This window comes from Myripristis murdjan, chromosome 7, assembly GCF_902150065.1.
Source record: "Myripristis murdjan chromosome 7, fMyrMur1.1, whole genome shotgun sequence".
Classification (NCBI taxonomy): Eukaryota; Metazoa; Chordata; class Actinopteri; order Holocentriformes; family Holocentridae; genus Myripristis; species Myripristis murdjan.
Genome location: NC_043986.1, coordinates 25,104,120 through 25,375,805, shown reverse-complemented (window position 1 = coordinate 25,375,805; position 271,686 = coordinate 25,104,120). Strand labels below are relative to the sequence as shown.

At 42.1% G+C, this 271,686-nt stretch overlaps 21 protein-coding genes across 28 annotated transcripts; 12 read left to right on the top strand and 9 right to left on the bottom strand.

Moving 5' to 3' along the window:
• Nucleotides 1-1,021: 1,021 nt before the first annotated feature.
• On the top strand, nt 1,022-13,162 carry hnf4a (hepatocyte nuclear factor 4, alpha). Its single transcript, XM_030055723.1, has 10 exons — nt 1,022-1,157; nt 8,158-8,332; nt 8,692-8,786; nt 9,340-9,446; nt 9,563-9,718; nt 10,452-10,539; nt 10,672-10,824; nt 10,983-11,219; nt 11,352-11,474; nt 11,925-13,162. The coding sequence occupies exons 1-10, from the start codon at nt 1,118-1,120 to the stop codon at nt 12,065-12,067; spliced, it is 1,317 nt and encodes a 438-aa protein (XP_029911583.1). The 5' UTR covers nt 1,022-1,117; the 3' UTR covers nt 12,068-13,162.
• A 1,190-nt stretch (nt 13,163-14,352) lies between these two features.
• On the top strand, nt 14,353-18,919 carry ttpal (tocopherol (alpha) transfer protein-like). Of its 2 annotated transcripts, none has more exons than XM_030056508.1 (6): nt 14,353-14,424; nt 14,907-15,133; nt 15,306-15,549; nt 15,790-15,983; nt 16,996-17,106; nt 17,501-18,919. In XM_030056508.1, the coding sequence occupies exons 2-6, from the start codon at nt 14,924-14,926 to the stop codon at nt 17,777-17,779; spliced, it is 1,038 nt and encodes a 345-aa protein (XP_029912368.1). In that variant the 5' UTR covers nt 14,353-14,424; nt 14,907-14,923; the 3' UTR covers nt 17,780-18,919. The 2 variants fall into 2 exon arrangements, with proteins under 2 accessions (XP_029912368.1, XP_029912369.1); XM_030056509.1 differs by lacking the exon at nt 14,353-14,424 and adding an exon at nt 14,432-14,566.
• A 1,172-nt stretch (nt 18,920-20,091) lies between these two features.
• On the top strand, nt 20,092-36,641 carry pkig (protein kinase (cAMP-dependent, catalytic) inhibitor gamma). Its single transcript, XM_030055591.1, has 3 exons — nt 20,092-20,383; nt 34,681-34,862; nt 35,913-36,641. The coding sequence occupies exons 2-3, from the start codon at nt 34,709-34,711 to the stop codon at nt 35,993-35,995; spliced, it is 237 nt and encodes a 78-aa protein (XP_029911451.1). The 5' UTR covers nt 20,092-20,383; nt 34,681-34,708; the 3' UTR covers nt 35,996-36,641.
• A 496-nt stretch (nt 36,642-37,137) lies between these two features.
• ada (adenosine deaminase) lies at nt 37,138-52,898 on the bottom strand. The gene is made up of 11 exons (XM_030055590.1): nt 52,610-52,898; nt 47,799-47,860; nt 47,172-47,294; nt 45,444-45,587; nt 45,192-45,307; nt 43,831-43,955; nt 40,202-40,273; nt 39,397-39,498; nt 39,045-39,112; nt 38,805-38,934; nt 37,138-38,367 (listed from the first exon to the last, which is right to left on the bottom strand). Exons 1-11 carry the CDS (start codon nt 52,742-52,744, stop codon nt 38,263-38,265), a joined length of 1,182 nt encoding a protein of 393 aa, XP_029911450.1. The 5' UTR covers nt 52,745-52,898; the 3' UTR covers nt 37,138-38,262.
• A 12,590-nt stretch (nt 52,899-65,488) lies between these two features.
• ccn5 (cellular communication network factor 5) lies at nt 65,489-72,013 on the top strand. 2 transcript variants are annotated; one of them, XM_030056289.1, is made up of 5 exons: nt 65,489-65,669; nt 67,074-67,290; nt 67,897-68,145; nt 69,233-69,474; nt 70,277-72,013. In XM_030056289.1, exons 1-5 carry the CDS (start codon nt 65,607-65,609, stop codon nt 70,562-70,564), a joined length of 1,059 nt encoding a protein of 352 aa, XP_029912149.1. In that variant the 5' UTR covers nt 65,489-65,606; the 3' UTR covers nt 70,565-72,013. The 2 variants fall into 2 exon arrangements, with proteins under 2 accessions (XP_029912149.1, XP_029912150.1); XM_030056290.1 differs by having other exon boundaries at nt 65,615-65,661.
• Nucleotides 72,014-73,551: 1,538 nt separating this feature from the next.
• Nucleotides 73,552-84,641, top strand: LOC115361430 (P2Y purinoceptor 1-like). Its single transcript, XM_030054799.1, has 3 exons — nt 73,552-73,925; nt 83,708-84,403; nt 84,609-84,641. The coding sequence occupies exons 1-3, from the start codon at nt 73,659-73,661 to the stop codon at nt 84,639-84,641; spliced, it is 996 nt and encodes a 331-aa protein (XP_029910659.1). The 5' UTR covers nt 73,552-73,658.
• On the top strand, nt 79,110-80,397 carry LOC115362386 (P2Y purinoceptor 1-like). Its single transcript, XM_030056291.1, has 2 exons — nt 79,110-79,146; nt 79,328-80,397. The coding sequence occupies exon 2, from the start codon at nt 79,336-79,338 to the stop codon at nt 80,353-80,355; it is 1,020 nt and encodes a 339-aa protein (XP_029912151.1). The 5' UTR covers nt 79,110-79,146; nt 79,328-79,335; the 3' UTR covers nt 80,356-80,397.
• Nucleotides 84,642-87,231: 2,590 nt separating the features above from the next.
• LOC115361429 (P2Y purinoceptor 1-like) lies at nt 87,232-88,684 on the top strand. Its single transcript, XM_030054798.1, has 2 exons — nt 87,232-88,446; nt 88,652-88,684. Exons 1-2 carry the CDS (start codon nt 87,355-87,357, stop codon nt 88,682-88,684), a joined length of 1,125 nt encoding a protein of 374 aa, XP_029910658.1. The 5' UTR covers nt 87,232-87,354.
• A 2,440-nt stretch (nt 88,685-91,124) lies between these two features.
• LOC115361428 (P2Y purinoceptor 1-like) lies at nt 91,125-92,527 on the top strand. Its single transcript, XM_030054797.1, has one exon. The coding sequence runs from the start codon at nt 91,502-91,504 to the stop codon at nt 92,525-92,527; it is 1,026 nt and encodes a 341-aa protein (XP_029910657.1). The 5' UTR covers nt 91,125-91,501.
• Nucleotides 92,528-96,995: 4,468 nt separating this feature from the next.
• Nucleotides 96,996-106,136, top strand: pfkfb1 (6-phosphofructo-2-kinase/fructose-2,6-biphosphatase 1). The gene is made up of 14 exons (XM_030055540.1): nt 96,996-97,050; nt 101,018-101,143; nt 101,305-101,401; nt 101,577-101,643; nt 102,115-102,189; nt 102,336-102,392; nt 102,655-102,776; nt 102,913-103,120; nt 103,308-103,454; nt 103,955-104,059; nt 104,293-104,422; nt 104,876-104,938; nt 105,040-105,104; nt 105,983-106,136. Exons 1-14 carry the CDS (start codon nt 96,999-97,001, stop codon nt 106,040-106,042), a joined length of 1,374 nt encoding a protein of 457 aa, XP_029911400.1. The 5' UTR covers nt 96,996-96,998; the 3' UTR covers nt 106,043-106,136.
• A 1,232-nt stretch (nt 106,137-107,368) lies between these two features.
• itih6 (inter-alpha-trypsin inhibitor heavy chain family member 6) lies at nt 107,369-116,986 on the top strand. Its single transcript, XM_030054795.1, has 17 exons — nt 107,369-107,476; nt 108,300-108,335; nt 109,731-109,885; nt 111,593-111,703; nt 111,882-112,129; nt 112,393-112,562; nt 112,737-112,853; nt 113,003-113,174; nt 113,287-114,972; nt 115,156-115,188; nt 115,390-115,407; nt 115,522-115,569; nt 115,664-115,696; nt 115,802-115,897; nt 116,002-116,115; nt 116,254-116,637; nt 116,727-116,986. The coding sequence occupies exons 1-17, from the start codon at nt 107,369-107,371 to the stop codon at nt 116,984-116,986; spliced, it is 3,789 nt and encodes a 1,262-aa protein (XP_029910655.1).
• A 708-nt stretch (nt 116,987-117,694) lies between these two features.
• On the bottom strand, nt 117,695-125,078 carry gdi1 (GDP dissociation inhibitor 1). Its single transcript, XM_030055386.1, has 11 exons — nt 124,769-125,078; nt 123,735-123,842; nt 123,404-123,503; nt 122,997-123,131; nt 122,669-122,867; nt 122,207-122,338; nt 121,983-122,082; nt 121,570-121,741; nt 120,983-121,127; nt 120,769-120,823; nt 117,695-120,651 (listed from the first exon to the last, which is right to left on the bottom strand). The coding sequence occupies exons 1-11, from the start codon at nt 124,811-124,813 to the stop codon at nt 120,499-120,501; spliced, it is 1,344 nt and encodes a 447-aa protein (XP_029911246.1). The 5' UTR covers nt 124,814-125,078; the 3' UTR covers nt 117,695-120,498.
• Nucleotides 125,079-126,043: 965 nt separating this feature from the next.
• Nucleotides 126,044-144,782, top strand: atp6ap1b (ATPase H+ transporting accessory protein 1b). Of its 2 annotated transcripts, XM_030054973.1 has the most exons (11): nt 126,044-126,210; nt 126,448-126,568; nt 127,679-127,753; nt 127,857-128,050; nt 128,162-128,199; nt 128,307-128,392; nt 128,525-128,745; nt 128,844-128,876; nt 129,243-129,480; nt 129,617-129,831; nt 144,763-144,782. In XM_030054973.1, the coding sequence occupies exons 1-10, from the start codon at nt 126,089-126,091 to the stop codon at nt 129,824-129,826; spliced, it is 1,338 nt and encodes a 445-aa protein (XP_029910833.1). In that variant the 5' UTR covers nt 126,044-126,088; the 3' UTR covers nt 129,827-129,831; nt 144,763-144,782. The 2 variants fall into 2 exon arrangements, with proteins under 2 accessions (XP_029910833.1, XP_029910832.1); XM_030054972.1 differs by lacking the exon at nt 144,763-144,782 and having other exon boundaries at nt 129,617-130,564.
• Nucleotides 130,709-133,519, top strand: LOC115361547 (protein pitchfork). The gene is made up of 5 exons (XM_030054975.1): nt 130,709-130,926; nt 131,172-131,270; nt 132,192-132,325; nt 132,417-132,534; nt 133,454-133,519. Exons 1-5 carry the CDS (start codon nt 130,777-130,779, stop codon nt 133,517-133,519), a joined length of 567 nt encoding a protein of 188 aa, XP_029910835.1. The 5' UTR covers nt 130,709-130,776.
• taf8 (TAF8 RNA polymerase II, TATA box binding protein (TBP)-associated factor) lies at nt 133,446-138,508 on the bottom strand. Its single transcript, XM_030054974.1, has 8 exons — nt 138,336-138,508; nt 137,526-137,685; nt 136,484-136,582; nt 136,325-136,387; nt 136,006-136,130; nt 135,307-135,454; nt 135,077-135,219; nt 133,446-134,178 (listed from the first exon to the last, which is right to left on the bottom strand). The coding sequence occupies exons 1-8, from the start codon at nt 138,381-138,383 to the stop codon at nt 134,038-134,040; spliced, it is 927 nt and encodes a 308-aa protein (XP_029910834.1). The 5' UTR covers nt 138,384-138,508; the 3' UTR covers nt 133,446-134,037.
• Nucleotides 139,106-139,827, bottom strand: g0s2 (G0/G1 switch 2). The gene is made up of 2 exons (XM_030054976.1): nt 139,771-139,827; nt 139,106-139,581 (listed from the first exon to the last, which is right to left on the bottom strand). Exon 2 carries the CDS (start codon nt 139,560-139,562, stop codon nt 139,212-139,214), a length of 351 nt encoding a protein of 116 aa, XP_029910836.1. The 5' UTR covers nt 139,563-139,581; nt 139,771-139,827; the 3' UTR covers nt 139,106-139,211.
• Nucleotides 143,489-155,691, bottom strand: camk1gb (calcium/calmodulin-dependent protein kinase IGb). Of its 2 annotated transcripts, none has more exons than XM_030054971.1 (13): nt 155,609-155,691; nt 153,358-153,469; nt 149,613-149,738; nt 149,258-149,332; nt 148,978-149,116; nt 148,699-148,822; nt 148,342-148,417; nt 147,914-148,026; nt 147,734-147,812; nt 146,797-146,884; nt 145,333-145,667; nt 145,115-145,210; nt 143,489-144,741 (listed from the first exon to the last, which is right to left on the bottom strand). In XM_030054971.1, exons 2-12 carry the CDS (start codon nt 153,441-153,443, stop codon nt 145,153-145,155), a joined length of 1,299 nt encoding a protein of 432 aa, XP_029910831.1. In that variant the 5' UTR covers nt 153,444-153,469; nt 155,609-155,691; the 3' UTR covers nt 143,489-144,741; nt 145,115-145,152. The 2 variants fall into 2 exon arrangements, with proteins under 2 accessions (XP_029910831.1, XP_029910829.1); XM_030054969.1 differs by lacking the exon at nt 155,609-155,691 and adding an exon at nt 155,453-155,599.
• A 5,795-nt stretch (nt 155,692-161,486) lies between these two features.
• On the bottom strand, nt 161,487-180,847 carry mical1 (microtubule associated monooxygenase, calponin and LIM domain containing 1). Of its 3 annotated transcripts, none has more exons than XM_030055578.1 (25): nt 180,604-180,847; nt 180,154-180,214; nt 177,510-177,820; nt 176,249-176,456; nt 175,928-176,035; nt 175,630-175,725; nt 175,273-175,428; nt 174,313-174,413; nt 173,744-174,001; nt 173,364-173,479; nt 171,549-171,675; nt 170,983-171,067; nt 170,583-170,730; nt 169,439-169,629; nt 168,178-168,284; nt 167,753-167,818; nt 167,339-167,576; nt 166,788-166,858; nt 165,676-166,498; nt 165,415-165,530; nt 165,202-165,315; nt 164,489-164,582; nt 163,991-164,084; nt 163,494-163,567; nt 162,706-162,899 (listed from the first exon to the last, which is right to left on the bottom strand). In XM_030055578.1, the coding sequence occupies exons 3-25, from the start codon at nt 177,765-177,767 to the stop codon at nt 162,706-162,708; spliced, it is 3,843 nt and encodes a 1,280-aa protein (XP_029911438.1). In that variant the 5' UTR covers nt 177,768-177,820; nt 180,154-180,214; nt 180,604-180,847. The 3 variants fall into 3 exon arrangements, with proteins under 3 accessions (XP_029911439.1, XP_029911438.1, XP_029911437.1); XM_030055577.1 differs by having other exon boundaries at nt 180,609-180,847; XM_030055579.1 differs by lacking the exons at nt 180,154-180,214; nt 180,604-180,847 and having other exon boundaries at nt 161,487-162,899; nt 177,510-177,767.
• Nucleotides 180,848-181,718: 871 nt separating this feature from the next.
• On the bottom strand, nt 181,719-208,831 carry src (v-src avian sarcoma (Schmidt-Ruppin A-2) viral oncogene homolog). Its single transcript, XM_030055490.1, has 12 exons — nt 208,389-208,831; nt 193,085-193,346; nt 192,849-192,948; nt 189,663-189,761; nt 189,038-189,141; nt 187,548-187,697; nt 187,142-187,297; nt 186,283-186,462; nt 185,725-185,801; nt 185,438-185,591; nt 184,875-185,006; nt 181,719-184,690 (listed from the first exon to the last, which is right to left on the bottom strand). The coding sequence occupies exons 2-12, from the start codon at nt 193,335-193,337 to the stop codon at nt 184,482-184,484; spliced, it is 1,614 nt and encodes a 537-aa protein (XP_029911350.1). The 5' UTR covers nt 193,338-193,346; nt 208,389-208,831; the 3' UTR covers nt 181,719-184,481.
• Nucleotides 208,832-210,774: 1,943 nt separating this feature from the next.
• On the bottom strand, nt 210,775-214,120 carry kcng1 (potassium voltage-gated channel, subfamily G, member 1). Its single transcript, XM_030055491.1, has 2 exons — nt 213,327-214,120; nt 210,775-211,563 (listed from the first exon to the last, which is right to left on the bottom strand). Exons 1-2 carry the CDS (start codon nt 214,113-214,115, stop codon nt 210,784-210,786), a joined length of 1,569 nt encoding a protein of 522 aa, XP_029911351.1. The 5' UTR covers nt 214,116-214,120; the 3' UTR covers nt 210,775-210,783.
• Nucleotides 214,121-244,723: 30,603 nt separating this feature from the next.
• nfatc2a (nuclear factor of activated T cells 2a) lies at nt 244,724-265,961 on the bottom strand. Of its 2 annotated transcripts, none has more exons than XM_030055485.1 (10): nt 265,566-265,961; nt 264,136-265,072; nt 263,789-263,957; nt 261,013-261,215; nt 260,091-260,263; nt 257,669-257,809; nt 254,877-254,932; nt 254,575-254,707; nt 253,165-253,878; nt 244,724-247,159 (listed from the first exon to the last, which is right to left on the bottom strand). In XM_030055485.1, exons 1-10 carry the CDS (start codon nt 265,696-265,698, stop codon nt 247,104-247,106), a joined length of 2,715 nt encoding a protein of 904 aa, XP_029911345.1. In that variant the 5' UTR covers nt 265,699-265,961; the 3' UTR covers nt 244,724-247,103. The 2 variants fall into 2 exon arrangements, with proteins under 2 accessions (XP_029911345.1, XP_029911346.1); XM_030055486.1 differs by having other exon boundaries at nt 253,171-253,878.
• Between the last annotated feature and the right edge of the window lie 5,725 nt (nt 265,962-271,686).

The window sequence follows — 271,686 nt, the reverse complement described above, 5'->3', positions numbered from 1 at the left end:
TGAGTGACAGGGGCAAAATGAACAGTAACTACAGTCACAAATAAAGCCTTTCCTTGGGTAAAGGCCAGTGTTTGCAGCGAAGATATGACCCATGAATTTCCAGAGCAGATCCTAAAGTGGGCTTCAAGTATAGTAGAAAAATACTGTTGGTCATAGTTATGGGCAAATATAAAGTACAAATACTATCTATCTATACAATGCCTAAAAGATTTTCACACCTTAGAAATAAAAAATCAGAAAGATGCAAATCAAGGTGACCTTTCAGTTCGCTGTAATTTCTAAATTGCTTCATCCAACAAATCCTCGCTGCCTGGGCAGCTATATTCAAATCAAATGTCATACCTTGCAATATTAAACCTTTGAGTGGATTTCCTTTGAGACCTCTGAGACTAATTCTGCTGTATCTCAACTCTGTGTTGAAGCTCAAAACCTACTGATCATGTCGGCAGCAAGGTCTCTTTTTTTCCTTGTGGCAGCTTGTGAAAGCACAGCCTGCTGTTCTCTAGTTAGTCAAGACATCATCTTACAATGTGATGCAACAAAGTTGCTTCAGCAAGGACACAGAGAAGCTGTAGCCTCTTCATCTGATATACTAACTATTCCACAGCTGTGCTTAAATCAACTGTAGCCTGATGAATTATACATTGACTCTCAGAAATGGCATTAATATTTGAATGACTTTACAAAATAAAAATATAAATTGCTGCATAGCATGTGTCATAACAAACAGTCAGCTAGAGGAATTGTTTAATATATCCTCCTCACTGAACAAAGGTATGAAATTCAGTCGATGTCGTGTGCCTCCATAATGTTTAACCAAAGTCAGAGCCCCCAATTAGCAGCCTGCAAGAAGGGTGGATATTAAACACTGTTCGCTTGACACTAATAAGCTGGGTGTTCAAGTATCCAATCAAATCTCATTGTGACAGGCATTAGGGGATTATCCCTGGTTGCCCCGGGCCCTTACAGCCGGCCCAGTGGCCCCGGCTGGGCAGCTCTATCCAGTAGCTGTGGCCCTGCTGCCTGCCTCAGCCTGGCTGGGCCTGAGAGAGCAGCCGAGGCTCATGGGCCTGCACTCAGCTGGCCAGACCGCTGTCAGGCCTCTGCCTTCACAGGGATGTATGGCGAGGATGGGACGCTGCACTTTTCCAATCCAGGTAAAGGGCACAAAAGTGAGGGGCATTTTCTGAACATGGTGGGAAGGTTTTGCGGGAATTAGCTGAAGCATGTAGATTATTCCAGAGTCGAACGCGAACAACAATCTGCTGTTTGTTACTGCAGTAAAACGGTAGAGCCTGTCTGTGGCCGCTAACAGAGCGATGACTGACTGGATGCGAGGCAATGATTTCTATTCATGCTTTATTGAGAAATTTCCAACAGAAATCTGATCTAGAGCTGGCAATGAACGCAAAACCGACTTGTTTGGAGTGAAAAATACTTTGAGTAAGCAATGTTTGGAAGAAACTGCCGCATAGAGAAATGATAGACACAATATCCACTTTCCATTTGAAAACTAATAAATATATTTTACAACATCCTGACAGGCCGAATTGTTGAAGTGCAGTGTGATGACTTTGGACAGAGAACAGTTTGTGGATGATACAAACAATGTCGTCCACTAGTGCTTCATGTCCACATGATGGCAGCAGTAACTCGTGATTCCAGCTTAACCGGCCCTGCAGGCGTGTTGTAAAACAAATATGTTGGCCTGTGACACTGACATAAAAAATTATGATCAGACAACAGAGCTGGCTGTTCAAACATAACGAGGCAGGCCAAGGAGACAGGCCGAGGGCAGCGTGGGGCCTTGTTGAGAGCTCTTACACTGTCCAATCACATGCCAAAGGCAGAGGTGAATATGGTTCAGTGTGAGTGATGCACTCAGTGGGCTGATGATCACTCCAGCTCTGCACGTCACACACATCAGTTAGGGCGTCTCCATGAAAAGTCCCAAATGTTAATGATTCTAACAGAGTATCTGTCAGATGTATTTTTATTTAGTCCTCATACTGCATTGATATGAAAGTTTGTTGTCTAGTTTTTTTTTTTTTTTTTTTTTTTGCAGAGGTAGGTCTGTTTGATTTGAGCCCTGTGGTGATAGGATAAGGTTGAATTCCTAAGCATTTCGTGTCTTGTTATTCAAGATATTGAGGTTAAATGTCTATCGATTGGCTGATGGCTAGAGGACCTATAGGCAGATAAAAGTGCTCAGAGCAGGCCTGCTGACTGAAGTGACTGGGCCAGCAGTCAAAATGAATTCTCAGCAAAACAGAAGTTAATGATTACAGGAGCTTATCACGCACTGTGATTGATTTACGTTGCGCATGGGTCTTCATGTTTATTGATGCAATTGTTTACTTATTTGGTGCACAGAGGCTACATGAGTTTCTCAGTCTGTCTTTGCAAAAAAAAAAAAAAAAAAAAAAAAAAAAAAAAGCTGTGACTGCCTATGTAACAGAAAAGAAACATGCTCATTTGTATGTTTTATCTGACAAATATTATAAAGCAGTAGGATATTCCTCTTAAACACTTGTATTGAAAGGTTATTTTGATTTCAATAAATAAATGTTGCAGATTTAATTGCAAGCATTTTTATCAAGCCATCCTCATGCCTGAAAATAACAGAAGTGCAGAATTTAGAAAGCATTCTGTAAAGAAAACTAATACATTATATTAGCATGAGACAAACTTTAAAGACAAGCAAATGTTTGACAGAGACACAGAGTGCAGACTCTTTTCTGTGTGCTCATTCAGAGAATAAGTGAAAAATCATTGCTTTGTGTTATCTTTCCTTCAAACTACAGACTTCTCACCTTTATTTGCCAACATCTTTATTACCCAGCAATACTTTGAGATATTAGAGAACTTGTGCAAAATAGGCCCTCGTGGTTTATCATTACCCCAAGACCAAATAGTCATCATGGGTGAGGACTGAGAACTCTTCTGCTGTTTAACAAAAAAGATATGATTTTAACTGGCTGTGTTTCACTTGCTTTTTTCAGCCATTAAAACTTGTGTTCTTCATACAACAGAATTTATTACATGTCCCCACAAAGTATAAGGAACATGGCTGAACAACAAATACAAGTGAAAAGTTGAATTATTTTTCCTTTAAAAAGCCTCTGCTCAACATTTTAGCTTGTGACCTTAAATCAGTTAAGCAGTATTTATAATATTAAATTACATCCTGCATTTTAGCACAGTCCAAGACCTGACAATGTCATGCAGTTAATCCCAGTACAGCTGATGACTTCACTGAGGTAAACAGTGCGCCCCAAAGGGCTTTGATAAACAAAGACTGCCGGCCTCTGAGGCTCTACTATTGCTGATCAGTTTAGCTTCACTTACGCTTGATTTCACTTCATATCTGACTGAGCAGAAAAAAATCTATTTTTCCGACCAGGGTAAAACTAGAGTGCGAAGTTCCAGTAAACACAAAGTACACAATATAACAGAGTACACCTGCTAACTTCGAAATGAAAAAAATAAATAACTAGATCTTCATAAAAGTTGACCAATATCAGCGTGAACAAAGCATGTAAATGACAATATTGCTGTGAGACGAAAATATGATATTCCCCTGGTCAGCCAGAGGGGCTTGCATAAGCTGTGTGATTTGCAGATAGCTATCTGTTGACAAGGTCTTTGCCATGACACTATACTCACCTATCTCCTCCATCTACTGTAGGAGAGCAGAGCAGCAGCATTTTCCTACTGGCCTCAAATAAGCTGCAGGCAGCACACTGACTCCTGTTTTACTCTTATCAATACCAACAAGCTCCTGGATGCACATAACAAACATTCACCTTTTCCCTGCCGTGGAGCTCGCTTAAAAAAAAAAAACAAAAACCGAACAAAATAAGATCCCACATAGCGTAATCCAAATCTTACTGACTATTCCGGGCCATTATGGACTCTCCTTTCTTGCAGCAGCTGGTTCCAGTGTTTTGATTTTACTATGTGTAGCTTCCCTGCCGCTTGCCTTTGAGAGATCGGACTTGGGAAATGATATGTAGTCATTGAGGAGAAGGTACAAATAGGCAGTGGTTACAAATGGAGTTTGGTCAGTGGTCGGAGATTCCTATTCAGAAGATAGACAGGACTTTGTTCACAAACTGGAGTTTGAAGTTTCAAAGGGGAGAATCACACAAGTGTTACATCAGTTCTCAGCGATCCTTTGACTTTTAGCCCCGGGGCAGGGAGTTTGGGTGACTGATTATAAGACAGCACTCTCATCCCATTACATTTCAACATGGCCACTTCATACTGTATGCAGCATATATCAGCTGAGCAACAGGCAGTTGTTGTCACATGGGGCTGACATTATCATAGCGAGGCATGTATAATTCAGCTTGAATAATTGCTTATGAAACCCTTTTGTTTACTGGTCATGAGCATTAAATCAGCATAACGAGAATAAGGTACAGTGTGTGCTGCAAATTTTACAATCTTGGATTTTAAATATGCGCCTATGTTGTGTGTATTCGAATTTTGTCAGCAGAATTGAAATGTGCTGCCATAGGTTCATTCTGTCCAGCGATCTCCAGAGGGCCTTCTGTTTTTCTGTTTCATACTGCACAAATTATATAGGCTGTGTCCTCTGGGAAATGTACCTACAGTATCTTACAGACTACCCCCATCCTCCAAAATGCAACTCATGTGAGAATTTCAAACCAACTTGTCCTCCTATCTTACACATCAGAACAGTGTGTGTCAGTTTGTGTGTGATTGAGAAAGCTATAACCGCACAGATTATACTTTATAGCCCTGTATATGACTGTTCCTTGAGGAGTCTGCAGAATTTTAAGATGGGAGTGGTGATAAAACGCTTTAATGACAGGGAAGATAAGATTTGCTCTAAGTGAGTCATTCATAGCTTCACACAGATTCTCCCATCCCTGTCCTCTCTGCTTACTAGGTGCTTTGAAATAATGAGCAACCTTCTTGAGCAAATATGGACATTGCAGAGGTGCTGCACAAATCGAACATGAAGAAATGTTGTAATCAACGGGCGCTGTGGACTCTGCTGAAACAACATGCTTCATTTAAGCCATAATGCATTTATCATATCAGGACACAGAGGAATAGCATTTAAGACTGTGCTAAAAGAAAACTGCTGATCATGTCTTCATTAGAAGTGTAACTTCCACTGAGTTAATCAAATTAACAAAGATGTTCACAGCACTTGCAATATCAAAGGTCCCAAGATCAATGACTCTGAATATGTGATCATACCTGCCCTCAGAGGGGCTGAAAAGAATAGTTTCTGTAGGTTTTAATCACAGATTGACGACTTCCATTTTCCTTACTGATTGGATTAAGAAGGGATTTGGGTCAATATTTAATCATCAAACAGTGATCTGACGATCTTATAATCACAGAAACCGCCAGCAATGTTATGGTGTTTTCCTGCTCGGAGGGAAATAATAAAAAAAATGAATCCTCAATAAAATTTGGGTGGATGGTTATCCAGTTCACCTACATGGGGTTTACTGCTCCTGAGGTCTAGCTGACCCCAAGATCATTGACCTATTGCTTTGCACTGGCACTTTCTCTTCAAATACAAAGCTACTGTTTGCCATGTCACATTCACCTACGCAGAAGAGGCAGTCTCTTTGCACAACTGACGAATTTCCTTTTGGAAACAATTGGATTCAGACTTGATGTAAGAACAAACATATTCCTTGAGGATCATATCATCTCTTTTATGATTTAATTTTTTTTTTTGTCTCTGTGGCCACTCTAAGACTCTAAGTCATGTCCTAATCACTGAATTCTTTGGCTAAAAGCCTCCTACAAACATGGTCTTAAGAGTTACATTCACAAACTGAGGCTGAACTTCCTGTTCAGCAGGACACCACCATTTTAGAAATACTGAAAGTTGCCTTTATAAATAATTCTCAAATTGCTCTGAATGACCAAGGCTGCCTCTTTGAGGAGCAGCTGCCCAGGCACAGCAAGAGTTGAGCATTTGGATCAGAATGCAGCCTCACGTGTGGCCTGTGTTTTGAGAAACAATGAACTCTTTTACATAAAGGCATCAATTTGCTTTAGCAAGAGCTATTTCTCTCGTTAATTATGGTAGAATTAAAGGAGATTTACCAGGGATGTATTACACGTGGAAGCAGGTCTGAATACAGACTAGTGGGTCTCCTTAATGGCATTCCTAAGTCAGGTACTACTACAATTTACTCTACTCTTACCTACCATATAACAGATGTATCTACTGGAATTTGTGTAGAAACATATCTATGACAAGACCATGTTGCAGAAAGAGATGACATACTTGGCAATCACATAGACAACTGGTTTGAACTAGCGGAGCCAGGATGTGTCACATCACAGAGTGATTTGGCACAGGAGTGACTCTCATCAGGGAATTGTTTATCCATTACTGACAGCCGTGCGCAGAGGGAGAGGGAGGGGGTTGTCCAAGAGATGAGGGATATCAAAGTTGCTTTATCTCTTCAAAAAAAACATAAGCCTCTGATCCAACACTGAGGAGGCTGGTTAACCATCAACCAGAGCGACACTCCACCTTTCCCCTGGTTAGGGGCATGAGAGCAGGAGGAGGCGGTGGCTTCTGCTGTCAGTCACCAGCGGCCTCCGCATGGTCTCTTCTCTGACTCCATAAGGTCCCCATCACACTCACTGGGCCAGGAATCTACCTTTCACTGGGCGGAGCTAAGCCAGAAAAGAGGGAGGGGGGTGAGTTGGAGGTGGATGTGGGGGGGCACATTAGCTTCTCGGACAAGTCTTCCTGCCCCACTGTCAGGTAGTTGAGATTTTGTTTGTCCAAAGCACTAGCAGACATGGACATGGCAGACTACAGCGAGGCTCTGGACCCAGCCTATACCACGCTGGAGTTCGAAAACATGCAAGTGCTCGCCATGGGCGCAGGTGAGTCCCATATATGCAGCTCTGCCTTTGAACTTTGAAACTTTTACCTTCTTAAAACTTTGGTCAGGAGAGGACAGTTCAGAGGTAGATCTTCCATGCAGTGATAAAAGGGGTCATTTGTCCATCTGCCTCTGCTTGCAGAGGAATGATCATGTGCAATGGTCTAGGGCACTTCTTTTATCACCTGTTGGTGCAATAGTAAAACATTAAGAGATTTTGATTTACGAGACTCCGCTCAGCAGCTCTCATTGGGTTCTGGTCATTTGGTAGGGGCTGGATGCGCAGAATGTGGATCGACCTCAGCCTGTTGAAACTTGTAGAGTGATGTTGTGTTGGTCATATTTCAACCAGATCGATTTCAGCGGACAGATATTCATCCTCTAATGAAGTAGTAGTTTGAGTATCATGAACATGCCTCTCCTGTTACAAACGGTTTGTTCCCACAGATTCTAAGGTTAAGAAGTGGGGTATAGGGATTTTCTGCTGTTTGAGTGATTAATGGTTTTTGAGAAGTTAAGAAGACACCGAGTTATTTATGTATGAAGTCTCCCATGACTTTTGGCTGTGCTCCTGATTCTAAAATGAAACAATTCTTGATGAAGATAAAAAAGGATGAGAACCTCACTGCATAAACTATACCTTTACATGCACTTTAATATGATGGTATTGGGGAGTTTTACTACCTCCCTGTTCAACTTCTTGAGAAGTCTTTAATGGTTATTAATCACTAATAACCTCTAGAATGTTTATGACCATGAAAACGTGACATACTGTGTGATTGATTTACCCAGCGTGATGATTATGAGGGCCACTAACAGGAAGACTGTCTCCAGTGATTGCCTTTTCAGAGGTAATCAGGCCTGCGTCAATTACGGTCTGTTGACTTTGTCTGAGCTGCTCAGGCAGGTAATACACCCTCGCAGGTTCTCAAGGCTTATTATCAGCTATCAACGACACTGATGACTGCATTCACCACTGCCATTCATGCCTCCTTAAATTAAACCAGTTTGACTACCTCTTCCTGTGCTGTTGGGCCTTTAAGACAGAATATTAGGCAATCAGGCTATGAATCCTGATATTTGCCAGCAGTCATGTGATAATCTTTGATTAAAAAAAAAACCCCACTCTGCCTCGGTTTAGTGTAACTATTTGGGTCATGCTGTGTCTGTGTTCTATGCCAATAAAATGATCACCTAAAGGCCTGGTGACGTGACGAGAGGTATTTTTCTCTCTGTTTCTTTCTCCTCATTCTGTAAGACTCTTCACCGGCTGAAAGTGCCAACATGAACGCTGCCAACCATCTAGGTGCAGGCACCCTGTGTGCCATCTGTGGAGACAGGGCCACTGGCAAGCACTATGGAGCCTCCAGCTGCGATGGGTGCAAGGGTTTCTTCAGACGCAGTGTCCGCAAAAACCACATGTACTCCTGCAGGTGAGAGCAGAATGTATTGTGAAGTAGGAGAGCATGGAAGAAGCTCTAACAATTTGAACAACACTCTCCCCTCCCTTAATCACTATTGTTGAGGTGCCACTGAGCAAAGCATTGCACCCTGAGCTGTGCCAGTGGAGCTGCTCAGTTGCCAGCAGTACACTACTGTGATAATACTGCATAGTGTGACAGTGTGTAACCCTCCCACCCCTTGCAACCACTCCCTTAGGCTGTTGCTGTAATTAAGAATCTGTTAAAGTTTTAAATATTGCAAAAAAAGGTGCATAATTGCTTCATTAATCCAAACTGCTTTTTTGAATCTGCTACAACACTAAAAACCACCTACTCCACTCACTTTCCAGGTTTAGCAGACAATGCATTGTGGATAAAGACAAGCGAAATCAATGCAGATACTGCAGACTGAAGAAGTGCTTTAGAGCTGGCATGAAGAAAGAAGGTAGGAATCTTTTATCTTTTCCAAACAGTGACAAACTGGCTCAATCTATATGTCGAATCTATATGTTTTTGTGAAAACAGCAGTAGTGATTTTGACAATCTCTTGCAATGGAAAAAACAAGAACTCCCCACTTAATCAGTGATTTGCTGTCACAGTGTGAGCAGTCCCCACTGAAATGAAGCTACTTGTAGCTGGGGTATGTTGCAATCCCCAGGAGAGTAGCACTTCGTTAATGTTCACTCCACTGAAGCACTGAAGTCTATGACCGGCTTATGCTGAGCAAACATTTCTAAGCAATAATAGCCATATACTGATAAACATGACAACCTTGGAAGCCTTATTTTTCCTTTAAATGACTCAGCATTTTGTCTACAGTATTTGTACAACAAAGTGATAAGAAAATTAGGCAATTATTATTTTGTGTCTTGCACGTTTGATTTGTTTAGTTGCACGTAACTGTCACATTTACATGCATGACACGACTGCAAGGCTGCAGGTCTATAAATGCCAGCAGTGTTAGCTGCACTACTGACAGTATAAATCTTTGTCTCAGCTGTGCAGAATGAAAGAGACAGAATCAGCACCAGGAGGTCCAGCTATGAAGACAGTAGTTTACCATCAATCAATGCACTCATCCAGGCAGATGTGCTGTCGAGACAGGTAAGGCCCACTGCTACACACTAAATGTCTTTTGCTTTTTCATATCCAATCAGTATCTGTTTCTATTTGCCTGTGATGAGGCACTGGATAATTTTGTCTTGTGTTGCCTTGTGTAGATCACGTCTCCTGTTCCTATACTGAACGGCGACATAAGGACCAAAAAAATCGCCACCATTACAGATGTGTGTGAGTCTATGAAGCAGCAGCTGTTGGTCTTGGTGGAGTGGGCCAAGTACATCCCTGCCTTCTGTGACCTGCCTCTGGACGACCAGGTAAGACTCACACACAGACAGAGTGTACATAGCTGTATAGACACTCTGGTCACTCATCAACCAGTCTACAACTGCAGCAGCATCAAACCCCAAACCACACGACTGCAACCACCAGGCTGCAGGGCAACAGAGGTATAGACCTGTCCCTGCATAGTTTTGATATGCATCATTCAAATAACAACAGCAACAAAAAAGAGACCAGTAACAAAAAAGAATATGTTCAAGTAGATGTAAATCCCCTCTACACAGAAGTACAAGGATTTAAAATCTGTATAAACTCCTCAACCGGAGTGGTTAATGTATTTTAATCCTGAGTTAGAATATGATGAGCTGGTTTTAAAGTAATATCCCTCCTCAAAAAAGCGCAGAATCATTAACACTGTGATCACCAGGCCTTGGTAACTGATTTGCTGATGTTGTATTATTGAGGGAGCCAGTGTCTTGAGAGACATGCAACCACAGTCTCTTGCTCTCCTCTTTGAAGCTTCAGATTGCTCAGTCTGCTGCTCAGTGACCTTGAAGTGAAGGGAATAATGAAATTAGACAGTGACTGAGCAGTTAAGAGGAATATTGGCGCCTCAATTTAGCACATGACTGTTTAATAGTAATCTACAGATTTGATGAGATCTGATGAGACACAACACAAAAAACATTCAGATAAGTGCACGGTGGAGTTTGTGGAGTGTGTGGCATTGATAATGAGTAATAATGAAATGACTCCACTCTATTTCAGGTGGCTTTGCTGCGAGCTCATGCTGGAGAGCATCTCCTTCTTGGTGCTGCCAAGAGGTCCATGCTGTACAAAGATCTCCTGCTATTAGGTAAAAATGATACAAAGGAGTATTTTGTCACTAAAAGCATCAGTTACAGTCAATCACAGTCTACCTGCCATCATCATGGTCTAATGCCTCCAGATCTCATTTTACTTTATGAACTCAATTATTCTCCTACAGGAAATGACCACATCATTCCCAGAAACTGCCCGGAGCTGGAGGTGAGCAGGGTAGCAGTGAGAATCCTGGATGAGCTGGTGCTTCCTTTCCAGGAGCTGCAGATAGACGACAATGAATACGCTTGCTTGAAAGCCATAGTTTTCTTTGACCCAGGTAAGAATCTTTCAGCTCAGCTTCCAGACTGTAGGATGTCTCAAGTGTTTGGGCATCATTTCTAACAAATGCTTGAATGTTGTTCTGTGTTGCTTCTCTAAATTATTTGAGGAAAGTTATACATCTTGAAGCACCTCGTGGATTTTATTTACCCATAGATGCCAAAGGTCTGAGTGACCCTGGAAAAATCAAGCGGATGCGGTACCAGGTCCAGGTCAGCCTGGAGGACTACATCAACGACAGGCAGTATGACTCTCGGGGGCGTTTTGGAGAGCTGCTCCTCCTGCTGCCGACGCTACAGAGCATCACATGGCAGATGATCGAACAGATCCAGTTCGTTAAACTCTTTGGCATGGCCAAGATTGACAACCTACTACAAGAAATGCTCCTTGGAGGTGAACTCTCTTTAGCCTCAGCTGTACCTTTGGTTGAATTGGAGCACTTGATAGCATGGCATCAGCTATAAAGTGATACATGCTGCCGTAAATAGCGACTGACTGCCTTTGTGTGCTATTTCTGTGTCTTAGGCTCTGCTAATGAGGCTCCACATGCACCTCACTCTCTGCACCCTCACCTGGTTCAGGAGCACCTCAGCAGCAATGTTATAGTGGCCAGCAACATGCCAACGCCCATCCACAATGGTCAAATCTGTAAGTACAAATGCAGTATTTAGTGCATGTATAATGTGCTATAGTATAGAGTGGGAGTTCTCTAGTGCAGGACTAATCAAAATGCCGAGTTTAACTGCATTGAAATGAATAATATTTAAATTAACAGAGATTGTTAACTTTCCTTGCTTGCACCCAGTTCCATGTGCAGCCTAGTCAGGTAGCTGGAAGGACAAACAGGCTTGGCAGAATAATCCTCTAAGTTCTTCACAGAGACTAATCTGGCTTATTTTGTCAAAGAGAACTTCTGTTATTTTTTCTTAACATTTTTAATGCTCTCAGAAATTTCACAAAAGTGCTTACTCCTCGTCTGAAAATTGTGTTGCTCCAAGAAACATTACACTAAAGAACGACGAATATGGCCGCAATATCTAATTATGCAGCAGTTTCTCACTCTAACTCTCTTGTGTCTCTTGCTGCTCTACTTTTCAGCCACTCCTGAAACCCCAATTCCTTCTCCACCTACTGCCTCCAGCTCAGAACATTATAAAATGGCTCAGGGGGTTATAGCCACAGTGCCCAAGCAGCCAACCTCCATCCCTCAGCCTACCATTACAAAGCAAGAGGCCATCTAACAACCCGCCGGATCTTCAGTCCTTTCTCTCAGCATTCATTTCTTTTTTTCTTTTTTCTTTTTTTTAATTTGTCATAGCAGCTGTTTTAAACCAGGGTCTTTATATAAAAGTCTGTATATAATCAGCATTGAGGCTGTTGACATGACTGAAACAATAAAGTAGCTAAGTAATTGCAATTATGTTGCTTACAGATTTGCCTTTTTCAAAGTCTTCAGGGATTTTAGGGTGTACACAGATACTTGCTGCACAGCTCGGTGGAAACTCCTAAACCTTGGTGCGAGTTAATTTTTAATGTCAGACAAAAAATATATACATCAAAACCCAACTCTACAGACTGTTGCTCTGTAGGATCAGCATAAACAAACAATGTTATAGCCTGTTTATTTTAGGCAGCATCATTCAGTGAATTCCCTCAGCATGGCCTCAGTATGTGGATTTGCTGCATTACACAGAGTGCAGCAAGGCTTACTGTTAGATATGGCGCCTTGATCATGTGAATATTGTATGAATGTTACAACAGGCCTTACATTGTCATGTATTTAGTGTTGCACAGTATTTCATTTTATATTCAGTGATGAAACTCTTGGATATAGTGAGGACTTTCAGACAGTCTTGACACGATGACATTTCCAAGCTACTGTCATTTTATCAAAGCTGTACAAAAGGAAATCCCAAACTCTTGAGCTGTCCTCCTATCATGCTGTGTGACAAGATTAAGGTATCCATGTTTATTTTATGTACTGGAGAAAATAAAATGCATATTTACAGTAGTTATGTAGAATGAAACATGTTAAAACATCTACCAAGAAAACTTGGTGATAGAAGACGCTGTACTCTGTGGTGCCGCTTTGTAAAAGTCAGAGGCAGACACACTTTGTGGAATTAATGTAAGTTTCCCAACTGAAATACTGTTGTACTGGTTTTTAAAAAAATATATTATATTTTTTGCCTAAGTTTAGTATTTTATCATGGTTTAACTTTCAGAATAAAATGTGCCTTGAAACCTGTACTGCCTGACAACAGAAAATAGGCAATGTTTCACCTTGCAATGTGAAGATGAATAAATAAAATCTCAAGGTCTATTTTTACATTGAACTTGCTGCAGACCATATTTTATACAATCCCACTCTACTGCTTACATGGGGCAGCTTCAGTTGCATATCTACGGATATCAAATGATGTCACTTTGATGTCAGATAATAACTGAGACAAGCGGAAAAATAGCTGGTTAGCTACACGTAGGCCTGTGGAGGGGAAAGGGTCCAACGTGGCAGCCGCTTGGTCAATGATTCAGACTGATAAACTGTCATAAAGTCATTTTAGATAGCACTGCTTAGAGAGCGAGAGAGAGAGCGAGAGAGAGAGAGAGAGAGAGAGAGAGAGAGAGAGAGAGAGAGAGAGAGAGAGAGAGAGAGAGAGCACAACTTCAAAGCTAGTGTTTCTCCACTCCACTGATAAAAAAAAAATGTCCTTGCCCTACACTTGGACATAAGACTAATTGCATGACATCATTTATTACAGGTTTGTTGCGTGAATATCTCATGATGGAAATTTGGCCGCTATCACACTCATTCACCCAAAGGCATATCATAACCAGACAACACACGGGATTGTTATTATACTGTCCGACGAATGCTGAAAATAATATTTTACAGCATTACTGTCAGAAATATGAGTGAGTGTCTACGTGCACGGTGACAGGGGAGCTGCAGGTTCTGCAACTTTGTGCAACTCTGCCACCTAGCGGCCGTATTTAGGTATAACTACTTACACGTCGAGTAAATTTACACCAACCTTGCATGTCAGCCTTCAGATAGGTAATTAAATGCTGCGAGCACAGGCAGCCATTCGTTTCAGTAATACTTTAAAAACGATAAAGATTAATAACCGAGAAGGATAAAGCCGGTTTACATACAGTTGTACTCAAATGTTTCGCTTTTAAAACTACAGTTTCTGTTTTCAGAGTTAACAGTGGTGCCGCCTTAGAGTGCTGTCGAAAATATAGTCGTCCACAGTCAGCAAGAAATCTACAAAGGGAATTATACCAAAATATGACATTAAAGTAAATTAAATAAATGCACAACTTTTGGTTTATAAAGTACTGAAACATCAGCTACGTGGTGAGTGACAAAATATGAAGAGAATAGCTCAAACTTTGTTAATTTGTTGCTTTCGAAGTGTAATACGCAGATTTACGTTTTTCGAGATTTTTGCGTTTCCGTGCAGCACCTGAATGCAGCATAACCTACCAAACGGCAGGAGACGTAGCGCAGCAGCGATGCGTCACTTGCCACAGATTGACCAATGAGAGAGCGCGGTCTCTCTACCCGGAACTGGTCAGAGGATTTTCCTGGCAGGTTGGTTTCTTCATAGACCTCTGTTTTGTTTTTTTCCCCTGGTTTGTTATGTTTGCTTGTCACAGTGTTATCACGCCCCAGTTGGTGCAGATAAATGTCGTATAGAGATTTGATAGATGCGCATTAACACTCGCATGCTGAGGTTGGTGTTCCGTCTCTGTTCTGACTTTGATTTACTGTCGTCAGGTTAGCCAGTTCGTGGGGCTGGAGGTCTCTCTCAGCCATTGCTTTGCAGAGAAATAAAGTTTGCGCTGCCGTGCATTTTATCGCTGTTATTGATTTCCCCCACTCTCATTACAATTAGAGGACAGCTGCGTGTAATTTGCAGCCATTATTGTCTCATTAAGGTCAATTGGTGTTTCTAAGTGGGTGACAAATTCCCTTAATGTCTAAATATGTGAGCCCTGCTGGAATGTGATGGCCCGGAGGTTATTCTGTCTGTGTTTTCACTGAGTGCCTGTTGTGTGTCACCCTCCCATCAGCAACACCCAGTCAGTCCATGGCCGATCAGCATGAGTCCATCGATCTCAGGTCTCCTCCTGCGGAACCGGCGGCGGCTGCAGGACACAGCTGGTTCCCCGGCCCCCCTCCGCCCATCTACTCCTGCACTCTGACCCCCGAGCTGGTGGCCAAGGCGCGGGAGGAGCTCCAGGAGAAGCCAGAGTGGCGTCTGCGGGACGTCCAGGCACTGAGAGACATGATCCTGAAGGTTTTTTTGGCTTTGTGTTGTGTTGAGCGATATTGGCATGCACATGAACACAGACATTCAGTTTGTGGCTCATGCCACTAATCATAAAGGTTGTAATTTACTGTATGTTGGAAATCTCAACTGTAAACATTAGCTGCTGACTGAACTGTCATTTTTCCACATGACCCTGAAGGATCAGCCCAACCTCAGGACCAGGCTGGATGACGCTTTCCTCCTGCGCTTCCTGCGGGCCAGGAAGTTCGACTACGACCGCGCCCTGCAGCTGCTGCTTAATTACCATGCGGGCCGGAAAGCCTGGCCAGAGGTGTTCCAGGACCTGAAACCATCCACTGTGAAACACGTCCTGGACCTGGGCTTCCTCACCGTCTTGCCGCAGCCCGACCCCAATGGACGGTACATCCTCTGTCTGCGGCCAGGTGGGTGCGAGCTTCAGCGAAGAAGCTATTTTTGCTTAGTAAATTTATGTTTTTAAATGCATAAACTATTCTTGAATAGCAGTTTGTATGACTTTTTTTTCTTACATTTTGCTTTCATGTTCACAAGTGAGAAGTGATTTCTATCTCTGTAATGACTAATGGCCTGTTTGTAACTATTTTTACAGGATGTGCCATACTGACGCTGATGTATGATGACTCAGTGCAATCTCCTTCTTACAGGAAAGTGGAAACCGAATGATTATCCATTTGTTGACAATGTTCGGGCCATCTATCTGACTCTGGAGAAACTGATCCAGCCAGAGGAAACTCAAGTGAACGGTATCGTCATCTTAGCCGACTACAGCGGCGTGGGCATGTCCCAAGCATCCAATCCAGGCCCGTTCCTCGCCAAGAAGGTTGTGAGCATCCTCCAGGTGAAAAATCTGAAGCTTTTCATCTTAGTATGTAAATTAAATGTAATTCCTGAAATGTAAGCAGAAGACTCTTAAAGGAGAAGTTTGCTTCTTTGGCACATAAGCCCTACTTACAGATTAACTCGCATCATCCTCAGACGTAGAGATCATCATTTCTCTGGTTGCTTCAGTATTGAGCCTGATATCGATGTGCTGCTGCCTCCTGCTCGACTACAACAGCGGTCGATGGGGAATCATAAATGGCTTTGAAAAACTAAGATAAGCTTGCTTTTCCGAAACGGGAAGATCGGTGTATACTCCTAATAATCTCAGGATTTTCTCCTAGAGAGGCTATCACAACCCAAGCCTTTTGTCAGTAGTTATGGGCTTAAAAAGTCATATTCTCTTGAGACTTGTTTTGGCTGCCTCCATGCAGGACTGTGCCGGCCACAGAGCGAAGGTTTACAGCTTGAAAGGTAGTGCTTGGTTTGTCAAATAAAGTAGTTCTGTTCCAAATGGAGCACTTTGGCTGATTTAAGGATTGGATGGCAAATCCTTTTTCAGGAGAACAATCTGAGAATGTACACCAAGCTTCTCGTTTCTGAAAAAGCAACCGTATCTTAGTTTTCAAAGGCTTTCATGATTGCCCTGTTGACTACAATTGAGAGCCTGCACATCGATATCAACAAATACTGAAGTGAGCGGTAAGATGATGGTTGCCATGTCTGTGGATGGCCAGATACACTGTAAATGGGGCCTAGGTTCCAAAATAGTGAAATTGTCCTTTAATTTGCTTATTCTCATTTAGTTCTGTGGGAGACTGCTATAAGAAATGCAGATTCAAATTGTTATTTCACTTGAAAACTACACAGCATTTAAAATTGATGCATTTTACTATTTTAGATTACACAAATGGGGGGAAAAAAATCACAATTCCTGCACATTTACAATGCTTGTGGTGTTCAGCTGCATGTCGAGATTATCATGAAAAATTGAGATTGTTCTGAATGCAGTTTTCTCCTCTAATTCACAGGATGGTTTCCCCATCAGAATCAAGGCTGTTAACATAATTAACGAGCCCAGGATTTTCAAAGGAATCTTTGCTATTATTAAGCCTTTTCTCAAGGAGAAGATGGCAGAGAGGGTAACTGTTGTTCCTTGTATTGTCTCTTGTGCTTTTGTGTTAGACAAAGGACTATTTTGAGTCATTTGCCTCCCTTTTATCTACTGCCTATGCTCCCAGATAAAAGCTGATTTTAATCTAGCCTATAGGCACATTTTCAGTACATTTTTATAGCTCAGTTTGCTGTTATATTAAAAGATCCCTTGTTATGTGGAGGTTATAATAGATGTGGAAGAAAATACCACAGTCTAGGCCGAGCGCTTCCTTTTCTGGGAACGATATTCAGATGAGCAGAGCATCCACATATTTCCCAGAATCTCTGGAGAAGGGCCGCTTTGTGTTTGTATGAATAATGAAGCTGATGAGAAGACTGATGATGTCATAGCTGTGGTGTGTTTGCTGTCCTCACACACAGTACATCCTCCACGGGTCGGACCTGCGCTCTCTGCACCGCAACATCCCGCGGTCGGTCCTGCCCGAGGAGTACGGCGGGGTGGCGGGACACCTGGACATGTCTGCGTGGTCCAGAATACTGCTGGACTCGGAGGAGGAGTTCATAGTGGAGTTCTGCCAGCCGGATCCACTAGAGGGCGTCGTGCCTCCAGATTCCATGCTTTATGAGGGAGAACAAGCCAGTGGGCAGGACGACGATACCTTCAGGGGGCTGCGCTCTCAGCTGTACTACTGTTACTGACACATGCGGCAGATCCACTCCCATCACTGAGAGGACATTTTCTGTTTCTTTTGAAACATGTGTTTAGAGTTTTACGGGGCAAGTTGCCAATATTGTACATTATTTATTTTACTAATGTAGACAAAATAGTGCTCTCTAGTCTATACATAGCCCAGCATTCGATCATAGTTCCAAGGCAGCTTCAGGCTCTGGCAGAGAGGCCTGTGCCATGAGCTGATGCATGTTTATCATTGTTGGTGGCCTGTATGAAGCAATCCCTTGGCATTTAGTATTTTCCGCTGAGGAAGAATTCTAAAAAAGGCATCCCAAACTCACATCACTTCGCCCTGTTCAGAATCTGCGTAGTGGACTGGGTACTTGCTATTCCTGCCCTCTGTGCTCAGATAGTTTGCCCTGCAACTGTTCAAAGGGTGAAACAGCATTTTGTGTACGTATCCATGTTCTACATTGCCTTACTCTGTTAAAGGTCAGTAGATTTTCCCGGGGACGTATGAAAAAAAAACGCGTTGAAATTGTGTGTACCAAAGCAATATTCATGTGCATTCTCATCAGGGCTCATCTTACATAAGAATGGGTATACTCTCTACACTCTTTGTTTATAATGTTAAATAGCTGGTTTCTGTGGTAAACAAAAAGAAAACATACTGTACATTTAAATGTTGATGCTGTATACCTACCTTATGTATTCCAAGCCAATTGCTTAAAGGATGCTTTAGTCCTCTCGAGCTTGAATCTACTGAACCTAGAGAGGATTCTTGTTTCCAGATTCAGATAATCTGCCTTATGGTTTCTTTTTGCATTTTTACACCAACATTGAACCATTGCCTGTGTCTCATCACTCAGTCTTAACACAGGGCCATTACTGATCTCAGAAGCCACAGATACAACACTCTGTGTGGATGTCTGGTTTGCCAAATTTTACAGAAGGCCATTTAGAGATTAGAAATGTGCAATAATGTTGCATTTGGTAGTCTGTAGATTATAGTCTGAATGTTTTTTTTTTTCTTTTTTTTGTCTTTTAGTTGTATTCCAAATCGTGCAAGTATTATTTTTTTAAGCATGTCTGTTATTTCAAGATATCATGTTACAGAATATCCACTGATGGTAGTGAAGACAATAAACTCAATTTTGAATGGAAAATCCTGTGTGTGTCTTGTCTGGGATCTGAATGCGGATGTTGGCAGAGGATGATGGTATAGCCTCTGTCCCGGGGTAGTTGGGAGCATTTTCACCACATAATCCTCGTGTCACTGGAGCGGTGGTTCCCAAAATGTGTTCTGGAGCCACAATATGAGAAATAGTTTAATTTCCTGTGATTTAATATTGCATGATGCAGACAAGCATGAATTTGGCTATATTTTAAATGCCTGTTTAACTACAGTGTAGACAAACAGAATTCACTACAAAATATGAAACCGCTATAAATCATTCCGGGTTAAGGTCTCTAGGAAAACATCAAAATATCAAATAGCCCTTGCTCTTAAGAAAGGTTTTTGGCATTAGAGGGGAGTTTGTAACCCCTTAACTTGCTGTCTAAACCAGTGTTTCTCAACAAGGGGTTCAGGGACCACCAGGGGTCCTTGAGTAGCTCTTATTTGGTCCTGGAAACAAGAGGACTAGATCACTGTTAACGCAACACAACAAATCCCAATCAGACAATGTAGGCTATAATTGTGGCTATTCAAAACAAGAAGGAGCTGTCTTTGACTGTGATTTTGATTGTTTTTAACTTAACTGTGCTGAAAAAGGACTTTTAAACTCAGTGGAGCTAACACAGTTCAATAAAGGTTAAATTAGCAATTACCATTGTCCTCTGTGATGTAAAAAAGGCAAACTGAGCTACAACCACCAGTCAATGATTATCCTGTGACCACAAAATGACCATAATGAAAAAAAAAAAAAAAAAATCTGAATGCCCAATAGTAAAAATAATATAACAGTAAAATAAATGATACCAATTATTGAAAAAGGTCTCAGGTCCACCAGAACCAGTTTACTGTGATGTAATGTGCAATTATACTCCTGGCAATGTAAAAAGGAAGATAAATTGTTATCTGCATATTAAACAGAGAACTGTGTGTGTGGTTTTAGCCTCACTACACACTGCCCTAGTCTCCTCATGTGCAGTGAGGACACAATGCAGCGCAGCATCAACACAAACCCTGTCTATGATGGTGGAAGGTGTGTCTGAACGGGCCGCAGTTACATGGAAACAGAGTTATATCACCGTAAACGCTGTGCATGCTGAATGTTTCATCTTGTGAGTCTTGGCTCCAGCCCACAGAGGAGTGGGAGACTCCACAGGCCCGCTCTGATTGGCTGAGACACGGCTAACTCCATTTTGGAAAACAGCTGTTTGAAGACACAACCTTTCCTCATTGTTTGCCGACGGTGGCCGCAGAAAACATCCAGCCTCCCTCTCAGAGACTCTCTTCCCCTTCATTTCCACACCAGCCTCCTTTAGTTTCCGTCGAGTTGAACGTGTCGCTCCGCGGTTTTTTTTTTTTTTTTTTTTTTTGCCCAAGTGTCCGGAAACTTAACTGGGGATTCATGCTGTTACATTTCCATTGTAACAAGTGGATAACAGGAGGAGAACGGATCAAGGTTAGTGGCGGCGGTCTTTTGTTGCGATATTAGTATTAAATGCGCGTAGCTGGGGTGGAAACAGCGTTGTTACATTATTACGCCAATAAAAAAAATGGTGGGGTAAGAGTTAATGTTGGAAGTGACCAGCCGCAGGGAGCTGCGCGGTCACGAAGCGAGGGTTATATGTTTGTAGTCGTCTTTTCCAGCCAGCAGGGATACTAGACCATGCGTCTGTCTTTGCAGAGCCGTCGGTCTAAACTGTAAAAACACCATCTGTCTTTGTCTTCTCTCTGCTCGCTTTGTTGCATTCCTTTATGCTTATGGAGATATCCAGAGCATTGCTGAATTGCGCATGCATGTCTGCCCGCGGATTGTATTGTACTGTATTGTGTGTACAGTTGAAATTGGCATGCATGTCTTTCCCACACATTAGCCTGGCTGGGTTTGGTGTAATGACAGCCTGTGATTCTCATCTCAGCTCTCAAAAGCTGTGTTTTTGCTTTCTCTATGCACCCAACCCCCCCTACCAGAGGCGGTCCTGGCTAGTTTTGCGCCCTGGGCGAACCGTCCCGCACCCCCCACCCCCACCACATCAGGCCTATCATTTGTTAACATCCTATTAACTAAGAAAAACACACTAGAAATTACTCAAAAAGCTATATCACATATAGTTTACAAAATGTCATGTCAGTGTATAGGAAGTTATTTAGGTTACCATAGACCCACGTATAGCAAAAAAAAATTAAAAATTCCACAGTCAGGATGTATTGTTTACCAAATCCACAGACTAACAGGCCAATGTGAACTTGCACTTGTTGTGTTGCAAACACAAACTAGCCTATGGGTGAAATTAATTCCATGACATGATGCCTAAAATTCTAATAGTTGCTAGTTCAGCAAAACTAAAAACCAAAAAAAAAAAAAAAAACAAAAAAAAACAAACAAAAAAAAACTTGTGGCTAAGTGGCAACATATTAGCAAGAGGCTAATAAATAGGGTATAGGCTACTGTTTCATTACATGCACAATTAACGTCACGCATAGAGACTTGCATACCTTTATCTTTTGAACGTTTCTCTTCTTCTTCTCTCCTTCTCTTTCTGAACTGGGCACCTGATGTTTTTTTTTGGCCTTTTGTCCATGATACTCCATTGACGTTTTGTTGTTGTTGTTGTTGTTTGGCATTTTCACATAACCCAATAAATTACATGTAGCTATAAGGGGTCTATATTAATTTTATGAATGCAATACAATTTATTTGGAAGCAGCAGTTTGTGTTGTTTGGCCTGGGATCTTTCATATCAGAGGTTAGTCTATCCCCCGCCCCCCTCCCCTTTGCTTTTCCTGAGACTCACAACCTGCGCACAGCCTCTGCAGTCGCAAGTTGATCCCCCGCGCCCCCCTCCCCCTTGCCTTTTCTTCTGACACACACGACCTGTATACATGACTCTCAGCAGCAAGTTGACGTGATAGTAGGGGCGCCTTAGCGCCCACTGCACCAACTTGACATGGAAATGAGCGATATTAGTCTAGAAACGTTTTTTTTTTTTTTTTTTTTTTTTTTTTGCGGACGCACTTTTTTTTTTTTTTTTTTTTTTTTTGGACGGCGCTTGTGCGCCCCCAAGTAGATTGCGCCCTGGGCGGTTGCCCACATTGCCCATAGCAAAAACCGTCCCTGCCCCCTACACACATACACATACACATATTTCATTTTCTGTTTTTCTGGATGAGAGGAGTTAAGTCATGCAAAATGATGGAGCGGAGTGGAGATGGTGCCCAGGCATCCAGCAGGCTGGTGGGGACCCCCTACTTGCAAGAGTGTTACTGGGCAGCTGCCAGCCTTACTGGGCATGAGCACTGGTGGAAATAAATATTGGCTTCTTGCCTGCCTGTGGTGCTTTCTTTCAGTGAGGGGTGGCAGTCTATTGCTAAAACTCTGTATTGTGCACAGAATTGTGATTTAATCCACGTTTAATGTTGCTACAGCTGAGGTTGGTGTGGTGAAATAACATAACCCGGCAGTGTAGCAATATGACAGCCAGTGTTTCTCAGCTGGTGGGTCAGTGGCCAAAAACTAGATTGTGAACCGTCCTGGCGGGGAAAGAGCCACTCAGACAGGGGAAATATGTGAAATGCCTTGGTATTTCTTGGCTGAGAGAAAAATATCGATCCCATCTCAGTGGTTTAGATCTACATTACTTTAGATGACAAGTGTGTGAGGCAGAATTTCTGCCCTCGATAAGGAGCGAAGAGGAGCAGTGACATTCAGGAGTGGAGCTAGACTGTCGCCTCTGTAATATGTTGGCATCAAAGAAATGTAAATCATGTCTGCATGTTTTGCCTAGAGGTGACTAATGATACACTAAAACCACATGCTTCTTTTCTCAGCTGAAAGTAAGTCTGCCTGCCCATGCCACAGTGGGCAGCATCATTTCTGGCCAAAAGGTTAACCTTATTGCACACTAAACATCTCTTTGTACAAGATGACAAATTGATGCTCCCTCTAGCGGGATAAATCACCCTTTGGCGTTTAGTCAGATGAAATGATGTAGTCTACTTTTTGTACAGTCAGATGGGTGTCGCCATCCTTGCTTCAGTTTCTGCCTCCTCCTCTCCTCTCTTTGTACCAACTAACCAAACATGGCCTGCTACATCTTTTATAATGGCCAAGGGGGATGGAGAATGGCCAAAGCAGAGAGCACTGTGATGCTGAAATACCACTACCACTCAAGAGAGAGGAGAGAAAGGGCCTTGTTGACCTCAGAGAGAGCCCTGCCAGAATGTGTCCCTTCCCTCATTTCTACCATAGAAATCAAAAAAGCAACTCAGAAGAGATGGCTGAACATTTTCCCTGCAGAAAATTACAGGCATTCGGGTCCTTTTTCTGGTCTTTCAAAGAGGCTTGTTACTTTAAAACTGTGCTGTATGTATCTACCAATCTGTGACACCGGTTGCTCAGCTAGAAAGCGGCTGGATCATAAATAATCAGGTCATGCGAGAACAGTTACTGCTATCTGCAGTGCTGCATGAGCAACACTCAGCAGCACCGGTCTCCTCCTCCAACTCCTTCAGTAAATGGAAGTCATATCTGCCCCTGCTGAGAGCTGCCAACAATAACATGATTACCCTGAGAACACCAGGACCCCTCTATCCTTGCACTGAGAACCAGCATTAAGCGTAGTGGCCGGGGGGCGGGGGGCGGAGGGCACTGTGTGGTTGTTTTTGTCAGTTGTTTTTCCTTTGTGGTCATCAGAATTTTTTTTCCCCTCCATCAGACAGCATTCGCTTTATTCCATTTCCAGTTCAAGGTCAAATGAGCTTTCCTTGATATGGGTTTGAACGGTGTTTGTTTTAGGATACATTGTTTATCTCCTTCCCAGTTTAAGCATGCTGCTATTTCATAATAATCTGAGGCGTCGGGATTCAATGCTATTCTGCAATGAGGATGGGACCTTTTGTGCTTTTGGATGAAAATAGCAACCTGCTCTCAGAATTTGTGCTTTTTGACATCTTTCAGAGTATGTCCATAACCTGCCTCCTGCCCAGACCCCCACCCCCTGTTTAAGATACACAGAAGACATCAGACTGTTGTTGTCGATCCCTCAACAGTGAAGCAAAGTCTGGTGCAGCGTCCACAACTATGTGAGCAAAATGCTCAGTCTATTTTTGTATTCCTCCTACTGTGTAATCATGGGTTTAATGTGTACATATTTCGTGGGCTGTAATTTTGTCAGTTCAACTGCGCTGACCTCCAAACACATTCCTTGCCTTGTGCGCAGAGGACTTCAGCTCCTCTGTTTTTAGCTCCCTCACTTGCTCAAGAGGTGAAAGCAAGGCCGTCGCCCGGGCCTGGAGTGTCTCTCTGGTGACAAGCTGGTAGAAATGACTTTCTGTTTGAAAAATATTGTAGGCTACGATGAGAGAGCGTGGTAATAAGAATGAAATCATTGTCATTGTCATTGTTCAGTCAGAGTCACATGGTGTTGTTTAATAATGGCTTAGTTATTTTAATACTGACAGTGTCCAAGTGGCAGTTCTCTTTTTTTTTTTTTTTTCAAGAAAGTGAATTGAATTTGATGTTTCCAGCATTTGCTCAACATGAAGTTCACATTTTTATTTTAATTTTTGTTGCTGTATAAGCCCACGCACACAGACCAGCTAAATTTTTAACATGCTAGATTTTACTCCAGCTGGCACAGGGAGTTATCATGTTACACCACTAAATGTACTTCATCATGCATTCCCTCTGCTATAAAAACTTGTTTGGGGAGAAAGGTCTACAATGTGGCAATTTGCACATTTGTTTTCAGTGTTAAAGTGGTTGATTTAATGCAGCATTGACAAGTTTATAAGCGCAGCACAGATTATGCAGACATGGTTGAGGTACTGATTAAAGAATTGTTTTACATGTTGGGACAGAGATTGCTTTGTTTTTTTTTTAATCAAGAGTAATCGCTTCAAGGGATTCTCATCAGAGTAAATTGATTTGGTGACTCATAATAGACATCTCTTTTTTTGCCTAGTAGGTCAATGAAGATAATTTGATGAGAGCTTTAAATATTTTAGCAGGAGTGGCCTATTTCATATTCCATGTGATATAAGAAGTGATAATCATTGAACTTTAAATGTGATGACGCATTAAAATGCTAGTGAAAAAGAAAAGAAAAAGGTGTGATCATCAACATAGAGTTCCCCAGACTTGTGTTCTTGTGATTTGTTTTGTTTTCATTTGGTCCATCTTGGGAATTGTCAGGCTCAATTTGCTGCAAATCTTCTCCTTTCTTGTCTGTTTGACTGAAAATGTTTTCATCCAAATCACTCTGGAAGGGAAATGGTGAGCAGTGCTGACTGGTAGCAGCTCACAGGAGCAAATTGTTGACAGTCATTATGGTTCACTTGATGCTCTGGTTTCCCACCGGGTAGCTACAGGTCATGATAAAAACATAATTCATCAAATGAGTTAATTGCTCTCAATAAGATAAATAGATCATTATTGTTTAATATCCTGTTGATAAGCAGTGAAGGGTGGCTGATCACAAATTATTACACAGGCAGTCAAGATGATAAAATCCGCTTTTTTGTAGCTTCTCAATCCGTACCAACCGATTTGAGTATCAGCACTGGGTTGATGTTATGCACAACAGCAAACCCGAAGGTGTTTGTCCTGCAGTGCGGCGTGAAGGTTGATTTTTATCATCCAGGACGACGGAAAAGTGCAGTGATTGTCTTTGCTCTTTATGGTTTTGCTCATGGGGAAGGTTATGTGCACGCCTTTTCGTACCCTTCAACTCAGCAAATTGGATCACATGACGCCCACATCCTCCTAGACTTGTGGGAGAGAAGCTTGATGATGCAGCTGAGTGGAATTACTTGGCAGACCTCAGACACACCAAGGCCACCTCCTGAATCACTCCCACTCCAGGCGACAGAGGGGTTTATCATTAAAAATCGGCACTGCGTTCACTCAAATGCAGCATTATATAATGACCATGTCGGCTTGATAGGGAGTAATCAAGCTTCTGCTTTGGTAAATGAGGAGTCTTCAGCTGAGTGTGGTTGCTGTTGTGTGTAATTTGTATTTGTGAAGAGGGTGGGCATGTAGTTGTGGGCGAAAGAAAATCCCAGTAACAGGTGGCGCAGAGCGAAGCCCGCGCCAAACCAGTTGTTCTGTTACAAATTAGGTAAAGGCTTGCGCATTACAGCGTAGCCTAGGAGGACGTATTATGTTTCACTTGACTTCTCAAAAAAGTAATGAAAACACTAGAGCCTGTAAGGGATATTGCCTTATTTAGCAAACACAATAAACATGCACACATTCTTTCTCCGCTGCTCTGCTCTCTCTCCCCCCCCCTTCTTCTCCTCTTCTGTGTCCATCTTCGTCCTCTCCTATCATCTCATCTGCCTCTCCTTGTCCTCGCCTCATCCTCCTCCTCCTCCTCCTCCTCCTCGTCAGCCCAAGGGTCTTCTTGCTCAGCCTCCACTATGCAGAGAGCCTGGGAAAAGATGGGGCATAAACAACACAGGCAAACAAACCACCTGCTTCCTGTTAAGGCCTCGTGTTGTTGAATGTTTGCACAGAAATAGAACGAGACAACCTTGCAGTAGAAGTAGAATGGATACAGAGGCTTTGACCAGGTAGTACAGCTCTGCTTGATGTAGAAGAGGCTCAGGGACTCCAGGTAAAGGGGAGGGTGACTTCATGCTCAGACAACCGGGGCAGAGGTGCTGTCATTAATAAGGATTTTTGATGCTTTGAAGTTGGCAAAATTTTAAATGTTGATATGCCTGTCACTTGGACCGTCATCAGACATCAGTCACGGTGACGAGGCTGTTTTTCAGGACGCAGACATGCAGATTCACAGCTCACAGCCTTTTAATGGCCCCTGAAAATGGGTGAAGTGTCATGGTGTCCTCAGTTTCACTCCCTCTCTGTATACCCCACTAGTTTGACAAATGCAGAGCAGCGGGCACAGGGAGGGAGGAGGAGGCGTTTGGAGGAGCGGCTCTCAAATCAGTCTTATTATGTAGAGTCGACTGTGAGCACTGCACAATGAAACACCCAGTGACAGTCACCTACTTTTTGTGCTTTATCCCTGGAAAAGAGAATTGTTCATTTGCTGCCTTCAACATCGACAGTTCACCACTATTATTTAATGGTAATGATTCATATTATTGTCTTCTGTTCAAACAACTACAAGTCAACATCTCCAAAAGCTTGTTTGAGTCTTTTTAATCCATCCAAGGATTACACGAAGCACGCCGTGATGGTATTTCTGTCTGCAGCCGTGTCTGTTGTAGTGATATATTTTTTTTCCCTCTGAGCCCCTGCAGGTCCCACAGCTCCTCCAGACACACAGCAGAGTCGCCCAGTTCATCTAAATATTATCATTTTATTTGCTGAAAAGTTAAGACATGCAGCATCCTAAACTTGTGCCTTGCAGTTGCTCACCACAACTGTAAATTAGATTTGGCTTTTAATCAGACGAGAGTAAATGTTTGGAGATGGCTGTCACAAGTAACGTCAGTGTCTTCCAGCTCTTGTTTTTAGCATTAGACAAATATTTAACCTTCTTTATCTGTGGTGGATTTTTGTGAGGGGCAAGGTAATGAATAGTAAAGTCTGTTCCTCCCAACACGTTTGTTTATGGAACAACATTGCCTCTGATGAATCTTAGAGCCAGACAAAAAGTTGCTATGCCCTTCGGAAATAGAGATGTGAGAATCCGTTTTGGGACGTCATCACAATCTCATTTTGGAGTCGGGCTGGAGCACCTGCTCCTGATTCAGCTGTGAATCACTGGTGGTTCATGAGTCCCAACCACACCCATTCTTTTCCCACATTCACACACACACACACACACACACACACACACACACACACACCCATACAGACAAACAAACCAGGGGATTCCCTATAGCCCGAGGCAGGGCATGCTGCTACAGTAGACTCAGTCTCATGTGTCTGGCTGGCTGGCCACTCGTCTGTAAAGCAGCATTGATTTCAGCTTATTTGCAGATTTCTGACCACAGGGACACACACACAGCACACAGTGTGGTACAGCTGCATGACACTGGAAATAACTGACAGTGCGATGCCTTTTTTTTCTGCAGTATATATTGTGATATGAAAAAATGTAGGATATTTCACCAGATTCATGCAGTGAGTTATTCATGGCCAATTATACAATTAACCATACATACAATTAATCATAATTTGCATTATTTGGGCACTTAAAAAAGTTTACCGTCTTGTAACATAACAAACCCTCGCCCTCCTACCTGTACCACACTTGGTTCAGCCCTTTGCCACACCTCCAGAAATCATCTTGGACTCCTCCACTTCACTTTCACTTATGCAGCTCTGACACCAACATCTGGTATTTGGGGAAAACAACAACTTCTTAATAAGGTTTCGCATTGTTTTATTTACATGTGATCTATCATTTCTGCCAATGTTCAAATGTATGCTAATCTGCATGTTGGAAGTTAAACAGGCCTTCGGGCACAGCACAGTACATTTCCTGTAAATTCGTCATGGAAAATGAGAACCTTGTGAGTTTTCCTTTTGTGTCAAGCGACAAAAACGTTGTAGTATGACGCGTTTGAGTCAATTTGCCTTATTCGACGTTATGTGTCCTGCAATGTGACTGTTGCTCATGTGCACATTGTGATGCTGAAATGATATGTTGGCCAGCCCTACAGTTTGTTACATTTACCACTTAATTGAAAATTAACTCGCTTCCAAACCAGATTATCTGATATTCACATATTTTCATATTTTGCATCAAAGCATGCTTTGTTGCGATGCACTGACTTCCATGCCTCTCGAGGAGGCCCAGGCTGGTCCAGCTATTGTCAAATGAGTGGAGCTAACTAAGGGAACATGGCACACAGTGGACGAATATTGTCTGGCTCTTGATTGGTCTTTATTTTACTATATGTTTAACAAAGACTTAGTCGTAGATAAAATAAATTAAAATGCTTCTCTGTGTGCTGTGGAGTGTTAGGGTTCCAGGTTGAGCTTTTGAAGTGTCAGCATCTACTTTCTTAACAAGTGTGAGACGGCTATGATGCTGTTTGCCTTTCCTACCCAAGGCTGGACAATAAATTAGTAACAATAATTTCAGCAATATCTTATTTTTCCTTGATATAAATATAAAAAATGTTCAATAAGTTGTTGATAAGTAGATTTTTTTCACAGCAGCCATTTTGACATGAAAGAGCAGGTAAACACGGGTGTTACTAATGACATTAATGAAGGTGACGACATTCAGGTGTAACAGAGCCGGGGCCCGGGTGCTGTTCACACGGACTCACTGGAGCGACTGTGTTACACTTAACTACAACAGAACCTTAATTACTGTCATTAGTATCACCTGTGTTTACCCTGCTATTGATGCCAAAATGGCTGCTGGGGAAAAGGTCTGTTTCAGCAAAATTATAGTCCATGATTGATGCACAAACGGCCAATCATGTGGCAGGAATACGGTCTGCAGACACACACAGCACCCAGCAGGGGAACGTTGTATTGTGTTGGTATGCAGAAGGAGATTAGCGTAATGAGACTTTAACTGTAACGTAATAATTATTCGTTATTGATATCGAGTGATGTGATAAGTTTTATTGTGATAATATTTTTGGCCAGCACATGTTCACATTACAGTGGAGCTGCAGCAGATGGTCAGTGTGCTTTGTGTCGTGGTGAGATGAGTGGAAGTCGTGAAGGACTTCCTGTGCTGTGGCTGGTCATGTGAATGTGAGGTGGTCCTGTGGGTGGAATTACTTGATGATGTAATGCAATAATTTTTAACTCACATCGCCCAACTCTCTTGTTATGCCATTTTTTTCTGTGGGAAGTATGAGTACGTGGAAGGTCTCCCTAACGTCTGCAGGTTAACGGGAATCAGCGTGACAGCTGTGATTTACCATCATCCTCTTAGCATGACAATCAGCACCGCCATCTCTTTTGGTGTTCTTCAGAATAGAATATGCATATATTTCTACATCAAAGATCTCCCAGGAGACGCAAATGGAATACAATTTACTTTTATTGATCTGTGAAGTGGCCTGAGTTGTGAAATGGGGAATCACTACTCAGCTGCTCCTTTGTGTGCCTGCCAAGATTATCTGTCCGGGCAAGATTGACTTTTGATTTCATTGTAGCTTTCCGGAGAGGCAGCCTTACTCAAGATCTTCTGTTTTATTCATTAGTTCACTCAGGACTTCTCCAGTCATTGCTGCTAATAGCTTCGGTCAGGCTTCTTATCTCTTGTTCCTTGGCTGATTTGATATGCCTTCAGGCTTAGCAGCTTAGTTAGCTCATTTAGGATGACAATTACATGAGAGTGGCACTGATCGTTCCTGGTATCTCTGCTCACTAAACAGTAGTAAGAAGATTGCATAGAGTGTGTGGCGTTATCAGTGATAATTCTGCAGGTCTGAAAGACAGGATTCAGACTGTAGTTTAACTTACAGTAAGTCTGAGACTTACAGTGTGAGACAAACGTGGCAGAAAATCCCCATTGACTGTTTCTACATGAAAGCTGATAAAGAGGCCTGTCTGCACATCTTCCAGTCAGATAAAGGTTTCACAGTGCCTGGCTGCTAAAGAGCAAGCTAGCTTGGTGAGTTGCAATATTCACTTCACCAGGGGAAATTAGGCCTTCACACCCAGCCCTGGGTCCTATAAAAAGAGGAAGGATATATGGGGCAAACAGTGTTGAATGGGTAGGGCTTTTATTTATTTATGAAAGGAAGAGCGGTGTAGAACAACAATGCTAATCTCTATGAGGAAATACAGCTCCCTTGTGTTTGAAGTGGGCTGGTTGTCCACCAAGCAGCTGCTGACGACATGTGAATAGACAGTGCCCAGGCCCCATCTGACTGGGCAGGCTGAGAGGCAGTCAATAGGGGGGGAAGGAGCTCAGCCACTATAGTGTTATGTTGCTCTCAATGAGCGACACTTAGCACTGGAAGGTCTAAATGGACATTTGTCTATACAAACAGCCTTGGCGCTGCCTGGTTGCTGGGGTTCGTGGGCACCCAACAACAGATAAAACAACACGGATTGTTTTGGTAAGCCGGACAGTTTCTGAATTGCTTGCGTTTTTGTCTCGCCTAAATAGCATTTAGTCATTTTGAAAGAAGCCGATGCATTATGTGACCACGAGAGCTGTAGTGGGTGAGAGCAAATCTCACTAATAGAATCTGGGTGACAGTTGTGTCCTTTCTCTGCTCTGCTGCTGTCTTGTACCTAATTAGTCCCTGCCTGTCAATTATGAGCGTGGTAACCTTGTTATATATTTATATCTTATTGCGTTCAAAAGGAGAAAATTACCATGACTCCATGAATTTTACTTTTTGGATGTTGACATTTAGATCATGTTAAAATTAAAGTATGAAAGGAGCTCATTAAGCATCCTGGATTTGGAAACCAATGGAACAGTTTTTTGTTGCTATGACAGGCAGATGAAACTCATTCATGTGGAGGCTTTTTGCCTCGTCAATAAATGCTACAAAATTAGTTGACAGACTCGAAATTGGTTGGAAGACGGCCCTAATGGACCTCGAAATCAGCAAGGAAGCCAATCTTTGTGCGGGTTATTGCGGATAATGTGAGTTTATTACACACAAATCAGGCTTAAAAGGCTCCGGTGGGATGGTAGCAAGCCTGCCTCCCTAATGGGCCCACTGAAAGTGGCTGTGCTGACTCATATTCCCTCAGTGATCTCAGAAGCTTTTGTTCCTAATATCACCATGCCAAAAGCTCTCCTGTTACATGTCACCTCGCCCAATCTGGCTTCCATTCATGCTCAAACCTGCCATCAAGGAGGCCTCTCTCCTCTATACCCCGCCGCTCTTCACTTCTACTCTGCGCTTGCTGTCATTCACGGTGGGATTATGTGGTTATGGTGCTTTTTATATGAATAAGGTAATACAGCTCCTCTCAGTGAAATAGAGACGTTATCAGCCTTTGAATCGGGACATGTTCCTAAAATAATGAATAAGTTCGACAGAGGATCCCCATATTGGACTCGATCAACACTTACAGTGCAGCGCTGGAGGGAGAATTAGAGTGAGGCTAAGCTGAGTTCAGTTCACGACCTGAGCTGCAGCGATTTCCCTTTGAGGATTGAGCTGTTATTGTCTGGAGTGAAAATGCACACCTGTGACATTTGTCTTCTGGTAGTGTTTACAGTTGCAGCTGTGTCAAGTTTCCCTCTGTATACACACACTGGCCTTTCACATAAAGACAGCCTTTTTGTTAACTGGGGCAGTGACTTTAGGGGTGGCATGAACTATAAATTGTCACAATGTTGTCATGGGATACTGCTGTCATTTCAGTGAAACATGTGACTGATATAAGGCTGGTCCTGCATGTTTGTGTACTGTGTTAATATTCTAAATATAGTAGACATGTCATCTGCCTGGGTATTGGTTTGGATTGAGGGTTTAATCATTGTTATTCCACTTAGCAATCAACAGGAGACACAATTAGTACAGTTAGTTGTCAGACAGAAGGTTTGCTGCTGTGTCCTTCACAGATCGTCTACTTCCGAGTCAATTTACATGTTCATTTACATTATACAAATGTCAGCAGGTGAAGAACAACAGCCTACACTGCCCCACGCCGTCTGCGCTACATAAACAAGTTCATCATCACACAGAGGTTTGCGCGCACCAAGGATAAATTGATTTTAAAAAACGGCGTCATTAAACTCTTTCCTCCACAGCTGAGACCAGGCAGGCAGTCAGGCAGAGAGCGCAGTAAACATGTGGCGAGGAGCGCATGGCAGAACATCATCATCGTCGTCATCATCCCTCCATGGAAACCCGTTAATGATCTCATGGTAGGATTTGATCCACATGCGCGGGCAAGCCAGCTAATTAAGCAAAAGAATGGCAATTAGATCAGACTCCCATAAGCCATGGAACAGCCGGGCCAGTGGAGTAGAAAAGTGAAGCACAACACAGCACAAACTGCTGGACACCTCAAGTGTTGTTTGTGTTGAAGGTGAGCGATCAAACAAAATCTTAGTCTGTGGAATAATTACAGTGGTTGGCACTTGTTTGGGTTCACTTGTTTGAGCTTGTTTCTAAGCTGGTGGAAAAGGTAGATGTAATTATGAAACTGTGTGACACTGACCCAGTTAAATTCAGTCGGCCTAATGAGCACTTTTTCACTTTCATGTGTATGTACTGAAAGGTGAAATTGGCCTCCCATGGCGGCTTGGCTTGCTAATGGCTATCTAGATGGCAATCTAACAGAAGATCACACCACCATCTGCAGAGTTGGAAACATAGAGCGGCTCTTGTGTTTGGTATAAGTGCTCAGGGAGATGCCAGCGGCCCCCATTTCTGTGTGACATGTCCTGAGGTAGTGCTTTTACCTAGTGGGGCTTAGACACCGTCTGCAGCCCAAAGCGTCAAACTCCTCTCCAGCGTCCGTACATCTGCACGGCCTGTCACTCCTGGGTGAGCGAATAACCCTGGGCACTTCCTTTTTGGCAAGGCGCACGTGTAACAGAGAGAGAAAACAATTGTGGGACCTTTTGAGTGATAGCAGTGGAATGTGAGGGAGAGGGTTTGGGAACAGACTGGCCCTGGGTCACTGTGTCATTGCTGCAACACAGTGTCTGCCAACTGTTTTTTTTTTTTTCTCCTGCTGTCGTTTTTTTTCCCCTTTTGTTTCCCTTGCCCCTCCACATTGCAGCCTCCTCGGGCTTCTGAGGATTCGTAGATCAACTGTGGTGCGGTTGTTTATGTGTGCAGTCAGTTGTGCTCCATATACACTGATTGAACCAGTGTGTCAGCTCCTTGCCAGGTTGTGAAGGGATCTTCAGGGGATTGAGGGAACAGGACAGGAGGAGCTGTGATGACATTTGGAGTAGAGACATTGTATCCCCGGCTGTACTTTTTTGAGCCAGCGTCATACCTCCTGCATTTGCTGCATCCTCCTCCTAGAGTGCAGGAAGTTCTTTTTCTTTTTCTTTTTCTTTTTCTTTTTCTTGTTCTTTCCTTTCTTCTTTTCTAGAGCAGCTTTAATTTTTTTGTCCTCAATCTTTTCTCTGCGGAATCACCAGCTGTATAGTGTTTTAGTGGTTGGCAGGATCCATGACCTAGTTAAATATGGACCGAGAACAGGAAAGAGAGGAGGAATGAATTGCTAATGGGAGCTCGATACGCTCTTCCTTGCTGGGACTCCTTCTGGCTCCACCTCTACTTGTCCTTTAAACGGTTTCAAGCCCATTCGCTTTGGTCCTCCATATTGATCAGTGCTTTTTCCAGCCTTGCTTTCTCATCCTTGGCTTTGCAAGAACCTTTTGGACAGACAAGTGGAAACTGATGGAGGGGTGTGAGCATGTTAAGTGCAGGCCCAGGGAGGCTTGGAGCAGCTTTTTGTTGTTCTGTTGTAATTAGGACGACCAATTAGCACAGATGTCAGTGGTACTCTTAGTTGCTGAGCAGAAATAGGAATAGCAATTATGAGCAGTTTCATTTTTCTTATTATTAATCCGCTTTGTGAACTGTCAGCTTCTGAAGTTGTGGAAGTGTTTCAGAAGTGCTCCCTCTCTGCCCACTCTCACAGCACATGGTTCAGCTGCCTCTTGAACAGCTCAGTGAGAGTTTTTTAGCCTTTTACTGGCATTCTGGTTTGTGTAACAATTGATCACGCTGATGTCCATCAAAGTAGAAGTGAATGCACATCACATGCCACTTTGTGCACCCACGGCTCCTGCAGGCCGCTGTAGGAGGCTTGATGCATTTGCCTCACCTCAGCCCCCTCGTGCTGACAGTTCCTCTCCCCTCCGGCAGGTGTAATGAGAGAGCTGGTCATGGACAGATGATGGATGTGGAGACGTCGTACACAGAGTTCATCAACTGTGATCGCACAGGCCGCAGGAACGCAGTGCCCGACATCTCAGGGGACGGGACACCAGTGGCCAGCACCAGTGAACTAACCAAAGACCTGGCAGAGATGGACCTGAAGGCTGCAGGTCAGCAAACACACACATCTAAATACATAAGTAGTGCAGTGAAAGGATGGCACAGTGAAGACTTATTACACATCTTACATACTTGAACTCCTACCCCGAGGGAGACGTTACAGATTACTGAGGCCTAATAAAATATTCATAACAAATAATTTGTCCTAACTGCTACCAAGGTACTAAATTTAACTAGGAACCAAGGCTAAGTCTAAAGATACAGGGTGATGCTACAGAGACTTTGCTGCAGTTTTTTGTGCAGTAGAGGCCAATCGCCTGTACAGTATATTTCACACTGTATTTATTTTGAAGGACAGACATTTTTACATTTGATGTATGTATTTTTCTATGTCTTTAAGGAAGGGACCAAAGCCAAATTTTCACACTGTGGGCAATAAAGTTTTGTATTTATATATAAACCAGAATATACTGAGTATTGGAATGTATTATCACATTCAGAGGTACAGATAATGTCTTTTTTTGGCCAGGTGGTCTTGCTGAATTTGCTCATTTGTATTGGACAGTCTAGATTTGTGGCCTCTTTGTTAAATGAGTCGTAATAACACCACGATATGATAGATGGGCCTTGCTTCCTCTGTGCTCTGTTCTTTTCATTACATACAGTTTCAGTAGTTTCCTTCAAATTGTTTAGAGAAACATGCTTGCATTCAGAGCCGTCGTTGTATAATATATTTCCCACGATGACCATTGTACGTGTTTGATTGTTCTACTCTTTGACTTCCTTGATTTCCAGTCAAAGGCAAGGTTCTCATGACATGATAACCAGTTTGACCACTATAAATCTTAAATACTCTTAGCGCTGGTCTGATGGGAAGCCTCAAATTTGCAAATGCTCTCATATAATGCTGACATTGTGTTGCCAAAGGAAGTTGTAGTTCCTTCCTCAGGATTCTCATTATTTTTTTCAGTCTGGAGCACGAAGCAGATTTACAGCCTGCTGTGAGTGAATGCCAAACCACTCTTAGCTTGATTGTGTGCAGTATGTGTGCGTGACTGAATTTTTTTTTGCGTGCACTGTTTCCCATGTCGATCTTCCAGAAGGAGACCAGGGGGCTTCACCAGCCCCGGAGGCAGAGGGCTCTACCAGCCAAGATGCCCAGGGAAACGGAGGCCCGTCCTAAAACCCCAGAGACCGGAGGGAGGAGAGCAAGAGAAGGAAATGAGTGAAAGTGGAGAGACATGGAGAAAGGGAGGAAGAGGGAGAGGGAGAGGGAGTGTACTGGTTGTCCTAATTGGACATGCTCTTCTCACAGCCCCGTTCTCATGTTACAGTGAGGACGCCTTCGCTCACTGCCGGCCTGCGTTTGGAGCTCCGCCGGCCCAAATGCACGCCTCTTTATCGGATCAGATAGTAACGAGGGGAACCGAACGGAGTACAGCTGACCATGGAGATGCTGCTCTTTACTCTGGTAGTCATTTATATTCCTGACATGACAAGAAAGCACAGGAACTTCAGATGTGTGTCTCTGGAGCGTGAACACTATACATTTATAATAACACTCGAAACATTGTTCCAGCCTAATGTGGAACTCTATCACAGAGTGCGTTACATGCTCATAATCATCTGTTTGTCCTTTTCTTTCTATGTGTGTACGTGTTTGTGACCTTCTCGTTCATTTTCATCTTCTAGTCTTTCTTCTTTTTCAGTAACCAACATAGTTGTCGTTATAATGTACTGTACGGAGGTCATATTTATTGCAAAATGTTCAGTGATAACTTTGTGATAGCAATTTTCTTTGTGTAATAAAATACTTAATATGAATCTACTGTAACATTTGTATTTAATGTTTTTAAACATTACCACATTTCACACTCGAGGCAGTTTTCTATTGGACTTTGAAACACTGCAGGTATAAGAGCACTAAATTTGGTGAGTCCAAGCCAAGCATAATTAATTAGAGTACAGTGCCGCATCGTTCCAGTGCCATAAATATTATTGAAAGCAGCTTTTGTGTACATTAGAGTGGCTACAGGAAACCAGTGTTTACATTTCCACTTAGGATGGCCCAGTTGTTCCCATTTATGTCTACATACAATAAAGAAACAGGGTGATAAAGCATTTTGATCTGCAGACTGTTGTGTAATTTAACTATCAGTGCCGGGCTTAGCAAATTTCCTTTTTAAGAGTAATTACTAGAAAAGGTCTGTTTTATTTAGGTAGCTTTGTATTATAATATAATCCTACTGGGTCAGAGTTGTGTTGACAAAGATTTCATTCAAATTACTGCACTTCTGGATAATGGATAAAAGAAATTAACATGCATACATTTATTGTAGCGTTTATTGTGGTTATAAATGTATTTCATGTGGCAGCAATAAATTGAAGTGCTTTTTCATTTAGTAAACTGCAAAAAGGGTTTTTTAAAAAAAATACACATCAAAATACATTATTCCATGGGAGTAATTCCACAATATCATTCAAGTCAAGATATTTGTCCTTCAAGATGACCGTAGTGTGCCACCTAGTGTTCAAATGAAGGACTAAAAACATTTGGTACTGAGCTGTTATACCTGATGTGCATTTTTGTATGTGGAGAGGAAGAAAAAAAAAAAAAAACATCACAAGAAGATGTCTGTTGTCATAGTTATGGCATTGGATTTCTTTAGTTCACTCTTAGGCCAAACAATAGAGATTCACAGAACAATATATTTTCCTTAGGCGCTGATTTCTTTCCCTCTGCACTGTCGTAAATCATCCTTCATGGCATTCTTTCATCCTATCTGTGGTGCTTCCACCCTCTTACCATAGACATTTAGGACAATATAATGCTATTTTGGGAAAGATAACAATATTGTTGCTATGACAATGATGAATAACAGGCTGCTTCTAAATTTCCTTAGCGCTGACAACGATGTTAGGAGCCGTGTGATTCCATATGACTGCTGAGTAATGTTTCCTGCACCATAAACATATACAGTACATTCTCAGTTTACCCTGATTTTTGTTTGTAGGTGACAACAGGATGTAAACACAAGGTGGAGAATGTGTCCTGAGTTTTTGACCAGAATGCATAGCACAGTCTGCTTCACAAACACTTTTTTGCCTTTGTCTTCAAGACCATGGATTGACCTTCACTTTAAGAAATCGGGAACGCATGACTTAATGATTCAATGTTATTTAAGACCATGATATTTTCACAAATTGCACTGTAAACTGGAGTATCAAACATGTAAGTGCTTAGATGGAATACTGACAACACATAAGCCTCCATGACAATACATTAGCTGGTAAAAATGATGATGAGAGTTGAGGCGATAGTAGCAGTTTATGATGTACAGTATACTTCACATATTTCTCACCCTAGAGGGTTTATTTATGGCTGGTTACAAATGAGGTGCAAAGTGGCTTGTCCCTGGGTTAGCTCACATTTCCTCTTCAGTGCTTCCTCTAAAAGGCAGTGCTCTGCACCATCCCATAGGCTTCGTACAGTTTGTTGAGGAGGTCCTTCTTCTCCTTGTCAGGCAGGAAGCAGGACTGTGCTGAGTTGATGTTCTGCAAGACGCAGGGAGTCAACGAGTCAAACCACAGGTTTTATTTAAATAATTCACTGCACACACGATCGAAATAAGTGAACCTGATGAAGCCCGGTGGTGAAACGTATTATTATCCCTGATGTATTTGCTGCTGTTGTTTAATTGCATTAAGAATATGTAAATATGACCCTGTCTGATGCCTCTCAGTGTGCAGCACAACACTTTCATCTTTCATCTGATATTCCTGCTCTAATTAGCAAACTGAAGAGGCCACAGCCAGCAACGGGGCATCTAGAAATTACAGCATCAATTCAAAAGACAGTTTGAGTTTAAAATACCAAAACTGAGATATTGAAAATAATCTCCCCAAGGCTGCTGCCTCGACTGAATGAGGACAGCAGGCGAGCTGATCTTGCAAACGACAGCTGTAAACGTTCATCGTGCATTTGGTCGTACCACTCTTTTGAATTCCTCCTCGGTGAATCCCATGTATTTCTGTGCGGTGCAGTAGTCGAGGTGCAGGGTGGAGTTGAAGATGAGAGGATCGTCTGTATTCAGGGAGTAGTTGGCCTTGTCTTTCCTGAACCTGCGCACGGGAACAGGAAAGCACTGATGGAATACGAACAAATAAAAATGAATAAAAGCTGAAATCTACTTCAACACAGCCCGACTATACAGTAATCAGTGTCAGCTCACGTGATGACGGGATGCTTGGTGAAGTCTGGGTCACAGGCTCCTGTTAGTTTACTGGATATGGGGCATACCTGAAATCACACAGCAGTGCACCAAACCAAGTTTATTTTCTCTTCCAGTAGTACTACTTCTGTCTCCACAAGGGGGTACTGTATTACTACTGCATGACATAACAAGTTGCTGCATTGATATTAGTCAGCTGTATTACTGACATCACTAGATAAAATAATTACAGCTCCTATCTATATAAATTATCAGTGTGTTGAGATGAACAGAGTACAGTATTTTTTAATAGATTAGATAACAGAGTTGTATATTTGTTGATTGTGATAACTATGATTGGGTGGTTCCTTGCCTCAAAGTGCATGTTCTGGGCCAGCAGTTTTTTGTACAGGCCTTGGTCCTCCAGGGTTCTGTAACCGTGTCCGACCCGCTCCGCTTTCAAGACCTCGACTGCCTGTCACACACACACACACACACACACACATCGTACAGGGGGTCATGGAGTAGACGCAAAAGGTTGCAAAAATCATTGTAAAATCATTTCACTGGCTCATGTCAGCAGAAGCCGTGGCTATTTTTAGAGGGATAATAGTCTTTCACCGCATAGTTGAGCCGGCACAGTGAAGGATGGTCAGAAAGTGAGAGATGACAGAAAGATGAAGGTATCACATTTACAAGAGAGGCATGGCTGGTTGTTTGTATACATCTCTAATTATTTTGGACATACATTACTTGGGTGTTGATGCAAAGCCGCTAGGTGCTTAAAGAGGCAATATGCTGAATTTCCACAGCACAGTATGTAATATATCTGTGAATCTGTGATACCAGATTCTCAACGATTACTTTGCAGCCTGTGTTTTCCTCCACTGCAATAAAAAGACCACATTTGTTACAATTTCTACCCATGCTGCTCCTCCCAGCGACTGGAAATTTTGGGAGGTGATTCATTGCCCCCTCAGTGCTTGTTTCTGCTGGATCTCTGCTCTGATGAGTTACTTTACTCGTCACTACTGCCGGCTCAAAAGCGAGTCGGCAGTAGTTTGTGGTGGGTCTGTGCCAGAGACTTATGTAGGATTGTGGAGGTCGATGGAAGTCTACAGGTTATAGATCGCTTAATATCTCTTGTCCTGGTGGATGCACAGTCCATGCAGGCTTACCTCTTTCACCACAGAAGCCGGGCCCACTTCTCCCGCGTGAACTGTTCTGTGGATCCCACAGCGCACTGCTTCCTGTCAACAAAATCAGTTATGGAACATGTCAACACCCCGAACCCGGCCAAACATCTGGCTTTTACATCAGTGATGCTGCAATGAAGCGGCACCTCCCTGCTGTGGTGCCTTTTATTTTTAGACAGTTTTTAAACACACTGGCTTTACCCTGTCTTTAACAAAAAGGCCACGCTGTGATAGACGCAGAGTGCAAAGTGATGACTGTGACGGATCGTGTTTACTGCTGCTGCAGGAAAGACTAAACAGAGACGTGATAAGACATTCTGCAAGGCTACATCACTGGTTTCTTTTTTAGCACGCTCGACATTAAGCAATGTAAACGTGGCTTCCCTTATCTTGGAGTATGAATCTGGAGGTTGTGCAGTTCAGAAGATAACCCTCGATATTAGTGTGGACTCTGCTCTGTGAGGTTTGCTAACCCTGTTACTAAATGAAGCACGTTTTCTCCATCTTTTCAGTTTCCGCTTAAACATGGCAGGATTTCATAAACTGGCCAAAATTGAGTGAGCAATACAAAACAAATTCCCTCAGAGTTCAATACATCTCAAAATACAAATGATGTTGAAAGTAACTTTGGACAGGCATGGTAGAGCTGTTATGGCACTGCTGATGTTGCTAATACACATTTACAAACACTATAATTACACATTATCATGGAATGGTTTAGACAATATTTGGGAGGTTACTAAGTATTGACCTGCTGTTTGCCATTAATCACTTGGCATTTTAAAACCATCAATATATAATCTCTGTAATGCTTATCAACTCCACTGTCTCAAAGAGAGAAGCAGCAAGACTCACATGTAAAGCTTGTTTATAGTGTTAACTACACAGCTTTTAAGTCCATGTACATCAAGTTTTTTGCACCCATGCACTCCTGCTGCTGTAAAACCACAAAGCGCTGACAAATGGCTTTATTGGTACGGCTAAGATAAGTTTATCAGTGTTGGAGGGCAGTTGCATTTACTCCATATTTTGCTTTCTTTCTCAGCGTAGACAAAGAAAAAAATTTGGAGACAAATTGTTATCATTTTCAAATGACGCAATCTGAGTTACCTTCATGCAGCAAAACCCACCTATGTGCCAGTGCAGGCAAGCAATTAATTTCAGATTCACTGTGACCCACGAACGGTGCTCAACTGTATTAACTGATTAATCTGCCTCGCTCATTAGGGCCTGACGGGCAAAACTGATTAGATAACTGTTCTCTGTTAGCTCAAAGCCAAAAGCTTACAGTTTTCATTCTTTTGAAAAGCTCCAGTGGAAATTGGTGGGGGAGTCATGCTTTAATCTGCAGCCAGCAGGGCTCCAGATTAAGTCATTTACAACAGCACTGAAAGTGCACAAAGACACTGTTTAAGTTCTTAATGAAAATCTCCCAAATAGACGCTACACTAGAAGGCACATTGGTGTGGAGCGGAGTGCAAACTTCTGCCAACAGTGGATAAATGTTCACCTTGCAAAGATGCAGCCCCTGGTTGATGTTGGCTAGTGTTTGTCTTGTGGTGCTGGAGACCCAACAAAAAGCCTCATGTACTCAAGCAGCTGACTTGGTTGCCACAGACATCAGACTTTGCCACCGGCAGGTAAACACAACATCACAACAAAAATATAATCGTCTAATGGAGGAACGGAGGATCAACACCAAAATCTAATCATATGATCATTGTGCTAAAGGCTAGCTGTCTATTAGATTTCACCATAATCTGTTCATTATTTTAAAAAAATAATTTTCTAAGAGGCCGACAAGCAGGCGGGGCGCAGAGATAACTTCCCTCCAGCTTTGTTGGCAGAGATAACAAGGGTTTAACAACATGTGACTGCTACACTTACAGTGTGGCTGTTTGTACACACACTGTGCTGCTGTTAAAAGTGTAATCCATTAGGGAGAGTTTCACTGTGTTAGCAGGGTGGTGCTGAGACGGAAACCTGTCCTTCAACTGTCAGAACCGACAGAGAGCATCCGCCCTGTGGCGTCTCTGAGCCGGAGAACCCTGCCCTGGCGCTTCTAACAATGACTCACTTCTAGGCAGGGTACATCATCATCATCATCATCATCAACTTCAGCTGCACAGCTAACCTGCTCATGAGTGGGTTGTCTTCACGTTTTCATATCCAAACGAGAGGTGGACTGATTAATCGGTTAGGCCAATTAATCAGAGCCGATAAGACTTTTTATCAATCATTATCGGCTGAACTGGTTTCCAGTAGTGGCCTTTGCCTAAGGACAAAGTAATTTGTCCAAAGGCAACATGAATACAGAACTTAAATGACATATAAATAAACATGAGTAAAATAATAGTTTAAGTGCTGAGAATTATAATCAAATAATCTTAACTCGGCAAAAGTCCAAAATAATATAGTGAAATTATTTCTACTGTAAAGCTCAAACTCTGTCTCCTTCTACTAGAATTTTTTTTTTTTTTTTAACGGTTTGATTTTCAGTTCCAGATTTATTTGTTAATTAAATTGAGTTTGATGTTTAGTGATCCAGATTTATTTATCTATTTATTTAGGTATTTATTTCAACAGTTATCCAGTTTCTAATGAAGTCAGACAATTAATTTCCAACTGTGTCAAAAAACAACAACAACAACAAAAAAAAAAAACATTTTTGGGCAGGATAGTGTGTGTGTGTGTGTGTGTGTGGGGGGGGGGGGGGGGGTGTCTTATAGCGATTAATTGATGATCTGCATCTTCCTGCTCCAAACAATCATTATCGTTAAAAATCAGTCAACCTCTGATCCAAGCATATAAAAGCAAATAAACTTTATGGAAAAACAGCAGCACCCATCCAGAGGATCCTGTCTATGTTTTTTTCCCCCTGATGATTTATCAGCTCAGGGATATAATCAATGTGGTGTCTCCAAGCCATCTGTCAGGCCATTTGCCTTGGCAATAAAAAGAGCTTCAAATAGCAGGTAGCTTACATTACTTGACCATGATTATCAATAATGAATGAAATTTACTGTTGCATATTCTAACAAACCTACTGTATGCCTCTGTTCTGGTCTTGTTAGCATGGAAAAATCAATGAAATTGGATTTTAAAAGCTAAGGATCGCCTCAACTAGGACAGTGCTATGTCCTATAAAAACTGGTGCCTATAAAAACATGAAGCTGGAGCCAGAATAAGCCCGACTGGTTGCACAGAGGTATCTCCTAAGCCTCCTTTTGAGCCAGGAAAAACCTGTTAGCGCCCTGAAATTTTTTTCACAGGATTCCTGAGCGTGATCGGTCGAATAAATTTGCAGTCATATTCCATAACTGCTGGCCTGGGGAACATGAAGCCAACTCTGAATAGCAAATCTTTTCCCAGCCTCAGTGTGACAGTAAAGCATTGTTTGAATGAAAGTATAACATCTCTTTTCATTGCTTTTTTTAAAATCTTCTGCACCTACTTGTGTTTTATTTGTTTTTCCCCGGTGAAACAGTTTACTTTTTGCCTCAGCACCATCCTCATATCAGCATTACAGTGCCCCACAGTTTTTAATTAAGCCAGGCTTTAACTGAGGCTGTCTGTTAGCATTAGTAATAAGCTGAGTTGCATCACCATACCTCGTAGGCCTTCCTGTGCCCTGGACAGGCTTCGCTGTTCAGTGATTCATCACCGGCCAAGTCGATGGCTACCACTCCCTCTTGATGATATTTTTTGCACAGCTCCACCACCTCCATGGACCAGTCTGCAGGGTTGAACATACATGTATTACAAGACAGCAAGCAGCATGCCAAGGTGCTCCTGCCAAGGCAAACACACACTGCTATCTAGGCACACACACACACACACACACACACACACACACACACATACACAAACATATATTTGCTTGGAGCAGATGATGCGTGAATAAAAAGGCATGAAACGGGCTAAGCATCATGCCACACTGCATCTGTGCACGTTGGTGGTGACGAGCATGCACTGACATTAACCAAAATGTCATGAATGTGTTTATATGGTTGAGAGTATTTCCAACAATTCATATTCCATTACTAAAATACAATACACATATTAGTGTGTGAACACTAAGCATACATCTACAACATAATCCTAAAATACACAGGATAAAGTGAATACATACTACAGTTGCTGAGATAATATTGGCAGCCACTATTATCTATTTACATTTATCAACATCAGAATATGACTTTATTTGGGTTATTGTAGGTGGAACACCATGGTTTCTTGCAGCAACTCAAATAAATATTATGTGTATTGTATAATATCAATCCATCACTTTGCATGTAAACACAGTCACTGGAAAAAAAAAAAAAAAAAAAAAAAAAAAAAAAGCACACAGACAATTTTGTGGATGGAATTCATTCCTAAAATAGCGGTCACTATTTCATATGATGACAAAATCAGACATCCCCTGATGGGTGATGAAGTCTCCTATATGAAAACAACATCTGTAATTCCCCAGGGGTTCCGTGTATTTGATAGAGTATAGTATAATTATAGTTTGGTAAATAAGAATAGCAGCTGGTCATTGAGCTATATAACACATTATGTGTAAGAGCCCCTCCTTACTGTCTGCATGTTGCTGTGTAACGTCACTTTCAGAAGGAAATGGTTGTATGTGATGAAAAGTGCAGATTTGTCAATGAACTGAGTAATATCACCACCAGTAACACCACTACTACTACTACAGTTGCCTTTCCTACAATTTGTAATACTATTACTGCTTTGCTGCTGCTGTTGCTACAACTACTACTACTATTACTGCTACTCCTACTGGTGCTGCTGCTCCTAGGACTGTCAGTAATTCTTATAAAAGTGCACAGTACTGAGTGTGATGTTCTGTGGTATTGTGCCTGTCATTATCTAACAGGGACCACTGAGGCCGAGCTGGCAGGCAATAAGGAAGGGATCTTATCTCACAGGGTTGTTTGACCAGACAGGAGCATGAACAGGTCATTACTTGGCTTGTGGCGCATGCAGCATAGAATGGACCTGGCTTTGATATTGAAGGCCCTCTCCCCCTCTTTCAGGCCCTCGTTAACCAGATGCACCACCTCGTCTGGGCTGATGTCACCCCTGGAGTTACACAGGCAAGCGTGTATAAACGTCACGTTCAACAACAAGTCAGTAGTGATAAAATAATATGTAATGCAATGATCCAAATTCAGTTATCATCATTAAAAAACAATGCGGAGCAGACAAAGCTACTTACTCCTCCTGGTTCCATGGGATGGGATCCACTTGAGTGTTTGCCAGGAAGTGTGGACTGTATCTAACCTCGACATAAATTACTCCCTCCTTGGCTTTGTCCTCGACAAACTCGTAGGCTATCCTCTTGATGGCTTCTCTGTCTCCACTGACAAAGAAAGCAAAACACAGAGTAAATGGCACTGACCTCTGGCACTGATAAACTTATCTTAGCTGTACCAATAAAGCCATTACCCACAGCTAATAGATAAAAAATGGTTTCAGTCATAATTTCCATTCAATCCACATCTGATGCATTAGGATGACTCACAATAAGTAATGTAACATTACAATTGTTCATTGATACCATTTTAGTGATTTAATATAAATGCACCTCCACATAAAGCAACATGTTGGGAGGGTTTAGTGTTGTTTCTGATCTATTATAATCTATCCATTAGTGAATAATAAAACATTTTAAAAGTCATTATTAAGATTTGTCACTGGTGCAAGATGATCTTCTTGACCAATCAATGGTTATGTAATTGGTTTTGAAAAGGCTAATAGTTTTTCCACACATTAAAGGCTTTAGTAAATTGTGTCTGTTCTTTCGACCTATGTCAACTGTTTCAGCGTCATGTACTGGGAATATAATCCACACATAATTCTTTCAGATAAGAAGTGGCTGTCAGTGGCAGGGAAAAAAAAAAAAAAAACATCTGTAACCTTATAAGATGATTGCAAAAGCTACACTTACAACACTTCCGTCTCTCTTGACAGTGAGAATGTCTTGCATAATTATTGTAAGCTGTTCTGCAACCTTTATCTCACGAGATTCACAGCTTCATTTCCCTGCTTTTTTTTTTTTTTTAAGTTGGCTACACAGTTCCTATCTCACATCACATGATGCAGAATAACACCGCTTCCAGCATTTACACTGGAAGTGAATGCTGAATGCCCGTTGTTCTCTCGCTCCCACACATTACACCCCCCTCCCCAGCCCACACACTACCAAAGCCAAACTCATACAACAATCCTGCATGCACTGAACTCAGCTAGCAAGTTCCCTGTGTTGTTGCAGCCATACTGCACACAAGGCTTTGAAGAGCCTTGGCACATAACGGTCCATTCAGCACAACTACGAGCTGCTGTCCGGCCACTACAGACCGTCATTGTTGCACACTTTTACAGCCACTGAGTGTGTGAAAGACTCTGTTTGGCCTTTTTTATACAGTTCAGCCTGGTCAGTGGAGGAGGATTTGGCAGGTTTAAATATAAACCAGCACGACACAGGAAGAGGTTCCCAAACAACGTTATAGCTCTCCCTTGAGCTTGGTTGCCAAGGTGACACTTGATCTCAGTCATGATGTGTTCCTGCTCCTGCATGTCTGGCATATAAAATTCCCCCTCACAAAAACATTACATAATCCAGCTGTGACTTTCATCCCAGCCTCACCAATCACAAACAGGGTTGCCAGCACAATCTGGTGTTAAATGAACTTAAACTACATCTTGATTGCACTTAAGTGAAGGCTAATGACAATAAATTGCGCGACTGAACTTTCATCCTCACCTTAGACCTCATCGAGGAACATTCTGCAACACTAATGGGATGAACCTTGACCGTTTAGACATTTAACTCTCTCTCTCTCTCTCTCTCTCTCTCGGGAAACACCTTTGCTTATTGTGAAACTGAATCAATAAAGGTGAGACGTCAGCACTTCAGTCACTCCTCACTGCTTTTGAAACTTACGCAACAACATGCATGTACTCGGCGAACTTGCCAAGGAACTCGGTGAGGCTGGCGGGCTTTTGAACGATGATAATCTGTGTCATCTCCTCCACAGTATCTGCTGGCAGAGAGATGCCGCGTCTCCTGGAGGGCAGAGCGGAAAAAAACCACAGTTCAAAAACAGCAGTAGACCTTACAGGGGTAGTGTGATTAATTTTAACCTCGGATGAATACATTTTAACACACTCGAAATGACAAGGGGTCTGGTGCGGTGTGGCCACATGTAGGATCTGCCCTCTCAACAGCAAAGTGGAGCAGAGGGCTGTCTGTGTGCGATGTATTGAAGCCTAAGCTGAGCTTTTTGACAGCTGCATAATTAATAAAGCAAATAAATCAAAGGAGTCAGGTGCACTAAATTCAGCCACAGTGGGGGGCTTTAATGATGAGGCGTTATGTTATCCTGTACACTTAATTCTATACATGTACCACCCCCTGCACCCACCCACTGAAAGAAAATAAATTTGTTTTCTTAAATACACCTGAGCCACACCTTTTCACGGTATCAACCATTAAAAAGTGTAGATAATCAGAAAATCTGGTAAGATTATGCATACTAGTGCAAGCAAAAGGAAAAAAGGACTAACTTACCTGGCAACATCAAGAATGGTCTGCACCCTAATAGCTCCATCAAGGTGCACATGAAGTTCAATCTGTGGATGAGAAAGACAGATGATAGAAAACAATAAAATCACTGTGTCAGTGCAATTTATTTTCATTCAAATGTCTGAATTTAAAAAAAAAAAAATGACAGCCAATAGATACCGAGTGCTGTTAGATTTAGATTTGAATAAAGAGCAGGAGCAGCAGTATGTGTGTGTGGTGGTGCAGCTCAGTGTTTTAGTTGGAGTGCACTTTGAATGCAGAACGCATGACTGGGCAGCGAGCGGGGAAAAGGCCAGGGATACCATGGAAGGTTCTAAGAAGTGTCCCATCCCATCTTCCATCACAGAGATTGATTTATCCTGGCAGATGAAACCTCTAAATCATACCTCCTGCAACAGCTGAGGCATGAGCCGTGATCATCAGCCATGACCGCTGAGTCAAGGATGAGAATTGCGTTTAATTTCTGCTTCTCTGGTGGTCAAGAATAATCAGAAAGAAAAAAAAACTGTACTTGATTTCCACAATGTTGAAGTATCTCTTCTTGTTTTTCATCTGTACTGCTGACATTGGATCTTTTACTGAAAGATCATTAAAAAAAAAAAAGCCAGTGTCAGCACATGCCATGACATGCCATTATTTATTTTGCTTCTTCTTCTTCTTCTTTTTTTTTAATGTCACAAACAATGTGTCTCACAAAGTGATACACAAATAAAGCTGCTTCCTAGTCTGGCTCCAGCCACTTTGGCATGATATTTGTCGTTTAACATAATTAGATTGCTGAATACACACACAAAAAGAATGACCAAGGCATGCGCGCGGGAACTACTTTTTGCCAGGGGGTGCTGCGTATGGGGTGGGTGGGTGGGGAGGGGGGTGCACCTGCGCGCGCACACACACACAGGCTCCCTTTCTGAAACGTTAACGTTAGCTCCAGCTGTAGTGTCCCCCGAAAAATGGTCAAAAAGAGGCGCTTCGTAACACAGAGAAGGCGACTTTATGAAGGAGAAAGTGAACGTTATGTCAAAAAAACATACTCATACGTATCTTTGCGCATTTTTAAGTGGTTATACGGAAATGCGGGACCTTTTCTAGTGGGTATACGCCGTATACCTGCGTATCACGTAGACTACACCACTGATTTGGAGGCTAAACTTTCAGTGACAGACAACCAGCTGTGCGAGCGCAGCGCAAACAAGTGAGAGAGAGTTGCAGGAGTATCCCGCTGTGCTGGCAGACTCAGCAGCAGGGACGGTTTCTGCTATGGGCAGTGCAACTGCCCAAGGCGCAATCTACTTGGGGGCGCACGAGAAAAAAAAATCACTAGTTTTCTAGACTACCGTATTGACCCGCACATGCCGCGGCACCATCAGTCGGCATCAGGCGAGCCCGCCGCGGCATCATCCGGCACCGCGCCCACCCGGTCAGGTCTGCCGGATCTGACAGGTGAGCTGCCTCATGCTGGCCGGTGCCGCGGCCGGCTCGCCTGATACCGACTGATGGTGCCGCCTGATGTGTCTCGGTGTGATTGCCCCTCTGCACGCGTTTTACATGTTTTTCGTTTTCCTTGCATTAGGTGCAGTAGATTAATACACGTTTTACTTTCTCCCCCTGTCCACACCTTAAGTGACTGCCACAATCAAGTCATTTTCAAAAGAAAATGACTTTGAAATGTGGTAAAATTAATTTGACATTTATTCCACCCCTCCTCAGCAGGGGGTGCTGCAGCACCCTCAGCACCACCCTTCCCGCGCCCTTGGACCAAGGTGGAGGTGATATTTTTTCAAACTGATTGTAGCTGTTCAATTTAGTCTCACGTGCCTGTTTTATTACTCATTTAATAAAGAGTAAAAAAGAGCCTTGACACACTGCAGTAGGTGATGGATTTTTCACAGGCAGCGACGGTCAAGATTTGGACGATCATGGTGATCAAGGCGAGTGTGATGAAAAATGAAAATGGTTCACCAGTGTGAAATATTACTTTAAGTGAGACCGTTTTCCTTCATCCTTATTGGCTGTGACCATTCTAGACAGCCAAAGAAGAAAACCTTGGATTAATAAATCAAGATTTTCACCACTTTCTGCACATGGGAGGAATTCAGGGCTTTGCAATTACCGTGATAAATGACCCCGACCACTTACAATGGCATGGCAGGAAATGAGAGTGGGGGAAAAAATCAGCTGAAGGGTTTCCTAAGGAACATAAATGAACCAGTAGTATCTGCTGTAATTCCTCGCCAGCTTTCTGGGCATGTAAGAACAACACAAAGCTTTCATCGGTGTTTGTGTATGAAAGCAGCGCCCAGGCCATGGCCAAAACCACTGACTGTTAATGCTGCTCAACACGTCTACAGCTTCAGCTTGAAAAAAGGAACAAAATGTCATGTGTGAGAGGGCTTTAAGAAAATTAAAGCATGGTTCAACAAGTTATCTTTGGCTTCTGTTGCCTCAGTGCCAAACCTTAGGAGGAATCACCCTCAAGCATAGACAGTAAAGTCACGTGCACAGTTAATTATCTTGCACAACTATAGTTCTGAGTAGAAGATAAACGATACAAGACCTTATCTTTATTGGACATACACAGCGCTGTTGCAAACAACACAGTCAGCAAATAGTTTGAATTTTCTTGAGGCAATTTTTTGCTGCCTCAGTCATGTCACACCACGTCAGTGTCTGTTCTCATTCTGTGTGTGTCTATGCATGTGATGAATTCATGCCCATAGAAGTCAAACGCCTGTGCCCATCTGTGTATATTTGCTTGCGTGTGAGAGGGGTAGAAAAATGAAGGGTGACGCAGTGCAATGCAAAAACAGAACGACTGAAAGATGAGGCTGAGAAAGCAAATATTTTCACACAAATGTTTATACCAATAAGTAAAGTGTATTGTTAATGCTATTAGTGCACAGACTGTTTAGATCTGCCTGCTTTCTGAAAGCCTGAAAATCCAGCATGTCTTTGAACTGGGCAGATGTTACGCCAGTGATGTCAATGCATCAGGTCCTTGCACTGCTATTCACTGACAGAGAACAGCTGGTTAACCCATCTGCAAGTTGAGGACATCCTCCGACAACTCCCTCAGTTACTTTCCATCAGGAATCTCAACAAGTTATATAAGACAGTATGATAGATACTAGCAGTTCTGAACCCCCCACGTCTGCAGCTGGACAAAACAGCCCTTTCCACTGCCCAACTTGTTCTGAGAAATGCACAAAGCATCCTTACAATGACCTCTTAGAACATCATCCGATTCAGTTTATAAGTATATTAATGCAGCTCATCGGCAAAAGTAAATATTAATTATGAGCAGCAGGCTGTTGATCAAGCCAGTGGTGATTTGTCGACTGTGAGAATCCAACCAAATTTGAAGCCAAAGAATGCATGATTTTTTTTTTTTTTTTTTTTTGGCATCGCGTTCCCTTCCATCTGTGAATAGCAATAACTGCCACATACCCATTAGTGCAGGATATTCTTTACTTATGCACATACCAACCATTGCAAAGCAGGTACTGAGTCATTTATCTGCCATAACGGCACCACAATGTAAAACCAGAACACATATTATTCATTATTATTCATACCAGCACATACCAGCAAAGCACTCCAAATCAGAGCATTGTTATTAACCTTCACCCTTATGTGTCACATTGTCAGTCATTGTATGAATAACATACTGTAATGTACTTTGGTGGAGCTTGTAGAAAGACAGTGTCTGGCACTGCAGCAGGGATGGTTAACCTGTGAAGGTTGTTGGCACGGAGGATGACCTCATACGTGGTATCAATTCTACAACCATTAATTAATATTTAATGGAAATATCACCGCTCCCTATCTCTCCTTTCGCAACTCGAAAGTATTTGTCACCTAATATTCCCACGACAACATCTGGCCCACCTCTCTGTCTCTCTGGAGGTCTGTCTGTCTCTGTCAGGTTAAGAAACCAATCGTTTCCTCTTTTTCCTCTTTCCTCTCTTATCAGCTGTCAGCCAATACCTGGCCACGCATAGTGCACACGAAGTCAGCAACAAGACTCCAAAGGGCACTATTGTATATGCATGTCTTATAACAAAGTGCCATGTATGTCAAACTATCTGACCCTTAAAAGTTTAATCTCCGAGTGTCTTTGGTATACTTTTCTGTCAAAACATCTGGATGCAAACTTATGATCTAATTCTGGAAACATTTTCAGTTTGACTCTTGAGTGCAGGCACCTGTAGAACCTCAGTCACATGAATTTAAACCTAATTAACTAATGTACATTCCTGCATCCCACAGAATGACAGCGCCTGTTGTAATCCACAGCACCGCGTGTGGACAACCTGTTATGAAGGAGGATCCAGGTTTTAGAAATCAGCAAAGTCAGAGGTATCTGTGCACCTGTTTCATTAGAAATATTACTATGCATAGGCTATACCAAAATAGAAAGCAGGAATGAATTGGCGTGTACAGTAAAAATCAATCAGTTACCAGCTCGTTTCATTCACTGCCCACAGCAATTCAGCTCGTTTCAACAGAGTGGCGCTTGGTTTCATTTTACGCGCTAAAGCTGGGCAGCCACATGACGAACCAAGTGGTGATCCATGTGCTTCTCTGTTTATATAAATCACACACAAAAGCACCGGCAAGCCTTTTTAATAGAGGTGAACACCGTTTTGTTTTACACGCCGACACAAAAACAACAATAACACAAGGAAACACAATAGATTATTCTAACAATGAATGCGCCCAGATAGCCGCATCAATAATCCACTGATTTCCATCTGAATGATTAATGATCGCATTACAGCTAATGGTTAACGCACCTTTGGCTTGTTGAATACCACTTGTTCTGCCATTGTAGAGAGCCTGCGAGTGCCGGTGAACCTGCTGAGAGCACAGAGGGAGCGGAGGACTGGGAAGCCAAAGCCTATCGCGGCACGACTAACTATTATATGCATGTCAGTGGGACACGCCTCTATCCACTTCCAGCGAAAGAACCGGTGCCCCTAATAACGCAAGTGTTCACACAACCCAAGTGTCAGATAGTCTACAATGTACATGCATTGTGGTTTAACCCCACTATGTAGACTGCACTTGGAGGATTACACTGTCCTGTATGGCAGCGGCTTTGTGTTGAGAGGTTTACCACGGAGCTAATTAAAGCCTTATTACGAAACAAAGTAAAATTAAGCATGGGGGCTGTTTGTTGACACGGTATTGCATTTGATCAATAATAATAATAATAATAATAATAATAGAAAAAACGTAATAGCCACCCTGTTATAATTTGATAACAATTAACAACAGGCCTGCAATGTTGGAATATACACTCAGTGTCTACTTTATCAGGTCCACCTGTACAATCTAACACAGTTCAGTGCAACAGCTCTGTCATAAATTCTACCTTTTAATAAAGTTTATCATGTTCAGTTTTTGTTGACATTATGGACAATGAGGTTGTAGTTTGCAGAGGTCTTGTACTAGACTACATTATACTGAGAGGTGTTTCTAATTTTTTGTCCTCCCTATTTATATACATTAGAGGGACAGAATAGTGGACACACCTTTCAATAAAATGCAGTCCAGTACAACAGCAGCACTAACTATGAGCTTAATGGCAACTCTAGAATTGAATGAACACCTCTATTACTGTGACAAAAAGAAAACCTGAGCATTATATGCACCATAAAAGGAAACTTTATGGCAGAACAGTTGGATTGGATTGTATTAGACTGTGCAAGTGGACCTAATAAAGTGGCCACTGAGTGTATAACAGAGGTGTTTTCTTTACAGGTATGAGGAAGGAGTTAGCTAAGCTGGCTGTTAACCTCTGCTGACATGTCAGTCAGGTGACAGCAGGTGTAGGTGCGTCTGAACACCCTGATGGCCAGATCTGTGTTTATGTAATCAGTTGACTCAGTTTCTCTTACATTGAGTTAAAATGAATGTTTTAACCTTTAGTCACCTCAGCTGAAACTGGCACCATCAGCATCATGGCCATGGCGGGGGATTCTCCTCCTCCACTTCCCTTCTCGTGATGTCTGCCACTGGCTGATACAGAAAGTGCTTCTAAACACAGAAGCTGTCTACAGCTGCAGTAGTTTTTTTCTGTGGAGTCATGGATTTTGGGAGATGTTATGAGATTTTTTTTCCTTTAAGATATTTTATACCTCTCACAGTGTTCCAGTGAAACTACAAGTGGGAGCATCTTACCTGTAGTTGACCTCCTTCTTGTTATAGATTAGAAAGAGGCATTCAGTAATGACCTGGGCCTGATGTTTCTTTACCACCGGAGCTTCATTTCTCAGCACCACCCCATGCTTGTAGGCTAGTCCAGCAGAGAGGACTGTTATCATATTTTAACAACAAAGGATTAGTTCTGGATTCTGGATAATTAGACTGCTGACTGAAATTAATCCCCCTCTTTTCTGTCTGACCACCTCTATGGCAGATGTGTTTTTATTGTGCAAATGTGTCTGAGTAACACTGAAAATATGTACCCAGTCTTGTGACCATGAGTAACAGGCTGTGAACGTCTGCTCAGATGTCTAAACGAGGGGCGTATTGTTTAGCAGACCAAATAAACTATAGTTTTGGTGTTTTGATGGGCGCAGGCTGGAGATTCTCCAGTGTCATATTTACAGCTCCATAATGTGGAACTGTGACCCAGTGGTTATCATTGCACAGGAAAATCTCAGTGTCATGAAACGAAAATATTCAGCAAACAAATACTGCTATTCACAAATGCAGAATAATGTGAAAATAACAGAGAGAGACGTTCATGAAAACAGAATAATTGAATTGAATAATTTGCATTTAAATGGTTTTGTGTGTTTACAGTTTTTTTAAAAATACATAATTAACAGTGCTGTGTGTCGACCAAACTGTGAACGATGGTTCATTACTTTGACATAAAATGCATTCAGCGACCCTAACCCTGACCCTAACTCTTTTTGATTGGACCCCTCATGAAATAAATTTATTTAAATACACATACTTGAAATACATTTACACAAAATATACCCACATATTAGAACATGCATAACACCTTCATCTACAGACTTATCAGTAGAATAACTGCAGAATACTCACTTCTAATAGATTCTGATTTACCTACCTGTACATCTACCTATTGTAATCTGTGTTAAGCATTTTTTCCTCCTCTTTTCTTCTCCTCTTTCCTTCTTCTTGTCTTTTCCTTGAACTACTGGGCTGGGCATCTCTCTTAGGAGAACATTTTCTTTATACCGAGAACAGCATGTGCCCAGTATATATCATACTCTAAGAAGAAAATTTGAATCGAAGCAGTTTTCAAGATTCCTGATTCCATTCCTCACTTAAACTCAACCACCAGCCTAAGGTTATGCATTTCTGGCTCCCTTTGCAAATGTGTACTTCTTTCAAAACTGTTCAAAATCTGACACACAAAATTCAAGTGGCCGGCCACCCATATCACACAGAATAGATAGAAAAATAAATCAATAAAATCAAATATAATGGTTATAGAGACAAATGCTGGCAAATGTTTATTAGACTAGGCACATTGGTCGGACGTCCCACCTCGCCTGGACATTTCGGCAGGAGATTCCCAGGGAGGGATCAGGCATGCGAGAGATTCTTTCCCTGGTTGGCTGCAAGAGAGAGAACAGAGAGTGTCTTGTTTGATGAGATCATGTGGCCACAGGACCAGGTAGACGACTGTAAACAAGGTCACATGAGTTCAGTGGACATGCCTAGATCTGCAAACGTCTCACACACTCTCGAACATGTATACATGGATTGCAAGAGTAGGGTTGCCACAGGATCAAGTTCAATGAAAGTTGTGCTTTACTGCCTGTTGGGCTTTGGCTTTTTGATCATATCAGAAAGCATCCTTATTTTTGAGGTGCATACTAAAAGATATGAAACAGAAATAAAAAAACAAAACAAAACAAAAAAAAACAAAACGAAAATATAACACAAAGAGTACTGCTGCTCTCCCTTACACTTAAAAATGCAAATGATGCTGATGCTGCAACATTCTCTTAAATTTTCTCTTATAATAACAGAAGTCAACAGCAGATGCACCAAACATTTTTAACTATCCATATCTGCTCTCAGTGTGCTAAATGATGAAACCCACCTGTGTGTAAACTGGAGGCCTGTGCCTGAGCTTTTGATATTGGCATCAGGTAACACTATAAGGAAAGGTAGCATAAGGTAAGGTAACACTAAATAAGGACAGCTATTGTGCGATGAGCAAATGCCCATGAATTGGAGATGCCACCAAACAAGTCTGTAGGAGTAAATGGATGATTGTTAGTGTGTGGTTTGTGCTGAGTCATGGTTCAGGTCAAGTTTCCCAATGTGGGACAATAAAAGTCTTTCAGATACTCTTCAGTTTTAAAATGTTCCCAGAAATCAATGGATACTAACAATATAAGCGAGAGAACAAATCATGGATGCAAACAACAATAAGATGAAATTGGTTTGTATATCCTTTCCTGCATCTTGCCCATTGTTTCATCGTTCCATGTGTGGTGATGAATAATCAACTGACATATGGATATATATATATATATAATATGCAAAAGTGAGAAGTTACAGTACTGTCGTTGTCTTACATAGTACAAACTAATAGAGAGTAACTAAACCCCAAACCCAAGTCTGTGTGAAGTCTGACCTCCGATGGTGAAAAGTAGGCTGCCTGGTCCTAGGTGGCCAGTGATGTCATTATCTGTTGATTTTGTTGTACTTACCTGGTAATGCAGTGATGTAGCAGGTTATAGGAAGGCCCAGCTGACAGCTTATCTAGCTACTCCAATGTCATTTATACAAATGGTAGCTAGAAATATTTCCCCTCTCTCTATGTGATGTGATGTAGAGATAGGGTTAATAGGGAAACAGGGTTAATAGGGGAAATAGTTAAATAATGTGATCTGGTTAGCGAAGCCTCACCCAAACTGAGCTGCATCCTGTTCTGCTCAGAGTCACACATTTGCAGACCTTGACGCTCCGGATGACAGAGTGAGCCACTTAAAAGCATATTCCATGGGGTAAGTGAGAAAATCTCTTGTTTAAATGTATTGAGAGCTTAAAGATACAAAGCTAAAGACATCTGAATTAATTAAAAAGAAATGTGTCTCAGTTATTTGCATGGCTCTGTGCTGAATGTTGGATTTTCAAATGTCAAATTTTCCTGTAGACTCAAAAATTGATAAATGTCAACTTGGTCACAAATAATGGAATGGACTGAATATCCGTGTGGCACACACACACACCACCAAATCTGAGTGCACAATCACATGTCCGAGTACATATTTTCAAATACGATGCCATGCATTTGCCTTAAATAAAAATGAACAATCAGTCCCTGTTTTTCGCCTTATTTTCAGAGTCCAGTGGAAAGTGGGACAGTGGGCCTGTCATTGTTTGTGGCATTGCAGTACAACAGAAGCTGCAGTGGAAAAAAATATCATGCTTGATGAGTTTTGGAGTAAAAACAGGCGTGTTGTTAAATAATCCTGAGCTACATTTGAGCTTTCCCTGTCAGCCCACTAGAGGTCACTTCAAACAAAGCCACAAAAACTGATTCCATGCCAGCTTCAAGACAAGCTGCAGTACTCAAATATATATATATGTATATATATATATATATATATATATATATATATATATATATATTTTTTTTTTTTTTTTTTGCCCTCAACACTGTCTTACAGGTGTCGGGCTTAAAAGAACCTGCAAGTCCAGTGTCTGTCTGTCTATCTATCTATCTATCTATCTATCTATCTCTGACTCTTTTGTTAATTGTTGTTAATTTTAGACTGTCCCTCTCAATATGTCCATGTAAAGCAGCAACCAGCCTCAGAATTATGATTAATTACACACATTTTATATACATATTTATCGAAGTGGAAACTGGATGCTAATTTAACAGCTGCCTGGTGATACAGTATGTCTTGCATAATAGATGGTGATAGCACTTTATCTGAATTAATTAATGTTTTGCCAGTCAAAACATGGCAGATAATGGATTAATAAGATAGTACACTGATTTTTTTTTTTGGGCTGCTCAAAGCCTGCGGGCCTTGGGCTCATGCTGAGACAATGTGCCAATCCCAATGAGTTCCAAGTACAGGCTGACTGTGATGGGTCGCTTTGTTTGCTTACACTGTACTAAATCACTTGCAAATATGTAAACATAATTCACCAGCTAGGCCAACAAGATAATCCCTTGATTTGGTCATATAGTCCAACATGTAGAAACAAAGCCTAAACTGAAATGTAGCTCTCTGCTGAACTTTCCCTGTTAGATCCTACCCATTTATAACCATTTAGATGTCGTTTATAAGGGTAAACAATGTAAAAATGCCCAGTGGGTGGGTTTATTGAACTGTGCTTTATTTATGCTCATCCAGTCCAATTTTGGCATAAATTCCTGAAGGAAGGCTAGAACAGAGAAGAGCAACGACTTAAATGTACTCATTGGCTTCTGCTATTGGTTATCATTGTTGTTTTGTGTCACTAAACAGTACAACAAATTTAAAGATTTCCCATGCAATCCCTGCCAGTGTAATTCAGTAACGGGCCGGTAGATGCTGCCAGCATCCTCATGGTCTCATGCTCAGTGGTCCTATTTGTTTACAGTAATTACTGTAACAGCTCAAAGTAAAGATTTACTGATGACCCACCAAGATGCACCGAGTCAATGTCAAAGACTAATGCAGACATTTGTCAGAAGTCCAATGTTAGCTTATGGGATGTTCCGGCATGCTCATCTCTCCATGTTCTGGGAAGTTATCCATTGCACCACCCAGCAAGGTTTAAAAACAAAGGGCATTGCCATACCCTTTGTAAAAGAGTAAAATTAGATGAAACTGGAATAATTAGAATCATAGTTGGAGTTCACAATTCAAAGCAGGATAGAATAATATCTGCATTATATCAAGAGCTAATAGAGAGAAGAGGAAACACAACATTACATGTAGGTGAGAATACTGCAGATGATCGGCTGCACATTTGGAGAACACAACAGTCCTCATGTACTGCTGGAAGACTATAATTAGATTCTTATTAAACCCAAAATTAAGAGCAAATATAACTCCACCATGCTGGAGACAATGTTGGGCAATCAGTGTAGACTATTCCCATGTATTTTGGCTTTATTTTTGGAGAAATGCTCACACGGCTATTATCAAAATCCTGGACTATTAAACACCTAGGTCATGTATGGCACTGTACTTTAGTAATATGACAGGAGGTACTGTGTTAAAAGAGGGCAGACATTTGCTGACAGTTTTGTTGGCAGCTTGTAAAAAGGCTATTATGAGGTGGTACAAGGTGAAATAAACAACACTAGATAAATGGCTGAAAGTTGTGAGTGAAATATATGATATGGAACTGTTCACTCACAGGATAATAGCTGATGATGAATGATGTGGAGAGAAATGGATGGTCAGATATGTGAATAAATCATTACATATGTCACTGTAATAAACAGATCTCGTGAAGACAAAGCAATCTAGATCACCCCCTCACCTGCCCTCTCTCTTTTTTCTCTAATTTTTTTTTTTTTTTTTTTATGGATTTGTGTTCTTTCTGTAATGGAAAATTAATTTAAAATAAAGTATTAAATCATGTTAAGCATTAAAAAAGCTGCTTCCTTGCAGCACTTGCAACACAAGAGCTGCTGTTTTCAGGCCATCTTCACAAATGATTGTTGGGAATGCAATACCCCGAGTATACTCTGTTCTTACTCAAAGTCGCAGTCCTTCACATTGGCAGCTGCAGCTGCATACCACCGTTGAACCATTTCACTTGTAATTAAGACGAGGAACACTGTGGTGTGTCCAGCAGTGGCCAGTCTTCCTCTTTTATTTAGAAGAGTAATCTTCTCTCAGCACAGGATTGATGAGCTTTGTGTGTGCCAAGTCCTGTGTGCTCATGAACACCGAGTACTCAGCATGCTACTGGTGTTTTCCCTGCCAACGGTTACACCTCTAAAACAATCACTTCCTGAATTACTTGGCAACACTTGTGCTTTATCAGTGTGATATGTAATAATATGTTAATATGGCTGTAATGAGCGATTTGAGGATCTCATTTATCTTTAAACATTTGCTCAATTCTGCATCAAAAGTGCAGTATCGTTCTGGTCATAGAGAGTCAGATTCACAGAATAGCATGTGTTTATGGTGATCAAATGTTCTTGCATTCAAGCATCGCTTGTGTGCATTACTTAGCTTTTCCACACAGTGATTGATTATAATTTCCTTTGCCGTGTCAAACCAGCAGATGCAGGCTGCATGCCGATCTTAGACAGTCTGGATGCCAGAATAAAGGGAAAATGTCATCAATCAAGCAAGTGTGTGCATGCTTCTTTCTAAAATGTATTAGTTTAGTCATTCTTGCAACATTCCCTTTGTACTGTGTCATACTGTCTTATTCTCTGTAGATATCCCCATGTGCCCACACCTTATAACTATGGTCTGCACCACTGTGTGTATCAACACATATTCACTCAGTTTACCGCACCTGAGTACTCTGTGGTCCTCCTGTGTGTTAGAAGTGTCCAGTTGTCAGCAAAGTCCAACCCCCCCTCCTCTCTGCCTCCTGAAGTTAGCACACAATCTTAGCTAAAAATATTGACACTGCATGCCATGGTAGGAAGTGGCTGCAGACATGAATTGAATCCCTGTTCCTTATTTATTTGTTCTCATGTATTTTTAGTAACTGTGACTAGGAATGGATATGTTGTTGTTGGTTAAGGTGTGTCGACCAATGCACAAGGCTATTTCTAATCTGCAAATCGCTGCAAACAGCTCTCCGCAAACACCTCCCTGCTACCTGTGTGAACCCAGAAAAACCCAGAGAAGATTGTGCAGCAGATGAGATAGTAACATTTGTTCCCTCTTCAGGAAGTGCTGCAATACCTTCATTATCTGTCCTGGTGTTGCCTAGCAAATTTTCAATGTCGGTTCAGATTGATGTACATGAAGGTCTTGTGTTATTTGCTTTGCAGTGATCCAGTGAACTGAATGCCACTGAAACACGATTAAACATTTGAATGCACACACCTGTCAGAAATCCCATTCTCAGTTGCATTATATGATCAAAATGGCATGTGAAACTGCAAAGGTTAAGTACGCTGTCATTTGCAGACACTGTAGCACCATTCTTTGTCTTTTTTTTGTCTGTGGCTGCTTCTGTCTTTGCTGATGAATCTGTCAGTGCAGCTGTCATGGTACGTGGGCATGGGTGGGAAGAGTCTGGGAGATGTCTGCTTTTCCCTTTGTCGCAGCAGCCGGGGGAGTGACCTCGGCCTTGCGTACGTCAGGGGGTGACCTTTGGTCAGGATGATGTCCTTATCGTGGGCTCGGAGTGTTCCTGTGGCAACACTGTGGGATTTTCGCACACTGAGCTGGAATGCCTGGAATCTAGGTGTCATTTCCTACTAGGGAAAACATCTCGGCTGCTGCTGGCACGCTGAGGTCCTCCATGTTGGCAAGGCCCTGGCTCTGTGCATGTGTGTGTGTGTGTGTGTGTGTGTGTGTGTCTACTAACCATAGCTGCATACATCTGGACCACATCTGGATATATTAATAACATAAACACCACTATTATACACAAACACTTGAAACTGCACAATCAGATCTTGAGAAAATCCCTTTTTCTACGGTAAGTTTCCATTTCCTGGTTTTCTGTTCAAAGAGGACATTTTTAGACTGGAATTTAGGTAATTACTGCAGTTAGTCTGTAGAATGGCTACGCAGCATTAAATCATGTCTCGGTTCCTTGTTTTTGTATATCGTAAGACCACTTGCTATAATTTATTGTGTTATACATCACGTCATATCCCGGCCCAGCTGTGCACCTGTAGTGTTTCTTGTGCATTTTCATAAGAGTGGATTTCAAAGGAAACACCTGCACACTCTTGTCCTGAAAATACTTTTCCTTGTGCTCACTGTGTTATGTAAATGCAGTAATTCCACATCTGCTTGAGCGCTTGTCCCTTCATCCTCTCTTCATCCAGCCCTTTAAAAGTTTTATAACCGTGTTGTTCATGATCCCCATCTTTCCAGCTACTGCCCAGTTTGATACAAAATACCACAGATGAAAACACATGAGTGAGGCTTTTCAAGGATTCGTGCCCTACATACTTCAGCGGACATTTAATGTTGTATAAGAAAGTTGGCCAACGGTCATTGAGCTCGGTCATTTGATATGATTTCAAAGCCAGTGTTAATGAAAGAACACATTGTCAGCGTGAGCAAATTGAGAGAAAGCACTGTAAACCTTGGATCAGTGCTCCTTTAAAGCACAGGGAAACTATTTTTGACCCGGGGTATGCAGAAAAAAGAGAGAGTGGAGGAAAAGGAGAGAGAGAGAGAGAGAGAGAGAGAGAGAGAGAGAGAGAGAGAATGCACTGCAGAAAGTCAAAGAATTTTCATTCAGTCTTTATTCATTCACTGTTTCTCTGATGAGCTGGGTATTTATTGTGTTTTGGATGAATCAGTACTGCCCAGTCTGGCCCTCGGCAGGGTGTACACCTTGGCACCGATCCAGCGATGCCCGTCATTGCGTTACCTCTCCAAGAACCTTACTGGAATAATGAGTCAATGCAACTCAGAACATCAACATCAGGCTCAGTACAGCTCACACATGCCTTTTCGCTTAAGGCTGCAAAGCTAGACCACAGGATTTTTTTTCCCCTTCTATTTCTGACTGTTCCCAATGGTCATGGCTAATCTGCCCTCTTCGCTGTGGAGATACCTGCAGATCTGGCAAACGCAACGTGCCACTGCTCGGAAAGCTGAGCATGTCGGTTTCAGGGATACCCGATGCCAAAACCTCACGCACCGGTTTTCGATGCCTCTCAGGGCCATTCTGCATGTTATGTATGTGTCAAATATTGCCCAGGGAGGAGGTTTGACTATTATTTGTGACTGCTACGGCCCACAGCCTGTTGAATCTGAGTCACACTCAAATTAGAATCAGTCACAGTTAATTGGCACCGCCCAAATCCACTAACTTCAGTGCTGGCAAACCTGAATATTGTCTTTAATTGCAGGGGATACAAATGTTGGGAGTCAGAAAATGCACATGAAAAGCACAAACTTAAAAATTTCTAAGGTCTAACATCACCTTACAATTTTAGGTTTGTGCTTGAATGGTTTAAATTGTTTTCTTTGCACTAAAACACTCTGTAAAGGATAACAATCAGCACAAGTGGGGAAAAAGTCATCCTTTAGTTTTTTGCATGAATGTCCACATGGAAAAGAAACTAAATTCAGACATTTCCATTGTAAGATTTCATCTGTCTACTTTTTTGACCTTTTGATGACCTATGATTTTCATTCCTATGAGTTTAACGATGACTATGAGTTTTAAAATGAAACTTGCTGCAAACATCATATGACTTGTCTATGAAACATTCAAACGTGTAAAATGTGATCCAGACACTCGTTACCTTTGCCAGACCAGAGTAACATTACATCAGACAACAGTCTGTGTCTGAATTGTATTTTATTCTGCCTCCACTCTAGCGATATTTTTGGGCTGCTGGACAGCCTCTCTGAACATGTGTTACACATTTTTGCTCCATAGTGACAGATTTGGTGGAGAGATTTTCTTTTCTCTCAGCACTTGGATCAATGCATTCTTTTCTAACATTCATAGGACAAATAATATTTTCATTGCTTTTCCCCGCCGTTGATGTGTGTTTGAATCAACACTGAATCCAATGGGCCTGTCATACATGCCATCACACAGCAAAATGGGAGCTGAATGGGATCATTGTATGGGTTTTAGGGGTTTCTTCAAAAGAGCAATGTCTGCTGTCAGTCAGGGTGATGCTTTATTATCTGGGACTTTTCCAACATCTGTCAGGTCTTGAGAGATTTGTTGGGTCTGCAGGGGCTTTCTGTCTCTCTTGGTTTTGGTTTGGCACATATAATTTAAGTAAGGCTGATATGGGCAACAAATACCAATTTTATGGTTATCATTGCTTTACTGCCCTCATACAGTGGTTGTTTACTTTCCAGGCATAGTTACACAGCAATGCTATCCAAATCTACAGTATATACCACTTGTTATATATCGAGCATTGAGATTGATGGTTTATATCATGTAATACAGTTTAAGGTTTACAGCCTTTTCAGTCTCAGTGCATGTGTGTTATATTTCATCATGCAAACTGTTCCTTTTATGCTCATTTATTGTATAGCTATTGCAGAAGTCTCATTTATCTCTCTGAAAACAACATTTTAAGTTTGTTTTCATTTTAGCCCTCAGTAGGTACAAGGGATGATCTGCTCTGGTCACATCCTTAGATTTAATGCTACCACTCCTACTAATATCATAATATAAACAACACTGATGTACTTTCATGTTTCATGGTGTTTCGATGCTGATTTTGATAAATGACATTTGTTACATAGTTGAGGATCTTCCAGTCTTCGCTACATGTTACAGTTGAGCTATTGCCTCTTATTGTGGGGTCTTTCCAGCTCCTGTCATTCTTGGAGAGCTTGGAAAGCAAACGGAAAGGTGGCCAGGAAAGCATAGTTTTTCAGAGAGGGCTGAATTATGAGTCCTTGCAGTACATCTTACACCAACTGGCTGGCCACCTGGAGCCCACCTGCCCCGGACTCTCATACTTTCCTCCACTCTATCCTCCTGTCTGTCTCGCTCTATTTATAACCCATCGCCGACTGTCTTTACTCTCCACATAGCTCTGTGAGTAATAAATGAGCATGAAATTCGGGAATCCAGTGTTTTTTCCTTTTGACTTAGAAGCCCTCACTTTCTGAATTCTGGTCTGGTTAGCAATGCAGCTTTTTAGTCTTCTTTCCCGTCGCAGTGACTGCACTTTGTTTGCCACACTACTGCTACGATGGCATTTCATGATGTTTTATGGTCTCTCTGCAATAATAACAGAGACAACACATCCTTACTGCGTATCTTGAACAGAATCTGTCTCACGGGCTGGTCATTTGTGTTGTCGTCTGTGCAGGAACTACTGAGTAATGTAACAGCTCAGTTATGCGCGACGTACTGTACTACCAGATGTCTCATTGTGGCCTATGAGCAGCTCTTTGGCACTATTTGCTTCCAACGCCCTGTTTGAATTCTCTTCAGGGGCAAACCTGTCTCACAATAGAAGTCATCAGCATGATTCAAGTTCAAGCCAGCCTCAGACATGCTGCCCTTACACCATGGAAACCAGAGGGAAGAGAAAGATTAAATCTCTTTTAAGTCTGGATGAAGTAACAGATTATGGTTTCAGGGGTTTCATTTGAGGTTTTGGAATGTAAAATGAAATGACGGAAAAATCTGCTCCATATTTGTCCTGTCTAACAATCAGCAACTATATCTGACTGCCCATACAGCTTGTGAAAACATCAGCACCATAAAATCTCATTGACTTAAATCTGAATCGTCACCGCAAAGCTCTGGAGGTTGTTTGACGTGCTGTAGACAACCGGGATAATGTATTTTTCTCCCCTCGGCTCGCGTTAAGCTGAGTAAACTTAGAACACCACAAGACTGGAAAGAAAGGTGGGAGGGAGGGAGGAGAGGGAAACGAGTGGGGGGGAAATGTGTCTGGAAGTGGAAATGGCCAGCAGGGAGGAGGAATGTGAAACATTTCTGATGCTGGTCCAGTGGCTGTTTACACGGCAGTCAGCCCGTGACATCAGAGTCCGGACTTTATAAATGTCAGCAGGCACAAGAATGAGCAGTTAGCAAACAGCTGCACTGGTAGCACCACCATCACACTCTGGTTAGGCAGGCAGAGAGACAGACAGACGAGCAGCTCCATCAACAACACTGGCCCTCATGGACAAACTACTGTGTGACAATGTGATAGCTTTGGCTTTACTGCTTTGTTTGGGTACGCAGGTGAGGCCAGTCTGCTTTCTGCTTAATTACAGTAATAGATTTTGAATCAGATGACTCTGTGTTTTATGTGTGTGTGTGTGTGTGTGAGTGTTAGAAAGAGAGATAGAGAGAGAGAGGAGCGGTGGGGCTTCTGGGTCAATCTGTGAAGTTGATTTCCTGTGATTTTGCTGGGACCAATTTTACAGCACAGATACATGGCAATATGGAAATGTATCTTTACAGCAAAGCAAAAGAATGTGTCATGTTCTTTGCATGCTTGTGGATTTACAGTGCGGTAGACGTATCCTGCCGAGCAGTAGTCAGTACATGGAATAGAAGTGATTATATGTCTTTGGTTGAAAGGAAAAAAAAAAAATCAATGAAGAAAAATTTCTTCTCAGATGAAGTGAGACTGGGCTTTTCCAAATGCTGCCTGTGGGTTGGCTCCGGCAGTACACGTAATTGAAAACAGCGGTTTGGCCCGACAGTGTTGGATACCGGCGTGTTTACTAAACACAGTACTGTCACTAAAAATACTTCGACTCTCACAGCTGGGAGAGGAAGATTGATTTTGAGAATACCAAGAATATTTTCTTTAGTCTCATGGATGATGCCATTTTGCTGAGGAAAATCACTTTTATATAATGATGATGTTAAAGCTGCTGCTGCTGATGATGTTAATGATGATGATGATGTATTAATGTCAGTGACAAATGATGTTGTTAAAGGGTGACTAAACCCCACACCCAAATCCTTTGGTGATGAAAAGTAGGGTGCCTGGTCTTTGCTGGCTGGTAATGTCACCACCTGTTGTATTATGAGTTGGTGACAACACCTGCTACCAAAGACCGGACACTCTACTCTCTCCCACTAGAGGTCAGCCTCCACAGAGATTTGGATGTGGGGTTTAGGTATCCTTTAACGACAATGATGTTAATGATGACGAAGATGATGAATGATGATGAAGTGCTCCTTCTTTAATTTCATGCAGTTGTGGGTGATAATTCTAGTTTGTCTTACAGTTGTTGTTGTTTGGGTCCAAGTCTAAGTTATGTTCAAGTGCTAAAAATATTTTAAATGACAACATAATCTTTACTTTTAAAAGATTTGTGCTGCACTTATTTTAGTTTTAGATAATAACAAGACTATATTACAGTGTATATAGTAATTTCACAGTCTGGGCTATGGCGGTGGTAATTGGCTCGCTGTGGTGGTGCGCCACTGCTAAATGAGCACACAGGAAAAACAGGATCAGTGTTATGATTAGACAAAGTTGAGCTGTCTGTTATCTGATGCTGATGTTTATGATAACAACGCTGGCATGGCAATTTTGACTCATACTTCTTCACTCTTACTCTCCCAACCAAACTTATCCTAGGCTTTTGCCTGTGCTCTGCCATTCTCTAACCACTTTGTCGCTGCTAGGTGCTGTGCCAGCTGTGTGAGCAGCCATGCCGTTGCTCCACTCCCGTCCCAGAGTGCCCCGCGGGAGTCCCTCTGGTGCTCGACGGCTGCCAGTGCTGCCAGATATGTGCCAGGCAGCGAGGCGAGCCCTGCACTGATATGTTTCCCTGCGACAAACAGAGAGGATTACAGTGTGACTACAGCGCCAGCTTCCCCGGAGACCCTGGGGAGTGTGTCAGTGAGTGCCTCTTCTAACAAGCAAACTGCCAGGCTCTCCCTGCCCATGGCTGTGGGGGTAAGACATAGGGAAGGACATAAAAGGGTGGGGGGTGTAACAGAGCTCACTCTCTCTGCATGAGCTGGACAAACAGACAGCTCTGTTTAGAGCCCGTTCAGCTGAGCGTGGCGGCCTGGCCGGGTGGCAGGGCTTTGACAGAACTCCAGAACGGCTCAACTTCTATTTCCAGGGCTGCTGTTGACACACTTCCTCTAATGACTGCCCTTTGAGCATGATAGATTGCAGAGACAACATACACAGATTGAAAAACAGATTCCTCAGTTTCTCCGTAGACAGGCCTGGTCATAAAACTACATAACCACTGGCAGGGACAGCCACTTCTGTGTCCTCAGTCTCGTTCTCATTTTCCTCTGCTCTGTCTCGTCCTTTTTCAGGCCCCAGCCTCCCCTCTGTGCATCCCTCCTCCTCTCCCTCTCTTACCTAACTTCAACCCTCTCACTTCCTAATTGAATTTCCCACATCAAACCAAAGTTGCAGGTGTGGTTGCTGTGTACAGCGTCCCAGCTGACAAAGTTAAGAGAGTGTCTGTGCTCTAATATTTTTCAGGTCAGCAAGATCTGGTCTGTGAGGTGAACGGAGTCACTTACCAGGATGGCCAGTCGTTCCAGCCCTCCTGCAACACCTACTGCCACTGTAAGGGTGGAGGGGTGACCTGTGTGCCAACGTGTGCCAATGACATTCGTCTACCCACCCCAGATTGCCCTAACCCGCAGCATGTTCTGCTACCAGGGAAATGCTGCAAAGAGTGGGTGTGCGAGAACCTCGAGAACACCATCATGCAGGACGCTATCACAGGTAAACAGACAGCATGGACAAAGATGGATAGATTTTTAATCTGACCTTAAAGGAGGAGCATACCAATCATCCCCTGATGCATGATTTTACAAGCTCTCCCAAGCAGCAGCGATGAAATAGATGTTTCATAACCAAACTTCATCCCGATAACAAACAGCTTGACATTTACAAGACCTTTCCCAGTGTTTGTGTGCTTGGTGCCAGATGTATTTTAATAGACCACTGGATGCTTCAATTACAAATGTTGCTCATTGGAGATCAGTCTGTACAACAATATTATGCTTCCTTCATTTATACGAGATTTTTCACCGATGGTCATGTCTGGAAGCTTTTATTGGGGTAGTTTTTGCATTGCATTGGGGTGTGTCTGACCAAAAGAAAACTCTAAAAGTCCAAATATAACCCACATGTCTTTGGAACAGTCAAAACATCAGTTTTTTCCCAGCCACCAAGTTTCCTAGTTTCATAACAACACCCGCAGCGATTAAATTAAATATATGAAGCCAAGTGGAGACTGCAATAATCCAAAAAGGAGGAGGAGGGGGTTGTTAGGCAAATGAGGCAACTCCAAAAGTATCTGGAATTTCTAGTCCTGTCCGAGTCCCACTACATTATGTGAGCAGCAATGGAACATTTTGTTCCATTTGAATGTCCTTGAATTCAAAGCCTGAGAGGAATGCTATGCCATGCCAAAAGATCAGCTGATTATTATTACTTGCATGCTATCTTGGAAAGACCTCTTCACATAACAATGCTGTTTTGAAATTTTTGGGAACATCTGACAGTTGAGTCATTAAAGTTGCTGGAAGTGAGTACCTGAGGTAAATGAGTTCAGTCAGTACATACAGTAAAATGAGTGGAGTGTTTGAATCATGGTGTTTTAATATGACAGTAACTCAGTTCAGCAATTAATCGAAGCTCATAGTCTGTAGCATCTGATACTAGCCTCATCATAATGATCAGCTCTTAACCCTAAACCTATTGTCAGAAAAAGTACGCATTTATATATGAGATTTTGATGAATTTGTTCTGTGAACTTCTGTTCTGTGAACATACTCTGATGATCTTTTCTCTGGTGGTCCTCTAGCCTCAAGACCTGACAGGCTGTGGCCAGCTGTTCCTGGAGGCCATGGTCCAAACAATCTGGCCCCACATGCTTCCACCTGTATTGAGCAGAGCACCCAGTGGAGTGCCTGTTCCCAGAGCTGTGGGGCTGGCGTCTCAACAAGAGTATCTAACCAGAACCCAGCTTGCAGGCTGCAAATGCAGACAAGGCTTTGTAAGGTGCGGCCTTGCCAGACAGTCCAACCTCCCCGTAGGATACCAATGGTGAGTTCTCACAAACTCAATTTTTCATACCAATGTACGTTTTAATTGTATTCTATCCAAATATGCCATTGTGTGCCATTTATGCACTGAACAGCAAGTCAGGAGTTGGAGTTTTAGTTCTACAAACGTTTGTCAGAAGCAGGGCTAAACCTCAACTTGGCACAAATCCACATCATTTCCTGGATTTGTGTCACATGGGTTCAACACTGCTGCCGCTGCACCACAGGACACCAGAGGCAGCTTCTCAGTCTGTTCACTTCAATGGAAAAAGACATACCTGAGTAGAGATTATGAATGATGTTTATGAATGATGCTGTCCCATAGTCACTGAGGTACATATTGGACCCATTTTTCAAAAACACAGAAACTTCTCAACATTTTGAGGCTCAGTGAAAAAGGCAAAGAGGGAGAGGCGAGGAAAGGAAATCAAACAAACCTAACAACATTTAAGTTTTCTGGCTTAGCTAACTGACCTTCCTAATTCAAACACACCAGCCTTCAGATATCTACGTAAGCTAGTTGGCTAGACTGACGACCTTCCAAGTACATGAGTGCCATAATCATGAGTGAAAAAAGTCTGTTAATTGCCTTGGGCTCCAAATATTAATAGTTATTGTATGGCTCCACCAAATGAAGTTTAACACAACCAATAGGATTATCTTCCTCTGGAACAGTTACACCTCTGATAAAAGTTTGTAAAACTAAAAATCTATTTGCATCCTCTCTTACTAATAGGTGATATATCTCTTTGGACTTTGTGTGTATGTGTGTGTGTGTGTGTGTGTGTGTACTGTTTTCACAGTGGGGACAACGTGGACGTTGCAGGGCCAGCTACAGGTCACCGGTGCCCATACGGCTCGTTCATCAGGGCTGCTACAGCGCTCGTGCCTACCGGCTCCGTTACTGTGGACAGTGCACTGACTCCCGCTGCTGCACCCCTTACCAAACCCGCACAGCCGAGGTGACCTTCCGGTGCCCAACAGGCAGACTGATGCAGCGGGCTGTGATGATGATCCAGTCATGTGTCTGTCATCACAACTGCCCACACTCACCATACAGCAACCCTGCTTTCTGGGCATACAGGCCTTGACTGGCTCAAAGCACTGACTGACTTACTGACTGAATCTCCCATCACTGAAGCTTGTCCACACAGGACAAGATAGGGAGACATGTGTAATGTATTGAAAAAGAATGCAGCTGTAGGTATCCTCTTTGCATTGGACATTGTAAAAGAAAGTCATGTTGTGAGCTGTGTAAGGAACTGTGATCAAGTTGGGAAGCAAGTCCTCACAACTGGACAAACTCAGTCTGCACTAAGAATTCACAACTCCACTCCTGTTCACTCCTCCACCGCATGAAGCCATGGGCTCTTGGGACTATATTTGTTATTGATTTAAAAACCAAAATTATTCAGCAAATCTGGAGAAACAAGCATGACACATTTCTGATAGCTTTGTAGTTGTAATACAAATACAGACTTCTTTTTGGCATGTTAAGTATATTTGAGGGCATTTGACCACAATGTTCATGAAGATGTTTCAGCTTTAGAGACATATTTACACTGCTGAGCTGCAAGTATGACCGTAATAACAAATATCGAAACATATTAGAAAATATATATTCAGTGGATGTACTGTAAATTTATTCCATTGAATACCCACCTTTGCCTCAACAAAAACTTTTTATGAACAATGCAACTTCTAACCTGTACATTTGTATCTGTGTTTGTAGCCAGATGGTATTGCACTTATTATCTTTATCCTCAGTTTTGTTGTACATAATTCTCGTTAAATCCTTCCAGTGTATAGTACAAATTGTTTGCATTTGTCATTTCATGTTACAGTGCTTTTTATGTATTCATACTGTCTTGGTTAGAGCTTTTTTGTGTACCATAGTATTCATACTTTTATACCAACTTGAAAATATTTTCTTATTTCGTTTGATTTCTTTTTTTCTTTCCTATTTGTGATTCATGCACACATTCATGTTTATATGACAGTTCTAATTTCATTGCAGCTTCAACCTGTCTGTAAATAGCTTTTTATCTACATTTTCCAATATTTCACTTAGTCATTCATCACTTTATTTTGCACAATAACATTAATGTTTTTCTCCATGTTCATGAGCTGTTGAAAACTTGTTTGAGGCCTGCAAAAATGTTGGTTATTCCCATTCCAGATGAAGCAAAATTAATGAGTACTTCTGCACAACTCTACATTCAAGCATGCTGTACTAGCAAGGCTTTCTCAAGTCCATCACATTACTTTTTTTTTTTTTTTTTTTTTTTTTTTAGATAGACTGACACCTAGTGGGCTGCACTGGATCTGCCGTTGATGCTTAGGACTAGGGACATCACCAGGGACATCACCAGCATTAGCAGCATGTAGAAATGTCAATCAAAAATAAACTCCTGATTGAAACATTTGATTGCTTTGCTCAGTGCAATGATATGTTGTATGCTGTGAACTTCCAACATTGTTTTTAGGATCTGAATGGGCTAAAAATGTTATTCCTATAATTTTCAAGATTATTTTTTTGGAGTAAAGACTACCATCAAGACAATAACACTGGTTTGGCATGTAGGTTTTGTGCCATTTGTTTCTTCACTCATTAACTGATTATCTTAGACACATTTTGTCTGTATTTCTCATTATGCTTTGTTTATCACTTACCAGCTCTGGTGCACTTGAGGACAAGAGCAGATTTTTAGACTGATGGCCCACTGCTCTGGAGACCATTCCAGTCCTTCCATCGTTCATCATGGCGGCAACCTTAATCACTCAATACTAGCTGAAATTATATCAGTACACCGTAATGCTCACTTTCATCACTGCCCATTCCTGCTCCTTCAGAAAATTATCACAGCAGGAAAATTCATAAATCAAATGTAAAACAAATAGATAGGGCTTTCAGTCTCTGGTATATGTGTGCAGTGTATCTGACAATTTACCTCAAAGGCCTCACAAATCTTCAGAATAAAATAGACTGAAATGTTTGCAAAAACTGAAAGGGTTCATCCTCTGAGGAGCATAGCGTTACTCATCTAATTTCAAGGCAGTCAGCTCAATAGATTATGAGATACTTGACATTTGGGCTAAAGGTGACACTAGAGGAGGGCTGATGATGACACCAAAACCAATTGGTTTCATTCCCTGGGAAGCATGAATATGCTCAGCCAATTACTTGGCAAACAGTCCATTACATTTACACATAAGCTGTGTACAGGTCAAATGCTGGAAAAGTCATAGCTGCAGGAAATAGTTTCATAGGGTCACCACAGTGAAGAGGAGTCTTCCATTGTATTTACCAAATATCAGCTCAATCCACAGAAATTTAAGGACACCAGATCTTGCAGGGTTCATCCTCTGAGGAGCATAAATCTGGTCACCAATTTTCATGGCAAACTGCCCAATAGATTTTGAGATGTGTAGTCTTGGAGTAAAGTGTTGGAAGTCTCAAACAGATGGACAGATTGATGGACAGATGAATGGACCAACACTGCCATCCTAAAGGCTTTAGGCCCAGCCTACAAGCAGTACCAGAAATATGACGAAATATGATGGTCCATAGCTGTTTTATATAAACAAAGATGACAGCACAGTTAGCAGCATGACATTTTCATTATATGACTAAATCTACAGCTACGATAAATCTGCAGAAAATAGCAGAAAATATGTTATAATGAAATGATCTCGGCTTTTACATGAACTCTTACATTAAATCTTAAAGTCAGGATGGCAAAGTACCTACATGTTTGAAATGATTGTATTGTGTAATAAACAATAGGTGAACTTATTTTAATTTCTGCTGGTGGAGAAAAATATGAACATGTGCTCTCAGAGATGCACGTCTTCTTGCTCTGCTGATTTTAATGTATTGTTTAATGTGACATGCTGAAAACTGAGACACCATATTTGTGTCACTGACTTCACATTAGTGTTAAGATTGAGGATGTGTTAAATGGTTGATGCGTCAAACCAGCCAAAGCGTACCACTTCAAGGTCCACTTCCTGTATACTGACAGGTGCAGAGAGATATAAAATGCAGAAAGCGTCTTGAGAAAAAAAGGAAGAAAGAAGGCACTCATTTAATTCTAGCACTCATTGCTCGGTTTGCATCTCTACAAAATACTAGAGCACCCACTGTAACAGAGGATATTTTCTTGCTGAATTTCAGAAGACAAGATGAGGAACGGCTCTTGTGAGCAAATTTACTTTGACTTTGCATGGAGATTCCTGCCTGGTGTTTACATCTCAGTACTCATTGTTGGCCTGACAGCCAATGCCTGGGGATTGAAGTCTTTGCTCCAGAAGTGGAAGAAAATGGGGAACATTAATATATTTGTTCTCAACCTTGGACTTGCAGATATTTTGTATCTGCTAACAATCCCATTTCTCATTGATTACCACTACCGGAAAAGCAAATGGATCTTTGGAGATGTTTTCTGTAAGGTAACAAGATTCTTCTTCAACCTGAATTTATATGGCAGCATTGGATTCCTTGCTTGTATAAGTCTGTACAGGTACCTGGCCATTGTTCATCCAATGAGAGTGATGGGAAGAATAACTGTCACCCACTCTGTGGTCACCACAGTGGTTGTTTGGGTCTTGGTGAGCATTCAGAGTCTACCAGACCTGTTCTTCGCCAAATCGTCTGAAAATAAAACTGAGAAATGTTTTGAAACCACCTCTGATCTATACCTTGAGGATTACCTGACGTACAGCCTTGGATGGACTGTCATCGGATTCTGCATTCCATTCCTCATCACTCTGGGCTGCTATGGACACATGTTTGTCATTCTATGCAGCAAAAATACCATCGACAAGGTACTGAAACAGAGAAGCCTGAAGCTGTTGGTCATTTTGATTGTTCTGTTCTCTGTTTGTTACATTCCCCATCACATATTCAAGAACCTCAACCTCAAATCAAGGATTTTGTCTGTACAGGGCCAGTGCCCTGAATGGTCTAATGAAGTCTATGTTGCTCGTCAGATAAGTCGTGGCCTTGCATGTCTGAACAGTGCCCTCAACCCCTTGGTTTACCTCCATGGAAATGAAAATACTCTCCTTCAGCTCAGACAGCTACTCCAGAGAGCTCGACGTTTTTGTCATGCAGATGTCGATCATCCACATCCAAGATCCACTGAAGTAAACTCACCACACCGCGTGAATGAAACTGAACATGTTTTGCTTTAATTCTCTTAATCCTCTCATATTCTTCTCTTTGTGTCTTTGAAATGTAAAGTATAGTAACTATGAAGCACCATTTTTTGCAACAATGACACATTAACTGCACTGTGTTATAATTTGGATTAAAGACAGCAAATGCTCTTAATCTATTGTACTGTGTCCCTGTAATTTTTCAGAGGGTTTTGTGGGCAGAATAATATAGGCCACAGGGGCACTATGCATGTGCTGCATTGGTTCAGAAACAGGAAACGAGATAGGGGTGTAAGGCTGCTGGTGATTGTTATATAAATAAACAGGATGTGAGATGGGGCAGGATGCACAGTGAGCTTCACAAGCTGTGACTGTTACCTCTTAAAGTACTGAGGATTTTTGTTCTGAGTCAGATAATACCATTCATACATTGCAAATCACCTGCTATTTCATCTATCTATCTATCTATCTATCTATCTGTATGTATGCATATATAATGTATATATGCATATGTAATGTAATTAGTATGCATACATGCATATACCCATTATCTTAGTAGCAATTAAAGATTGAATAGATTGACTATAATGGTTTGTGGTGTAATAGTGTATCTATAGAGGCGTGTGTGTCTGCTTGTGTGACAAACTGGGTGAGTGACAGAAAGAAAATAGACTTGGAATAAGAAGTCTCACAATGTTTAAAACTGGTGTGAAAGCTTGATTCAAATTATAAAGTTGGATGTGTAATGAAATTTGAGATGGACAGCATGTGTGCATGAGAGAGACTGTGAATCACGGAGTTAGGGAGAGGGGAGAGAGAAAATAGTCCAATGCAAAGAAGCCCTGTTTACAGTCTCAAAGGTTGGGAGGGAGGAGTAGGGTAGGGCACACCTGGGACGAACACAGTCACACTCATACAAGGCATTCAGACTCAAGATTATAAGAAACACACACATGCGAAGGAAGTACTGAGACTTATAGTTTTTCTCAGTTGCTTTAGTGCATTTCTCAGATCAGAATTGAAATTCTCAAAACTTCTCATTCAACCTCCACAACATTAAGTCACTTGTGCACATCACAGTAGCGATTTCTCATTGCTTTGAACAAAGAGCAAATACTTTTCTACATCATGCAGTTTTGTCAGTGCAATTCTCTGTTGTTTTGTAACATTATCATCTGCTTATGTCATGCCATCACAACCCACTATACTGGTTGCATGTTGAATAGTCATTCAACATGCAACTAGTTGTTGAACTAGTTGTCAAAATCTTTCAGACATCTATATATACATATCTTTATATACATGCCTATCATGTTTTTTTCTGGAGATGTCTACAGTAATTTGCTCAGGTGAATCTCAACTTTCACTAATGAGGAGGAATAGTTAAAGAATTAGTTGTAACCAATGATCAGCCAGTTCTTCAGCCACTCACAGCTGAATCCCAGGTTTATGCACAATACTGTAAAAGGCTTTTTTTTGGTTATAGCCTACTGTAACAATGTCTGCAAACAAGTTGCAATTGAAAGAGCACAATAAAAGTGTGAATCATACTGTATTCAGTGCCTTGTATACTGTAATCAATCACTTCACAAAATACAGAAATATGTAACTCTTAGTTAGAATGTGTAACTTTAGGCCTACAGTTTTCAAAAAGCCACGCTACACAAATATTGTAGTGCTCTTATGAGCCCTCATCTCAGTCACCAAGCTCTGGTATCGGAAAACAATTACAGAGTAATGATAACATGACAAAGGCATTTGACTATCTTGTTCATACACAATGGTGTAAGGACTTGTCATTTTGATGACACCGACAGTTTCATTGGGATAAATACTTGCCTTTGAGACATAAACTAATCATTTTGAACAAGTGCCACGCTTTTGCAGGTTATCCAATAGGTTTTGCAGTTTGCACTAATTGTGCTGTGAAATGCATGAAATCTTGTGCAAATGTTAATAATGATCTGAGAAATGCACTAAAGCAACTGAGAAAAACTGTAATAAAGCAAAGAGAGAACATGGCACATAAATGCAATAATGGAGCAAAGCTAATGTCTGCAGCCAGTGACCAGCATTTCAGTCTTGCCTGTGTTAAGCATCAGTAAATTAAAAGACATCCAACCTTCAACAGCACACAGACACACCTCAAGGTTAGCCAGTGCAGAGTGGTTATTATGTTTGACAGCTTTGAAGATCTGAGTATCATCAGCATAACAATGGAAGCTAATGTTAGAGCAGCAAATAATACCACCCAAAGGGAATATAGATAAAAAATAGGAGATGGCCCAGGACCAACCCCTGAGGAACACCGTAGTTAAATTGTCAATATTGAGAGGTCATTATTGTAGCTGACACAATGCTTTCTCTCTCAGAGAAAAGACTTCAACCAAGAGAGCATCAGGCCACAAATACCAATTAAATTTTCAAGGTGCTTTAACAGTATGGACTGCACTCAGATAGAGAAAGATAAGTATAGAGGTAACACCAGTATCCATGGCAATAGATCATTTGTCACTCTTGTAAGTGTGGTTTCAGTGGAATGAAAACACCTGAAGCCTGACTGAAACACTTCACACAGATTGTTAGAAGAATCTTGGAATTAAGTTTATGAAGTACTTGCAAGATAAAATTTTTATTAAGCATATTCAGAGTAGAGCTGCTTTACTCTCACTGGAACAAGTTTTTACTGTATTATACAAAAAAATCAGATCAAATTTTTTGCCATTTTAATTTGTTCCCATTATTTCATTGCAAAAGAATTCCCCACTAAAGTCCACAAAATCCCGGAGGGACTGATTATGACTATATAATCAGGACAATTTCAGGAGATTTCCACCATTGCAATCAGTCGATGTAGATAGATAGATAGATACTTTATTCATCCCGAAGGAAATTCACAGTTTTCAGCGGTATCCACAGAGTACAAGATTAAGTAAAACAAAAATAAAGAATAAAAGATGACACTCGGGATCTAAAGATCTAAGTACCCAATGTGCAAAAAACAATGTGCAAAAACCCCCAAAAAACCAGTGTGCATCGATGTATACAATGTGCATAGATGAGGGCAATGTGCAAATTTACAGTATAAACAGATGATAAATAGCACCCAGATGATAAATAGATGATAAAAAAAAAAAAATTCACAGTATAAACAGATGATAAATAGCAGCAAGCAATATACACTATAAGCGAGGAATATATAAAAAATAGAAATATGAACAGTTTAAACAGCAGAAATAACCTAAACCTGAGGAACGACACGCTCCGACGGAGGTTCAGGGTTAGTGTGAAACCATGAGACCAAGTGACAGAACCCGACGCCCGGTACTGGGATTTAAGGCGGGGTTAGCAGGGGCAGTAGTTAAGGTGCTGAGTAGAAGGGAGAATGTGCATACAGTAAGAGTTATTTCCTCCGGGTGGAGTTAAAAAGCCGCATGGCGTGGGGGAGGAATGATTTCCTCAGTCTGTCGGTGGAGCAGGACAGTGACAGCAGCCTGTCACTGAAGCTGCTCTTCTGCTTGGTGATGGTGCTGTGCAGTGGATGCAGTGGATTGTCCATGATTGACAGGAGCCTGCTCAGCGCCCGTTGCTCTGCCACGGATGTCAGGCTCTCCAGTGCCCGCTTTCCTCACCGGTTTGTCCAGTTGTGAGGCGTCCCTCTTCTTGATGCTGCCTCCCCAGCACACCACCGCATAGAAGAGGGCGCTCGCCACAACAGACTGGTAGAACATCAGCAGCAGTTTTTTGCAGATGTTGAAGGACGCCATGTGGTATTGACTGCTTGCAAAACCAGAGGGGAAAAAAGCATACACAGGAAAGCATATTCTTCTAACCACTGTCTGGCCATTTTTACCAGTGAAAACAAAAATAAATAAAATAAAACAATTATAATTTAGAAAGCTTATTTTCCAAAAAGGTTGCATTGACTGCTGTTCATTTAACAGTTTAGGCCTGTTTCAGCACTCTATGTCACCCACTATGTCATATTCTTGTTGGTGGGATATCTCCCCATATACATTATATGATGTGATAGTAATGCTTGGCATTGAATCGACCAATCCAGGCTGTCTTAAGTGTCTCCCAGGCACAGATAGAAGAGGGACTCAACACTATGTCCATGCAGCTCAACAGACAACAGAAAACTCACACACATACAAAAGCTGGGATCACATAGCCTGCATTCCCTGTAAACATAAACACACTAGGAACAGCATAATTGCAGAAAAAACAGTATATTAGCTTTATATATCCATGTTAGAATATTATATAATAATTTTGTATATTTTTGTATATTTGGTCAGTTTTTGATCATGTTTACCAAGTGGTTAAAATGACTTTTTTAAGTGGCTTCAGTTAACCAGGCTATCTTTCTCCTGAGGACAGCTTTACCTCAACTATTTTCAGTGTGAAGAAATTGTGTCTTACAAAACTTTCAAGTAACTTCCTCAGCACTTATCGATTGTCATTTCCTTTGCACAGCTCCTCATCGCAACAGATCAAGTGATATATCAGTGTAAGTAAAAACAGTATCAAATTTATTAGCTTTATTTATGGAGTGAAAACAGTCATCTGTAATGCTGTATTACTGTATTACGAAATGAGGTTTGTAAATTAAAAGAAGCATCACCTCTTTGACCACGCAAAACGCCAGCATATCTACTGCAAGCTGAAGGTTTATATTTTCTGTTTTTCAGAGGGCAGAATGAAGAGTAACCCTTGTGAACCGATTAACTTTACCTTTATGAACAGATTCCTGCCTGCTGTTTACATCTCAGTGTTTATCATTGGCCTGATAGCTAATGCCTGGGGACTGAAGTCATTGCACCAGAACTGGAACAAACTTAAGATCATCAATGTTTTTGTTCTCAACCTCGGACTTGCAGATATTTTATATTTGGTTACACTACCTTTTCTGGTTGTGTATTGTTTTTTGCAAAGGAAATGGATTTTTGGAGCTGTGTTCTGCAAGATTACAAGATTCTTCTTCAACCTGAATTTATATGGCAGCATTGGATTCCTCACCTGTATAAGTGTGTACAGGTACCTGGCCATTGTTCACCCAATCAGAGTGATGGGAAGGATATCTGTCACCCACTCTGTGGTCACCACAGTGATTGTTTGGGTCTTGGTGAGCATTCAGAGTCTACCAGACATGTTCTTCGCCAAATCATCTGAAAACAAAACTGACAAATGTTTTGATACCACCTCTAAGTTCTACGTTGAAGATTATCTGACGTACAGCCTTGGATGGACTGTCACCGGGTTCTGCATCCCATTCCTCATCACTCTGGGCTGCTATGGACACTTGGCTGTAGTTCTGTGCACCATCCAGAGAATTGACAAGGTACAAAAACAAAGAAGTTTGAAGTTGTTGCTCATTTTGATCATACTTCTCTCTGTTTGTTACATCCCCTATCACACTTTCAAGAACCTCAATCTCAAATCAAGAGTTTTATTGAAGCAGGGCCAGTGCCGTGAATGGTCTAATGAAGTCTACATTGCTTATCAGATAAGTCGTGGCCTTGCATGTCTGAACAGTGCCCTCAACCCCTTGGTTTACCTCCATGGAAATGAAAATACTCTCCTTCAGCTCCGACAGCTGCTCCAGAGAGCTCGACGGTTTTGTCATGCGGACGTTGATCAGCCACAGTCAAGTTCCACTGAAGTAAACTTACCACAGCTTGCGAATGAGACTGAGCATGGTTTGCATTCACTTTCTTAACTCCCCCATCTTCTATTCCCTATGACTTAGTAATGTACAGTATATCAGTAACAATGACGCATTGCCTTTTGCAGCAATAATACATTTACGACACTGTGTGAAAGCAAATGCTCTTAAACCACAATTCTTTCCACTGTGTCACTGTGATCTTTCAGAAGGTTTTGTGGAGAGAATAATATCAGGCACACTGAGCAGTAACAAAATGTATGTGCTGTGTTGGTTTGTGTGGTGTATTGGCTCACCAACTGGAAGTGAGATAGAGGACTGTTAGCAGACATCATACACAACTAAACAGGTTGCAAGGTTATAAGAGCTTCACAAGCTGTAACAACTGCCCATGGCTATTTCACATCTCTTGCTATATTCTGCAACAATATTACAAAATTAAATGGTTTAAATCCCCCACAAAAATAGCAAAAACCTTGTATTATTTACGCTTACAGTATTCCCTTTGACACCGAGTGATTTTCCCATTCATCCATAGTCTAATATATCACATCTGCTTTCAGAATTCTTCTAGTATCACAAAAAGTTATTAGTGTCTTCATTTTCCTTTTTCCACACCTCACTGGGTATTTATAGAATAGGTGAAACCCAAATGCCACTGCAAACCCACACATCAGAGCTGTCAGACAGACGGTGTTAGATATAACACATTAGTTAATACAAATCTTGCATGCACAGGCGCCTGTGATGTTTACAACACAAACCGGCAATTTTGAAATCATTAATCTGATATTCCTCTTTAACTGTTAACCATAATGAATTTGACTGCGGCTGTTGGAAATGAGACCATTTTGGTTTACAGCGGGCTTGGGGGGGCGGCACCTGGTTGACTTGTAGCTGGGACTAAAATGCCCAGGTTGCCCGAGGACTGCTTCTGGTAAGTCTACAGACCGCGTGAAAGTCTTGGTGGTTTCACAGCAAGTTACAATATTAAACCTCCACTTTGATGAGTGTCATGCTGTGACTGCTGCTGTGCCTGCACAGGTAGTTGGCAGTAATTACACACCAGGATAAGATGTATACATGCAACAGTAGCCCAATTTATTTCAGAGCAGTCCAGCTAAAATAACTGGGTTTCTGCATAGCAGGATAAAGGCTTCTGAAATCAGGATATGATGTTTACATGCACAAAGTCAAAAATGAGATACTTCAAAAACCCGATCATAACCAGGATATGCAAGTCCATGCATTATCTCAATGTGAAACTAGGAAACACTCAGAAAAGCACATACCTCTGCTACCACTATGGGGCTGTGGCCAGTTACACTGATCGGCTCCAGCTCCCTTTAACCAATCAGTGAAGAGTGAACTAGTTTTGTCCTTGCCCAATAACCAGCCTTTCTGGAAAATTTCATGCAAATTTGTTCATAACTTTCAGTTAATTGGAAAATTGGAAGGCAACATCTGTGGAATCTGATTTGTGCAAAAAAAAGATCAAACAAAACGTCCTCAGTATCCAGCAAAAACACAAATTTGGGAGAGAAAAAAAAACACTGAAGCAAAAAAATGTCATCTCAAAAGTAAACACATTATTTATATATAATTTGCAAAACAAATTATTTGTGTATTCAAGCAAATTATTTGTCCTTTTATGTTTTTGAAAGTACATCCTTTATTTTATAGCTCCCCCTGCTTCTTCCTCTCTGATCAGACTTTTGCCTTCCCTGTGTGCTCTGTGGTTTCGCTGCCAGCTCTCTCCTTTGTGCTGCCTGCATTTTTGTTTGCAATTCTGGCACAAACGTCTCGTGTGGGCGGGTTTTTTCAGGGGTGTGTCCCCATTGGCTGCTGAGTTTTTGAGTGACAGTTAATGCAAGCACATACATTGCCATGTCACCACAAAGTAACCTTAATGTCCATAAAAAAGATTAGATGATCCTAAAATGCTAATTCTGTCACAGAAGGCATTTTGATCAAAATGAGCTTTGACCCAACAGCTTGTGTAATTAAAAATATAATGTTAGATGTTATTTGAATTTCAAGGGGGAAAGAGAGCAAAAGTCCAATTAATTTAACATTTTTGGAGTGTTAAATTAATGTTTTTAGAGTTGCAAGGGAATTTGAACTTTTATACATGGAACACTTTATTAATCTCTTAGGAATGCAGTGAAGATCGATGGTGAAGGTCCAGTGCCACTGTTTAGCTTGTCCAGTCCACCAACAGAGAAACTTGCGCTTGCTGCACTGAGCAGCGTCCAGGACACTGAGCTGTCAATCAAAAACTCAGTAGCCAGTGGGGTGAAAAGTTGAAAGTTTGCTATTGAGATGACATTTTTTTTTTTTTTTTTTTTGCTTCAGTGTTTTTTTTTTCTCACTCTCTCAAATTTGTGTTTTTGCTTGATACTGAAGAAGTTTTGTTTGATTCTTTTGGCACAAATCTGATTCCATGCAGTCAGTGGCATGAGGTGCAAACTGGGGGACAACCTGTCTCTCTGAAATTGCTTTGAAATGAAACACCTTAACATGCAGCGTTGCTCAGTATGATGCACTTTTGTTTGTTTGCTGAAAAAAATGAAAAATTTGATCTACCACTGAGAATGCGAAACGATACATTCAACCCTGAGATATTGCTTCACTGTGGCATTACCAGGCCTTAAAGGGGAGGGATATGTATCGTGCTCAGCTTAAAGCACTAAGACAGCTCAGTCAGTGTTTGTGAACTTGGTAATACTCTCTCCTCAAATTAGAAATTAGAGAGAAACCTTGGACTTAGGATGTCATGAGGAAGTAAAATCTGTGACTGCGACATATACAGGGAAAGGGAACATTGAAAGGGTGAGTGTGTGGAGCTAAATTATGTTAAGCTGAGTTTGTGTTTTTGGATAAATAACAGGAACTAGGTGCAAGAATACACAAAAATCTCATGAATCATCAAAGTTAGCAGACACTGTGATCATTTGTCATTTCCTGGGCGAACCCCATCAACTGATTTTAAGGATGATATGTTGGTGTAATGAGACATATGAATAGCATGTGGAAGCAAAAACTTTCTTCAAAGAAATCATTTTATACACCGGTCAAAACAGAGGAACTCATCCACTGGGAACTGAAGGTTTTGATGTCCTGCTGTCCAGAAGACAGAATGATGAATGTCTCCTGCGAAAAAATTAACTTTGACTTTGCTCGACAGCTCCTGCCTGCTGTTTACATCTCAGTGTTCATCACTGGCCTGATAGCTAATGCCTGGGGACTGAAGTCCTTGCTCCAGAACTGGAACAAACTTAAGATCATCAATGTTTTTGTTCTCAACCTTGGACTTGCAGATATTTTGTATCTGCTCATGCTCCCATTTCTTGTTGTGTACTATTTTTTGAAAAGCAAATGGATCTTTGGAGCTGTGTTCTGCAAGATTACAAGATTCTTCTTCAACCTGAATTTATATGGCAGCATTGGATTCCTCACCTGTATAAGTGTGTACAGGTACCTGGCCATTGTTCACCCAATCAGAGTGATCGGAAGAATATCTGTCACCCACTCTGTGGTCACCACAGTGATTGTTTGGGTCTTGGTGAGCATTCAGAGTCTACCAGACATGTTCTTTGCCAAATCGTATGAAAACAAAACTGACAAATGTTTTGATACCACCTCCCAGCTCTACGTTGAGGATTACATGAAGTATAGCCTTGGATGGACCGTCACCGGATTCTGCATTCCATTCCTCATCACTCTGGGCTGCTATGGACACTTGGCTGTAGTTCTGTGCACCATCCAGAGAATTGACAAGGTACAAAAACAAAGAAGTTTGAAGTTGTTGCTCATTTTGATCATACTTCTCTCTGTTTGTTACATCCCCTATCACACTTTCAAGAACCTCAACCTCAAATCAAGAGTTTTATTGAAGCAGGGCCAGTGCCGTGAATGGTCTAATGAAGTCTACATTGCTTATCAGATAAGTCGTGGCCTTGTGTGTCTGAACAGTGCCATCAACCCCTTGGTTTACCTCCATGGAAAGGAAAATACTCTCCTTCAGCTCAGACAGCTGCTCCAGAGAGCTCGGCGGTGTTGTCATGCGGACGTTGATCAGCCACAGTCAAGTTCTATTGAAGTAAACTTACCACAGCTTGCGAATGAGACTGAGCATGGTTTGCATTCACTTTCTTAACTCCCCCATCTTCTATTCCCTATGACTTAGTAATGTACAGTATATCAGTAACAATGACACATTGCCTTTTGCAGCAATAATACATTTATTACACTGTGTTACAATGTGTGAAAGCACATGTGTGCACTGTGTCACTGTGATCTTTCAGACGGTTTTGTGGAGAGAATATCAGGCACATTGAGCACTAACAAAATGCATGTGCTGGAATTGAGATAGAGGTGTAGGACTGTTAGCAGACATCATACACACCTAAACAGGGTGCAAGGTTATAAGAGCTTCACAAGCTGTAACAACTGCCCATGACTATTTCACATCTCTTGCTATATTCTGCAACAATATTACAAAATTAAATGGTTTAAATCCCCCACAAAACAGCAAAAACCTTATATTATTTACATTTACAGTATTCCCTTTGACACCGAGTGATTTTTTCCATTCATACATAGTCTAATATATCACATCTGCTTTCAGAATTCTTCTAGTATCACAAAAAGTTATTAGTGTCTTCATTTTCCTTTTTCCACACCTCACTGGATATTTATAGAATAGGTGAAACCCAAATGCCACTGCAAACCCACACATCAGAGCTGTCAGACAGACGGTGTTAGATATAACACATTAGCTAATACAAATCTTGCATGCACAGGCGCCTGTGATGTTTACAACACAAACCGGCAATTTTGAAATCATCAGTCTGATATTCCTCTTTAACTGTTAACCATAAATGAATTTGACTGCGGCTGTTGGAAATGGGACCATTTTGGTTTACAGCGGGCTTGGGGGGGAGGCACCTGGTTGACTTGTAGCTGGGACTAAAATGCCCAGGTTGCCTGAGGACTGCAAGTCTTGGTGGTTACATGGCAAGTTACAATATTAAACCTCCACTTTGATGAGTGTCATGCTGTGACTGCTGCTGTGCCTGCACAGGTAGTTGGCAGTAATTACACACCGGAATAAGATGTATACATGCAACAGTAGCCCAGTTTATTTCAGAGCACTCCAGCTAAAATAACTGGGTTTCTGCATAGCAGGATAAAGGCTTCTGAAATCAGGATATGATGTTTACATGCACAAAGACAAAAATGAGATACTTCAAAAACCCGATCATAACCAGGATATGCAAGTCCATGCATTATCTCAATGTGAAACTAGGAAACACTCAGAAAAGCACATACCTCTGCTACCACTATGGGGCTGTGGCCAGTTACACTGATCGGCTCCAGCTCCCTTTAACCAATCAGTGAAGAGTGAACTAGTTTTGTCCTTGCCCAATAACCAGCCTTTCTGGAAAATTTCATGCAAATTTGTTCATAACTTTCAGTTAATTGGAAAATTGGAAGGCAACATCTGTGGAATCTGATTTGTGCAAAAAAAGATCAAACAAAACGTCCTCAGTATCCAGCAAAAACACAAATTTGGGAGAGAAAAAAAAACACTGAAGCAAAAAAATGTCATCTCAAAAGTAAACAAATTATTTATATATAATTTGCAAAACAAATTATTTGTGTATTCAAGCAAATTATTTGTCCTTTTATGTTTTTGAAAGTACATCCTTTATTTTATAGCTCCCCCTGCTTCTTCCTCTCTGATCAGACTTTTGCCTTTCCTCTGTGCTCTGTGGTTTTGCTGCCAGCTCTCTCCTTTGTGCTGCCTGAATTTTTGTTTGCAATTCTGGCACAAATGTCTCTTGTGGGCGGGTTTTTTTCAGGGGTGTGTCCCCATTGGCTGCTGAGTTTTTGAGTGACAGTTAATGCAAGCACATACATTGCCATGTCATCACAAAGTAACCTTAATGTCCATAAAACAGATTAGATGATCCTAAAATGCTAATTCTGTCACAGAAGGCATTTTGATCAAAATGAGCTTTGACCCAGCAGCTTGTGTAATTAAAAATATAATGTTAGATGTTATTTGAATTTCAAGGGGGAAAGAGAGCAAAAGTCCAATTAATTTAACATTTTTGGAGTGTTAAATTAATGTTTTTAGAGTTGCATGGGAATTTGAACTTTTATACATGGAACACTTTATTAATCTCTTAGGAATGCAGTGAAGATCGATGGTGAAGGTCCAGTGCCACTGTTTAGCTTGTCCAGTCCACCAACAGAGAAACTTGCGCTTGCTGCACTGAGCAGCGTCCAGGACACTGAGCTGTCAATCAAAAACTCAGTAGCCAGTGGGGTGAAAAGTTGAAAGTTTGCTATTGAGATGACATTTTTTTTTTTTTTTTTTTTTTTGCTTCAGTGTTTTTTTTCTCACTCTCTCAAATTTGTGTTTTTGCTTGATACTGAAGAAGTTTTGTTTGATTCTTTTGGCACAAATCTGATTCCATGCAGTCAGTGGCATGAGGTGCAAACTGGGGGACAACCTGTCTCTCTGAAATTGCTTTGAAATGAAACACCTTAACATGCAGCGTTGCTCAGTATGATGCACTTTTGTTTGTTTGCTGAAAAAAATGAAAAATTTGATCTACCACTGAGAATGCGAAACGATACATTCAACCCTGAGATATTGCTTCACTGTGGCATTACCAGGCCTTAAAGGGGAGGGATATGTATTGTGCTCAGCTTAAAGCACTAAGACAGCTCAGTCAGTGTTTGTGAACTTGGTAATACTCTCTCCTCAAATTAGAAATTAGAGAGAAACCTTGGACTTAGGATGTCATGAGGAAGTAAAATCTGTGACTGCGACATATACAGGGAAAGGGAACAGTGAAAGGGTGAGTGTGTGGAGCTAAATTATGTTAAGCTGAGTTTGTGTTTTTGGATAAATAACAGGAACTAGGTGCAAGAATACACAAAAATCTCATGAATCATCAAAGTTAGCAGACACTGTGATCATTTGTCATTTCCTGGGCGAACCCCATCAACTGATTTTAAGGATGATATGTTGGTGTAATGAGACATATGAATAGCATGTGGAAGCAAAAACTTTCTTCAAAGAAATCATTTTATACACCGGTCAAAACAGAGGAACTCATCCACTGGGAACTGAAGGTTTTGATGTCCTGCTGTCCAGAAGACAGAATGATGAATGTCTCCTGCGAAAAAATTAACTTTGACTTTGCTCGACAGCTCCTGCCTGCTGTTTACATCTCAGTGTTCATCACTGGCCTGATAGCTAATGCCTGGGGACTGAAGTCCTTGCTCCAGAACTGGAACAAACTTAAGATCATCAATGTTTTTGTTCTCAACCTTGGACTTGCAGATATTTTGTATCTGCTCATGCTCCCATTTCTTGTTGTGTACTATTTTTTGAAAAGCAAATGGATCTTTGGAGCTGTGTTCTGCAAGATTACAAGATTCTTCTTCAACCTGAATTTATATGGCAGCATTGGATTCCTCACCTGTATAAGTGTGTACAGGTACCTGGCCATTGTTCACCCAATCAGAGTGATCGGAAGAATATCTGTCACCCACTCTGTGGTCACCACAGTGATTGTTTGGGTCTTGGTGAGCATTCAGAGTCTACCAGACATGTTCTTTGCCAAATCGTATGAAAACAAAACTGACAAATGTTTTGATACCACCTCCCAGCTCTACGTTGAGGATTACATGAAGTATAGCCTTGGATGGACCGTCACCGGATTCTGCATTCCATTCCTCATCACTCTGGGCTGCTATGGACACTTGGCTGTAGTTCTGTGCACCATCCAGAGAATTGACAAGGTACAAAAACAAAGAAGTTTGAAGTTGTTGCTCATTTTGATCATACTTCTCTCTGTTTGTTACATCCCCTATCACACTTTCAAGAACCTCAACCTCAAATCAAGAGTTTTATTGAAGCAGGGCCAGTGCCGTGAATGGTCTAATGAAGTCTACATTGCTTATCAGATAAGTCGTGGCCTTGTGTGTCTGAACAGTGCCATCAACCCCTTGGTTTACCTCCATGGAAAGGAAAATACTCTCCTTCAGCTCAGACAGCTGCTCCAGAGAGCTCGGCGGTGTTGTCATGCGGACGTTGATCAGCCACAGTCAAGTTCTATTGAAGTAAACTTACCACAGCTTGCGAATGAGACTGAGCATGGTTTGCATTCACTTTCTTAACTCCCCCATCTTCTATTCCCTATGACTTAGTAATGTACAGTATATCAGTAACAATGACACATTGCCTTTTGCAGCAATAATACATTTATTACACTGTGTTACAATGTGTGAAAGCACATGTGTGCACTGTGTCACTGTGATCTTTCAGACGGTTTTGTGGAGAGAATATCAGGCACATTGAGCACTAACAAAATGCATGTGCTGGAATTGAGATAGAGGTGTAGGACTGTTAGCAGACATCATACACACCTAAACAGGGTGCAAGGTTATAAGAGCTTCACAAGCTGTAACAACTGCCCATGACTATTTCACATCTCTTGCTATATTCTGCAACAATATTACAAAATTAAATGGTTTAAATCCCCCACAAAACAGCAAAAACCTTATATTATTTACATTTACAGTATTCCCTTTGACACCGAGTGATTTTTTCCATTCATACATAGTCTAATATATCACATCTGCTTTCAGAATTCTTCTAGTATCACAAAAAGTTATTAGTGTCTTCATTTTCCTTTTTCCACACCTCACTGGATATTTATAGAATAGGTGAAACCCAAATGCCACTGCAAACCCACACATCAGAGCTGTCAGACAGACGGTGTTAGATATAACACATTAGCTAATACAAATCTTGCATGCACAGGCGCCTGTGATGTTTACAACACAAACCGGCAATTTTGAAATCATCAGTCTGATATTCCTCTTTAACTGTTAACCATAAATGAATTTGACTGCGGCTGTTGGAAATGGGACCATTTTGGTTTACAGCGGGCTTGGGGGGGAGGCACCTGGTTGACTTGTAGCTGGGACTAAAATGCCCAGGTTGCCTGAGGACTGCAAGTCTTGGTGGTTACATGGCAAGTTACAATATTAAACCTCCACTTTGATGAGTGTCATGCTGTGACTGCTGCTGTGCCTGCACAGGTAGTTGGCAGTAATTACACACCGGAATAAGATGTATACATGCAACAGTAGCCCAGTTTATTTCAGAGCACTCCAGCTAAAATAACTGGGTTTCTGCATAGCAGGATAAAGGCTTCTGAAATCAGGATATGATGTTTACATGCACAAAGACAAAAATGAGATACTTCAAAAACCCGATCATAACCAGGATATGCAAGTCCATGCATTATCTCAATGTGAAACTAGGAAACACTCAGAAAAGCACATACCTCTGCTACCACTATGGGGCTGTGGCCAGTTACACTGATCGGCTCCAGCTCCCTTTAACCAATCAGTGAAGAGTGAACTAGTTTTGTCCTTGCCCAATAACCAGCCTTTCTGGAAAATTTCATGCAAATTTGTTCATAACTTTCAGTTAATTGGAAAATTGGAAGGCAACATCTGTGGAATCTGATTTGTGCAAAAAAAGATCAAACAAAACGTCCTCAGTATCCAGCAAAAACACAAATTTGGGAGAGAAAAAAAAACACTGAAGCAAAAAAATGTCATCTCAAAAGTAAACAAATTATTTATATATAATTTGCAAAACAAATTATTTGTGTATTCAAGCAAATTATTTGTCCTTTTATGTTTTTGAAAGTACATCCTTTATTTTATAGCTCCCCCTGCTTCTTCCTCTCTGATCAGACTTTTGCCTTTCCTCTGTGCTCTGTGGTTTTGCTGCCAGCTCTCTCCTTTGTGCTGCCTGAATTTTTGTTTGCAATTCTGGCACAAATGTCTCTTGTGGGCGGGTTTTTTTCAGGGGTGTGTCCCCATTGGCTGCTGAGTTTTTGAGTGACAGTTAATGCAAGCACATACATTGCCATGTCATCACAAAGTAACCTTAATGTCCATAAAACAGATTAGATGATCCTAAAATGCTAATTCTGTCACAGAAGGCATTTTGATCAAAATGAGCTTTGACCCAGCAGCTTGTGTAATTAAAAATATAATGTTAGATGTTATTTGAATTTCAAGGGGGAAAGAGAGCAAAAGTCCAATTAATTTAACATTTTTGGAGTGTTAAATTAATGTTTTTAGAGTTGCATGGGAATTTGAACTTTTATACATGGAACACTTTATTAATCTCTTAGGAATGCAGTGAAGATCGATGGTGAAGGTCCAGTGCCACTGTTTAGCTTGTCCAGTCCACCAACAGAGAAACTTGCGCTTGCTGCACTGAGCAGCGTCCAGGACACTGAGCTGTCAATCAAAAACTCAGTAGCCAGTGGGGTGAAAAGTTGAAAGTTTGCTATTGAGATGACATTTTTTTTTTTTTTTTTTTTTTTGCTTCAGTGTTTTTTTTCTCACTCTCTCAAATTTGTGTTTTTGCTTGATACTGAAGAAGTTTTGTTTGATTCTTTTGGCACAAATCTGATTCCATGCAGTCAGTGGCATGAGGTGCAAACTGGGGGACAACCTGTCTCTCTGAAATTGCTTTGAAATGAAACACCTTAACATGCAGCGTTGCTCAGTATGATGCACTTTTGTTTGTTTGCTGAAAAAAATGAAAAATTTGATCTACCACTGAGAATGCGAAACGATACATTCAACCCTGAGATATTGCTTCACTGTGGCATTACCAGGCCTTAAAGGGGAGGGATATGTATTGTGCTCAGCTTAAAGCACTAAGACAGCTCAGTCAGTGTTTGTGAACTTGGTAATACTCTCTCCTCAAATTAGAAATTAGAGAGAAACCTTGGACTTAGGATGTCATGAGGAAGTAAAATCTGTGACTGCGACATATACAGGGAAAGGGAACAGTGAAAGGGTGAGTGTGTGGAGCTAAATTATGTTAAGCTGAGTTTGTGTTTTTGGATAAATAACAGGAACTAGGTGCAAGAATACACAAAAATCTTATGAATCATCAAAGTTAGCAGACACTGTGATCATTTGTCATTTCCTGGGCGAACCCCATCAACTGATTTTAAGGATGATATGTTGGTGTAATGAGACATATGAATAGCATGTGGAAGCAAAACTTTCTTCAAAGAAATCTTTTTATACACCGGTCAAAACAGAGGAACTCATCCACTGGGAGCTGAAGGTTTTGATGTCCTGTGGTCCAGAAGACAGAATGATGAATGTCTCCTGCGAAAAAATTAACTTTGACTTTGCTCGACAGCTCCTGCCTGCTGTTTACATCTCAGTGTTCATCATTGGCCTGATAGCTAATGCCTGGGGACTGAAGTCCTTGCTCCAGAACTGGAACAAACTTAAGATCATCAATGTTTTTGTTCTCAACCTCGGACTTGCAGATATTTTGTATCTGCTCATGCTCCCATTTCTTGTTGTGTACCATTTTTTGAAAAGCAAATGGATCTTTGGAGCTGTGTTCTGCAAGATTACAAGATTCTTCTTCAACCTGAATTTATATGGCAGCATTGGATTCCTCACCTGTATAAGTGTGTACAGGTACCTGGCCATTGTTCACCCAATCAGAGTGATGGGAAGGATATCTGTCACCCACTCTGTGGTCACCACAGTGATTGTTTGGGTCTTGGTGAGCATTCAGAGTCTACCAGACATGTTCTTCGCCAAATCGTCTGAAAACAAAACTGACAAATGTTTTGATACCACCTCTGATCTCTACGTTGAGGATTATCTAACGTACAGCCTTGGATGGACCGTCACCGGATTCTGCATCCCATTCCTCATCACTCTGGGCTGCTATGGACACTTGGCTGTAGTTCTGTGCACCATCCAGAGAATTGACAAGGTACAAAAACAAAGAAGTTTGAAGTTATTGCTCATTTTGATCATACTTCTCTCTGTTTGTTACATCCCCTATCACACATTCAAGAACCTCAACCTCAAATCAAGAGTTTTATCGAAGCAGGGCCAGTGCCGTGAATGGTTTAATGAAGTCTATGTTGCTCGTCAGATTAGCCGTGGCCTTGTGTGTCTGAACAGTGCCCTCAACCCCTTGGTTTACCTCCATGGAAATGAAAATACTCTCCTTCAGCTCAGACAGCTGCTCCAGAGAGCTCGACGGTTTTGTCATGCGGACATTGATCAGCCACAGACATGTTCCATTGGTGCAAACTCACCACAGCATGTGAAGGAAACTGATGTTTAGCCTTATTCATATTTAAGGTCAGCCTCTGTGAAACCCAATACATCAGTTGCACCACCCACTCATTTTTTTGCAGTAATTCTCTCATAATTGTCTCTTATGGTTTCTCTGTGAACAATAAACTGTCACCAATCCTTTCTTGTAATTTTGTAGTTTTTCTCATTTTTTGTAATTTTGTCCAACTCTAAGCGTATGTGCTAATCAGCATACATTTCAGATTTAATTGTGTTGATAGTGGTATACTCTGTATCAAAACACACTTTTTAAGGACTGTGGGAATAAAGACCATTATTATTATTATTATTATTATTATTATTATTGTTTTATTACTATTATTATTATTATTATTATTATTAGTAGTAGTAGTAGTAGTAGTAGTAACAACAACAACAACAATAATAATAATAATAACATAAAGAGTTTGTTCCATTTCAGAGTATCGGAGCCTCTCCATTGAGCCAGCATGAACAAGACCTGAACCTTGGCACCGTCAGACATAAATGTCTTTATTTGCATACATATAAACCGTACAGAGTGTTAAAATACAACAGAATTGTCCACACAATTTGAAATGATCACAACTATTTATATTTCTGTTCCTCCTTTAACATTTAGGCTTTTAAGGAATATTGGGTATCTTTAGTCCTGTCATTCTGAAGGGTCCTTACCACTGTACATTATATCTGTGTATTATCCATCTTACAGGCATTGATAAGTTTCATTTAACATCAGATGATCTATTCACTCAAACTGAAACCTCTTCTGTGTTAACCCACCAAACCAGTCATGCACAGGAAACTCAAACTGCCACAACAAGCAAACATCTCGCTTCAGCAATCACTATTACTTCTACACAAGAGAGGCAGTGTCAGTGGGAACATGATCTTGTTTGTGATCATGATCACCAAACAGATATGAGTCATGTCTCTTTCAGATGGTGAGGTTGTGATGACTGCATTTGTCACAGCCTTCTGGTTTTACTCCCATATGCTTCCCGCACAAGGCCAGTAATGACCAGTGAGCGTTCACCTTGTTGGACCTCAGCTGACCTTTAGAGACAGATCATGAGCACCTGGCACTCTGTGCTCTGGGGCTGCTGACAGGGTGTATTGGGTAGAGGGGGCAAGGGGAAGTATTGGGAGTTTCATATTTAGAAGTCTGTATAGACCAAAAAACTCACTGAAACAACCTCTGACAATTAACTCTGAGAACACACAAGGTGTTTGTGAAGGTAGCATGTGATGGATGCATAGTCAAAATGTCATCATAAAAAACTCTCAGGTGTTATTTTATGTCACTGAACAGCTGCTGAAAAAAAAAAATCTTCTGAGTCTTATTATGGTATCAGTCCGATGTCTCAGAATGATTGATGGTACATTTCAGTAGGCAGCTCATCAGTCTGACCAACCTTGCTTAAACTAACTGTCACAGCTGGATTTCCTCTTAATGCTGTTTAAAGTAACTACTTTTTTAACTGTGTAATTATATCAAGCAAGTGAGATGGTGGAAAATTCTTTCCACCCCAGACAGAGTCTTCACAAAACCCCCCTGTGCTAAGAGGCTGAGGTTTGTCAAAACCAGAGCCTTGTGTAACAAGAACAGCTTCTTCCTGTAGGTCCCAACCGTAACCCACAGATGTGTGCAACATCTTTCTGCCCTGCTGTGCAATCTGTACACAGATAAAGCCTGAACTTGTAGTACATTTATATCTACATCTATGTCCTTATATCTATACTATTTGGATAAAAGTATTGGGCCACCTACACATTACACCTACTGGAGCTTTTATAAATCCATAAGGATTAATAAGGTGTTGGTCCCCCCTTTGCAGCTAGAACAGCTTCCACTCCTCTGTGAAGGCTTACTACAAGATTTTGACTTGTATCTGTGGGAATTTTTGCTCATTCATCCTTGAGAGCATTTGTGAGGTCAGACACTGATGTTGGATGAGAGGGCCTGGCTCGCAGTCTCTGTTCTAGTTCATCAGGTGTTGGATGGGGCTGAGGCTGACCCCAGAAAAACAAGCTGATAGCATTATCCCTCCTCCACCAAACTTTACAGTTGGCACAATGCAGTCAGGCAGGTAATGTTCTCCTGGCATTCACCAAACCCAGACTCATCCATCAGACCGCCAGATAGAGAAGCGTGATTGCTCACTTCACATAATTTTCACAAACTGACTTGCTGCAGCAGTGGCATCCTATTACATTACTATTACAGCACCACGCTGGACTTCAGTGAGCTCTTTAGAACAAGTCATTCTTTCACAAATGTTTGTAAAGACAGACTGCATGGCTATGGGACTGAATGAAACACCTGAATTCAATGATTAAGAGGTGTGTCCCAATTCTTATGTACACTGCAATCGCAATATACACTGTATATTTACACTGTATATTTATGTACCCATGACAATAAAGTTACTAGCTACTTGATGGATAGACAGATAGATATACTTGACAGTAAAACGGACTCTGATTCTGATACATACAAACATGAAATTAATTTGGACTGACAGCAGAGACATGAGAAAACTATGCAATGTGCAGTTTTAAATTTGTGGCTGATATGGTGTGTGAGCTGACTGGCAGTTACTCTTTATCATCAAATCATTTTTCCTGTCAGTAGATTTTCAGATGTTCAGCATAACACAAGGCTGTAGACAGATTATAGATTAGCCCAACCAGAGCCTAAATATGGCAACTGCTGTAGCTTAAATTCTCTTTGAAATCAAATCACCAAGATTCAAGATAGTTTTGAAAGTAACACTTGATCATTTAAAACCTGTAACATTTCCTAATGATTAAAATAGAAAGACACACTAATGATGACTCAGAATTTCACTTCCTAACTATGCCAGAAGTGTCAATTATCAAGAACTGCTTCCCTGATGTGTTTTCCCCAAAAGCATTAACATAATCAGCCAACTGGCTACAGTATATGTTAAGGAAAAAATAAATAATAAGTATATGAACACAAAAGACTGAAGTGGCATAGTAACAAAAAAAAAAAAAGGTTAAAATGAAGAGAATTTTTATATTCTGTAATGTTTTTCCCATTCTGCCTTTCACTGTTTTTTAATTGCATTCTTGTTCCATAGTATGTTTTTCTATTTAACATATGTTCAAACAGAATGGCAAAATGTTATTTTCTATTTTTTTTTTCTTCTCCTCTTCTGTCTGGTGAAAGAAACACAATCATGTAAGTAGATATCAAAGGCAGTGGAGAAATCAGTGGGCATTATCAGTGCTGATCAAGGAAGAGGTTATAACATGCAACATGATACATCCAGCAGATTTAATGTGAGGGGGATTATTGAATTTGTGGACTGATCTTTTAATGGAGCATTCTTCTGACTTTAACTGAGCAGTTTTATAGTGTAATCTTTTTCCCCCAATTTTTTTCATTAGGGTATTTTGGTTCTTGGCCATAATAAAATTCTGGGCCACAGGTTTTTGGGGGGTGCCAGAGTACTGGTCTGTGGAATAATGAAGTGGTATTCAGTAATTGATCTGACGCAGCCAAACCAAAGTATAATACAACCACTGCTCTCTGCATAACCACCACACAGCAAATTGACACATTTATGGATTTAAATGGACATTGCAGTGCAGGCCTCACATCAAGAATGTCTCTTAGGTATGCTAGTTGCCCCTCTGGACCACAGCTGCAGGCAGCTGAAATGTCATGCATGTCCTGAAGACCTTAACTGTAGTCCTGCCACTTCTGGTTGCCGGCGTATTTTCAGTGCATGGTCTGGAAAGCATTTCAACCAAGGTTTGTGTGAATTTAATCACCCTCTTGCATGGCAAAGTCTCCCAGGGTCAGTGTTTTATCTTTAAACCATGGTATTGAGTGTTTGTGGGCCTGTGAACTGGTCTGTGTACTGGAAAGACTAAATACAGTAAAGTGACTGGGGAACACAGCATCATTTCCTGTCATAAATATATCCTTGGGGTTTTGACCCTGAGAGTTAAACCCTCCCCACTTCTTAAGTACATGATCAATGTAAGATAAACACACATCATGCAGTCAGCAACTGGGCTGGGCTGTTATGGATGAGTGATAAGCGGTGTGGCAGTACAAACCTCGCCACCCCTCCTTCTTCACCTTCCTAGCGACCTTTGCTCTTGTTATGATCCGCCCCCCTTCAGTCCTGCTTCTCCCTCGCCATGTGTGTAGTTGTGAACTCTGGCCCTGGCAAACATTAAAGGACAAGCCCAGTCTGCTGCTATCATATGTCCATGTGTCATGAAAAGACGGGGGTCGGGACGGGATGGTGGAGGGGGGGGGTGGGCTGAGAATACTTTGGCGGGGGGGGTTTAGTTACTTTAATAAGAGCGTCAGTTCTCCAACAACTCTCCACTTAGTTCTCTGAGCTGGGTGGACAGTATTCATTTCTTTTGTTTTTTCTTGTTGTTGGTGCTTTTGTTGGGTTTTTTTTCCGGGTTAGGGCATTGGAATATTGGAGAGAATGGAGCCGCCGCAGCTGGAACATATCAGACGGCGCAGGTGTGACAGTGCAGGTGAGACCACCACTGCAGAGTGTGTGTACCGACTAACTTATCAAAGAGCCAGATGGTAACGGTTGGAAGGTTTCTTTAATATATAATAGATTGGATGACATACAGTATGCCCATGTTGTCAAAGGAGACACAAAAGAGTAGAAGAAGAACCCATGTGTTGTGTTCAGCCTTACTTTATGAAGCAATGGCACAAGTGGTTTCACTACTGTATGATTGGCTGGATAGACACAGACAGGGAAGGAAAAATGACCGCACGGGGCTGTCTGTTGTGCAATGGAGTCGTGTGTCTTCCTCATTGTTGCTTGTAATTGTTACCAAGCATCTAAATGTCTTGTTTTGTTTTGTTCTGTTCTTTAAAATATCATTTTTACTGACATTTTTCACACCAACATATGAGCCACACAGAAATGAATTCTCAAGACCGAACATAAACATACACACAAATACGCTCACATGCACACACACACACACACACAGCAGGGAGGAGGGATACAAGATAACTAAAGTTCATCTTATCTATGCGTCAAGGACACAAAGGTACATATCATCCACACGAGACTGGTAATTGCAACCCATCCAAAATAGAAGTACAAAAAACAAAACAGAGAAAAAACCCCAATCTATATATAAATACAAATGCGGTCAAATTGAGTCCAGGTGCTGCAGAATGGGACTCCAAAATTCTTCCCATCCATAGTCTACAGTTAAATTTTGAGTCAGTCAGGTGCCCTGATCAAGTCCTGTAATTCGCGAGAACACATGATGTATTTCCACTTCCTCGATCTAGAGCGTGAAAGAGAATAAAGCAAATACCAGCGTCATATTTGTTGGAATTTTAATCATAACTCATAGTTCCTTACTCTTTACTTGTATTCCCTGAAGTGTCTGTGTGTGTGTGTGTGTGTGTGTGTGTGTGTGTGTGAGAGAGAGAGAGAGAGAGAGAGAGAGAGAGAGAGAGAGAGCGAGAGAGAGAGAGAGAGAGAGGGACTCTATACCCCCAGAGCTCTTGTTTAGTGGGGCAGGCTGAATTCCTGCCAGGGCAAACCCCTAACAGGATAGTATGTACCCTCTCTCAATAGTGGGGGCTTAGCCCAAAACAGAAACACCGGCCATTAGTAGCTAACATAAACACTGCCCAATATGGGATTTGCCGCTTAGACTTTGAACATGGGCCAAAGTTAAACACGAGTTAAACGATGTGCATAGTCAAATGGCGAATAAGTGACACTGGGTATGAGTTCAGAGATGTGACATTTTGATACAGAGTGTCCCGTGGTATCAGGAGTGAAACTTTACTTTGGGGCCTTGGCTGAAACCATGAGAGTGTCAGAGCAAGTGGTGTAACACAAACTGGCCACCGCTTCTGGTGGTTATTAGAAATTGAGGCCGAACTTTGCTGAAAATTTGTATTAAACTGTGCCTACTCATCATGCCTCCTGTATACATGTGGATTTTTAAGGGCATCCATTTGGGAGCTGAGACGTTTTGATTGCAGAGCTGTTTGTCAACTTTTAGAGCTGTTCAAGAGTGTGTTAAAGGAACCCTGCACAGACACAAGCATCAGAATATTGTTGATTTGTACACACCCAAAATGAAATGAACGCTGACTTTTCTGTAAATTGCCAATCAGCCTGTGCACAGCGTCTCTGATTATCAGCAGGAAAATCTTGCTTCAGCACTGATCGTGTAACAGGAGCTGCAGTTTACAGAGAATTCATTTTCAGTTTAGAGAAAAAATAATTTCCTGAATTGTGTACAGTATGTCTAGTGGGAGCAGTTAACACAGTGAGGTTAATGCCCCCCTGTGGCCAGAGAGAGGAAGTACTACTGTACATTCACAGTGTAAACAGTGTAGTAGCACCTGTGCTCATTTGAATTCACAATAAGCTCACACTTATTGCATGATTGTCCCGGAGGCAATGTGCTGCTCTGACACTGACTTACACTTGAGCTGCAGAGCTGTCACTGGAACAGATGTACTGCTCAGTGGATTTGGATGGTTCCTCACCAGCTGACATCACATGTGAGATTTGGGCTAACTGTGGGACAGCTCCCCTCAGGCCTATCTAATCATGAAACAGACGGAGAGGCAGACAGGCACCATGGCCAGAAGTCCTCCACCCCCCTCCTGCCCTTCAAGTCGTTCTCCTAAGAAACAGTCAGCTGACCTAAGAAGAGTTCTGTGAAGTACACACACATACACACACACACACACACACACACTCTTCTGTCCAAACAAAGTGGAACAGTGCACTGCCTTCCAGGCCTCATGGCTCTTACCATCGATGTGTCTGCTGAGCCGAACGAGCTCACACAGACTGCGCTGCTCAAGATCTGGGTGCCATGGATGGGATACAACATGACCCACAGGAGGGGCTGTGAGTGAAATCAAACACCGACCCAGCTTGAATAGAATAGCTTCATGTTGCGTTACCTGTCTCTCCTCCTGACCTGTTTCCCTCTGCTTGCACTGGTTGGAAACACTTTGCATCATTTCTTCTTGTGATACAGCAATCATGCTCTCACTTCTCTCACACTGACTGTGCCGGATCTTGACCAAGGATTGCCTCCTCCTGTTGGTTTATGTTCAGGGCAGCAGGTAGGCCGGGGCCAGGCTGGACCAAGTCAGGTCAGATCTGGCTCTCCATCCTCTGACTTGATGTGGTCTTTTGAGTATTTTGCTGACCCTGCAGACTTCATTCACACTGGGAAGGCCTGGAGGCTGCATTTCTCCCTCATACTGTATAGATATATGTCCTAGTACTTATGTGGCACCACCTGGCAGTGCTGCCAGTTTTGGCTTTACAACCTTACTCTTGCCATTTTGCAGCAGAGATCAGACATGCATGTAAAAGTCAACATAGCTAATATCATGACAAGCCGGCAAAAACACAAAGTACATGTTTCAGTTTGGTTCCCTTCTGATCTAGAGGTGTATTTGTTTGAATGGGAATATAAAGGCAAAGGCCACTCATCTATTGCAACTAGTGGATTTCTGTTTCCTTTGTGCATCTACTTGGAAATATATTGTCATTACCCAAGAAAAACAGCACATCTCTCTTGCCATATGCAGATCCTAGATTTCTTTTCTTCACTTAAGCTTGAACAAACAACTGTGAGTGCAGAACCATATATCTGTCCTTGAAGAGTAGAACAATGCTGTCACCAGTGTTACATACGGATGGATGTTTCATGTTTGAACCAAATGGTAACCATCTGTATGGAAAAAGGCTCACATTTTCACACAGTTGGACAAGGGTTATGTTTTTGCAGATTAGGACATCATGTTTTGTTCTGGAGATTGTCGGCCATATGGCTCCGCTCGGTACACTGTGCTACTTTGTTGTGTCCAAGAAGCTGGTTACAAGAGGAGGGAAAGCATCCGGTTAATTTAGATAACTCCTCGGCTTTACTGCCATTTGTGTTATATTTAAAAAGAAGCATCTATCACTTAAATTCCTTATCATTGCAATATTATTAACTATGACTTTAGTATATTAGTAATAATAGTTGCTTCATTTAGTTATTTCTGTATTTAGTGCTGTTTGCTGGTTGGCTGGATTGTGTTCTGTGTCAAATGAGGTGCTGCTGAAGACAGGCAGTTGAGTCATGTGATACGACACTGGTTTACAGACATTTGAGCTGCACCTTGGAGCTCAGTCTCTCTGTTAATGAGGATTACCTTGGCAGCCAGGTGCACACACACACACACACACACACACACAAACACCGTGTACACACATACAAGCAAGTGTCTGAAAGCTGTTACCTCACGGAGTTTAGAGAGTTTAGAGAGGAGTTTAGAGATATTATTTAACATATGTTTGTGCTTCTGCATTTTGTTGTAAATTTGGCCGATGTTCTTATATATGGTCATCTATTGTAAATGGAACAGTAAATGTTCAGTTATGATAACATCCTGTAATAAACTATTTCTTTATGTTTTGTGTGTGTGTTTACATCTCAGCCTCAGTGCCTCAGTTCTGCAACTCCCCCACCGTGATTGTGATGGTGGGATTGCCGGCCAGAGGGAAGACCTACATCTCCAAGAAGCTCACGCGCTACCTCAACTGGATTGGCGTTCCTACCAAAAGTCAGTTTTCAAAGTGAAAGCTTTGATCTTCTTATTCTATGAATTTTTTAAAAATGACCAGGTTTTGAGTTTATTTTAATGTTAACACTGGACTTTTATGAGTTCTTTTTTTGTTTCATCACCTTGAGGATTTTAATTGCCTCTCTCTCCTAATCCCCAAGCGTTTAATGTGGGCCAGTACCGCAGGCAGGCCGTCCAGATCTATGAGAACTTTGAGTTCTTTAAACCTGATAATGAAGAGGCCATGAAGATCCGCAAGTAAGAAAAAAGATGCAGATCAGAGGAGGTTCCAGCTTTGAAATGCAAAATTTTACACAATTAGATCTTGACTTTAGTAACTTGAGCTTCCACATGTTTGAGTTGAGCAGAATTTCTTCGCATTGTCATTTTTGTGTCTTCCTCATGGTTTGTGGTGTTTGGTCTTTTCTCTCAGGGCCTGTGCAGCAGCCGCCCTCAAAGACGTCGCTGCCTACTTCTCAAAGGAAAAGGGACAAGTAGCCGTGAGTAAGAGGACAACTGAGACTGTCCATCTAATCCCAATAAAAATGCACTGAACATTTATTTATCGTGTTTCTTTATTTTTACTCATCATTTATCTGCTATGTAGTCAAGTCTATTGTGATGAAGGCCTATTTCACCTGTTTGAATCTGGCTTATGGCCTTTGTTGATTTGTAAACATGACAAAATATACAACACAATTCAGTCATGCATGCCATCAGTCACTAAGGGGTATACACTGTAGACCATTGGAAAAGTCACTGAAAATGTAAAATATCATGTATATGTGCTAGTGCGATCACTGATCAAAATGCAGCAGAGAGCTTTTCTTATAGACATCACTGTGCTGAGTGGGGAACTGTACAAAGTATAGTAGTACAAGTATATAATCATATAATCCATGCACACTCGTACAGTAATGTGAATGCACAGGAATATGTTCTTGCCAATGTGTGTCTCCTGTCCTGTCAAGGTGTTTGATGCTACCAACACCACCAGGGAGAGAAGGGCGGTCATTCTTAGTTTTGCCAAGGAGAAGGGCTACAAGGTAAGGACACAGAGGAAGAAGCACAGAGGAAGCAGCATATAAAATGGTTATTAGGGTGGAATAGAATAGAATAAAATAGAATAGAATAGATCCTCATGTTTGACAGAATGCTAAAACAAACAGTTGAATTTTGTCTTGCACATAAGGTCTTCTTTGTGGAATCAATCTGTGATGACCCTGACATCATTGCAGAAAATATCAAGGTGAGAGTCACCTTCACACCTTCACACCTTCACAACCTCAAGCTCCAATGTATTTTTTTTTTAAGATATATGACATCATTCTGAGTAGTATTAATGTAAAATATTCTTTTAAATATTCTCTGATCTAACTTTAACCCAGGATTAGCTCTGATGTGGAGAGGTGGAGGGAATGTAGCAGGATGTCAGTGTTTACTTTTTGATATTTAGAGAGGCTGTGATTGAATATTCTGGATTATATACTGAGGCTGACTTTTCGCTCCAGCAAGTGAAATTTGGGAGTCCAGACTATGTGGATCGTGACACAGACGAAGCCTTGCAAGACTTCAGCCAGCGCATCGAGTGTTACAAGGCGTCCTATGTGCCTATAGATGATGAGAAAGACAGGTACTGACCCATAATGCATTTCTTTATGTAGGACTCAAAAAGGGGATTGACTGGAGAAGCATGAAAAAGTAAAGATCATGACCATATAATTTCCATAGGTCATTGTTTAGTTTAACCAACATCAAATTCGCCACAGGAAGCTCTCCTACATCAAGATCTTCAACGTGGGCAGCAGATACCTGGTTAACCGGGTCCAGGATCACATCCAGAGCAGGATCGTCTACTACCTCATGAACATCCACGTTACGCCACGCTCCATCTACCTGAGCCGTCATGGAGAGAGTGAACTCAACCTGTTAGGCCGTATTGGCGGAGATTCAGGCCTGTCGCCTCGAGGTCAGACGGTGAGTCCATCACAGCGCAGAGAAAGAGTTCATCAATCTCACTTTTGGGTCACTTGAAGCAAAGTGTGAATTTGGCACAGGTTCAAAATACATACCGTGGTTAACCAAATACTGGAAGTGTATGTATGAAAACAACAGTGAGTGATTTGTTTTGATGTGTAATACAAGTCGAACCCATTTTCTCCAGTATGCCAAAGCCTTGGCAGCTTTCATCAGGGGTCAGAACATCAAGGAGCTGAAGGTGTGGACCAGCCACATGAAGAGGACCATCCAGACCGCAGAGGCTCTGGGAGTCCCGTACGAACAGTGGAAGGCCCTCAATGAGATTGATGCTGTGAGTTTATACACTTTTATTTATTGGTTACTTAGCAGTGACAATGAACACATGTATTAGGTATCAGATACTACAACTAAAAGCTAACTTTGATCATGGCTAAATAATGTTTTTAGAATAATAATCATGAATAATAATCAATAACCATGATCTTAATTAATAGAGCACAAGTTCTTAAGGTGCTTCTTAAGGTGATTTCTCCCAGGGGGGAACGCTGCACACACTCACTGCAGTGTGCTGTGTGACCTGGTGACTGGTCAAGCAGTCTCCGTAGGCCAACTGCAGTCCCTGTGATGTCACTATCATGTTTGCACAAATTAAACATGAACATGAACATGATTTGGATTTTAGTTTGTCTCTTCAGAGAAAAAAAAAAATGAATGATGAAAAGAAAAATGGCTCCTCGGGGATAAAAGACTCCTGACCTCTGCTCTAGATCTAGATTTTTCCATTCTGCTCATGGTGACGGCAGCGTTCTTACTGTTACTTTCCTCTGTAAGGGTGTCTGTGAGGAGTTAACCTATGAAGAAATCCAGGAGAATTTCCCAGAAGAGTTTGCACTGAGAGACCAGGACAAATATCGTTATCGTTACCCCAAGGGTGAGGTGAGAGCTCCTCTGAACATGCTGTTCATCCTATTGTGCTGCAAACTGTTTAAAAAATCATAAAACCAGGTAGATTCCGTTAATGGATAAAAGAGCTGACAACATTATTCCTGTGCTGTTCAGTAAGATGAATGCTTTAGTCATTTGAATGTGCATTTTCCAGTGGCATGTCCACTAGAGTGAGCTGGGCTGAATCATCGACGGCCAGCTCACTAATTCTCTCTCTAACCCAGTCCTACGAGGACCTTGTCCACCGTCTGGAGCCGGTCATCATGGAGCTGGAGAGGCAAGAGAATGTCCTGGTTGTCTGCCACCAAGCTGTAATGCGCTGCCTGCTGGCCTACTTTCTAGACAAACCTGCAGGTACAGAACACACAGCTGCACAAATTACCTGCTTTCCCACATGTACTGACACACTGGCAGCCAGTGTAAAATGCATTCACTGTAGTAGGACTGGGCAATATGGACAAAATCAAATATCATGGTATCTCTGAAAAAATACCTTGATATTGAGAAGATACTCTAGGGATGTCTCTTGGTGCTTTTTACACAATCGCACATCTGAGACCTCTGATTAATACTTATAGTAATGTGGATATGATGACCGAGCAGATAGAGGCAAATAAATTCAATATACCATTTTATTGTAATGCAGCCTTTAAAACCAGGGAGACAACACATATGCCATATCAACATAAATTCAAGACGATATCTAGTTTCATATCGTGACTGACATGATTGACATACAGTATGACTGACATCATCTCATCTCAGAAACTTTTTTTTCTTCAATTATCTCCCTTTTTGCCTGTGCAGATGAGCTGCCCTACCTACGCTGTCCCCTGCACACGGTGCTCAAACTCACACCGGTAGCGTACGGTAGGTGGTTAACTTCACTGCTGACAATGTTTGTGTGAAACATCTACACACTGTCTGAAGAGCTTTCCCTGACCTTCTTCCTCACGTCTCTGTTTTTGCAGGGTGTAAAGTCGAGCCATGTTGCCTCAATATTGAGGCAGTCAACACACATAGAGAAAAGCCAACGGTAAGCTTGGTTTAAGTTAAATGCTTAGCGTTGCCAGCCATTGTTCTGCTACATCCATCTGATGGAATTAACAGTAATGCAGTAACATAAGGGCATAAATCACATCTAATGCATGCCTCAAGATGTTTTAATGCATGAACCAATGCAGGATGGGTCATGACTCCCTGTTGCTCATCATTAACAAATGATTTGCCAGTTTGTACCTGCTATATGATTTTAGTTTTAGTGCATCTTTCTATACTGTGCTACTTTTCACTGCTTTCAATGACAAAACAAATACAATAAAACAAAAACAAAAACAAACAAACAACAACTCATGTACCACCCACAATTTTGTAAATATGTCAAAAATACCACAAAATCTGTTCTCATACAAACATGTCCTTTTTTCTTTTTCTTTTCTTTTTCCTGTTTTTTTTTTCTTTTTTCTTTTTTCTTTTTTAATTTTAGTTAACGTGAACAAATCACATAAACTCATAGTGACTTGATCATTTGTTAATGGTGAGCAGCAGGAATTCATCATACATTCTGCATTATTTCATGAAGTAAAACATCATGAGTCATGCATTAGTTCAACACTACTGAGGCATTTTAATTGCACTTCTAATGTTGTTGTACGTAACAGTGAAAAATAAAGGCTTTCTATTATATTCATAGGATTTGTGCACTTACTGTAAAGTGTCACTGGTAATGTTTTGTATGAAGTGAAACATTCTGTATTATCATTCTGTCAGGCACAACACTGAGAAAAATGCTTTTCTCCCTTTCTGTTTCACTCCAAATCGTGTTGTAAGAGATCAGTTTTCCTCAAATTGTGCAGTCAGACTGTCTCTCTGTGCAGCTGATAACGCTGAGTATCTGTGCTGTTCTTGCTGCAGAACGTTGACGTTGACAGAAAACCAGAGGAAGCCCTGCAGACCGCTCCTGACCACATATGAACGCTGTTTAGGGAAACATGGGCTCTGATCAGATTGGATTGTGGATTTGGATGCAATGCTATTGCACTGGTTAACTTCAGCTTCAAGTAATATTAGAAATCTGCTCCAGTTTGTACCTCATCACATGAAAACAGAATGACATCAGGGCTTTAAGCCAGGAGAAGAAAACTGGATGAACTTGATGAACCAAACTTGCTTCCTAAAGTGAAAGCATCACTACAAAGGAAAACGGACTCCAACTGGAGTGAATGACAAGGAGATAATCTAAACCTGGTGCAAGAGGTTACATTTTCGTTTTTGATGTGTCACATCAGTGTCACATTACTTGACAATGAATTAGAAAAACATACTGTGCAGTGCATTGAGGTTCAGAGGGAGAAAATGGACAGACCAAAGTATGCATTGGCCTTGATAAACATGTAATTGCTGTATTGGTGACATCAAGTGTTGACAGTGTAATTATCCTCTAGAAGGTGGACTCACCACCATGGACAGCACCTTAACAGACTGTAAATGGATGCATACATTTTGCCACATGACTGACAGTTTTTTTTTTTTTTTTAATGCAGACAAATGCAACTATTTTACTTTCACTACAGAAAAATGGGCAGTTTTTGCTGGCAACTAGTGTACCTGACAAGAGGTCTAACTTACTGCTGAGTTCATTCACAAAACTAAATGTCACATCAGAAATAACAACTACTTTGTTTGGGCATGAAAACATATTTTTATGTTACATGTAATGCCAATATGAATCCGTTCTCTGTGGATTGAAGGAATAAAACTGATGGACTTCACCAACAGACTGTTATGTATCAGCCCCAACAATTATAGCTGACTCTGTGCTGAGGAGAAACTTTCAGGGGCACATTTAACAAACAAGAGGGGTGTGTGTGTGTGTGTGTGTGTGTATGGGGTGGGGGGCGTGTTCACCTCCTCGACATTCATGGGTTAATAATCCGTCATTTCTCATACCCCCCGATGGCAGCAGTGCGCGAAATTTCCAGCATGCATGAACACTTGCAAGGGGAGCTGCTTTCCTGAAGCCAGCGGGACTCTATCAGCTTCCCAGCTTTCGCCCATCTGATTACCACCTGACAGAGCACTTATCCCTCTATTATGGTCTTATTCCAGTGGTTTCCAGACGTTTGAGTCAAGGTGCGTGTGGGGGAGAGCCTTCCCCTTTGCAGAAAATAACTTGTGAAAAATGTGAGGTTTGCAGTGCGTCCTGCATTCGAGCTGCCTCCCTCCCACTGGCACCGTGAGATCACTGGGACTTGAACAATTTGATCTCGTTTTGGAGCCTAGAACCTTATTGTGGACATGATGAATTTTAAAATTCACTGCCTCTTACTTATCCTCACTTTGTGCGTGCGAGAGGGTTTGACGGAGGAATATGAAGCACACCTTGGAGCTAAGACAGTCCTCTTACAGGTGAGGGTAGGCTTTCTCTGTTTTGTGTGAAAAGTCTCTGAAGGCGAAGATCTCTACTACGGTTTGGAGCACGACCCTCTCAGAATCTATGCAAAAGGGCACGGCACGATCCATTAACACATAACTTCATTTACTTACAAAATAAGTACATATTATAATTATAATTAAAATGTTTTAGCAAATGCCAGTCACAACATGAAATATTTGGAGATACATGTGGAGTACGTGTATGTCAAATATTTTGTTGTGCTTATGTTTAAAAAATGTTTATGCATACATTTTACTTATAGAGCCAAAATAGAGAGTCCACATAGGTAAAGCTGTGCCATATAGCTCCATGTTTTTATATTATTTTTATGTTACACCATATACCATATAGAACTTATGGAATTTCCAGCCCTAAAGTTATTTATGTTAAATTCCCAGCAACGTCGAGGATATGTGGTAATATATTGACACAGCAATGATTTGTGTGCAAAATTAACATTTGAAACCAAACCATGCACCCTCACTGGCCCCGTGTACAGTGAAAGCATTTATTTCCAGTTCCACTTCCCTTCCATTCATGAATAGCTTTGATTCAGACTATTTTGACACAAAATCTTGACCCAACCCTCACACACAGATTGTGGAGATTACTTCAAAAAAGCAGCCGTTTTTAAACAAAATATAGCAGTGGCGGACTATGAGTGGATAAAGTTACCTTTGATGTCATATTCTCAGCTTGCATACGATGTGCCGCCTGCTTCACATAACATAACCAGCACACATTTTACAAACTGCTTCAGCACTTGATTGACTTGGTGCCTTGTTTCCCTTTCAGAGAGTGAAGCGTCAGAGCAAACCAGCAAAGCCAGTGGTTAGTATGAGGAATTTTCTCCCACAATTCTGCCATCAAATATAATGCAAAAACACCGGCATCCAGGCACTTTTATTCTCCTTAACCAAACCATATGATTTCATTACAATTTTTCATTTTGTGTGTGTGTGTGTGTGTGTGTGTGTGTGTGTGTGTATATATATATCTATATATGTCTATATATCTATATATAGATATATAGATACAGGATAGCTTTTTTCCCTTAATAAATGAAATTATCATTTAAAAACTGTATTTTGTATTTACTCTGGTTATCTTTGTCTAATATTAAAATTTGTTTGATGATCTGAAACATTTAAGTGTGACAAATGTGCAAAAAAAAAAATAAGAAATTAGGAAGGGGGCAAATACTTTTTCACAACAATGTATATGTATGTATATATATATATATATATATATATATGTATGTGTATATATATATATATATATATATAGGTCCTTGGCCTATACAGTGAACTAAAGAACAGCTCTCATAGATGGAGAAATAGCCAGCAGCACTCATCATGGCATCATCACTGATGCCTCAAGCGTCTGGTTTGCTCCAGTGTTGCCGGCGCCGTAGTTTCATGAACACATAATTCCCGCTGTGGCATGAACCACAACTTTCCGAAATAGCAGTGAAGTGGAGGGCTGCTGTGTCCCTCTGCTTCAGGCCTGCGTCCCGGTCCTGCAATAATGTGGCCAGAGCTGACCAGATTGGCCTCAGCAGGCGCCGGCATTACCCAAGTAAACAAGAGGAAGGGAGCGATACCACGCAGTGAACTGCTTTGTGTTGTTTCGTTAACCTGTCAAGCCAAAGTCAAAGCAACACTGGTTAACACCATGTTATGCCAATGTTGGAAAAAATAAAGAGTGGGGTTTATGATGTCTTTTTCCTATGCCCTGGGATAGAAGAAGTAAGTATTCACAGTTGTCTGCTATTGCCAGAACTGAGAGAGAAAAATTTGTCTTGCTGTCTCCTTAGTCTGTGATGTCACATCTGTGTATGGCTCATTTAGAAAAAGATGGAAAAGGTGGCAGTGGCATGCACCCAGACTTATGATTTGACTTATGATTTCAGGATCCACAGCATTTGTGCTGTAACTGAGTAATATTTATAGGTAAAAACTCAACCAAAACTTTTATGAGCCCCCCAAGCTGGCCCTCCATGCATTCAGTAGGGCAGAAGTCATACGTAGTCAAATTTTTCTTGTTTCTAGCAATAAACCAGAGCTGGTCCTGCTCACAGATGTTGGCTAAACTTTCCCAGGTCATATGAATCATGTATGAATCCTCTCCTTCAACCTCTCTTTTTGATATGCAGGTGAATGTAAAGGAATCTCCTAAAAGCTTCTTTAAGTCATGTATGCATATATTCATGTGTTATGTTGCCAGCTGAAGGTGACAGACTACTATGTGAGGTGCTCGGTGGTGTCCCGCTATGCCCTCACCACGGTCCAGAGCTCAGTGTGGAACCAGCTCCCCATCATCAAGGAGGCTGCTTTTGAAGTGGACCTGCCCTCCTCTGCGTTCATCTCCAACTTCACTATGTGAGTCTTTCTCTGTCTCTGTCAACTTATGCAGCATATCCACATCCTGACTGTGTCTAAAATTATTTATTGGTCGGTTTGTTTGTGTATCTCTACTTCTTTCACTTTCCACTCTGTATGAGTTGCGAAATGCACCGCAAGGCTGTCCCCTGTCCCCCGCTGTCTTTTAATTACAGGTAGTGCCGACTTATAATTGTATTAGCTGCACTTCCAGTTAAAGGATCCTTAACCCCTTGAGTCAAAAGTTAAAAGTCTTTCTGGCAGTGGAGTACAACATTGGCATGCAGTAGAAATAGTATATCCTGACTAACCTGGGGAAAATTGTATTAAATAAAAAGCGATTCACTCAGTGATGGGCAAAATCCAGAAATATAACTTCAGAGGAATTATGTAAGGAACCGAAATTCCGGTCCAGAGGAGGCACATAATTTGATTACTAAGAGGGCTGGAAACCACTCTCCTTTAAAAATGCTAAATATAAACAGAACAAATAAGTCAACATTGCAGGCCCAACAGTAAGCCTAGAGCTGGATTTGGGAGCGGAAGCAGGTCAGGAGGAGGGGAAACCTTGGGCCAGATGAATACCAGGCTTTGTAAATACAAGTCAGAAAGTTAATAGAGAAAATGACAGGAGTTTGCCCAGTCCCCCCTTTCTCCCCTGCACAGTTTACTAAGGCACCTTGCCAGTTTAGATATAGTGCGCACACACACACACACACACACACACACACACACACACACACACATACATATGTATCTTCAGCTGCCGACATCCGTGTATGCAGTTATGAATTAAATATAGCTTTTTAAAATAAGTAATGCATGTACATGGTTTCGTACATTTCTCTCTCTCTGTCTCTCCTATAGCTCTGTCTCATACACATTTTCACACATTCTCTCACGCACACACTGTCTGCACATCACCAACTACCCAGAGAGGGAAAAAAAACCTGTGGCAAAAGTGTTTCATTCGTTCTGTGGCATTTCTGTGTCTGAGACTAAGAGCCCTGTGTTCTGTGTTTCAGTCACTCATGTACAGCCATTCCCTTACGCTCTCAGCCAGCCGCACATATAAATACAAGCGCCTCCATTTTCCACTCTGCCTTCTCATGCCATTCTGCACTGTGTCTCAAACAAGACCTACTTCAAGCCTGCGGGTTTATTTTGGTTGACCCTTGATGTTTTTCTGTTTGGATATATTCGTTCAAAGGACTTGACCTTAATTTAGCACCTTGTCACGTGACGCCAGCGGTAACCAAAAATCGAGGAACTGTGCTGTGTGAATTAGATTAAACCTTTCAGCATTGGTTTTGGTGCGGATTTTGCAGGGTGTAGCACACGGGGGTACAACCTTAGAGCGTCATAGTTTTGCTAGATCTCTCTTCATTAATCCTGTTTTCAGAGGGAAATTACCTCTTTCCACTCAACCTTCTTGTGACCCCACCTCTGCCTCAAATGCTATGAACCCCACCTGTAAACAAACATGATGCGTGTTTGTGAAGTGCTCTAACCAGCAACAGCATATAGCCCAGCTTTGTGATGACTACTTCTGTTGTAAATATTAACCATGAATGCAAGGAGCCAAATAAAGTAAATCATGCTTAACAACTCAATGCAGGCCAGGCATGTTTCTAAGTGTAACATAATCTGACTACTGTGAGTCACACAGAGAGTCATTTCTTCTTCCTCTTTCCCCCATCCCATCAGCACCTCCAATGGCAAGGTATATGTGGCCCAGGTGAAGGAAAGAGCTGCTGCCAGGAAAATTTATGATGCTGCTAAGAAGCAAGGAAAAACAGCCGGCCTCGTTGCTACCAAGTCAGTCTGATGAAAAATTGAAAGTTTTTTTTTATCTGTTGTTAGCACCATACAATCACAATTTGAAATGTCATTTAATACTTCTTTTTTGTGTCAAAGATACAGTACAGCATTGCAGGAAACCAACACCCAATCTGAATGCTGTGTTTTTCTTGCCCTTTCCTCTGCTGTGCTCCAGAGAGAGGGAGATCGAGAAGTTTCGTGTGGCAGTGAGTGTGCCATCTGGAGCACGAGTGTCCTTCTCACTGTCCTATGAGGAGCTGTTACCTCGTAGACTCGGCCGCTATGAGCTCAGTTTGGGTCTGAGGCCAGGACAGCCTGTCCAGAACCTCACATTAGATGTCAGTATTGCAGAGAGGACGGGCATCAGTTTCATCAAGGTCCTTCCGCTGAAGACAAGCCGATTGCTTTCCAACACTGTCCAAGGTAAAATCTGGTAGACGGAGTGATTCATTCTCAAGGCTTAGCAGACGGGGTTTGTAAGGGTGTCGCATTGTTGTTAAAGGAAATATATTTGTGAACTGAATCACTATTGTGTTAGACCAACTGACAATACAGAGTAGCAAAACAGACATCTATTTGTAATACAATGTTGCAGATTATTTCTTAATCTCACAGTTTGATTAGTGTTTTTTGTTAGTCAGTAGGACAGACTGATTTGTTAACTGACTTGCCATGCTTCCCTGCAGGTGATGGGGAGGCACCTGCCTCTATTCATATAGAGAGGAGTGCCGGCTGTGCCCGAGTTCGCTACACTCCCACAGTACAGCAGCAAAACAGTGTCTCTTCCAAAGGCCTCAATGCCGACTTCATCATTCAGTATGATGTGGACCTCAAAGACCTCATGGGTGATGTGCAGGTCAGCAACACCTTTTCATTTCTGGTTCACAGCTTCTTTAATACCCTTGAGTGCACATGCATGTGTGTTGACACAGTTTTGAAAGCAGCACAGTAATAAAAAATGCTTTTTTGGTGGTAGCAAGGTCTTGGTATACCCTCTCTCTAACCCTGCTTTTTTTTTTGCATCTTGAAGGTGTTTGATGGCTACTTTGTGCATTACTTTGCACCCAGAGGGCTTCCTGTGGTTCCCAAAGATGTCATTTTTGTCATTGATGTCAGTGGCTCCATGATAGGCACCAAGATAAAACAGGTATAAAAAAAACTGACTTACGAATACTCTTTGCCCATAGCTGCAGGGAGGGCAGAGGGGTAAGAACAGAAATATATATGCTTTTCTAAAGATAATTTTGGGTCTCCATCACCAACTCTGCTGAGGACAATATGTTGTGTGTGTACTAGACAAAGCAAGCCATGGGCACCATCCTGGGCGATCTTAGAGAGGGAGACCACTTCAATATCATTACCTTCTCAGACAAGGTTCACACTTGGAAGAAAGGACGAACAGTGCGGGCAACGCGGCAGAATGTACGAGATGCCAAAGACTTTGTCAAGAGGATTATTGCTGAAGGATGTGAGTTGGGATGTGTTTTTGTCTTATTTTTGGTATCTTAGAAACTGTTCTTTGTTCCCCGTCTTCTCTTCTCAAACCCTTATTTGTCGTTATTGCTACTCTCTTACTTTAGGGACCAATATCAATGCAGCTCTGCTCTCAGCTGCCCAGCTTGTCAACACCTCTCCCCTGGGCTCCTCCGGCCAGACCTCCTCTCGTCGTGTCCCACTGGTAATTTTCCTCACTGATGGAGAGGCAACCATTGGAGTAACAGCTAGTGAAACCATTCTCAGTAACGCCAAAAACGCTTTAGGTTCTGCCTCTCTGTTTGGCCTTGCCTTTGGGGACGATGCAGACTTCCCTCTTCTGAAACGCCTGGCCCTAGATAACCGAGGTGTAGCTAGAATGGTGTATGAAGATGCAGATGCGGCCTTGCAGCTGAAGGGCTTCTACGATGAAGTAGCCAGCCCCTTGCTATCGGACATCCAGCTGGCCTACTTGGATGATCAGGCGTTTGATGTCACCCGCTCCCTTTTCCCCAACTATTTCCAAGGCTCTGAGTTGGTCGTGACTGGGAGGGTTAAACCAGGGATCAAGGATTTAAAAATATCAATGAGCGCCGTTGATTCAAAGCAGAGGATGAAGGTGCAGAGTAATGTGCTGATTCCCAAAGCAAAGGGAAATGGGACTAATTCACTAAGCTGTTCGGGAGGGATGGAGGGGATCTCCAGCTTTGTGCGTCGTCTCTGGGCATATTTGACCATCAAAGAACTGCTGCTGGCCAAACTGAACACTACTGACCCTGCGGCTCAGAGGTTACTAACAGACAAAGCCACCAACCTCTCCCTGAAATATAACTTTGTCACACCTGTTACTTCTTTAGTGGTGGTTAAACCAGATGCAGATGAAGGAGCTCAACCTCCAACTACTATATCCACTACTACCACTGCAAAACCCATCACCTCAGCTAGTACTGCCACTACTACAACCACCACAATGGCTACTACGGCTAACAAAATTGTAGCAGCAAAGAAACCCAGCTCACCTTCTAACCCCAGGCCTAACAAAACAAAACCAGACCCTCCATCTGTTATGCCTCCTCCCCCTCAGCCACCCTCCGGCCATCCCACAAACACCCCGCAACCTAAGAAGACATCAGCAACACCTACAAAAGCAAAATCTGTGGCTCCACCATCTATCAAGAAAACCACTACCACTTCTAGTCCCAGTTCAGCCAAAACTGCCCCAGCACCTCTGTCTGGTAAAATGCCCACTCCGTCACCAAATGCTTCCAAAACAGCCTCTATATTTCCTGCTGGGAAGATAAACACCTCGCTGCTTAACTCTCTGAAAACCGCCCCGCCACCTGCACCTGGAAAAGTTTCTACCCCCCAACCTAATGTCATTAAAACAATCCCTCCCTCGACGATGAGAACTTCTGCCACACTGACAATGTCATCTACCACTCCTCCAGTCAGAACCGAACCTGGACCCGTGCCTGGGAAGCCCCTGATCCCGCAGCCCAGCACAGTGAGGACAGCTCTCCCTCCTGTCAGAGTTAACCTTCCCTCCTCAGAGTTGGAGAACAGCACCACATCTGCCACAGATGTCCGTCAGCCTGAAATCACCACTACTCTGCCTGGGCTGTTGTCCCCCGTCTCCTCTCCCACACCGGCTCCAGCTCCTTCTGTAGAAGACAACAGCACAAACTTGGACATAGACACAGACATCAGCATAGCCACCTTGGTGTCAGCTACCTTTGCCCCCATGCCCGGTGTAACAGATGGACCAAAACTGTGGGAGGCAGCAGGGCTTCTGGGTAGGTCATACACTCTATTGTGTCTATAATTCATTGTGTCTGGTTTCCAATTACACCCTCGCTGTGCCTTAATAGGTTATAAGCGAATGGCAGACTCTTACTCCACCTACTAAGAGGCTTGTGTGCAGTATGATGCAGGATTTGTGATTTTCCCTAATGGCATGTTCTTTATTTCTCCACTAGATGTCTCTACCTCCATTCAGATTCAGCGAAAAGGTAAAACTGAATTCTTTTTTTTCCATCAGCGCATCACTTTGTCCCTGACCATTAAATTACATTTTATCTGACCTAATGGAATTGAATGAAATGCAATAGCTGTGTAACCAATTATGGTATTCACTGATTTTCAACCGGATACCAGCACTGGAACTAAGTGTTGAAGGCTAATCTTTATTTCTCTCATGTCTGCATTTATAGATATTGACCTCGTGAAAGGTGAGTATCTCTATTATTGCCTTCTCTCCTGTGAATGCCCTTGACCACTCTCGCTTAGCAAACAGCAGCATGTGCACCGAGACTGATTTCTGTTTGCATGTTTTCATTTCCTAGACTATGATGCAACCTATGACTACGACTACGATCTCAACTATGACACCTGTAAGTACTGCACAGAGACAAATTTGTACACTGGCTGTTTTTCATGCATTAAAACTGGAATGTTTTAATATGTTTCAATTTTACTTATTTTTAGGGGGGGATGATACACCAGACACAGGATCATTTGGTAAGCTGTTCCTGGATAATATTTCATTTCTAACATTTTACTAATTATCTAAAGATTATACAGCTACTGCTTGCAATACTTGTCTAGTCCTGTCATTGGTTTCAGTGCTTGGGAGTGAGGAGGACTGTCCTTTAGTTGAATGTCTTGTCCTTTTAGAACCACCATCCAGACTGAGCTCTGTCAGGGTTTTCTCCTCATCAGGTAAGGGCCTATACTTTTTTGTTTGTTTATGTGTTACATACTTATAGTCAGTTGAAGATTTTATGTGCTGAGGTTCTGTTTATGCTCAACCTTATCCCTTGTAGTTGATGGAGATCCTCATTTTGTGGTCCAGCTGCCAAAGCTACGTCAGAACCTGTGTTTCACAGTCGATGGCAGGGCCAATGATGTTCTTAGGCTGTTGGAGGATCCAGAGAGAGGTGAGTACAACACTAATACCTCAAATTTCAGTTAAATGAAGAAATGTAAATGTTTTATCAACTTAATAGCACAGTCAGTATTAACAGTTTGGGTGCTTTATTGCTTGTACACATGGATTCCCTTCCTAACCCCTCTAGGGATCATTGTGGATGGCCACCTGATGGGCGCTCCTTCCAAGCATGGTGTGGAAGACCGTTCCCGTACCTACTTCGACCAGCTCACCATCACCTATGCCATGGGTGGGTCTTCTGGCATTATGATCACACTCTCATTAGACACTGTAGTGGTTGAAGGTGAGGGACGGGACATCCTTCCCGTGAATCAGCAAGGATCTGTGGCAAGGCAGGGTGTGAGGGTGGCTGTGGACAACCATCGGAACTGTTGGATCGAGTTGGCGAAGGGCGTGCGTTTCCTGGTTCTATTCCATCACTACAGACATCCCAGCTACCTGCAGATGGCTCACCTGGGTTTCTACATCACAGATGGACAGGGGCTCTCTGCCTCCACCCAAGGTCTACTAGGTAGATACATCGATTTTACATGCTCATCAGCTCTCAACTTTTCACTGTCAGCTTTTACCAAATCTCTAAATTCCTCTGCTTTCCTCCAGGCCAGTTTCAGCACGTTGGCATGAGTGTGACTGTGGTGAAGGATGTGGACGGAGGTGCTCACCGAGTCACCAAGGAAGGAATTCTTGCCAGAGGGATGCTCAGGTGGGGTTCAAAGCACATGCCTGTCACCTTGCAAGACAAGACCCTGAAAGACACGGTGCGGAAACGCCACCTTGGCAAGTGCTGGGTGGTGCCCAAGGCAGAGGTAGAGAGACTGCTTGGTCATCCATACCAGAGCTATGTGGTGGATCATGTGTAAAGGACTCTAGATAAGTCAGCTCCACCTTGTTGCCTCTCTGCTGGACAGCTAAGGTCACAATAATCATCAAGACATGATTATTTGTCAAAAGGATGAACAAGACGTGGGACTCCACAATGCTAAAATGACACGTTGCCAAAAGTAGTGCATCTGAGTCATGACTGACTTCTCGGAGCGCAGTGAAACACATTAGTGGTTACGGTGAAAGAGATTACTGCAAAGAAAGGCATGATGAAGAAATAGAGTAAAGGCAGAACTGAAGGTAGTTATAGCGAAGGATTGAATGATGCCTTTGTGCCTTCTCCATCACTGAGTTTGAATTGAATTCAAGCTCTGTGCTCTGTATCTAGAGACAACTAATCATTTTCCTGGTCGCATGGCAACCAAAGAGAAATGTTCATTTCTGCTGCAGCAGTTTGAGCTCTCTCCAAAATGTCTTGCACACTACTTCTGTTCACAAATGCAATGCTATTTATCAGATTATTATTTTATTTCATCGTGGAATGATTATTAGACAAAGGCTGATTCTTGTATTTCTGAATCGTGTGTAATTATTGACAGTTGTACCATTGTGTATGTTTTAAGTACAAATGTTTATAAGCTATGAATGTATGTATAGATAATCCCACAAAATTGGTTACCCCTCTGCGTGTAAGTATTAGACATGTTAAAAAACAGAATAGAAATCAGGAATTTGAAGGGTCTTTCCAGGTTTGCCATGTGCTTTTTATTTTTCTATCATTTCATTCATAGTTTAATTCATTTTATTTGTTACACAAGACATTAGGCATTGTTCACATACTAGTGATCAAACAAGGACTGTAAGTTTTCTACTACTCAGCCTGAACTATTTCTTTTGTCAATTTCAAGGGATATTGTCAATAGTAGTTTTCAAAGGCCAAACTGGATGGAAATTAAAACAGTACAACCACACATTAGGCTTTTGTTTTCAATAAATTAAAAAAAGAGAAGACAGTATGTGATGGTGAGGAAGAGCAGGGGAGGGAGGGGCATTAAATATAACTATGCGCAAAGAGTAAACAGTATTCCAGTTTTTTAAGATCACATGATTCCAAAGATGAGGACCACACACAATGTTGAACAATGCACAGTGTGAAACTGCTGTGAATAGATAAGCTGTATAGGTTGACTCATTAAACGGATTCTGAGATTCATCTCCATTACAGAGGCTGTTGCTGTTATCCTTCCATCAAAACCTGTTTGTTAAGAACGCTAATAATCATTAAATGATGCAACATTGGAATGATCACTAAAAGTAAACATAACACAGGACACAGCAATAACAAACAAAAACATAATGAAGGTGTGCATCACTTTTAAAACTAATTTTCATCAGTTATCATTGTAACATAAACTAATAGCATAGCATATTCAGCGTCTGACGTAAACCTTCCACCAATACGTCAGTGAAATTCAAATAAATAGAGCATAACAATAAGACACAAAAACACCCCAAACATGGAATAACTTTGTTTAGAGTTGTTAAGGGATTGGTAATGGTGGGTAAAAGCGAAATGGAACTACTTCAAGGTTGGTTAGTGTTTTAAAGGAAAAGATTGCAGCATCTCATCTGTCCATCTTTGATATGTAACAAGCCAAGTCACAGATCAATCTGGCTCTAAATGAGTTCAGAGACAAATGGGATTGCCCTGATTCACGTATGCAATAATGGGCCTGATTTGGTGGGACAAAATGTCATTTCTGTAGGTTTGGGTCAGCTCTGCAGAGCAACATACACCACCCAAGTGCTAAAGACCAGACTGGTGTAAGTACTTGATAGTTGTCAGCAAGTTTTGTCAGCAACACCCTTCTTGGCACAAGACTGATCTGCAGCCAATGGTTTGTTGAAACAAAATAATCATTTTTTGAGAGAGCCTAAACAAATGGATAAGACCCCAAATTAAGGCTAAAACCAAATAAAAGTATATTGGTTCATTCTTGTGGGGCGGCACTTGTAACTGTGGCCTCAAGACTGTTGCTATGCTACAAAGTGTTTTAAGTCATGGGGAGCAACCAGCTTTTCCCTCTATTGAACTATTTTTTTTTTCCACAGGGTTTAGTTCCTACGGGAATGACTATTTGAGTGACATACACAAGGGTTGAAACAACCGAGACATGATCTGGTGCTTTCACTATGAGCCGAAATTTCAGTCTTCACTCCCTTCACCGAAAAGTGAAACTTTCCTAGTATCAATTCCAAAACATTCCCCACATACATTCTTATCTCCTTGGCACATTGGCTCACATCTCAACAAGTATCATTTAGGATAATACTTTTGATTTCACATCACTCGCTCCAAATTCCCCCAGAATACTTCTTCATAGAAAACCTCACATCGCTTAGCAAGCTGCTAGACCGATCCTTTAGTCCTCTGCCTCCTTTGCTCTTCACATTCCCTTTTTAATGTTCAAGCCAACTTCAGAGTGTCAGACCACAGTTTCAACCTCAGCTCTGTAAACTTCATAACTTCAGCAAGTGAAATGTGCACCAAATATATAGAAATAAAACTCTTCAATAATTTAAGATGTTAGAAATTAAACTATTCAAATTCAAAATTGACATCACAAAACGGAGATAAACAACGCAACGGTTTCGGGGGATGACGGTTAATAGCCACCATTTAGCTTTGCCTGCTAGCACAGGGAACACAACAGCATTGCAAAAGTGAGCACTATCAGTTGACAGAACAGCCCATTTATATGTAACTTCTCATCACGTTTTTGCCTGACCAACAGATTTTGCCAAAAGGAGCAGAGTCTATTGAAGTAACACGGGTAAAAGACCAATAAGAGAAAAGTGAAAGCAGGGTTGACAGGAATAATGTGTGTAATGATCCAGCCTTCATACCGCAGTGTCATTATGTTCTATGTACAACACCATGTGTAAAAGATGCATGCATGTCAACTGGAGGTGACCCCTCGAGGAGATGATTCTACACTAAGCCTTTACAGTTCTCTCACATCAGAGCTCGCAAAATTCGGCTTCGCGATACCATCGACCTTGCTCCATCCGCCCGACCTCTGATATGAGGAGAGAAACATTACAGAAAGAATGAAATGCTTTTGAAATTGTCAACAAGGAATAAGTTCACCTCTAATAATAATAGTTAAGACATGGTTATAGATTCTACAATGAAATGAAAGACCGTATCAACCCTGCTTTTCAGTGACAGAGATAGGGAGTGTGAGTATTTGAACAATGTGTGTGTGTTTGTGTTTGTGAGCGTTTATGTGTTTGAACACGCGTCAGGAGAGAGAGGGACGTAGGGAAAAGGAGGCCGACGGCTTAAGGCAGGCAGAGCCAAAACACGCACCTTGACCTTTCTTAAACTTTATGTTCTCCCACCCGTTTTTTACATTTTTTTCCCTCTTTTTAACAGCCGTGTTCAGTCAACCCTGGGACCCTACACCACAGGCCCTGCCCCTTCTTTAACCTTTCTGCCTGTCCTCCTGTTCCAGGCCCCGCCCTCTCTCTGAAGCCCCTCTAATGCTCACTGCTCATCCTCCCCAAACACATCGTTCTGTTTGCGTTTCATGTTCTCAAAGTCAAAGTCGCTCCCAGTCATACGTTTGTAGATGTCCTTGATGTCGTTGCAAGTGGTCTCGAAGTGAGTGGTGGCGTCATAGGCCCGCGAGGCGAAGATCTGGGGCAAGACAAAATGCCGAATAAATGTAAGTTTTCTTCATTGCTGCTGCCCTCGTAAGGGTCCGTGTACAAAACAAATGTCGGCTGCAAATCCTGTTGAGAAAATTTCGCTTACCTGGCTCTCGGTACCATCGTCTGTGGGTTCATAAAGGTCACTAATAGCCACAAACCTGCCAAAGAAAAAGATTTACCACAATCACACACTGCCACTATTCTTAATTGGACTCATGATAATCTCTGATATCATCTTATCAGTGTTAGGTTAACTTGGGTAATCCATGAATGCATCAAAAGGTGAATGATGGCAGATGCATGATAATGGGACTGACTTTTGGTCGATGGGCTCCAGCAGCTCCAGGGCTGGTTCTATCTCAGTCTCAGGCTCGCTGGTTTCCACTGTGGTGCTGACGATGGCGATGTACTTCCCCTGGGCCGCCACATTGTGAGCATAGGAGATCATGCACACGTAGATGTCTGGAGGGGTGACAGAAGGGTTAAAGCGAGGGAAAAGTCAACTCAGGAAAAAATGAGAAGTGAAGTACAGTTCTGTCTAGTCTGTCTCCATTTAAGTGACAATTTTTTAAGTGCAGGGGGAGAATTATGACAGATTTGCTGAAACGGATCATTCTGGTAAGAGCTTTCTGATATTGGCCTGCTTCTCTAGAATCAGATTAGCATCAGTTTATCATTCTGGTAAGAGCACACTGATATTGGCCTGTTTCTCTCGAATAAGATTAGCATCAGTTTATGTCCAAATGATGGATCCTCCTCGATTTTAGAGGGACCTCGACCTCTTTTGATTAAAAACACAACAAAAAAAGAAAAACTGTCTTAAATCTGGTTGTACCAGTTTACTACCCAGACTTGGGTGGTAAACCATTTGGCTGCCCAGTCAAGGAACGAAGTTGATCCTCACCTGACTTGCGGTTAACCTGATTCTGAGGAATGATGATCTGGCAGGAGTTGGCATCATTGGTGTTTTTGATGGGGTGGCTGAGGATGCAGATCACACGGATCACCTGACCAGCCTTACGGACGCGGTCCTGAATGTAGCTGGGGTCACAGATGAGCTGCTTACAACGAGCCACCTGCAACACGGACAGCACAGCAACTGATGCAGACCCAGCCAATTGAAATGCTACTTTCTCATCACTTGTAGGTGAATAATTCTGATACTATAGAAAGGTTATTTTAATGGATTTGAAGGGAAAAAACAAGGACAGTTCGGCAGTCCTTTTGGCCAGAAAAACAAATTAGAGAATATTATGATAGTTGTTATCAGATGTCTGAATATGTATAATCAAGAGCAGTAAATCTGTATGATTATACCTCGCCCTCAGATTTCACTCCAACCACATGGCCATCTTCCATCACAATCTCATCCACTGGTTTGTTCAGCATGTAGGTTCCTCCATAGATTGCACTCAACCTTGATGACAAGTGAATGAGACAGAACTTCAATATCATCAAGTGAAAATACTCTTTTTGAACAATAACGACACGTGATCTATCAAGTGCTAATGAAGCTAAAGGCATATAAGATATGAACATACCTGGCAAATCCCTGTGGCAGCTCCCCCAGACCGTACAGGGGATAGAGGTAGGGGCTCTTTCCATACCGCGCCAGGGATTCACTGTACAGCTTGATGCGATTGATCGTCTCCAAACAGGGAACATCAAGGTAGCTAAAGGAGGCCACAGAACAGCAAAGGGAAGATGATCAATGGGAATAATAAATAGGGGCATAAAATGTTGCGTCTAATTAGGCGCTTGGTGACAACCAAGAACTTGATCTTAGTCTACCTAAAGGCTTGGAGAAATCCTCCTGACAGCTGAGGGGCAAGCTGAATAGTTTTTACCTACTGATAGCATGTGTGCTTTCTGCATAGCAAACTCATGTGTGTAATTCTTAGTAATTACAAGATAAAATTAGGACTACATCTGAAAGGTTAAACAGAAACAACCATTCTTTAAAGTTATGCATAAACTAGGAGGCCACTCTTTGTTGTTCTTACTCGTCCGTCCTGTAGAGGGCCAGGGCGTGGCCAGTGAAGTCGATGACATCCTGGCCGAGGTCGAACTTCTTGTAAACATCCTTCATCGTTGTGGTTTTGGGGTCCACGCCCTCAAAGGTTTTGGGGTCATTCTCATCGAAGTTGGCCACAAACACTAAGAACTTTCGGAACCTTCGCTTTTCGAACATTCCCATCAGATCTGTGGATGCAAATAACAGCTCGGCATAAATAAATGTGATACACTAATGATGGTAAATGTTTGTTAAATACTATACTATCACTGTATCTGTGGCTGCAAATTATGATGACACCATCTAGCTCGGCTTACTTGAAGCTAGTGCCTCGGTCTCAGTTGATGGCACCTTGTAGATCTTCCCTCCTTTGTAGACGAAGCTACCCTCCACTACTTTGAAGTCCAGGTACCGTGTCACCTCTGTGTATAGCAGCATCTTCACAAGCTGGCCTGAGGTCATGAAGAAGGACACATAATTGAGTTTTGACTCCATTGTGTGTCATCACCCACCACATTCACATATTGTACCTCAGTAGTACCAAGATAGAGAATGACATTTCATCCAGTTGGTTATTTCTACGTTGCTGGGCTTAAACTCTTATGTCAATAAAGCACTAATGGTCTGTTTTTATAACTTCAGCATATGGTGAGAGATTCCAGAGAGCTTTATGGTTGTGATTTTGAGACTCTTGTGCCTATAAACTCTCTCATGTAAGACTGACCATTGGCCATGAGAAACTTGGGGATGAGGTCAACGTTCCAGTCTCTTCCTCTGCCCATCGACTCGGGTGGGCTATCTGGCAGATTGAAGCGCTTGTACAGCTGTGGGAGAGCATGGCACAGGAAACAGAAACATAAGCAACATCCTGTGAAGCAGAAACTAGCTCAACCAAATTAGTAGCAGTATGGAAGGTAAGGTGGTTAGGGAGTGGTATTAGTAATAAACCAGCTGACGCACAATGAGAGGAGAATATAAAACATGATGTAATGAGGGACATAAAATGTATTGATTGTTTTTATAGATCCCACAATATTGTCAGCACAGCCTTTTACCTCCTCCAGGGGGGTGATGGAAGAGCTCTCTCCGCCATAGTAGGGATTCCTGTCCATGTGCAGCACTTTTTTCCCATTCACAGACATGATCCCAGACAGAATACATTCCTACAGAAAATAAAATAATGAATACCCTACATCAGTATGGAAATAAACAGCAAAGAAAGACAAAAAAGGCTTTCAATCTGTCAATTAAAGACATAGGGAGACAAAGAGAGAGGGCTTGCTGGATAGTTGGTTTGAATAAAAGCCAGCCACAGATAAAATCTTTGAGAAGAGGATGCAGGGGAGGACAGAGGAAACGGTGTGCGCATGCGCGACTCGATCGTTTCAGCCATGTATTTCTGGTAATAATAATAATAATAATAATAATAATAATAATAATAAAAGTTATGTCTATGTTGAGGTTTCTGAATAACAATCATAACACTCAAAACATTGCATGCATTGACAAAAGGATTTATAATGCATTTTAAGAAAATAATTGCAGGCTACAAATAGCAAATGTGCATTTTGTAAATGCGAATATCAGACCCTCGATTAAAATCACTGAAGGTACAGGCTGCAGCGCATTTTTCTGCCAGACATGCTGTGATGAGCAGCATATAGCGAACACGGCACGGACAGTGAAGGGATCAGTCATTTAATGAACCCGTTCTCAGGCCTGCGCAAACCTGAGGACGAAGGCCTGCCTATGCAAAAAGGACCATGACACACTGTAGGGTTACGCCTAAGATGCTCCTGGGTATAAAAGAAGAGTGCGCTGCCTGCTGGCATCGAAAATTAAAGGCGTGGGACACTGATTTATACAAAATGTACAACCCGGACGAGTGATCAATGTCAGCGACATTTCTAAAGAGCGTTTTTCTCACATTTTCCTAATGTCACAAACACACACACAGGGATGCAGGAGCCTTTCACTTCGAGCTAGGATGCACGATAGCGGGCCTGGCCGAGCCAGATCAATCATTTCAGAGTTAACACTAAAAGCTTGTGCTGTTTTTTTCCAGTGCATATGAAGCTTGAACACTTACTGTGAGTCCGGTGCCCAAAACGATCACATCATATTCCTCATCCATGTTGTATCACCGCCTCTCCTGTCTCGCCTTCTCTTCGCCTTGTGAAATTGAAGGGTATTGAAGGAAAGAACGCCAGTGAGCCAGTAAACTCGAGATTGGCTCCCTTTCTTTGCTCGAGTGTGACACGCGTCTCGTTTCAGATTAAATCGTATTTATTAACCATTGGGCATAAATGACCAGTGGAATATATAGTCCACACTATCACCGGCGAGGACGACCAAAGATGGCCCTAAACGTGGAACACTCTGGAACAATATTTATGCGCGTCGACAAATAGTGCGCATCCTCTCCCTCTTCCCATAGCCTACAGCGCCCTGCCACACAATGGACGCACACTGTTTGCGAGAGGAAACCTCACTTCAAGTTGGCTCTATCCAGTGATTACGCACATGTTCAGTTTATTTTTTCTACTTTTGCCTGGAGTTTCTCGTTTGTGCCATTATAAAGCCCCTTTGTCTGAGCCAGTGTGTTCTCTGTTTCGTCTCTGTCCTTTCCAATTGAGATAGGTGCAGCGTTTCGTGGATGCTGGGGTATCCCTCCGCCGCCACAGCTGTGGAGATACTGGATGGGAGTTGCTTTCACTGAACGCAGGCCTCGTCAATAGGATTACAGAACTTAGGTTACTTATAATGAATGTTTTTTTTTATTATTATTTTTTATTTCTCTCATAAGTCAGGCAGCTTTGAGCCATGTGTTTTGACTGTAAGCTGCATTATCCTTAATATTTGTTTATGATAATATGTTCACACGCGGTGTTTAAGAAGACAGCATGTATTTTTCTGATGGTGTGCTGTCAAGGCGTTGGCCAAAATTTTGCTCCCTGCTTCAGTACCATGGACAGCTGCCAGGTGCTGCTGTCATTCATCCATAAGGCGCACGGTTCGCCTGCTTTCAGGACCACAGACAATATATTACTATGTTCTGTTTTATCATGTCATCTTGACTAAGAGTGAAAAGAGCCCATGTGATTTATGGTGATATAACAATGTCCTGGACGGTGTTGCACCGCCGCAGTACGGGCACGATCTGCGGTCAGCCCCACAGTGCCGCAGGGCCACCGCCGATCCGGATGAGACGGTGGATTTGCAGAGTTTCCACACTGGCAGACGCTCTCCTTTTCACGATTGTCGGTGCGATAAGAGCCGAGTTAGCAAGCTCTTGTGGGTAGGGCAGGCGGAATGAAAGAAGCAGGAAGTCTGTCGCTTTACTACCGACGCACATGACCGGCAGCTGGTCTGTGTCACATGACCCTGGGCTTTGCGGAGGAAAACGAAAATGGCAGGACTAGAGTGCTCGAGACGAGTGCGACCAATGGCTTTAATTGCCTTTTTATTCGCATTTTTCACCACGGGAAGCTCCACCGCTCAAGTACCACTGTTAATGTGGTCCAACGACGGGTAGCCACATTTTACATTTACATTTTGTCACTTTATACCTCGGCTTAGACTTGTAGAGCTCAACATCTGTCAAGCTAATGCTAACACAAGTTTTATTTGGCTTACATTAAGTCAGCTAAAGTACACTCCGTTTAAAACAAAAAACAAAAACAAAAACAATATGGCTACTAAATTATCTGACCTGCTGAGCTCCTGAGAAGTTAATTTAGTTTTGTATTTCTCTCTGTGCGTGTGTAGTTTACCACAACTAGCCTCTCCAGCCGCTGGTCACATCACCTCCAGAGAGCAACTGAGCGCCTACCTGAGCTCTGCCCTCGGCTCCGGCCCGCACACCGTGCTGCTGCTGCTGCAGGACAAGGTGAGGCTCATCACACCGTCACCACCTCTGCCTCTTGCTTATTACACATGGGTATTATAGTGAACCTCAACTTGAAAGAGTAGGTTTACCCTCCTTTTGTCTTTGGGCTCGATTTGACCTCATTCAGTGTTTAACTCATCTAAAGACATGATTTTTTTTTAACCTCTTATCTCATGACTTTTTCTAGTTTAAACTGGACAACTGGGTAAATATAAAACGTTGATATGATGATATGTGTCCAGTGTCCTGTACACATTTTATATGCATCAGTGTTTCTTTGCTGTTTTAGCCTATTTTAGCTGTATGAACACACAGGACACTGAGGAACAATAACACACCATTTGTAATCATTAATGTTGTAGTGGCAGAACCAGTCCAGGTCATATGACTTTGGGAGGGGAAAACATGATTCCCACAAGAACTTTGATGTATAATGAGGGAGAGTGTGGGTATTATAGTTTATTCAAAGGGTAGTCAACAAGAAACATTGAGTACCTGACAGATAAACTTGGCTAATAGTTGTTATTATTAGAGTAATTTTCTGGAGGTTTAAATTAATGGGGCCAAATTGACCTCATCTGATAAAAAATGTTAGTAAATTTGAAGGTATCAGGAGGGGATGACAACTTTGAAAAACAATTTCAGTTATTTTGGACTTATCCAGTTAAGGCAAATTAATGCATTCAGATTTTCACATCAGAGAATTTCCATCATGCCTTTGAAGGAAGTAACTCCTTGGATGGCCCAGCCGAGTCAAACTGAGTAATAGTGAGTCAAGTGGAAAGCTGTAGTATACCGGCCAGCAGGCCAGTACTTCCATGCTTGTGACACTCTGGTTTTCTATTCTCACTGTGGTGTGACAATGACCTTTGCTGTCACTTCTCCTTTCACAGTTCCCCTCGGCTCAGCTCAGGCCTTTTCTCTAAGCTGAGTGTTTGAATGTGAAATGGCTGTGCAGCTGCCTGTGTCGATTGCTTAAAGTGATTCACTGATGTTTTATGCAGTTCTAGTTTGTTTGAAGATAAATACTGTGTACAATATGTTGCCAAATGCCCACTCATGTCTTTGAATTGTGAATCCATCATTTTATCATCCCTTTTTTGCATCCAGTTAAGCAAAGATGACTTCACGGTGTTCGGTGGGGTGTTTGGAAACAAGCAAGACAGTGCCTTCCAAAATCTTGAGGTATGGTTTGTTTTCATGTCCTGGTCCTAAATGATCAATTTATTAGAATCAGTTTCTTGGCTTCTTTGGTACTCATATGTCCATACCACTCGCTCCCATTCAGGCTGCGCTGCACTCCTCCTCTTCCTCATTGGTGCTTCCTGCGTTAGCATGGCCTGAATCGAGTGCCTTACCGGCTCTGCTGCAGGAGCAGCTCGGCGTCTCACCTCTCCTTGTAGACTTGGACACACTGTCACAGCTAAACCTCAGTGCATCTGTCAGCAATCTGCTGCTCATCAACCTTCCTTCCCATACAGGGTGAGGCTCCTTTTTTTCTGCAGCATATCAAATTGTGGATATATCATTCCTTCTTTTTTGTTTTGAGGTTAAAATTACCGTTTCTCAGTGGTTTTTGGCTTTGTTTTACAGCTCATACGAGTCACGTAAGGAAGTTCTGCACCGCAATGGTAAGTATTAATCTGTATCTCATGTTAAGGGATGAAACTGAGGATGTTCAACAGTGGATACTGTAGTCACACAGGAGGAAACTGAATAGTGTTTTGTTTTTCATCAGATGAGATGATTGGGGAAGTCATGAGTATCATGAAAGCCAAAAATGTTCCATACACTGCGATCTACACAGGACTCCAGCCATCACGAGTAATTTCTTTTTCTATCCTCACACAATACTTTATAAGATACAAACATACATTTGGTTTTATTGAATTTCATTTGAAAACAGAAGACATTTTATGTTTGGCTTAATCACATGTCTCTTCCTTATCTGTGCAGGTTATTTCTGAGATGTCAATGTCCAGCCAGCCAGTGGGCCGGACCTTGCTCCAAAATGTTGATGTCAAACCTCCTATAATGTTCAATGCTAATAATACGCCTTGCATAATGCTTTGGGCGCAGAGCCTCAATGTCAGCTTCACCGGCGGGTCACAGTGGACAGACTTTGCTCTACAAACCCCCAGCCTGACTGGGTCCCAATGCAATGGCTCGAGCTCACTGTGAGAAAAAAAAAAAACCTACTTATTGAGAATTTTTTCGTGGGTTTCAATCAAGAAAGGATTTTAACTTGCCTTTTTTCTTTTTCTTTATTTTTTAGGCTTGTCCTGACTTATCCCAACGCCACACTAAGGTATGCAGTATGAAATATTACTGATGTAACCCTGCAGCACAGTATTTTTCTCTGGAATTCAGTCAAACCACTGTCCTCTCAAGTTGTATATGCTCACTTCACTTCTCCCATATGAGGCAATTTAAAGGAAACAATTATGAGGTGCAAATATTTAAAATAAGCATAATACAAAGAGATGAAATTCACAGACATTATTAGATTAACAGTTGGCGATTTGAATCTCTGTGCTACTGAAATGCTTAAAATAATAATTCACATTTTCTCCAAACCTCAAGATTCTCATTTAAAAGGTTTACTGCTTATGGAAAAAATCTATACATTGATAATGAGTCGGCATGGTAATGATGTTCCTCCCTTGGTCCCCAGCTTTGCCATGAGTCGGCAGTTCTATTCAGTGTCTGCACGCAATTGGTTCACCTTGGACTCGGTGCAGCTGCAGTTCAGCGGCCAAACGGCGTCTTTCATCGGGAGCCGGGGCATCTACGCCCCTGCAGAGTACTCCTTCCACTGCGAGTCTGTCAGCAGCTTCCGAGATGCCCTGCTAGTGCCAAACAACACCAACCAGAACACATCTCAGTGGATGGTTAACTTCGTAGATTTCCAGGTACGAATAATGTGACGTGCCATGTGTTCCAGATGGCAGCTGGCATGCCTCCTGGAATGCACGCTGTTTGAAATGGGAGTATTGTGAGGGTTATTTTGTCTTGTTAATTGTACATTTTCTGCCTTTTGTGTTGCAGATTCAGGGCTTCGGGGTGTCAAATGGAAATTTCTCCTATGCCAGCGACTGTGCAGGATTCTTCTCCCCAGGGATTTGGATGGGGCTGCTGACCTCACTGCTCATGCTGCTGATCCTCGTCTACGGCCTGCACATGATCATGCAGCTTAACACGATGGACCGATTTGATGACCCCAAAGGTCCCTCCATCTCTGTGCCTCAGTCGGAGTGAAGCACCCATCACTCACTCGGTGCCTCTCCTCTCTGAAAACCCTCCTTGTCAGCGAACTTGGACCTCTGGGCCTTCCTCTGTGAATATTTGTGGGGTGAAATGGCCTTTTTATCCAGTGTCGAGTCAGCACACGCTGTATCTCATCTGATCTTTCCTCTTTCTGTTGTTTTTTGTGATACTGTTGTCTTGCAAGGCACATTTCATCGCTCCTTATCTGCAAGTGCAAAACAGGAAAACCATGTTTGCACTGATTGTCTTGAATGTATATGTGCTAAAGATTATATTTTTGTGCCACTGTTTGCCAACCACAGGGGATTTTTTTTTCTCTTTTTTTTGTGCCAGCTAGTTTTAGACAGTAGTTGTATGCTTTTTCTTCTCCAATGCTGTAATTTAAAGACTAATATTAATGAAAGAATTGCCTGTATATAAGAAGTTGATTGTCTTTGTGACAATTCCCTGAAATGGTGCCTTTTGGAATTGCCTTACAGAAAATATGCCTTTGCCTTGGCCTTTCATGAATCTCAGTGTATTTCCCAGGCAGATCACACGGGACTGTGCCACCACTGCTATGCAATCCGCTCCTGGCATGTTAATTTATTTATAAGAACCGACTTTCTTTGCTTAGGCTGCTGGGCGAGGAGTGGTGTTAAATGACAGTTTTTCACTTTATGTGCAGTTGCCAATGAAATGTACAGTTTCTTTCACAACAAAATAAAGAACTCCCCAGATTGTTTTAATTTTACTGTTTTTAATTGATTGAATTCGTAGTCTTTCTAAGTTTCGCACCACAAGGAAACGCAGTTTCGTCGTTGCGCCGACCCTGTTGCCGTGGTTACAGTAGTCAAAACAACAAGAAGAGGTTGCAGACACAAGCGCCGGTAACAGTACACCACCGTGGATTCAGTTCGGTCTGTTTGAGCTTGTTCTTCGATGTTAGATTGTTTTCCAAAATGTCAGCAGCTCCTCTCCAAAAAGTAGTCTTCGGCAGCTGTCAGGAGAGGAAACTCTTTCCCGGCCATTATGCGCCAAACCGTTTGGGAAACCAAATGTCGCGACAGGAGGCGCCGCATCTCGGGCCCGGCTGCTATGACAACCATGAGGTTCGGTTCTTGATGTAATTTACTGGCAGGAACATGCGGAGCAACACAGGTTTATATGTTAAGACAGTTCACCTGACACTTCTGCACAGGCAAAGTGTCATTTACAATAGAAATCAATGCAGTGTATATATGTTTGTGTTTATTGTTGGTATAATAATCACCCAGAGGTCATAATTTGGCCATTCACCTGTTCCCACGTGACTGGATCTGACTATAGGGCTTCCTGTTGTTCATGTGCTCCACAGTTTGGTACCATAGTGTATGATTTACAGAAGAAACCAGAGAGCAAGAAGGGATATGTTGTTGCTGCCAGGACTGCTGCACGCCTTGTGCCCTGTGAGAAGGTAAATATGACTAAAATAATAAGCCAAAAACTAGTAGGTGTTCAAAGTGGGGGCGCTGGAGATGCCCAGGGGTCGTCTTACAGCAAAATGAGAAATATTTTAATTTCACTACAATTCATGAGATGTTAAAATGCAGAAATGCATTAGCAATTATTTGATTATGTCTGAATCTGTCAAGGTTATGGTCAACTAAAACTAAACCTAAAACTAAAATTAGGTGTTAAAAAAAATCTTAGTCAACTGAAATTAAAATAACAACTAGAAGTTAGAAAAAATGTGAACAAATTGAAATGATATTGTGCACTTACAATACTAAATAAAATAAAAAAAATATACAGAAAATGTTTTTAGTTTTTGTCAGTTTGGTCAAATGTATCGAAACAAGCATGAGGAGGCGCTGGTGCTGATGTTTATTGAGACTGGGACGACTACATGACCCCTGACAAACACCCCCATATAATTAAAAAAAAAAAAAAAAAAAAAAAAAAAAAAAAAGTAAAACTAATAATGAAATGCAACATTTTTAAACAATAAAAACTAAACTGGAATGTGTACACCCACTCCGGAAATCAACTGAAACTAAACTGAACTGAAAACAAAATTTGACAACAAAATAAAAAAAAAACAAAAAAAACAAACAAAAAAAAAACTTTGAAAAATACAAAATATTTAATAACTGTAGAATCTATTTCTCAGTGCTGAAGTATGGCATCTTAACACATCAACACAAACCAAAATCTTCAAATCAGAGTGGCTGGCAAAAAAGGTCCAGAACATAAAAAAGTCTGAAACCCCCAAACTAGTCAGCTGATCGGTCAGCCTACATACTGAGAGCACATTCAATGGCAACTGTGATGATAATGCCTTTTACAAGATAAAGCTGTTAAACTAATCAGTGCTGTGCTGACGTCCCATCACCAGACAGGGACCCCGTCACCTCAGAAGTACCAGCAGGACCACAGCCAGTCCACAGTCGCCTCTCCTGGCAGAACTCCGTTCAGCTCGAGCGCAGCGAGGTTCAAGAGCAAGGCCAGCTCAGTGGCAGACAACCGAGGGTGAGTACAGGAGGACGTGAGCCAGACAAGCAGCTCCCGCTCTGCAGTGTTTAGACGAGCTGACCGCTGGTGTTGTTGTTGTGTAACACAGCCCTGGGACGTACGCTCATGATGTGGAGGGGAACAGGAAAGTGAGCTGGCCAATGTGCTTTGGACGCCCAGACTGGTCTGCACTGCCCCAGCTGGAGAAGAGATCACTGAGGGTAAAGGTGGGTGAGGCAACAGTCCCAGTGCAGGATGTTCTCACTGTGGCACGTTTGGACAAATTCCCTGAAGGTCCCGCTCACTCATAATAAAACAACCAGAAAATGGGCAGTGTTGGACATGCAGTACCGCTGGCTCATTCACACACCTTTTATACACTTTCATGCAAAAATCAGTGATGCTGGATTCATAAAATTATGGTATGGGGATGTGTAATGTTAGTGCAGGTTTCTGCAAAGAAAGGTGACTTCAAGCTGACTGCATGGCTTCATCAGAAGACAGTTTATTGCTGGTATTGGAAAATGCTCCACTGACCTTTGCACATAGAGCATAAAGCCACTGATAAGAAGACTGCAGCTGGCTTTCTTAAGAACTTGATGTGTTGATGAAAATAAGTTTTGTGAGATGTAACTGTGCTCCAGTGCCCCAGAAAGATCAGGTGCTATTCTATAGTTCAACTGTGGCAGAAATTATTCCCAGTGGGTGCTGCTAAATAAAAAAAACAACTTTTTATTTCAAAATGAACCTGAAATGCTCTGTAAGTTGTAGTTCACGACCAATACATCAATTGGCTGATATTGGCCTATCACAGATATATCAGTATTGATGTATCTGTAGATCAATAAGGTCAGCAATTGACTGACACTGAACAGTACTGATGTTTATTTACCTATTTATTTTTTTCTCAGTGCTCATTTCTAGAATTGGTTGACAATGTATAATAATGTTGAATATTCCTTAATGCAGTTATTTTTTTAAGAAAGCTGCCTTCTGACTAATTTTATTCCAGCTCAAAAATTCATTATATTGTTTGCCAAATCTGTAATCAGTGAATTTTTGCCCTCTTAAATCAGTATCATTGGTGAAGCACTAGTGTGTTGTTATCTGAAGCAACTTGTAATCCTCTTGTGTTTTTCCCCTCAGCTACACTGTGAGAAGGACTTCCTGAAGCAGAGGAGCAGAGTGGCATACCTGAGTTTGTACTACTGAGAGAAATCTGTCACAAGAACCGCTATAAAATGGTTTTTGTCTCATCATTGTCCTTCACTGTGAGGCTGTGGATGATGACAACAACAATCATTTTGGAATAAAACAGTTGCCAAGACAACAACAAAAAAAAATTCAGGGTTAAAAAAAGAACATTATTTCCTGTTTATTTTTCACCAAATGACTGAATTGGTTATTTCTATATTACTCTAAGACAGCACTGCTTACAAAATGAGCACAAGAAATTTTAAACATAAGTGAGTGCTTGCTGAACATAATGACGTTTGATGCAAAATGTAGAAAAAAAAATTTCAATCTTCAATAGGAGTAAGCCAGTTTAAAAGTCGATGCCAAAGTCAGCGACAGGACTGGCTGTGGCCGTTGGGAACAGCAGCCGCTGGTGTCGGCCCCCACGCTGGGCTTCAGCATCTCCGAGGTGGGAATCATGGACTGGACTGCTGATTTTTACCAACCGCCATGGCAAATCTAAGTCTGTTTGTTCCAGTCAAGTGGGCCTCTCCTCATTTCTTCCTCCTCACTTTGGGTTTCTTGACTGGCCTGAGGTATGGGTTGTCAATCATGTTCTCCTCACTGGCCTTCGCCGAGGGAACAACGCCGCTGGGCGGGAGCATGGAGTTCTCCTTGTCAGTTCCCGGATCGTCCTGAGTAGGAGAAAGACCAGCAAAAGCTTGGATGTAAGACTGGAAATAATAAATAATGTGGCGGACCATCTAAATTAATAACTAAAAGACGGATGTCGCATTTCAACAACTTCACTAATAACATACAAAATAAGAGGCAAAAGAAAATGGCTTATGCAACCTCTATCTTCTTTCTGAGACAAAAGAGGTGGCAGAAAAACAAAGTTAGGTGTGTCACTTTCTCATTACTTCAAAATAAATTGTCTATTAAATTAATACAAAAGGATATGCCTCAAACACACGATTCAACTACAAATTATAAGCTTTATCATTAATTACTTTCGTATTGACATACATGCATCATTGCATCATTAGCAATAACAAACCGAGTGAGCGGGAGCAGTTGTTTCTGGCAGACAGTCACTGCAGGAAAAAAAATAACGCTTGCCAAACTAATCTTGTACACTCTGCATTGAACAATAAGCAGCATGTTTTAAGCACATTCACTTGAAAAGGCAGTAGCTGGATCTTTTAACATCAGAGGAACTTTTTTGCTTGTAAAAGGCGGCATTTGATCAAATGCCTTGCCCCTCAGTTTTACATTAAGATGCAATCAATTTCCTACAGGCCTGAAAGAGTACTTTTTGGTTTGTAATGAGGTGGAAACTACAATTTAAGCTTCACAAGAGCCTTTTCATCATTGCCAAATGGTGAAACAAATTGATGCAGCAGGATGATGTTTCAACAACAAAAGCGACAGTTGATGAAGGGATCTGGTGTCTCTGCTCTGCTTCTGTATTTTGTGCAACCCTTGATAGCAGTTGTGGTAGATCCCCATCCCTCTAAATGCTGAGGGAAATCCTGTGTGAATAGTCCCTCTGTATCGGATAGTGGACAAGTCGGTGCTGTGAAAACTCACATTGATGATGTTTCCAGCTGTGTTCTCGCTGTCCGTCTGGTCGTCCTGCTCGGAGGAGTCCGTCTCCTCCAGAGTCTGCAGTTCCAGCTCGGAGGGCAGGAGGGCGCTCAGATACGGGATGCTGCTCGGCCGCGCTGCAATTACTAACGACACCATCACAGGTATTTTAAATCATGTAACATACTTTTCTGTTGATATATGTACGTTTAAAAACAGTCAGAATGACTCACATGGGAAGGCGGTGATATCGTCTTTGAAGAGGCTCTGTGTTTCCCCGGTCTTGGCCATGAAGCGCGTGAGAGCCCGCTCCACGTCTCTCCTCTGGGACGCTGCCTTCTCCCTCACCACCTGGTAGTCCGACACAGGCTCTCTGAACGTCTGAGTGGAGGAAGGACAACACAGTTCAGTCAGATACTTTGTGCAACGTCATATGAAACGTCACATGAAATAAGCCTCCTGCCAGACTGATGGTGCATTCAGCTCAATTAAATGACTCCAAAGTGGTGAAAAACAAGCCCTGACATGTGAAAAAAAGAACTGAACGGCCATCAGACTTGAAATAACAAGATGATTTCAGTTCAAGTGACATCAGAAAATGGCTGAACCAAATGTCTCATGTTGTTTACAGTAAGAAATCAATCAACATAAGTGTGATTATTTACAGCATAAACAGATATGCCTGTATGGACTTTTGGTGTTCTCAGTAGATCAAAATACACTTCTTCCTCACATCCATTTTGCAGAAGCTAACACTATGAATGCAATGATGAGATGAAAATTTCTATCTATGTTGAAATAAACGCAGCATGAAGTCCCGATGCAGGAGTGATACTGAAGTGGTCAGGCAGAATCTAGCCGCTCTTGGTGCATTATTCTGTGTCTATAGGAGCCTATATTTTTCCAAGTTATTAATATTAGTGTCAACTCACCGGGGTTTTGATATAGGTGTGGGGGTCGGGGAATTCAGGGAAGTGGCTGGGGATGTGAGAGGGGTGTGTGCGTTTCTGTCCAGCTGTTAGTGCTTTGGGAACCACAGGGGGGTTTGTCACTGGAGCTGAAATTCATAAAAGAATACGTTTTATAGATACCAATGTTCTGTCAAACAAGGAATCAGTTCAAAACAAAGTATGACCATTAATTTCTGCATTTGAATTAAAATTACAGGAGGAAACTACTCTTATTGTATTCAGTCAATCTCAGAGTGTCCAAGTTTCCATAGTAACAGAAGACAGCTGAGTGGCTACTCACGGGCAGTTATAACCATCCTCTGTGATCTTTTGGCGTACACCGGCAGAGTGTCCACGTTGAAACCTGCAGCGGCACACACAGTGAGTTTTGTCATTGGTCTCCAGTTCAAGACCGTTCCAGCATTGCATGACTCTTATTTTGAAGTCTTCCTAAACTCACCCATTTCAATGAGCGTGACGACTGTATCTGAGAGCGTAGGGATGCTCCTGGCTGTGTGTTCACAGTACGCTTTAGCACAGCGGCCGATCTCAGTTATATCTGAAAAAATGACACAATACACACATGATGTTACGCATAAATGAGTACATAGCTCCACCATGCAATTTACTAATGTGAAGTATAGGTCATAAAACCAATTATTGTTTTAACAACAAATGTCCCTGTCAAGTGATCAACACTGATGCTGCAATTTGGCACTTTACACCTTTTAAAATATCATTAAATTAGAACGAAGCACACTTAACTGTGTAAAACCTGAGTCAGATTCGAGGTACTGAACCTCTGGTGGCGTGTATTGTAGCTATTTATTTATTTACTGTCGGACAAATAGTGGGAAAACTGAAGAAACCAAAGGTCAGTCTTGGGTAATACCTCACTTTAGTGAGCTGTAAATTTTATGTTAAGTATTATTTGAAATTGCATCAATATTTAACTCAAAATCCATTGAAACTAGAAACTTTTACTGTGTCACCAAACTCATTTTCCACATGATGTTTCCAACTGAATTTATTATTTTTAAGTCACTGGTTTTCCTGTAGAGCTCCAATACAACTAAACTGCATAGAGCTGGAGGCGCAACATGTAAAGACAGTCTTAAGATTTCTCCTGATGACAGAGGCTGTAACCTACACAGAATCCCTCATCCTCACTGCAAATATGATTGTTAAAGTGCAAACAATCAGTGCAGTGAAGAGCAAAAAGTGATGTGTTTTTTTGGAAAAATATCGGCACACTGAAAATTAAGAGACCAGGGATGCCTGAGAGAAGTCTATATAACTGAAAAGCCAAATTAATTTTCATTATTTATCCTGGATCTGAACTCGGCTCAGGTTGGGTATGCACATCATCACCTTTCTTCTGTATGCTGCTTTAGTCTATTTTGCTGTGGACAAATTATTAGAATATTAATTTACAGTGAATGTTTGGTGGTGATGTCAGGGCTTCACATTTAGCATCAAAAGCACAAATGACTCCCACATACAGCTCTGCATCATCTCGGTGAGGGACTCCACAGCAGCCTTCTCTGCGCTTTCAAAGCCACACTCTGTGAGCAGGGCGCTCACCACGACCTGCAGCGTGCGGCGCCGGGCCAGGTGGTAGTTCTCCGCTGGGCTGGAGGCAGCTTTCCCACTGGCCGGACGCTGCCAGACACACACAGCAAATGATCCAGAGGGTGAAAAGTCATCAGGAAAGTAGGTCAATGAACCCCAGTGAGACCAACAGGACATCGGCAAGAACAAGACACAGTGTGCTAAAGATGTAAATACTTCTTGCAAAAAAAAAATGAGGATTTAGGAAACACAAATCAGCATTTAAATAGATATAATTTAAAATTTGAAGTGATTGAGCAAATATGCATCCCTAAACTTTCATTATTTACATTATCAGGTGTAGACATAAGATATCCACTAATGTTATAAATTGTGCCTTGACTTGCAAATGTGCATTGTAAGTGACTATATTTACAGTTGGCGGCAGGATTTGAGCTGAAAGTGTGATCGCCTTGGAAACTTCACAGGTGAAGGTAACACACCGTTACACAGAAACTAGTCCTGGCGTGAATATGTGCACTGTTGGCATTTAGCATGTAAGATACATATTGTAGCTGTGAGGAGGCGAGGCGGGTTTATTCAAAACATATATATAAAGTAGTTGTTTGAGATAAAATGGGTAATGTAAGCTAGTGTTAAGTTGAGGAGACATTTGAACACGGACACGGGTCTCCTCCGCTGGCTCGCTGATGTTAACCGGCTGTTTTGTGATGAAAACTTGACATAAAACGCTCTCTTACCCCTCCAACATTGAGTGAACCCCCTGACGCCACCGCGGGATCTGCCATCTCAATCTTTATGGTCTCTAGTCTCTGTTTTAAGCTATTTTCCTAAATGAAACCGCTCTATTTTTCTGAGGACTACTAGTCCGCCGCTGGTAAACATGGTGCGAGTGTGACGTTGCTTCCGGTTGTCGGGCGGATGTTGAAATGACGTGCAGGCAGAGGTGTCGCCCCCTCGTGTCAGAAAATACAACTGCACCTGGCTCTTTTTGTTCATAGATTATAATAACTTAGCTGGGAGGCAGTTTCCATGGAGGATTCATGCACATTCATTCCTTACATATAAGATAAAAACGGTCGAATGTGCCATGGGATAAATGTGGGACAGTTTTTATGGCCATTTTTTCATGTCTAATCTGCAGCTCCAGTGTAAATTCTAGATACTAGAATCGCCCTTATTTGAATTCCCAAAATTATGATTTTGCTTTGAAAGTAATTTTGAGGTATGAGTTTTGTGGATATCAGTGAAAATATGGCTTTAATAACAGGTACAATAATAACCTGAATCAGTTGCTAACTGAAAAAATAGGTTTATTAGACCGCAAAATGAAACTGAATCACACACATACCTTTTTTTGCCATAAAGTTCATCACAAAGTAATTGCTGCCCAGCAGCTAGACATTACTGAAGCCTGCAGTTTTAAGTATATCCTTTTTTCATCAGTCAACAGGGGGAAATTGGACAGATTTAAGCAAATATAACAGAATGAGCACAAAGAGACCAGTTCAACAGTTTTGTGCCATGGTGATTTAATTTTCCATCTTTTCCAAATCTGGAAAGCTGTCAACATAGCATTGGATGTAGTGACTCCAGTTGTATTGAGGAGAGCTTCTTTAAGAGGCATGTAAGCGGTTGGCTGTGTTCCTCTGCCCGGCGACCACCAGATGCTTGGCTTTGGCTCCGATCTCCGTGCTCTCCAGCACCTCCTCAACCTCAGGGCTAACTAGGGTAGTCTGTGTCTTCACCATCTGTTTCTTTTCCTTTTTCTCCTTCATGATCAGCTCGACTTCACAATCTCCCGTCTCCTGGTCCACAAACGGCAGGCAAACCGTCTCCACCAGTCCACCAACCACTCCAAACAGGGCCAGGGTGGTGCCGAGCATGTAGATCTTCACCATGCCCCGGCTTGGCCTCTGGTTCAGCATCTCCTTAGCAAATGGGATGATCTCGCCAATGGTTTCCATTTTGTGTTGCTTGATGAGTCTGTCGAGGAAAAATACAAGTTATACACAAATATTACATCCAAATCCTACCACCTGAGGACTCTGGACTGTAATCAAGACATTTTTACATTTACAAAAACATTTACTTTGACAAACTTTCATCCCTGAAAATGGCTGGACAAGACTGATATCAATCTGTAAAAAGAAATGCATGCAGCAAGGCACTCACATTTAAAGGGACCCTGAATGCTGACTTTTCCTTAGTGTTCGGCTTAATCAGGCATTCACCGGCAAAATGACAAGGAGAGATTCAGCAATTTAAACACAAGGCGACTCATGACAACACCCACAGAGTGGCAAAAAAATGCATATTCATGAGGCAGAGTGTTTGTACACAGTTTTGTGTGAGCGTACGTGTGTGTGTGTGTGTGTGTGTGTGTGTGTGTGTGTGTGAGGGAGTCAAGGTGGCGGTTAGGTCATATCCATTTCCCTGATGCATTGTTTTTGGTAATACTGCAAGTGCTGTTTGGAGATTGGGGTTTGTGTGGGGAAAAGGGCATGGGCTTGCAAAATGAGAAGCGACAAAAATATTCCCTGTAGGAGAGGCTGTGCATGTGACATCGCGTGAAGGGTTTTTGGTTATGTAACTGATACAGTGACATATATGCAATAAGGCCTCAAATGTTAGCCTGTGCAGGGATGTTTACTGCAGCAGTATCACATGAAAAGCCTGTGGTGATGTACAGAAATGTAACACATGCTATCTATTTATCTATATATCTATTGTTTATGTAAAAATGCTTGTCTTTCTCATTATGAAGCTCCATCCACACAGTGATCCTTCTCAAATGAACACCCTCACGGACTGCAGAGCAAAAATAATCAGTAGAAACAGTCATACTCTGCACATGCTACTGAACATTGAACATTGTGAGTGGTTGGTTTGTGTTGCGTGGCCTGTTGCCATACACATTGATCTCCATCAGGAGAGGCCGATTAGTGTCCAATCACAGCTTGTGTTATTGTGGAAAGCCTATCCCCTTTATTGGTTGTGGTATAGTTTAGAGCAGCTGTGCCTTCACACATTGAATCCTCCTTATCAAACTCAGAGATAACCTTCATTAGGAGTAGCTGTGATCATGCTGGCCTGAGCTGAACCGGCCTGTGTGTGCTCTCTGACCATGGATGTGAGCTGCCATTGAAGCAATACGGGAGGCTGCAGTAGCTGTGTGTGTTTGTGTGTGTGTGTGTGTCTGAGTCTCTGGGTGAAACACTTTTTGGCCTTTGACCCGGTTCCCTACTAGAGGAGCAGAGGGAGAGAAGTCAGCCGAGCGGGTTGTGAAATGCGTCTGATCTTTGTCACATACAGCCATGTGTCACAAGAAGTCAGCTCGCTGCAGATGACAGGCGGCCAGCTGCACGAGAGGCCTGCATGTCCGCGCACATCTGGACAGCGGTTCGACTGAAAGATGCACTGTGTACTTTTCCACAGAACCTTTAAAGAACAGGGGGCCGTTGTGTGTAAAGCATTTCTCACTTAAAGGTGCACTATGCAAAATGTCCAGGGGTCAAATGAAGTGAACTTTTAGCCACAACAAAAAAAGAAAAAAAAAAAGTGGAATAACCTCAGCCTTCATGCTTGAGTCAACATGGTTCTCACCCTGAGCCTGACAATGAGGACTGTATAGACTCAGCTGATACAAAGAGGTGGAATAAGCACGAAATCCAATTTTTGAGCCTACACAGTTGTCATCATCAGCCAGACTCACTGATAAATAGTTCACCTTTAATATCAGTGACCAATAGCAAACAACAGTCCTCCAATCCATATGACCAACCCTCTAATCTACATCTAAATTATTAGTGCATACGACCCACAGGAGCATCTCGAATACGACCCAAAGGACTGTTTCCTGAGCTCACTAGCAATTGGCTTGCAAGTAGCTATTAACTAGCAATTCAGTTCAGTTCAGTTTTATTTGTATAGCGTCAAACCATAACAAAAGTTATCTCAAGGTGCTCACCAGCCACTAAAAATACTCAGGTTAGGAAAAGGCTCTTGGTAAGGTTAGGGAAAGGTTTGTCATAATGGTTAAGGTTAGGAAAAGGCAGGGTTAAGGTTATAAAACGTGAGCTACGACACCATTAGAGGTCACATAAACAACAGCTGAAGTATGAACACTGTCCCATCACAGGCACATACACATTACACACGTTATATAAAAATACACATTATTTCCAAAAATGTTTATATACTATATTTTCAGTTAAGCTGCAGCAAGAAGGCCTTTACATTTCCAAACACTAAGAAGATCAGAAAATGAAATAGAAAAGTTCCCCAGATACATGTTTGATGCTGTCATGGTGGTTTATTGATCAACATTTTGACTCCAAAATGTGAATATCACATAAGTGTTAGTGTGTTTTCTACTGCAGACCCCTTACATTTTCATGAGCTGTGATATGTTTTCATTTTTTTTTCACAAACTCAGAATCACCCTTTCCCCTATTTTTTTCCCCCTGCAGGGTTCATGCTCACGGTGTCAACGTCCGACAAGTGCAGTGGGTAATGTGACTGTAATTAGGCCGTCAAGCAGGGTGTAATAATGTTCCTCTTTGAGTGAGTAAGTTTTGGTTTCTGTGCGTCTGTGTTTGCCACTGCTGGGAAAAGGTTGAGACTGTTAGGAGACCTTTGCCCCATATTTCTGGGTTCCGCTGCTGCCTCAATGGACAGTCTGTCTCCGTACCGGCCTTCTCCAAGTCAACCATGTTGTGGTTGGGAGGTGAGGCGGACGTAAGAGAGATGAAGTGTGTACAGCGATGAATGGCCTTTCACCAAGAGCTCAGCAGAGTAAGGCGCAGAAAGTATTATTGCTTCAAAGGAGGTGATACTTTAAAGGAGCATGGGATGTTTTTTATGATGTATAATAAAAAAAAAAGGGGTAGTTGGATCAAAAGGAATGACAAGCACCAGAGGACTGTGGGTAATTGGTGACATTTCTAAACTGAGAGCCGCACTGTATATATCCAGAGGCTGGTGACTCACAATTACCATGATTGTAGAATTCTGTCTAAATATAACAGGCTTATTTTTGACAATTTCTTCTTTCTTTTTTCTTACAGTTTGTCTTGTTCAGCTTATTCACAAACTAGCTCCTGGATGTTATTACGCTCTGCTCAGAAAACACCCCTAGAATGACAAGACCTTTAGCTGTGAGTTCTCCCTTACATTTGCTTCGAACGCTTTTTTCCATAAAGGCAGCAAAAAAAATTGGAAGTCTCTGCCATCTAATATCAAAACCACTTCAGTCCTCCACACTTGTTCGGTACTGCTGAAAAGACGGCAAAAGTAAATCAAGTGTCACCGCTATTTGCTCTATTGTAATTTTATGTGAATGTTATTATGTGTCTAGTGTGTATAGAGTGTGAAGATGAGCTGTTTGGCTGGATCTCTGCACAAAGCATCAGACCTCTTGGAAGTTAATATTTGAATTGTGCATAGTCGCTGTCTTAAATCTAAAAGGCTGAAGAGGACAAGGCTGAAGTTCAGCACAGGGACACTGCGGGGGAAAAGGGGCGAGGTCTATGGCCATCAAGTCGATTACATTTGAACGTAAACAACCTTCTTTTAAGGATAAGGTTTAAAAAAAAAATGATGAGGATAATCCTCTGCTCAGACCGCTCCTGATCGAGATCCATGTGATATCATTTAAGCCGCCTTGGCAAGGGGAGGCAAGGAGCTGTTAGCTGGATCTACCGCTGCTGCTCCGAATACTTCACACGAGGTAATCCCCATGATCGTTAGATAACCTATGTGTCACCTAATCAGCTGAGGACTTGCAGCATGCTAATTGGTCTGGAGGTCAGCGTAATTAGAGATACCAGTGGGGTTACAGAATCAAGTAGGGGCTATTTCACCTCAAAGAGAAAAACACAACACAAAGTGAGATCCTGTACACAAGCTTTTATTGATGAGCATACAGGGAAAGCCCCTATTACACATGGACTAGATCTGCTGAACGCATGAATACAAAGCCACATACAGCTTGGAGAACAAAAAGCAAAGTGCACAGAACATACCATCCTGGTGGAGGGACAAACTCCACGCAGCTATTAAAAACCTCAAAATTGCTTTTGCAGGACACATTTGTGGGACAATTATATTCTCATAGGTACGAAGGTACGAATTGGCAAGATCTGGATGTGCTTGTAGTATTTACACCGGTTAACCATTTAATCAGTGCAAATGTGCAGTTAAATTTTAGTTAGCTTCTAAATCTCTTGCCAGTATTTTTTCTATGTTTTTTTTATTATTATTTTTTAGAAAAAGTGACAAATACTTTAGAAAAAAAAATATATTATACAATCATAACAGAAGAAAGATGACAAAAATAAGAGACAATTTACATACAGCATTAGGCAGTTTTTACCAGAATTCATTACAGCTGTAGGACAGGATTTAAGCAAGAACGCATGCATGTTTCGCCAAAGCTTCTATTGTGCTTAAATATGCAGGTGCTCTATGAAATAATACATCAACACACAACAACAAATGATGAAACGAAACTGAATGAAATGAAACTTGTCTTATTGCATTATGCGCTGGAGTGAGTTTCCTTAAAGATGTAACCACAGTTATGATAAACAGTGCTAATAAACATGGAGTAAGTAATGGAAATGAACCCTTTCTGATCAAAAAACAAAAACAAAAACAAAAAAAGAATTATGATACAAAGCTTTCATTACATCAGAGGTCGGGGGCTGCTTCACCACGTACGGGATTAACATTCAAGTAGAGCCCAGCGTCAAGTGAGAGCATAATATCCCCTGCGGTGAGAGACAATTCCTTGAATACTGTGTGGAAACTACCCTGAAGTCTACACTGTGCATCTGAGTGTTAATGTGCTGGACTGTGTGTGTGTGTGTGTGTGTGTGTGTGTGTGTGTGTGTGTGTGTGTGTGTGTGTGAAAGTGTCCATCTTTGTGGCTGCCCTGCGCCGGCTGATTCAATAGGCACTCTTTCCAAAAAACAATAAAAATAAAAATAAAAAAAGATCCCACAAACTCTGGACCCTGCAAGACCACTGGGGTCAGTCAGAGGGTGAACCACTTTTCATTGTCAGTCCCGGGAGTTGGTGGAGAGAAGGGGGGGGCTGTTGATACGAACCAGCTGCACGCTGAGTCAGCACAACTACACTGACCTGCAGAGGGCAGAGACACACACACACACTGACACACGCGCTTGACATAACACAACTGTTCTGATGACGGAGCTAATTATTCTATAAAAATATGTAAGCTAGACAGTTCTGTTGCTGTGTCTTCTCTTTGTCTTTGCCCTGAGTCACTTTGTAAACTTCCCAAGAAAATGTGCTTCACAAATCAAATTACTACAGCTGATAATTCCACCTGCACCCCTGCTTCTGTCAGTTTTGGATGCTGCTCTCTTCTTATCTTATTTAACCTTGTTTTTCTGTATTTTAATTCTTTATATGCTTTCTGTTGCAAATCAAACTATTGTTAAAGCTGTTATGCATATGTAAATAAGATATGCAAATGCTCGTGTGACCTTACCAAGAAAATACTTTTTCCATGTAAGCTCCACCAAGTCCTCACATGACAGCACATACTCCAGTCTGCACGACCTTGCCAGTGAGGCTTTTACCGTACCTGAAAATGCAAGAGAGAGAGCAGTTATGCCAAAGTCGGTCCTATGTTTGTGCTGGCAATTGGCTGGAAGATCAAAATTCAGAAGGTCAGGTAGAAATGACATGACGAGACTCGATACGAACCCGTTAAGGTTGGACGGCTCTGAGTGGTAGGCGTGCTTGCCCTGCTCGGCTATGGTGGGCGCGTGGTGCATCTCACTCTGTCTGGCCTTCAGTGGGTGGCAGTGGTTTTTCAGTTCGATCGGACTCGCGGGAAGGGACATGTGATTAACCACAGGTAAGTTCCCGTTGACCTCGGGGTCAAGCTTGTCCAGTTCCAGACACTTGCGGTGTTTGGTCGGGGAGGACACGTCGACGACCGTGATGTCTGGGATGTTGGTCTGCCTGAGTGTCAGCTCGGAGTGGGCCAGCTGCAGTTTCTTCATGTGGTTGATGGCTATAGCGGCGTTGAAGGCTTGCTGGAAAGTATACAGAGACAGAAGGTTGATGAAGAGAGGCATAAAAATACAAATTTTCATTTAAATTGTGTATTCTGAAAGGAATAGTGCAACGTTTTGGGCAAAATACCCCTTTTAACAACTTACCCAGACTGAAGATGTTTGATACCGGTTTCACCTCTGTATGTCCAGTGGTTCAGTTTCTATGGGTAGCATTTTGTGTTATCTTAGCATAAAGACTTGAAGTCTATGGGAGTCATTAGCCTAGCTCTGTCAAAGTGAAAAGATAAACCTTACAGCAACTCTGAAGCTGTCTTATTTACACAGTGTAGACTAATGACTCCCATAGACTTCAAGTCTTTATGCTAAGCTAACACAAAATGCTACCCACAGGAACTTACCCACTGGATGTACAGTGGTGAAACTGGTATCAAAAATTCAGTGTGAATATGTCGGACAAAGGAGATTTTGTCCAAAACGTATTCCTTTAAACACCTTGAACTTTCTTCCTTTATATTTCCCCTTGTTCAAAATGTAGGGGAAAAACATTTTTTTCCTTGTTTTATGACATTGTCACAAATATATTCTGTATCTACTGATTTGAAAGCTATATCACACTTATACTGAGTGAAATATTTAAGCCCAAGATGCCATTGTTTTTATGGCTGTGCATCACATCAAATAGAAAATATCTAGATGTCTTGTGCATCATTTCCCTGTAATTCAGCAGGGCATATTTGGAAACCTTGGGGTCTCCACAAGAATTTAAAATAAACCTCTGTGAGTTGCGCAGCACGCCTTTGTAACAAACCCACAAATGGCATGGCAGGATTGAAGAGTCATGATAAACTGGAGCTTTTTATGCTAAACAGCTAAACTAGACTTGATTGCCTCTAATTGTGTGGACATATACATTCATATATACTGCTTCTTTTTTAATGATGGACATAAAAGTACACTTGACCTTGATTTTCTTTCTCAAACACTGGAGGCCCTTCATCAGACATCAGTGGCCTTGATTAGAAAATAATACCTTTTAAAAGGTCCTTAATCGGAAAGGATTTAGGGAGACAGGAGATTACTCTACTATAAACTGCAAGTTCTCAATGAGCTTACTATGTCAGAGCTAAGGAAACCAATGAGGACTGACCTTCCATTTGCTTTTGGCAAAGTTCTTCTGGATCTGAACGCTGACGGAATAGTAGATGTCCTGGCTCCGTGCCGTCTTTCCGATAATCCTAGAAAAAAGACGACAGAACAGAATGTTCAAATTTATTTGTGGGAAGAGGTTAATCCTGAACCCACCTGTGTGCACTGCCACCTACCTAATACACTTCATAAACATTTCTTGTATGTGGATGTGACTATGACTATTTAGTGCCATAACACATAACAAATCATAACAAATGTGTACAGTTAATTCTGTTGGGTTCTGCCTTGAATAGGAGTGCAACAATATCATATCGACTAAAATTATGGTAGAGAAAGATTATTGCTGATTATATTTTGGGCTACATAAATATAAGTAGTGTCTATCTGTACCACTTTTTATATTTATAGAAATGACAAGGAAACAAAAGGATCAGAATTCTGTTTCATGTTGTGTGAAGGAGTTTTAAAACTCATACAAAAATGTAATATTTGTTCATACAGGGATTTTCCATATATGACCATTTTTAAATACCTATGATGAAAAACATTTTTTTTTTTAAATAAATGAACATAGTGTATATTTCTAACATATGCACATGTCCTCACCAAAGGAAAATATGTTGTTTTTCATTTGCACATATATATATACACATATGTGTTCAACACACATACACACACAGCATAATAAGAGATATATGCCTGGTATAGGAGTATATGATCAGACATTAGATATCTGCATGCACCGGGCATTTTTACCATGAAAATCAGTGATATGCTTAAATAAGTAATACTGAAAAAATTTACAGAAATGTAAATGGAATGTCAAAATGTAGAAATATGATTACAAAATGTGCTTTCACAGTTGATATTAATGCATTAGGAGCCAGTAAATGTATCAAAATCTCATTTGGACACCTAGCCATCCTGACACTCACCAGGGATGCCGGAGCGCTTGCTCGGTGGTGTAACGCATGTTGGGATTCTTCTGCATCATGTTACGAATGAAGTCTTTAGCTGTAAATGGAAACATGACAGGCATTAGGGTCAAGACGGCGCTCTGTGTGGAGGAATACGTTAGTGCACATTGTGTCGATGCTGCTCTTTGAGGTGTTTACCAGATTCAGAGATGTCATCCCAGAAGGGAGAATCAAATTCATACTGAGCCTTCATGATCTTGGAGAAAAGTCGTGTCTCAGTTTCCTCATAAAAAGGGGGATATCCACAGAGTCTGCAAGGAACCACACAAGACTTCATGAGTGACGGAACAAATAATCACTGTGGACGTGTTTGACACTTATGTGCATGTTTATGTATGAACACGTGACAGACAGAGAGAGACATGAGCATGCATGTCATGTGTACAAATTGGTCACTAGGTGGTGCTATGGCTCAGTCACTGTACCATTTGATCTAAGTGACTGAGTCATACCAAACATAAAAAATGGCCTTCAGTTTGATGATCTGGACCAGATAAACAATTTATTGGAATGACCTTCATCTTTATATCTGTATTTGTGGACACATTAGCCATGCGTATACTCACAGTATGTAGGTGATAACTCCAATAGACCAGCAATCTACTGCCTTGCTGTAGGGTTTCTGTGCCAAAACTTCAGGGGCTGGAAGTTAGGAAATCATATTGTTAGTATGACTCTATAAATCTCAATCAATTGGACTGGTGCAATTTAGCCAGTGTTGAAGCTATTCTGTGTTTTGCCGAGACGCAATATCTCAGAGCAACAAAGGTATAAATAATGAATGCTTCTTGCATTGTCACATCTTGTCTGTACTGTCTTACTGACTTACTCCCCTGTGTGGCTTATATTTCTTTGACCCATTTTCAGACATTCTGTAAAGTAGGCAGCCATGCATCATTCATAAGACAGCCATGTTTTCTTACCCACATATCCTGGAGTGCCACAGGCTGTTGACATGATGCCGTTGTCTACCATCTTGGAGAGGCCAAAATCACTGATCATAATCTTGGCGTTCTCGTCCTGGCTGTAGTACAGGAGGTTCTCTGGCTGCAAGGAGACAAGAGGGACATTCAGACACTGATGTCCTTAATGAGGAACCTCTCAAAGTGTTCCTTCATAAATGTGGCATTGAATGCTACAGGTCCTCTGGTGCCTGACTCCTCCATGTGTGTTTCATTTTGTCTAAAATTGCCGTGTCGTACCTTGAGGTCACGATGTACGATGCCGTTTTGATGCAGGTAGTGGACACCCTGCAGCACTTGCTGGATCACCCTGCTAGCGTCCTTCTCTGAGTACATCCCCCGGTCCAGTATCCGGTCAAACAGCTCACCGCCTGAAACGCTGGCAGGGAGAAACATCCACTGTCAAGGATTATTCTTCAACTTTAACCTCATCTCTAAGCCCAGCCAGCTGAGTTTACAAGTTTGGGAAACAATTTCGAACCTGATCATTTAATGTTAATGTCAGAAATATCAAACTTACAGCTGCATGACTAGATAGTAATGGGTCCGACTCTCATAGAAATCTTCCATCCCCACAACGTTCTCGTGACTGATCCTGAAAGAAAGCAAAGAGGCACTTTCATTACCATTACCTTAACGTGCAGCCCAAACTGAACTCAAGGACTCAACACATGGAGGCATTTGCTTCCATGTGTTGGCAGCTCATATAAAAAGCAAGCAACATCTTCTTTCTACAAAATTCACAGATTTTCCACAAATTTTCAGACAGTAACACCACATCAGTTAGATTTCTTTTTGCTCTAATCATATTGTGAGCACTGAGAGAATGTGAAATGAAGGTTGAAGGCTCCTGCAGAAATTCACGGGAGACTTACTTTCGCAACACAGCAATCTCATTCTCCAGATTGAGGTCCCTCTTCTGTTTCTTCTTCACACACTTCATGGCAAATGTCTTGCCTGTCTTCCTCTCCTTCACCATGTAAACCTCAGAGAATGCCCCTCTGTTAATTAACAGACAAGCACATGGAAAATGAGTTATTGCCAATGCAGCGAATGACTGCACATCACAAGTGGAGGTAACATGACTTTGAGTTTAAGTTGATTTAGAGAATCAAAAATCACTGTTCACTCTCAAAGGGCTTTACAGTTCCACATGTTTACAGCAAACAATGGCCAGAGGGGTGTGCAATAGGTCCTGATCCAGTGGGCAAATTACAAAGCGAATAAATCCTCCACTGAGAGGAAACAAATCTCTTCTCATTAGTGTAGGGGCAAGATGAATGTGCATTCTGCTATCATCTACATTGACTTATTATTTTAAATTGTTTGGTGACAGCGTGTAATTACCATGGATTTATTAGTTCTATTTTGTGAATGTTTTCTCCTTGCCCAATTAAGTAGTGCATTGATGGAAACTGCCTGATCCCTCTTCTCAGAAAGGTGGAAAAAGAAAATTAGACACAGAGCAAAACAAGGAACAGCTGGAAAGCAAAGGGTCCTATTATAAGACTTAAAGGGTCTGTGAGGTTTAAAAGCTCACATAATTTACAGTAGCAGGCACTTATTATCCTGCTCTGTGCTGTTCTGTTCCGTTCCCATGCTATCTTCAGCGCTGTGTTCCACCAGGTGGATTAGGCCCTTTATCCCTTACGCAATGGAAACTGTGGCGAGCTGCGGGCTGCAGGTGCAAGGCTCCCTATACTGAGCATGTGCAGCTCTGATCCTGGAAGCACCAAGCCCACTAACGTATAGGTCAAGTCTCAGACAGCGGTCAAGGGCTACGGGCAGACATAGGATGACATAATCTAGGCCTTTATGTGCCACTGGACGCTATAGTAATCCACTCTAATGTAGATCAGTACATGTGTCAGGGTGCAAAATGTTCACCAGCTTGAAAACTGCTGGGCTGATGCCTTAACACAGAGCTGTGTAAATGAATACTGGCGAGCTGCTAACAATTATGAACCTTTTTTTTTTTTTTTTACCACACTGTATACATTTTAGACTGCTGCAATTTCCCTAAAAGCCCAGCATCTTTTGTATTTCAGTCATGAAATGTAATAGTTATTTTAATTGCACTGTCCCTTACAATCAATCAATCAGTCAAACATACTGTGCTGTGGTAATGTTAAATGCAAAAAGAAATGTGAATCGTTTCTGGTTTTATTTCCCTCTTGCCACATTTTTGGTAATGAGCTCAGGGCTCCTGTGTACGTCACTCTGTCTGGATGTGGAAGGCAGTGGCGTGACTGTTTGTGACACCCACCCTGCCTCGCAAGGGCTCAGAAACTCAGGCAGGCGGACAAGCACAAAGTACCCCCCCTCGCCCCCCAGCAACATTACAGCGCTTCACATCTCCTTACTCGACTATTTTCTCCTTGGTTACCAGAGCTCATTTTCTTCTGAGGAAATCTCCTCGATGCTCATTGTCAGCCTCAAGACAGATTATCAATCAGGCCATGAAAGCAAATTCCAGGCAGCGTCCTTTCCACTTGCGGATTGAAGGACAAAAGGGCCGTCTGAAATGCCGGCAGTGCTGACGTGAACCGAGAATAAAGTGGCCCGAAAGCAGATGGCAGAAATATTTATATGTTTTGGAGACATTCTAGAGGTTAGATTTAGCCACTAAGAGACTGCAGCCTGATGAGCTTCCATCACCAGGAAAACATGATGATGATGTTTGTGCTGTGGCTGATGAGGCCCTAAGGGGAAGGCTACATTTGGTGTCCTACGCAAGCACTCCGGTCCCTTCTGGATCGTAGTGACGGAACACAGGAAGAGGAAAAACTGAAACTGCACTCCAGAGAGCGGCACAATGGCTCCGTGGGCTCATTCTGTTGATATCTCTATCAGAAATGACATTAGTCTAGCAAAATCACTCTGACTCAGTAGACGCAGGAAACATGAATAAGCCAATCCACAAAAAAGCAAGCAGATGCCTGTATGTTGTAATGTTAATCCTGGCTCAATTAGTTTTGTGCCCACAAAGAGATATTTGTTTGAGTTTCCCCCTAACCTGAATACAACAACTCCCTCATAGCAGCTCCCCTGACCTCCATCAGCAAAACAATTCAGGACGAAAGCTGTAGCTCAAACACATTTAAAATGCACATTTTTACAACTGTGAAACACAAGCATGTTTGAGTCACTTGACTGCTTTGTAAGAATCATTTCCGAACGTCTCAACTCAAATTACCTCGGCTGAATTTATACTCTCAATATCGCAGGTGCAGTAAATGACACATGCCTTAGCTGGCTGCTCAGTGAATCATCCCATAGTGTCCTGGCAGAAACTGTAAAACTAATTACACCACATATTAGATCTTGCCTCATCTTCATAATGAGTAAGCACTCAGGAGGACCTATAGTCTCCTTCTTAGTCCAATCACTGCTGATGGGGTGCAGCCAAGACCTTTTGGCAGCTTCTTCAGGCCGCAGCAAAGAGCCGCTCTGTGTTCCCACGACACGCTGACGTCACCCCGGCCGTGCCAACTTCCTCACACCTTTATTTATCGCTGGCCTCTGATCTCCTGTTCTCTGGCCACTCACTGTATTCCCTGAGACAGGCTGGACAGCGCTTGAAGAGCCGGTGATTACGCACCTCATTACGCACAAATACTGACCTGGCACAAATTAGGTTATTTCAGGTGACTTCAAACTGAGAATCTACAGGAAAATATGCAGCAAAATGTTTTACCTTATGTAATCCTTAATTTAAGCTCATGAATCTTTAATAATTACATAAAGAAAATTATGAGATCACCTTAAAAATGTGCTTGTCTGGCTGATTAAATGTTGGCAGCACCACAAATTACACACTAACTGATATTTTTTAGGCTTTCTGACTTCCTAACCTGACACCTACAGAGAGCAAACACAACTTGGGGCAAAATAATTCAGATCAAATGATTTCATGATTTCATTCTTTTTTTTTTTTTTTTTTTGTGAATGGTCTGCTAAGCTGACTCTGCAGCCAGGCACCATCACGAGAAGGGGAACTAACCCTTTAGCAGCCACAGTGTCGTGTGGCTAAGACGCTGGTAAAGTAGGTCTCCTTGTGTCAATCCAATCAAAGCAGTAATCTGTCCTCGAACTCAGACAGGATCTTGATGGCCTGCAATCAGGCCATGGCTATAAGATGTACAGACAATGACCTTTAACTGTAGCTGCCCTCTCAATCAAAGGAAAAAATAAAGGAAAACATCCAGCAGGGTAAAATAGTGGCATTACTGGATGAAATACAAGGCAAAATACAGCTACAATATATTAAAGATCTGAGAGGGCTGAAAACCTTTTTTCCCCACAAAATAGTTGAAGTAGTAGAAAAGTAGTAGTAGTAGTAGTAGTAGAAGAAGAAAATAGTAGAAAATTTTACTTCTAACATTCTACCACAACAGCAATATAGTCTGCCAGATTAAATATCTATTTACAATGCTCTTCTCATTTGTTTTTCTGGAATAAATGAACCCTTGTCATGAGGGTCTCCTCTAATAAAGAGGTAGCCCAAAGGCTCATCTCCTGCAGACAGAAGCCTATAGATAATTAGCCTAAAGCAGATCACAGTGGTAAAGCTTTATTGTTCATGTGACAACTGTCCTCCGCAGCATTGAAAGTACTTACGATCCCAGCTCCTCCATGAAGTCAAAAATCTCCTGTATGTTCTCCGTGTCCTTTTTCCACACATAGTCGGCCTCTTTACGACCCATGTCTGCAGAAGCTTCAACAGGGATTTCTGTCACAGGCAGGAGAAGAGCACAAGAGAGTGGATGTCACTTAACACCTGTGTTGCATGAGACCTCCCTTACAGTGCATATGTTTGCATATGCATCTGCAAAAAAAAAAAAAAAGCAATAATCTTCTTGTAGCAGCCAGACTGCCTCATCATCAAAAACATTAACACATTGTCCTTCTGGATTATAGAATTTCCCAGAGTCATGAGAAAGCAGGCATGAAGGGTGGTCAGACTGCTGCGCTGCTCTGTCTGCTGGATGAGACGGACATAAGACTGTCTGGCAGACATTAATCCCTAATATAAGTAACACACCTTAAGCTATAGAGCCACAGCAGACATGATCCATACATTATAGCTAAATATAATCTCTCTGACCCAGTGCTGTCTGTGATAAGGCTGACCAATAACACCTTGACTGATCAGTCAAATAAGGGGAAAACTCAGGAGCATCTCATATCATTCGTCTTCTATAATATAAAAAAATTACCCTGCATGATTAAAAATAGTGAGTCATCAAAACCAACATCGAAATGTGTGTTTTGAACATGAAAACAGCTTTTCTCAGACCTCTTCTGATCATGCAGCCATCCAGTGCTGAAGGCAGACAAAATATTGAAACAATGAAACATACTTAGTTTTGCTTTCATGACCCCAAAATAATCCAAAGAGATTTGAAAGTGGGCAAGATGACTTAACCAACCGACCCGAAGGGATTAGAGGTCTACACTTACAGTGATCAGGCTACCCCTGCTTAGTTTCTTGCCCTCTTTTCTCTTATATAAGGGATTAGTGACTCTTGATCTGGAGACCTGACCTTGGAGTAGCCATCCCAGGTGACGAGAGGATGCTGAAATAATGCCTTAAAATAGCCGACTATGAACTCCAAATTCCGATTTACAGCGCAAGACTCACCGTCAGACAAAGCACCTGTTGAACATATATTGTGCAGGAAATTGTGGAAATTGTGACGAATCACTCTTTGGTAGAAATCTGTGAAGAGCAGATGAGTAAAACTTTGAAAGGTCCGAGTCAGTTTCGGACCAATTCTTCCTCTCATGTTCCTCTCTTTGTCTGTTCGAGGTCCGGCCCGACCACATTCACAGAAATGTTGCGGCAAAAGGAGTCTGGAGGCTATAGCGCACTTAGACCCGATCCTAACCCGAGATTCACACGGCACCTCGCGAAACTGATTCTCTAGATAGGCCAAGCATCCGCACTGAAAAGCTGTTGGAGAAGATGCCTTTACATTACAGCGGATGACACGATCTGCCGGTGCGGGTCTGTCCTGTCTCCCTCGCAGCCCCACACTGAGGCTGGCTGCTTTTAAAGGGTCTTACACCTTTTACTGCCCTGTTTCTCTACCCGCAGTGAGGCTCTCTCCACCCGCGTCAATGCAATACTGTTATTTAGCATCCCAGGGCAGAACACAGGAGTCAGCAGAGCATCACAGGTGCACAGGAGTACTATACATCAGCTGCATGTGACAGCAGGCTCTCATCAACAGGAGCGCAGGCTGGATATTTTGCACCAGGGAGTCACTGAGCTCATATTCCACTTGCAGAGTGTGTGCTCTTGTTTTCCTTTTTCTTTTTAGGAAGCATTCCTCCCGCTGTCCTACATTGACTCTGCAGTTCTTAGCCCTACCTGAAAGCTTATAGCAAGTCAAGACCATACACTGGAGGCAAGGACACTGGTGAACAGTGAACGTCCTCCAGCCTCTGCTCTCTAATCTGATGCCATCAGTGAAACCAAGTTAGCTGCAGCATCCGCGGGAAAAACACACTATGCGGCATGACTGAATCATCAGATGTGCCTTTGCAATCCAGCTGCAAACCACAAATGAACAAAATGAAATCCAAGCAGGTTTGAATTTAGACATAAAATGACTCTTAAGGGCGCTGGATGTTGACGCGGAGCACTGAAACTACCCAAATTACGCGCAGAATACAAATTAGGCAACCCATTGTGGCACGGTGGCCCTACCTGGTTTTAGCTGCATGATGTGTCTGTGAGAAGCAGTGGCGGGCTACAAGTTTCTACAGAGAAAGGCGAAGGACGGCAGGCATCACAGATCCAACTTCATGAACAGGATGAGAGGAGAGGAGGTTGCATTCCCCAGCAGATTTGGTTCAGACTTACCTGGAGACTGTGCGCTGTAACAGCTCTTCTCCGACTCGCCTGCCAAAAGCTCGCCAAGGTCTGGACAGATTACTTTGTCGGGCACCTCGGAAATAACTGTTGTCAAGTCGGAGATTACATCCATGGAGAAGGCCGAGGGGAGGGGCCACAAATCTCACAGGTGCCCATTGAGAGTCTCTGCTGGCAGTCAGGCTGCAGCATCACACTGATTTCATTTTTTTTCCTCCCACAACTGCGGGTTTTATAGAACACAGTGCGCATCACGCGGGAAGGGCGAAGTTATTTGAAAAGTGATTGATTTGTTCAAAGTGAGAGAGAGAGAGAGAGAGAGAGAGAGAGAGAGAGAGAGAGAGAGAGAGAGAGAGAGAGAGAGAGAGAGAGATCCATGTCTCCTCAAAAGTGATATTCCTATCAATGTGTCACTCATTCAAAAATGCAGCACTGAGAGATCCATACTGTATGTGGGAACCCGTTTTTCAACTCATATTTTTTTTATTTTTTATTTTTTGGCCAGAATCGAACAGTCAAACATTTTTTTCCATCCTGTGGAAATGCTATTTCAACATTAAGTGTGTTGCATTACACTGCAGCCTTCTCTTCCTACAAGAGGCTTTACTCATTATAACTGGCATTAATAGACATTAATAGGTGTCAGTCTGTATCAGGGGCTCATCGTTTCACCTGGGAGCTATTCATATAAAGGCAAGTCATGCTGATAATACTGTTATGGCATTCACTGCACGTTTCCCCACTGCATTTTATGTGAAACAAACAAACAAACAAACAAACAAACAAAAAAAACAGAGAACATGAAACAAGTGTTGTGTTATGCTTTCAAAATACATACAGTATATGTAATTAATTGTACAAAACTATGCAACAGCAATGCATGCGTGACTGTTTGCATCACAACTGAACGCATGCTGCAGGAGTCACAGTTCTGATCAAGTCTGGGATTGTCCTGCAGGGCGTCTGTGGTCAGAGAGGCTCAGCTGCAGCCCGTACCTGTGTTAAGCATGTACACTGAATACAGAGCAAGAATATCAGTAGCCCGACTGGATCATGATGTTGTCATGGATACTGGTTCAAGAGGCTATCATGGTCATCTTCCAATTCAGATGATTTCCAGAGACAGAATGAGTTGAAGTCCTTTCCACTCGGGAGAGAGCCCACTGGAAACAACTACAACAATGACAGTGTCAAAATGTGAGCCAACAAATGATATGGTGGAAACAAATGAACAAATGAACAAATGAACAATGAAACGATGAACTGCACAAGAGAAGCACAATTACATTTAGCTCAGTGTTTGAACAGCCCCATAAAGAGCTGTAAGGGCCATTTGGCTAGATGGCTGTGCTGTTTTTAGAAGCTGCATGTATGATTCACCAAATATATTGGAAAATTGTGCAAAATATGACAAATTCAGTGATATAACAGACACAAAACTGCTGCTTCCTCTTGTCCATCTACTCTATTTAGGAGGATCTACCAATACTGGGTAAACAGCTGCATGGACATTATTAACTAAAGATCCATGTTCAGTCCCTCAGACTAAGAAACAGTGTCCTGAGGTGCACAGTTTGATGATTTCAGTCATATACGCCTTCAGTCAGGATTCAGACTTTTTCACCACAGACACGATTCGTCTCAAGGTTTGCAATGCATTGAATAGCATCACTTCCATTCATGCACTACTTAACTCTAAGTATAAGCATTTGGCACAGTGGTTGAGGCTATCTTCTAAGAATAGCTTATGTGGCCTGGAGAGATTTCTTACAGCAATGCACTTTAACTTCAACAATGTTTCTCCAAGGCAGAAGTAATCTCACTGGGTAAGTCAAACCTCAGTGGGTGGGACCAATAAAACAGTTGTTCAAGTGGGGTAGTTAAAAAAAAAAAATTACTAAGAGAGGAGGAAGTAACACATATTCCAAAATATATCACTCTTGATGACCTTTCAAAGTCAAATTACGAAGGTCATCATCACGAATGAAAAAGAAAGAACTGCCATTTGTGTATGTATATCTATCTATCATTTATGTATTTATGTCTATATATGTACACATACATATTTTTTTTCCTCATGTATTTTGATCATAATTCCTTCTTTACCATTCAAGGTTGGCAGTCATCTAACTTGCCCTCTGTGAGAATGTGATCCTGAGCTCCGCCCACTGAGCTTTAAGTAAATCAATGAGATTATATGCGCCTCCAGAGCGGCCCTGCCTATACAGCCTGCTCTCTCATATGGGGCCAGCCATGTAAAGCTCTGTCTGGCTGCGTCAGGGAAGCTGAGGAAGACACTTAACCTCCTACTGCTCCAGCTGCTCTGTGGCCAACAACACAGGACTCGTGGACCGGTGGCTCCCAGGCGTGTGTGTGACACTCCAATGCTTAGTTGACTTTCCTTGGCTGGTTAAACTTCCCTTTGTGCTGGTTAATGGATTAAATGATGACGTGCAGCTGCCAGTGATATATGGTTAAAGGTATTGTCAAATGAAGAAGAAAGTAGCTTGAAACTCCATGCAGTGTTTTGATGCAACTGTCAGAAAACACATCTATAAGTTGTAAGACGCCATTCCCTCTGAAGTGCCTGCAGACCTCATGATGTTGTTTGTTATCTCTATAGTCAGGAAATATGGTATGTGCACCGCCAGACAAAGCACCAGTTTGTTTTTCTGATATCAACTGGAGGCAGAGCTCATAAATTCTCAAAGACTATGCTCTAGGCAGCTCGTATTCCTGACCTAGAAATACATGAACAAAGTTGTATACATTAAAGGGAACACAAAGGAGTCTGATCACTACGATTACATTTAATTTAGTTTCGTTAGATTGGTTTTCAGGTGAGACTTGCTCATCAGGTAACAGCTCTGGAGGTCTGTAGGCTACTTTTAACCTCTGGAGCCCCTCACTGTCCACCTCTCTACACAACACTGGATGTTTACATATTTTGAAGATAAATAGGAGCTACTATACTATATAAATTAGAGTCTTATTTTTAAATGGCAAAGATGTAACTAACTTATTTTGAGAATCATAGAAAAGAACTAGAATTGGTGTACATTTTAAAACATATTTGGTGTAACAATTGTTGTAATAGACCTTTTTCATTCAGCAGCCACTTTGACATGAAATGGCAGTGAAACACAGGAGTTACTAGTGACATTAATTCAGGTTTTGTTCCATTTAAGTATAGCCGAGCTTTTCCAGGGAGCCTCCAGCCTTTCCCTAATGTTAGCTGTAACCAGCTTAACCCTATTATTAACCAGTAAGCCAAAATGACCACCCAAAATGTGAAAAATCCCCTCACTTTGCTGGGCTTTCAGTTGTCACCCTGGTTGTACAGAAGAGGATTAGTTCCACATGTGAAAAGTTTATTTTGGGTTCCTACAATCTCAGAAATCTTGTCTTGATTCTCAGAATACTGACTTCATTGAGTTCAGATTATTTTCAGAACGCCGTGGTAAATCTCAGACCTCGCTATACATTTTCACTTCTGGCCTTAATCGTCTTCCATACAGAGCTGTGCAGCCCTCGAACAGGAAAAACAACAACACAATCTATCAACACCACCATCTGCTCTCAAGACAGCGGTGGCCACATCAGTGGTCAGTGGGATTAAATCAAGGCAGGACTTGAGAGCGAGTTAAGACACTTCCTGCTGGCACTGGAGAAAGTGTGACATCACTGTTTTATAAAAGTTTAAGCTGCAAACTGAATCTCTTTAGCTTTTTGCATAACTGGTGCGCTCAAATAGGCTACTTGAATGGGTGCACTGCACAATGTGGCACATTAAATACATAACAAGGACTTTAAATGCATCTTATTTTATTTCATAATAGTTTAGCCAGAATTCTGCAAAGTCAAGGTTAGGTTTTAATTTCACTCAGACTTTTGATCTGGAAAAATAATTTACTGATGTGTTGCTCCCAGTTTATAGGAAACCGGTTTGTGTCGTCATCTCAGATGCCGAATCATCTCATGCTTGAAAAGGGGATTAAGATGAAGGGATGACAAAAAGTATTCAATTTTGATCAGGTCAGCATCTTTTAACAATATCTGCATTGCAAGGCTGTATTAGCACATGTGCATGCATGACTTCTCAACGGCATCAGCTGGGAACTCCCAAGGATTTTAAACCTCTGGAGCTTTTCTAAAGTCTGGTGGAGACAGGTGCTTAAGTTGATAATGTGCTCCTACTCTTGATTGGAAAAAGTAGGACCACATTTGCATCACTTTGAGATGTTTGATTACTACGGGCCCAGGTAAAACTTACTGCCCTCTATAAGCTGGTTTGTGAAGAAAAAAAAGAGGAAGAGACATTATGTTATACACATTGAATCTACAAATTTTGGCCTGCAAACACTCTCCAGAAAAGACAATCAGGATTCAGACACGTTGAATGAAACTAAACCAGAGAGGAGAGATTCATATGTAAATAAAGTGTTATTATGTAAGTTGTTTTAATTGTTGCCAAAAATTGTTGCTGAGGTTAAAATTACTTTGGTGCCGGCATGAAATTAATGACCGATGAGGCACCTAAACAAAACAGTTGTCATACAAAGCAATTAACTGTGGACCAAAAAGACCGGCAAACCTTTTTTTTTTTTGTTTTGTTTTGTCTTTTCCTTTGTGAAAACTAGATTATTATACCATGAATATATTCAGAGGCAGGTGGGCAGTCCTGCAACAATTATGTAATTATTCGCCTTTACACTCCAGATTTGAATACCCAGAAATAGCGCTCGGGCTCCACAGGCTTCCTCCATGAGATCAAAAGGTCTGATAAATATTTACAGTTAGTCAGCAAAAGTGCATTTGCAAAACGGGGGTTAAAACAATAACCAGACACTTGTTTTCTATTTGGCTGCTTGTTGGTGCTCCCATATGCAACCTTACTGAAGGACTGTTATAAACACTGTTTTCTATATATAGAGGAAAAAGTTCTAATGTGCAAAATTTTGAGGAATCAAACTCTAAAAGGATCTGTCTTAAATTAGTTATGCTGTCAACTGCTGATGTATGTTTTCCCTAAAATGTGGATATGTGCCTTGACAGTGTAGTACAGTTATTGATTTTCTTTTCTCAGCTACAGCCAAGTTGGATTCAGCAGCTGCGGCCACAGTAGATAAGACGTCTCACAACCTGTCCTGATGGAGCGAGTAAATCAGAGGCTGCCGCTCTCCATGTGCCTGGTCTTATTTAGCTCCTCTAGACACAGTCACATTAAATGTTTTAAGTATTCCATTTGCAACAGAGGATACATTTTTTATTGTTTTAAAATAATGCGCTATATAAATAAAATGTATTATTATTATTATTAATAGTAGTTATGTTGCTAAGTAGTATCTGATTCTCTAAGGTAAGGTGTTATTTTAATATCTTCAAACTAGTCAAAATCAGTAGTTTGGCTTCAAATAATGACAACCCCCAACTCCTTTTGAAGGATATAAAGTGAAGATGGTGGATGTCCAATGTCTTTTTAATAATTGATCATAAATGTATATGCATGCATATTAATACAGGTTCTATGTTGAAACATTGGCCAAGTGATGTTTGAAGGCATTTTTCCAGTGCACTCCACAATCTCTTACTGAGTCTAACCAACTTCACTGCACGATCCAGAGGGAAAGTATGCAGCCTAGAGGTCACTACTATGAATTGCAGGGGAAAAGATAACCGTTACATAACATGGCTCAAGGTTATGGCAGTGTGTCAAATGACATAAAAAAACCACAGATGTGTGACAACTGCTTTCAAATACAAAAGCAGCAAGTAAACACCCAAGAAGAAAATGCAAAGTTGCAAATTTGGTATTCCAGTGAAGACCTTGATGTATTTCGATATCCAAAAAAAGAAAAAAAAAAAATCATCAAAGTGCATGATCTTTATTTGATATAACGTGATGTGCTGTCTGGGTGCGACAAAATGGCAGCATTAGAACAAAGAATATATGAGGCTTGCTCTCACTAAAATTGGTCGTCTTTATCTTGGACTGCCTATATTGCTAAGACATGGAGAGGCAAATCTGTAGATGATAGATGCTGGCTTTTACATATAAATGAACTCATCCCTTAAGTTTATTTTTCAACTACCCAGAAACCCCCTGTGCTCCTGTAGCACACCTGACAGCACACTACCAAAGGCCATCAGTGAAAATCCTAACTCTGCTCTTAGAGGACTGAACCATCAACTCCTGAGATCAACCGTCAAACATGCAATGCAAAAAGCACATGGTGAATGGTAGGAAGAGTTAATATAATGACAGAATGAATAATACTAAAAATAAAAAATCATAAATACTGATAATTTGAATTTGACTAATCTTATATACTTTAATCACCTCTTATATTTTCTTTTAACACCAAATAATTTCTAGAATTTATGCAGTATACAAATACCAAACATAGAATTGTGATATGTACATTATGTTTTTTTTTTTTTTTTTTGTGAACGGTAGCACTTAGTCATGGTGGCACAAGTGAAATCAACATGAACGTCAGAACTATTTTCAGAAACGCCTCCCATCCTGTGTTTTCAACCTACATCTCTGAGGCAAAAAAAAAGCCACCTTCTGCAGTTCCACAGTGGGTTTCACCGCCTCAGTTTTATTCAGCTGTGTCTCGACTTTGCACTTGAGTCATATGTTACTGAGACTAAACCAGGCCAAGTCCCCGGCCTTTAATGATTAGCTGTTGTGCAGTGGGTGTTTGGTAGTGCAGCAAACAGCGGGAGTCTTTTCCGTATGTGGGCTGTTGCTGGAAATCCACACTACCATGGCAGGAAGGGCTTAGCTGGAGAGTCATTTGGACGCATCAACTCAAAGTCTGAGATCCCCAGGCTTATGTCTCCCTCTAGGGGGCGGACCACAACTGATTCTCATTCAAACACTGGCTCTCACGCCTTGAAGCACTTTATCCCATGCGCTTAGGGAGCGCTGATGGTGGGATGCCCTCCACAATGATGCCGTGTATCATCTTTGGCTTTGCAAAATTTCAGGTTCCAAGTCTGAAAGCAGCAAGTCTCACACGCGCTAGATGTGAGCACAGTGTCTAAATGCAGGTTCATGTATGCGTCTGTCTGTGAAAGCCTTACGCCCAGTGAACCTGAGCTCCTGCCTTGGAGTGCCTCTTAGCCTCCATGATGGAGAAGGCTTCCTGCTCCTCGCTCATCTCCTTCAGCCTCTTCTCCTCCAGAAACGCCACCAGGGAATCCCTCATGTCCACCACCTCGATCATTTGTTGAAGGACTCGATCCTCCTCTTCCTGCTGCTCTGTTGTCTTCTCTGTGGCAAAGAGACAAACATAAACACTTGAAACTTGAAATGAAATTACCAACACTTCATAGCAAATCCAACAAAGACAAACCTAAAATACTGACATACATGTTTGGTACCACAAGTGTTGGAAAATTTTACCAGATAAGCCAACACTCTCCCAGCTCACCTAAGGGAGGGGAAAGGTCTAAATCTTTTAGATAACCTGAGGGATTATAAAAAATTAAGAATGTCAGGAAATCAGAAAAGGGTGCAGGGCAACAGCCATTTGATGTATATTATATGCCTCTGTAGCTCTAATCTTACAGCTTGTAATACATCAATTGTATACAGGATGTGGCATTACTGGGACATAGAAAACTAAAGCAACCTTTGTTCACTGTACATTCCATAATAGGCTGACTGGCCTTGGCCGGGCAACAAAGCTGACAAAACAAAGTTGTTCCCTCTCTTGATGCATTACAATCAATAAACCTCTTAAAGCATGCTCATCAGAGGCCTGCTCCTTCGTTCTGTACCTTCCAAACGTCAAGAATCCCAAAGATTGAGTATGCAAATGCATGCATGAGCATGCACACGAATGCAATAAATCAGTGTACACACCACTCAGTTCCATATGTCTCCTGAGCTCCATTTCCAGCATGCTTTGCTTGTCTTCAAGCTCCAGCTGCCGAGACCTGAGAGGTTTCAAAAAAACAATCAGCAACTGATTCACATCAGGACAGACTAGCAATAAACCAGCATTTCAATCAGAATTTCAATCTCCGTGAGCACCTCATTGAGTCTCTAAGAGCAATCAAAGCAAAAAAATAATAATAAAAAAAAAATCATCCTGTTGTAGCTGCAGGTCATCACAAGGCAATATGACAGATATAAGAGTCTGAGCGTAAAGAGGATCAGCTGCTGCCATGGTGAGACGAAACAGTAACTGCAGTGTTATGAGTGGGAGGTCTTCTGTTCTGGGCTGCCTGGCTACTGTGTCATTTTCACTCTGCACAAAAACTGTGTTGTGCTCCCCGTGTGACTTCACAGCTGTGCACTGTTTCTCTGTTTTTGTTTGTGTGCCAGCCACCCCACCCATAAAAAAGGTGTAAACTTACGCGACCATGAGGTCTGACTCCTCAGAAACCAAAGCGTTCTTCTGGTGGACGAGTTGGATCCAATGCTCGATCATCTCAGGAGAACCTCCGCTGCCTGGGGGAGGACAAACACAGCGTGTTTGGATGTGAGAGTGTGTGTGTGTAAAGTAAAACAGAGAGAGAGCGAGAGGGATAGGGGATTCAGGGAACGGAATCTCCCCAGACAGAGATGGGGAGCAAAATGTGTGTGTGTGTGTGTGTGTGTGTGTGTGTGTAAGTGAATGTGTCTGTCCGAAGATGAATTAGGAGCCCTCAAGCTAATACACACTAAAGTTTCTCAGGGATTTCTGTTTCATTCAGCAGTTCAATAAAATTCATTTTTTTCGTCTTTAACACTGGCATTATACAAACATGTATTTAGCATTTTTGTAAAGTCATTAAGCCACCTAAAGTTGTTTGTTCAGATCGTTCAAGCTCAAATTGATCCTCAAGGAGCAAAAGCCTACTTTGGGTTCTTACCTGCCTCTCCTCTGAGAGCTTGCTCCAACACCACACCTTTATCCTCCAGCTCCTTGAAGGTCACCTCAATCTCCTCCAGTCTCCTCTGGATAGACTGTGGATGCCAGCAAAAAGGATTAGTCAGTATGCTAATTTAGGAAACAGTTTGATGAATATATCCAACATCAAACACAGCTTATCTGAGATCAGAGGACAGGGCAACAGGTAACGTTGGACTAGGGATGGCTGATATGGAGAAAATCATGTATCATATCTTTAACTGAATGTCTTGATATTGATATTGTTGGTATGGCTATTGGTGATTTCATGAAATATTTACCTAAAAGATTTTTGATAAACAATCCGTTGTAATGTGGATATGACGACCAAGCAGGTAGAGGCAAATAATAAAACACCTAGAAAAGCCTAATGAGTTTAGAAAATTGAATCCCTTTACTGTAATCTGTACAACCTTTACAACAAAAAACAAAAACAAAACAACTTTTGCCATATCATGATATTTCCAGATAAATCCCAGATAATATCTAGTCTACAAATCAATATATAACTTAGTTCTACTTTGCAGACATAGCTGAGAACCTTAAACTGACATGAAACAGGGTTCTTTAGCCTGGAGGCACCTACATTCATAATGAGCTTTGGGTGAATTTAGAGAAACTACTAGAAAAACAAGGCCTGCATGAGTTTTGCAGCACTGAGAAAAGGATGCTGACCTGGGCTTTGCGGAAGCGCTGCAGTTCGCTCATCTTGGCTCGCCGCTCCAGTGTCCTCATTTTCATCAACTCCAACTTTTCCGCCTCAACAGGGTCAGAGGGCACCGTCTGAAACTGGAGGCAGAGTCTTTACTGTGGATGTATTTTTGGTAAAACACAGCCTTAGAACTTTATAATGGCAAATGAAAACACAAGCACCATTTCTCTCCTCACTTTCTCATCAAATAAATCAATGTCGTCTCGTCCGAACATCTCATCATCGTCGTCATCATCGTCGTCTCCATCCACACCATCCTCTAAGGTGCTGTGAGCATGCCTGAATGTTGTTTCTAGGTGAGACAAGATGTTTTTAAAAATGGTGAGAATGCAAGTTTTACACAGCATCCAACAAGAACATATCCTTTCAACAGTCTGCCTGCTCCCATCGTGTCACTTTTCATCCAAGATAAAAGAGGAAGAGGGGCTTCAACTTACCCACCCTCCCCGGGTGATTATTGAGGACACTGAGTCGGTGGTCTCTGCTGAGCCTTGGGGAAGACAGATTCCAGGGTGAAAACTTGGACCGAACCCTGGTCTGCCCACCCGGCTCCTCTTTCCTCCTGAAGCATCGTCGGTTCCTCTTCTCCCGGACGTGTCCCGCTGTACTCCCGCTCCAGTAGCCTTCTTCTTCCTGCCCGTCTTGGCCTGCTGGTTTTGGAGGGCTTGGCCCCCCTGCTGTGGCTGAGGAAGACGAGCAGGAGGAGGATCCCCCGGGGGTTTCAGAGTCAGAGTCTAGGCTGAGGCTCTGGAGGTTGACGAGTTGGCTTTTCTCCTCATCTGTTAGCTGAAGCTTACGCAGTGACTGCTTAGGACGGGAGTCTGACGCTCCTTTGAGGTTTCCACTCTTTTGCCCAGGGCTCAGAGGTGAATGCTTCTCAGGAGGTGAGGGGTTAACAAGGTGGATGCTGCGCGGTTTGGGTACAGGAGGAGAGGGTTGAGGACTGGGTGTGGTCTGTCGGGAGAGGCGGGGCTTTGGCACAGGGTGGGACACGGACTCTGAGGGAGGATCTTCTCCTGTCTCCTCTTCAGTAGGCGCTACAAGTTCAGACGCAGGATCTGTAATATCTGATGGATGCGACTCATAGGATTCTTCTTTGGATTCAAGCCTATGGTGATCTTCTTCTCCTTCAGGTTGATGTGGCTGTTTGTGTGTACCATCCAAAGTGTACTCGTCCTCGCTCTCTGAGGGAGACGGTGTATGACCATCACTAGAAAGTCCGTTATCTTCATTTGACCCTTTGTGATTAGTTCTGTTGTCCTAAAAAGACAAAAAAAATATGAGAAATAAAAAACCTCTTTTCAGTGGATACAAATTGGTCCACAGACCACGTACACAATGAATCTCAGTAGTTGTGCTTAATTGCTGCGGGCAAGTCAGCCTTGCAGGAACACAACGTTGGCCCAGGCACCAGCAGGGTGATACCTCATGCAACAGAAGATTGTGTAACACTGCATTATGAACACAAGTATTCAGCTGTCAACACACACGGAGCCTTGAGTCATCAACAGCAGGTAGCAGAATGGTTTACATCTGCTCAGTGACCCACCTTACAAACGGATATTTCAGCCCCGCTCTCCAGCTCCAGATCTTCCGAGTGCTGCTCACAGTAGAACCTCCCTGAGGAAACATCACAGAGAAAACAATAAAAGGAAATGAAAGTTTAGGACAAGTGAAAATTGTCATGGGACAGCAGAAATACCCTTTGTATTTTTTCCTCACTTGTATTTTTTCCTCATAATTTTTTCTTTCATTGTTTAAACTACAAAGCCCTTTAAAAATGGTCTTACTGCAAATTATTCATGACACTAATAAATAAATTAACCAGAGCTCTATTTATCCCAGGAAAAAATGTGCCCTGGCCTTTGAGAATACATTACACCACAGGTACAACAGCTGTTGAAAACAGAAACACAAGGTACTACCTAAGATTTCTATGCAAGCAAACAACAGACTGCTGAAAGAAAAAGGACAAAACTGACAGAAGCTGCACAGATAGGTAGAGATAATACTTGCAACATTCTGTAACATTAATTTCTGTAAACATATGACAGTGTTCTTGCTATTTTCTGACAAAAGAGTGGCACAGATGGCCCTCACCTGTGGTCTGGTTGAAGGTGTATCCCCCCAGTCTGAGTGTGATGCCGCACTGATGGCAGGTGAAGCAGCTCCGGTGGAAGAATTTGCCCTCGGCGCTGATGCGCTCCAGCACATAGACCCTCTGGCCACAGAAGTAACACTCCTCACTGTTCCCTGTCGACACGGCCATGCCAACGTCAGAGTCTGCCTTAGGACCGGACGTAGGGCTCAGCTCAGGGGCCACAAGGGGCGCTATCGGCTGAGGAAAAACAAGGGAAAAGCAGAGTAAATTTTGCAGTAACAGCAACATTGTTTGGCCATGGAATTGGTTTATTTCCTCTAATGGTGTAGTTTTGTATCACAATATCAGGTTCATTAGCTTCATATTTCCAAGAAAGAGTTGAGTAGATTAGAATCAGTCGAACTCGAACTCACGCTGTCCTCATCACCCATCCTCATCTGTCTTTCTTTTGTTGTTTGTCTCTGAGCGGCCAGCTTTTCCTGTGCAGAAAATATAAAAAATAACAAATTCTGTCGCTTGGCCTGCTTATGATTGCTTATGCGTATAATTACGTAAAGAACACTGACATATACAAACACGATTATGCAACTTTAAGGCACAACTAGAGGCCACGTCTGTGTGAAATAATAACGTTCACCTCACTAAACAGAATATCAGACAACAAGAGATTTTACTTTCCCTGGTGTCACATGATTCACTGACTGAAGACCTAAACATGAACTTGAGGAAGGAGAGGCTAATCTTGACTCGTGTCAACACGCTGATGTGTTTCAAAATAGCTTTATCAAGCATTTCCCGTTGCTGTGTAAACAGTGTAGTCCAGTCGCGGTGAGCTCACCTTGCGTCTCTGCAGGGAATTGTGCTTCAGCTTGTTGAGGAAGAAGACAGCTGACTGTGTCCGGGCAAAAGACAGGGGCTTAGGCGACACCAGGAGGCCTGTGGGTTCTGTAGCCCGCAGAAGACACACACACACACACACACACACACTCCAAATTCAGTTCCCCCCTTTGCCACTACACATGCCAGTTAACATGACATTTGCGTATCCCCTTAGCGCTGTGTGCACACAAAATAGATGGCTTAGGCAGGAAATATTCCCATTTTACAGCCTGTTTTTTTTTTTTTACATCATCAAAGTGTGCTGTATTTGGTGGTGTACCCTGTCACCAGAAACCTTAATAATCTTACTTGCCTCACGTTTACTATAGGTCCTCGTCGGCTGCAAATTAATTTTTCACTTGTCAGTCTCCATGAAAAGTCTAGAGCTCCACCACTCCCGCTCTTTCACCACTCAGATAAGGTTACAGGAGACTGACAGCTCCCTCCTGCCTGCGCATCAGTCAGCGGATCCCAGGCAGAGCCGAGCAGCACAGCATCACAGACGAGGAGAGCGCATGTCACACCCACTTCAGCTTATGTAGCACCTCCAAATGCTGGACTCACATCTACATTGCAAAAACTCCCCGTGCCACGAAGATCTGCAAGACTACAGAAATATCTCCGCTAAAAACAGCCGGGAGAAAATCCTCCTTCGGTGGAGGAATAGTAGATCCCCATTAGCAGAGGCGAGTCCCACCAGACCCGGATAAGCCAGGTCCTCACCGTGGCTGTTTGCTCTGTCTGCTGCTTGGCTTAGTGCAGGAGAGAACCACGACCAACAGGGGCTGGCTGCTCTCGGCACAGCACTAGCCACTCAAACCATGGGAATTCTGGGTAACATGCTCTTAAAGAGACAGTGCCGATTTGATCGCATATCAACACTGAACACATTTCAGTGGGAGGACAAATGCACCTGACCCTTTTAGGTGATGCTAATGCTGTGCAGTGTCTAAGCAACCGAGTTATGTAAGACTATACTGCTGTCTCTCAAAACTATCCTCAGAAATATATCAGAAGATGAATACCTTTAAAAACTAATTCTTTTGCTACAATCTATTATTGTATTTTAAAGGAAAATACTAACCATGCTATATCACAGAGTGGCACTGCATTTGACTTTTAGCCTGGGTGACACACACAATTTGACACACTGGATAAAAGATTTGGCTGAAAATCCACTCATAATCTGATGCAAAATTATACACTAGGCATAAATTTACCTTTAGCCGGTGCAGCGAAGGCGTCTTGGATCTGGGTCAGATACAGGACCATGGACAACTTGTCTATCTGACCACTGCTGGCCATGTCGCTGGCAGACATAATAGGGGAGATGCCCAGCTCCCTCTCCAGGATGCTGAAGGCCAGCTGGTTGTTGTGAACAGCATTGGACTCATCCAGGGTAGACATGTCACTAAAAACAAAACAAAACAACTTGCTATTTTTACAGATGTAATTGCAATATGTTGGACAATTTTAGTGGGAATGATAATTTTTGACTCATAATTTTCATTTTCATTAAAAAAAAAGCTAAAATTACAGATTTTTGCTAGCATCTGTACCAAACAAACATGTTTTCTTATGTTCTGAGAGTACGATTTGTAGCACCACAATACATTTATAATGATGTTTTGTCACACATTTTACTTTTAGCAAAAAATTGCAGTTCCTGTGGTTTGGATATTGCACTTGGCCATACTGCAATTTCAATAACATTTCACTTTATTGTTCATCCCCATTTTACAGATTTTTATGCTCTAATGCTATATTAAGCAATATTATGTGCATTTTGCTGCAGTAAAATGGTACCTTACAATATGAGAGTTGTCATTTTAGGTCTCTTTCCATCACACAATTTAGAGCCAGCCTGTTGTTAGGGCCTGGTTTGAATTTTCTAAATTTCTGCACTGGCCCGAGGATAAGCTCCTCCTTACCTGCGTCTCTCCTTCCACCTGGATCTACGCTACAATTAATAAAAAAATTGTGATGGCGAATATTTTGACCGGAGAACTACTGGACATATATTTTAATTTGTGGTGTATTTAGGTGACAGGCGTAGGCGGGGGGAAGGCGGAGCGTCTTTGAGTATTTCCGTTTGTGCTCTCGACGCCCTCTAGTGGTCAGAAAACGGCTCAGTGCAGCTTTAACTCATTGGTCAGCCGTTGGTTTTCTTTAAGCACGGTGAGTGAAATGTTAACATCTGAAGTAAGAAGTGGGCCAAGGGAACACTATTAAACCTGTTCTCCTGCCTCATCACACGGCAGCCCGCAGTGCTTCATTAGTGGTGTTTATCGCTGCTGTGCTGGCGCTCTAACTGTTTGCATTAGATGAAAGGCAAGCTAAGCACAGGCCCAGGGGCTGACTCACATGAGCTGAGGTCTGAAGTGGTGGATTAGAGCGCAGAGAGCGAGTCCGGACCTCCACGACTGAGTCAGATCTTTTACATTGACGTTCTCATAACCAGCTGTGTGTTTCTGGCACCATTTTATCAACTCGTCAAACCCACCAACTGAATCTGTGAGGGAAACCACAGACAACTGTTAAGATGACGCCTTGCAAGCTTCTGGTGGTGTCACAGGGGAAAAAAAACTGCATAACTTTCATCGACTCTATATGAATTTGTTGTGAGTGAATATTTTTGTGTTGTCTTGTATAAATTCAGGCTGTTACGTACCTAAAAGTATCACTTTCATTTTACTGTAGCAGTGCAGTTGTACATACAGAGAACGACACAACCTAAATGCTCATAAGATGAAGAGCAGCTGACCTTGGCGCATGTGCGACCACCCATTCTTCTGTTTCTTGCTCGATGGATTGGACTTGGAGTCGTCAACAACATACAGGTGCTGCACCTAAATGAAGAGATCCACCGATGAATCAATACATTCAGAGGCAACAGTGTAAAAAAGATCATAAACCAGGACATAACTCGTACTATCAATGAGATAAAAACACAGCAGGCATAGTAAATCGGATAGAAAAGATGTGGTTTAAAGCTGTACAATCAATATGGTTTTTTTTTTGTTTTTTTCTCTTAACCCTCCAAAGCCTAAAAATCAATAAACTGTCACCTAGCATGGAAATCAAATCCCTGGCCTGGTCCACAGCCCATTACAATTAGCAGCTTCTTGGCTCTGAATATAGCCGTGGGACAATAATGGGATAGAGTTTTTCGGGACAACGTGTATTTCCTTGGTTAATAGTTTAATAAAATATTTTATTAATGCCTCATTTTTATGTGACTTTATGTACTAGATTGTAATCTGCATAACTGAGTGGCCACTCTCATTCAAATCTCAGGTGAGTAGATAGAGAATAAGAGACAGTCCTGACCTGATTGGCCTTTATGGAGGAGAAGTTGATGTGCTGGTACCGTGTTGACGGGTCTATGCTGTAACCAGCGTAGTTTTTGCTGGTGTTTTCTGGGGTTGTCTGGGACAAGAGCTGGTAGACGCTTTCTCTGTGTATTCATTAAGAAGGGAGAGCATTTAATAAAGGAGGGAATTGAGTTCACTTGGAAAATTGCTGCGGAGAAACAACATTAAAGTTATTCATGTCTGTCGTTAAGCTCTGTGGCAGGAGTATTATAATTCAAGGCTGATTAGCCCATTGTTTACTTATACTCTTTTAGCTGCCCATATATCACATGCTGTCTCAGAGTAATTTAGACACAAGCAAAGTCCCAGATGAAAAAACATAGAATCAAAATCAGAATCAGAAATACTTTATTGATCCCCAAGGGGAAATTAAGTAAAGACAAACACTTAAAAGCAAAGGGTTTGAAAAGGAAAAAAAATACAAGCAGACACGGTGTTAATGGACTGCACACTTTTAGAGGCCATTCAATAATAAAGTTTTGTGATTTTAAGCTAAAATGACAAAGTTAATGTCAAAAGTTCACTGTTGATTTTCACTACTGGTGTATATGTTGGCCAATATGCAAATTTAAAAAATACATATTTCAGCATAAGGCACTTCACTGAAGAGTTTGTCCAGCAGACTCACAATACTTTGAGTTGGCAGAGCAGTGTATCAGAGCTGAACAGATGGTGCTGCAGATTGTGTTAAGAACTTAAGAAGTTTATTGTTCAACTGTAAAATATGAAACCGCCAGTACATACTTCATTGCAACTATTTCATTTCAAATATGCTCCAGTCAAAAAATAAACAAAGCTCTAGACTTGCTTGATCAATATACTATTTATTTTGCAAGTTAATAAACAAAAAACAAACAAACAAACAAAAAAACATGTTTTTTGGACTGGAGAATATTTTTCTGTACTTGACCGGCATCCAAAAAACCAAGCAAGAGTTTGCCTGTGCAGGAGACATCCTTTGTGTATTTCATTTCAAATTTAAGGTTTGCTTGCTACAAACGTGTTTTATGTAAACAACAATATCAGCCAATGTATCCTTATTGGATGTTTTTTGCTCCCAGATATCAATATTGGGATACGCCCCAAAAATCCAGTATCGTTCAGGCTATAAAAATAAGTCCACAGTCTGCAGGTTTCAAAGAGTTTCACTTATGCTCAAAGTCATGTTGGGTGAAAGCTAAGAGCATGTTTTGGGGAAAGAAACAACACTGATATGAGAAACATCACTTTCCTCATGTGTTAATGCCAAGTCAACAAGTCATGATGAAATCCTTTTAAAACTGCTGCTGCCTTGTATCAAAACAATAATCCATCATAAGGTTTTCCTCAGGATGTGATGTACTGCTGTTAGGATGGAGAGAGGCACAGAGGCCTGTTGATGGATTAGGGTGTGATATTAAGTACTTTAACGGCCATCCTTTTGTAAATTAATTTCCTTGGGAGCTCTGCTTCATAGTCACTGTGTCATTTCACACCCAAAGTAATAGGAGTGTGGAGTTACAGCATGCAGCAGCCCAAACACTTAGAGTGTTCAATGTATGTCTGACAAATTGAAGGAAGGAACAGTTTCTTTTTTCCACTTATGAGTGAACTGTTTGAATGAAAAAAATGGACCGTTGAGGATTATGGCATGGAGTGCAGAAATAGGAATGAGCTGTACCATCAACTCTAACATCTGACAATAATCCAACACCTCTTGTGATAAGCTGAAAGAGAATTTGGTGCTTAGGATCCAATGATAGTTATATAATGTAGCCAATCTGGGTCTTACCGTTCTGACAGCACCTTGAGAGGTGCGGTCCCCTTGCCCCAGCTCCTCACCATCCACGCTGCGTCAAAAGCAGCCAGGAACCCACGGGCTATACCTGTTCCCAGAGGCCAGAATGGCTATAAACAAGGAAACAGAGAAATATAATAAAAGGAGATTAAAACAATCTCACAATTACTGTAAACATTTCATATTGTGACTTGGTATTCTTCCATGACATGTTTCAGCAAATAAAGCTTCTGAGGTGTAAAAAGATAGACACCCAACTTTTCCTGTGCACTATAATATAAAAGTAGAATGATCCTCTTTGGGCTGAGAATGCATGAACTAGGGAAAAACTGCGCCACGTGATTGAAGATCATACTAAAAATGTTGCCCACTACCTCCACCAAACAGTCTCCAACGAGGCCGATCAATAGTTTCTTTCCCTTCCTCTCCTTCACCAGCGAGGCATTTTCTGCACGGTGCATGCAGGTGAAGTCAAACATGGCCACGTCTGGCCGGCCCGCGTGGTTCTGAGCAAACTGAAGGTCAGGCAGCTGGCCGCCTGTGGAGAAGTGGGCAGCTTCACGGGCATAGCAGCACAGAGCCTCGTGGTCCACGTTTGCAGGGGCAAGCAGCTCCTCCGCATCACTGTAGTCCTGTAAATACAGAGGCAGTGGGGGAGTTGTTGTCATGAGAAATTTTTGATGACTCATGATAGCCTTTCTGATGTTTGGTGGCACACTGTTTACTTTGTATACTCTATCAGCTTAGGACCCAGACGGGAGACAGGAGAGCTGTGATTCAGTGCTGGAGGATGATATGGCAATTTATCTCTGCACACTGGAGAACCTGCATGGCTCTCTCATCCATCCAGTTTTTTGTTTTTTTTTTTTGTTTGCTGGCCAGAGACGTAGCTGGTGCCAATACAAATCACACTTTTCCTTCATAATGGATGTGTTGTCCTCACCTGTTTAATGACCCCCTTCTTCAGCAGGCTCTTCTTCTTGGCAGTCATGACAAAGTAGTGCGTGTCGTCTTTATAGTAGACAATATTCTCCAAATCGATACCTGGAATGGGAAGTGGAGGAAGAGAGGGCATGGTGGGCATATAAGGACAGACTATGAGCCATGCAAGAAAAAGAAAAGAGATCATTTTTATTCTTTTGCTTTTACTTGGCATAAGCTCTTGTATCGTATTCATTTCTTTGTCAGGTTGTCGGCTTATGCTTTCTATTGCTTTGACTGGAGGGTGCAGGGCATAGCAGGATGGAGAGGAGCGTTTACCTTAGGAGACAATTTACATTAGAAGCACAAAATGAAAGGAGAAGTTCAAATTGGTGAGATCAGTGTAAACACAATTACCAGGATGACACTTGCAAAGCCGGTAAAGCTTGTTTGAAATGGAAAATGCAATGCTTGTTTAAAGTGTACAATGATTATATTTCTTGATTATATGTAAGAGGAAATGGGCTGAACACGGAACAGAGAGGAAGAGTGCATTTCAACACAGTTACCACTGACTGTCACAGGAAACTGAATGAGGATTGGAACAAAGATTAACAGCTTCGTTGGTCTTTTCATGCCTGTCATTGTATCCAGCCTGCAAAGTGTGAACATTCATTTCATGCCCTGCAGGTTGCGTGCACTGAGGCACAACAGAGGTATAATAAAAGGCAGAACAAGAACATCCATGCTCTTATTAAAAAAATGCTGTGCTTCAGTGATTTTACTTCATAATTTAGTTTTCATTTAGTGTGAGCAGTAGTGTAAAATAAGTTAATCCAAAGAAACGAATTCCCTCCTCTCTCACTTCAAATTTTAAAAGACTATGCTGAAAAAAGCAATGCAGCAATTTCTCTGCAAACCGAACCATTCTTTCCCTTTGGATCCAGTTGAACATGACCATAAATGCCATAGGGAATCCTACCCGTGGCAGTGAGCAGGTCTTGGAAGAACTTCTGGTTGTAGATCCTGGCCACACCACTGATCTCTGCTACCTGGGCCTCAGCAGCCGTGTGCCTGTTGATGAAGTTGGCTGTGATGCCAATGGCCAGCTTGCCTCTGAGCTCCTTGTGCTTGAAGCCTGCAAGCGTGGGAAAGAAGAGAAGAGGAACCCGGGCTGATGAAAGTTTGCATACTGTATCTTTGTACATGGATGTGAAAGGAAGTTGGCACTGTGTGACTGCGTAACTCCCTAGCCTTGCAAAATTGCTCATTGCACCATCACGTATCCTGGTATGTGTTGCATTGATGTGCACTGAAAACTCATGGGTGTTTATCTCACCATCAGGGATAAACCTGCCTCCTCCAGCAGAGATAAAGACATCAAATTGGAAGGCTGCAGCAGGATGACAGCCAGGATGCAGCTTGGCCGTCCAACCTGTCAGGAAATGGATAAAACTTTTATATGGCCTGAGGTCTCACACCTCATTAGAATTTTTACTGCTTTGCGTACTGACAGTTTATAAACAAACATGGCTGGTTCATAAAAATCACAGTAAAGATATACCAATTGATGGTTTAAACTGAATCACCAGCAAAGTGAATGCTAATAGTGACATCTGTTTAGAAAGTTAAAGTACCTTTGTCTCCTGAGGGCTCAATCAAGCCCTGGAAATCCACTCCGGTGTGCACCTCCACCCCAAGGAGCAATGACACTTTTAATAGGATCAACTGCAGCTGACGGATGCCTGGAAACACATGTATATTTCATTGAATAAGTGTGTGTGTGTGTGTGTGTGTGTGTGTGTGTGTGTGTGTGTGTGTGTGTGTGTGTGACATTACCAAGACGCCAGGTATGCAGTCAGTCATGCAAACAGAAAGTTAAAAGGATTTCTAAACTACAATAAGCACAGGTGTGGTTGATATGCAAGATTAGTCTGTGATGATCACTAATCACGCACTGATGTGATCGAGTGCTCCGGTGCAGAATCTGCCGTAGAACTTCTTGGCGCCGAGCCCACGGAGGTCATAGATGGTGTAGGGCCACAGGTGGAGAACGTTGTTCCTGGAGAAGGTCTCTCTCTTCTCCACCACCACCACCTGAGCCCCCAGAAGGGAAAGCTCAATGGCCGTCCTCAGCCCGCATGGCCCAGCACCCAGCACCAGACACTGAGGAGGAGGGCTTTAGTTAGCAGCTGCCACATAATATAGTGAAAATTAATCACTATATAGTACAGTTATAAGGGAATGAAAGATATGGGGTTTTGAGAAATGATATCAGGCCCAATATTCTGTGCCAATCATCTTTTATGCCTTTAAAGGTACACTACACTATCTTGCCAGGGATAGATTGAAACAAGGACAGTTTAAACTCAGCTGACAAAAAAAAAGCAAGGAATAAACACAATTTATCAGTGAGTCAGGCAAATAATGAAAGGTGATAATGAGAACCGAATGGACTCAACCATCAAATGTGTTTATCCCATGTTTTTTTGGTCAGTTAAGTCTAAACAGTCCTCACTTCAATTAACTCTGGGCAATTTTACACTTTTAAACTGAATCTTCTTCATTTTCTTTTTCTTGCTTCTTCCAGATTTTATTCCTAACAGGATGGAAAAGCCTCTGACGCAGCATTTAGACAATCATGAGACACTAAAACTATGTAAACTATGTTATGTAAACTATGCAAACCAAGGGTGTCAAACATGGAGGGCCGAGAGGCTGCAGGTTTTCATTCCAACCAAAAACTCCACCAGGTGATTTCACTGATTGGTTCCTCCTCTCTGCTTGAAGGTGAGGTGATCAGTGAAATCACCTGGTGGAGTTTTTGGGTGGAATGAAAAGCTGCAGCCTCTTGGCCCTTCATGACACAGTTTGACACCCTTGATGTAAACTATGTTGTTACTCAAAGGTAACTGAGGCTCTGAGACACATTGTGAAAAAATCTTTAAAATCTTTAAAATTATTGTTTAAAACAAAAAACGTTGAGGAGACACCTCCCCCTTGGTAGAGGGCTGCAATGACTGAATTGAAGGGCATACATAACATAACATAAACCTGATGGTAATTATAAGAACCTCTAAGATATTATTCAACAGAAGTGCTCTCAAAATGACAGCAGTCAAATGTCAAATGCCACAAGTCAAACTACAACAAAGAGCAACAACATTTTATACACCAGGCGTGACATTTCATTGCAAAAGTATCACTGATTGCCAATACCTTGTTTTTGGCACAGACTTTTCCTTGCTCGTAATCTGGGTGAGATGCCCTCTTATCCAGCTTTGTCCACAGGGCTTTGGCCTTCCAGTAGTTCAGCCTTTCCTTCAGCTTGGTGTAGAAGCTCCTGAAGTCCTTGGGGTCAACCTCTACCTGTTTGCAGAGCTCAGCGAAGTAGCGCTGCACATCCTTACAGGTCTGGGCTTGGATAAAGAGGTCAAACGCAGCGTGGGAAGGATTGACTGGGTCCTGGCTCGCCATGGTGAAAGATGACGATCTGGCCTGAACCTTTGGTTGCTGGCTTTGCTACTCCACTGTAGAGGAAGAGGAGATGGCAGTGTTTTAGAGAATCTCATGCGGAAATCATTGGGTTAGGAGGAAGTTTTAAATGGTGATGCATCCACAAAGTGGCTGTGAACATGGGGGTGGTCTGAAAGTCTGACTTACTGTCCAAATTACTGGTCTCAGGGGAAATTCCCCCTCATGCCCACCTATTTATAGGCAGGATCTTTATATGTGGTAGACTTCCTTGTCACCTGGTTAACTGAGTCACCACTAACTTCCTCAATGTAATGTGGTTTCTGTTGTCCTCTATTAGTGTTTCCTTTATGGCCACTTAAAAGTGAACAGCTTACTCAAGGCTGATATCATGCTGTGCCTCAGGACTTGTGCCTGTCATTAGTTTCAGCAGGTGATAGACAAAGAGAGTACACAGTGTAATGGAAACATAAATGTTTAACATGTGAGTGAGGATCAAACTGTTTGCATTAACAGGTTTAGATGGTTATGAACATATCCAGTTATAATGGTTTGTGTTGTATCACCACTTTATTGAATAAAGAACAAAATCATCCACTGTGGTCATATTAGTGTTGCATGGTCACATTAGTGTTGAATACAGTGGCTCTTTTGACAGCGTTCACAGGTGGCAAGCGATTTGTCAACATTTGCTGTGGGAGGGGCAGTTTGCAAGAAACAAAGGTCGCATACTTAGATAATGGCTCCTCAGGAAATATGCAAATGCAGATGTACTGAATGCATTACCATGCTACATGCAAAACCATATTGTGGTACATTGTTTTGCCAATGTGATATTCAACAGCACAGTGTGTCATTCATGCTACAACAGATCATTTCCACCGCAGGCAAACCATGGCAGCTAATGAATTCCCTTGATTTTTTTTGTTTTCTACACTGACTTCACCATGTATGCTGGAGGTCTGCTCACACAGCCTGTGTCAGTAGTTTTGAAGCGGTTGGCAACATTTCCTGTAACTAATGTTCACGCCTCACTTTGTGATGACTGCATTTACACGCACACGCACGCACACACACACACACACACACACACACACACACACACACACACACACACACACACACACAAAGTCCCTCCTGGAGATAATTCTGCATCCCCTGCCCAGAGCACCTGAGACACCGACCCTATAATTAGAGGAGTCACAAACCATTGCAACATGTGTGTATATGTGTGTGTGTGTGTGTGTGTGTGCGTGTGTGAGAGAGAAGAGAGAGAGGCCTGAAGGAAACCTAAACTACAGTCACGCTAGTAAAAGTTTTTTTTATCATTCATTTTTCTGTTCACTGCAAAAGAACATCCTGAAGCCAGACCTCACCAGATATATTTGAAACTAAAAAGCTTCATGCTCTTCCTGTTTAACACACTGCTGCGTTCAACTCTGCAACTCGTATCGTTTATAACTCCTCAACAACTGACTGACTAAAGCTTCCCTGAAGCATCCACACCCATAACTAAAGTGTAGCTGCTCTTTAGGTTTGAGCAAGATTAAACTTCCTGTAGGCAGATTACTGACTCAATGTCAGACACTGATCTGACACAACGATTTAAGCAAGAAGCATAGTACAAAATTCAGCTCGCACTCAATACTGTCGCATATTTTTGTTCAGCACCACTGGATTCTTTTCACAAATGTTTCTTTCCTTTGACTGTTTGATATGTCTTCCCTATTTATTACCACCAGTGTGGACATGTCAATAATACCAGTAATAATAGCCTATTAAATAACAAGTCCTCTGTTTACTAAATATACCTTCAGCCTGAAATCATTTATCTTTTTCAAGACTGTGCCAAGGTTTAAAGTCTCATAAGAGGCTGCAAATGAAGCCAGTGTTTGGCAAGTCTGCGGCTTCCTCCAAAGACAAACTGTCAAACTAAAAATAAATTGCTCTTGACATCATCTAATTCTCAGAAAGATGCTATATTTATATTCTGTTGATTATTTCTCTGTTGTACTTAGCTTGAAACAGGACATCGCAGCAAAAATAAGCATAAAAGTACAGTTTCACGTGTCTAATATTACCTCCTGTGTGACTTTGTTAAATATAGTTTAAAGGCGGCGAGTCATGCTGAAATTAAGCACAGTGACACACAGGTAGACAGAAATATACGTGGGTGCACGCACACACGCGCACACAGAGTCATCATCATCATCATCATCTGACTGGTGTTGAGCAATCTGAAGGAAGGCACGCTGAAGCTGAACGCGTCTTAGCAGGAATCCTGTGGACAAGACTGGTCCTGTTGTGCAGCAGCGAGAATAAAGCAACCAGCACTTCAAAGGTGAATTGACCTGATTTCCCCCAGAGGCAGCAGATTGGATTGACCTACCTTGGTACATGTGTAAGCTCTGGGCAATGCTGTGTGTGTGTCAGGATGCTGACCTCCGCGTCTGGCAGGTTTCGGTGTCCAAACAGAGGGGAAATGGAGAGAGGAAAAAAATAATAACAATGGAGAAGGAGATGAGTGGAGAGACAGAGTTGTAATTTTCCTGAACTTATCACACTAAAGCAGACACATGACCCATACAAGTGTAGACATTCAAATTGGATAATGATAGGAAGTGAATGAATGAAGCCAACAGGAAACAGTGGCGCTGCATGTGCCACAGTAAAGGCATCTAAACTCAACAACACTAGCATGCTATTAAATCTGATACAGAATTTGTATAAAGGAATGCAGCGCCAGTGAGCAATGATTTAATGAACACAGCCTATCTTTCGGAGAGGATGTTTTTCTCTAACAGCAGACACAGTCACAGCCACAAACTTTAAAACATACTGTACCAGCTGCGTCTTCCTGTGGCTCCTGTGGTGTAAAAACGCTGGCACCAGACTCAAACTCTGCCCCCCAAGAGTCGACAAAAGGTTGTGACCGGTGTAGAAGTTGGAGCCGGGGTTAGTTTTCCGTGCGGTCGGTGAAATCTGTCACCTGTGTGTCGCGTTCACGTTGCTTTGTTGTTCGTCTTTGTTTACAGATTGAGAACGAGCGCCGCCTCACCTGCGCCTCGCGCTCCGGGCGCATGAATATAAGTGCAGCCTCTTCCGGGACTTTCTGGTAAATACACCGTCACCATCACCGCCGCACGTGATTTACAGGTCGGTGATGTACAGAGAGCACTTACGGCGTGGGGTAGTTTCATCGGTCACTACTGATAACTTAATCTCTTCATGGCATTAAATAGAGAATGAGCCATCTTTAAAAAAGTAGGGCCTCGTACACATCAGTTGCACAGTAACTAGTGATGTAATGTTTCATAAAAAGGTACAAAGTATGAGTGAGCGTCATTTTTAAGGGAAATGCCCATCTTACAGTTTAGCGCACAGATGGGAAAATCTACTACATAACACTCAGTAATCTTTTAGATTTATTTCCCTATAACATTGGTAGCTTATTTGCGATTTGGTGTAAAAAAAAAAAAAAAAAAAAAAAAAAAAATGCTGTAAAACCCAGCAAAGTGATGATAGTTGATAGATCTGATGGAATAATGTAAAATAGATGTATTGATTGATTGTGCCCCAAAATGACTATGAGAGTCCAATAACATCCAGATTTGATTTTGGCAGGCTTGGTCTACCTAATATGTGTGTGTAGGCTTTTTTGTGATCATATCATAGTCAATATTTAATTTGATCTCTTGGTGTCAGTACAGGAGTCCTGTCGTATACGGGCGCATACAGATCTGTTCTTTTTTTCTGCTAATTGTACGGTGACCTTCTAATATTGATCATGAATCATCATATTTCGCTGTGTCATGTGGCACTAGGTGTGTGAGAGGATTTAGCAAACACGTCGCAAAAATGAAAGTAAAATATAAGCGTTTTCACCAGAGAGGATGACCTTTGATCAGTCCTCTGACACACCGTACAAACAAACTCCAGATCTGGGATGTAGAATATGGTTTGCAATATACAAGTTTTATTCAAACATTTTCCTTTGAATTTTATCAATATTCAGTAGGATTTAAACAAAGAATTATTCATCTGAAAAGTCTTTGATTTCCATTGAATGCAGTAGAAAAGATTATATAGGAATATCACAGATTTAAAAAATATCTGCATAGACTGAGGAAGGAGACCCAAAGACCCCACAGGAAACATGACCTTGGTTTGTAAGCAAGGCTGCATACAAAAAAAAAGAGAAAAAGAGAAAGGTTGACCTTTATCATTGCACCTTTTCCATGATCTCGTACATAGACGATCACTGACACATGTCACTAAAATAGGGGAACAATGCCAGACAACCTGAATATGCCCTAATGTCATTTCCATTCATCATGACGTAACCCATGCCCACTGGACAAAGTAGACGCTACACAGATATCCCTCTTACACATCTTCTGAATGGGATTATAATCTCACTCCATCAGTAGTGGTTTATGAAATCCAAGATAGAGAAGCTGGTCGTACCGTAATACAAAGCAAAGAAAAACTCATGCGAGGACAGAGGATAATGGCAGTGGGATACATCATGCTGTACAGCTGTATACAAGTGTTTGGATGTTGAAATGAATGCCAGCTGATTAACTGCCCATTTACCGGCCTCTGAAGCAGCACCAAAATCATTGTGAAGATTTTCAGCATGTAAACATTTGCAGTTTAGATTTCAACATGGAGAAAGAACAGGTAGATGATCAGTATCTAGTGTGAGAGGACTATTTTTTTTTTTCTCTTTCTCTAACAGTGGACAGCAGACACACAACTAGTTCTAGATAAGTAGTTCCTCATGCCAGTTGTGTCAGTCATTTTGTAAATGTGCAGCCAGGCTAAGTTTCACAGAAATACGTGCACAACATACTTGTAATGTGAGAGTGTTGCTATAGTATATATTTATATCAGCTGCTTATTCATCCTGTAACTATAGAAGGTACCGTGAGTGACAAAGAGGATGGCAAAAATGATGCTGAAAGCAAAATAAACCAGCAGGATATTTCAAAAGGAATAAATTATAAAGATGATATATACAATATATTAGCATTAAGAATATTTACAATTAATTTCCAGAATGCCAAATTCATTTTCCTACACATATTTGGGAAAGGCTTCTCGGTCTGCCCCCTACAGGCTGGAGGGGGGTATAACTCTATTTAGCACAGTATCACTATCCATTGCCCATTTAACATGTAGACTGAGAAGAAAATCTTAATACCTCCAGTGTAAGTTTGCACTCAAAGATGCACTAATGACGGACACACCAAAAGAGAAATCTCCTTCACATCTATGAAGGCTGACACTGAAAAGTGACATGAGAGAAAATTCTTATGATTTTAATCTGAATGCTTGGAAAAAAAAAAAAAAAAAAATCAACACCTATAAACCATGATGGTGAGTCATGGCTGCGTGGGTGCAGGATCTGAAAACAGTGGATTATCCTTTGAGTTGAACTGCAGGGCTTCCTCCCCTTGCCTTACCGAACTCAAACTTCATTGTAAGAAAAGTTCATAGTAGTAAAAATACACTTTTACACAGTAGAAGAGAGTACAAAAGAGATTTCATTGGCACAAGAACAAAAAAACTTGCAGCAGAATTCTAGTCTTCTCCATCCTGAGAGGAGCATTAGTGATCAGTAGCCATTTCTTTTCTTTTCTTTCTTTCTTTTTTTTTTTTTTTTAGAAAAGTGACAAATAGAAAACATTAGATACAGAAAAAGATTCCATCCTTTCTTTTTTCTCTTCTTTGTGTGTTGTACTGCCCATTGGTCACAGCAGTACAATGATTTGTTTGCTAGTGAGACTATACACGCCATGGCTACCTGTGTCAGTCGCATCCAAAATCTCACAGCAGCCGGGAAACTAACCTCAACGATGCAGAGGCATGAATGGTTATGAAGGAAATGAAAAAATGTCTGTTTGAAAATATTCCAGTTGATCCAGGTCTGATATAATACAATTAATCAAAAATCTAAGATCCATAATATCCTGGCAAATAAAGTCCCAAGGTAACCAAACAGTTGCTTCTCAAGTAGCCAATTTGTGGAAATTGTAAGACAGAGTCTGACCAAATGGGTTTCAGTGAGGATCCCAAAAGAAAGTGTCCCAAAAACGGATGTCCTGAATTGACACTTTCAGCAGGACATTGCTCATGCCCAATGATCTTCCCCGAGACTCCCTTGTTTCACCCATAGGCAATCTGTCCTATGGCTCAGAGCCAGCCACAGTGTTGAACCTAACTACAAGATTAGTCACATGGATTAACACACGGAAGGAATGCATGGGTGATGTGACATTTGTGTCAGGAGGACGCTTTACAAACAAAAGCAGGCAAACCTGCTTTGCAGTACAGATCCTTGATAAAAACCTTTGACAAGAAAACAAAGTACCATATGATGACCTAAAAAATAATATATTAGTCCTTTCCTTTGAAAATAGTGTTTAAGAGCTGACATGTTGGTGTGTATAATGACACAAACCAGAAAAAGAGGCAGATGCTGAATGTTGTCGATTGGTCTGATGTCCCGTTAGCGTTCCAAGATGAGGTGAGAGTCCTTGATTGTATCCAGGATCCTGTTGGCTCTCAGCCCAGTTATACATGCGCACTCGCACGCATACGTTTCCACACACCCCAAAGCAGATGCATGCTCAGTATCACATGCAACATGCACACACGCACGCACACACACACACACACACACACACACACACACACACATACTCGGCCCAATTACAGGTTCTCTCCTGGCTGGTACTGGGGCTCTGTGGAGGTGAAGTAATCCTCCAAGAAGCCCTGCAGGTACTCAAAGGTGGGCCTCTCTTCGGGCTCTTTCCTCCAGCAGGTCAGCATCAACTCGTGGAGGGACTCGGGGCACTCCGCTGGGCACGGCATCCTGTAGCCACGCTCCACCTGGTCCAGCACCTCCCGGTTCACCATACCTGGAAGGAGGAACAGAGAAATGGTATAGTTTCCTCATGTTAGAAATACATAATCACTGGCTGAGATTTACACTTCTTAATGGCCGGGACAGGGAGAAATCTTTATGTCACTGAATTGGTGGAGAATGAGTAATCCTCTAAGCTGAAGCAGGAGCATAAAACACATTGCAGATTGTATTCTTGCCTGGATAGGGCACTCGGCCTTTGGTGGCCAATTCAGTCAACAGGACCCCAAATGACCAGACGTCAGACTTGATGGTGAAGCGGCCATAGAGAGCAGCCTCAGGAGCCGTCCACTTGATAGGAAATTTGGCTCCTGCAATGAGGCATAAGTATTGGAAAGAAAAAAAACAAAGTTATTTTTAACACAAGCTGAGAGAAAAATGTCACTTTAAACCCCTTCTAGACAATTTTACCTGATTTATTATAAATTTTAGTACATGAAAACTTGGCTCTAAACTATTCTGCTGTTTCCAAATGGTCAGCAAAAAATGTTACGCCAAAAATACATTTAGTCTCCATGGTTACCCTATTGCCAGTTGTCACTTCCAATTGCTTTCATTTTATTGTTTACATTAGTTAAAAAAAAAAGCCTGCAGCCGAACCCCGTCCCATTTCTGGATGGCCAGGGCTGGCAAGCATGTACAGATGTCAGTGCAACCAGGGGACTTCTAGTAACCACCAGTGGCAGATTGCAGTGTGATGAACAAACACTAGAAGCTACCTAGCGCCCTCCTGTGGTCTTACCCTGCCTGGCAGTGTATTCGTTGTCCTCAATAAGGCGAGCCAGGCCAAAATCAGCCACTTTGCACACCAGGTTGTCTCCCACCAGGATGTTAGCAGCTCTCAGGTCTCTGTGCACATAATTCATCCTCTCCACATAAGCCATCCCTGAAGCAATCTGAGGGAGAGACAAACATTCATGACTGTCTGTATCGGAGGCAGACACTCCAGTCATCTGAGGGAGAATGGCGAAGTACTGGTGAATTTGATTTCATTTGCATCAGATGTGGCAGGAGATAATTTGTGCTGACCTGTGACGCCATGTCCACCAGCTGAGGGAGGCGGAGCATCTTACCCATGTCCCCTTTCAGGAAATCCAATAAGCTACCTGTTAATGAGAATGTTAATATGATCATGTTAGAGTTGTAACATTTGAGCTTTCATTACACATTTAAACAGTTTAAATGAGAGATATAAGAATGTTTTCCTCTGTACACTTACAATGATATTTAAGGCTTGTGATTAAGTGGTTCATGTTATTGCATTTTCAAAAGGCAGTTCTGGAGTAACTCCAGCAAGTCAGCAGCTTTTGAAGCATTTATACCCGAAAGCCTCAAGTCAGCAGGCTTCGCTCAACTGAATTAAAGGATCTGGAGTTGTCTACCAGCAAGTGTACAACACTGTGAGGACTTGGTCTAAAAATGCATTCAAAAAATAATCTTTTAACTAAATTACATGCATTTGCAAAATACTATGAAGAACATTACTCAACCTGAGTCATAATATGAAAGCAAAATCATGAATAATGTCGTTTTTAAGTTTGTACATTTATATGTTTATTTATTTAAGTGTGGGGAGTCCATGCTGACCTTGTCCCATGTACTCAGTGACGATGTAGATCGGCTCTTCAGATACCACAGCGTAGAGCTGAACCAGCTTTTCATGTCTCAGCTTCTTCATGACCTGGGCTTCCTGCAGGAAGGCCTCAGGAGACATGGTGCCAGGCTTCAGAGTCTTGATCGCCACCCGTGTTGTACCGTTCCATGTTCCTGGATAGGAATCATAACAATATCCACAAATGCAACTTTGACTCTGATTATGCATACAGACAGTGTCAAACAAAATAAATAAATCTGTAAATACGTCCTCTGTTATTTCTAAATACAGTATTTACCTGTCCTGTCCCACATAAGAACATATAGAAGGCAACTGATATCAAAGTGAATGGTGTCTCCCCTATGTGGGTGTAGTGTTGGCCACATCTACAGTGCTGCTGTGTGTGAAGAACTACAAGGTGAGTGAATAAAAGCATCACAGCAGTATGAAAATTGCATATAGATTTTTCTCTGACCCTGCTGCACTTCTTATGTTTAAGAATTGGCTGTGCATCCTCACTAGAAACATGAAATACTGTACTTCTTAAATGGGGGGAACTGTCTCGGTTATCAGCTATAACAACATCATCAGTGAAACAAGGTATTCTTAAAAATCTTTAATTTCAGGGATAATTCAAAAGAACATATTAAAACAAACATTTCTTTGTCATTTTTGCCAGAAGAGTGCCTCAGAACTTCTTTCATCAAGCTCCTACTCTGAACCTAAGTGTAACTTCAACAAATGCCCTCACTGAAAGAAGTACTGCAGATCCGCTTTCTATCCTTTCTTTTTTTGAACAACCAATTGGAGATCCAAGGTTTCTGCAGGGAATCAACTACAATTACAACTCACCCATCCAGACCTCTCCGAAGCAGCCCTGTCCCAGTTTGAGGTCAAGACGGAGGGACTCTCTGGGGATCTCCCAGGCATCCCTGGCCAAGCCCTGTGTCTGAGGCTTCAGGACGGGACACACCTCTGTCAGACTGTGACACAGTCCATCAGCATGCTCTGAGGGAAGGGTCACAGGAGAGGAATTATGGTTAAGACTGAGTCTTGGCTCTTACTCCAATAAATTCATGTGGAATCAAAGTGGAATTCACGAGTCTTGTGGTAGTATAGAGTCCATGACAAACTGTGTGATTAATTATGTTAACAAGTAAAGATGTGAGTGTCCCTGTTCATTTGTGTAATTATGGGTGACTAGAGGTAGGAGGGGATGTGAAAAGAAAGAGTTGAACTTTATTTGGTGTGAACTCACTGCGATAGTGACTGACGAGCTGCTGCAGGTTGCTGAACTGCGTGCGTGATGTGATGTAGAAGCCACCGCTGTCCAGCTTCCTGATCTTGTAGTGTTTCACGTTCAGCCCTTTGGTGTTGTCATAGTCCAGTACGGACAGGCAGTAGGCACCTGGCAAGAATAACAGCAGCTGTGATAACCTGGAGAAATTCACTACTGTGAATAACAGTTCTAAAAAGTCTCAGAAAAAACTGCTCATCTTCCTTTTGTTGTTACATTTCACAAATTTTACTGAAACTAAACTGTAAACTAGGTTGAGCAACTTATCTGTCGGCATGGAAAAAAATGTATAGGGAAAAACTAGCAGTGTGGGGTAGAGACAATGAACCCATTATGCCACCAGGGGGCAGCATCAGTCAAGTGAAAAGTGGGGCTGACAGTCTCAGAGCACCCTAAGGCGATGCCTCCTCCTTCTCTCAGTGTTTGAACAGGGTGATATGGCCCGTGGTTGTACAGTCCTCAGCCCTGGCTTCACACTGACCTACTTCTGTCTGGCTCACTCACCAAAAACCTCCCCACTGCTCCGACTCACCCAACTACTCCCTCCCTTTGCAACAACCCCTAAACCACCTCACTCTTCTGCTTTCCCCGACTCCCTAGTTCCCACCTCACTACCTCCCCACCCTGTCTCTTTCTTCCATCCTACAGACCTCATGCATATACACTCAGCATGCATGCGCCGTTGTATTACGTATCAAGAATCCTGTACAGTATATTTATATACAAATGATAAGACACACAGAGCCGAGGGGACCCGCAGGGACTGTGCAGCAGCAGCAGAAGCAGCAGCACAGCAGCTGTCTATCAGAAGCATCTCCAGACAGAGTCCCACAGGCATCAGATCCAACCTTTTCCCATCTGCCGTGATTCGTCGCTGCTCTGTGCCCACGCTGCCACACAACTGGCACAGACCGCAGCGGGGCACACGGTGAACAGCAGCATATCATGTCTAACTAACCTGTTTTCTGCTCTTTTTAGAATGTCATACTCAAAATGTCCACAGCCTTTGTTAATGTTAAGAGTAAATAGCAGACAATTTAACAAGTTTGGAAAACATCACATATTGGGAACAATGCTCATCGATGACTGTGGCCTTCTTGTACTCGGATTCATATTAAAGGGGCAATAAGTAAGAATTTCACATTGTCCAACGTGACAATAACATATCTGTGTGGTGTTGGTAAGGTTTTTGATCAACACCAATGACTCGCCAGGTGCTTAAATTTCTTTATTTTAACTCACGTGCCAAACCCTGAGAACCTGTCCAACTGAAACCAGTTAGCCTGCTCACTCTACTGTGAAAAACGGATTTTTATGTGTGCCAATTTCCTTGTTTTCTGATAGAAGCTACACTTTTCATTTTTCTTTTGAAAATAATACCGTTACCAAAAAAGAGATGTAGAACTGAGTTTTGACTTTGAGTGATTCGAATGGGGAGGGAAAACACGCACCTTTGGTGGTTTCACTCTCTCTCACCAGGAAAGTCCCCCTCCTGTTCTCCAAACTCAGCAGCAGCCTTTCTGAGTCGCGGCGTGTGATCTTGCCAAAGTACCACCTGAAGACACCAAGAGATGACACACGGGACACAGGGAGGTGGTTGGTAAAGGGGAAAGGTTCACGTGGGTGAAAGAGAAGGAAGAAGAAAGGAAGCAGGAGTAAGATTGCAGCTTGCGGTTTCTGAAAGTGAGGTGATTGAAAAATGCTTGGCTTTGCATGCCTCGTTCCAGAAGGTACAACAACCACTTACCTGGACTCCATAGTCAGTCTGAGATGACTGGTGGAGCATGAGACAAAGGTGAGAAATGGATTTGTTATAAAAGGTTAGTTTGAGTACTATCCTGTGCAATCAACCCTGTTAGCATGTAAAGATCACAAGCAAATGCCCTAAAAGGAGTATAATAAAGCGCCAAAGGGACTACAGTCACTGACGTATACATGCTTGCGGCCATACTGACATAAAGACTGAAATTAATGTGCTAAAGAGTCAGACATTTGACTGCAAATTCTTCCACAGGCTTCGATGAAAGGAACAGATACAAGAGACAGAGTGAGAATAAAAAGAACGGAGGGATTTACTCTTCTGCCTGGATGGAGTCAGATGGAGCCACATAATTGCTGGGGATGTAGCCGCTCTCTCCAGTGGTCAGGGAGCGCGCCAGCCACCAGTCCCCTTCTCTGTACAGATGAAAAGAAAACACACAGCTTCACAGATGCTCTTCACAGATCCAAAAGACTCATAAAACACGCTATGAATTATAAGCCTGTGTTTATCAAGTGTCTCGGAGTAGGAATCAACTAATGCTGATCTCATATCCTCCTTTGCATTTTTGGCTGTAACCACTAAAATGACTGAGGGCATGTGGTGAGTAACTGCACACTTGATAAATGCAGGCTCAGGTATTTCAGGGGGACTCACATGACTAAAAATGGCAGTTTTATTCTATGGGTTTGGTGCAGCTGGTAGGACCTCAGGTTTGAATGTTCAAAAAAAAATTTGAAAGTTATCTAATGATAAACAAACATGCATTCATGGGTGTGCAAGAAAAACTCCATCTTGAGAAGTCATTTAGCCTCATAGTCAGTGTTAAAATCTTCAATTTTCTTGACACTAGAGGGCTGATCCGCCTTATTTCAACATATTTACAATTGCTCCCAGAAAACATTCCTGGAACTGCGCTGGAAACAAGTGGGGTTATCTCATCTCGCTGGCATTTTTCCGTCTTGTTTTAAGGAAAACAAGATTTTTAACACTGCACATGAGGCCAAGCGACACATCGAGATGGAGATTTTTGCAGCGTATGATAGCAGGGAGCGATGGCACCTGTACGCTACAGTTCATCAGGGGCGAGTTGCCCTCCGCTTTACAGCACTGGATTCACTTGTGGAGAGTCTGAAGTGGAACTGATGTTTGTTTGCAGAACACTTGTTGGCTTAAATTGACTTGAGATGATTATAGTGCTGCAAGGCTTTGGACCAACTTCCCTTAATTACTGAGGGAGCATGGACAGAGTTACGTGGTTTTGTGCCTTTTCTAGCGGAGCGGTGTTAAGGCGAACAAACATATATGCGTCGGGTGGCACGAACAAATTTACATACGCACAACCACAGTGTATTCACATAGCATTCCAGAGTAGCTTCAACAAACCTGCAGTTCACCTTCCTCCTACAAACAAATGTGATGGTGTGTGATGGAGAAACAGGCAGAGGAGAAGAGAGATCAGAAGGAAATGGTGAAAAGGGAAGGGCTTGAATATACAGAGGCAGCAGCAAGCCAGTCGAGTACACAGTACAGAGCAGAATATGACAAGAGACACTCATAAACTCCCAGCCCCTGACAGTAAACCCACAACTGGCTAGGCAGAGGCAACAATCTTAATTACTTTCCCAGAAACCTATAGCGTATATGCTAAAGCTATGAAGCAAATACTAAAATATTTAAATCATTACATAACTTAGAGAGAAGGGAGGCACAATAATGAGGCGAAGTGGGGATATTAAAAGAAAGACAAAGGGGTGTAAAGGGCCCGATATTATCATAACAAAAGCCAATCATACCACTGTGTGTTATTATATTATGCATGGTGCAGTAATCAGCCAGCTAAGGCAAAGATGAGCGATTTGACTTGGGGTGATCCACTAAGATGAGTCCGAGTAATCTCAGAAGTGGCTCATAGAATCTGGGCGTGTTTGACCCAATAATGATCCAGGTCTCTGGCTTGAGGGCCAGATGCAGCGATAATCCACTATTGTCCTCAGCTCATGGCTTCTAGGTCAGCAGTTTGTTAGCAGGCCGACAACACTGGGGGTTCACCGCTAAAATATATGGTTGACTGCACCTCTATTGATTCCTACAGCAAGCCCCGATTTCGAAAACAAGCGCCCTTAAACAGGTTAGGGTTGGATTATGAGGGGTTTTCTTTTCTTTTTTCTTTTTCTTTTTTTTTTTTTTTACCCTCCTCACACTTCACTTGGACTACTTTTCAGAAATTTTTAGGTAGCAAGAAAAGAGTTGCGCGTCGGTGGAGTGAGCCGTGAGGTATACCCAGGCCCGAGAAGCTGTGCTTTTGTGAATGGGCAGCAGAGGAAGGGAAAATTGAACAGAAACTTGTCAGTACACACACATACAAAAAAAAAAAACAGGCCCTGCTGAGGGGAGCCCGTAACTATGGTTACAGGAGCTTTCAGAGAGACGACAGTGACATGCATTTTGGGTTGCAGAACAGCCAGTCAGATAACAAAGCAGTGACTAGGGATGAAACGGTGACCGGTTTCACAGTGGTAAAACTCCCGACGGCGAGTATTCCCGTTTCAACTTTTCATTATCATTAAAACTCTTTTTTGATCACTGCGCATTGAAAAACTCAATGTAAATACTCTCCAGCATCAACCAAAGTTAACAACAGTCTCCCAGACAGCAGCAATACGCCTTTGCAGCGTCTAGTCTGCCTCAAAGTTCATCAGAAGAAGAAGTGACAGCACATTTGAGATGGCTTTCATATGTGTACATGAGGCACTGGTTATGTTATAATTTTAATGTTTATGCAAACTAAAAGTGCACAGTGCTGCTACTTTTATATGTGGTTTTCAATATAAAGCTTGGTGACATGATTTCATTGTGTATATCAGGGTTTTTTGAAGATTTTCGGCACATTTTAACAATATTGCGATAACTGTGACAATTATACTGTATACTGTAATCATGATATGGAATTTTCACACTGTTTCATCTCTAGCAGTGTCCCAGGCAGACCTGTAGACTACGTGTGTGTGTGTCTGCTATACAGTATTATACTGATATTGCAATATGAGACTAGATATTATTTCATGTTTTGGATATCGTAATATGATATGGCATAAGACTTGTCCTCTTCTAGTTTTAAAGTCTGCATTACAGTAAAGGGAGGAAATTTTCTTATTAAACTGTTATTTTATCTGCCCTGCTTGATTATCATATCCACATTACTAATGACTGTTAATCCAAAATCTTTTGTGTGAAAACATTGCAGTGTTGTCACAATATTGAAATTGAGGTATCCAGTCAAAAATAATGTGATATTTGATTTTGTCCATTTGGTCGCCCAGCCCTATATGTGAGTGTGTGGTTTCCCCTTGTCAACACCTGTTTATATGAGGATGTTCTTGGATGATTCCTGAGTGTGTGTGTGTGTGTGTGTGTGTGTGAGTGTGAGACAGAAAGCCTGACAAGAGGACAGAGAGAGCTTGATAAAGAGAAGGTGTGATTGTTTGCTATATTTTCCTTACGTGTTGTTGACGATCTGCAGGCGTTCGCCCTTCCTAAAAGACAGATCGGAGGCCGTTCGAGACTCATAATCATATAATGCCACAAAGGTTGTCACGCCCCCTGTTGGAAGAAAAGGTTTGCCTATTACCAAAAACTGCACCATACGACATACAAGATGTGCACAGGACAGAGAGTTACACATTAAACTACTAAATCTAAAAATCAGGTCAAATACTAGGGCAGTGAACTGGGCTACCTGCTAGTGTGCTTCTGTTCGGGGAGGTGACACTGTTATTGTCCACGCCTCCGAACAGGGCCAGCTCTGCGTTATTGGCCATGGACTGATTGGTCCGGAGGCCTCCATCGACAGTAGGACTCCGATTGGGTGTTAAAGACTGCTGAGTGGAATTGAGGTGGTGGCCGCCGGCTCCTCCTCCAGAGCTGAGGTTGCCATCGAGGCTGCGGGTTCGCTGGCCTACATCCTTGGGCTTACTCTTGGATCCCCCCATGGCTGAGGCCTGTAGCACAGATTAAAAAAAAAAAAAAAAAAAAGACCCGTGAGACAAATCGGAGTTGAACTTAGAGAACATTTCTGAATCTTTAGTCAAACGGAGTTGCTTTCCTTACATCATCCTCTTAGAATGGCAACACATTCTTGAGCAAAAATTCCTTCGACTGACACACAAGGCCAGATGCAGAAACCAGAGACAGATGGGAGACCACAGCTCTAAACCCACCGAGACTCCGTGTCATGTAGACCACATAAACCAATACTTCCCTACGGATGGTTGAGCAGCTGCCGCGCCTCAGTTTCAGCAGAGGCACGAGATCCACTTCCCCCCACTGCCACCAGCAGTGTGCACAAACACAGGCATGTCACACATGCCCACATGCACATGTGCATGCTCTTACACAGATGCACACACAGAAACACACTACTGCATTAAGAAGAAATGGACCTCCTGAGCCCTAGCTTTGAGGTGTGAGTGAGTGCTTTTTTTGGACTTTACACACATTGATCTTTTAAATGACTCTGGATTAATAAAGATTAAAGAAAAAAAAAAAACGTGAGCTATCTCATACCCACTTCATCCATCCATCACTTTACTCAGTTAAGTGCTGTCTAACTGCTGGAATTATACTTGTAATAATCTTTGATCTTTGCAGCTATGGGCAACTCATCCATCTACATGCTGCCACTGGGCCAGCCCAGAATGCAACTCCAATACAGCTTTTTATATGTTGCAGACTCAAACTATGACATAATAATCAAAATAAAGAAGACATAGAGAAGTGTCAATGAAAGAGGGCCAAAGGGATTGAAGAGGAACTAGTGATGACTAAGAGACTATCAATAGCTGAACATCTAGCAGTGTTCAGTAACGGATAAAACGAAGACACCAAGACCAGCTGAAAGTAAACACAAAGTCTCAAGGAGGGTTTTGGGTTGTTGTGGCTGTTCTTTATCTCTCCTCATTTCTCAGGCCTCCCCCGCCCACTCAGACACGTGAAGTATCTCAGGCCTGTGTAATCACAGCTTAGTGCAGGGAAATCATTACACTAAGCCAGGGATAATTTAGGGACTCAAGCCCCTGCATCATCTGATATAGCCATAGGGGGCTTGCTAGGAAATACCAAGTTACAGAAAACACTAAATTGCGCTGGGTCAGAGTTGTAGCACATACAGCCTGAGGCTGGGAAGCCCCAGTGTTGACACATGAGTGACATGTCCACTCTGTCTGAGGGCCAGAATGCATGTTATCAGCGTCGCGTTCACAGTATCACATGCCCTGCCTGTTGCCATTTTAAAAGACCATGGATCCTTTTTTGGAGCCAGTCATTGCATGAGGCCAGTCTCGTTCACAAGCAATGTGTCTGACACCAGACAAGCGACAAGCTACGCTGCAGACTGGGCAAACTGGCAGCCAAGGAGAGTGATGCAGTGGCATATGGTGGAAAACGTATCGTACAAAGAGAAGCACAAATCATTCACCATGTTAAGGAAATTAGCAAGAGCTGTCACTGGTTCTTGTCAGTCAGATAGGAGAGGCTCCTCAGCGCCCTCCCCCCCACACACACCCCACCCCACCCAGAGGCAATAGGGAAGACAGGGGGCTTACTGTGTGATTTCAGACAGCTTAGGAGATTCCTATGGATTTATATGCACAGCAGCCGAGTGTGGCAGCTCGTCTTAGGGAGAGCAGTGGTGCAGTTTCAAAATAATAATAAAAAGGCCAGAGAGAAAGAAACCCACTTTACAATACAGAGACAAGGGAGGATAGGGGAAGCGGACAGAGTAATAGCATGGGGTGCCATTTCTGCTAAGCATCCTAAATGGGTGTGATTAGTGGGGGAGACTGGGGGAGAGAGAGCAAGCCACGAGGGGTCAATGGAGACGGTCGATATCTCCCCTAGGGGCATGTCTGCAGAAAGGGGTCGCGTCACATTAACTGTAACAGCGTGCATAGGTTAACACACACACACATGCACATAAAACGGCAGACACAAAGCTGACTGGTGGAACAGTGCGTGGGTCTTTGTGTCTTTTATGCTCTCCCGCAGCAGACTGGCTGCATGGTTAATAAGTCTTTTCAGGCAGAGCACACGGGAGACACTTCCTCTCTCTCATCTCAATTCCTCAGTCATGTAAAGCTTTCCCTGTTCCACACAATTGGCACTTTCACGTAAGGAGATGTGACCTCAAGCAGATACCTCAGACGGTGTTTTTATATAACATATTATGCAGACAAACCTTTCTTCAGTAGCAGCGAATTATGCTGACACAATGTGTTTGTGGTGTTCAACAGCAGTTGTGTATATAACATATCATAAGACATAATAAATCAATAATGGAGTGGAGAAAAGAAAGATGAGTCATTTTAGGATCTTACAGGGAACAGCATTTGGTTCCTTTGACAAAGAGTGGCCTGAAAATGCACTGAAAACTCCCAGAGAGGCAGGGCTGAGTAAACATGAAACAGAGCATTAAGGAAAGTCTGGGCCTTTTCTTCACACTCAGCTTGAAACAAAGGCGTCTTTTGTCAGCTCACAGCAGGAAGCATGCACAAGATAGAGAGGTGGCCTGTGGCTTGCCGACTGCCAGACCATAGCGTGTTTTATGCTCTCACAGTCGCTTGGAAATATGAAAATAAAGGAAGCTGAACACTGTCATGTTTAGCAGGGGGGTAGCAGGGTCCGCGTCTGCATATGCACGAGTATTCCGGTGTGGGATCACCCAGGGATGTCTGGCTAGCTGTATCCACTGATAGCAAGAGCCTGATTTGGGTTTAATAGGCCTGAGGTACAGTAACCAATGAGCGAAAATCCCTCGGGCAAGGCAGAAAGTGGGGGGCATTTGCTTAATTATGCACAAGATCTGGCAACGAATTCCAAATCCCCCAAGTCTCATGGGCTTTGGTTGAATGAGAATAGTCTTTTAACATTGCTGCCGGGGTTGTTGTTGTTTTTTTCACTGAACTTTGCATTCTCTGCTTTGCTTGCTTTCCTCACTGCTTGTGAAAGAAAAACAAGGATAATCTCTGAATAGTATCCACAGACTCAAACAATAGAGCGATGTGGTGCCATTAATGTATTACCAGGCTTTGTAAAGACCAGGCAATTCAATAACTTTGTAATGAATTCCCCTAACATGCCCTGTTTCGGTCTTTTCATCTTTTGGGTAAGATCAAGCAGCCGTAATGAGCATCGAAACAGAGCGGGCCTGATTCTGATGTTCTGCATGGAGGCTCAATAAGAGCAAATTTCACACATGGAAAGTGAAACAAACCCAGAGAAATGCGACTAAGAGAGATGGACTGCTATGTGAAGAGGCAGGACTGGACTTGCACGTTGATCTGACAGCACCAGTAGGCCCCGTGCCCCCACCTCGGGGTGCTTGTTGCCATTGATCTTATATGAGGACTAGGCATGTTCTGACAATCTACCTTTACCAGAGGACCAGACACTTTCAAGCTTCTGGCAACAGGTTAAAGGTCACACATTTAACTTTTGCTATAACACTATCATTACAACAATTACTCTGTTGTATTAACACACTGTAATTTTGTAATTACCCCGGAATAACAAGTGCCTGCTTAAAAAACAGACCATTCATTTCTGTCTGTTCACCTACAATGTGATGATGGTTCACTGAGGGCAAGGAAGAGGGGATTAGCATTTTTCCTTTGACGCCAACTGACCTGTTTTCCGCACTAAGCTGAAATACCAACCGGATAACGCATGGCCACTAATGTAAAAGAAAGAAATGGCACAGCCACTCCGGGTTAATAAATCTCTAAGTAAGATGAAATGATCCTGACTGTGGTCACTGTGCTGGAAGTCTGCAGCGCACTACAGCAGAGACAAACTGACATTTAGTCCCTGCAGGCCCTCTCTGCGAGTCCTCTTCCCTCCAGCTGACATCAGTACCAGAACAACAGGTGCCAGACTGCTGGGAGATAGCATCCTGTTTTTATTGCATTTGCATAAGCAGACATCAAACGTTTAAAACGACGCATGTGTGCGTGCGCGTGTGCGTGTTTGTGTATGTACGTCACACGGGCCGGCACGAGAGTTCAAGGAGGCCAAGTGGATGGATGGACACGGCTGCACACATAACGTTAAAAGTTAAAATCAGGGCAAGACAGACCTTTTTGCATGTGCACCTGGGAGGAACCAGATGTGCTAAAAATGTTTTCTTACGTCTGGAGAATACGATTTGTAGGCCAGGACATTTCCAAAATACCTCATTTATAATGATATTTTGTCACACTTTTTACCTTTTTTTGAAAAATTGCAGCTACTGCAATTTGAAACTGCACTTGATCGCACTGCAATTTCAATAACATTTCAATTGAGCCCGAATGTGCACTGCTGTTAATTTGTGACAAGCAACATAAGCTGTAATCCCCAAAGGTTAAACAGCAAAGGCAGCTGCATGGACCAGGTATCTCTGGCTCGATCGATTACATCACACGACCTGTCTGTGCTTCTGTCTGTCTGTCAGCTGTGGCTATCTGAGCCAGAGATATAACGAACAAAGAAAACATGCAGGGGGACATTCACTGTATGACAGGAGTGATAGTGGCTTATGGCTGTCTGATAACGTGCTGACAAATTGCACTCTTGTTGTTTTTTTTAGCCCTGCTCCCAACAAGGAAAACATGCAAGCAGCAAGTGATCCCAAAGAATCAGAAACCAGGCACAAAGTTGCCATGCACGCACGGGCGCACAAGCCAGCGTGGGCACATGCACGTGTGTGTCTGCGCCTGCATATAGTGCATGTGTGCGTATTTGTGTGCATGTGATCTTCATGTCAGCCTGGTGGATGTATTCCTTCATCTTAATGCTCTCTATGTAATTACTACGGGGAAAAGTGGGGAGGCTTTGGCTCGTGCGTCACCAGCCACCAATCGTAGCATAATCCAGCCCTGCTTGTTCTGCCCAGATTATCAACATCTATTCCCTAATCATGTTCGCCAAACGCTGTCATGACATTCCATCTGGGGCCTGCAAACAGCACTACTGAAACGAGACAGGCTATACCGGTCGAACCGCTACTCGTAGCTGCTATTCCTTCAAGCACATCTCTCATCCTGTCTCAACAAATCCATCTGCTGTGGGAAAACAGCACTAAACTGCAGGTAGAGAATCTCCGCCGACAGCACCCGGTTACTTCGACACAGGGTTTGGTGAAGTAACTTTAGCAGTGCAGATCCTGATACCGAGTCAGGTGGTCTGGCTACTGGCGACTTAACAAAGGTCAGTTACAGTTGGGACGTGCTCTTGTTTCTCTTCTCCCTCCACAAACAAGAACAGAGGAAATGGCTGCTGTTTACACACCCCTACCTCTGTAGCATGCCATATCCATCCACACTTCCCATTTAGTCACCCATTGAGTCAATCATTACAAAGGAGGTGCAAAGCATCAGTGCAGAGGGCATGTCATAAACTCAAGCACTGGGCACTTCACCTCTTTTGTGATGTGCACAGGCCCCACCAGCGCAGCGATTATAAAAAAAAAAACAGAGAGAGCCACTCTGAGTCAGAGAGCTCCTCCGTGTTTGGAGGTTCGAAGGTAAACAGACGCCCCCGGTGGTGGGACGTTGCTGAGTCCAGGATAAAGTGTGTGTACCGACCCCCCCCCCCCCCCCCCCCCCCCCCCCCCCCCCCCCCGTGCTCCTGTCACGGGGAGACACAGGGACGGGAGGTGCTGGAGTCAATATTTACCGCTGCACACAGACACAGGCCGGCCGTTGCTATGGAGGCGATTCCAAGCATTCCACAAAGCAACAAAACTGCACAGATGCAGGCTCGTTGCAGGCTGACTTTCTGGCCGAAAACACCGAGAGAATGCTGCGCGCTTATCTGATGGAGAAAAACGCGAGATCAGAGGAGGTTCCGTCTCTCTGAGTTATGTGGGATGTCTGTCACTTCCTGAAAGCCTTTTCAGAGAGAAAGAGACAGACAGAGAGTGGGAGAGAGAGACAGACTGCGATCACCTGGGGAAATTCTTTCCATCTTGATGTTTTTGGTTGTACCACAGGAGATTCCCATAAAAAAAAAAAAAAAAAAACATAGTGTTTACCCATTTCCCTGCCTCTGAGGAGCCTGCAGTGATTTGGCTTTTATAATAGGATCACAGGCTGTGAGCCCTTATCCCTTTCACTGTGGGTCTGTGTGTGTGTGTGTCTTTCTCACCACTGGTATTTCTGTTAAAACTCAACCGATGCGCTGATCACCTTTTGTTTTGCCAAACAGCACAGCTAACTCGGCCACAAGACGAGGTGACATCTCTGACCTCAATTAGACCGCAAAGCTGAGCTGCAGTCAATCTTAAACCCTCAAGTTTTTTTTTCTTTTTCTGTTTTTTTTTTTTTTTCTCTACAACTTCCAAACAACAAACACTGCTGGCACCCACCACAGATTCATGGATTTTCTGTTATCCCCTGTTCCTAATCTGAGTATGACACACATGAAATTATTTTGGGATTGAGGCTCAGCAAGAAAATATCTGGGCCATTTTAGATGAGGTGATCTGCAGGCTTTTCCTAAGGGAGGCAGGGAAGGGAGAGATCTACTGAAACATGCCTATTAAGAGAATGGCATCAAACGTGGACTTCACAGAAGCTGTAAAGATCCCTGCTTTGCTGCAACCCATTTAACCCAGGTCACCTCACTTCCCTTTTGATTCCTCTGTTTTCCATTCATCCCCAGCAGGCTACTCCCTCTTTCCATCTTTCTTCTCCTCCTTTAGCTTAACCGGCTCCACCCACCCACACCGTCCCTTGCATTATCTCACAGCGCACACTCACGGCAACACTTAAACCCAACACTTCCCAGTTCCACGGGCGGCGCTGTGATTAAAAATGGAGAAGCAGGAGCCACGTCATTGTGGGGTGCATCATAACATATCATAGAAAAATTCCCCAGTTGCACTGAAAGGAACAAGAGAGAGAGAGAGAGAGAGAGAGAGAGAGAGAGAGAGAGAGAGAAAGAGAAAGAGAGAGAGAGTCCAGAGCTCAGCTGAATCCAGCCAAGCCTATATAAAGCAACTCATACATAGTAAGAGCCTCATTGTGAATCTACACACTGGCTTCTCTGTGCACTCGAGTCCCGTGTTGGATACAAGCATTTTTTCCGTGCAACAGTAACATCACAGTGTGACAATAGCTGGTGTACTGGATCAATCTCTCTCCTCTGGTGCCACATTTATCCATCCTGGCCTAAGACGAGGCTTAGGCCAGCCACATGCAACATTTTCTTCAACATCATATATTATATTATGTACACAGTATATGTAGAAACAGGAGTGATCTTACTGAAAGCTTGAACTAACCTTCCTAGACTGGGTGTGACACCCATGGCTTAGAGGAGACAGACAGAGGGCATTATGGTAACTTCCTCCAGTTAGCTCATCAGGTTTGTTGCAAAACAGCACCAAAAAAAATACCATTCGATTATGCAATAGTTGTCAATACACAGTATAAACCCAGCGCCGGTGAATGGCAGCACAGTCTGTTGTGTTTAAGAAGAGGCAAAAGCGCAAAAACACAGCAGACTGTGAGTGAAACAAACTTGGTCGAACAGCATGCCTCACTTTATGGCCCAGGGACTCTCAGTTTGCTCCCATGTCATTTGGGATGAAAAAAGAAGACACGCATCCAACCGCAGCCATCTCTCCTTCTGGAAAAAAAAAAAAAAACCCTACTGAGGCATCCGCGGCCTCCGCAGTACCGTGACTGCCGTGAAAGGACCTCTGGGTGTTCGCTGCATTGTGCTGATAGTGAGAGAAGCCCCGTATTGTTCCTCGGTGGTATATTAAAGCCTAAGAATAGACAGGGCTGGTTTACTACTGTATCGCTTCAATGTGCTCCGCTACAACGCTGGCACACTACAGCCTGCTCTCACACGCGTCCCTGACATTGGCCCTCTATCCTTCTCTCTCTCCCCCCCGTCTCACCCTCTGTGCCACTGCTCCATGCTCTCATCTAAATATGGTCATTATGTGAACTGAGACTGATGATCTGTGGTCATGTGTTCAAACAAGAAGCAAAGAAGAGAGAGAGGGGAGAGAGGGAGAGAGAGAGGGGAGAGGGTGGGAGGGGAGAGAAGGAGAAGAAAAAGCTAATCCTCAAGGGGTTTAGCTCTCTTTTTCTCCACTTCTTACTCCCTCATACTCAATCTACCCCCCCCCACATCCCCCACCTCACCCTTTTTCCCTTTCTTTCTCCAATCCTTGCAGGAGATTTCCAGAGAGAAATGGTGAAAAATAAAGGATTTCAATTCCTCTAGCGACCAGGGATGTGTCAGCAATGTGTCACATGACGTGAGGAACATCCTCTTTCCCTGCTACACAAATGTTACCAAACTGGTGGCCTACCTCAAAAAAAAAAAAAAAAAAGCATTCCCTGTATCCACTAAACCTGCTGTGAGGAATATTTGACACCAGAAAATGAAAGGGTCCAAACAGCTAGGCTGGTAGCGCTGCATGACTTAAAGATAATAGAGACACTGCGTTTGATAAGCACTTAAGAGAGCATCTGTGGGCCTGCGATGTAAGCCTGTGGTGCCGTACCTTACCATTCAAACACACAGCAGCTACAGTCAGCTGCAGTGAACTCGAAACACTGATAGCTGGTCCTTAAATTCACCCCTTCTCATCCCATTTCAAAGAGATCGCATTTGATCTGCTCAAGCCCACAGAGACTCCGGAGTGCCTCATGCGTCAATAACCTAGGGCTTTCGCCATTTAACTTCTGATCTACACAGCCAGGCAGAGAAATCCCTGCAGCTCTGATATCTGAGGCCTAACTGAAGGGAAACATACATAAAGAGAAAAAAAAAAAACAGCTCAGCAAGGCAAATAAAATATAAAATGCCAGATCAGATCATGGTGACACTGAACATAAAAATGCAAATATGAGTAAGTCTGCTTCATCGAGGTATGACACAGAGCCAGGTGTGTATGGCTGTGAATGTGTTTGTGTGCGTCTGTGAGTGTGTGTGTGTGTGCCGTGGCATTCCCAGGTTTGTTGCAGCAGTGTGACTGAGCCCAGTCATGGTTGAGGAATGCGGAGTGGAGGACAAGGCGAGTTCCAACTCCTCTCCCTCTCACACAGCCCACAGGAGGAATGCGCGGGGAGCAGGTAGAGACACCGTCCATCCGGGATGTTCAGACGCACAGGGGCGCCCCGAGCCACGCATGCCACCCCGGAACATTCCCAACGTATCTCACCGTCAGGGGAAGGGAATGCAGCGACAAACAGCCATGTTTCACACCAAGAGAGAAAGAAGAAAGGGAAAAAGGGATTCAAGGTTGCGAGCACGTTTTATCCGCTGCGGGTGTTTCGCTCTGCCAAGAAAAAGCACTAAGCCAGATTGCATTTATTGTCAACATAAACTGTAAACAAAATGGAAGCTCAGAGTACCATATGCTGCTGTTGCTTGTCAAGTGATACTAGCACTTGAGCTGCTTGTCTGGATCACAAAGGCAAATATCTGCATTATTCTTCAGGAATGCAGAAAAATATACTCAATGACGGAGGTGGCCTTAACTCGTGAAGCAGAATATCGAAGGTCTGAAAAGAAATGCAGCTCTTACGAAAATTATGAGGCAGAGGAACAGCACAGTGTGCTGCTCTGCAGAGGCACTAGTATGTAAACCATGCTGTATCAACACGGCTATGGCTGCTTTGGCTGAATTCAAACTGAAAACCAGCAAAGTGCAGAAAGGTCCTGTTTTGGGGGGGGAATTACAGGCCGTGGAGTACAGTTTCTATTCATATCCAGAGGGCGATCGGCTAAACCCTAACAGCTTGTGACAGATAATGGAGCACAGCACTTCCTTGGAGACAGACAAATCAGAGCAACAAAAGAAGAAACAACCGGCGGGGTCCTCCATTAAATTTTAAAGCGTGTGCCCATGTCACGCATCATCATTAAACATAACAGCTCCCTGCCATGGCATTTCCATAACAGATTGAAGGGCGAGGCCCCCCAACACTGGAGTGATTTCCTCCATCGCCTCTGAAACCACCCCTTTGTTCACCAGGCCCTCATTTCAATATTCAAATGCACCTTGCCGGGGCAGCGAAGCAGCGAGCGGGGAAGCTGTCTGCTAGGCAAGCAGCGGGGAGGCCTGGCACTGTCATAATAAGTGGGTACATACCCACCCGCCCATCCCACCCCCTCGGTGTTCACCTGTTGTTTTCTAACTGTTTCACTGCAAATTCCTCAGTGCTTTGAGACGGCAGCGGGAAGAACTTGGCATCTTCAAACGGAGTTCAAATAATACTCCAGCAGGAAGGTTGAAGTGAACACATTTGGAAAAGGAGACAGCTCCATCTAAATAAATAGCTTACAATATTTTAAAGGGAATTAAGATCATTTACATCTTCTATCAGTCTCTATGGGCAGCCATAGAATCAGCCAGGGCCATTATGGTGGCCTGTAATTGCACCTACAAGAAAGTTACAGACTAGAAAATATAAGCAGAGATGCAACAGAAATGTCTGGTGAGGAGGTAAAAAATTGCAAATTACAAACACTGTTCTGTCATTTGAGTTTTTGGTTTGAAAACAAAATAGCATCAACCTCTGTCACTGGGCAGCTGAAAATGCAAGCTGGTGTGCATGTGTGCGTGCATGTGGGAACTGTGGGGCTTGGGAGTGTCTGAAAATTGCAAAATATATTATGAAATGTTTTGTGTAGTAACTATAGGGTCTGCCTCTGGCTTCAGTACCTCATATGCCTCCAGAGAATTTATCCACATCCTTGTGAACCAAAAGTAAGGCACATTTTATTGAGAGAGTTCCAGACAAATATATTTCTGTTATTTGGTTTCACTCGGATTATGTCTGGGCAGGAGGCTGTGTCTGACAGGGTCAATCGGTTCTGCTAATACAGGCTCTACATAAAACTCCCATGTCAACATACTTTAGTGATTTCCAGAGGAGGGACAACCTCACGTTTTAGACAGAGCAAAGCCCGAAAGCTGGCCCGGGCAGTGGCTGAGAGGCAGGAGAGTGCGCTCTTCCCAGCATCTCATCATCCTGATCGGGCTTGCACAGCTGCGCCTGCACAAAGACACACACAGAGGCATCTTTCTGAATGCCGAAGATGCTTTTCCTGTCACCAGAAACGTGCTGGGAGGACTTGTGCAGAGCGGGGAGAATAAGGGTGTGAGAGCGATAGCCTTTCCACAACGACAACAGTGGAGGGATTGAGTGGAGATGCACGGCCTGTGTTACCCTGGCCCGTTCCCAGAGCAGAGGGACAGGAAGTGGCTGGGGATCCTGGGAGGATACAAACCCTCCCCTGTTTGTCTCTATCAAACCACTATCAGATACTCCATTCAAATGGCCAGAAACCACCACAGGCCCCTCTGATAGAGAACTGGAGGGAGACTGATAAGTCAGGGCACTGCAGTCCCGCGTCCTTATTATCATTCAACTGCTAAGGTTTTAATGGGTGCAATGGACAGCTTTGTGATTTCATGTTTGCATACTGTGTTTCAGCTTGTCTGCTGCGGTCACTGAATGAGGTAGCAATACACGAAGAAATGGTTACAAGGTAAAAAAAAAAAAATACATGGAAGTAAAACCCACAAACTTGATCCTAGCAGTGGCAGCACTGTCTTCATCGACTAAGAGAAAGGATATGTGAAAGTACATAATCGCCTCACACATCCTCACTACTGACAAACAAAAGTGGGCCACTCACAAACAAAGCCTTGAGTGAGAGATATACTATAGATAGAGGGAGAGATAGAGTGAGGAAAAAGAGAGAGAGAGAGGGAGAGAGAGAGAGAGAGAGAGAGAGAGAGAGAGAGAGAGAGAGAGAGAACAGGTGGCACTGGCATTCCCCTGCTCAACCAAATGCCCTTGAACATAGCTGGGCACTAATTAGCACCAAAACTGGGCCAGAGCGACAGAAGTTTAGTGTTTGCCACATGAAAAATTCAATGAGCTTCGTCAGTGGGAGCCTGTCACAAATTTCACGCAACCCCCACCACCCCCCCACCCACCCCCAGCCTCCCTTCCTCAATCTATACTATGCCTCTCCCTCCCTCTTTTTGGAGTAAATGGTACATCTCACTGCCAAATTAGAAAGGGGCTGATGCTGGCACCAGACAAGTGTTTTGTTTGCTAAGTGCTGCAAAGCCAATAGGGAATACTATGTTGTTTCAACAAAACAGAGGCACGCTAGCACAGTAGTCATCCGTGGAGCCCCAGACTCATATACAGTTTCCATCCTGCCATTCATGAGCCGTCTTTATTTCTGTTCCTCTGGTAAATGAATCAGTTCCTCATCTCATAAACTGCTATAATTTGTCCTCAGTACTGCCAATTGATCCTCATCTGACCTGAAAAAAGTGAAACACTCAGTGGGTGATCTTTTTAAAATGCCAGCTACAGTCGGAGCTTCTGTTTTCATTCAGCTTCTCAGGCTGCTTTGGTGCAGCCAAAATGGTCCGCCCAAGAAAAAAAAGTGGTAATAATAAAAACAATACAGGGGCAAAAACACACGTTGTGATCAAAATTCTTGGCCGGGATGCTTGAGAAATAGTCACTCTGCAGAGCACCTCTACAAGGGCTGCCTTCCATCTTTTTGATTGCGTGCACAAAGGCGATTTTGAAAGTGGAAACAACTCGTCTTAAAGAGGCTGATTCTCCAGGGCCGGATAGCTGTGGAAACAAGCAGTTCATTGATGCCAGGCCCAGTGTATCACCCTGACAGACAGACCACTTCAGTATAAGGGGGAACAAAGGGGCCAGTCCACAGCCACGCTGCCAATTAACAGGAATTTCTGCCTCAAGAGCCACTTTCCAGCAATCTCATTGGAGCTGACATAAACTTCGACGGCTTTCACACTGGAGGGCATTCACAGGATTCCAAGGAGCATTAGGTCCCCTCTGTGAAGCCTGAAATCTGGCAGTTATGAAGTACAATGGACCATCGCGTACCAATTTGAGAAACACTTCTCTCTCACTGGTTGGCTGCATATCCCTGGGCAGAGTGTGTGCTAGTCCCCTGGTGAAGCTGGCAACCTTTGCTACGGCTTTAGAGTAGGTGAACACTTTTAGTTTCTATATTTCAAGAAACACTGCATTCCATTAGAAGCAGTGGCTGTATTAGTTACGAGTGTGAACTGAAGAGGGGAGAGAGAATATAAAAAAGAAAGAAGTAAAAAAAAAAACAGGCGTAATCATCATGCATGCCCTGGGATGTTTACATTCAGCAGAGCTTCATCTCCAGCATCAGTTTGCATGTCATTGGCCCAAAATTGAATTTAAGGATACTGAACCCATGGAATATTGTGTCTTCTTTGTGCTCGCCTGCTGCCAAGCATTATAATTCCTCCAGGAAAAAAAAAATACAAACAAGGTCAAAATCTGTGGAGGATTAGTCTAATGCACTACTGATAATCAAATGTAGTAGTGGTTCTACTGTGTTTTCATTTAAAAATGACTGGTGCATCTCTGAAATAACTTCCAAATTTCAGATTTAAGAGGAGATTACCAAGTCATAACCAAAAGACATGGGAATTCGCTGCCTTTGTTTATACACAATATTTAGGTTTCAGACAGATCACAAAGCTGCAACAACACACTGCCATGGAAGAACAGCGGGTATGTGTGTGTGTGTGTGTGCGTGTGTGTGTGTGTGTGTGTGTGTGTGTGTGTGTGTGTAACCAAAAAACACATTTGAGAACACAAGGGTGGAACAAAGTGTTATATCTGACCTGTTATGATGGTAAATGTGTCACACAGTGACATCTTGCATGCACTGCTAGGCAGATATCTAAGTGTCTCAGAGGGAATGGAGTCTAGACACTGATCTAGGTTCAGTTTTCTGGAGGAGGAGGGACCAAAACAGGCTGGGTTAGTTGATCTAGATCTGCAGTCTGGCTGTCAGTGTCTGTCTGGATTGATAAATGCCAGGAATTGTTGAAAAAAAAATTCTGTCTTCAAGGTGATGGATTTTGGCATATAAATGACAGCAGAGGAGTGGAAAGCAAAATACTTTCAAGTTTATGTATATCTAATGTAGTTTATTATTAGTTACCACCACATTAGAGTCAATAGTTGGCCTTTTGAGTCATGGTGAGTGGGAGAGTACTAATCTTTAGCATATGACAGCAGTTTAAAAGAGTAGGATGAGGCAAAATCTGTGGCAAAAAAGCAGAAATCCAGTCCATAATGCAAACTGTATCACACTCAAAAGCTTTAGATTTAGACATGTAATATTCAGTTCCACTCATCTTCATACTCACTCACACACAAAACAAGAGCAGGAGTACAGTAAGCAGCCCATAAAGAGTGTCACTCCAGGTGTTGATGTTGTTATGACAGCGACTTTGGAGCTGCCAAATGTAAAGTTTCTCGCATGAATGCTTGGAGGATCAGAATAATCCACCCAGGGAGCTATTTTCCCCGAAAAACTGGGATGTGCGTATTAGAAAAAAAGTGCACTTGACAAGAGAGAAGAAAGCGCTACGTGTTCAGAGACGGGCTGGATCCCACATGTATTGTAGACCAGCGACGGTACAGTAGGCAGCCTAAATCAAAGGCTGAGAATAGATTTAATAAGCCCCTACCGCACAGACTAATACATACCTTGGCATATGGTTATAAATCACTGATGTTGGTGCATTAAAAAAGTGGGCAAACTAACAGTATGACGTCCGGTGATCAGCATAGGGAACAAAATCAGTCCACTGTAAACAAAACCACTTATACTCTATTAGGCTCTATCACCTCACAAGCACTTTAATTCATGCGCTCCCATTGTAAAACAATAAATTATCATGTAATCTGCACCGGTTTGACGCAATTTATCGATGTGTGCCATACATTTAACAGATAAACAAGCCACAAAGGAGGCTACAAATAAGGGTAAACTGAGTTACATCGTTGCTATGCTCAGACATTGCCGCATTGTTGGGATCAAACCGTACCTTCATTCATTTTTAATTGGCCAGACCCCTCTGACGGGTCGTCTGTCAAAACAGGGATCGCTATTGAAGTCACTCGCAGCAAAATAACAAGTTTACTCACCCGGACGCGCAGGGTACCGGAGATGTGGCGTTGTCGCTCTTCTGCCGATCAGACAGACGGGTTTCGCATCAAACCATTAAATGAACTGGTTAAAAGGGGCGATACAAGCTCACGGATTCCCAAATGGGCGCTCGGAGCAGCAGCGGAGACAGTCGATGCCAAGCGAGCGAGAGAGTGATGAAGAGGGATCCCATTCAAGTGGAGGGGCGGGCCGGTGCACGGTCATGACGGGGAATGCCTCCGAAGCGGCGCAGCAAACATTTTACACCTAAACGAATCGCCTGGTGAAAGAAAGAAAGAGCAGAAACTTTGTCGAATGACTGGGTGGTGAATAAAGTGTCTAAACGTGGCTTTTCTATCTCATGAGGGCCACGGTGACTCCTGCAGCAGCCTAGTTACGCGAAGGGAAATCTCGACCAAAACATTGGGGTGTGTGCGGCGGTGCTGGTGGGGAAGAGGGATACGGCGAGGGGGCGGTGCCTTCGGAGCTTTGTCGAGCTCTGATTGGTGGGGTTATTTTTGCATAATTGGCCTCTGATTTAGCTGAATGGCGTGTCCTGGAAGCCCCGCCTTATAACAAGGGACTCAGGCCCATATTTGGATCCACGTTATGGATGCGGTTTACGCCAGAGGTAAATACTTCACTCAGACACAAGTCGATAAAGCTGTGCTCGAGTCTGAATTGGGAAATGAAATAGGCCAAGGAGAAGTAAAGTGGATTCAGTAGACCTGAAATTCTTACAAAGTTTATTGACTTAAACAGGGTAGGCTACAGTACAGTCATATGGAAATTGTAAGCACGGTTGTTTATTTGCTGGACTTTCTCCGAGTTGAAGTCAGAATGCCTCAGATAAATTCCAGTTCCGATGTTGAATGTATGCATTTCAAGGGACAGGGAAACTTAATTTCATTCAAATTCAGTGATATGCTTTGGAATTACCAACATTTACAATTAGACCTGTGTTAACATCATCTCTGACCATCACCATAAATGTAATAAGGATAATATGACAAATATGACAAAAATATTACAAAAATATGACAAAATTAAATAAACTGGAGGTAAACTGTCATTAATGCTCAGATAGGCCAATGTACTATTGCAAACTACACTTTCTTTTGTATTAGGCTGTGCAGCCTTGGTTTTTTGACACAATGCTGCCATCCAATGGTAGAATGTGATGCAACAAACAAAAATGATTTGTGTAGTGTTGAGAGAGGAAATACAATGTACCAATGAAGTATATGAAGCAAGTAGAAATAGGTTCAGATTCATTTTAAAAATAAATAAAATAAATCACATTACAAAGAGCTATATGGACATTAAAAAAAAAAATCACAGCATTATCTTAAGTTCATGTCAATAAATAAGGGCAAGACAGTGCTTACAGTAGTTACAAGCACAAAAAATGCTATGTTCAGAAATGTTCAGAAGTATTCAACAATTTGCATATCCAACCTCCAGGTGTACAGAAGGAGGCAGACAACATACAGAACATTTAATATGTTGATACTCATAGTGCCAGAGGGGGAAACATCAAAGAACCAAACATAATTTTCTGAGTCTGAGCAGTCATTCAGAAAATGATCGGTATGCTTCATTGGAATTAGGGTCACATTTTACTCTGATGAAAAAGAAAAACAAACCACACTGACCTCTTTTTAAGGGACTTTGAGGCTGAACACAAGCTGAAAACATCTTCTGTCAAATTCCACTGGCTGACTCCCAGGAGTACATGACATCATGACAACAAATTCACTTCATGAATTGTGGAGAACATTACGATTTTGTTGGATCATAAGAGGAATACTGTATATGACATTATTTTAGTGTTCAGCATGGCTTGGATAATATCATTAATGAGGTTTGTCATTATCTTTTGAAAGCTTTACATATGTTTTACTCTCTGTGATCATGATGGGATACATGCTGAATTTAAATACTGGCAGACTGAGCAGGACATTATCCAGACCAACTCTTTGATGGAAGCAGCTGCTTCTAAACCTAACCTTGTTATCCACCAGCTTCCTGTCTATCCACAAATTAACTGTAACCAAGAAGGTTTCCATCACTGGGAAAAAAAAAAAATATATATATACTCTATATATATTCCTTTTTTCATTTTATTATGTAGAGACTTTTGCCTCCACCCCTTAACTGATGTTCCCTCGTCCCCATCTCTATCGTTCTCTCCTGCTGTTTATGTCTGGCCATTTCTCTCTTTGTCACTTCCTGAGTCTCCAAGGCCCATTTGCAGTATCTCTCTCTTATCCTCACATCCTCCCTCATCCTCTGTCTTTCTTATTCTCTCATTCTCCCTCAGCCTCTCATTCTCCCTTATCCTCTCATTCTGTCCTCCCCTCAGTCTTTTCTGTCCCATCCCGCCCAGCACCCTCAGTCTTCCAGGTCTCTGGCCTCAGGTGACCCTATGGGGAAGAGCATGTCACTCTCCAGGGAGAGGTTGCTACCCAGACCGGCCATGCGGCTGCGCAGCAGGAAGTGCGTCCTCCTCTGCAGCAGCCTCTGCTGCTCTTGCTTCAGCTCCACATAGGACCGTGAGAAGGTGTGGAAGATTGAGGTGACGGGGAAAGCCATGAGGAGAATCCCACTCAGGATGCTGCTCAGAGCCACCACCTGTCCTGGGATGCTCCTAGGCACCATGTCTCCATAGCCTACTGTTGTCATGGTGATGACAGCCCACCAGTAGGTGGCAGGGATGCTGCTGAACTCCTGAGTGGTGGCCATTTCGTTCTCAATCAAGTACAGCAAGGGGGAGAAGAGCGCGATGGCCACGCACAGGAAGAGGAGGAGCAGTCCGAACTCACGTGTGCAGCGGCGTGCTGTCAGGCCCAGAGTCTGCAGGCCCAGCGAGTGGCGAGCCAGCCGCATCACATAGAGGATACGCAGGGCCCTGAGGACCCGCAGCACCAGGCCCACTTTGTCCAGATAGGTGCTGCCAGAGCCCAGACGCTTTTCCCCCTTGGAAGTGCTGTCCACCACCAGGGTGATGTAGTAGGGCAGGATGGCCACCACGTCGATCAGGTTCAGGGGCCGTCTGAGGAAGGCCAGCTTGCTGCGGTCTTGGATGAAGCGCAGGGTGAATTCCAGGGAGAACCAGGCCACACACACCGTCTCTACAATGAAGATGTTGTAGCACATCTGGGAGCATGTGCCCTAGGAGGGAAGGAGACAGCGGTGAGATTTTTCATGAGCGTACTGTGTGTGAGTGGTGGCTGTCGTCTCTAGAGGGAGCCACTTCAATGTGATATCTGTGAGCTGAACAACTCAAGTATGTTGCATCACTGAGCACTTACACCCATGAAATATTTCTAAAAGCACAAATATTTGATTGTTCCAGATCATGCTGTGGTAATTTGCTTTTATTTTCTTGCTTTGTGCAGACAAATGTTGTAAAAATGAGTGAGCTTTCTGGGATGTCTATTTTGATGCCTTTGGACATTGCAATGCCACTTGATGAGGGAAACTATCAAAACAGGATCAAACCATACTATAAGTATTTACTGTTTTAACACTTGATTTTTGGTTTGCTTTTCTGTTTGTGGAAGGCATTTTTCTCAGAGGTTGTTACTGAGATGATTCAGTGCTTGGCTGAGATCTAACTCAAAGCATTTGATAGCACATAGTGCATGGCACAGAGCCTTTGAACGCGGTCCACATCAGAGAAAATATCATTATGAAACACACTCCCACAGAGGAGGAAATGGTTTAAGTAGACCCATCCAGGCACCTGAAATGTTCAGTAAACTTTCAGTCAGAGGGGGGAACGCTCCCGCAGTTTTAATGGAGCACTTTGTTGTCTGGCAGCAACAAATGCTGACGCTGAATTTGTTAGCATCAGTTCAACGACACTTTTAATTAAACCACTTAATCAAGGTGTACTGAGGCATTGTTTTAAGTGTGAGTTTAAAAAAAAATAACATGATATCCTCAGCAGATCAAATGGTGGTACTTCTAAAATAATCCACTGAGTTATAGACACTAGTGCAAATCTCTTTAGAGAAATTTGTTTTTCAGCAAAAGCAGCCTGGTGATAATTACATAAAATGCTGGCTGAGATCAGTTACTTTACAAATCTTTGTGCACTTTACTCTACACAACAGGCAAAATCATATATATGTGTGACTGAAATATTACATTTTTTTTTTTCATTTGACAAAAGACTCCATGGTGTTAATTATGGTTGTGACTGAATCAGACACAATAATTAGCAGAATAAGGCTTTATATTATTATTGTTGTTGTTGTTTACATATTGATGGCAGGTCATTTTCTAGTGTCACAAAACAACCTGCCCTTCAGCTGTCTCCCTTTTGATTTCAGGAGATGAGCAACTAAGGAAATTTTTTAAATTGGTGTTTCAAATGAGATGTGCCATTATTAGAATGGAACAGGCTGTTTTGTTATGGCTGCTTCTTGAAAGAGCACATCAGTTCTGTCAAGTTAATTCACATCTGCTAAGAAATGCAAAGCTAATCTCACTTTGGTGCTGAATTCATACATTCATTGTCAACAAAGCAGCTTCATCTCATCTTTCTATTAATGACACTGGCTCAACAACAACAACAACAACAACAACAACAACAACAACAACAACAACAACAACAACAACAACAACAACAATAATAATAATAATAATAAAGATTTTATCTGCCAACAATTGGAGAATACATCCTTAAATTCACAAAAGTAATCTATTACTACCAGGATTAATTCATTCAGATCTGATCTGCACACTTTTGTTCAGGGCTTCACAAAAAGCCTCTTGAAGCTTCATTCACAGCAGCAGACCGAACTGACCTGAACTTCAGCTTTTGGCATGATCAGTAGTGTTGTCACTGCCTCTGTAGTGTTTGCGTGTGCAGTGACTTTTTTGACAACCAAACTAAGTGATGCGTTAAAGGTCATTAGTCTACTCACCGCCTCCTCCTCCTCCCTCATGGCAGGCATAGTGCTGATGGACAGGTTGATGGCAGTGATGGTGACAAACAACACTGACAAACAGGCGAAGATCTTCCCCGGGAGGCCCGAGTGCGGCCTCTCCACCATGTCCCTTAACTTGGCCATGCACCGGCTCAGTCTGGATTCTGCTGCGTGGCTGGGATCCCTGTGGCCACTGTCTGTGTCCATCAGATCCTCCAGGAGGTCCTCCTCTGCCTCCACCCTCTCCATCTCCTCACACTCCTCCATGCGCTGCAGCAGACGCCGGCGACAGCACCACTCCAGGTTCTCCTCCGGGACGCCCCAGTACAACAGCTCCTCCCTGAAGGAGAGGGCACACATCTCCCGGAGGGACCGCAGCTTCCCGGCCCGCAGGAAGGTCAAGATGGTACGAAAGGCGCAGGGGCTGCGGTCGAAGAAAAACTCATTGTGTGCCACATCATAGTCATCACAGATACGCATGATCTCGTCAAAGCTGCTGCAGAGGTGCAGCTGGCCCAGGCGGGACAGGGGGAAGTCCTCTAGGGTGGTCCAAGGCAGCTGATAACGCAGGCCACCCACATTGATGATGGCATGAAGCTTTCGGGCGCTGGATAGTGAAGTTTGGCCATGGAGGGTGCTGAGCTCAGGGGCTTGCTGCGCCCTCTTGTAGTAGGCCCCCTTTCGGGCCTCCTGTTCTTGAAGGGGCGGCCGGTTGAGGGAGGTGTCAGACGCACAGCTCAGGGCACTGTAGTCGTAGTCGGAGCCGTCGCCTGCCAGCAGGGTCATCTTTACTGCCCCACTCACATCCCTGTGCCGATCCTCTCACCTGCAGTGGGACGAGACAGAAGAAACACATTAGTCTTACATTAAAGGAACAGTTCACCAAAAACGAAAACACTATACCTATAACAGATCTATAATGGTAATATAACACACAGTTTGCACATCCTTTCCGGAACAACCAAAACTGGCCTGGAATTAGTTCTTTAGAGATCCGCACAGGGTTAACAATTACTCCAAACAGCGTAATCCAAAAAGTTCTGAAGCCAGACAATTTACACTATGAATCCAAAAGACCAATATTTACACTAGTATTTAGTGCAAGTCGTGCAAATAATGGTTTTAGCGGAGTCAAACAATGTGGTGCTTTTGAAAACAACAGTTTTAGTGGAGCTTTGTGCTAGCACTGGAGTAAATATCATCTTTTGGATTCACAGTGCAGTCATTTGGCTCTAGAACATTTAGATTATGCGGCATGAGCTGTTCAGATTAATTTTATGGTAAATTTTTGCTCTTTTTAGAAGTCTGAAGAACTAGTCTCAGGTCACTTTGGTTGTTTTGGACAAAACTGACATGGAGCTGCAGCTAGTTCACTTGCTGTGTGCTTATGTGGACATAAGACAAACTTTTTTTTTTTTTTTTTTTTTTTTTTTTTTGAAAACCTTTGGATCCTCACTAAAACTTTAAATTAAGTTCTGAGGGTCTGAACATGGCTTGGCAGCAATAACAACAATGATGAACCCATCAATGGGACCATGAGGACTGAAGAGATTAATGAATACCTCTCTGATATGTTTCTCCCTCGGGTCATTGAACGTTGCTGATATTTTGACTGGCATCAGGTTGAGAAGATAATGGCAATGTTTTCATTTTGGGGTGAACTATTCCTTTAAGGGTCTAGGGTAACAACATTGCTGTCTATGTTGTATTATTAATAGCCAGAAGGAATGATAATATGAATGATTTTGACACTTTTGTTAAATAATGTGAAAACAATAAAAAATGCACTTTGATAAATGGGGACTGTGGGAGTGAAGTTGGAAAAACAGCTTTAACACTGTTTCTTTGCCATTAAAAAATCACCATTTAAGTATCTACAGAAACACCATTTGCAGTTCATTTCAGTCGCTTTACCTCCCTCCCCCTTGTCACCCACTGAGGCACTGAATGCCTATAATGGACATGATATGCCTCTGGACCAGCTCAACAATATTTCTCAAGCTTGATTTCAGGCAACAGCTGAGAGTCACTAATGTGATGTGCAGACATTATCATGGCTCTGATGGTTCAGTGGGGTGTCATTGGTGCAATGTCTTTATTATCAATGCAGTTAGAAGTTGTTTGTGCGACATTAATCAAGTTGCGGGGAGGGGACTGTCATGTGTTACAACACGCAGCTATATCCAGATTTTCAGTCAGCAACCGAGCTCCACTGCAATAGCAAATGTTTTTCTTCTTTGCTCAGATACCATTACTATCTATCATTTGTATGCTATATCATGCTTTGGTATTGAACTTGGGATTGAGAGCACTCAATAAAATTGAAATGGAGGTTATTTCCCTGTTGCTTTAGCCTCCACAAATTGCATTTTACAAAAAAAGACATGCCTTGTGTTATCATTCCAGTATGAAGATGTCTTTTACACATCATTAAACATGATCACTGATGTAGAGACTCCGGACATCAAGGGATGTGATGTTCAGTCCCCTCAGGCTGCATGAACATCTGTTATCCAGCAGCTTGAGACTCGTAAACAATGGTCTGATGTTAGACTAACAATAGCTGGAACATTCACTGATGCAAGTGTTGCACCGAGTGACAGATACAGTTATATTCAAGCTAAACACCTGTGTGTGCTTTATAAATTCTCTCTCTCGCCAGTCTGCTTGGTGAATCAATCATAACAACTGTAACAATCAAGCAACTATGAAAGTGCCTAATTTAGATTATAACATTCTTTACAATTATAAAATATCATTGCCTTTACAGTTTTTTAAACTGTAGTAGATATATTGGTAAGTAGTCGGTCATCTTATTTGGTAACACTTAATATTATTGTTATAAAGAATTTTGTTAGAATATTTATAGTCTAATTGTTTTCAGTGACATTCTAAAGACTGAAATATAAGAAACTGTATTCATGAGCATCTTAACATCAATATGAAAAATGTATACATATTGAGAGAGAAAAGGTGGTGTCTCCTTGTTTTTTTTTTTGTTTTGTTTTTTTTTTAAATATACAACAGATAGATTTATTTCTCAAATCCCACCACTCAATTTAATTTTACTGGATTTATCCCACTTTCAAAAATTATTTTAACTTCATGTCTTTACCTTTTGTCATTTTTACTTACTAAAACAACATTCGTGCACCAGCTAACATTAGTTCATATAATTTTTTGCTTTTTAGGTCTGGTGGTTACACAGTTGGGTCTTAAGAGAAATATAGGTGAGGTGTTTTTTTCCCCATTTCTGTGCCCATAATATTTCCAGAGTTAGACGACCTGGCATTTCATTGTCTAAACAAAAGATGTCACGGTCAATCTGCAATCACACCCAACTCGCTCGCATCCAACCATCAGTGTAGTCTATTTTTATCCCAGGCTCAGGCATACCTCTTGGGTTGGAAAGGGGGTGTGTAGCAATTCCAAAAGCAGCTGCTGACTGAGTGAAAAGAGGACATATGGATCTTAGTTTTTAATTAAAAATCCAACTGAAAGTGTTTGATTAAAAAATAATTGTAAACATGGAGGGGCGAAGAGACAATTTTGAATCCCAAAATTTCAAGAGGGGATCTGCTTAACATGCCATAGTAGAAACAGAGAGAGAAAGTAACAATAATATGCAATAACAATGACACATTAAGAACAAATCCAGAAAAATGTTTACATCACCAGTGCAGCGAGAACCTCATGGCTCGTGTCCAAACTAATTAAATCAATTACAGTGATTTAGCAAGGCAGGTTAGCCCAGTCAGGAATTAAAATGTCACTGCTTGCCTTCACTACACCGCCAATCGTGGGTCAGGAAGGAGGCCATGGCTTCTAAAACGGGGATGTGAATGTGTCACTGAATGGTTATTAGGCACCTGCACTGTCAGTTTGTGTGAGCCCGTGATTACAGCCAACCCATCTTACACCATCAAATTAGAGTAAACCCACCATACGATCATCTGAAGCCCTCTGCCTGCTTTTATTTGCCTGCAAGCTGTGTCTACTATATCTTACTGGTGTCTTTTATAAAGCACCACTGCATTCATTTCATGTAAAATGCACTGATAGTGAAAAATAACCAAGGAAATCATATAGCACCACTATTTATAATATGATCAGCCACGTCACTATATAAAAAAAAAAACCCACAGTGATCACTTCAAGATGTGCATTTTTTCATCTAGAGAACAAGTGCCATAATATCTCATCACTCCACACTGCAGTATGGTGTCTGTGGCAAGAGCCACATCTACATTGTGTAGTCATCTGATCAGACATAAGCTAGAACTGACTTGTCGAGTAACTTTCACAAAAGCAAAAGCACCAGAGTGAAAATTATTTCACCCGTCATTTTGACATTGGCAAATTCCTCCCCTTCGCTGCTGCAAATCCATGAATTCTCACATTTTCCCTCCATGCAATGGAGATTATAAATACGCCTACAATTCCGTCACCAGGATGGATGCACACAGACCTACACCACTCTCCTACTACATTAAATCATACTTAACCCCTTGAGGCCGCTTGTGCTTGTTTGAACTTGTGATTCTTTTTTTTTCTTTTTTTTTTTGGGTTGTTGTTGTTTTTTTTTGTCTTGCTCACTCTGTTGTGCCTTAAACACCTCCTTTGGGGATGAAGTCTATCTCGGAAGGAGAGATGAAACACTGCAAATACAGAGCCAGTGAAGGCTGTTCTCCCCCGGCAGATCGGCTGAGGTCTGGCCTCTCTCTGTGCCAGCGTTATCACAGCTAAGCCACAGGGCATGTTCTCCAGATTGCCTGGTGACTCACTAGGTTGTGATTCTCTGTTGCCTGACTGAATTGCGCATGCTTTTCCCACAGTGCCCTCTTTGAGAATCTGAATGCTTTGGAGAGCTTCACTACCACCACCGCCATCGAGACGAGCAAACGTCTCTGAGACGATCAGAATGAGCGCAGTGATGAACACACTCGCTGCGTGAATGAGAGCTAAATTGATCTAATTTAGAATATTTGAAGTTTTAAAAGAATTCTCAAATTCCTTTTTGAGTTTGCCTTCAGATGCTGACGGGCTGTTATTCATGTGCCTGTGTAGAACTGTGTAGGATATTAATCCCTATTCAGCGTCTGAATTGAAGCAAATCTTCTATATTTGAAACGGCCACTTATAGAGCTGCAATGTGCATCCAATAAAGAGGTGCTGCTTTGAAACATGAATAGCTCATTTATTAATGAACGCTATTTGCAGCTCCAGATCTGCATACTGGTGGAAGTGCTGTGTGTAATTGACAAAGAGTCAGAATGGGACACATTATGCCAATCTCTTTCTGAGGCAAAGATTTGCAATTCAACTTGACTCAATCTGTGAAAAACCAATTCTGCATACTCACACGATGAGTGTGTGAGCTTAGATTTCAACAAGAAAGTCAAATACATTCTTCCTGTTTTATGGTAGCCTCACAGTGATATGATTTATGGTAAAAAAAAAAAAAAAAAAAAAAAAAAATCTGAAGCTTACAGGATAAAATGTACAATGGAAGATCAACATATGTAACAGTCCGCCTGAGTCAGCATGCATAGTGCTCCCTTGTTTACTTGTTTTCCTTACTCTGATAGCCTAACAACATTTGTTGTCACACACACACAGCAGAGTGTACATGTGGCTGAAAAGTATGACGTGATCAGGACCTAGGCTATATTTCATCCGCTCTCTCTCACTTACTGAGCTAGAAGATAAAGCTAGATACCACCTGAAAATGGGGCGCCTATCCTGGACTCTCTCGTTCGCTCCTAATGAGCATTCAGATGACTCAATGTCCCTCCATCCTCCCAAACATCGAACTCTCCTGCTATACCCTCGCTGCTCTCTAATGGAGTATAAGAGGGTGGTGTTTCCAGAAATGGACTTGTAACCACAAGAACTGCCAAGATCTCTCTCTCTCTCTTTCTCTCTCACTTTATCTCGGTCTGTGTGTCTGTCTGTCTCTCTCTCTCTCTCTCTCTCTCTCTCTCTCTCTCCGTCTCTCTCTCTTTTGCCCTCTTTCTCCTTGAAATCCTGAAATCCGGTTAAATGTTGCAACACTCAGACATGACCGTGCTGGAAGCAGTTTTACCTCAAAGGACCTTTGTTTACTGTTGAAAAAGAGAGAGAAAAAAGGTATTTTTTTGTTGTAAGTGGGCGGTTTTAATACTGAACACACTGGAAAAAGAAACATTCCCCGGTTGATAATTGCCTCCAGGTCTTTGTCTGCAATCCACCATAACATGCTTCTGTGTTTTACGAGGAACAGAGACTCTGTGCAGCGGAGATGAGCTTCCGTAACGACCCATGTTGGCATTTAATGGCTGATTGTTTCGCATTCAGTTTGAAAGTTGGGTCTTGCAGCTGGAATACCTACAACGGGTGCTGATCTTCCATTTGAATGTTCAAGAGAGCTGCCGCATCTGTTCTTTTGCGCCATCCCTGTCAGCTTTATAACATAGTTTCACCATCTTATTTGAAATGCTAAAAAGCCAGTAACCTTTGGAAACGTCCTTTGCAGTCACCGAATCATTTCTTTTTCTTCTGCTCTGCTCCCGAAATGTCTTTCTAACAAAGAGTAAAGGAGAATCGCCACATCTCTCTCATTTTGTGTCGACGGTGTATTTCTGTGCCCTCCCTGACCGTCCTTATGCCTTAAGGCACCCTATCCCCCAGGCAGGCTTTGAGCCGAAACACCAAATCCACAGGTTTCTGCATCACTGCTCCATATTATGCCTTAGCACTCTGCAGTCAGCCTCTTAGCACTAGCAAACTGTGACAGACAATATTTAGTGTGCTGCCTGAATATTTCACCCTCACCTCTGCGCTTTACACTCAAAGAGGGGTGTGTGGGTCTGGTTGTTAACAGAGATCTCTCATTATAATGCTGGTACATGTAAAAAGGATAAATGATTCAAACTTATAGAGCATTCTTTGCACAAATTCTGTGTTGACGCTCTTGGTAACTTAATTTTTACCCCTTCAATTAAGCATTCAGACATGGTGTGTAAACAATCTAATGCTTGCAAACCCACCACAACATAATGGCAAGTCCATTAACATTTATAAGTGGAGAATTCACAACTTTTGCAGAGCATTGTTAGGCATGCTTTCAGGTGCGACTGTGAATTGCCCCATTTAAAACATGTTTATAAATGTTAATGAAATCCTTGCATGTGATTACCACCATGCCATGGCGTGATGGAAAGCATTTGTTAAGGTTTAACCACCGAGTTTAAATGGTTAATTGAGGGGTGAGGGGATTTGGTGCTTAAAATAAAGTGTTTTGGATTGAGATTTGTGGGTAGAATCCTGTATTGTTTTTTTTTTTTTTTTTTTTTTTTTTGCAATTGAGCCTTTTTTCTGTTTCCTAAGTGGATGACTGTACACTCTCACAGTTTGCGAGTACTCAACTAAACTTGATTATATAAGATTATATAACATCAACTTCCCAGCATTGTCTATGTGCATTAATCTATTACCCATCCTGTCCTATTTTGTTGCTTTTTCATGCCATCCTACACTGATCCAATGACCTAATCACCCTGAGCCATGTAAACAATTTCTTCTTCACTGAGAACTGTTCAAAGTGTCGCTGTGGGCCAGGTACGCGCACAGGCAGACGCAGTCTCATCCCCGTGAAGAGCAGACTGTCTGTCACTCTCCCAGACAGCATGTTTGAAAAGATCTCTGCACCAGTCCCACTAAAGGTCCCTGCGGGACGGGGTGACAGCAGGTACAAACAATGACAGATCAAAGGGAGGCAGAGAGATTGGCGCAGGGCTGAAAGTGGGAAAACATCCACTCTTAGCACTATTATTAGATTGTGACTCAAAAACTACTTTAGCTGATGAGAGGAAATAAATGGACCAGACAATTACTGCACTGGGCAATTTGTTTAGTGTGAGAGGAATTTGAATTTACTTACCAAACAACAAAATAAGACACAGGCAGCACTGAAAATGTTTCCGCCAAAAACTGCAGCTTTCTGTCACAGGAAGGATTACTAGTCATGCATTGTAACCAAGGTCAAAACGGCCGGTGAAATTAGTTTTATTTAATTTAATTTTATTTTATTAATTATAGCCTGGCTTGATAAGCTTTAGGAGAAAATGCAGGAAACCCTTGGATCAATATAGATGGGACAGGATAGAGGGAAACACTTCACTATAGTCTTATTAAAACATGGCCCAAACTGACAGGCCGCCAAAGTGCAATATCTTACATTGTGATCATGGCAAGTAAGAAAACGACATAAGCCCTGCTTGTACTTTCAAAAAACATCTATCACTTAATTTGTGTTGACTGTGATCCCCGATTAAAGGGTCTTTTTGCATACCATGTGGTGCTCTGGGAGATAGTGTCGCTGGCTGGACCATGACTCTTTGACCTTCTGTAATGATACGTCAGACATCTATCTCAGACACCTTACACACAAAGACACCTGGGATCTGGGAATAGCAGATTATAATTACTTTGCTGACCCCTCCGTGTGGAGGAGAGAGAGAGTGAGATCGCCACTGTGGCTGCTGGAACAGGGCAAAGTCATTAGTTCATCTCATTATAATCAGAATTACCTGGAGGAGGGAGAGACAATGATCTATGATGTATCATATATCACTGATTTGAAGGTCTTCGAGAGGCATTTGCATTGTGGACGCAAAATCACATTACAGGGTGAATCACAGTGTATTAACTGCCGCGCTAACATAATCTCGCATGTGAGACCACGTGTTGCATTGAAAATGAACTCCTGCAGCGTCATTGTATCTGCCATAATTCAGTGGAGTGACTCTCAGAATCAAAAGTTTGTCCAATTTTTAAGCAATTAGTTTGAGAATGATTATGGGGAGCAATTGTTTTGAGTATTATGTGACACAGAAAATGTTTCATTTCAACAAGTGCAACGGTCCAGCTCCAGCTATAAAATTACAAGCTCTGGTCTACGAAGAGGTAAATCGGTAAATGTTGACAGACCATAACATGCTGTAGTGTATGTAGTGTACATTAACTGCAGCCTTGTTACCATGGTGTGCATGCAGTGTATCCAGTATGCAAATTACTGTCATCTGTTAAAGACATGTTGTAAATAGGCTGACAGAGGCAAAATTAAACATGAACTTCAGAGTAAATATGCTATTAGCTCTATTTTAGTGGTGCATTAAATAATAAAAGCTGAGCCATATAATCTATTAGTGCCATGTCATTTCTTAAGTTGTTTTTAGAAAGGGACTGAATGCTTTCATTAACCAGTTGTTGTAAAGTGAATAAAAGGGACAAAAGCCAACATTGGAAAAAAAATGGACGCAAACATTCACTGATGAATAGTAGATAGTCCAGACATTGCCTCATCAAACAGTTCCTATGGAGTCAGCTTTGTCATTTGCAACTTGAAAATCAGTTCTGTCTGGTAAACTAGTGCTGTTGCAACAAACTCTCAAACTGTGCGACGTACCACAAACGATAAAATGAGGAGACAGATGTATGAAAAGCATGCAAATACATTTTAAAAAAAATAAATGAATACAAATACTCACTGTGCTCCTCAAGCAGTCCCTCAGCAAGCCGTCAGTGGTAGTTTGTTGAAGCTGCCTGAAGGCACAGAGGGGAACAAACAAGGAAAGAAACGCGAATTGTGCTTCTTCCAGTGCTGGACCCTTCTCACTCAACTCTGCTTTGTCTGTGCACAGGCACAAGGCTCGTAGAGTACGAGGAGGTTATTAGATGATCATGAGCAACAGGCTACTGCCTCTCCTCCCTCCCTCCCTCCCTCTCTCCCTCCCTCCCTCACTGTTTCCCATCTCTCTCTCTCTCTCTCTTTTCCTCTCTCTCCACTCCTTCCTCCTCCCTTTCACATCAACAGCTCCAAGCTCTGACATCAGAAGTGGGATGTGCCATTATTCAAAAAGCTTTTGAGAGAAATCCATGGTAACCACCATCTAGCAAGCAGTGCAACCCCCTCCCCAAACCCACCTTGAAATGAGAATAATCACTCTCTTTTGAGATTCACACGCCGGTTTATATTTGTCCAGTGGGTTGCCCGGCCGAGAGGAGGGCCGGTGTGGGCCAGCTCACACTCAGCAGGGAGTCCAATTTTAGACAAGTGGTGCTAAAGCTATGATGAGGTATGAGGATGACGGGGAAGCTATGGCTAGCAGAGTAAATGTTAAGAGGCAACACTCATCACAGCCAACACAAATGTCACAGTTTTGTTTTTAGCACGCTGTCAATCATCTTTTGTTCTTCATTGCCATAGAAGGGATGTGTTGTTTATGGATAATATTGGTAATTAAACTACACCCTGTAACACCACCAGCACAGAAAGTGAAAGCTACAGGGTTTACAACTGCAAACTGCCATAAAATTACAATTATATAATTCACGTCTTATGATGCAGAATCCAGCATTGGAGTGAACACAAACAAAACACAAAGATGATAAAATCCTACATGCAAACACTAGTAACTAAAACTATTCCCAGTATGCATGGCACGTCTGCAAATTCTCCACGGGGCATTACCTCAAAATTGTGTTGCCTGTGTTAAAGGCCATTATCCCTTTATTGATCTACCTGTCTTGAACTGAATAGGAACTGCAGAAGTCAATGTATTGGACAAGTCAATCTCAATCTATTTTTTTTTTTTTTTTCACTTCAGTGCTATACGATGCCATAATGGCAAATCACAGCTAATGCGAGTGGTAATCCAGAGCCATCTGCTTGGGACTCGGGCAAATCCTAAATGTTTATCATTTTTTGGTGCATGTGAAATTATGTTTTTGCAGTCAGCTGTGTATGAGTAAACTGTTTCAAAAAATTAATGATCTCTTAAGCACAGGAAGTGTCTTTCTGTCTTTCAGTTAAATAATCAAATGCAGTTTCCCCACAATGAAGTAAAGAGACGGAGAATCAAAATCCAATCAAAACTGGATGCAATAAAAAATAAAACAAATTCTGTGATGACATTATGATTCATACTATACTACAAATGATATCAAACAGATCATAACCCGAGTAACATTAGGGAAATGTCAGGTCTTTATCTAAAAAGAAGCAGAATGATCAGTTGTTTCATTCAGCAGGAAACACATTCACTTTATTTTGACTGCAGTACACAATGCAAAGGCTGCCTCAATGAGCAAGAGTGTTAAAGAAATGAGAAATGGTCTAATTTGTATGAAATGCAGGTTATCAGGCAATGTTTTGTTCCAGAGATGCCTAAGAGTATTTGAGAAGGCCTTCAAAGACAGTAAGAGCTGAAAAAGGAATGATAATCGACAGGAGAGAAGAGATTTCCCTATAAAAAATTACATTGACATTATATTACATTTATGGCCTGCCTGTATAAAATACACACTAGTTTCCAGTTTCATTCATTTACTGTAACGTATCTCTTGATGGTACAACAACCGGGAAGCAACACTGACAACAACAGTGCTACTACAGCCACTACTACTAATCATTTTCATCTCTTCTTTGCTACACACTGCATATAGATTGCTGGCTGTGCACGTTAGGAATAATTCATGCTTCAGCTAAGTCAACATTTAACAAGATAAATCAAGATACAGTGCAAGGATGAAATAAAAATATGCCTTCAATTCCATGTTTCGGCTTTTGGTGGCAGGGCTGTCCACTTTTACTTTTAGATCAGTAGACAGTGAGCCTGGATATATGCAAGTTTTGGCTCATTCGTATTAGCAGTCCAATACAGACTGGAGGTGTAAATAATTTAGAAATCATCTCAAAAACCAAATTCACCTTGGAAGTATTTCTAACCCATAATTATTAATCACAGTACACTGGAATTTAGGCATGCTGTACATAAAACCTTTGAAATTTGGATTTTTTTTTTTTTTTTTTTAAAGTAAGAACTAAAAAACTCAAACAATGGAGAGCTAAATGTTTCTGTGAATTCAAGTTGGTAAATCAGGTCCTAATTGTCACTGAAGGTATTGTATTGATATTGTATAGGTACATGGCCTCAGATCACTTTGCTTTGTGAACAGCATCTTCACTGGTTGTGTTCCTGACTATTTAAAGATACTAAATAGCTCTCTTGTAGAAGCCCTGTCAGTGTCCAATAATCCTAGACCTGTTTCAAAGGTTTCAGAGGCTTTTTATCTTCAAACTGCCTTGAGGTGATGGAGAGGCTGTTTTCCTTTGAGCTACAAATGATACAATCAGATGCTGGCAAGTGCTCAATGTTGGTGTTACTTTAGTTTAGCATGGTGTTCAGTAGAACTGATCAAGCTATTGTTACTGATAAATACAGAAACTGGGTTGGTATTTATACTTTCCTGGACTGGGGGTCAACATATCATTCAAACAAACAAGCAAAAAAAGTCATTCTTAACTTATCTTTTTAACTTAACTAATTCTTTTGGCTCATTAATAATTTATGGTGTGCCACAAGGGTCTGTTCTTGGGCCAGTACTGTTTTCTTCATATGTTCTGTTAACCACACTCAGCACACTCAGCTCTATTTGTCTGTTAAGCCTAACAATCAAAGTGTGATGTGTGTCCTACATGGCTAGATAATGTCAAAGACTCTGTCAGTTTCCTTCAGCTCAGTTCAACTCATTTTTATGGAGGCATGTATGCAGCTAATGTCTTTCATTATTCCTGCTTTTATTCCTCTGCAATGTTAAATTCATGTCTGACCTTGTTATAATTTATTTTACCAATTTCAATTTCTATTTTTTATTCTTCATGAAGGCAGTATGTGTGTATGTTTAGAGTATTAATGTTAGAATGTTATAATATTGTTATTATCATCATCATTGTTGTTGCTGGGTATCCTTGTTATTGTTTGTTTTACTGGCTTCAATTTGGTATTATTTTTCCTTCATAATGGTTGCAATCTTCTTGTTCTTCTTTGTCTTCTTCTAAACACCAGTATATTCTGTGCCTTTAATTACCACCCATAGGAATTCTATGGTGCTCCATGCTTGTTTATTTATGTGGCCATATTACTGTCTGCAGCAAAGATTACAGAAGCAATATAATCAACTGTATTAGTGCACACAATCCGATGCAGAGGTGCATTAATGCTCCAGAACACTGGACTGATCATCATCCACTATTCTTTCGTTTAGTATTTGTTTCCCACAGATGTCTAATTGCCGTTCCATATTTAATGAGGGCAAGTCTCAGGCAAACACGATGCTGGATTTGAAAAAACGCTCTGAAGTTAATCCACTCTAGTTAATATGTAAAGTGGATACGGAGCTACAAACTTCACCCATTGATGTGTGAAAGGGTCCCAAAGGCTTAAAGGACGGCAACCCGTTTGGCAATCCTCACTGCAAGCCAAGAGCTGAGGTCTCTCACTGTGTTGAGATCGATTGGTTATGTCTTTGTTTGTGAGCTGCCTCGTGTTCGCCGTGGCCTTCAGAAGCCGAGACTCCACAGCCACTACGTCTTCACAGGGCTCAGAGTGATGTGATGTTTCATTGTTCTGACAAGGGGAATATTTTATCCACAAACACACACACACATGCTCACATGCTCCCCCCTGTTTCTAATGGACTTGGAACCACAATAATTGCCAAGAAACCACCCACCACACCCCTTCAAAAAGATTCCCATTATTTTATGGAATCAAATAGGAATGCTTTAAAAGCTTGTGGTTCTCATTAACAAAGTATGCTGAGATGTTGTGTAACAAAGTCTTTGCAAGTTGCCCACATATTTTTGTTCATACACTGACATAATGTAGTCAAATAAACCACTGACTCCTCAGAGGAAATTAGGGCTACTGGAGAAAAGAAGCCAGTCAGCCACTGTTTGCTGCCACTATTCCAGAGTTGAGAAGAAAATGAGACACTTTTCAGGGGAGAATTCTTAGTAAGAAAATTACAACTCTGACTTTTTTTTTTTTTTTTCAAGGGAAACTGATGAGCTATCTCACTCTTGTACCCTACCATTGTAATCACAGTAGAAACTCTAAAATGGCTTATTTTGTAGCTCTGCGTTGCATGAATACCAGAGGGGATGCTACTCATGCGGTAATCACGATGGCATTAATCAGAAAAGGTCAAATCATTCACAACAGAATTTGGACAGATGTGATGATGGTGCCCATGGAGATAATGAGAGTCACAGATGAAACTTTCACTAAAAGGCAACATATTTCAAGAATTACTGCATGGGGTTCTCCAAATGATACCAGATATTGTCAGGCCCCCCAGCCATGCACGGATGAATTAAGTAACAGAGTGAGTGTGGGAGGGATTACTGAGATTGATCATCTAATTTTCTCATTAGTTGACCTGTTGTGGTAAAACAAGAGCAAGTTGGCAGGAGCGGTATGTTGCTGTGCCAGGAGCAGCGGTGAGGTAAGTGTTAAGCCTAACAGCAAGGTAATGTGCAAAGAAAAAGAGATTACAGTATTATGTGGTGCTTTTATAATGTTTGGTACCCATGGCAGGAATTCTGTGGTGCACATCACGTGTTGCACACCATACTATGTGTGCTAATGGAGGGACACAATGATACTGAAAATAGCTCTTCTCAAAAACCCCATGCAGTGGTATTACCATCTGTCAAAACCCCAACCAAAATACAGTTCAGGTGCCAAACAGGCACAGCTGTGTCTGTTTGGCAGAGATCAGTTGTTATTCCTGTTTTGCCTTGAAAAGCACTAATTGGTTTGAAAAAAAAAAAAAAAAAAAAAAAAAAACATTCTATTGTTGATTTTGCATTAAAACAGTGGATATCTTTGTCTCTCTCAGTGTGAGTGGGTGATAAACAAGAGGAAAATGAGTCTATGTGAATAACTTCTATCAGCGAGAGTTAGAGCATTATGTATGACAGTGTGGAAACGCGTGGGAAGTGGCTGTGACCTGAGCCTATTTCTGAAAGCTGGCAGGTCACAGGTTCCAGTATTTGTTCAAACAATATAGGCTATTCATATGTGAAAATCACTGTGATTATTTCTCATGCCTCATATTGTGGTATTGACTATAATGGAATGTGCCTCTGGCTATAGGACTTCCTATACAACAACCTCAACAGAGCTCACTGTTACAAGTTACAGCGCTCTCTCTCTCTCTCTCTCTCTCTCTCTATATATATATATATATATATATATATACACACACACATATATTTGTGTGTGTGTGTGTGTGTGTGTGTGTGTGTGTGTGTGAGATGTGATGTGACTCTCTTATAATGCAGAGAAAAGCATTTTAATGCATTTTACTGGGCTGGCCTTGTGCCTGGTCTAAAACACTATCGGCAGTCTGACTGTTACCATCCATTTTGTTGCTTTTTCAACAGAAACATGAGGTGAAGAAACTGCAAACACAACAAATTCCAGTGAGAATGACCCATTACAGGTTGTTCACATCATGGTCTTTGTCCCATGAAATGCTAAGCCCTCCACCTGGATGCTCTGGAAACCACCTCTTCCAGAGGTAGCCCAGGGCTGACTTGAAATAAGCATTGGCAGGTGTTGTGGTCCATGTGCACACGTCCATGTGTCCACACTTGTTGTGGACAGCGGCTTGCCACGGGATTGTTTTTTTGGGGTTTTTTGTAAGTGTGAGCTCAGCTTTGACATTGTCATTTTGAATTAGTGATTTTAATAAGACTTTTTGGAGCCAGTTCTGAATGTAAAGGCTAAAAAGCAGCCAGATTGTGTTGTCTGAGGCTGGGGAGGATGATAAAGAGGTTGATAAAACAGATTTTTTGGGTGAAATACCGCACTCTATCTGATTAAAGAGCTTGCTTTGCTTTTGAATCAGCTGCTTGATCAGTAGCAGGGCTGTCTGTTATACAAGCAGCCATGGGGTATATGTTTAAAGAGCGGATGCCCCCACCACCTTGACTCACACACCTACCCACCCACCTACACACACACACACACACACACACACAGACACACAATGCACAATGGCAGAACTTGCAGAATGTAGAACCACACCTTAGACATGTGATTTAGATCTAAAATACCTTTAGCAAAAACCCAATTTTCAAAAGAGAAAACTGCCAGTTTCTCATAAGCCTGATTTTTTTTTTTTTTTTTTTTTTTTCACGGTTCATATTTAAGATTCATCAGCGCTTTGGCAGGCTCGCTACTGGCAGACATTTTCTTGCTATTTTAATAGGAAAATTAGGAGGGAAAAGTGGGGTATAAAAGTGTTCAGTCTAATATATCCATACATACAATGGCAATCTGTGGGACCGGGTATACAGCCATGGTTTAAAACCTGAGTGAAATATTGCAAAAGAAATGTATTATTTCCTTGTATTCATGATTGTCAGTCAGCCTTTACCACAATATGTAATAACGTCATTACAAAATCAGTTACAAGTTTGAACTAGCCCATACACTAACTTGCATATACAGATCCATTTTTATATTCACCACCGGCTGTGACTTCTCATAACATTTCCTTTTCATGCTAAAACCTTAATGAACACAGAGTTTGATGCAATGATCCAAAGAAGTTTAGCTTTCTCTGCTTTTTATCAGCGAGACAAAGAGTGAGGATTTTGAGTGGGAATCATTAATTATAAATCTTTTTTTTTAAGTTGTTCTTTTATTATGTAGGTATGGGGAGGCGTAGTCAAAAGACAAGTCCCACAGCTAAGAGAAAAACCTCAGTGCAGATGTGCCGTGGTTTGTGAACATGACTTTGCACATTGCAGTCTCTTCTCACCAGCACTGGAATGTGGTGCTTTCCAGGTGATCACACCTCTAAAAGTGAAAAGAGGAAGAATGAGGCTGAGATGGAGAAACTCTTTGACTGTTTCTTCAAGGGAAATCAATAGAGGGAGCAGGAAATTTCAGTCACAGTGACGAATCCAGGCACCACATCACTGAGGAAGAGGCAGCCGTGGAGAGAATGTGCACTGTATGAATCAAGTATATATCCTGTGAAATGGAAACACCTTTTAATATCTCTTTATTTATAATAGCACATCACATATATCTGGTGTCTGATGCATCTTGATTCGATGGGGAACTGTGCAAAATGGGTCATTGCTTCATGGCTGTTAGCGATTACTGTAACCATTCAGAAGAAAAAAAAAAATAATGAACAGCCACACTGTGTAAGACCTCACCCTGCATTATACTTTTTGAAAATATATTCAACAAAATATGGCATTGTCCACTAATGAAAAGCTTCCATCTACCCTGAGCACTCTGCAGAGGCAAAACTGAATGTGTCATTTAGTTGTCACGTTGGCTTTGACAGGTTACAATGTGTCTATTACAAGCTGGGCCCCAGTGTTGTTTTTGTGTCTTTGTTGCAAAGGAAGATGGGAGTCCTCCTGTCATTCAGAGAGGGCAGCAGAGGCTGGCCTGCTCCTACTGCAGATGACAGCTTGATTGTGCCTCTGTTCCATTACCTGTCACCTTGAGGGCCGGATCTAATAGAAAGACAGTGGGGACGTGTTTCTGTGTCATATACAACATATATGCTGAAAAATATATTTTTTACAGGGCTGGTGAACTAAATGTAATATGTAATTTTCCATTAAAGTGTTTTTTTTTTTTTTTTTTCGTTATTGACACCATGAAGCAGTGAGATTCTGAAGTCCTTTCTATGCTGACAGAGGCCTACTTGGTTTTTTCTCCTGCTGAATTAAAAGCTACTTTCACGATCTAATCAGAACATCAGCTCAGATTTTATTCCTTTTGCCCCCCTATGACTGACCCTTGAACTGCATATGTTATCCTCCTCCTGTTTAGATAGTAACCCTAAATTTGCGAAACATTCACACACACAATAGTTTGCATTTCTTGTACAGCGACAGAATTTTCTAACTGTCCTACATTCATTGTCTGCAGCAGTGGGTCTCAAAATGGGGATACCTGACCCAAGCGTTGACCCAATTAGTAGGGTCCCGATGGCAGGGTTTGGGCAAAATGCTGAAGGCAACACATAGACTATTTTGGGTGGTAAATGTAACCTAGTGATGGAGGACAAGTAAAATCTCGGTCAAGGATTGGGCTTGGACACACCAAAAAAAGAATGCATGTTGGGTTCGGGTCAGGCTCGGTTAATGTGCCCCTGTCTGGGGCACATTAATTAAATACATATAAAATATCATCAGTATCAGGTTGTTGTTTCAGACACTGATGGCACTGTAGCTATTGGACCTCTTTATATAGGCTTTTTTTGCAACTTTTTTTTAACAACAACAACAACAACAAAAACAACAAAAATAACATTAACCTGTCATGGTTTTGTGCTTCTTGTGTTTTGTTTGGTCATGTATATCTGTTTTCATGTGTTTCCTTTGCCTGGTTCTTTTTTTTTTTTTAGTGATTTCACCTGTGTCTTGTTTGCTTCTCCCAGTGCCACACCTGTCCTGTGTCTGTCAATTATCCCTGATTGTTCTGATCCCTCCTGGTGTTTAACCTCAGCCTATACTCTGTCCCTGCGTTCCAAATTGCATACTTATACTTTTTACTTTTAGTATGTACTGCAGCTGCCCTTACAAAGTATGTAGTTTAGTATGAAATATGCATGCTAATTCTTTTTTTCCCCTACTAAACAGTATGGTAGTATGAGTATTGGAACGCAGGGCAAGTTCTCCTGTCTTGTGCTCAGCCCCTTCCCCAGGTGTGTCTTGTTTGATCATTAGTTCTTGTGCATTTAAGTGCTGTTTTGATTTCTGTTCCTTGTTGGTTCATTGTGCTTTATTGTATTGTACTGTTTAGTCATTCCTGTCTTGTGTTCCCTGCATTCATGGTGATCTAGTTAAATATATTTTTGTTGCTGAGCTCCATGCGTCCTGGCTCCTGCTTTTGGGTCCTACACCTTCCACCTTCCGTGACATAACCAAATCCCAACCTTAGCCAATAATCCAAAATGACCACCCAAAATGTAAAAAAATTCCATTGACCATATCAGGAAATGCAAATTAGCACTCCATTGTAGCCTATTAAAGGTCACCTGATACCAGAACAGAGGGAGGCTCTGTTCTGTGTCTTTTTTTCTTCTTTTTATAAATGAGTGAGGTCTCATTCCTGTCACTTTATTGACGTGGAGGCTTATCATCACAAGTGGAACCATCACTGCTGCCTGAGCTGCTGTGTCAGTCAATAGGAAGCTTTGATCCACTATTGACAGACAACAAAGACCTTGTCCAGGCGCCCAGTGCCTGACCACACCTGAGGAATCATCACTTCACCTCAACATGTAACACATATTGTATTTTTTTTTTTTTTTTTTTGCCTTTGATACTAAATACATTGCAGGCTGAAACGGATCGCCAACGCTGACAAATACAAGTTCAAACGCACCAGAGCGAATAATGGAAAAGCGCTTTTGCGATTGTCATCAGCAGAACTATTGGCACTCATGTTCCAGAGAAAAAGGTTTATCCATCCTGGCATTCTCATTTCCATGTTTATGGTGATCCTCGCCAGTGGAATCACATTTTCATAGAGTGAAGATCAACTTGCAGGTTTTCCATTTCACCCACAAGTAATCCCGCATATACATCCCTCACCATGGCAACTTTACTCTTATTATGTTCTCTTTCATACATTCCCAGAACTCTATCAAAAGAGGGGGAATTGTTAGGATTTTTTACAAATAGCTCATTTATGAAACATGAAATGACACACCTGAACTGCATATATATGTTTAGTGCATACATTGTTTTCAATATAAAAGATTTCCTCTGCAGAGTTCAACAGAAAAGGCATTCAGAGGGGTTTTCAACAGAATGATTTGCTAGACACAATTAGTGCTGTGGAGTTTAATGAACAACAGAGTGTAATTATAGCACAACCCCCCTCTGTACCCTTTATGATCTTCACTGCCAAAAGAATAATACAGTTCAACATTGTCCATCATTTGCAAAACATGGATAAAACCCTTTGAATGACACGCTAAAAGACACCGTAAATTAGTACAAGTAGACTAGAAGAAACTCTGCAGAGGAGGAAACACACTCAGTACACTAATATATGTAATATCCTCAGTTCCTTCTACAGCTTCTTTTTCCACTTGTTCATATGTCATTAGTTCACGTGGCTCGATACTAAAAACAGTGGAAGGCTTTAGCCCACCGTAAGGTTTTATTAAGATGTGGCCACAGCAGAGGGGTGACTTTTAAATTCATCACTATGCTATTAACTGTGTTGTTGCCATGGACCGATGTCTCTTTTCCTCCTTGCTTCCTCCCCAGAGACTGTATGTTCAGCTTGACCTGAGTGCACCCTCATTTCCCTCAGCAGTCTAATCCTATTCCATGGATACAGTACGCTGTTAAATACAGGCTTTTATACACCGAGACTCCAGCCACACATTGCTTTTCACCTCATTCGTAAACACAGTGTATGTTAATAATAATGCAAGACATTTAACAATTCCTCCACCCATTGAGCCAATACTCTTAATCTTCATGTTTTAAATATTTAATCATCATAATATAAAATAATAATAATAATAATAACTATGATAACACACAAAAAGTAAAACGCCGGTCCCATCAGTGGATTCATCATTAGAAATGGATGCTTCACTGCTTAGCTTTGTTCAAACCCACAGAAACAGGGAATAAATAATGATAATAATAATAATAATAATAATAATAATAATAATAAATATATTGGTGATAGCTATTTAATGGAGATGCCAAGGATTCCAAAGACATCAAATATGTTCTGCTGAGAACAGGGAAGTTTGTATAAAATGATGTGCAAGACATGTAGACATCAATACAAGTGTGATGTAGCTTCAGTGAACCGCTGCAACCAACAGATACACAATATATATGCAACATTGTGCAATATGAAAAAAAAAAAATCAAACTTTGAAGCTACTTAAGGGGAAAGTTAAGGGAAAATCTGAATTTAAAGGGTAAAGAATATGGAGGTAAGTTAAGTTTGAAAACAATACAAGAGATAGAGAATCTTCAAAGGTCATGACTGAACTGTTTTCAGTGAGTGCACCATCAAATTCAGGGGTTGGGAGATTTGGCCGTGAGCTCCTGACTGCTGCTGGTAGATTTTGAAAAGCTGCTGCTGCTGTGACAGTCACTGTTGTCACACTTGCGTTTGGCTAGCATGCAATCACAGCTCCACAGAGGAAATGGCTTTCCGGAAATAAGCAAGAAAACAGGGGCTCCAGCTGCGAGGCCAGCTTTTACAGCTCTCGGCCCGCTGAGTCTGCCCCCTGACAGCTCCTGACTGTTGCAGCAGGACTCGTCCCTGTGGAGCCGCTGCCGTCTGCTCGCCGGGGGAAGTTGTGGAAACTGAGAAAATGCTCTTGAACAGGGAATGATGGGCCATCCCGGTGTGAAGGTCAGTGACCAGAATGGCAGATTTAGTGTACTCCAAAACAAACCGGAGAGGTTCCTTTGAAGATGCAGTGATTGTTATTCAAAGGCACATCCCGGGGCTCAGGGCGGCACTGAGTGCACTTGACATTCTCCATTGATTGGCTGGGGGAGCGGCCCGTGAGCTCTGCAGCGCCTCAGTGAAGGTTTCTCAAATGATACGGTTTGATGGTCATGTAATGGAAGCATAGCTCTGCTGAATTTGCATTGCTCTACAGAGATCCAGCCAGTGACCTGACTGTTTTCTCAGTATCTGTCCAATGAGGCCTGTTTTACACCTGGGACGCCAGGTGAATCTAATCCATTGTAACGACCTGGTGGGGCAGAAAGACACAGGGGCGTAGTAGACACCAGGGAAAGGAAGGACATGTCCCCCTCACTTCTGTCCCCCACACTTTATTCCACCTACAAACTTTTAGAGCTCATCCAGTTACTGAATAGTTAACACTCTCTAATGAGTTTGCCTCATCCTTATTGCATCTTTTTTTTTTCTTTTTATTAGATGCCTTCCACAAGTAATACCCTGAAACCAGTGCAAATTCACTTGATTTCAAGAAATAATAAATACCCAAAAAATAAGATTTAACCCCAAAACATTTGCGAGAGACTAGAAGAAAGCTATATAAAAAAAAAAAAAAAAAAAAAAAAAACACAGAATTATCGAAAAATGTACAGAAATTTTGTGGAAAAAAAGGAAAAATAATTACTGGAAAAAGTAGCAGAACAAAAAACTTAAAAGGAATATAAAACATCGTTAAAATTAAATCACAGGAAAATTATCCAAACATTATTGCAAGAATTTGTTCAAAAAAAGAAAAAAGAAAAGTTAGAAATAAAAATTCCCCTCAAAAACAGAAAAGAAAAATAAAGAGAAATAAAATTAATTTTGTTCAGAAGGTGACCACCCACAGTTTCCTGCTTTTTCAAAGGGTTAATATATACACAAACCTTTTAATTTTTATATATATATAGCCTATATATAAAAACAGCAGTAATGTGGGTGGCGAGGATTAGGACTGAAGTCTTCTGGGACAAAAGAACTGATGTCACGTATCAAAAATGATTACAGATCATTAGTCATGGAGCATGTAATGATGTATATCTCAGACAGATTTTCTGCTTAGCACGTCAGTCTGGTGTGAATGACACAGGCCTTTTTGAATGGAATACAAGAGGAAATGAATCCTTCCCAAGTTTCCATTCAGATTATTTCATCAGCACTTGTGGGCCCACTGTACAACTCAGAGGCCAACCTGAGTGCAGGCTCTTCTTGCTCAGCATTTCATTCATACATGGTCATTTCACTTGTGGAAAACTATTAGAACTTTAAATAAAGCTTTTCAGATTTAACCATCTGAAGAATGACGGCAATGGTTAAGATATATTTCCATACTAAAGCTGTAGGTTTAAGCACCTGTGTTGTTGTATGGGAATGTGGCATGGAAGCTCAAGAACAGTGTCAAGGAAACCAACAGAAGTCCATCTTTAGCTTTCTCACAATTCTGAGTTAAAATTTCACACAGCAACACGAACGCAGGCGCAGCTCTGCCAAGGTAAATGCAAACGGGTTGCCTCACAAATTATCCATCTCTGTTTAAAGAATTCTTTCCTAAGAAGACAGGGATATAAATATCTTTTGTTTAAAGTTTTATTCAGTTTCTATGGATACCACATTGTTGCTATGTGACGGAGATGAGAGATGAGGTGGAGAGTGTATGGTGGTGTGTAAAGGCGTGCAGTCCCACAGTATACACTACAGCACAGTGCCGCTTTATGGAAAGTTGAACAACATGTATGACTGGCGAAAACACATTTGTTTTGCGATTTTCATGACAAGTAGGCATCAGAGGGAATATTTATTGTAGCTGGTAGAATTAATCTTTGGGATTACAAGTCTGTGGTAATTGTATGTCATTTCATTGCATGTCTGGATCCAGAGTGTTAGTGTGAGATTGCGGTGGTGACCTTTAGTGTCAAGTCATTTCAATATATTATGACAAACAAGCCGTGGAAGTTACAACATGCAAATTTATGCGCTCTTCACTGCAAACGAACAGATACGATCTGTAATTACACTCAAGACAAAATGACGAGGATTAACAGTTCCATTTAGAGTGAATATTGAATGCCGCCTGCTCCTCAACTGGCATAGATTAACTGAAGTGAATACCCGATAAGTCAAGGTTCATTAATTCTGTAAAGCTGATTTCCTGCTTTCCATTTGTTTTTACTGTTACTTGCTGCCTCATTGTTTCTGTGATTAGGCTACACGGAAACAGATAGTGATTAAAAAAAAAACAATTAGTGGCCTAGTTGCCTAAATGCACTAAAAAAAACTTTTTTTTTGTTTCTCTCATTTCCCTCTCTGCCTCTGTTAAGTCAGTTCCAAAGGCTGGAAGATCACTGTGGCTTTCATTATGACATTATGGTGCAAAATCGCTGTTCCTCCCTTAATGCAATCTGTGCAAGACTTTATGTGTGTGGCGTGATATAGGATGCAATCTAACGCTGTGCTTAATACACTGATTTTTAGTTCACTAGTTGGTATGATCGTCCCTAATGTCTGATTTTCTGCTTTAGGATTCCATCAAAGGTCACTCAGCCTCTTTTTTTCAGTCTGGAAGTAAGAGAGCTAACATTAAAACCAGGGTTGCAAATTATTACCTGTATATGTTTTATTATTCTAAATTTAAAATTCGTATTGTGGAGGTTGCTATCTGACCGGCAGAGATGTGCTGTGCAGAGCAGGCATTTTGGCTTCTGGCCAAAGGCAGAACAGAAGCCCTGACATCATTAAAAATCTGATATTTCTTCATGCACATGGCCGCTCATAGCACTGGCACACAGCTCCATGCCATTAGAGGCAGTCCCTACTGGACGTAAAACCGGGTCTTGGAATCAACGTATAAGTGAGATGAAGGAACAGGAGGCCTTCGGTGTCTGTTCTCAACTTGGCAGATGGACTTTTTTCTGTCTTTTCTGAATTACAATATGGCCTCAAAATGAACGAACGCGGGCGGTTGGATTCGTAAAAATGAACCCAGCTGTCTGGAATATGAAAAACTGAAAGATAATAAAACCTCACCCAGATGCTCAGAGTTTACCCAGATACACAGTCATTACAATTTGCACACCAGGCTGTGTATTTAACCTGAATCCTCCTGAATCAATGTGACCAGCCGATTGTTTCAAGTAATTAAGAATCTCCATGTGACTGTTGGCTTTACAGAGTGATTAAAAGAGGATAAAGAGGTGTATAATTAGAGTTCCCTCTTCATTTTGCCTCATCAGAGCCCTCAGCTCCACTAACAGAGTCTTGGGTCCCTATGTTAGTTTAACGTAGGATCTTGAGTCAGATTATAAAGTACACCAGTTGAATTGGCTTTCCTTCAACGGGCCTATTCTGTGCATCTGGAGCTCATGATGTGCAGCTGGCAGGGCTGGAAGTAACTGCTTACATTCACTTATGTTACTGAGATGGAGGAGCTTTTTTTGTTTGTTTGTTTTTTTCTTTGTGTACCTGTGTATTTTTTGTAATAATTGTAATAATTTTGAATAGTTTGCACTGCAAGAGCTGCAGCTTAAAGTGCTTTCCAAACAGAAATTACATGCACCGAGTCCTTTGCCTATAAATGCACATAGAATGAACATAAAACAGGAATAGATCCTGAAAGGTGGAAAATCAGCACGCTTTTCATCACTGTATCCCCATTTAACAACAATGAAGAGCGAGATAAAAATCTCTCACAGTGTTGTCATCCTTTCATAATAAAGTTAAAAGATGGAATACATAGAACACATAAAATCAAAACATTAAAAAAAGATCACTAAATGCTACGGCGGCATCACAAGTGTCCATACAAATTTTACTTTTACTTAAAGTGCACTTTTGCTGAAATATTACACATCGCTACATTTGAAAATACTGACTACAAGTTTGTAGGCATTATAGGCACCAGAAACTGGATCACTGTAAACTGACAAATTCTGTGTTTTTTATAATTTAGTAGCATGAGTACTATGAACTTGTACTATGAGTATTTTTTCAAATGTGTCACTTTTAACTTTCACTTAACTAGCTTTTTACAGTCGTACTTCTACTTCTACTATCATGAAAGAAGCAATACTTCTACTTGAGTAGCAATTTCTAGGACTCACTGCCAGCACTGGTAGCTGGTGCACTGCTGACAAAATGTGTAACTGTAATGAACAAACTGGAGCTGCTTTGAAAAGAAGAAATCAGGCACTAAAAAAACTCAAACAGGTGTAATCAACCACAGACCAGCATCTCAAATTACCCACAATTTTGTGGAATTACCTACTAGAGGTTCAAATACACCTGTAAATGATGATGTGTGGTGTGTATTTGTGTGTACATGTGATGAAGAGAGAGAAAGTGAGACAGGGAGAGCGAGACAGCCAGTTACGGAAAGACAGCCGCTGCTCTGTGAATGGGCAGAGAGCAAGTTAGTAAATGGATAGATTTCGGAGATGAAACCGCTGGTGCCACTTTCATTTCCCTCCGAGCCCTCCTCTGAAGTTAAGTGCATGTGAAATGTGAGAGGCTGTCAGGAGACGAGTCCATGTAATTTGACTTACTGGGAGTACTTAATGCTGGAACGCTGAAAACACTCTCCCTATCAACAACAATTAGAAGAGAACAAGAGATGAATAAAAACACTCCCTTATGAAAAGACGCCTGCACTCCATCCATCTCGCACTGTTTCCCTGCTCCTGTGATATCTACAGATCGAGTGCAAACAAGCAGTGGAGATAACATAGTGATCGCAGATTATTGTTAAAGAGTGTCAAGACTGAAAGATAGCAGAGTCACAATGTCCTCTCTCCTGGAGGATTTAAATCACCTGACTTTGAAACCATAAAGAGAGTTGATATGGAGCTGTGCCTGGGCCTGTGCATGATATTTGTGCATTTTTGTGCATACTGTAAAGTGTGTGTGTGTGTGTGTGCGTGTGTGTGTGTGTGCCATGTCTGCCTGTGCCGTCTCTGTGCTATGCTCTCCAGCCAAGTTTACTACGGATGTGAACTCCAGCAAGTTCAGAGAGAGAGAGAGAGAGAGAGAGAGAGAGAGAGAGAGAGAGAGAGAGAGAGAGAGAGTTGAAGCATTACAACATGAGCAAGAGTTTTGAGGAGAAGATTAATGTTGCCGGTTGAAAGCAAACAAACTTATTGCACTCTGACCGCTGAGACAGACTGACCACTGTAGTGGCCACAGCACTGAGTCCGTCTGTACATTTCACTTATGGGCTTGTGATTTGATGGCCGCTGCTTTGACTGGCAGAGTGGATGAGAAACTCAAGGCAGGGAGAGAGGGAGCGCCTAATGTAACATGCGCAACGGTTACCACGGCTGCTTATGTTTTTTTAATCCTGTTACCTAAAGATCACAACCTAATTATGTTGCCATCACACTTCAGCCCCAACTTAATTAAGCGAATAATTTTGGTGAGGTCACAAACTGTTGCGATGATGTCACGCTTGGAGATCAAGCCGGTGGTTGGGAAGATGCTCGCCTACAACAGAGGTCACCTGCTGTATGTTGATGTTTTAACCCCTGGAACTCCAAAACGTCTCTTACTTTCCCCCTTAAGCAGCCTTAAAGATAGTTATTATATTGAGTGTCACATGCATATTCTGTATCTGCTGGTTGCAACACTTCACTGAATCTTGTGCATCATTTTGCACACATTTCCATGAAATTCAGCAAGACATATTTGGCATCTTTGGGAACATTGGAGTCTCCACTAGAATTTGAAATTATGTGTAAATTCTAGGTAAATTACAACACATCTAACAATATACAGGTATCAGAGCATGGATTTCTCCTTTAATAAAGTGCTGTAGTTTTTAACCCCATCTGCCCAGTGCCAAATAATTTCACATTTATGCTCCAACCATTTTCAACACTTTCATAGCTAAAATTATGCAGAGGGAATTAGTGTACAGTTAGACACTGTAAAACTTCTTTGCACAAAACTGCATTTTCAATCAAAGGCACAACCCTACCTGCTGGTTTAAAAGCAGATTCATGATCTTAAAATACTTTTCCCAACAGAAAATTTGGCCACAACTGTGATGATGACACTAACTAGTCCTGCTTGAATTCATGATATAAATGTTTTGCGTTTTGTTATATTTTGTTTTATTTATCTGTTCTGTGTTCGTTTGTTGTCATAGATGGTTGTCATTCCTGTTTTATTATTATATGCACTAATTTTAAATTGTAACATATAATTTTTTAGCAACTGGTTTTATTCCTTTTGCCGAATTTGTCTCCAAACTTACATATGTATTATTGTTTAACAGTTGCTTGGACTATCAGTGCCGATGAAGGGACATGGCTTTACACACATGTGCAGCACGATGAACACTGCCTTTGCCTCTGTCCATGTTCTCTGTGCTTGTCCTTAATAAAGCAACTAATCAACTAAAAACAAAACAACTAATTCACACGATTCACCTCCACCTCAAACAGATGAGGTCTTGCAATCTGTTTGGTTTTGAAAAGGTTCCCTCCATGAATATCCTCCTGATTATTCCCATGTCAGGAGCGGACTGCAGTAACATAGGTGGAGGCATTATGTAAAAGCAGGAACTTTGACACGAATGTTGGTGTTGGGAACTATAGACATGAGCTACGGAGTTGTATGTTGCTTTTGTTGTTGGTGGTGGGCGGCAGCTGTATTTACCAGCGGAGCATGCTGTTCCATCTGATTTAATGAGCATCAGGGGCACTTGAGCGCCGAGGCCACTGTTCACCTCAGAGCGAGAGCGCGATTTCACTGACTGCCGATAATGATGAGCCATTATACTGGGCTGTGCAGTTTGTGTGGCTGAAGGATAGGACAAACGGGCAGATGTGTAAATGACCCACACACTAGAAGTTAACCGCTCTTCACACATTTTCTTGTTTGGTTATTGTGAAAATGTGAGCATACTCACTGTGAGGACTTTGCTCATCCAGCATTTAAACACTTACCAGCAGTACAGCTTCTGGTTGCTGCTGTGACAGGATAAGAGTTGATTTGTGGTACCAGGCCTTTGGTAGAAATGTTTTCTCTCTTTCATCTGGTTTTTTTTTTTTCCTGTATAAGGTTGCTAGTCTACAGTAAAATAGGAGAATTAGCTGGCGCTTTTACATTATAGCCAGGAAATAATCAAATGCAGGATTATGCTTGTGCAGTAACAACAGCTATCTCTCTCCTGGGGCATGTCTCCACAGGTGCACATTTTATATTCATAGCAGAGGAGTAACTGTGCATTATAAGCTTCAGATTATGCAGCTTTACAACTTTTATCAAATTGCTTGCTTTTGCTATCTGGTGTTCTTGACATATTCATTTTCCCTCCCAGTGAGGCAGAAGCTGTGCTTTTGTTAAGATATGCAGCTTCATTTAGTATTCACTTTTTTAAAACTGGAGTTACAGCTGGTTACTGCTATCACTTTGTATTTACAGCAGCATTTCAATGGTTGTATAACTGCATTTTGGCGCTGCACCATTGAACAGGCCACACCTGTTAAAATGTTAAATTTTCTTTAAATAGTTGAAAACAGCATTGATTGCGCTGCAGCTGTTTTGTCAAAGAGGCCTCAGTAAGCCGCGGTGAAAACAAGGCTGCTGTGCGCTTCCTCACATTCAATTTGCAATTCTGAAGAGGCTGAATTTACCAGTTCAGTGGTATAAATAAACCGTGTTGAAACATCCTCGTCGCTGCACAGAGGAATCACTTATGTGCCACAGCCTAACTCGGTAATTGTGTCTGTGCTCCAACAGAGAGCTGTGAACAGCTCCTTGTGCGCCTGACAGGAGAGCAGTGTGTGCAAGTTTATGTCTCCCTCTGCAGGGCAGAGTCAGAACACACACACACGCACACACACTCTGTGAGGCTCCTCTTGCTACACTAGCAGTCGCTGTAATACAGGCAGTGATGGAAGAAGGACCCACATGTTTGACTCCAGTAAAAGCAGCAGCCCCACAGTGTAAAAATATTTCCTTACAAGTAAACGTCAAGCATTCAAAATCTTATTCAGGTAAAAGTACAAAAGTATTAGCATCAAAATATACATAAAGTAACAAAATTAAAATTAAAGTTTAACCTAGACAAAATAATTTATTAGTTGATTTAGAATTTTTATTATTCAGGCATTCAGATGATGTCTGATTTTCCTGGTATATTAACAATATGGGGTTTTCTGGGCAATTTCCAGACAGAGGTGTTTGCCATCCAACTGCTGAAAAATGCAATTCTCTCCAAATGTCAAAGGTTTTTACATCAAATCACAGCATGATTTTTTTTTTCTCTGTGGCGTTCCTCAAGGTCTTGGTATCCTGATGTGGTATTCTGGGTGCTTCAGTCATACTGGTCTAAACCCATAAACACCATAAACCTTTAAAATTTGAGTAGGCCAACAAAAGCAATGTTTATTACGAATGTATGACTAGAAAAAGTTGACACACTTTGCTGAGCTGCATCTCAAAATTTACCTCAAGTTCAAAGCTTTGAAGATGATGAAAATGGGTCTAAAAATGGTGTTGAGGAAAATTAATATTTTTTCGACAATTTATTTATTTGAAAAGTCTCTTAACACAAAGTTCTTCCATCTCAACAAAATCTGTGCTCCATCTCCACCCTTTTCAGGTCAATCAGAATTTTCCTCAGCATACGGAGAGGTATTTGTGCATTTTCTTAGGTGAAGCAAATACCTGAAGCCCAGGAAAATGACTCATGTCTCCGAGCAAATTTGGCTCCGTTTGGAGAAGTGTCTGCCGTGCAACTGGACAGTCCCAACTTTATTCCACCCAAACAGCCTCATTACTGCTGCTCTGTGGCTGACCCCGCCATTTCAGCAAGCTTTCCCTCCCATGAGGTGAGAAGTCACAATCAATACACCTTGATTGCTCAAATGAAAGCTAAACCTGCCAAAGGTCTCAGACTGTTTCATTATCTTAAACTTGCAGCATCATCAAACATGCAATGCAGGCCTATGTGTGTCATTTTAGTGGTACAGCTGTGGCCATGTGATTGAAACCCTTATTTATATTTTGGAGTGAATTTACACACTGATGTTGCTGATATGATGGCAACCTCTGTCTTTGCAGCAACACAAAAGCGCTCTGATTGAAATGCCAAGCTCATGAAAGCCACCATGTACTCTATTCTTGTTCGATTTCACACAGTAAATCTGTACGCAATCCGATCTCATTACACCATCGAGTGCTAAAGGGCACATGAGTCATCACGGCATATCTGGAAGAGGGGGCTGAAAAACCCGCTCGTCCACAGAAGCCCACGTGCTGCTGTTTCGCCCCGTGGTGATGTCATAGCCAGAGACTTCCTGAACACAAGGTTCATTCACAGAGCCCTCCCTCTGACACCCAGGACCAGGCACCAAACAAGCTGTCGCCATGGCAACAGGGCCACTGGTCTTGTTGTTATTTGTTTGATGGTGGGGTGGAGTTCTAAAGCGAGTGTGTGTGTGTGTTTGTGTGTGTGTGAGAGAGAAAGCCTATGTAAATAGGTCATATTATTAAGTTCAACTGTAAGATATGAATTTGGCTGAATTTCAAAATAAAATACAAGGTGGGAGGAGGGAGTCTGAAGCGTGTCTGTACCAGGAGAACTCAGGACGCACAGGCAGGAGGGGAGCTGTGTTATTGGGATGGTGTGTGTGTGTGTGTGTGTGTTTATTTTGTATTTGATGAGTCACTGTCTACCGTAGGTCTACTAATATCCAATTTTCCTCTCTGAACGGAGTGAGGAGACACCTCTGAGACTCTGCCAGTAATAATCAACAACTCCACTAATCCTTAAAAAATCCAAAGACACGTCTCAGTGTTGACATGAGGCCATAATCTACAATAATCTATAATGTGTAATCTGCATCAGCAAACATGGGAGCATCAGATTTGAGTTGTTGTGAGATACCAAGTTCCAGTGGAGATCAACAAAATTAATATTTCTACTGGCCAAAAATAAATAAAAAAAATATGTAGAAAATAAAAATAAAAATAGATGTAAACAGTGTTACATCAGAACAGGACAACTGAGAGGGTACTGTGTATGGTTATGATTTATTGCTACTTTCAGGGATACAAAAATAGGATGGAACAGGAATTATTTAAGGAGACACAAAGTCTAGTAGACTCAGAACAAATAGAAGACTATCAAAAAGAACAATAAAATAAGACGTATTAATAACTTTTTGTTTTCATTACCAAAGACTTTCTTAAAGGCTGCAAAATAATAAAAATATAAACAAAAATATAAACTATCGAGGGGTACTTTTACATATGTTTTTAGGCATCCTCGTTCCCTCTGGGGGAAAAAGAGAAAAGACACTAATATAGGCCTGCGACACATCAAGATCGCTTACTCTCGAGTGTCACCCCTGTTGCTCTTTAAGAAAACAGCTTTACCTTATTATAAAACAGATTAAAACATACGCTTTGATGACTACGACTTTCTATAAACACAACAGACTGACAGTTACAAGATGCATTACATACAACAGATCCTTTCTATTTTAGGCTACTTTTACTTTTAAGTCTAAAACATGGACAATCATACACATTCCATCTAATATTTACAGAGGGAAAAAAAACTATTTAATATAGATTACATTCAAATAATGTCAAATACACGTGTGCTGTACATTGAGAGAATGGCTCAATGGGAAAAATTTACTTAACAGATCTATTAAAATCAGCTTTACTAATAATACAAAATAAAATGCTCTATTCTATCAAATAGATCCATATTAAACATCTATATGGAGATTGGTCCTTACAAATTCCCTTTATCATGTTTTTAACTCTTTACTTTAATTTTAACTTTTTTTTTATTTTTCTTTACAGTCATATAAATGGCACTTGGCACATATCATGCACTCCAATTCACTTAGTGAAGCGTTACAAAAATAATTTCAGTTTTGAAACTATGACTATTTTCATCAAAGCACGCTCTGTTAGTACATGAAATATCCATGTATCCCTTAAACATTCTGTCTTGATGTGCTTACAGTGCGTTAAAGGTGTAACAAAAAAAAAAAAAAAAAAAATGTTGAAAAAAAATATACATTTCATTTGAAAATGTATATTTCCACATAGGTACACAACTTAGTATTGAGTATATTGATTGTCATTACTGAGAGACTCAAAATTCAATGAACTATACACAAGACAATATACATAGAAATAGGCTTTGGATATACTCTCTGGGACTGTGACACAAGCCACAGACGTTATTACAATCGATATTAAGAGAAATACAAATAAAATAGATGAACATTTGATATAAAAGCAAGAAAACCACTTTTTAACCTAAGTGAGAGGCATTTTTGGATGGCCAGCACGCAATACAAGAGCACCACTAGCATTACAAAGGACAAAGTCCCTCACTGCAGCCTGCGCGTGTCACAATTCAGATGCATTTTTTTAAAAAATGATTTTCAGTGCGCTATTTGCATGAAAATCAACTCCAAGTATGGATCTCAATTAGACAACGTAGCTGCGAGCTGTAACTGTGGCATCATAGGCCCCCGGGAGGCCGTTTTGGCACGTCACCTGAATAAAATGCAACATATATTTTACTAATATAAAATAGTACGTTATTCACATGACTCAAATATTATATAAAAAAAAGAAACAACATTGACCTCCCATTATAGAAAACAGTGCATATTAGGAGGTGCCACAAGAGTCCATTTGTATATACGGACAAGGCAGTGTGCGCGTCTCTTCACTCAGAAAACTGCACCTAAAATGAGATGATCAAAGTGTAATCTTAAGACAATCTAGTTCTTGTAAAACTGTATACAAAGTTGTATTAGGCAAAATAGACGCTTGGCGCAAGAATAATTAAGCGAAAAGAGTTTTTGGCCACAAGGAATGTCACAATATTTGACTTTTTGGTACAAGAAGTCGACCGAATGACAACCGAATTTTCTCGAAAAGCAAATCTCAGAAATTTCTTGTGAAACAACCACATGCTACATAATTATGACGTGATTATTCACTGGTACAGTACGTCTGGGAGCAAAGTGGATGTGGGTTTATTGCCTGGGCGGTATGGCTAGTGCGATTTTGGGGATTGGTTGACCCCCCCCCTTTTTCTCTTTGCAAAACCAAACTGCGTCTTTGCTTGAACCTGAAAAGAAAATGTAATAAAATAAGGCACGTTCTCCTGCTGGTTCCTGTTGCTTGACTGGAAACCTGGTGGGTGTTGGCAGCAGAAGTTATGGGTCAAATTAATTCTTCCCTGTTTGCCAAATGAAACGGTTTATTGCAGGAAAAGGTCCAAAGCAAACTGCGGTGTGACGGCAGGGAGCTGACATCCGTATCTCTACGGGCCGAAGAAAATGAGGAAGAGAAGGGATGGGTGCGGCGGTGTGTGTGTCACTACACCAGAGGGTTGGAGGGGCTCGTGATGTCACTTCCTGCTCAGGTCCTTCCTCTATGTCTGCCCTCTGGCCTGGACACCAGTCAGATCCTTTCTTATGATCTCATTCACTGTTTTCACAGAGAGAGAGGGAAAGAGAGAAGTTAGAAAGTGAGAAACCACACTAAGTAAGACTCCAAAACAGTATTGCAACACAATCGTTCATTCAACATGAATATTGAAATACTGACATAATGTGAAGTCACACAACTTCAGCATGATCTGCCTGAAATCTGACTGCAGTGCAGCAAAGCAGATAAATATTGCTTGTGCTGGTGCTGAGTCACCACTAGGGGTAGAGCTATCCTAAAGCCTTATAGGCAACTGCTTCCTGTTATTCGGTTGTTAGAGGTGTAGGTGTGTGTGTATGTGTGTATACACACAGTGTGAGCGGGGAAAGCGAGTTTTGAATGGAAACTTTAACAGTTGCATATAGTCTGAAAATAGAATCAAGATGCGTGGGGTGCTTACCTGTGTCATGTTTTGATAAGTCAAAAACAAAACATAACAAACCAAAAAAAGCCCAGCACAGACCACACTTGACTCAAAAATGAGGAGGAGGGAGTTCATAATTATACTAATATAATACTTTTAATTCTGCATTTGTTGCTGTAATATTTTGTAGGATTAATGCACATATTGAGACTTCATGCACATACTTTTCAAAATTTGTAAGACACATACTTTTGTATTTCTTTCTATTTCTTATGATTTAATTCTCTTGAGAAATGAGGAACTGCCACAATTTCCCCTTGAGGAACAATTAAGTGTCTCTGTGATTGTGATTGTGATAACCAAAGGAAATCAAATTAAAATTGGCATATAGCTCTTGCTGTGCGCTGATTGTGAGTGTTAGTTTACAGCTGCTGACATGTGAACCGGCAGCACCGGCCTGTGTCGGAGCGAGCTTTCAGGCGCCGTAATTGGACTCTACGGGGGAAGTGAGGCGGGAGTATGACCTCACCTGCTGTACCTGCTACTGTGTCAGCCCTGTCATTACGTCTGCTCACTTCTTTGGTAGCACAATCGCTGTCTCACTGACAATAGAGAGTCCTGCGGTAGGCAGGGAGAGGAATGTCCAGTATGTGCAGTATGTCGTCTCTCCAGATATGCCACATCCTCCGTCGCTCGGCCCCGGGACTTTATCAGAGCAGCACAGGCTTGGAAGCCGGCTGTGTGTCTGTGTACACTGGCAGTCTGACATTACAGGCTGGTGCCACTGCCTCCATCGGGCCTCGGGGAGCTCATTAGCACCGATGAGTAATAGAACGACTTCAAAGTGGGCCAAAAGAGCTTTTCTGCTTTGTGACCGTGCCATTAAAGTACATATCACGTCTATGATTTTATATCCATGGTAATGGCTCGCACTCGAGCGTAGGGGTGTTTCAGTGGAGCGTGGTTTAACTGGTGTAGTAGTCACTCATAACTATAGTGGCTGTGCAAAATAAATGAATAAATAAAAATAAGAAGTACAGCTGCGTATTACGGTATTATATTTTTGCAATATTGTATCAGTCTGTGTTCAGTAAGTGCTAATTCTATTTTAATTCATTCTAAAGAAATTTTTAAATTGTTATGGTATGATGCAGTTTTAGTCACTGCAGAGTATTGCATTGTATTGTGATACAGAGGCAAATAAACACTGATTTTATCACTCCAAATTGGGCTGAGATTAAGCTGATGCTCAGTTAAGATTGTGGCTGCCACACTGGCACATTATCTACTGCATATTATGAAATGATTTTGCTTTTAAGTCTTTAACTGCCACTGCTGTTGGCCTGATCTCCCATACAAAAGATTTCCTTCCTCTCAGTGGGACTATACTGGATGAATGAAGGTTAAACTGTGACACTCATCCTTATTTTAGAGGGAGGACTCTATTCAGTTCCCTTTTGTTAATGTTGCTTTCACCTCCATTGTGACAAGGAAAAAGGTGCAACTATTAAAAAAAAAAAAACACTAAACTTATCCAAACCTACAGCACAGCACTGCAAAGATGATTGAAAATATTTATTCTAATAAAAATTATGAAGGTACAAAATGTTCCTTAACCTAATTTCAAGCAGGAGGTGATAAGAGAAAGTGAGAGTCTCTCTCTCTCTTTCTCTTTCTCTCTCTGCGTTTCTACCTGATCATTTGCAGATGTGAAAAAGAAATACGGCCATTACATTACAGCAGCTCAACACTGAGCACATTTTATAGCCGGCGCTGCATCTGAGTGCTGCAAAACTGCAGGAGCGGCCAAACTGGGTGCTCTGCTGTCGTCACACTTTCAACATCCCTGTTTATTTTAGTCTCTGGTGGAATTCCCTCTGACACCTAACGCCTTAGAGCAACTTTCATCTCCCCAGCGGTGCCACAGGATTTTTCCTGAGCATAAAACAAGCTTAGAGAAGCAGCAGGAGCGCCACAGCAGGGCAACATACAGTGGGGCTTTACTGAATCTAATGAAGGGTTGGCACGGACTGGCCATTTGAGGCTGGCCCAGGGAACACTCAGACTGGTCTGTACAATAGGTGAGTGTCTGGCTCCTGGGTTCTGCACCAATGAGCTGGACTGTTTACTGACCGACGGTGGGAGGAGAGAGAGACACCCTGTACAGTAGCTGACTCAGTCACTGCACACTGCCTGCTGTGAGATGGAATGGGCAAAGCATGTGTGCGTGTCTGTGTGTGTGTGTGTTTGTGTGTGTGTCTGCATGTATCTGCATGAATCTGTGTGGTGTGTGTGTGTGTGTGGGGGGGGGGGGGGGGGGGGGGGGGGTATACAGAGTGTTGGCAAGCTCCATGTGGGCAGATGTGTTAAAGAAAAGTAAGATTGGACTAGGGAAGAAATCATATTGTACTAGTTATATTGATACAATTGTGGCATTATTCACAATTTTAATGGGAGGGATCATTTTTGCATCATCATTTTTTTTACTTTCACTGAAGAAAACTGTTGAAATGATGACAATGTGATTTGTTAGCCCTGTTTAAAACTTTTCTCTACATGATGACAGGGAGAAATAAGTCAAAACTATAAAACAACTCAAATGTACCCAAATCTGCAGTACCGCACTGCTCATGAGAGAAAAGGAAATCAGTCTGGACTGTGACGGAAAATATTTCAAATTAAAATTATGATGATACAAAATGATGTCGAGAAATCTGGAGCATCTCTGTAGCACCACAATACTTTGATTTGCACTTGGCCATATTTCAATTTCAATAATAGTTAGGTTAATTGCCCTATATTGGGCAACATGAAGTTAAAATCCACAGATAGAAGAGCGAAGGTGGTATGATCCAACTGATCTAACTTCAAATTCTGTGTATAAAGTGCCAGAGAAGTTGAATGTACCATAATCTCCATAAATAAGTTAACTCACAGAAAGAGTGCACTACACCACATGTAAAAACAGTGATAACCGCCGTGAAAAGTTCTGTATCAGAGGGGATGCCGAGCTGTGTGATCCGTCTAAACGGGCTGGAAGTGAGCTGAAACTAATGCGTGTCCACCGGGCTGCTTCTGTGTGCTTTATCTCTCTTGCCCTGATCTCTGCCTGCTGGAACAATTTCACCTGCCCCACTGCCTCTCGGCTTTATTCCACACCCACTAAAACTGCCACTCTCAGCCTTTGTAGGCCGTGCCAGTGGCCCTGGGCCTCTTGTTCACAGACTATGTGGTCCGCAGCGTTTGTGGGCTATGCCAGAGATTCTCAGCCCGGGGAGGAGCAAGTTCCTGCAGGTGCCTCGTTAACCTCAGCAAATCTAAATCATGTAATCATTTAATAATTATTTATGAACCATTAATCTTAGCCTCTCCGGCTGTCACGAATGAGATGGGAGAATGAGTCTGTCTTGTCAAAGCGGCAACAACACCAATCGCAGTTACAAGTGTTTGAGAGGGACTTGCCTTGAGTACAGATAGCCGGTGTGGGAATGTGCACGGGGGCGGCAGATGCAAGCCCTCTGTGTGGGAGGAGGTGCTAGTCAAGTTTTGGTTTAGCTAAAGTGAAATACCTGACTTTTATGCAACATTCTTCACTGGAGGTGACACAGTTCAGGCAGCACGCAGATGTGACAGTTACGCACCGCAAAACTGTGACAATACCAGGATGTGGCGTCTGCTCTCTTTCACAAAATGAGTACAGGGTGAAGCACGTATGTGGATGGGTGATGTTGACAATCACATTTCACTGAAAATGCCTTTGATGGTTCCCAATAAATGAGTGCTCTGCGGTCAGGGCCACACCTCAGCACCTTTGCAGTCAAACACAATGGGATTTTTTTGGCCTTTGTCGAGCTCTTATCTTTTGTCTGAAAAACACTTTGAATATGGGGTAGTCCCTTTTTTTTTCTCACTGAGGCTGCAGTGACTAGACACTATAAACAGTGGGAGTGGGTGGATTAATGCCCATCATGACTGATAAGCTTGGAAACGACCATCTGTTGTAGTTGGCTTCTGTAACAATATAATATTCATGCGAGTGCAAGTTCCCATAATATTTAGGGATGTGGCATTACATGTCAATCATTATATCGTTTCTAGCATCATTATATCATTTGCTGCTGAAGCTTCTTTATATAGTCACTGTGAAAATAGCCTGCAGGGCTTTGGATAAAAGAAGGCCAGTAAATCAAAGTAAGTGCAAATTCCGCAATTAGTCTTTTTTTTATGAGATTTCCAGGGAGAGGGTAATGCGCTGCTAGATTAAAAGGCCAAGACAGAACAAAGATGCAGAGGTAGCTTAGTGGGGAGCTGGCGGATCATCATCACCTTTTCATGATGGGAGGATCAAACAGAGCGGGCCCAGTTTGACTGTTCCTATAACTCCCCGCTAATTCGCTAACTCTAAAAACCCTGTTGCTGTTTACTGAGGAGGGAAACCCTGTAAGTTCCATCCAAAAAACACAAATTCCATTGCTGGCCTCTTTTCTTCGTTTCATTTTTTCCATTGAAACACACACACACACACGCACGCACGCACACACAGCCCCTTCCCTTTTCCTGCGGACTACCCTCCACCCTCCCACTATCTTACAGGGATCAGGCTGGATTTCTGGAGGAGAGCAGCTGCAAATAGGAATTTCTTGTGCCAGATTGGCAGAATCCCGCGGTTGGAAAAAAAGCTAATCCTCTGGTGGGTTCCCCCACAGAATTGAGGGGCGTAAGGCCAAGGGGAAGCCCTGGCCAAGTATAACAAACAAAGAGGCTTTCCCCAGCTCTCCCAGGCAGCCCGTTCCACTGTTTGACAATGGTTGCCATGGAAGTTGTTTTTCACTTCATAACAGTGTCAACATATCCAGGCGGTCAGGAGAGTGACACTTTTTTCTCCCTCCCTTTCTCTCTCTTTTTAGTGGGACAGAAAAAAAGCAAAAGGCTCATTTCCTCATGTGTGGCGGTGCCAGACGAACCCCTGTGTCAAGCAGAAGGAGCATTATGTGGCTACTAGTGAATGGAGCGGCATAATGACAACCTGAAACTCCTCGCCCGGCACACCTGACTTACTTGACCCCACGACTATATGCACCAGTGTAAGAGCAAACTGTTATATTGTAAAGCATGTTGTTCGGAGCACCTTTACAAAATAAGGAAGAGGTTCAGCCTCCCGACTGCAGCTGGATGTGGCCTGACATTAATTCTGTCAGAGGGTAATGGGGTTGACAAGTGTAAGTATAAACATATGACTCATAATCCCTGTTATTTCCACCTTGAGTGGAACATAACTACACCTCCTGGCAAGGATTGTTTTAACAGTGTGAGCTTGTTCTGCCGGCCTCGCTCACAGGGACACTGTATAGCACACAGAACGGACGGGGGGGATATGTGAATAGGAGATGGAGCAGATACTGTACTGTAAATATCCTTGAATTGTTCTTAAGCAAAGTCATATTTCTATCTGATGGCTCTTATCATCTATCTCCTGCCCATATTCATCACTTTCTCTGAGGAGAAAAATGTTGAAATTTTGTTTGTGCCTAAAATAAAACCCCTCTCTGATCGTCTGACCTCGTTTCCATGCATGTTTTGCAGTATGCCGTGCCATTCATGAGTCATCCCATTCACGCAGAGTACAAAAGCATGAACTTACACTCACCATCATCTAGGTAGGCCTGGTCCAGGTTCTCCTCCTTGACTGTCACCCTCCTCTGTCCGTCTCCCGGAGCGTCCATCTGCTCCGTGCCGGGGGGAGCCCTGCCTTTCTGCTGTCCCTTCGGCGCGTAGGGCTGCTGCTGGATCACGGTGGGATAGTGCTGGGGGTGGCTCACCACTGCCTGGGCCGGGGCCGGCGTAGGGGAGTGGGCACCGGCCGCCTGCGGGGAGTAGCCATCACAGTAGATGATTTGTTGGTTGTCGGGCTGCGAGGCAGGGAGAGGCGGAGCGTCTCCTCCCCGGAGCAGGTGGTGGTTGGTGGGGGAGAACTGGATGATAGAATGGTGCTGGCCCATGGGACCTCCTGACTGGGCCGGGGAGCCGGTGTGGACCAGGACCGAGCGGTGGGGGTCGGGCATCATCCCTCCAGTCTGCTGATAAAGGCCGGGGCTGCAGCTCAGGCTCTTGCCGCTGCGGGAGTAGACGATGGCCGGGCTCTGCTGCTGGAAGCGGGGGTCTTGGCCGGGAACGCTGGAGCCGGGACGTCCCTGTTGGCAGGGAGCCATGCCCGGGACGAGGCCATTGTCTGGATGGAGGATGGTGCGGGGGTTGTGATAGTAAGACTGAGGGGATACGCCCAAGATCTGAGGCATGGAGAAACCCATGTGGCTGGCCTCGTACTCGTCCAAGGGCTCAGTCTTGATGGATGGAACTGTGAGGAAGACAGAAAGACGGGAGACGTAGCTGAGACTAATCCTGAGAGAATATACACTGCAAAAAATCCAACAGTGGAATGAGATAATCCCACTTGTTTGCACTGCTAAGACACCTGTTTCCAGAATTGTCTTGAATCGAGTGTCGTCTTCCTGATCTTAGTGGGCTGATCTGCCTTGTTCTGCCTTTTTTCAAATATGTTTACACTTGTTCCCAGAAATAATCCTCACAAATCTGAAGTATGACACTCAGCCACTTGAGTCTCATAATTAAGTCGGAGATTTGCAGCATTTGAGAGCCCCTTGCTTCCTTAATTACACGTATTAAACAGATTGTTGGGGCGTAACTTCCCATAGGCATCCCTCAAAAATGTAAACTAATGTGTGATCAGTTAGGAGGAGAAAGGTTTTATTTAATGGAAAGGGTGTGATTTTCAAAATAAAATAAAATAAAATAAAATAAAATAAAATAAAAAATGGTTGAAATTTTTGTCCATGTCTACTGCTTCACTACTGATCACTACTGAGGATACACCATTTCCCAGGATGGAAAAGTAATGGGATTTTAACATAAAGACACAACAAAATACAAATTTCGTATACGCTTTGGCATTTGTTGTTAAATAGGTGAATATTCTGTTATGGAAACTTATCGAAGAATTTCTTGTCAGCTCAAATCAGTTCGTGGTTCTCACCTGCCAGTGGTGTGTATGTGAAGTGCTGAGGCTGGCTGCGCTTCTTCTTGCCGTTGATGACGTAGAAGTTCACTTTGACCGAGTGGCAGACGGACGGGTCTCGGTAGGACGGGACCTCAACAAACAGCATATTCTACAACACATGGTTGTTGCATTTCAGTGTTCGATCATGCACTGTACTCGCTTAAAATGAATCTTTTTTTTTTGTTTTTCCTCCCTAGCGAACTGTTAAATCATGAGTGTCGACAGGCATGATCTGTTTTTCAGGTGATCTGAGGGACGGTTTGATGTTCTGCACTTACAGGCTGGCTCTTATCTTTGTCTACTGTTGCCTCCATTTCCCAGATCTGCTGCCCGTCTGGAAAGGAGGAGAGAGGGAAAGTGAAAAGAGAGTGGATGGTAAAGGGTGGCTAAAACAAATCTGAGATCAGTTAATGAAGGAAAATAAATCTTTAAATGGTCCCATGTTGCACAGGAAAACGATTCCAGAGGAAGTGAGTGTACTCATAATACAATATCAATAAACCTTTCTGTTGACAAAATGCACAAAACCTAACTAATCCAATTTAAATAGTAGTGAAGACTGGTGGTTCCTTTTAGAGTGCAATATACATCAGATAGCAATATAATACTCTGACTCTAACCTGTTATGAATTATGAAAATGCTGAATCCTGGCCAACAAAGGAAAAACGCACCCTTTTTGGATATTATTATTATTCTCAATCACTGTCGTCAACCCGGTGAGCTTTTTCTTCTGTCCATTTCATGAAATTTCAGAATGTTTTGCACAATAAAAGACAATCTGTTGCACACCAGTCAAGCAAAAAAGACACCTCTCATGATTACCTTGTGCGTTACACACTGCTGCCGGTGTGCCATGTGATTTAAAATTCAAGTGGAGAGAAAAAGGCTCTTTGTGCATGTAGATCGTATCAGTGCTAAAACCACTTCCTCTTACACCACTGAGCACACCTAAAGGCGGAGCTGATCTACGGATTCACCCCAAACGCGCACAGAGTCACCTATTCATCAGAAAGACACGTATCCTGCTAACACTGCTCTTAAACATAACGCTGTCCCAATTTTAATGAGGAGGGAAGAGAACGTGGGCAGGGACTGAAACTTTGCTTGGCTTGCATGGGTTGCATTCATCCTGTCCCACTGAAGGGCTAAAACAACTTCTTCCCCAAAGAGTTTCCATTAAAACGTACTCGTAAACTCCTTATGCCCTTTATTGAACTGTATTATACAACATAACTTGTGGTGTGGTGTGTTCTGTTTCAGTGTTAGGTGGGAAACCCTCTGTCAGATTGCAAATTAAACTCACATGGCTTAAATGAGTCAGCAAGAGAAAGGGGGATTCCACATGAATTGCCAAAATGTGTCTTTTTTTTTTTTTTCTCTTTCTCAACTTTATTTTTATGATCAACTTGCTCCATTTCACTAACAAAAGGTGATGACTACTGCTTTCTTGGCGTTGATGTTTGTTTGCGTTTTGTTGCAATTCCACTCTCAGGGATACCCCGTCTTTTTTTTTCTCCCCGTGGAGATAATTGTAAACGGAGGTGGAGAGGGGGAGCGGGGACTCGGAGATGGAGCTGAGCAGGCTTGCCTTGGCTGGGGAAGCTGCTCTTCCCCTTGTACAACCTTATCCATGCAGAGGAGCCAGGGGAGCCCCAGCCAGAGGCAGCTGTCTCTCATTCAGTGGGATTTCACAGCTGCACTGGTCCAGAACTCTGTGTCATACAGAAACTCTCCAAAACAATGGCAATCCCTCTTCATAAGATTTCTTTTTCCGTCTCCGTCTTACTAGCCATTACTGCTGTGTGTCGTAACACAGCGGCAGGGAACCCCGGAGAAAAAAAAAAAAAATGCGGATCCAGTGCGGGTCCAAGTCTTAGCTGAGGCAGTCCCCGGAGAACCCACATTTAAAAAGCTGAGCGCTCCACTGTCAGACAGCAGTGGAGTCAGTGAGTCACAGGACCATATGCTCACACAAACACAAAGTATCTTAACATCGCTCACTATCCCATATAGACGGGCCAGACAGCTTTCAAACAGCGAGTATACTGTTGAGAACCACAAACCGATTTATGGCAGATGATGGACTAAACCGAGACTACTTCTACAATATAAAATCCTTTACAACTTACTATTTTTTTTAAAAGAAAATCATAGGATTGCCATTATGTCGCTAATGAAAAACAGCTAATGGAGCAGCTTGTGGTGTCTTTGAAGGCCCAGTGAAAAGGGTGACACATCCCCCAACGATGCAAATGCATTGTGACAGAGGAAAAGTCGGGATTCAAATGACGGCAGGGTGACCTTTGTCATTACAGCAATGACACAGGGGCACGAATGTACGGAAATCACAGCTAAACTCAACTTTGTCCTACAAATGCAGACTAGAGCTTAGAAAACGGGACAGATACTTCAGTGTGTGCTTTTAAATTTAGATAATCAGAGGTAAAAAAAAAAAAAAAAACAAAAAAAAAAACAGTGTAGTCATTGTAATTATCATGAAAGAAACCCTTTGGTTCCATGTGGAAACATTTTAGACTTTAAAGCCAGTAAACCAATAAAATTTTGGTGTGACAATTAACTGACCTTCCTGAGAGGGTTTTGATGCGGCACACAATTCTATTCATCACACAACAAAAAGCCGATCTGAGTGATAAGACATCATGGAAGTCAGCCGGGGAGAAAAGGGCAAAGGGAAATCGGGCGGCGCTGTTATCACCTGGATCATGCAAATGACTTCTAGGTAAACTGCATTTGGCTCCATCTACGCAAGATCGTCAAGGCCACGGGGCTGGCATGAAATCTCAAAGTTGTATCATCGAATCTGAATCTTAATTAGGCACGAATAATCATGCTAATGGAACACCGTGCGCTTTGACATTGGGTGGTGTAATACTGGAAACGACAGATGCACAGAGGTAAGAGAAATCTGTCGGATCCCTGACTCCATCAAACCTTCTGACAGGTCGGCCAACTGTAACTGGCTTTGGTTTCTTGAAATATTGGAATCAACCCATGAAATGAGTGGCTCGTGGTCAGATGTGACTCTGACAGGATCTGATCGGTTCTCACCCTGTGTTTTCTCCATGAAAATGACCTTGGAATCAGAGCTGAAGTTCTGCCCAGTCAGGATCATCTGCTGGCCTCCCAGGACTGAGCAGCTGTCCATGTCCTGCTTCTCCACCATGGGAAGCTCATGGGCCGAACGCTGAGCTGCAGAGACACACAGAGGAATGGCAAGTTGACACTGACACTCACACAGAGACACATCCGGTTGTATAACTACAGGCCAGCGTACAACTACAGTAGCACGACGTGGGTGAACACACAGTGCGAGTGAGTACTGTAATTTGTGCCAACTTGCAGGAACTCTGCACTGATTTCCCATGAACATGCGACTACACAGGAACAAGAAGCGGCTGTGCTTTACGATAAATACGTGATGCCAGCGTACTTCAAAATCACAACAAGTCCTTTCAGTCGAGAAGGCAGCAGTTTCGCACTGTCAAATCAACACTTGCGTGGGATGAAGACAAAAACAAGAGTTAAGTTAAATCGGCATGCATTCAGTCACATTAACATACAGTGAACATACATTCTGTGTGCTATAGCTAATATATTTCGTTGCTGGGAAGATGCAACCTAAAGGACTAGGGAAGCCTGCTCATTTTGTCCTTTGTGCTTAGAGAAAGGTCTCAAATTAAAAGGGCAAGTAAATGATCTGTGATTTAGTTGTGCAACTTTATAAGTAAGCAAATTTCACTAATTCGTGGACATTATTCATGGTCACTATTTTAAAATCCATTTGTAAGGCCTGTCAATCAGTAAAAATTCCACATTAGACAGTCATGTGTAAAACAAACGCTATAGCTTCTATGGACAAGAAAATCCTTATATTTAGTCACTGCATGTGTGTGACACAATCAGGGACATTATTGCTTTATAGACCCTTTAGTGATCAGGCTCTGTGTTGTGAATCTGGCACCTCATATTGTGGTTTATTGTCATCCATTAGTTGAGCTGAAACTCAACACCCGTGGAGGCGAGGTGGGTGTTGTGGTGGCGGCAAACAACCTCGTGACCTTTGAACGGGTTTGTCCGGCCTATTACACAGTGAGTCAACAAAACAAAGAGGATGACACCAAGAAGACACTCTGTCTCTTCAAACACACCATCTCTGACACGGTTTGCTTATCAACCTGCCTGACAGATGTGCCATCGGCGTCGTAGTAGGCATGTTTACGCATGATTGATTGTCACTGACGCCAGTTGCTCTGACGTTCATCTGACGACAATATCCTGGTGCTTGACAGGTAGATAGCGACTGTTATACGGCGCAGTCTGCGGCGGGAACCAAGACGGGAAATGACAATTATTGGGTGATATCGCATTCTGCGTGGCCGTGATTTTTTACAGCGACGAGCACGTTGTGTTCTGTCGACGCGCTGAATGTCATTTGTTGCTGTTCAACACCTGATAAAGAGCCTTCTTGTTTGAGTTTTGATTATACCAGGTGCTTTAATAACACTGTGTACATATGCAATCATGTACCCAAACACAGATTTTACTAGAGCACACACGCCAACAGGTATGCATACGCCAGCGCACACATGGACACAAACTCACACTCACACAGACACACACACACACACAAATTCAGCGCCTACTGGATGCAAGTGCTAGCAGCATAAAGACATCTTTGTGCACAGGGCTCTGGACTATCAGTCTCATTCCAAACTCATTTGAATGCAGGTTCATTTTTTTTTACCCTGTTTACTTTGTATTAAGTCTGGTTAACATCACTCAAATGAAAACATCATCAGTTCGACCCCAAGGGGAAGCATACATGGAGAATTCATGAAGCCCATATAGGCCTCAAAACCAGCTCCATCTACAGTGTGCAGAATTTGCTCCGTTTAGCTATGAATGTTAATGGGCACAGTCGTTGAAGGCTGCGGTAAAAATAACACAATAAGCACAAGTTTTAAAAAGAATACTCCAATGTTTTGGGCAAATATCGTTTTTCTGACTTACCCAGACTGAGACTAGATGTTCCATACCATTTTCATCTCAGTACATCCAGTGGTTCAGTTCCTATGGGTGGCATTTTGTGTTAGCTTAGCATAAATACTGGAAGTCAATGGGAGTCATTAGCCTAGCCTCTATCAAAGTGAAAAAATAAGGTATAAGTAGAGCCAGCACAAATTAAATTCTCGTGTGTATTTCAAATACACAGAATACATTGTGCAAATAAGCTAGATTCAGAGTGTAAAGTTTGTTTTTTTTTCACTTTGATGAAGCTAGGCTAACAACTCCCATAGACTTCAAGTGTTTATGCTAAGCTAACACAAAATGTTACCCATAGGAACCAAACCATTGGACCTACAGAGGTGAGAATGGTATCAAACACCTTGTCTCGGTGTGGGTCAGTCGGAAAAAGGGTATTTTGCCTGAAATGTAGGAGTATTCCTTTAATATATGTAAAGCTGCTTACAGCACTCGATGGGGTGCGAGGCCACTTGCAGGGAGACATGCTGTCCTCCCGGCTGAGGTATGTGGACACGAAACACAAGACGGACACGAGTGTTTTTCCTGCCGATGTCTGTCTCTCCCTTCCTCAGCTCGATGTCTGCGTTCCTGAGCTTCAGGATCCCGGCACAGTCAATTCTACAGGCAGAAATGACATGACAGGTGGAACGAGTCATTCATTGTTTCACTGCGAATCCTGTCAATTCAACTGCACTGCTCTGCTAAAAGAAATCAATAGCATGAATCACCCTGGCTGTGGCCTGAATTGATAGAAAACACTTTGAAATCATTCAAAATTCTTTAAAAATCCTACATTGTGTTGATAAAAAAAAAAAATACTATGAATTTCAAGTTTTTGGTCAATATATGTTTAAGGGATTCTTTTATCTCATTTTTTTTTTTTTACAGTTCAGTTCAATATAACATTTTGGCTACCGTGCCGAATTGAATTGTGATTTGCCAGCGCTGATCAAAAAGAATTATTACAAAAAATTGTTCTCAAACTGAATCGGCAACTTGTGAACTGTGAATCAAGTTCAACCTCTGTTAAAACAAATATTCACACAACAGTAGGACTGGGTGATATGTCCAAAAATGTTACCACAATAAAATGGATAATTTCAATAGATATTAGTAATTATTGTTCTATGCCATAATTATTGTCACATTTCAAGACTACTTTCTGCTTAGGAAAAAAAATATTATGATCATTATTGATTTTGTTTTGTTGCCCAGCCCCACCAAACAGGCATTTATGCAAAATTGAAAACAGAAAATGACTCCACAAATGTGTGTTTGTACTGTACATGAGATTGTATGCGGTATTTTTCACATATTATTACTGTTATTATCATCCACAAATCCACTGCGGATGTTAATATTCTCACATTGCTTTCATGTTGTTCTTTGGCTCCAGGGGGATTTCCAGGACTTTGGTGCCGTTGATGATCTTCTCGAAGCTGGTGGTGGTGACCGTCTTGCCGGTGATGCGGTGCACCTGATAGAAGGCGTGGGGTTTGAGGATGCGCTCATCTGCTGTGCCGATGAAGATCTGCAGGCCCAGGGACTCCTTGCCCCTGTAGCCATGTAGCTGCAGGCGCAAAGTCACACACACAGGACATTGGAAGTTGAATGGATGTGGTTGGGTTTTTTTTTTTTTTTTTGAGGTTTGGAATGGTACGTAGGCTGATGGTATTTCCTGTCACCTGATCTTATAATGACCTACTTTCTCTGATTTCATTGATCATCCCACTGTCAGAGAGTGAAACAGAGATGTAAAGGTAGTGCTTTATCTGGCTGTATTTCTCATTTCCTCTTGTTTTTTTTTAATCTATGTCTTTTCATTGGCAGCAAGTCCCCCTCTGTGGTAAGTGATCAGTATTAGACCTGTGTGTAAAACAACAAGAATCCTTGACAGCCTTGAACAGAACTGAAAGCCTTAGAGGCTTTAAGTTTTACATTTGTTCTTCTATAACGGGCTGAAAAAGTCAAAGCAGCTCAGCAGGGATTGTGTCGCTGACAGGCACGCTTGGAAGATTATGAGAACTGAAACTGTCATAAACAGCCAGCTCGCCTGTGTCAAGGACATGTTTGAAACTATGTGTCAGCCCTGGTTTGATATGCTGCTGCAAAAATTAGCAAATGGGTGTCTGAAGGCTGACTGTATTGTTGTAGCCTCCGCCATGGTGCAAGTATGGCGACTGCATAAACAGTACAGCATCCGATCATGTGAGCAACACAGGCGCGCAGGGCTCAAGACACTCAAGACTTAAGAGAGAGAGAGGGAGAGGGAGAGAGAGAGAGAGAGAGGGGGGGGGGGGGGGGGGGGGGGGGGGGGTGTTGGTATAACACCTCTCTCACTATCACTTTTTTCTTACAGAAACCTTACACTAACTTGTGACTACCTCCTGAGGAAACATGCAAAAACCACAAACCATGAACTTGCATCTAAAAATGTTCATGCAAACCGGGTGTTGCATTGCTTCATCGCATCACATCAACATCTAAAACATCTTTTGGTGTCCAAAATGACAGAACTAACACTGGAAGTAAAAGTTTCCTTCGTGACCTTTCATGATTGTGTTATTTTTAGAATAAGTCTGAGGATCTGGTACCTTTTAAATCTGTTGTGTTTCTACACAATGTCTAAAGTCTTATCCAACAATGCTTCTCCAGACAGGCAGAAAGAGGGTTAGGGTTAGTGTGTGTGTGTGTGTTTTCCCTCTAAGTTGTGATTGAAACAAAAAGCTTCTGTACATCAAATTCACACAGAAATGATCATGTTTGTTGATGCAACTGGCAAATGTCACAGCTTCTGCTAAATGTGAGCAGCAACTATGGCAACATGAATGAGTGAGCTGGCTCCATATCCAGGTAGCTGACACAGTGAGTGAAATAGAGGAAGTTGACGGCAAACACTCAACAGGCCATGTGAGCAGTTGGTCGGTTGTCATGGCAGTGGCAGGAGCAGTGAGTCATGACAGAGAGCAGTGTAGGAAAAGTAAAGTGGAGGGTAGAGAGGGAAGGAGGTACTGTAGCAGAGAGGAGGAGGAGGAGGAGACAGGGAGGGAAAGTGAGACAGAGAGAGGAAAGGGAAAAGACAGAGAGAGGAAAAGAGGAAGGGAAAGAGGAGGTGAAGGAGTGCAGCCGTGGCTAGCCAGCCCTGACCATCTGATTGGCCTGGCAAACCAGGCAGGACTGACCTCAGGGTGGGCCTTTGGGGAGGGCCAGAAAATGGAAAACAAGTGAGAAAAGCTTCATTTCCACCAGGTCCCACTATCACCACCACTAACAACAACAACAAGGCCTTGAAATGTTGCCACGGTAACACAAAAAAAAAACTTCTAAGTCAAACCTATCCTTAGGCCTTACAGCCATCCATAAACATGTCACAGGCATGCTGTTTGCATTTTGTGTTGTTATGTTATGTTAGACATCTTTGCAAGTTTTTTCTTCTCTCCAAATGATTTTAATCACAGCTCAACTGTTAGCCTCCAGCTTTGGATCCATGCCTAACAAAGCAGTGTCCTAACACTGGAAGTTGTAGCTTTGTTGTAACACCCATACAGTCGTCAAACCAAGACGTATGAGGAAATCATGGACAGCATAAACACACATCTGTTTGTGTGGTTAAAACCATGGGGCCGAAGGGGCACAACAGCAGCAGGCTATTTTAAGCAGGAAGGCAAAAAAAAGAATCTGCAATACTGTGTTGCTCAGTGACTGGAGTTCAACTCTGAGGGTTGTCATGAGGCTACAGGGTGGTTATGATGTGTCATATGTCTGGGGCATGCTTTACAATTAATTGGTCTCAGACAGTGTTGCAAACTAGGTAAATGTTAGAAACGGGCAAAAGCTACGGGAATAGCCAGAGTAACTCACAGAGTAATTTTCATACAACTGGCTCTGGGCAATAACAGCACCGTCTGCATAATGACTAGGAAATACCATTACACGCAAGCCCGCCCATCAGGGCTGCCTGAGGCTTTAAGACCTGCGTTAGCTCCCAGACTGGCAGGTTAAATCAAGGTGCAAACCTGTCAACACACCTTGGTCGGCTCCTTCAGCACTTTGAATTGCATGGTTTATGTGAAATGTACTGTGTTACAATGTTGTGTGAATTGAATTGGGTTATTCTTTCATTCATTTGTGTTTTAGCTTTACCTGGACAACGGGATGTCCTCCTGTTGGGGCTTTGACAGCACCCCTGCTTCCCTCCGTCTCATAGTGCGCTCTGTGGTGAGGCTTGGGCTGCACCTCGATGTGGAGTTCATACTGGTCCGTGCGACTGGGGATTGGCCACTCCAAAGGGGGGAGAGAGGCCACAGGGATGCTGTAGGAAGGATACAGAAAAGAGTGGAAATCATGAAAATCAAGTACAGTGTAAAATTCATCTCGGAAACTTGAGTCTTATCTTGTAAATCTTATCTAATCCATGGAATCAGGAATCTGTATCTTATGTGTGTGCATTAGCCTTAAGACCTAAAGCTCTGGCTTCCCTCCCCAGTTACCTGCAGAAGCTGGAAACCAGTGGCTTGGGCCAGATGGGAGGGATGACAAAGAAGGGCTCAGCACTGGGTTTGGTTTTCACGTCCTGTTCACAGGACACCAAGTAGTTCCCGTCTCCATGGTTCTCGGGGTACAGAGTGTAAACCTGGTTAGTCGTCTTGACTATTTTGGTGGGCAGCAGGCCCGGCTGACCGGTGCCAAAGCCGTTCATAGCATCGACAAGGCTGTTGTGGGTACCGTAGTGGGCACCTACATTATGCTCTTCATGGCCGCTGTGGGGGGACGGACTGCGGGAGCGGTGCCCGGGGATTAACCCGGGGTTCCTGTACATGTCGTAGGTGCGTTTGCCCTGCGGGGAGGTGGAGCGGGAGCCGGGCCTCGAGGAGGGTGAGCGGGGTCCCAGGCAGCCGTCCTCGGCTAGGCTGGTACGGGGCGAGGTACCCGGGGAGGTGCGGGGGGAGCTGGTGTGGATGTTCTGTAGGCGAGGGCAGAGGTCACCGGGGTTCTGGCCGCTGCTCGGGGACACGCAGGGAGACGCCCAGGGGGAGTAGTTCTCCGAGTGCCAGCTGGTGGAGGAGTTGCTGCTGGCGGGACTCAGGCACTGAGGTTCCCGGTAAGTGGAGCCTTCATGGCCGGGCACAGTGAGGGTGGGTCTGGGGCTAATGTTCAGGGTGTGGTTCTGAAGGGAGTCCCGACCATGGTTGTAGTGCTCACGAGAGGGGGTGATCTCGATCCGTGGGCTCAGGGCCGGGCCCCCAGGCCGCGAACCATCCAAGTAGTTCCTGGCCTCCTGGTTCTCATATCCTGTGAGAACCTCAGTGTTGTGTTTGCTGTAGGAGGGACTGCACGACTTGATGCCGTACGGGGACGCCTCCTCCAGGGGGAAGGCCTGCTCAGACTCGGGGCTGAGGACTTTGTGAGATGCAAGGTTTGGGTCATCTGCAGAGGAGAGGGAACAAGGATGAAAATCAATAAAATACACACGAAAACTAAACTTAAACAAAGTGGGTTAGTATTCAAACAGGAGCCACAAGAGGAAATATGTCCCATCATTTCAGTTATCATTACTATCATTACTATTATTACATTCAGTGATACACTAACATCTCTTAAATTACAATTTTACTGCTATGGTTAGTGCTGCTCCACTGATGGCACTGACAACTCCCAAATAAAGATATTGCATTTTAAGGTAGTGAAAGTTCATTTTATCTTTCAGTACAGCACTCTTCCACCTGAAAAGAAAGGTTTCTCACTTGGTAATTACATATCATCATGTTAGTGATCAAGCCTCACTTCCTGATTTTTTTTTTTATTATTCACACCAACACACCTAACAAGCTACAGATTGTTCTCTTTAAGTTATATGTGCCAACACATAACCGAGACAGGGAGAGGAGTCAACAAGCGCTCCCAAAAGCCTCGGACAAACCTTGATCTCCCCCAGTAAAGTCGCTGCAAGGTGGCTCGTATTCAAACAGGTACTCAAACTCCAAATCCTCATCAGGGCAGTTCACTCGACTGAGTTCCTCCTCCAAATCTTTCACGTCGTAAAAAGAGGTCATCTGTCTAATTTTGGTTGAAACGCTCTCTCCCAGTTTAGACCAAATAAAAGAGACGCAGCAGGCTCGGTGCGGCGGTGATGTGGATTTGGGGAACCTGTTCAAGTGTCAAATGATGCATCGGTGAGCAGCCGGAGCAGCAAGCTGAAGCGCACAGGTTTCCTGTTTCAGCTTCCCGCAGTTATTTTCAGATGAAGGCGGGTCTATTTTCATACTGAACACTGAATTTTTCAAAGTTCATCTATCAGAGTGATCACGCCTCCGTGTTTCGCGGATGCGTCGAAGAAAAAGAAGCAAAAGTGCAGCTTGGAGGTGATGAAATTAACTGGGATGGATTACCAGCTCTGCTGACATACTGCATGTACTGCTGCCCCCGGGTGTTTGACATGTTGCAATTACGCACCAGGGGATTCACTAATCAGTCCTCCAGCCTGTGATTATCTGGCTCCAAAGAGGACACAGTTGCGGGATTGCTGTCACCATGTATGAGCTATAGGCTCTATATGGATGAGTGGACTGGAACGTACACATTTATGAATCATTTATTAGCCTACAATAATATTTGGTGATGCCGGTTGAATGCTTCAGTAGCCCCCACCACAGCGACGCGCGCGCGCGCGCGCGCACGCACGCAAACATACACACACAGATTGAACTGGATTTGGTTTCACAAATATATTCTGATGCACTATTTCACAGTGAATGGTGTTTCAGACAGATAGGGAGCCCTTTCACATTAAGGGGGTCCTCAGAATTGCCTGTGAAGCAGCAAACCGGGCATTCCTGTTGCGTTAGTGGCCTGATCCCCAGTGGTACATGCTCAGTCAGCAAGAATGACAAACATGATGCGGACCCCCCGCGTGTTCCAGTTAACGCAACACACGCCACAGTTTCTGATCTGGTTCTGTACAGGTAAGGCAAGTCTCATGTTGCAATTTTACACCTTGTCAGACTGCAGATTTTGAGTGATGGCATGAAACAAAATTCCCAGTCTGGCACAAGTGTTCCATTAATTATTTTAATAAGCATTATGGGGCATGCAGCTCAAAGAGTACTACATTACATGACCAAAACAGTCAGCAGACCTCGATATTTTTTGCGACTAGTTAGAGAAGTTCTTGAGAAAGCACAGCCTGTAACATGCACAGCAGGATTAGGAACTGTTGTGAGCCAAACAGAAGGTACACCATGGTAAAAATAATAATAATAATCTCTCGCTCTCTGTATTGATATCTTGTTTAGATAGTGGTCAGTCCCAACAATTCAAACGAGGCGGATCCCACTAGTTTCCATGTTCTCGTTCTCGCATCATTTTGAACATTGATCTTAACAAATTCATTTTTGGTGCGTAAATGTTTCAGCGTAGCCTGTAGAAGCCCGCCTTTCCCAAACAAAATTCACAATGCTTGCATTGCCTCCAGTATCATCTTTACTATCAAACACTGTAGTCAAAGTAATAAATATTTAATGTATTTCCCCTTGCTTCCCAGCGCATGCAGCTCCAGCGGGACAGCACGCTGCACTGGTAACCAGCCTATTAACGCGCAGCATGGCTCGACACAGACAGGCGCCCTGACGCATTAACGTCCCAGCTATCTCCCGAAATGCTTGACAGCTGAGAGAAAACATTACAGCTCACATCGTTAAAAGGCTACGACACATGAGCAGCTAACACTACTCTATCAATTAAAAATCAAATGGGTTGATTACCAGATAATCACAACACTTCTGCAGTACCTTGATCCATCGACCTCATGGTGTGGTACTGTGCCAGTCTCCAAGTCTCTCTAAACATTTGGAGAGTTAAAATAATAATTAAAAAAAAAGTGATGAAGTTATTCTCCTTTGAGAAGCATAGCAGAAGAAACGCTCTTCAGTGAAAAAAAGTAAAAATGTAGACACGAGATGAAGTAGAAGAAAAAAAAAACTTCCTTTTATACGCTCAAAAACTTGTAGCTGCAGTGGAGCAGCTGTGCGCAAACTCCCTTTCTGTTCAAAAACATGTAGCCGCACCAGCTACAGCAATGGTTATGGTATGAAGTCCCTTTCCTAGAGCTCTATAAGGATTACTTGAGTATCAAGAGCGGCTTCCTTCCCCGCTCTGGGTGTTTATAATGGTCCAATGCTGTAAAATAACGGGATTCCCTCAGTGTTTCCTCCTGTTTGTGCGCGTTTGCCATGGAAACCTGGAGCGGGTCCATGTCGGAGACTCAGGGCTTTCCTGCAAAGCCCCACTCTCAGGAATCCATGACGTCTCCGGCTCCTGAGCCAAGGCATTTCTGCGGCTTCTCTCAGACAGTAGCACACAAGAACTTCATTGTAGGGATGAAGAAATTACTGTAGGACACTGTAGGAGAGAGAGAGAAAAAATGAAAAATAGTTCTGATGTTTGATTACAGTATACTCTACATAAAATTTAGTTACATGATTTAGTAGAATGTTCTGTGTAAGCAGTACAATCTGTCTTCCAATATTGTAATGACTGTAGACCAGACTGGCTGGGCTAAAATGTTTATTTGATTTCAATTAATTATAGGCCCTGGGTTAGTTGACGTTTTGAATATGGAATATAGAGAATTCCAGTCTTCCCACTAAGGAAGCTACTATCCATTTTCTAATGGAAAGCTGCTGCATCTTTATTATTTGACATAATAACTGTCTGATACTTGACTGGAAAAAAAGGCTGAACAAGACCACTAGATAGATTGACCCCAGCAGTCATGAGGACTAATTTTCCATTGCAATAGGAATTATATAAAGTAGCATCCAAGGAAAAAAAGAATATTGATATTTTGGATTCATCTATGCAGCTTATGCAAGTATGTAGTTTCCTCTCAAACACCAGAATTATAGACTCACTTTTTCATTTCCACAAGAAACTTCATTATTTGGGTTGTGGAGGGAGGCTTGTGTCAACACAGTCGGTACCTGAGGTCACTGAGTGAGCTAGACTTCAAGACCTCCTTTAGTTCTCTCTACTATAAATGATAGACTGGATTTTTCAATTCCCAGTCTGGAACTTTTTGTTTGTTTGTTTGTTTGTTTTGTTTTTAATAAATCACTAGGGGCATCTCTTGTACCACAGTTGTACCATGACATGGTATTTTTTTTTTTTTTCAAGTGGATTATATGACAGTATTTAAAGTATATTGTATATGACACATCTTACATGAGACAATATACAAGTAAAGCTTTCACATCTGAAACCCATGTTTCACCTGCTGTGAGCTGCTACCGCACCAAGAGCTGGCTCCAAATCACACCAATTAAAGCAAGAAATTGATCTTGTATCAGGGTGAGGGTTACATTTATTTTAGATAGAGCAGCATTAGTGAAGATGCTGGTAATCAAATCTAATAAATGTATCATGAGAACCCATTTCACCATTAACAAGTTCATATGTTGCCCTGAGGCCATGTTCATGCATTGGCCAGTATCATGCCAGTGCTGGCATGATACTGCAATGCAGCACAGGCACAACATTAAAATTCAGGAAATTTATTACTGGAATCAGCAAACAAATTCAAACTGTGCTACAGCTCCGGCTGATGTTCAGCATGTTCTACCATATTTTATGTACAACATATGGTACAGATATGCCATCCAGCAGTTTAATACAGACTGGTTGAACATTAGGACAAAATGTTCTACCAAAAAATGAATACTGTTCTGTCTCAGCCTTAGTAAAATATCTTCTTTACCCCATGTGGTGAACCTTCTGCATTGCCTCAGTGACTGATACAATGCTGACATCAGTGACGTTGGGCCCAAGGCCACTCATAGGAAAATTTGAGTGCTTTTGTGGGGGGAGGCACTAATCAGAGGATCTGTTTTGGATTGAGACATGGATCAGTACGGGTGAGAGAGTTTATGTTGTACTATTGGGTGAACAAGGTGACTGCAATGAGTCTGCAAACCGCAGTGCCCAGAGCCTACGTTTTGGGGGTAACAGTCCGACAGGCCATGTCTACCAGATGTAAATTCCTCCACTGTTACGGCACTCTTATGCAACCCAAATTATGAATGAGTAAATGAATACGGCACAAGCTTGAGAAAGGAAAACTGCCTGTGTCCAGACGGCCGAGTTTGCACTTCCGTTTTTTTTTTTTTCTTGCTAGGAGAGCCCAGTTTTTCCAAGTTCATGCAGTATTTTCCATCACTGTAAAACAGCTCATTGAGGTAGCGTTGTCTGGGTTAGAGCATTGCCCTGCCTGAGTTTTCCAAGTGTAACATGTGTGATTGAGTTTTTAAATCCAAGCAGTGGAACTTTGATATGGAAATGGTACATTGTATCATGTCTCATGGAAAGCTCTCCAAGGAAATTCAGGGGGCAAGGGGAAGCAGGGATTTTTGCCTCCAGTTGGATCAGCCCTCAAATGCCAGGTACAATGACCTTGGCTCCTTTGTATCAACCCTTATTAAACCTCGTAAAATTTCTGACCTAATTAAAACATTTTAATAAAATCATTTACTATTTATTAGATGGTTATATGTTTGCATGGTACATACTTCATGCTTTAACTAACAGAGTGTTTTTTCAGGTGCATAGAGCACATATGTACAGAGCATTTAAAAAGAAGATGCTTGATACAGTCGGGTTTTGTTTCAAATGATCACTGAGAAGATATTACACAAGCAACTCCGTCATTCCTGAGTTTGTAAAAAAAAAAAAAAAAAACTACTGACAGAATTTCAGTTTGGGTAGCATTGGTATGTCATTGTGCAATAAGGAATCTTATTTCCTTCCTGCCACAACTTGTGATCTCTGGAAAACACCCCCCCCACCCCCCACCCCCTTTTTTTTTTTTTTTTTTTTTTTTTCCAAATTGTATGAAATAATTTGTTCCATTAATATGGAAACTACATACATCCACCCTGGATGAAACAACCTGGTTATGTAATAGGATTCTGATCGATACTCTAATGTTTGTAGAAAGAATTCTAGTGTCTTAAGTCCAGTGGAAAGTAGCTGAATAGCTCATGGATTTTTCCCTCTTGAGCAGAGCATTATGAAATCCCTTGAAACAATATCACCCCCCTCTTGTCCACACTATTTTATGTTTTATCCAGGTTTCCAGTTCCGTCCTATTTCATAACTGTAACATCTCTCTGTATCTATTATCTGCAAAATAAGGATGCAAATGTTTGGTCGTCAAAACAGAGAGGATTCACCTTTTTCTGCAGTTCAAGAGAATCAGTAGAAACCAAACTTGCAGGCACCTTTCCCCTCCCAGCTGACAGCAGATACACAGAAACGCTTCGTCCTTGCAGGCCATGTTGTTACCGTGTCCTTGCAGACAGGGTAACAACAACCGATTGCATTTCCACCTCCGACACTTACACTCCAACAACCACAGTTAATCATTGCACCAATATGTCTTTCGCTGAAACTGCCAAATAAAACACGATTAATCCAGTCAGTTTGGACATTATTTGGATAGATGGCTACAGTTTTTTGGGGTTGCAGGGACTTTGATCAAGTGCCATTAGAAATCACAGGAGACCCAGGGAGCACATCTGCAGCCCCTCCTTAACAGTTGTGGGTGCTAAGACAAATCAAAGCATTCCAGCCCTGCTGAGCTATAAATAGCACGAATGGAGGGCGTGTGTTCATGCTTGGCAATGTTTCTGAAAGGAGCCTGTCATTGCCGAAATCCTGTGTTTACATTGAGCAACAACAGCGTGTAGTAAACAATTCATCAGCACTGGGCTTGCCCGTTGTTATTTTGTGTCAATGCAAATCTAGAAAACAGGACAGTGCATCTAAGCAGATAATAATCTGACATTGTGACCCTGTAAGCATTATAATTACAAATACAAGTTAATATTTGTAATCACTAGCTACTGGTGTCATTATCTACATGGCTGTGGATGAGGCAGTGAGTTCATTGGGCCTTTAACCAATTAGATATGACACGGAAGCCCAGTTGACCTCGGTCCCAAAGTCTCCAGCAGTGGCCCAGTATTCTCTCTAGGAAAGTGGCTGAGGCC

Coding starts and splice junctions, on each gene's coding strand:
- hnf4a (XM_030055723.1), top strand. CDS start 1,118: ATGTATGGCGAGGATGGGACGCTGCACTTTTCCAATCCAG. Junction 8,333..8,691: donor AACCACATGTACTCCTGCAG/GTGAGAGCAGAA, acceptor CTCACTTTCCAG/GTTTAGCAGACAATGCATTG. Junction 8,787..9,339: donor AGCTGGCATGAAGAAAGAAG/GTAGGAATCTTT, acceptor TCTTTGTCTCAG/CTGTGCAGAATGAAAGAGAC.
- ttpal (XM_030056508.1), top strand. CDS start 14,924: ATGGCCGATCAGCATGAGTCCATCGATCTCAGGTCTCCTCCTGCGGAA. Junction 15,134..15,305: donor TGAGAGACATGATCCTGAAG/GTTTTTTTGGCT, acceptor ATGACCCTGAAG/GATCAGCCCAACCTCAGGAC. Junction 15,550..15,789: donor CATCCTCTGTCTGCGGCCAG/GTGGGTGCGAGC, acceptor TCCTTCTTACAG/GAAAGTGGAAACCGAATGAT.
- pkig (XM_030055591.1), top strand. CDS start 34,709: ATGATGGATGTGGAGACGTCGTACACAGAGTTCATCAACTGTGATCGC. Junction 34,863..35,912: donor GATGGACCTGAAGGCTGCAG/GTCAGCAAACAC, acceptor TCGATCTTCCAG/AAGGAGACCAGGGGGCTTCA.
- ada (XM_030055590.1), bottom strand. CDS start 52,744: ATGCATATAATAGTTAGTCGTGCCGCGATAGGCTTTGGCTTCCCAGTC. Junction 45,308..45,443: donor ATCCCATGGAACCAGGAGGA/GTAAGTAGCTTT, acceptor GTGTAACTCCAG/GGGTGACATCAGCCCAGACG. Junction 40,274..43,830: donor GGCACAGGAAGGCCTACGAG/GTATGGTGATGC, acceptor TTTTGTTGACAG/GAAGCAGTGCGCTGTGGGAT.
- ccn5 (XM_030056289.1), top strand. CDS start 65,607: ATGGACAAACTACTGTGTGACAATGTGATAGCTTTGGCTTTACTGCTT. Junction 65,670..67,073: donor TGCTTTGTTTGGGTACGCAG/GTGAGGCCAGTC, acceptor TGTCGCTGCTAG/GTGCTGTGCCAGCTGTGTGA. Junction 68,146..69,232: donor CATGCAGGACGCTATCACAG/GTAAACAGACAG, acceptor GTGGTCCTCTAG/CCTCAAGACCTGACAGGCTG.
- LOC115361430 (XM_030054799.1), top strand. CDS start 73,659: ATGAGGAACGGCTCTTGTGAGCAAATTTACTTTGACTTTGCATGGAGA. Junction 73,926..83,707: donor TTGGAGATGTTTTCTGTAAG/GTAACAAGATTC, acceptor GTGTTCTGCAAG/ATTACAAGATTCTTCTTCAA. Junction 84,404..84,608: donor CACAGTCAAGTTCTATTGAA/GTAAACTTACCA, acceptor GTGATCTTTCAG/ACGGTTTTGTGGAGAGAATA.
- LOC115362386 (XM_030056291.1), top strand. CDS start 79,336: ATGAAGAGTAACCCTTGTGAACCGATTAACTTTACCTTTATGAACAGA.
- LOC115361429 (XM_030054798.1), top strand. CDS start 87,355: ATGAGACATATGAATAGCATGTGGAAGCAAAAACTTTCTTCAAAGAAA. Junction 88,447..88,651: donor CACAGTCAAGTTCTATTGAA/GTAAACTTACCA, acceptor GTGATCTTTCAG/ACGGTTTTGTGGAGAGAATA.
- LOC115361428 (XM_030054797.1), top strand. CDS start 91,502: ATGTCCTGTGGTCCAGAAGACAGAATGATGAATGTCTCCTGCGAAAAA.
- pfkfb1 (XM_030055540.1), top strand. CDS start 96,999: ATGGAGCCGCCGCAGCTGGAACATATCAGACGGCGCAGGTGTGACAGT. Junction 102,190..102,335: donor CCAAGGAGAAGGGCTACAAG/GTAAGGACACAG, acceptor CTTGCACATAAG/GTCTTCTTTGTGGAATCAAT. Junction 103,121..103,307: donor TGTCGCCTCGAGGTCAGACG/GTGAGTCCATCA, acceptor CATTTTCTCCAG/TATGCCAAAGCCTTGGCAGC.
- itih6 (XM_030054795.1), top strand. CDS start 107,369: ATGAATTTTAAAATTCACTGCCTCTTACTTATCCTCACTTTGTGCGTG. Junction 112,130..112,392: donor GCTTTCCAACACTGTCCAAG/GTAAAATCTGGT, acceptor GCTTCCCTGCAG/GTGATGGGGAGGCACCTGCC. Junction 115,697..115,801: donor ACCAGACACAGGATCATTTG/GTAAGCTGTTCC, acceptor CATTGGTTTCAG/TGCTTGGGAGTGAGGAGGAC.
- gdi1 (XM_030055386.1), bottom strand. CDS start 124,813: ATGGATGAGGAATATGATGTGATCGTTTTGGGCACCGGACTCACA. Junction 123,843..124,768: donor TTTTGGGCACCGGACTCACA/GTAAGTGTTCAA, acceptor TATTTTCTGTAG/GAATGTATTCTGTCTGGGAT. Junction 121,128..121,569: donor TCAGGTTAACCGCAAGTCAG/GTGAGGATCAAC, acceptor TCACCCCTCCAG/ACATCTACGTGTGCATGATC.
- atp6ap1b (XM_030054973.1), top strand. CDS start 126,089: ATGGCAGGACTAGAGTGCTCGAGACGAGTGCGACCAATGGCTTTAATT. Junction 128,877..129,242: donor TATCCCAACGCCACACTAAG/GTATGCAGTATG, acceptor CTTGGTCCCCAG/CTTTGCCATGAGTCGGCAGT. Junction 129,481..129,616: donor TTAACTTCGTAGATTTCCAG/GTACGAATAATG, acceptor TTTGTGTTGCAG/ATTCAGGGCTTCGGGGTGTC.
- LOC115361547 (XM_030054975.1), top strand. CDS start 130,777: ATGTCAGCAGCTCCTCTCCAAAAAGTAGTCTTCGGCAGCTGTCAGGAG. Junction 130,927..131,171: donor GCTGCTATGACAACCATGAG/GTTCGGTTCTTG, acceptor TGTGCTCCACAG/TTTGGTACCATAGTGTATGA. Junction 132,535..133,453: donor AGAGATCACTGAGGGTAAAG/GTGGGTGAGGCA, acceptor TTTTCCCCTCAG/CTACACTGTGAGAAGGACTT.
- taf8 (XM_030054974.1), bottom strand. CDS start 138,383: ATGGCAGATCCCGCGGTGGCGTCAGGGGGTTCACTCAATGTTGGAGGG. Junction 136,583..137,525: donor CACCGAGATGATGCAGAGCT/GTATGTGGGAGT, acceptor TCATTTTTTCAG/ATATAACTGAGATCGGCCGC. Junction 135,455..136,005: donor ACACCTATATCAAAACCCCG/GTGAGTTGACAC, acceptor TCCTCCACTCAG/ACGTTCAGAGAGCCTGTGTC.
- g0s2 (XM_030054976.1), bottom strand. CDS start 139,562: ATGGAAACCATTGGCGAGATCATCCCATTTGCTAAGGAGATGCTGAAC.
- camk1gb (XM_030054969.1), bottom strand. Junction 149,739..153,357: donor TTCATGGAGGAGCTGGGATC/GTAAGTACTTTC, acceptor GTTAATTAACAG/AGGGGCATTCTCTGAGGTTT. Junction 149,333..149,612: donor GAGATTGCTGTGTTGCGAAA/GTAAGTCTCCCG, acceptor GCTTTCTTTCAG/GATCAGTCACGAGAACGTTG.
- mical1 (XM_030055578.1), bottom strand. CDS start 177,767: ATGGCGAGCCAGGACCCAGTCAATCCTTCCCACGCTGCGTTTGACCTC. Junction 174,414..175,272: donor AGACCTGCTCACTGCCACGG/GTAGGATTCCCT, acceptor TTCCCATTCCAG/GTATCGATTTGGAGAATATT. Junction 164,583..165,201: donor AGCGCTTCCGCAAAGCCCAG/GTCAGCATCCTT, acceptor TGGCATCCACAG/TCTATCCAGAGGAGACTGGA.
- src (XM_030055490.1), bottom strand. CDS start 193,337: ATGGGGGGATCCAAGAGTAAGCCCAAGGATGTAGGCCAGCGAACCCGC. Junction 187,698..189,037: donor AGAGAGTGAAACCACCAAAG/GTGCGTGTTTTC, acceptor TATTCTTGCCAG/GTGCCTACTGCCTGTCCGTA. Junction 186,463..187,141: donor CTTCGGAGAGGTCTGGATGG/GTGAGTTGTAAT, acceptor ATTCCTATCCAG/GAACATGGAACGGTACAACA.
- kcng1 (XM_030055491.1), bottom strand. CDS start 214,115: ATGACCCTGCTGGCAGGCGACGGCTCCGACTACGACTACAGTGCCCTG. Junction 211,564..213,326: donor TGAGGGAGGAGGAGGAGGCG/GTGAGTAGACTA, acceptor CTTCCCTCCTAG/GGCACATGCTCCCAGATGTG.
- nfatc2a (XM_030055485.1), bottom strand. CDS start 265,698: ATGACCTCTTTTTACGACGTGAAAGATTTGGAGGAGGAACTCAGTCGA. Junction 254,708..254,876: donor ACAAAGATAAGAGCCAGCCT/GTAAGTGCAGAA, acceptor CATGTGTTGTAG/AATATGCTGTTTGTTGAGGT. Junction 253,879..254,574: donor CACATACACACCACTGGCAG/GTGAGAACCACG, acceptor TCTTCCTCACAG/TTCCATCCATCAAGACTGAG.